The sequence below is a fragment of the Ammodytes marinus genome (assembly GCF_949987685.1).
Source record: "Ammodytes marinus genome assembly, chromosome: 17".
Lineage (NCBI taxonomy): Eukaryota > Metazoa > Chordata > Actinopteri > Uranoscopiformes > Ammodytidae > Ammodytes > Ammodytes marinus.
In genome coordinates, this window is record NC_137221.1 from 7,071,914 (window position 1) to 7,277,135 (window position 205,222).

Consider the following 205,222-nt stretch of genomic DNA (forward strand, 5'->3'; position numbering starts at 1 on the left):
CATAGAGCGCAACATAGCGTGATGAATTAACAAGTCCCAACAAGAGCGTTTAGTGATGTTGCAAGGTTTATCTTCTGACCTGCTCGAGCTAAGCAAACCTGGATGAGCGACCTTTGCACATTTCTATATCAAAAATGCACGTATAAAGGAACAGCTTCTGTAACCTTTTCTTGAGCCGGAGAGTGAAGCAAAAATATATATTTTTTAACATATTCGTTTAAAGATGGACACATATTTTCCAATCTGTACATTACAAAGTGCAGCTATAAGATGGACACAGTTTCCCATCAGCCTCTCTCTCTGTATATAACTCACCTTTGGATGGTCTCCGTATCCTTGTTGATGCGTTTCTTCAGCTTGCGGATGTAGGTTGAGAACAGGTCCTTGATGTCTTTTGCGCCCTGCTCCAACAAGGCCTGCACCTCCTTGCTGTACTCCTCCATCTGCCCGCGGGCCTCAACCATGTCGATGTTCAGTTTGTCGGACAGGATCGGCACTTCATCCAGTAAATTCTCTGAAAGCGTTGAAAGAACCGGGACCATTTTTTTCTCCAAGTCATCTTGGTACGTGGTCAGCTCAGACACGCTCTTCTGGTACAGGGTGCTGTTGAGGGGAGAAGGGGGCAGATGAGTTGAGAAATCATGCTTGTGTTGATGTAAAATATCGACAGTAGAACTCCCAGCTATGTGTAATTGTGAAAGTAAGAGCATTTCCACACGCACAATGCAAAGAGAACACAAGGGATATGGACTATGCAGATGTGTAGCCTTAAGAAAACCACTTATCAGTGTGGCTTATCAGGAGAACATGCTTGAATTTGCCATGGAGCATACAGATCGGACTCTGGAGCAATGGAAAAAGGTTGTGTGATCTGATGAGACCAGACTAACCCTGTTCCAGAGTAAATGGTGCATCAGGGTAAGAAGAGAGGTTGATGAAGTGATGCTCCCATCATGCCTAGTGCTTACTGTACAATCCTGTGTGGCAGTGTACAGTAGCATCTGGATAAAATTCTACACATTGCACCTTTAAAGCCATATAATACGGTGGCCGAGAAAGGTCCTAACAACAGCAAAAGGCTTAAACTTTTGCATTCATGCTGTGGCTTTTGCAGTTGTGTTGACCCTGCTCTGCCACCGTATTATACAGTCTATGGTTGAAGCAACCCAAATCCACAAAATCCTTTCTAACTATGTAATTTGGGGAGTTATTTGCATGATCTGAAGAGTTAGGCAAATCTATCAATCCAAATTAAAGATATTTTCATTTAAGTTTGATAAATTTTACAAAAAATTTGGTAAGATGGTTGATGCTCTGGTTCTTATTACACAATTAGTATTTTGAACCAATCAATAAAGACAATGACTGCTGCCATGGAGGCGGTTTCATGCGGCCAGTTTTATAACATACATGAACATATAGTAAATGATTACTGATTTATTACTATGGCAACTATTTCTTAATTCAACATGGCGGCATTGATGCACTCACTCAAGGTCTGTGGCCATCTTGGAGCTCTTGATGTCTTCCACAACTCTATCAGCCTTCTTCTCCAGCTCAGTGAAGTAATCATTTAACTTGTTGCCAATGTCCTGCCAGTCTCTTGTCCAGTCCTCTGGAACACTTCTGGCATGGCAGCCTGGTTCAGACGGAGACACAAACATCTAAATATTCACTTCTGAATCTTTTCAAAGGGAAATAAATCAAAATGGAGGATGTTTATGTGTCCCTGAGAAGAAAGGTTAAACTCACCTGACAGGATGGAGAGCACAAGGAATACTGCAAAGACCCTCATGATGAACAGGAATAAAGACACCTGGAATATTACATTATAAAAATGTATCTCAATACTGACATAAGCGTGAAACAAATTTCACCTGTTGAACACTGATACATATACATATTATTTTTGACCGTTTATTCAATGTAATATAAGTCATGTATGGCTTGACACTGCAGGTGAATAGGGTACACAGTTAAAAAACAAAATAAAGAAGTCAGAGAGAAGAGGTCTGTGACTTACCTCTGTGATGATCTGTTTAGTATATAAGAGCCACGAGCTCGTCACTCACTATTTATTCTGTTTGACGATGATGTATCGACCCAATAAATGTTTTTAGGACTACTGACCTTCGTCTGATGTTCCAAGCTTAAACTGTGTTGTTGCAACTGTTGTGGAATTGTTTATTACAGTCATAATAATTATGTGTTTATTTAGACTAATGCCATCTTGACTCTAAATAAGCATAAGTTAATCAACAGAAGTTCTGACCTGACCTTATGGTGAAGGTTCTGACCGTATGGTGAAGGTTGTTATGTTCTGATTATGTTCTGAGATACTCAAACGGCGTACGGGAATGTATGTTTTGACTGAGAAGGCTCCGGAGAACTGTGTCTGTAAGATAACTAACAATTCTCTGACTGAGGAGAATCTTGTACGTAGGCTGGAATGTTCGTGCGTAATTAGATTTCCCTATAAACTCTCTGTATGACCGCCTATCGGTGGTCATTTCACACAATCCCATTGCTTGATTGTTGTCTTGACTCATGTTTGCAAACATTAACGATCTGTTCTATTTTTGTATTTAAACATTGTGTCACCTCGTATTAATTGACTAAATTCTCATCTTTTAAAGGTTGGTATTTCAATTCCATGACACAACCTTTTTATTTATTTGTGTATTATTTGGGCTCCACGTAAAGTACACAGCAAAACTCCCAAAAGTGACTGCACTACTGAAGTGTAAGAGACGTGTAAATTAATCTAAATAACTGCCTTTAGACCGATAAATAAATAAGCAGGTCGATAATAGTCTGCACCTTGCAGATCATGTATTCCTGTTTTAATGAGTCCTGTTATTATGAGGTGTTTTTCAATAAGGTTTGTGGCTGTTTGTGGATTGTGGTGGGTGGGTATTGCTATTCTCTTACTATGTAAACATGGATGAAGTGCAACACAATGTTTTTGCCTTTCTCTCGTGGCAGTTATGACAATCATTTATGCATGTGTGCTTAGCTGTCAGACAAGCTTCATCAACCCTCCAGAAATGTATTATTCTTACGTCTTCTGCTTCATTGAATGCACTTATGAATTGGCTTCTTTGAAGATAAGCTCCTCGCCACCATGATGGTCCGGCCCTGCAGCAGCTCAGGTAAACTTACCTCTATCAGGTGACAAACGGACGGACAATAATGTCATCCGAGGATTAAGATATAACACAGATATGTCATATAACATACATATGTGATAACACAACAATAAAGAACGCAAGAAGTTATAAAACATTGTCTTGTTCTTTATTACACCAAAAATACATATGTGATCTTCCTCAGTACTTACTCTGAACGTACCAGGTACTTACTGGGTAACTACCGAGAAACAACAGGGACCAGCTGTATTATGGAGTGGACACTAGAAGTTCCACATAATTACTAGATAAGTAATGGAAAGTTACACAGTAAGTTCCATGAAATTCCTTGGGAAGTTTCGGGAACTTACAGAGTAAAACGCGGGCTGTATTATAAAGCGCTATTGATTTTATTAACACAAAACACTTTCAAACAGACAAAATGAATAATATTTTTTGATTACTTTTTAGATTTTTTTTAAAGGAACAGAATAATAATATTGTGCAGACGTGATAGAAGCTGTTTTTATTGAGGCAAACTTGTGACAGACACATTTAGATTGTGATTTGTGATTAAAACAAAGACTTCCTCTGTTATTGCTGAGCATTTGCACTCATGAATCTTTTACAGAAGCATTTTTTTTGTTACAAAAAAAGCGGTGGAAAGGGTGAACAGATGGCCCATTCTGTTTAACTCCATGGTTAGAATCTACCACTTAACCCTTTGACAATAGCCTCAAAAAAGTTGCCAAAATCCTCCATCCCGTTCCCTATAGCGGATTGCAGGTCTTGGAGTCCCTCCTTCATTTCCTCAGCTGTGGTTTGGATCTGGGGCTCAACTTTATCCAGCTCTGACTTCAGCAGATCGTTGAAGGCGGAGAGCTTTGCCTGGGCGTTGTCACGGACCTGTGTTAGAAACGGGTCGATGTGCTGCTTCATGTCGCCCATGTTGTCTGAAGTGCGGGTCTGGATCTCCTCAGTGTAGTCAGAAACTTGCCTGAGAGAAAATAAACATCGTATTAACAGAGTGAAGAATACATTTCAGAAATATCCATTAGAATTGATCACATTGTTTCGGGATTAAGCATGCTTTTTTAGATATTGATAGATATTTATGTTCCGATTGACCTAATTAAGGGAACAAGAGTCCTACATTCAAACATCATGCTGAAGTTATGGAAGAAAAAATAAAAACCATGATTGATTCATTATTTCAGATGTTCACTGTATTTAGAATAGATTTTGATAGTGTTTTCTGTTGTTAGTTTGTTATTTAGTTGTTTTTTTGTTGTTGATGTTGAAAAGAATATTTTTCTTTTGTTTGCTTGCTAGCAAAGTCATACATTTTAAGAAGCACAGAAACACTGCTCAGACGTGACCTTTTTGTCTGCGTAAACCACGTTCCCAATCACTTCAGGTGAATTATGCAACGAGTGTTGTGTTTTTTCCAATAAGTTCTGATAAGTTCTTGAAAATCTTCTCAGGAGAACCCAATAAAAGTCAATGAAACAACTGAAGGTCCTTATAGGTGAAGTTGTTAAAGATGGACACCATTTTCCAATCTATACATGACTCACCGTTGGATGGTCTCTGTATCCTTGTTGACGCGTTTCTTCAGCTTGCGGATGTAGGTGGAGAACCGGTCCTTGATGTCTTCTGCGCCCTGCTCCAACAAGGCCTGCACCTCCTTGCTGTACTCGTCCATCTGCCCGCGGGCCTCGACAATTTGGATGTTCAGTTTGTCGGACAGCCGCTGCATGTCTCTGAGTGAATTTTCTGAAACCGTTGAAAGAACCGGGAGCATTTTTTTCGCCAGGTCATCGTGGTAAGCTGTCAGCTCAGACACACTCTCCTGGAACAGGGTGCTGTTGAGGGAAGAAGGGGGACAGATGAGTTTAGGGGTTTTTCTTGTGTTTTTTGTGAGTAATTTTAAATAATGTTCAGAGCAATTCAAGACGAAATTCAAGATGAAAACAAAAATTCAAAATGCCAATAATGTCAGAAATGATCTGAATGTTACATTGTAGGAGTTTGTAAAGCCATAAATACTATGGTGGTCGAGAAGGCCTTTTGCATTTATGCTGTGGCTTTTGCAGTTGTGTTGACCCTTCTTGGCCACCATAATATACAGTCTATGGCAAGCCCCAACCACAGCGAGTTCTACCAGCATCCAATGCGGAAGTGACAAAAATTGCTGCAGTTCACAGAGTGGCCACTAAGGGCAGGTTTCAAAACAGAGCAATTTCTCATTGACTCCCATGTTAAATATGCCATTTTCACAGCATTGTTAACTTTATTAAGGCCTGGTATAAAAAAAACATTCTAGTCTGTATGTTTAGGTAATATCTCCATGACAACACTGAGGGGGGTGAATTTGTTTCTAGCAGGCTAGTTTTTATTCTATTGGAGGTTAAAGTGTATGAATAATTAGGGGCTCAGCCTCTTGAGTGACAGCTAGCTACCCGTTGGCCCTCACTTCGCCTCGGAGCTATACGTCAGCTAGATGGGTGTATCACCCTTCACCCGACGTCACATCAATGCCCTTTTTCGGTAAGAGGAAATGAGGCGGAGTAAAAATCTGCCAAGATGGCGAAGCGCATAGGCCAGGACGATTGGATGCAGTTGGAATAACTGAGGTCAGCCCGGATGCTACATCCATTTTATATACTCTCTATGGTCTATGGTTAAAGCCCCTGCAAACCCAAATTCACAAAATCCTTCTGACTATGTAATTTGGGGAGTTAGTTGCATTAAAGTAGGCATCTGAAAATAGTTAGGCATATTAATCAATCCAAATTAAAGGTAGGGGAGAACGGGGTAAATTGTCACACGGGTTGGTTGTCACAATCGTTATATCTCGGAACCAGAAGGCGCTGTCTGTGAAATGTTGGTATGTAAATATCCACAATTGGGGTCAGAGGTCACCTACATAGTCTTCCTTGGAGTTAGACTGCTGAATTTGAGGTGAGAGGACTGTTTGTGTTTTTCATGTCAAATTGAAAATATTTAGCTCCTCAGTATTTTTCTTCTAGGCTTTTACACAATGGGTTTATAATAAAACACTTGTTACCCATAAAAAGTGTGAAGGGTAAACTATAGTTTAGATTATGGTTAGCAAGCTAATTAGTTGTCAGATGGTTGTTGGCCTTGATGCTAGCAACAAATTCAAGTTGGGGTTGGTCATCACATTTTTTGGGGGGTTGGTTGTCACATGTTATCCAAAGTCTGCAGCCAGAAAAGGAACACAATAACGAAAGAAATTGTCAAGCTGTGTCCTCACTGACACCCCAGAGAAGGAGAGAATAGAGCAGGAAAAGGCAGCTAGCATGCAAAAGAAAAAAGGGCAACAAAATCAAAACAACCCAGTGCATCCCAAACTAGACCAGCTGCCAAGGCTACAGTAAGTTATGTAGGCCTATTTGTCAACTTGACAATGCAATTACACGTTCAAATTTTGTTCTGCTTTCTCGTCTTCTTTTTAAGATTATTCCCATTAAGATAACATTGTGACAAACAACCCCATAGTGTGTGACAACCGACCCCTTGATGGGGTTGGTTGTCACAATGTGTAAGGGTGTCTTTGACGATTAATTTCTTCTTTATTACAATAAGATAGAACAAGTGAGGGGTACACATGTCAAGCCAACACCTTAAGCTTCAATTTAATGTAGGAATGACTATTGAAAGATGTTTAGGTGATGAGCAATTCTCACTAGAGTAAAAAGTGTGCCTACTTACCCCGTTCTCCCCTACTGTCATTTAAGCTTGATAAAGTTTACAGAAATTCGGGTTAGATTAGGTGGGCTATGCTGGTTCTTATTACACAATTTGTATTTTGAATCAATCACAGCCATTCTCTGCCCGAACATTCTATGAAAACAATGACTGTTGCCTTGGAGGCCGTTTTATACGGCCACGCCCAGAACATCCTGTCAAACAGTCTAGACCGTAAAAGTTTCTTCTATTTTTGAAATATTTATGAACATATAGTAAAGTATTACTGATTTATTACTATGGTAACTATTTCTTAATTCACGCATGGATAAACTCACTCAAGGTCTGTGGCCATCTTGGAGCTCTTGATGTCTATCACAACTCTATCAGCCTTCTTCTCCAGCTCAGTGAAGTAATCATTGAACTTGTTGCCAATGTCCTGCCAGTCTCTTGTCCAATCCTCCTGAGGAACACTTCTGGCATGGCAGCCTGGTTCAGACAGAGACACAAACATCTAAATATTCACTTCTGAATCTTTTCGATGGGAAATAAATCAAAATGGAGGATGTTTATGTCCCTTTAATCTATGTTCCTATGTCTGGAGCACTGTTGTCGCTTTTATGTCACTGTCTGTCGATGTTGTTAATGTTGTCTGCGTGTGTGTGTAAGCAGCCAATTCTTTTTAACTGCAACCAAATCTACCCTCGGGTACAAATAAAGTTACCTTACCTTACCTTAAGAAGAAATGTTAAACTCACCTGACAGGACGGAGAGCACAAGGAATACTGCAAAGACCCTCATGATGAACAGCAATATAGACACCTGAAATATCACATTATAAAAATGTATCTCAATACTGACATAAGCGTGAAACAAATTTCACCTGTTGAACACTGATACAGTGTATATACTGTATATATATTATATATATATATATATATATACGTTTTATAACATATACGTTTTTACAGAACTTATTTTGGACACGGCCTTTTTTCAATTACATCAAAGTATCAAAAAATACTCTGCACAGGTCTTAAGAATGCATTTTCGTCAGGTAAATTCATCAACATAGGAACAAAACCTTCAGAATATTGCCAATAATTATGATGGAAAGCTTAGTTGATATGTGCTTTAGAAGTTGAGATTTTTGATTCAGAGTATTGAAAAAAAGGTTTAGATAATGGCCGTTAAAGATGATTGTATAGGAGAAATATAGAGACCCAAACGGACAAGTTTTAGAAAAATAAACACCTAAATGCACTTTGGACTTTTTAAACTTTGGAAGCAAAATAGATAAAAATCTAAAAAATGTACCTGTCCTTTTAAAAACAATGTTTTTGGTGGCAGTGTCTCGCCTTATATAAATATAAACATAACAACTTATTTGACACAGTTAAAAAACAAAATAAAGAAGTCAGAGAGAAGAGGTCTGTGACTTACCTCTGTGATGATCTGTTTAGTATATAAGAGCCACAAGCTCGTCACTCACTATTTATTCTGTTTGGCGATGATGTATCGACCCAATAAATGTTTTTAGGACTACTGACCTTCGTCTGATGTTCCAAGCTTAAACTGTGTTGTTGCAACCTTTTTATTTATTTGTGTATTATTTGGGCTCCACGTAAAGTACACAGCAAAACTCCCAAAAGTGACTGCACTACTGAAGTGTAAGAGACGTGTAAATTAATCTAAATAACTGCCTTTAGACCGATAAATAAATAAGCAGGTCGATAATAGTCTGCACCTTGCAGATCATGTATTCCTGTTTTAATGAGTCCTGTTATTATGAGGTGTTTTTCAATAAGGTTTGTGGCTGTTTGTGGATTGTGGTGGGTGGGTATTGCTATTCTCTTACTATGTAAACATGGATGAAGTGCAATAAGATGTTTTTGCCTTTCTTTCGTGGCAGTAATGACAATCATTTATGCATGTGTGCTTAGCTGTCAGACAAGCTTCATCAACCCTCCAGGAATTTATTATTCTTACGTCTTCTGCTTCATTGAATGCACTTATGAATTGGCTTCTTTGAAGATAAGCTCCTCGCCACCATGATGGTCCGGCCCTGCAGCAGCTCAGGTAAACTTACCTCTATCAGGTGACAAACGGACGGACAATAATATCATCCGAGGATGAAGATAACACAACGATAAGGAACGCAAGAAGTTATGAAACATTGTCTTGTTCTTTATTACACCAAAATGTGATCTTCCTCAGTAGCAGTGGCGGCTCGCCCATAGAGGGCGATAGGGCGCCGCCCTCCTTGAGCCATATCAGCAAAAAACGAAAATATAATAATGAATAATAATGATGTTTTTTTTTTTTTTTTTTTTTTGTATTAATAATCATAATTTATGATTTCAATACAGTTTTTACCTGCATCTAAGTCTGAATATCATTGTACAATCAGCGTCTGTGCTCTGTACCGTCACTCTGGGGCGATGTCGGGCTGGTTGAAAATCGCCCCCAGCGCTCTCATAGACATCAATGTAAAACTTTTTTTTTTCAAACTGCAAGCCTCGCAATGCAATCTCTATGGGTTCCGGGGGTGCTCGCCCTAACGTGTTGTCGTCATACGTACAGTAAACAATAAACCAATTACAGTGACTGATACAGTCACATGTCCAGTATGCAGCCCAGAGCGGTCATATTCAAGACCAACACAACTTTATATCAACTCAGGCTAGGCTGGCAAGCTACTTACTTGATCGGACTCGGACTAGGTCTTTCCCAGACAAAATGTAACCATCAAGCAAGTATCTACCAAGATGGATTGGGGGATCTTATAAACGCGGATTTTCACGGGGCTCGTTTGAACGGCTAACGAGGCTAGCAGGATGCTAATGCGCTAACGCTCTGTCCTGCTGCCGCTGCATGATGATATGGACTGTATACTGGCTTTTTATCCATCCTGATGGCAGCACAGAGACCGCATGGATAACTTTGGGTGTCACCCCTATGCATCATCTCTCAGAAAAGGTAAAACAAACATTAAACATCAATCTGCATATACGAGCCAGCGCCGTTCAACAGCTGATCGGCTATTGAACGGCGATCAGCTGTTGATCGTCGTTTAGCTGACAGCTGCTTTCACCGTCCGACATAAACCCGCCTACCAAGTGCTGTAGACAGTAGTAACCCAAACCAATGTGATGATTAGCACTGTTAATGTTGCACATGCTATGCCAGCATCCATTTTTGTCTCCTAACTTTTAAAGGAAGCCTATCTGAGGAGCACACTGGTAGATGACAAGTTATCTGTGATGGCCACAGCCGGATAATTAAATCATTTTAGAGCTAAAATAATTTTATTCAAGAAATTAACTAACTTAATTTCCAAAAATACTGTACAGTGCAATGCTTGTCTAATGTTGCCAGAGTGGTTATGCCAGATGAACAGGAAAAACAAACAGTTAAATGCAATATGACATTGTCATATGCTATCTGATTTAGGTTAATTTTGGGTCATATTTCCCATCATGGCAACAATTGCCCCCCCTGAGATTATTGTCAGGAGCCGCCACTGCTCAGTAGCCTACTTACTCTGAACGTGCGAGGTAGCCTACTTACTGGGTATCTGAGAAACAACAGGACCAGCTGTATTATGGAGTGGACACTGTAAATTCCACATAATTATTAGATAAGTAATGGAAAGTTACACAGTAAGTTCCATGAAAATCCTTGGGAAGTTTCGGGAACTTACAGAGTAAAACGCGGGCTGTATTATAAAGCGCTATCGAGTTTATTAACACAAAACACTTTCAAACAGACAAAATGAATAATATGTTTTTGAACACTTTATTTTTAGATTTTTTTTAAAGGAACAGAATAATAATATCGTGCAGACGTGATAGAAGCTGTTTTTTTATTGAGGCAAACTTGTGACGGAGACACATATTTAGATTGTGATTTGTGATTAAAACAAAGACTTCCTCTGTTATTGCTGAGCATTTGCACTCATGAATCTTTTACAGAAGCGTTTTTTTGTTACAAAAAAAGCAGTGGATAGGGTAAACAGATGGTTAGGGTGAACAGATAGCCCATTCATGGTTAGAATTAACCACTTAACCCTTTGACAACAGCCTTGAAATAGTTGCCAACATCCTCCATCCCGTCCCCTAAAGCAGATCGCAGGTCTTCAGCGACTTCCTTGAGTCCCTCCTTTATTTCTTCAGCTGCGGTGCGGATCTGGGGCTCAAAATAATCCAGCTCTGACTTCAGCAGATCGTTGAAGGCGGAGAGCTTTGCCTGGGCGTTGTCACGGACCTGTGTTAGAAACGGGTCGATGTGCTGCTTCATGTCGCCCACGTTGTCTGAAGTGCGGGTCTGGATCTCCTCAGCGTAGTCAGAAACTTGCCTGAGAGAAAATAAACATTTTAAAAGTTATACGTTTCAGAAACAACTATTGGGATTTATCACATTGCTTCGGGATTAAGAGGAAATTGGTTTTAGATCTTGATAGATATTTATGTTCCGATTGACCTAATTAAAGGAGAAGTAAGTGATTTTTCTTTGTTAATATAAGAGTTAAATCACTCAATATTAAAGGTGCTGTAAGCGGAATGGTTCTTTTAGCTAACTTCCTGTCTTCAAGCAGCGAGTTATTTAGCGTCATCTCAGATCCATAAGTGTGATAAAACATGATAAAAACCATCAAAACAGACATTGGGAAGGATTTTTACCTGCTCCGCCATTGTAGGCGCATAAACATTCACCCATCTGTTGCTCTGGCGTGCACCGGCAGTGAGACCATGAGTGAGACGGGTGTCGGTTTGTAGCGTTCTCTCTTGTGATTGGATAAAAATTTCGGGATCCTCCAATAAGTTTATTTGCCGATTACATGCAGAGCAGCTGAGAGATTGGCCTTATGAAAAGCGCACATTATGTAAGTGATCACTGTATGAATAAATAGCGATTTAACACTTATTTTAACATAAATACACCGCTTACTTCACCTTTAATACAGCAATCACTTTAACAGTATGCGCAATTCATTACACAGGTGTCCCAGTCATTCAGCTTTGCAGTAATTGGCAGATAACATTTGAGTATACCATTAATTTTTATGCAATCAGGAGACAGAGTGCTATAAAGAGGCGGGTCTCTGTGACCGTGAACAACGACCATCGCTGCACTATCTGACGAAGACTGCTGTGTGTTCATGTTGTGGTGACGTGGGGACGAGGGAGGGGACTGCTAACTCCAGTCACTGACCGGAAGTTTAGCTAAAAGGACCATATCACTTACTTCTCCTTTAAGGGTCCAAGTAAGAGTCCTACATTCAAACATCATGCGGAAGTCACAGTAGTCCTTATAAGTCAAGTTGTTAAAGAAGGATACAATTTTCCAGTCTGTACACTATACTCACCGTTGGATGGTCTCCGTGTCCTTGTTGACGCGTTTCTTCAGCTTGTGGATGTAGGTGGAGAACCGGTCCTTGATGTCTTCTACGCCCTGCTCCAACAAGGCCTGCACCTCCTTGCTGTACTCCTCCATCTGCCCGCGGGCCTCTCCCATGTCGTTGCTCAGTTTGTCGGACAGCCCCTGCATGTCTCTGAGTGAATTCTCTGAAACCGTTGAAAGAACCGGGGCCATTTTTTTCGCCAGGTCATCGTGGTACGCGGTCAGCTCAGACACGCTCTCCTGGAACAGGGTGCTGTTGAGGGGGACAGATGAGTTTAGGGTTTTTTCCTTTGTTTTAGTGAAGAATTTTAATAATAGTTCAGAGCAAATAAAGATGAAACTCAAGTTGAAAACAAAAATTCTAAATGCCAACTATGTCAGAAATGATCTGAATGTTAAATTGTAGGAGTTTGTTAAAGCCATATAGGAGAGAGTGGGGTGAGTTGTGCCAGGGGGAAGTAGTGCCACTCCTTGTTTCTAGACAACCTTAGAAGAAATTGGTCATGTGACCACATATGTTTGAAGAGCCATCCATCCAATCACAGCCATTCTCTGCCCAAACAGAGAACTATATGTAACTATTTCTTAATTCAACACGGCGGAATGGATAAACTCACTCCAGGTCTGTGGCCATCTTGGAGCTCTTCATGTCTTCCACAACTCTATCAGCCTTCTTCTCCAGCTCAGTGAAGTAATCATTTAACTTGTTGCCAATGTCCTGCCAGTCTCTTGTCCAGTCCTCTGGAACACTTCTGGCATGGCAGCCTGGTTCAGACAGAGACACAAATATCTAAATATTCACTTCTGAATCTTTTCAAAGGGAAATAAATCAAAATGGAGGATGTTTATGTGTCCCTAAGAAGAAAGGTTAAACTCACCTGACAGGACGGAGAGCACAAGGAATACTGCAAAGACCCTCATGATGAACAGGAATATAGACACCTGAAATATCTGATAAGAAAAAAATATCTCAATACTGACATAGGCCTACATCATAAAAAAAATGTAGCTATTGAACACTGATATCGTATATATATATATATATATATATATATATATATATATATATATTTAAAAAAAAAAACTTGTTATTCAATGTAATATAATCTAAGTCATTTATGGCAGGTGAATAGGTTACAATGGGTAATCTTTAGATACTGTATCTTCAGGAAACTTTGCCTGTTGATTACCTACAATAAAACAATAATTTTTTGTATAACATATTCTCAGAAATGTTTGATTAAATATACAAATTTGAATATATTTAACAAAAAATATATACATTTGAATCTCTTAAAAAAACAAAGAATATTGGATAAAAATAGTTCAAATCTTAATTTCCTTTTTTTGTAACATGTGCGTTTTTAAAGAACAGATTTTGGATACAGCCTTTATTCCATTTTATAAATTAAAAAAATACCATGTACAAGTCTGAAGAACGCATTTTCGTCATGTACATTTTTTTATCATAAATGAGACATTTAACAACATTGGGACAAAACCATCAGAATAGTGCTGAGAATTATGATGGGAAGCTTAGTTGATATGTGCTTTAGAAGTTGAGATTTTTGATTCAGAGTATTGAAAAAAAGGTTTGGATAACGGCTTAAAGATGGTTGTATAGGAGAAACATAAAGACCAAATTGGATACGGTTTAGAAAAATAAACACCTAAATGTACACTTTGGACTTTTTGTACTAGTCTGAAATAAGATGGAAGCAAAATAGACACAAATCTAACAAATGTACAAGTGCTTTGAAAAACAATGTTTTTTGGCTGCAGCGTCTCGCATTATATAAATATAAACATTACGAATGATTTGACACAGTTAAAAACCAATATGAAGTCAGAGAGAAGAGGTCTGAGACTTACCTCTGTGATGATCTGTTTGGTATATAAGAGCCACAGGCTCGTCACTCAGTTTTTATTCTGTTTGGCGCTGATGCCTGGACCCAATAAATCTTACTGACCTTCGTCCGATGTTCCAAGCTTAAACTTTGTTGCAACTTTTTTATTGATGTGTGTGTACTTTCGCACAATGAAAGTACAAAGTAAAACTCCCCATAAGTAACTGATCAGAGCCTCTGAGTCAATAATCAAATAAAAAAATATGGAGATAAATAAAGTATCTATCTATCTACATAAACAATGCGATTTAACAACAGGACAAACGTCCAAGGTCCTACTGATATTATATTATTATCCTGCTGATCTGGGTCATAGGCTCGTTTAACAACCTCTACCTGCATTCATTCCACTTTTATAAGATGGGAAACCTTCCAATGAACTATCTTGCACACAGATCTGGTTCATCAATGAATAACGTTATTGTCTGTAAGCGTGGAAGTGTACTTTTGGCCTTGCTGTTGACACAAAGAAAACACATGAGGCATTAAATAGATAATAAAATCAAAAGATATCTGGACAAGTTACATTTAAGCGCTTTCATGGTAAATGTACGAAGCAAAATAAATGTGTCTATGTGTGGCTGTGTGTGTGTGTGTGTGTGTGTGTGTGGGTGGGTGCGTATCTGTGTATTTAACCTATTGACCTAAAAGGATGAACCTAGATCGGTTCATCCTAGCCTGAGAAAAGGCAGAAAGAGTGTGTTTATGGTCTCACTGTTTAACCCTACAGGGGCTGTCAGAATGCACAAACTCCCCACCCCATTTGGGTCCCTTGTTGGTTATCGGTTATTGGTTAGTTCTAGTTCCAGTTCACACAAGGATAGACAAAGAGAAATACTACAACCGCACAGTGGAAGGACTTGGACCCTCTTAAAGAAGGTGACAATGTGACAGTTGAATGTAAACTAACTGGGATTGTTGTTCACGAACACACACTACCTCACTAGTAACTACAAGACATTACATAGTGATTGGGGAATGATTTTAGTGCTCTTGTAAGGACTGTGAAAAGTTTGATACTCAGAAAACAAAGAGGGAGAGAAATGTGGACGTGTAATGTTTAAGCACTGTGTAACATCCTGTAAAAGAGTAGCTGCAGTGGGTAAAGAAAATTACTGTTTTTTGAGACTTGGTAGAAATGGAATATAATATTCATAAGTGTGTTTTAATTCATGTATAATCGCTTGAATATACAAGTTGTTGTTTCTTTCCTCACAATGAGCATTTTAATATCTACATAGGAGCTGGATAAAAATGGACAAACTTAACAGCCTTATGCATTTTCATATATAGTGAGCGTCCTGGGGAAATGCACGAGTTGGAAGTCGAAGAAGTTAGCAAGAGAGCGTTGCATTCTAGAGTTTTCATCCCTATATGACACCAAAATCACATTATTACACACTGTACCTTTAACCGTCCATAGGATTCAAGTGAATAACAGAACAGAATGAAGCAGTGTCAGCAGCTGGTTTTTATTGAGGGGAACTTGTGACAGAGACACATTAAGATTGTGATGAAAACAAAGACTTCCTCTCTTATTGCTGAGTATCTGTATCACTTGTGAATCTTTTACAGAGGATGGGGGTTTGTGTGATGGATAGACAGACGGTCCAGACGGTTTAGATGTTATCGGTGATCACAGAGACATAAGGCTGAAACCAGGAGGTCAGCTCCTGCATCTTGCCCTCCAGTGTGGAACGCAGCTCCAGAGCGGTTCTCTCGAGGTTCTCCTTGATGTCCTCAGCTTTGGTCTTCAGTGTGGTCTCCATGTTCTCTGACTTTAAGCTTTATTTATACAGGTAATCTAATTGAGACTTAATGTCTCATTATCAAGTGAGACCTGTTTGAGACAATACAACATAACAATTATCAGTTACAGACAGACCAGACAGACAGACAGACAGACAGATTTAACAGTAGGCTTTATATACTGTATACAGTACACACACACACACACACACACACACACACACACACACACACACACACACACACACACACACACACACACACACACACACACACACACACACACACACACACACACACACACACACACACACACACACACACACACACACACACACACACACACACCTTTTGATCTCCTGTAAGTCCTTGTTGATGCGCTTCTTCAGTTTGTAGGTTTATATATTAAGGGCGCCTTTCATCATGGCCTCATGCTGGGCCATTAGCTGCTCCAATAGCTGCTCCAGCGAGGCACTTCTTAGGTATTCATCCCCTACTCTGTTGTTGGTGGTGCAGAGTGGGGGCAAATGAGTCTAGGGATTTTTGAAAACTAGTTTGTCCTATCGTTACAGAGATTAAACAGCACTCGACAAAGTATTCAGATTATTTAACAGAAGAATTATCAGCAAAATATTTCAGTAATTCATCATGGCTGTGTGGATAAACTCACCTCATCTGTTGACTCAAGTCTTGAGGAATACTTCTGGCATGGCAGCCTGGTTCAGACAGAGACAATAATAATAATACATTTATTAAGGTTGATAGGTTGATTGAGGAACATAAAATACATATGTTACTAACACCTCAAATATTAAAAAAAAGAAGAAATCTTTCAGATGGGAAATAAATCATGACGAAAGACGTTTTGCTTTGGGTGATGGATGAAATGTCCGTCAAGACATTTTGTTTCCTTTATATTGTTATTATCAGTGTTGGGGGCCCTGGAATAGGCTTGATTTTCAAAATAAAAGCCCCCAAAAGTAACAGGAGTTTACGGCAAGCATCAGGTGTGCTTTTCATACACTAACTTACAGCTGTGAGAACAGTAACTCCCGTTCAAAGTTTATTTGCTTCTTCCATTTTCCTGTTTTTCCAAAGATGTTCAATATATATATGAAGTTTGAGGAGGTTTCTGTCCCCAAGAAGAAAGGTTTACTCACCGGCCAGGACGGCGAGCACAAGGAATACTGCAAAGACCTTCATGATGAACAGGAATAAAGACACCTGGAATATCCAATAAAGAGGTGGTTAAAATGTTCTCAACATTGACATAAAACAGATGAAAAAAATTGACTATTGACTTAATTGATGAAATGGAGTAGAGATGGGAATGACATGCAGACAACGACCCGGGCTGGATTCAATTCCGGGTCAGCTGGACTGAGCCCTCTATGGTATGCGCTCTAACCACTACCCCACGAGCACCCCCCATACACAGAGCGGCCCCTTTATTCCTCTAGTTTTAATAAACATAATAATTGCAAATGATTTCACAACAAACAAAGTCAGAGAGAAGTGGTCAGTGACTTACCTCTATGATCCTGATCTGTGGTTTCTTTGAGAGCCACCGAGCTCATCACTCATTATTTATTCAGTTTAGTGGCACTGATGCATGGATCCAATAAATGTTTGAAGATCGCTGAACTTTGTCTGATGTTCCAAGATTAAACTGTGTTGTTGCAACCTTGTTATTCCTGTGTGTGTTATTTGTTATTTGGGGCTCCACGTCGCACACGTAAAGTACACAGCCAAACACCAAAAAATGATCTGATCAGAGTTAAAACATTTGAATCACGAGTGGTATATTTTGGGATCATGAAATAAAATAAAATATTTTTACCACTCAACTGCAGTTTACAGTAAGTGTAAGAAACGTGTCCCTGTTTGTCAAAAAACATTTGCAACAGGGAAATCGCCAAGGTGAGACTTATAGTATATTTATTGTCCAACTGATCTGGCTCATAGTCTTCTTTAACAACCATTGCCTGCTTTTATTAAACTTTTATAAAATGAGAAACCTTCCAATTATACACATCTTATACATATCTGGGTGGTAAGTATTACCTTTATTGTCTGTAAGCATGTCTCCCTGTTGACACAAATGTAAAAACACATGAGGCATTAGATACATCAGAAGATATCTGGACACAAGTTACATACAAGTTCTTTCGGGGCAAATGTATGAGGCAATATTAATGTGTGTGGGTGTGTCTGTGGGTTTGTGTTTGTGTCTGTGTGGGTGTGTGTTTGCGTTTGTGTGGGTGTGTGTTTGTGTGTGTGTGTGTGTGTGTGTGTGTGTGTGTGTGTGTGTGTGTGTGTGTGTGTGTGCGTGTGTGCGTGTGTGTGTGAATGATAACCGCCTCCGTGCTCTTTTTTAAATGATTATTCAAACCTAACCTTTCGGCTAAAGGCCCTTCCACACTTGCACTAAGGTCATAGGAACTTGTGAGCAGCTCAGATTAAGCTTCTTTTTTTTTTTACCATGGGGGCACCATAGTAAAACATGAGTCTCTATATCTTCTCTCATGTGAAGGGGCGCCCTAATGGGTCACTTCCACACATTTGCATACTATAGTTTACAGAGCCCAGGCTGTGTATTAACACCTGATTTTTTTTAGAGCACACACAGTACAGACAGGCAGCGGACCGTGAGGAGATTTGACAACTTTAATTCTCAATAATCGCTGACTCCACCATTAATTCAGCTGAAAGTAATATTCACCTTGATATCTGGGTCTATCAGTATGACAGAATAAAGGGCAAAAACTCCAGATGACCTTCAGAGGAAAACCAGGACCTTATTAGTTCTAGTTCCAGTTCACACAAGGACTGATACACAACAGACTCAGAGAAATACTAAAACCGCACAGTGGAAGGACTTGGACTCCCTTAAAGAGGTTTACAATGTGTTTGACCTTTTGAACCTAAAAGTTGTTTAAAGGGGAAATGTGATGAAGCCAGTAGAGTAAGTGGAGCTGCAGTCAGGACGTGTCCTGAGGACTTTTGTACACACACACACACACACACACACACACACACACACACACACACACACACACACACACACACACACACACACACACACACACACACACACACACACACACACACACACACACACACACACACACACACACACACACACACACACACACACACACACACACACATATACATAAGGACACAAATGTCATAGATGCAAAGTTTTCTCCGACACAACTCTGAAACGTGGCCAATGCCAGTCAAACAGCTGATATTATGGGTACACACAACACCTTCTCCTCCAAATATGGCGACTGCCAATGATGGAGGACACTGAGCAGTATTTGGCAAGCTGTTTTGCGCTTGTTTTTGTAAGGCCGACAATCACACACACTCACACACTCACACACACACACACACACAGTTCAATCTGAATGGTTTAAGTAAAGAATGGAGCAGAATGAAGCAGTGTTAGCAGCTGGTTTTTATTGAAGGGAACTTGTGACACATTTGGATTGTGATGAAAACAAAGACTTCCTCTCTTATTGCTGAGTATCTGTATCACTTGTTAATCTTTTACAGAGGATGGGGTTTGTGTGATGGATAGACAGACGGTCCAGACGGTTTAGATGTTATCGGTGATCACAGAGACATAAGGCTGAAACCAGGAGGTCAGCTCCTGCATCTTGCCCTCCAGTGTGGAACGCAGCTCCAGAGCGGTTCTCTCGAGGTTCTCCTTGATGTCCTCAGCTTTGGTCTTCAGTGTGGTCTCCATGTTCTCGGACTGGGACTTCAGCAGATCGTTTAAGGTGGTGATCTTTGCCTGGGCGTTGTCACGGACCTGAGCAACGTAAGGCTGGAACTGCTGCTTTACGTCTTCCATGTTGTCTGAGGTGCGGGTCTGGATGTCCTCCATGTAGTCAGCAACTTGCCTGAGAGGAAAGAAAAACATGTATTTAACCAGGTGAATAATACGTTTCAGAACATCCTTCCTCCTTAGTTTAGAATAACCCTTAAACAGAGGCCCCTTCTTTGACGATTTGGAAAGAATTGATTAGACTCTTACGAATCAATGTAAAATGTGGGTTTTTAGCAAGGTTAATTCTAGTCGGTCTAAATAGGGGTGCTGAATGTGGGATTTTACATGGAATTGCTTGCTATACTTTGCCTGTTGTGGTACAAATATCAGGCAATTATAGCCTACTTTTAATAAAAATGTGATGCCATGTCTAGAAAACCAACTGTCATAACAGTAAAAATCAAGAGTATTCATAACTCACCTCTTGATCTCCTGCGAGTCCTTGTTGATGCGTTTCTTCAGCTTGCGCGAGTAGGTGGACATCCTGCCCCTCATCTCGTCGGTGTTGGTCTGCATCACGGCCTTCAGCTCCTCGCTGTACTTCTCCACCTGACCCTGGGCCTCGGTCAGCTGTGCGTTCAGTTTCTCTGAAAGCTGCTGGATGTCTCTGACCAAACGATCTGCCACCACCTGGGAGTAGGGGGCAAGCTTCTCCTGGAGGTCATCACTGTACACATTCAGTTCAGACATGCTGTCCTGCACTAGGGTGCTGTTGTGTTGTGTTGGGTGGGGTGGAGAGAGAGAGAGAGAGAGAGAGGGGGGGGGGGTATAGGTTATTAAAGGGATTTTGCTTTTTGTGTTTTTAGTGAAGCGATCACAAAATGTAATGCTGCGAATAATGCTGGGATCTATCATGAGCTGTCTCATGTCAAAGAAATCAAGGCATCAATACATTTTAACAGAACATTTGAGAAAAGATTGAATAGTGGCTGAGACTCAACCAATAAAAGTCACAATAGAAATGAAATAATATACAGTACATCTCTGTAAAAAAATCAGAGACCACTCAAAATATTCAGTGTCTATCGTTTGAATATGTATAGGCATATATGTTTTAGTAGAATGAACATTTTGGTTTTGTAATATAAACTACTGACAACATTTCTACCATAATTAATAAATTTTCTGACATTAAGATAATTTTCAATTTGTAGTTATGTAGAGATGAAGATTTAAGAAAAATCCAGACTGATCTCTTAATTTTTTTCCCGAGCTGTACATACAAATATTTATAAAATAAACATCTGTCAGTGCTGGAGCCTTCAAAATGATCATACAACCAAATCATGTATCAAACCTTCACATGTGCAAGTTATGACTTTGTAACTATTTCTTAATTAGAGGATAAACTCACTCCAGTTCTCTGCTGATGTCGGAGCTCTTGATGTCTTTCAAAACGGCATCGGCCTTTGAGTTGAGTTGAGTGAACAGATCCGTGAACCTTTCCACTGTGTCATCCCAGCCACGGGTGAAATCCTCAAGAGGAACACTTCTGGCATGGCAGCCTGGTTCGGAAGGAGATAATAATAAGAAAATACATTTTATAAGATTGAGAAGATAGCGTGGAACACAAAAACATAAATAAAATCGAATGTAAAAAGGTAAGATGTTATATGTAATAAACTCCATTTCAAAGTATATCACAAAAGTACATTTTGCCCCGTTTCTTCTTCCAAACTTCCATTTTTCCAAATGTTTGAATTGAGAGGTTTTTATGTGTCTATTTAGAAGAAAAGTGTGACTCACCGGACAGGACGGCGAGCACAAGGAATACTGCAAAGACCCTCATGATGAACAGGAACAAGGACACCTGAAATATCACGGAAGTATTGGTCAAACATTTCTCAAAACTGACATAAAACAGATAGAAAACCTACAAATTTCAACTGCTGAACATGTATTTCAAGACCTTTTTTTTTTAACCCGTTATCTACTGTTATTTGATCAAACACTTTATTCGTCTATAGGCTAAAAAAACATAAACGTTTCAAATGATTTCACACCAAACAAAGTCAGACAGTAGAGTTTTGTGACTTACCTCTGTGATACTGATCTGTGACGTCTGTGAGGCTCTGATCTCCTCACTCACTATTTATACAGTTGAGTGGCTCTGATGCATTGACCCAATAAATGTTTGTTAGGATCACTGACCTTTGTCCGAAGTTCTCAGTGTGAGCTGCGACGTTGTCACCTTTGTATTGCTGATTGTGTGTGTGTTATTTGGGCTCCACGTCACACACTGAAAAAAGCTAATAGAAAACAAACAAAAATTAACTGATCAGAGTTAATAAAACCTGAAAGAGTGTCAGAATTAGCTGTCAGAATTGTTTCCACTTTATGCAAAAATAAATTACAAAAAAACTTTTTTCTAACACACTAGTAACTTTAAACCTGCAAACACTGCAATTCATACATTTTCTCAACATATGGGTAAAACCTTATGAAATGTATATGGTTCTAAATTTGCTAAACTACCAATGAATACAATTATATTGAATTAAATTATATTATGTGAAAATTATAAAAAGCTGATAATATAATGATATTATAAAATCCACTGTGGTGGCAGATGTGCAACTATGGGTTACCATTAAAACCCAATTCATACACAAGGAAGTAGACTAGTTGTCCACTGTAGTGATACTGAATCACAACAGGAACAGTTTCTTTTAAGGTTCTTTAATCTTAAATGATTAAAAAAGATAGATCAGAGAAGAAACTTGTCATCGTTTGTCACAAAAAACAATGCTACTGATAGCACAACAGGGAAACTGTCAAAGGTCACCCTCATATCATATCATGGTCCATCTGATTTGGGTCATAGTGTCCTTTAACAACCTCTGCCTGTATTTATAAAACTTTTATAAGATTGGAAACCTTCCAATTAACTATAGAATCTTCTAACTGCACACAGATCAGCGCAATCAATGAATAACTTGATTTTCTGTAAGCGTGGAAGTGTACTTTTGGCCTCACTGGTGACACAAATATAAACAGACATGAGTCATTAAGAATTGTGAACAACATACGAGTGCTTTTAGGCAATTGATATGTACAAAAGTAAACGTATGGGGCAAAATAAATGTCCTGTTTATGTTTTCAGATGTTCTCTAGTCTTTGCTGTTTTTATTAATTGGATGATTTGACATCTTCTGTCCTCTAAAAACATTTGAATTAAAAAAGGAAATGTAACCAGAGACAATACGTTGCTTTATTTTGACGGGTCACAAGCCAAAAATGATGATTGGCAAAACAAACATCAATTTTCAAGTTAATGCCGTTGTATTTAAACAGCTGAATATATTAGATGGCAAAGGTTAAAGCCATAGTGCGTAACTTTTTCATATAAATTAATGTTTGTTAAATTCAAGCCATTGCCAGATGAATGCAAAGGTATCAAATCCATGCGCAATCACAGAAGGCTTACCTCATGTGGATGCTCCAAGAGTGTTCTAATGACTTATTTTGAATTCTTCATGGGGCGACAGAGGTTACGTAGCCTGGTGGTTCTACCAGACCATCGTACTTCATTTCATTTGTACAGAAGGTCTGGAATCGCTCAATTGACAAACGTTAACTCACTTGAAGGCGGGTGTCTGTTGAAGTTTAAAACTATTGGATCTGCCCAGTGCCACTCTGGATCTGCCAACCAACCATGTCATGCGCCGGCTTCTGAGCCACTCCTTCTGTTCGCTGATTGGACCGGCAGAAATCTGTCCGGAGAAAACCTAAGAATATACCGCACACTGAGACCAGACTGACTACTGAAGGGAAATGAAAATTGAGCGGAAGTAGTAGGCGGGCGGTGCCAGGCTAGAGGTTACACACTATAGCTTTGAAATGAAACTGTGGGACTTTTTTCACTTTGAACAAAAGTGGCAATGACGACATGATAAAATACTAAAGGTGCTTTTCCACTACATGGTACCGACTCTACTCTAACCAGGACCTCTGGTGACCACAAATATAAACACATGAGTCATTCGATACATTAAGATTTGTGGACAACATAGGAGTGCTGTTAGGCAATTGATATGTACAAAACTAAACGAATGGGGCAAAAAAAAGGTCCTGTTTCAGCACTATAGCTTTGAAATGAAACTGTGGGACTTTTTTCACTTTCGCTTCATCGATGGGTGGCACCATATCCTGCTCATCAAACAGCCAAGCTACTGTAGCTGTCATAGTTTTGGAGTTTGCTGTTTTCAGTTTTTGTTCAACACTCCAGTTTTTGTTGTGTAGTAAACAGAAGGAAATATTTTGAACATACCAGACCAAATAGAGCTGCATCATCAAAACCCCTGAGTGTACTGATATTAACAAGTGTGTTTTATACGGTTAATGAATGAATCTTTTCATTTATAACAGGGGACATAGAGTTATTTTTCATGTTTTTCATAGTCCCACTTGAATAAATCTTAATGATATCAGGTTTGACGTAATAGCAAATCCTTCACATGAAGGGGTTTGTCGTGCATTTCCCACTTTCAATATGAATAAAAAGTGACATCACAAAGTACATTCAAGCTGTTTATTGTTGTTGTTTTACAGATGGAGGCTTATCGCTGTAAACAGTAACACAACGGAGGAAATACTGACAGTGTCCAGAAGATGGTTTCCCTTTTTGGGGCATCTTTAAAAAACAACATATTGCACCTTTAAATCGGTCCCAAAAACATGACCCTGCTTGAACACAGAGAACCTGTCGACGATCAGTAGAGAAACACGAGTGGCCGTTTACATGGCCAGCTTAGAGAAGGTCTTCCACAGCTCGTCCAGCTGTTGCTTCATCTTGTGAGCGTCGGCGTCCATCTTGGCTCTGATCTCCTCTCCGTACGGGGCCAGGCTCCTCTCCAGCTCCTGGGTCTTCTGGGTGAGCTGGCTCTCAAAGCTCTGGGCTAGTGGCAGCATGCTGCTCTGGAACTCCTCCAGACGCTGCTCCATCTTGAGCCTCATCTCCTCGGTGTAGGGAACCATCTGGACCCGGAGCTGCTCCACGCTCCTGTCCAGCTGCCCCTTCAGCTCCTGGGACTTCTTCAGCAGGACGGCCTGCAGCGCCTGGGGGTCCATGGTCTCAGCGTAGGGTGTAGCCTCGGCACGGAGTTCCTCAACCTTTTGATTAGTTTTGTTTTAGTTTAGTTTTTCACATACAAACAATGTAAAAACAATTATAGTGATAACACATTTAGGTACATTTCAATATTAGAATACAACACTATAAAAAAAATAAAAAAATAGAAAAAATGCTAAATAATCAAGGAAAGCAAAACAGTAATAAAAAAAATAAAACTAAAATACCCCAAAAATATAAAACAATCAGATATTTACCTTCGTCTGGAGGTCGGCCACCAGCTCATCAGCGTAGGGTTTCAGCTCGGCGCTCACGGCGGTCAGGTCTTTCTCCATGCGGGCCTTCAGGAGCTCGGCCTCCTGGGTGAACTTAGTCATCAGGTCCTGGGTGACGGGAGCCACCTGGGCGCGCAGGGTGTCGGCCAGTTTGTTCACGGTGTCGGTGCTCTCTGAGATGAAGGTGCTAAAGGGGACGCAGATATACAGATGAATTCATGAAATATAACATAAATTATACCAATAGTGAAGTTTTTAGGGGCGTAACACTTTCTAAGAGTATTAGAGCCATGGGAGAGAAATAAAATTAGCAGCCTTTGTTTTCCATTATTCATTACATAATAATAATAATAATAATAATAATAATAATAATAATAATAATAATAATAATAATAATAATAATAATAATATATTCGATTTATAAAGCGCTTTTCTCGCACTCATAGCGCTTCAGACTAAAATCCAAATGTTAAGAATAAATCTGTAAATACAATGTCGAGAAGAAACTCAACAGTTCAAGAATAAAGTTGGAAAGATATGGACAGATTCCGACTTCCAGTATCAGTAACTCAATCAACCTCTAAGCTCCACTAAAAACATTGCTCTCTTTGTGTAGTGGTCTGTGAAATGAGAGCACAGGGGTTGTCTACAAGGCAAAACAACAAAGTGTAAAAATCCCTTCACTCTTATACAGTGGACTACAGTTAGAGGACGACTCGTTTCTGTCACAATGAGGTTTTAGAATAATTTTCCTTGGATAAATGCGACTTACTTCAGTTCCTTTCCGAGCTGGGACTCTCTGATTTGCTGCAGGGAGTCTTCAGCGGTCAGGGTCGCCTTGGCAACGTAGTCCCAGAAAGCATCCTTGACCATGTCGACCTGTTGCTTGGGCTGCTGCAGCGCCACGAGGTTGGCATTGCAACCGGCTGAAATAACAGGGATATTGTTATTATCACTTGTTCAAGATTTTAAAGTTTTTCTTCCAATTTGCAACCAAAAACTTATTTTTTTAACAAAATTATTTCTCACCTGTGAAAACAGCGAGGGCGAGAACCACAAGGACCTTCATGATTGACACTTCAACTGCAAAGAAACACACAAAAGAATTAGCTTTTTGAAGTCAATTCTGAAACATATTTCATAACAACCTAAACAGTGACATTTTCTCAATAGCTTCTTACCTGTGTGTGAGCTTGCTGTTCGGACGGTGAGCTGATGGTGATCACAGTGTGTGTGTCCTGCACTGATCCTGGCTGAGTTTATATAGGCAGCGACTCCTATAGAGGAATCTCCACAGACTAAAGTCCAGGGCAGAGTGATGTGCTGTCATGGAACGGAATGCTTCCACATCACAACAGTGGTCACGACGTAATCAGTGAACTGATGAGAACTCTGTACGTTATTACATCATGAGGCTATACATGGTTCAGAGCAGGGCTGAAGAATGGTATTCAAAACATTTTAGTTTTTATTAAGAAGTTGTTTTAACGACACTTTCTATGTCTTTTATCAATAAAACTTTAAAATGTTGTTACAAATGTGTGTAAAACAATACATTACTCAAAGGTGTTATGCCTTTGCTCTGAGCGATATGATGTTTAATTCAGTTTTAGTTTTTATGTTTAAAATACAGATACAGTAACACGTGGTCTGTTGTCTAAAGTACAGCAGATGATGATGGCAATGTCAACAGTTTTAAAGGTAAAGGGTCATAAACCAAAGTTTTGGACAAATTAAGTTTCTACTCGATGTTAGTTGAAAAATCAAAGGATCAACAAAGTTGTTCCGAATCATCCAGGGCAACATGTATGGAAGCCGCGAACAGCTGTGGATGTTTTTAATTGTGAAAGCTTGTACTGGTATAACCGGTTAATAAAGTAATCAAAAGTCCTTTATTTCAAGATCACAAGACAATTAGGAGTACTCAAATTATATTATATAAGGACTAAGAGAAAACTGACTCTGTTTTCTTGGCATTCACTGCAAACAGGGCTGAGTGTCTGAACCAAATTAAATTGCAATTGATCAATTAGTTCTTTTGATATTTTACTTAAAATAAATGTGAACCTCACGGTGACACTGGAAAACATGCAGGTTTCATCCTTGCATAAGGTTAAAAAATGTGTGTAAAACATTTTAAATCCTATCAGTTCTAGCTATTCAGTTGTACAGCCAAAGTAGTGGATCGATCAACAGACATCCTTAGAGCTGCAAACATGGATCAAAATAATAAAAGAATATACAGTATTTCATATAGTATATACAATAAAGAATATTATAATACAATATTTGGATTTCCAACTTTGGTTTACACTAACATCCATGTACCTCAAAAGTCATTAGCACACTGCCGTCTATTGCTGCCTTTCAAATACAAACTAAAACTGAGCTAAACTGTTTCATTTTTGGCTGTTCACATCTAAACAAGCTAAAATAAACATATTGAGGACAGATACAACAACACATGTACTTCTATTAAATGTACCAGAATCTGTGTAAAGCCATAACAATGAATGCACTTTAACTGGGCTGCATAGTTAATCAAAGAGTATGTAACATTTGAACACAGTGGAGTTGACAGCACTTTGAGTAAGGGTGTGACCAAGATAAGATAATAAAGAATTGTAACAATTTCACTCTGTTGTGACACAGTACAGGATTACTGCATTGTTTCTGATGATGAGTCTGTTGATCGTTACTTAAACACAGATATTGATTCACTTGAATGCTTCAACGTTACGTAGACAAACGTCTTCACTGTCCGAGGTTTAAGGTCTGTGAAAAATTAGCAGGACTTTGGTCCAGTTTGTCCAATCCGACGCTGAGGTTATCTCGACCGAGGAATATAACGTTTCCTTATACGGAGATTCACTCAGGACGTCCCGATAAGGCAAAGGAGCTGAGCTGTGTGGCCTCAAAGGTGGAGTCAGCAATTTTGGAGAATGCTTGTTTGTCAAATCCACTTTTTGTAAAATTCAGTTAATACAGTATCTCCTCACATCCGCTACCGGTTTGTACTGAAAACAAAACAAAACAATTGTCAATACACAGCCTAGGCTCTTTAACTGGTTTGTAATTATAGGTAAAACAAAAAAGTGTAGATAACAACATGCCAGTTTACAGAGCCTAGGCTGTGTATTAACACTGGATTTTTGGACAGCGCACACACAGTACGGACAGGTAGCGGATTGTGAGAAGATATTCAGGGATTTTGATAGTATGGTGTAGCATGTGTCTGGTGTTGACCGTCATGCTATTTGCATAGAGCCACAGCTGAACTAATATGAGTCACATCCGAACAATATCACCTCGCTAATACTCAGTTTTAGTTTTATCTTTTAAATGGAAAAACAAAAGGTTAAATTTAGGGCTGTCAAATTAACGCGTTAATTTCGATTAATTACAGAAAAAATAACGCGATTAAAAAAATGAATGCAGATTAATTGCACTTCTATATTGCCCTTTGGCGCAAAAGAGGTGAGACGATAGCGGAGCTGCACCTGTATCTTGCGGAGACGGCCCGCACGGGATTAAAGAGTAAAGAAAGAAGCATAGAGAGGGCTCTATGGATGTGTTATGGGCTGCTCCGGGCAAATAAGCATGAAGGTAGGAATAGCCTATAGGGTAGCCTATAGGCCTACAGTTGTTTATAAACAGGCATAAAAGTGTCATATAACTTATAAGTATGCGATTAATTTAGATGAATTAATCACAGAGCCTGTAATTAATTAGATTATTTTTTTTTAATCGCTTGACAGCCCTAGTTATATGTGTCGTTTTATTGTGTTTTTTTTTTAATGTGAAGCGCTTTGTGACCCTGGTCTGCGAGAGGCGCTATATAAATAAACTTTACTTACTTACTTACTTACTTACTAGTTAAATGACATGTTTGTAACGTGAAACTTGCAGTGAGAATTATTAGGTTTTCAAATGACCTTTTTCCTTCTTTTTTTTTTACTACAGATACAAATAAAATAGATTTCAAAGCACGGAAAGGAAAATCTTTGGTGGAAATCTAGAAAAACAACTCGTCCTATGTGACACCTGTAACCCAACAGAAACAAGCACCAAGTAGTTTATCTTAATATTGATCTTATCGCCCGTACTCCACGCCATTAGTCATCACATTTTATAATCTTATGATGATGCATATTCTCTGGAATCTGAATGGTACATGGGAATCATTTCAGGTTGAGCAAACATCAAAGTGAAACTAATTTTGATTGAATAATAGTATCATAAATACCAATAAACTAATAAATATCAAAGCCTGTGCTGTTTGTGTGAATATTTTCAGACGAATGTAAGTAACAATGTCCCTATGTGACACCTGTCAACACAAAAACAAGCACCAAAAAGTTTATCTTAACATTGATCTTATTGCACTGATGTTCCCATGACGCTCCTGTGATGGTACACTATGTGCTTGTTATCTACTGCACCTTTAAAGAGAATCTGAAGAATTCACAGCCAAGTAAACATCATAATTATCAATAATAGGCCTTAGTGAACTTATGTTGCAACCTGTTGATTTGATAGGAGGCTTCTGTTATAGGGTTTGTTCGGATAGTTCGCTAACCTGTTAATCTGTCTTCGTGGTACTCACATAATGTTTTGGGTCTGAGCTGAACAATATAAAAACTTTGATGAGTAGGGAGATGAGACTTTATCTGTACAGCTGAAATCACAGTGTCTCCTAAGCTAAACTATTGTATAAAAACTAATATTAACAAACCTAATGAACAGAAATTCCCTAGGCTAATACAAATGAAAGGCATTATAATTTAGAGGTTTTGGATCTCTGTGTGTCCCCACTAGTTACTGCCTTCAGTGGACAACTTATAACATTTAACTTGTACCTATCACCCATTCAGATTCCAGAGAATATGTATCATCACAAGATTATTAAAGGCCAATGACACTTGAATTATGACGTGGAGTGGCAGCGTTGACAGGAATGTATCCAGCGGGGGCAAGAGGAGGAGGACTTTAGCCTAATATATGGCTATAAAACATCTGACAGGCATCACACAGACACCAAACACAGACTGAAGAAGACACAAGCTGCATCTGTAAGGTAACACTTCTCAGATGTTCATTAATGAATTGTAAGATTATACATTTGTTACATAGTTTTTCTAAAATTGTAAATTTGTTTTCTTTATCCAGCAGACTCAAACTCAATCATGAAGGTTCTTGTGGTTCTCGCACTTGCTCATTTCTCTGGTGAGTGTATTTTTTTTTTCAACACATACAAACAAAATGGAAAACAACTTGGGATATGAATGAACAGAATTACTAAACTTACTAAAAAGTATTTAGTATTTTTTTGAGTTTTTCTATTAAAATAATGCTAAAAATATTCTGTTTTATCCACAGTTTGCAATGCCAACATGCTGTGGAGCGAGCCGCCCAAGAACAATCTGGATTTGGTGAAAGATGCTTTCTGGGACTATGTTGCTAAGGCGACCCTGACGGCGGAGGATTCCATTAAGCAGATCAGAGAGTCTGAGCTGGGACAGGACGTGAAGTAAGAGTCAAAGTGATGAATAATAATAATGATAATAATAAACTTTATTTGTTTAGCACTGATTCTTATACAAGAAATGCAGCTCAAAGTGCTTTACAATATAGAAATGACCTGCATGCATTACGAGTAGCGCTGGGTATCGGCAAGGACTTTACGATACAGGGCACATCGCGATACATGGGTCACGGTATGATATATCACGATACATTGCGATACGATGCATATTGCGATATTCCACATAGTTCATTGAACATTTTGTCAAAGAGCTTAAATACATGTTGCTGGGTACCATCTGGGCAATTCGAAGCCACCAGCCACACTGCTTTCCGTATCTTCAGGAGCGGAGGTTGTAGTTCACAAAATATTGACCTTTGGAGCTGGAAATCTATACAGATATCTCACAAATTTTATCATGATAAATTGCTGTATCGATTTTTTTCAGCACTGCCCTACTTACATATTATTATTATTATGAAAACAGGGATTGAAATCAATATAAAGAAAATAATATGTAAATTAAAAGACAAAATATTGTGAATGTTTCAATTTAATAACAGATTTTTTTTCTTTTTCTCTCCATCAGCACCAAGATCTCTCAGAGCGCTGACACGGTGAACCAGTACGTGGTCGCCCTCCATACGCGGGCCGCCCCTCTCACCCAGGACTTCCTGGACCAGTTTACCCAGGAGGCCGAGCTCCTGAAGGCCCGCATGGAGAAAGACCTGACCGCAGTGAGCTCCGAGCTGAAACCCTACGCTGATGAGCTGGTGGCCGACCTCCAGAGGAAGGTGACTATCTGACTGTTTTGTATTTTTTGTGTTTAAAAATATATATATATATATTTATTTTTTATTCTATAATTTTTTTCATATTGTGTTGTATTCTAATTCAAGTGTTTTTAGGTGTGGTTTTCATATAATAATCCTTTACAGGTTTTATAAAAAATGTTTTATCACTCTATGTCTTTTTGTTTTGTTTGTATGTGAAATAAAAACTAATCTAAAACTAACCTTAAAGGTTGAGGAGCTTCATGCCGAGGCTACACCCTACGCTGAGACCATGGACCCCCAGGCCCTGCAGGCCGTCCTGCTGAAGAAGTCCCAGGAGCTGAAGGGGCAGCTGGACAGGAGCGTGGAGCAGCTCCGGGTCCAGATGGTTCCCTACACCGAGGAGATGAGGCTCAAGATGGAGCAGCGTCTGGAGGAGTTCCAGAGCAGCATGCTGCCACTGGCCCAGAGCTTTGAGAGCCAGCTCACCCAGAAGACCCAGGAGCTGGAGAGGAGCCTGGCCCCGTACGGAGAGGAGATCAGAGCCAAGATGGATGCCAGCACTCAGGACCTGCAGGCTCAGCTGACCGCTCTGTGGGAGTCCTTCGCCCAGAAGAAGCTTTAAAAAGACATTTCTCTATCCGACGCCATGTATAAAATACTTATTTTAACTTAAGCAATGTTTATTTTCTTAAATAAAAGTGTAACTAACAAGTTCAGTCTTTTGGTTCTTTATTAGCGTTTAAGGCTGAAGTGCGTTTGAGCAACATTCTGCAACCGTGTCAACTCAAGATGGTTGATGGAGGAGAGCAAGAGTTATCTCCAAAAATGTCAGAAATAATCCTGGTCCAGGCACTCAAGCCTTGTCTGCTTTGGGCTCTAGCCGACATGCATTGGAGTACCTTCATTGTGTCTTGCCCTTTGAATTGAAGGCCTTTTTATATTTTGGTCATAACTCTTCCTCCCCTCGGTCAATTTTATAGCCTTCCATGTGCACCAGTACTTTGAAAGGAAACCAGAAGCACTCCTGCCACCTCTTTCTTTCAATAGATTGGTTGTTTATAATGAAGATATATGGAAGGATAATAAGAATATGGGCCATTTCTTTACAAAGCTTTTCATGCTTTTTCTCATACACTGCACAAAAAACTCAAATGTTCAGGTTAAAGACAGCAGCCACCATATTTTTTGTAAATCAACTTTTAACTACAACTATATCCTTGTTGCCTCAAGTTGTTATCTATAACAATAATAGAAATTCAACTTGAAATAAGATAAATTGAAAGAAACAACCGAAGACGTGCAGTTTTTGTAAGAAATTGTATTTATCCGTTTCCAAGAGGTATATACACAGGTCATATCTACTATTTCCATATGTATGTAACATAAAAAAAGGCAACGAAACAAGTGATGGGTGGTGAACGTGACATGCAGTACGTGCTGTACTTCTTTATAAACTTCTCCGTAACCATTAAGTCACCATTGAACAAAGAAAATGATTTCATTACACGGCACGCCAAGACAACAGAGTTTACAGTAAAAAAACAAAAAACAAGAATAAAATTCTAAACCGGAGCGGCAGGCACTAAACTCAATGACAAACAGCTCTGTCTCATTATATGTTACGTCTTTTTACTACCGTCTGTTAGATTGTGTCGGGAGTCCACAGTCAAATAATTCCTGACCAATCACATTATTGGTTAAACTTCAGGTCTATCAATCATAATGAAATGAAATGCGTTAGATTTACAGCAGTACCTTCTTTTCACCACGAACCAATGACATGATAACGGCCGAATAGAGCGACAGTTTGAGGTGATTTAGGGACGGGACAGAGTGGAGTACATGGCATAGTCTGCGCGTCCATAATTGAGTTTGTCCATTCGGTGCAGTCCGTCTTTTTGGGGTCGATAAACCGCCGTTTACGTCAGTCTCAAAGCGGTTAACCGATAGTGATGCCAAAGCCGCACTGGAACTTGTTCTTTTGGTGGTTGAGGAAGGTGCACAGGACCAGGGACAGAGGCAGAGGGAGCAACTTCTTCTCTAACGTCGCACCAACGACCCAGTTACTGTCCACGGAACCTGAGGGGGGCAGGACGCAGGACACGGGATGTTAGACAGGTTGGTTAGAGAATGAGAGGGGAGACAAACATGGAATATCTGAAGTAGGGTAAGGAGGAAATGAGATTTAAATTCTCCTCTGTAATCTGTTTACAAGCATATTCAGCTGTGCAGGCTAATGTTCCCCCTGAAATACCAAGTTCACACAGACAGATGGACGGACAGACAGACAGAGAGAGACACAGATGGACGGACAGACAGACACAGTACCTTTAAACAGTAAATTGGCTTTAGGAACATCTAGCTGGTAGCCGAACGACACACTGGTTTCCTGCATCCGGGTGCTCGCCTCCCACTCCACGCCGAGCTGCAACTGTAGAAGATCAGCAGACAGTTAGTTTGTTTGTTTAGCAGATACATCCATTTATAAATATCATAATGAGCACTTTATGACGCCACACACATGTATTAACATTTTACTTTCATATAATTATCAAGACGGAACGTTGGCTTTAATGCAAAGGACAATTAGTACAATTTAAAACAAAGGGAAGGTTTTTAATACTTCACTTTGTGTAAAAAAATGAACTTTTCCTGTTCCATGATATTGAGTGTGATAGTTACCGTATCGTTTGCTTTGTGATAGTATGAAGCGTGAGCCCCCGCTGAGCCCAGTGTCATGGTGGCGATGTAGTTACTGCCTGTACAGAGAAAAGCTCAAGTCAATACTGTTTTAACTCAATGAAACAAAATGGTGGACTAAGTGGATCATTGAATTCAGACAACAATAACAAGAACTCACTTTTAACTTCCATATTTTTTTCCCTGATCTTGTGTTATATATTTATTGGATGTTGAATGGCGTGTATGAGAATTGCACGTGACTATTGTTGGTTGTGCTTATTTTATCATAGTGCTGCTTTGATGGGTATGTCATTCTTGAATTATTATTTTTTTTAATCTCAATGGATTTCACATGGTTAATTAAAAGTTATTGAACAAACAATAACTCTCACCTGTGTATCGTCCCACTAAAGACATGACCGCGCCCTCCTCTCCGGGCCGGTGGTGGTAAACCAGCTCTCCGCCCAGAGCCAGCGCCGGCGTTATGGACTGGAGGTAGTGTGATATAATGATACCTAAAGGGATGAGGGGAAGATAAGATTTTGTTTTATTTTCAATCAACCTTTATTTATACTCGAGAGATCAATTGGAGGGGTGGGTGACCCTCATTTGCAATGATATCGAGTCAAATAAATGCAAAGCAAAAACAACAATACAAACACAATATACCATGCAAATACACAACAAGCTGATAAAGAGACAATTGCAACATTTTGACAGCGATGTAGAAAGGCTGCAATTAATATGAAATGGGTGAAAGTACAATATAGCCTAATTAAAACAGTTACAGGTAGAGTTCGGCAGATTTAAGATAATGTGTCTAAGTGTGTTAAAGGATATGAAGGTATATTTATTCTCAAGAGAGTTAAAAGCAATCCCATTCTATATTGAGTCTTTGAGTGACATAATGGCGTTGTGCTAATAGTGTTAGTGACTGCAGACCTACCAGAGCCGACCAGGACATCTGGGTTTCCCACGGTAACAGTGGCGGTATAATCTTCTCCCTTGAGTTCACAGTCGCCTTGCCAGTTCATAAACTTCTGTTGTTGTGTCTGAGGACGTGACAGATTTTGATTAATTTCAAATAATAATAATGAAAAATCAGCCTATATGTTGTTATGAACACAGAAAAATGCAAGCATCTTTGGATTATTATTATTTTTTTTAAATAAATTAAAAACCCTAACCCTAACTAATAAAAAATGATAAACTTAATTTAAGATTTGCACAGATACAAAATATCTACAATGAACTAATATCAACCAGGCAGGTGTATTGGTGTGACTGCAGTCATTATTATCTCTTACCTGGAAGGCTATTTTGGATCGTATCCTGCTGCTGATCTGGTGGATGATCTGGGCGTTAAGGCTGCCGCTGTTGTCCATGTCTCCCACCATGACGGGGAAGAACTGAATCGGAAAAAAGAGCGGAGCATTCATATTTCAGTTCAAATATAAAGAATTCATCTATCTATCTATCTATCTATCTATCTATCTATCTATCTATCTATCTATCTATCTATCTATCTATCTATCTATCTATCTATCTATGACTTTCTTACCTCTGCTGGCCCCATCTGCTTCGTTCCAACGTACGTGGCTCCAAACCTGTAGGTGGAGTCGCCCATGGTGCTCAGCAGAACAGTGTGATTCACCTGAAAGAGTTTAAAAAGAACACAAACTATTACTAATATATTTGCAGTCTTTCTATTGTCTGAATCAAAGTGGAACCGCTGAGACACACATTTGCAATTCAGTCTTTTGGTCGTGTGATAATAAATGACTTGAGAACCTGGGTTTAAAGGCACACGATTTCAAGTTAATTTATAGTTCAGGAGTTCAGTGTATTATTATTTTCCATTGCTTTTAAGTCGTAGCCATGATTTATTTTGTTGTTATTTTGGCAATAAAACTGTTGTATTTTGAATGAACTATTTAACTAAACTGACCTGGAAGTGGTTGCTAAGGCCTTTGTTGACGACTAGCCTGACGCCTTCCATCTGCATCGGGTAAACCTCTGTGAAGAATAGATAGATATTAAAACACACATATGAAAGCAACACCAAGTAGTGCAGACATTGAAAATGTTGATAGATAGATAGATAGATAGATAGATAGATAGATAGATAGATAGATAGATAGATAGATAGATAGATAGATAGATAGATAGATAGATAGATAGATAGATAGATAGATAGATAGATAGCTTCATTACTCCCCAGAGGGAAATTAGAATGTCATAGCAGCCAAGAACATACAATAAAATACGAAAACAAAGTACACAGGAAATTCACAAAATATACACAGGATACACAAGGCAGACCAAGTGATCATGTAAGTAAGGAGATGTAAATAAATAATAAATAAGGCACTGAAGATCTCAACCACAGTGTGATAGGAGCTTTATTTACCTTTGCATTTGCGGTGACACTCGTCGAAGGCCCCCGGGTTGGGCAGAGGGTTTTCCTCCTCCTGCGCTGCCTCGGTCGGGGTGATGACTGAGGGCATCCCGAAGCCGGGCGGGACAGTCAGCCCCGGGGCCGGAGCAAGTCCAGGGGCTGGGGGGGGAGGAGGGGCGCTGGCAGCCAAAACACTGCCCATTCTGGTGCAGAGGAGAGAGAGAGGGTGAGTGAGTGAGTGGTGCACTATTATGTGACTTTGGGTGTAGCAGAGAAGTGAACATTTTCTAAGGTATATTCTCACAACTGAATAAACAAACTTTACTCAGAGTAAAATATTAAGTACATTTTGGCTTTTTCGGGCACTTAACCATTAATATCATTACTTTTCAAGTCAAATATAAGAGATTTCAGAAAAATCTGCCATTGAATAATCTTAGAATTCAGAAAGCTTCCTCCAGAGCAAAATAAGAATTTGTTACATCCACTTGCTGAGTATCAATTATTTCCTATAATTAGTTTAATGGTCTTCTAGTCTTCTTTGTTGAGGAGAGAAGGAGATGCTGAAGCTAATAGACAGTATTACACAGCCCCTACACAGCCTAGTGTTTAGTGGGAGGCTCCTTAAGCTTCACTGTAATAAGGGCAGAAGGTCATAACTGCCAACAGCAATAACTATCTACAGTGACTCCCTTCTGTGCCAGGAGAGGAGACTCCTACTACAATTAATGGAAATGGACTGTGCACATTTTTAATCATTAATGCACTTTTGATACTTGATTGCGTTTATTTCTCTGCTACTGCAACAACAGAATGTCCCCTTGGAGATGAATACAGTATATATTTATCCATCTATTCATCTAACGTCTGTGTGTAATAAGCGGAATGCCCTTTTAACCTTTCACACATAACATACTCATTCATTTGAAGTCAGTTATGATTGATGAGAAAGACCTGCTAGGCTGCTACTATTAAATATCAATAACACTATGTGATGGAAATACGTCATACAATAGGAACCACTGCCTGTTATCTTTAATTCATGTATCTCGTGTGTTGAATGAACCCTTCCTCACCTATGTATGAAACAGTTAGCAATGCTAGCTCCTTAGCATCGTTTACCAGCAGCTTTAACACAAATAGCTACCGCTGCCACTAAGGGAAAATAAAGACCACTTTACAAAACGACAGCTGCCGCAAAACAACATCTAATATGTTCATGTGTTTGCAGTGAAACCGCTTGTTACATAAAAATACAGAGTAAAGAAAAAATACTCACGTTGTGATTTCCAGAGGACGATGCAGCCGGAAGTGGAATCCAGTGAAGAAGAACGCGTGAGTGACGCTAAAGCCCGCCTATTTACTCAACTCGTGTTATGATTGGATCACGGACCACGATACTCAGAGCTGATTGGCAGAAAGACCTGTCAATCAGATTATACCGGTTTAAGATTAGCAGGCGTGGTTTGTGTGTTGGTGCTGTCACGCTCATACTGAAATTCTATTCGCTTAGAGTAGTGATGCTTTTACATTGGGGGCGGGGTTTACGTTATGCGGCTTCTGATTGGCGGAGAGCTTGCAGGCGACACAGCCGGTGTAGAGAACAGTTTGTAAGAAATACCTTCAAGGTCAAATGGCAGCACGAGGGTCTATTATATTAGGCCCATGGGTGACCAGACAAACGTTTAATTATTATCAAAACATAGTTTATTGAATTGTTAGCCAGCATCGCCTCTTTCAGCAACAACACAGCCCTGTTAATTTACTGATCAAGAAGGACTAGTGAGCACACCTGTGGTACAAGGTGTAGAGTTTACAGCAGTGTCCGGAAGTTAATTGTCTGGCCGTTGGACTATTTCTGCGGCTTTAAACCATTAATTTATCATCTATAATTTATATTTGATAAATTAATCTGAGCAATGACTTAACTGTACAAACATCTCAATTATTTCCGTAGTACATTGCTCTATACTATCCGCATTTTTTATTTACTTTATTTATTGCCGCAAATATTAGAAAATGTAATGTCATTTTTGTGGTGATTACTCTACACAAATTGAAGTATTATGTACATATTCAATTCTTATGTTTGGCTTTATAATATAGTATAATGCACATTTTTACACAGACATTTCTATTGTAAAAAGGAGAAACTGACAAAACCGAATCAGAAATATACAAAATGCCATGCACATTCTTATTGAAATTTAGATTTTTCATTATTATTAGCTACTGAAACAAAACATTTTCCCTTTGAGGATGAATAAATAATCCATCCAGCCATAATGGGGTAACCAACCACATCAATGATCAAACAGAGGAATACAAAGTAAGAGAAAACACCAGACTGTGTAAATTTAAGTCCAAATTTATTGAATTGTATAACCCCTGCATGGTATTTCCACGTTACAACAGTAGAGGGCAGAGTGACCAACACAAGTCGTTGAGATACTTTATGCATCAAAAAATCATTAAGATGAAGAATGCAAGAATGACATTTTTGCAGTATCACCCAATCGATATTGTTATATTATTCTAATGTCACAAAAAAATAAAAATCATGGGGCAGCGACAGGCGAAAATAAACAGACATCCTAAACATGGATTCTGGTTTTTAGGGTTTTACAATTCGAGTAAACAATGATGCAAGTCACTTGAATTGATGAGCCAACAAAGGTACCAATGAATACAGAAAAGTCTGAACCCAAAATTGAAAAAAACAAAAATAAACTTTTTAGATTAGTAATTTTTTTTTGTTGAATCACTGTATAACTAATCTTTCCTGTCCGTGTTGTAGAAAACAAAATACTGTTGCAACTTTTACACCCTGAAACTGAACATTTATTTAAGCCAATTTAGAGTCACTTCAGACACGTTTCTACTTGTGTTGCAGGGGAAATAATTTTACCCTCAGCTTACTTCCAAAAATGCTGCCGAGTTTATATTTAGTTTGGCTGAAGCGTGGGTGAGTCTACATTAGTGCAGCAAAATACAAGTTCCAATTCAATTTAGCTTCGCACAGTAGAGATGTTACGGGCAGTTCAGCCATCAATTTAGAATTTGCAGAATTCAAAGCATCAATTTTTAAACCTGCAATTTGTCTTTTTCCCAAATCCTCACCTGATCGAATTGGATTTTTTTTTTTTTTTTTTTTTTTTTGACAAATAACCCTCCCACCCATGTCATCACTCCTGACTCCACAGGTCGAAGTGCACACACGCACAGACAGACAGACACACGCACCGACACACACACACACACACACGCACCGACACACACGACCAATCAACCGGATCACTCAACATTCATATATCATTATCAACCTCCTTTGTGACCACTGATGCAAAAGTTCACTTGAACACATTTACAAATTCATGTTGAAACTTAAAGAAACCATATTTCTCCTTTTGGTATATATTCAAATAGTATAAACCAGAGTTAAATGTTGAGCCTATTGCCAGAATAAAGCTGATACAACATGGCTGGAGCTACAGAAATAAAAGTTGTAGTTAAGGTCGTTTTTAAGCAAGTCGGGAGCCGATTCCAGGAAAGAGTCTTGGACAAGATATTTTGTTAACTATTTTATCTCCTGGCTATTGTCTGTGGATAAGTTCAGCTCTAGATATTTGTGCAATCTTTGCTTTTGGGTCACAAAGGAGATGTATCCAATGACTGTCAGGGACGTGATCAGAGACGTAAAAAACAGAAAAGTTCTAAAATGAGAAATAAGATTAATGTTCATTAATTTGAACTTCTCGAGGAGGTGCGAGTTGGAAAAGGAGAATTAACGAAACAGAAATCACATCCCTGACAACTGTAAACATCCGTACTGATTGTTAAGACATCTCACACCACCAACAAAAAAACAAGACAATTTTGCACATATACACAGGAAAAAGTAACAATAATTACGTTCACATGCAGCCTAACTTATATAAACTATAACTTTTTTTCTTCTTATCCCAAATGACCGATCATCCACACAAGTACCAAGTGTTGCTCATGTGAGGTCTGATTCTCCCAAAGATGAGCTGTTCAATCCACAGACATCGTTTAGTTAAAGCTGCATGTAGACGTAATGATTAACAAAACGCAACCGGTCCCATCTTCAAACATTCATCTAATTTCTTTTCATTCTCAAACACACACACACACACACACCTTGTTCGAACAGTCTCCTGCACGACACACACACACACACACACACACACACACACACACACCTCTCCTCACTCAAATACACACACACTTAAATCTCTCTCTCTCGCTCACACAGACACACTCGTACGACATTCTCCTTTTTTGGTTTTGCTTCGATGTTAATCCTGAAAATCAATTTCAAGGAAAAAACAAAAATAAAATTCTACCTCCTCCTCCGTCCATGAAGCAAAGTATTTTCTTTTTTTTTGTAGAATTGTAAACGACTAGTGTAAACAATGAATCATTTACAATTTTTGTTTCCTCAAAAAAATGATTCATAAACACCTCGTATAAAGATTGCCCTATTGGAGAAAAGAATCAAGTTGCTGAAAACAAATCGTAGCACTTTGATCATGCGTCACATGAACATGGAACCTATTTGAGAGGATCACAGTGCCATAACATTCTCCACAAACTTAATCCTTTAACTTAACACTCTTTCTGGTACTTAAAAACACACAGAAAAGAAAATATATTGTGTATTTTAGGAGAAACTACTTCAAAATCAAAAATGTTTTCTTAGTTTTAAGTACCAGAAAGAACAACAGTCAAGATGCCCAAATAGCATCTGATATAACACTTGGCTTCTGCAAACCCCCACCCGTCCCCCCCAAAAAATAAAAATACTGGGAGTTAACCAGTGCTAAGAGCCACACAGACAGCCCCCCCCTTCAAACTGCTTAAAGCATAGTAAAACATAAAAATAAATCTTAAAAAGCAAAAATACCTTCTTTTTTTTATGTATTTTTCCATCATTACTGACGCTCTTGTAAAGGGAGGACAAAAACAAAGAAGTTACAGCTGCCTGTTCAAAAATGCTACAATTTTGCTTTCAAACACGGAGCCCACCCCTCACAAAATATAAGCCTCACATTTTCATAAATCATAACACATAGCGGAGCTGGGGGAAAAAAATTGCATTGTTGCTGCTGCATATTCATAACAGACAGTCATTTCTCATTTTAGTTTGATTGATGGTAATTTTTTTTTTACTTTAACAGACTGACTAGGTCTTATCGCTCGGTGGTCCATGAAAACAATTAATATCCAGTTAATAATTTCATCATAAGAGCAAAGCCTGAAGAATAGTCTTCAATGTAGCAGCAGCAATGCAAAATGACACCCGTCAAATACGCTCAAGGGCTTGGCATTCAAACACTGGGCTAAAGAAATGATGGCAACCAATACATTCCCCAACTTCCATTTTGTCATGATGGGGCTTAAAAAGAAACTTTCAAAAAAACGCCTGAATTTAAATCCATCTTGTAGCTCCACAATGTAAACTGAATATGGAGCAGTAGCAGAAAATTCAAGCTATTGTTTTGCACCAACTTCCACAAAAAACATTCACTCCTTGGACCTATTGCGACTTTATCATTTATATTAGCATTTTATTTATCAACTTTGTGATGGCAAACGTCGCCGTCAAAACTGTTCTGGACCCGTCTCTGATGCGCAAGTCCCATGATAGATTTGATTTTATTGTTATGCATTTAAAACAACAAAATGCTGTTGCCGTGAACGCGTTGCAGGAGAGGAAGCCACCTTTTCATCTACCAGCTACAGCGGCTTTACAGTTCTCACCAGCCAAATGGGAATTATTTTAAAATGTAAAAATAACCTCCAAACAACAGAATGAGGCCGCTATTTATTTCTCTTGCTGTGTGTGTATGTGTGTGTGTGTGGAGTCGTAAGCTAACGTCTTGAATTAGTATCGGGGCTCGCGTCTCTAGTCAACCTCTCGTTTGAATTATGCTCATGTATTTTTAACGAAAAGGGAAAAACAGTCACGCAGTATTTAAATAAAGCTGCCCTTTTTTATTGCAACGTTCGCATTAAAAATAAACTTTCACATTCAGGATGTTTCTTTCTTTCTTTTAGAAGGTTGAGCCATTCTTTCAACACACCTCTCAGCTCGAGAAATGTCTGCATGTGTGTGTGCGTGTGTCTGTGATGTCTTTCCCCTTGCATAATGGACATTTAAATAAAGTTGGGTAACTATTGAATTCATATTATTTGTGCTCGTACTCTGCTGCATGACAGAAGACAGCAGGCTATGAATGGATGAGTGCACATGGGAGTAAGTAAGGCACTTAAGTGACGACAACAGTGTAAGTGGACAGAACGAACGATGGCTGGTGTAAGTGCACCATTGTAACAATAAAGAGAGACAAACCTCTCTGCTGGCAATGAAAACAGTCACCAAGGACAACGGGTTCAGAACAGCTTTGATAGGCATTTGCACTGCTGCTGTCCAACCAAGATTCACTTAAGGAAAAATATGTTAAGCTCATCCGCAGGTTTCTGAGTTGGTGCAAAACAATAATGTTGAATTCTCTTAATTTGCTTGTACTAAAACAAAACAATGAGGCAGCTCTCTGTGGAAATGCTTAAAATAAACAAGCCTTAACATCCTTTTGACAGGCTCTGAAAACGAGTGATAATTGTGAAACTGAAGAATTGCCTGAAGCCTGTGTGCAAGCGCTGATTTCTGTGCAAAGCCAGGTGGGTCCACTGTCCTGCAACAGAAATAAAACATTGATTAGCCTCCCACAAGCGTAAATGTGCATATATAATTTTTTTTTTTATATACAATTAGGCACACAGATTTCTGTCAAAACTCAAAATGAATTACATTTATAATAAAATTATATCAGACATTTTAATGGGAATTATCAAAAGAAATCTATGTATAAAGACAGGGCTTTTAGAAGAGACACTGTTTGTGTGAACATTAATAGCGAGAGAGATGCAGACAGTTACAGACACAGACGTGCTACAGAGGTAAACGTGGGCTGTGTTAAACACCATCCCAAACCCTCCCACCTGCTCTAGGCGCTGTCCTGTTGGCGTCCCGGCTTCTCCTCTATCTCCTCCACGTCGCAGTCTCCGGAGTGGAACTCGGCCACGTAGAGACTCTTGTCGATGCTGCTGGGGATCGGCTTGATGTCCGTCACCAGCTGGTCCTCGATGGACTTCAGGTTGAAACGATCTTCTGACGTGATCAGGTTGATGGCCAGGCCGAAGTGACCAAACCTCCCTGAGCGAGTGAGTGAGTGAGGATAGTGGTAAATATCAACATGTACTATGACGACTTCTATCCATCATATTTAATTTGTCTATTCCTAACAAACACAAGCTTTACATTGAAGTGTTTTTCCTAATTGAATGAAAAACACCCCACGTCCCTTTATGCATCAGTTTGAACAATATTCAGATTCTCTGTTAAAGAATACATTTGCATTTTTTGTAGTCATTCTAAAGTTGCACTTCTTTTACTCATGCTCTCTGTATTTGTTGATTGTGTGCAAATCAGACCTCAACAAGTTTGTATGTGTGAACACACCTGAAAATAAACCTGGTTCTGAAACTGGTATGTTATGTGCACATTTGTCAAGATTTTTCTTTGCTTTTCTCCTCTAAATCTTGTCTTCAAAACAGTTTCCACAAATAATCAGTGAAGCTTGAACAATGAGGTAACAATGCACATACCTGATCTTCCAATACGATGGAGGTAAGTCTCAGCATTCTTGGGGAAGTCGAAGTTGATGACGACATTGACGGCCTGGATGTCAATACCTCTGGTGAAAAGATCTGTCGGAAGATGAACGAAAATGAAATGTATAGTTCCTTGACGACCTCTCTCAATAACATTAGATGTTTTGTTTTGAAATGTATGAGTGCACAACAGAAACTCACCAGTGCAGACCAGGTTTCTGCACAGTCCATTTCTGAAGTCGTGGAAAACACGGTTTCTGTATTCCTGCAAAAACAGACAAGATATTAAAATTAAAACAAAAAAGCATTTTACAAAAACAAAATTTTAATTTTCAATTCAACATTAACATTCAACATGTTGAGCAACGTTGCCTTCAGTTTCCATGTTAAATGTCAGCTGTGCCTTGTCCTCACCTGCATCATCTTGGCGTGGATGTAGAAGCAGGAGTATCCGAGCTGCGTGATCTTCTTGGCCAAGAGCTCGACCCTCTGAGTCGAGTTACAGAAGATGATGGACTGGTTGATCTGAAGCTGTGACGGAGAGACAGAACAATATGAATTTAAATCACCCTCATGTTGGACAATCTACTGTTGCAATGTTAGAGATGATATAGGATAAATTAACTCTATCCCTTTAAGGTGGAGTCAGTGATTCTGGAAAATGCTTGTGTCAAAATCAGTACCGGTCTGCGCTGAAAAATCTGGTGTTAATACACAGCCTAGGGTCTGTAAACTGGTGTGTAAAAAAAGGAGCCCACCATAGCTGGCAACATGCCTGTTTACAAGGCCTAGGCTCTGTATTAACACCACATTGTGTTTCAGGGCACACAAAGTATTGACAGGTAGCGGATCATAAGGAGATACCCAATGATTTTGACAACGAGCATTGTCCAGAATCACTGACTCACTCCACCTTTAAGTACTACTATTATAGTTTTCAACATCCAAAAATGCTTTGCTGTAATGCGTTTGACAATCGGGCCATTAAAAAAAAACACAGAAGTTAAAAACTGTGAAAAATAAGTGTCCTAAATGGTGGCAGTTTTAAATGCATGGACAGTGAATAAAGAGTTGAGTTACCCTGGAGAAGAGTGTGTTGAGGCAGTGGACTTTCTGCCTCTCTGTGACGTAGGCGTAGTACTGAGTGATGCCCTTCAGAGTCAGTTCCTCCATCAGGTTGATCTCATAGGGTTTCTGAAGGTGCTTGGCCTAAAGCAAGGAAACACAATCAATGGATTAGAGTTGAGTTTGCATTGAAAAACTAGACAGTAGCGTTTTCACAAATGTACAAGGGTTTAGGACATGCCTTAACGAATTATGTGGGTTGTTTGGTCTTTTTGTTTCTGTTAAATTGATGCACTTGAGTTTAATATTAGCTTTACTTCACTGAAAATCAGTAGGATTTAAATTTGTAGTTTTTTTTAAATACCCGTTTGCATGATGCCATACATTTTTTTTTTACATTGTAGTCACCTTTATACATGTTTACAGAATCTAAGCAAACAAATAAAATCCTGTGACTGTTGCTACAGACCAAGACAGACCTGTAAAAGCAACCCACAGCCCAACACAAACACAGATCTGGACGCAGTGTGAGAACAGCTTGGACTGCAGTGTGAGGTGACCGGTGCCAAATGGCCGCGAGCCATCGGGTTGGTCCAGTATTACTGCAGCAATTAGGCGAACACTTATCTTTTAGAATAGATACAGATTCATGCAGAGTTTTGTATGTCTGTTTTAAATTTTTGTTTTAAGGTCAAATTTACGGGACCACAGGACGAATAGCTTTTAGTTTATGCTGAAATTAATGTGGATCCAAATAAACAAACAAATAAACCAAAACCCACCATGAACTTCTGCACGCTGATGGGGAAGGTGGCAGAGTAGAGCAGGATCTGCCGGCCTTTGGCCAGGAAGCTGATGATATCCTCGATGAGCACCACAAAGTCCTGAGACAGCAGCTTGTCCGCCTGAGAGGAAACAGATCATTTAACATGGAGGTGATGCAAAGCTGCAATCTGGAAACTGATTTTATATGTAGGTTTTGTATTTGTTTTCATTCATTGTTTCTTACACTAAAATATTTGTAAAACACACATACAACTGGTAGAATAAAGATATGTATATATTGTACTGTTTGATAAAAAAACAAATGTATAATATGACATTTAGATGCTTTTTCCAAAGCAAATTACAACTGCAGGTACATTATACTGATAAGAAGTTTTCATAATCTTATCGTTTAGTTGATGCTTACCTCATCCATCACCATCATCTGGACTCTGTCCACCTTGGCCACGCCCTTCTTTATCAAGTCCAGGATTCTGCCGGGGGTGGCGATGACCACGTGCACTGATGTGGGGAAGACAAGAGAATTATAATTTCACAAAAGGCAAAAAACCGATAAGATTTTTATTAAATGATCTTAATTTGGGGGCGGCAGTGGCGAAGTGGGTAGGGAGTTCGCCTCTGGTGTGCAGGGTCGGAGGTTCGATCCCCCGTCTCCCCGCCACATGTCGAAGTGTCCCTGGGCAAGACACTGAACCCCGAATTGCTCCCGATAGTTAGCTTAGTTAGCTTAGCACCCTAGTGCTAAGCCTACCCTGCGTGGTAGCTGCTGCTATCGGTGTATGAATGTGTGTGTGACTGGGTGAATGTGTACAAAAACAATGTAAAGCGCTTTGAGTCTGTGATAAACGGAGATATAGCGCTATACAAGTCCATTTACCATTACCATTTACCATTAATTTGTATATTAGTATTTTAACAACAGTTAATAATCATTAGTGTGACCTATACAGTGATCCATCTTTTTTTGAGGATGACAAATGAAAAAACCCTATGAACTTTTACATTTGCCTTTTCAAGTCTGTTTCTACCGGTATATTTGTCAACACATGGCACTGTGTGTGTCACAGGCAGTAGCTCCTTTGTCTGGCAAACTGCCATGAACTAGGTCAGTGTGAGACACACTGTGAAGGTCTTACCGGTCTCATCCAGGCGCATGATGTCATCTCGCAGGTTTGTGCCTCCGGTGGTTGCCATGACTTTGACTCCCCCCAGGTGTTTGCTGATCTGGATGGAGATCTGGCTCACCTGCAGCGCCAGCTCTCGGGTCGGCACCATGACGAGGGCTGAGGAAGAAAAACACACATGTTACAAATGTGATCTGTGGTAATAAATGATTTAATAGGGACAAATATGTAAGTGTTAAACGCGCAATATGTTATATTCCGCAGCTAGGGGGCTCACGATCAATACAATAACAAACGACAGAGTTTGATGACGTCATGAAGTTGCACGGGATCATGGGAGATTGTGTGGAACAACTTTGGAAAAAAAAAAAAGTACAGCGGAGGGCAAAGTATAATTGTGGTCGATCAAGATGAGGGAAATAAAACAATGCAATACAACTATCGATACAATGCTACGGTGGTACTACTTCTTCCTTTTCTTTTTTGGTCAATTGTGGAGTGGGAAAAACAAGAATGAAGACAAAAGGAACAAGAGACAGTAGTGAAGTGGGTGTAGGGTGACAGAGGAAGGTCTTTATAAGGTTACTGCCTGAATCTCTGGTCCCCGTCTCACCCTGTATGTGGTCCTTCTTCAGGTCTATTCTCTCCAGCAGAGGGATCAGATAGGCTCCACTCTTCCCTGTTCCATTCTTGGCCCGAGCCAGAATGTCTCGACCAGACAGGGCGATGGGAATGCTCTCCTCCTGCAAACAGACAAATTTAATCTTTAGTCTCATTCTATGACTCTACTGGGTCTACAGCATATATCATCAGTGCTGCAATAATTCTCTCATTTGTATAATGATATATTTAACATAACATTGTTTAGACTGATCTTTCTCATTCAATAAGCTATCAAGATGTCAGTTTGTGTTTTTACGTTTGACAGGTGACTCCTTTGAAAAGGTGTGTATTCAATGCCTAAAAGCCCTCAACTAAAATATACATTAAAAGAGTTATAATAAATCAAGAAAGTTCCAAAAGATTACAACACCTGTGTCAGTTATCTTTCCAATAAAAGGCAAAATGGCCAAAATAACAAAAAAAAAAAAAAGATAATTCAGAATTGTTCAGGTTTACAAGAGCTACAGGTTTACAAAAGAAAAACACTAAAGATATAAAAAAGCTATTCAGCAAAGTGAAATGCTCCATACCTGGATAGGGGAGGGTTTCTCCCAACCCATCTCAAAGATGCCCATCAGGAGTTCTCTTTTGAGACAGTAATCTTCAAACTCATTCCCCTTCGTTGACGTCACATCCTGCGGTAAACACAGAAAGGTTAACATGACATTGACAGAAAACAAATTTTAAGGTAAAGTCAAGTAGAAAAATAACTTTTGACTCACCGAGGTTCTGACCCTGGTGTCCCTAGGAGGGAGTTTTAAGCTCTTTTTCCAGTCATCTCCAAACTTGATGCCGCCTCCTCCTCCTCCTCCTGCGTCCCCGCCTGCTATCTGCAGAGCGCCCAAAGCCTTTCCTAGAGTAGAAGGTGTTGGCTGGACAGAGGCTGGTTTGGTCTGCCCTCGGAGCTGCCCGTTCTGCTTGTTCAGTCCCATGACGACCGGGCCCACGAGTTCTGTTCTGGCAGTTGCCATTTTTCCTGTTGTCCTTGCTTTAGTTTTTTTTTTTTTCGTCAAAGTCTTAGATTTTTGCCTCTTAGGTTTTTTTCTTTTTAAAAATTCTCTTCAAAAGTAAAAAAGTTTAATAAAGCATTAACAAACAATATTCTCTATTCTTTAGAAGTCCAAAGCTTTCACGACAGAAGTCAATTTGTAGTATTTACATATACACATGTACGTGCAGTTCGGTCCCCTTCAACAACAGAGTGACTGACGTACAAAAACAACAACAAAAAAAAACACTTTTTTACACAAGAGCTCTTCAAAATGAAGAGAAATCTGCATTCATATGCATGAATATACTTGCCCACAATATAGAAAAATTATATGTGAACAAGTATCAAAGCGTCGAAGTCCTGAAATAGAACAACTAAGGCAATCTCAACTTGGGGAACAGCTTCTTCAATATAATCTTAGTTCAATTCTTTAACTTGTTTCTAAATTGAACCATATTTCCTGTTTCAGGTTCGAGTCCATGAGAGTTCTTTAATATCCCTCTCCTTGAAAAAAGGGATGTCCAACTTTGTACAAGGTTTTCCACAAAATCATATAGTCTGTTATGCTCTCCGTTTGTTTCCACTGTGTGGATATATGTCGGTCCACGCAAAAAAAAAAAAAAAATCCTGAAAATCACAAATCACGCAAGGGGGTAACTAGTCCAAAGCCAAAAAGCTTTCCGCCCCTTTTGAGTTCTCAGTGTGCGTTTCCTCTCCCTCCTCCAGGTGTTCAACCCTCTCTCTCCGTCTCCACGGACTCCGCAGCTCGGTGTGTGACGTGTACGAGTGTCAATCCGCTGTCTCCTTAAGTCGCCAACAACTCAAACTGCCACCTAAAAAAAATAAATAAAAAAAAATCAGACCAAAATAAACAGTCGACTTATCATTGAGGAAATCAACAGATATCTAAGTAATTCCCCAAAAATTCAAATGCACCGAGTGTTTCCAAAATGATGACTTCTTAAATGTAGAGATTTTATTTATATAGTTTTATATCACAAATCAAATTATACCCCAGGATTGTTTTATGTATACATGTTTGTATGTATTGATCAATAAAACAAAAAGCCAAATTTACACATCAGAAAAAAATAATCATACAATTTTTCATTTAACTTTTATTTATCCTCGAGAGACCAATTGAGGGGTGACCCTCATTTTCAATGACGTCGAGTTAAAATTGAATTAAAATTGTTCCACTGTTTTGACTTTTTAAAGATTTAATAGAGATATATTAGAACCAATTAAGGCCTTTTTCACACCATGAAGAAGGCTAGAGTCTGCACATATTTGTGTTGTACTTTTAATGTACAATGGTCATAATTCCTCCTGTCATCCTTAGTTGAAACCTCACCACAGTGGAAAGCTTCAGCAGCTAATTGGTTAAATGGTTTGGGTTAAATTTGCACAGGTGAGCTCGCCAGGTGGCAGATTAACGAAGCCCAGGATTTAAAACATGTCTGACATACAGTAAAGACTCTAGGTCCGAGTGACTAGAGTGAATAGTTAAAAACTGATCGCCATACCACTAGCAATAAGAGAATATCCGATTCCTACATGTTCCACTTTGAAGAGCCAAGCTTTGGCTCAAGGCTGAACTTTACTGTAATGAATCACACTTAACTTGACATGCTGTGCAATGAGTTCCCATTTCTACTGGAATATTTATGTTATCATGTGTAATGTCACTTGCAATGTTTTGGTTTTCGTCACTAGCCTAGCGACTACGGATTTGAATGAGAATTTCAATTAAGTTTTTAAACCAAGCCATGTTTACGTCTTGTCATTGTGATACCGAGTGTAATTACTATGCTCTATCCCAATCAAATAAACAAAACAAATATATAAAACGTTCACTTTTTCATTCAGATAAACGTCGACCAACTTCATGCTCCAGAACCTTTTCAGCAAAACATTGACTTAAATATTCGCACGATCGGTGTAACGTTGGTGGGTTTCACTCATAGTGCATTTTGTAAATCATAAACTTCATAGCGCTAATTTTAATGCTGCGTCTGATTAAAACAACGTTAGCCACATTAGCTAAGCTACTAGAGTCAAACCTAAGCCAGTTAGCTCGAACATAACTAGCCGCTAAACCGTTACAACACTCGCATTTCAGACTTTATAAACGCTTCATTACCCGACGTGACATTGTTTAAACTCAGCCACAAATCCATATCATCGAGTGTTATTTGTATTATTAATTATTAAGCTACCTGTCACAATTCTCTAGCCCGTTAGCTTCAATGGTAATTTAGCCCACTCGCTAACATTAGCTTCGGTGCTAACCAGCTCACAACAACTCGGATGTTTTTAACGGAACATCCACAGTTTAACGTCACCGCAAACCTACCTTAGATCCTCTGTTGTTTTACGATGGATTCTCAGTGTGCGGCTGATTAACTGCTCTCTTCACGACTCGCTTTAATAACTGATTTGACTTGAAATAAATCGCTTCTATTGTGTTTCTTCAACATGGTCGCCTTCTCCGCCTCCTCTTCCTCGGCGTCTCGCTGCTGTTTATGGGACTCCTGCACGTGGGATTCTGTGACGCAGTCGCCACCTGCCGTCACACCCGGTAACTGCTCATAGATATACTTATTTATTTCTATGCTGCTGTGGGAGCGCGACCACATTTTATTTATGTATCGTTTACTTAATTAAAATATGTAAGAGCCACTTTAAAACATATGTACAATTTACCGTAACAAAAAGTAGGCCTGTAGTGCAGACTTTTATGTTACTATGATGGATTACAAACAGTAGCCCCTTTTAAACAGCCTGTGAAAGCCGGGAATATGCCGGTGTTGCACTGAAAGCTGTGAAAATGAGTGACCCTAGAGGGCGCTGTTCTTATTTCTTAACTGATTTCAATAGACTGTAGGCATATAACAACCCAGTCTCACAGAGACATGTTTTAATAACTATGTTGAAAACATAGTTTCACAAAAACAGCCCTGCAATTGAGAGATTATTAAATTGTTTGCTTCCAATTTAAAATGATTGTGCAGTGGAAAAAGTATAGCCTACACATTTCACTGTGATGGGTAACTAGGATGGTTATTCACCTTTAAAAAAAAAAAAAACAATCTGACCATTTCAGTGCCAATTTTGAGAAACGTATACGATTTGTGCAAAGGACCAACGTTTTTACATAGCCTATATGTCACTATGAGACTGGGTTAATCAATAAGAACAGCACCCTCGGTGCAACACCTGCATTTCGGCTGTTGGCCCGGCGGCCTGCTGTATAAATGCGACCGTTGTAGAACGGGGAAGAAAGGCGCAACAGATTGTTCTGGGAATTTTACTACCTCAGAGGGTAGTAAGATTGCCGACACAATCTGCTCCGCCTCTGTATAAATGCGGACAGCTTGTTGTTGCGGAACAGGGGGGCGTTGCCATTGGCTGGGGTTGGGAGTGTGAAGTTACGTAGCCTACGTTCTAAATGTGCGACCGTAACCAAGGGGACTGTCGGACACGATGGATACACACTTGTTTGAACCATAAACCCACGGAAAGAAGACGAACAACCTACGAAGACGACATGGCCGGCAGCAATTGGGGCGAGAGCGAGATCCGCGAGCTCCTATCCAACAGAGCTGAGGATGGGACAAATCGACACATCTCCAGGACAGTTAAGGACGGCCCTGCACTGGAGAAGCTGACGAAGCTGCACAACGAAAAAGGCTTCAACCGGACCAAGGCGCAGGTCATAAGCAAACTAAAGGCCTTGAGGAACAAATACCACCAAGTTAACGACCACAATCGCCGTAGTGGAAGAAGGAGGCTAGACTGGCCATATTTAGATCTGTGCCAAACCATTTGGGGGTCTAGCCACTTAGCCAACCCCGTTGCCCTCGTTAGTTCCATGGAGGAACAGACTGAAGACGCCGACACTTTTTGTAGTTTTCCTGAGGCGTTTCTTTTGCCTGTGCACCGCTGCAGCAGCCCGGCTTCCGGAGAGGGAAGCGGCTCCGACGACAGCAGCGCCAGAAGCTCGACAGGTAAACATAATGTTTGGTCTTTGTGATCTTGTTTCATTAGTGTGTTTGCCGTTAGTTAAAGAGCCTTCATGCTAATGTTGTGTGTGTTTGTTGTTATTCAGCATGCGCGCCAGCACATAAACGGCGCCGCCGGGTAACCAGGGCTCAAGTGGTGACCGAAGAAATCAAACGCATGTTGCTGGAAATGGACCGAAAGGACGAGGAGAAGGATCGTCTTCGAGAGGAGAGGCAGAGAGCAGAGGAAGAACAGCACCGCAGAGAGGCGCGAGAGGCGGTGAGAGAGGCACGCGAGGTCAGCAGACAGGAGCGGACAGAGCAGGCTTTGTATTTTGGGAGCCTTATAAGGGACATTCAAAAAGATATGCGGGATCAGACCTCCCTCCTGCGTGACCTGGTCTCACGCATGCCAGGGCCTACAGGACAGCATGCTTCCCCACACAACTACTTTGTTTCCTCACCCAACTAATCTGTTTCCCCACCCCGAAATTACAACAACAACAGTTTCCAATACCCTACCGAGTCCTCTTTCACTCCTGAATTGTTATCTTCCTTCCTCCAGCAGCTGGAATGAAAACTAGTCTATGTAATTTAAAGACACTTATTTTCTTTGCATGTCACTTTAAAAATAAACCATATCTTGATTGATGCAGTCTTTTATTCATTTCACAATAATTTTTTAACAGTTGGAACACTTGTAATTTGTTGTTAAAGTATGGGCATATTTGTAACTTATTGACATCAAGGTTTGACGGATAGCAGTGTAGCTATGTGCACCTTCATGGGCTACTTTCTCAGGCTCAGTGGGAATAGCTTTATCAGCTCACAGCTATACACATCGTCACACAACCACGGCAGTACATTTATTATGGGCAGACTCTTATAATAGGTAGGCCTACATGGCAGCAGAGGTCTAGGTTAATTGTGAACAATTAAATAAACGTCCATGAAAAGTAAATTTGCCTTTATTTTTTTAATAAAATAAAACATACTATTAGAGCAAAACCTGTTCTGCATGTAAAGTGATGCTGCTATCTTCAGGGGTTAGTGGTGATAATCAATTCATTAGTGGTTGTAATGAATCATAATTAGTGTCCACAGGTTAACAGAAGATGGAAAAAGACACCTAATTTTGATTGATGCCTTCTTTTATTAATTTCACAATCATTTTTAACAGTCAGAACACTTGTGATTTGTTAAAGTATGGGCATATTTATAACATTGACATCAAGGTTTGACGGATAGCAGTGTAGCTTTGTGCCTGTGCACCTTCATACGCTACTCCCTCAGGCTCAGGGAGAATAGCTTCATCAGTGTTCCACTCTGGCAAGAAGAGTTCGTTGTTGATCTCACAGATGTTGTGTAAAATGCAGCATGCGGCAACAACATCTGACATGAATGCAGTTTCAACATAATTTATTTTGCCCAGGCACCTCTAGCGGCCAAAAGCATTTTCGACCACCATCCTTGCTGAGCTCAAGCGGTAGTAAAATGTTCGCTGCTGTTGGTTGAGTGCATATGGTTGGTGAAGCCCTTCATCAGCCACTTCCTCAGGGGGGGTATGCAGGGTCTCCTTAAGTGTTGTTGTGTTCCCCTCTTCCAACTGTCGTGTCTAAGCACACCAAAAATCCAATTGTGTTGGCTTCCCTTAAGATCTGGTTTCAGTTCTGGCGTCATTTCAAATTCTTATCCTTGTCTATAGCCTACTTGCTCCCATAGTTGGTAACCACCTATTTCCTCCTACCACCCCCCACTTTGCCCTGGGAGGAATTACTTAAATTAAGTCCCAATAAGAAAGCTCTTATATCCCGGCCCGGGTATATAGCGGTCTTATGTCGCTCAATAACAAACCTGTGCTCAAAGCTAAGGTTGCATGGGAGAAATAATTAAATGTGGATTTCACTGATGACTTGTGGCTTAAGGCAATCGATAGAATGAACTCAACATCATCCTGTGCTCGCCTTGGGCTCATACAGTTTAAGGCAGTGGTTTTCAATCTGTGGGTCGCGTCCCCCCTGGGGGGCGCGGGGTTATGGCAGGGGGGGCGCGGATAAATATTTGTGTTTTTATATAAAGATCACGGCATAGCTGGACAAGAGTTCTTCTGCTTCGTTCCTCTCAATGCATTTAAATGCATTATTATTTTAAAAGAAAACATTAATCAGGGTTGCGCAATATGTTCACCTTTAGAAACTGTTTAGTGTTCAAAGCCAGGCAACCTTAAAGAAATACTGACTTTAAAAATGTTCAACAAGTTGTTCATTCACCAAAGTCAACAGGTCTCTTATGGTAAAGGACTGATGGTGAGATACATTTGTGTGAATCAAATTCCAGCAGAAGTGTTGGCTTGTCACTCATGATGATATTTTATTGTCACTGTTAAAACATGATCCACAAATAGACATGAATTGGTCTGTAAAGCTGTATAAATAACAGTCCTCATATAACATGGAGTGAGTGTGTTGACACTGTATTGGGATGTCAGTTGGAGGCCATAGTGGAGCGGATCCATTCAGTAAAATGACAGACCTGTGGAGAAAGAAATGTATATGAGACAAGATTCAGCTGGTTTAATTTGTGAATTCTGGTGACATAAACAAAAATAAAAGTATTAGAAATCAGAGAGGACACTAAATAATTTTGGTAGAATTCAGGTGAAAATGGCATGAGATTTGAAGACACTTTCTGTTCATATAAATCCCAAAACCCAATTTGTAATGTTTTTCTTGTTTGTCCTCAATAATTGGAAAAACCATAATCAGTATTTTGTCTGAAAAACGCAGATAAATGCTACACACTGTTCCTTTAAAAGTTGAAATAGGTAATTTTTACACAGATTGTATTTTGGTTGAGTGTACACACCTTGGCGTAAACTCCGGGACGATTTTCTTCAGCGCAGCCCCATCCCCAAGACACCACACCCTGCAGCTCCCCGTTACACACCAGAGGGCCGCCAGAATCTCCCTACAGGACAAGATGGAAAAATAACACTGTCTTTAACTATACGAACCTCAAAATAATAATAAAAATACCAAATAGAAGACAAAGGAACAGTTAAAAAAGACAAAAGAAGAAAAAGTGAATTTCAATAAGTGGGCAAAATTAAAAACATGACACTCAATTATATGTGAAGATATGTGTTTTGTCAAATGAAACTAAATAAACAAGCTGACATTTACTGCACAACACTAACAGGGTAACATTAATGTCTTTCAATCAAAGAAACATAAGTGAAAAAGCAAAACTAGTTTTTATTGTTTACACGGTGAGACTGGAGTTGCATATTCAAAATGTTCCCCTCTGGCACCTAGTTTCAAAAGTTTACGTTTGCGAACTCCCCCCCCCCCCCCCCTCCCCAAACATTGTTGCTGTGTAAACAAATGGCCCGAAAAGTCAAACTGGAATGTCTTGGTTTACCTGGCAGGAGTCCTTTCCCCCCTCGAGGTAACCGGCGCAGAACATGGACTCAGTGATCCTGTTGGGATAGGAGGCCTCACAGTCTGACTGGGGCAGGGTGGGCAGGTCCAGGCAGTGCAGGCACTTGGTACAACCGACTGTGTGACACACAAAAGGTCAGTATAGAGAAGTTTAATAATAGGAACTCCTGTCTTATTATCTTAATATCTGCGGTCACAATATTCTAACAATAATAATTATACTTGATAGTATTTATATAGCGCTTTTTTTGGAGGTCCCAAAAAGACACTTAACAGTATTAAAACGCAAATTTCAATGTGCACATAAAATAGCCCTCCATAGAGCCTACTGTACTCCACTCAATACAGCCCAATTGTGGTGCAGGTATAGAAGGTCAAAAATGAAAAAGCTTATCTGGCGTTTAATGATGCGTTCAAAATCTTCCCCAAACTTCCAAGCTGGACAAGTGCAAGTTATAATGTGTGTTTGTGACTAGTAAGGTTCCCACCTTTCATGCTGTGCTGAGGAATTGTATGTACAAGTGAATGTGTTGATTAATTGATAAGAAAAATGTAAAATGGCCTCAACTAACACAAAGGGACACAAGTTAGGCTACTCATCTAATTTTTGGAAATAACATTGCAACAAATGTCTAGTGATTTCATCTTAAGAACTGTAATAAATATAACTTTTTTTGTCTTGTTTTTGTAATTTAGTTTTTAATATTGTATACTGATATGGACCTGTGTGTCTGAATTTAAGTTTAATTGCATATTTTGAACCTTTGACCTATTAGAACTTCTAGTGACTTTTTTTGTAGGAACACGGAAACACCATCATTCTAATTTCAATTCTAATTCTAAAACACATCACCTATAAAACACAATCATTTCTCTTCCCGGACTTACATGGGCTCTGGGTTGCCCCCCACCCTGACACCAGACACTGGGTGCCTGCAGGGGCGCAGCGTCTGGGCAGGGCGATGGGCTGGACAAACTCATTCAAAGTGGCCGGCGCGGCGAGTTTGATGAGCATGATGTCATTGTTGATGGTGTAGCGGTCGTAGTCAGGGTGAGGAATGATGACCGCGGGAGCGATGAACTGCTCGGGACCGTCCTTGTAGCCGATGTGGTGCTCACCCAGACGCAGCTCGATATCCTCACCCCTAGTGTTATGATACATAGAAAGTGAATGAAGTCGCCTTTCACTAAAGCATGGTGTGTCTGTGCAGCACCCGATAATGTGATAACTCCTGAAAATTTAATATATTTGGTCCTTAAAACTATAGTGCAAATCTCTCAAAGACATTCAAGCCATCGCCAAAAGAGTTGACATGAAGTTGATTAAGCTTATCAGCTCCACAAAAATATCTCTGTATTTCTCAGTGTGGCAGCGTTTACAAACTGGTGTCGCCCCCTGACACCGCTGCAGGAGCTCAAGAAGCACCAAAGAAATGCTTCAGTTGTTGATTCTACTGCTAAGAAAAAACCTGGACATACAGCAGAAGGTATAAAATCCATGCTCTATCACCAAATGCTTACCTAATGTAGATGCACCAACAGTGTTGTAGTAATTACTCAGAATTCCGCAAGGGGGGGCGGCAGAAGTTACGCATGTAACTTTAAGTGCAACATTTATTACATTTTCAGGAGTCGTTGTGATTATTATTGGGGAGTGATCACATTTAGATCTAACTCCGTCCCTAACTTACTTGTAGCAGTGAGCAGCGGTGACCACCCAGCGGTCGTTGATCAGCGTTCCCCCGCAGTAGTGCCAGCCGTTGTTGAGCGACACCTGCCAGGGCACGGAGTGATCCCTGCACTCGTAACCGCCGACGATCTTATCATCAAAGCCCAAGGCAGCTGTGTAGGAGGACAGGACACAGGAGAAGTGTAGGAATGAGCAGAAAAAAACACATTTAAAAAGGTGGTCAGTTATTCTGGAGAATGCTTGTTGTCAAAATCAGTGAATATCTCCACAGCCTAGGCTCTGTGAATGGGCTTGTAGCTACTGTGGGCCTTTGTTTACATACCAGTTTACAGAGCCTAGGCAGTGTATTACCATGGATTTATTTTCAGCGCACACACACAGAGTAGGCTACGGACATGTATGTAGATCTTGAGGAGATATTCAATGATTTTGACATCAAGCTGTATCCAGAATCTCTGACTCCACCTTTTAAACTTTCCAATTGTTTGAATCAAACATAACAATTATCCGGCCAGGCAAAGGTCGTGAAGCTGAAATCTACAATACATCATAATTAAATTCAAAACATGTATACACCTGAGCATACAATAGCAATATTTTTTATCTTTTTAAATCCATTTAGCAGACATTTACTTACCACTGGTTCCGACCAACACAAGAAAAGTGAGGAACAACATTTTAGCTTCGACTTTGGACGCCTTCAGACAGGGACGCGTTGGATTCGACGCCTCAAATTTAAAGTGTTTTTTTCCTCCCCATGTCACCTGATAATGACGATCAACCAATAGAAATTAAAACCCTTATGGGAACTAAAACAGTGCAAACAGTCGGTGTGGAATTATCGTGAGGGATGGGAAATGTCAAGCTGTGTTAAATAACTCCAATTCAGAGATTACTCTGCCAGAATAGTTGATAGTATAATATATCAAGGTTTGAAATGTGTTGCAATTTGGTTATTTTGTCTGTATCTACACTAATATCAATCTAACACAATAAAGGCATGTGAAATAGCTGATTAAATAAGATAATTTTTAATAGAAATGTAACATATAATATAACGAGGGTCCAGAGAAGGTAACACAAACCCTACTCAACATCATGTACCTTTCCAATTCTTTTGTCAACATAATACCTAAAAACATCTCAAAAAAGCACACTCAATCCTTGCAGTTTTCATTTAATTCAGTCTTTAAATATAACAACAACAGTGTTAAATATTTATATTAATAATTCATTTACAGTATAACAAGTTACATGTCCAGATACTGCTGGTAAATACACTGAGAAGGCCTCCTTATCAATATGATGTAAACACGCAACAAACTGGCAAAAACCAGATTGTACATTTCATCTAAACATAATGGTCTCATGTGTGAAGCAAGCCTTTCGTCATGATCAGTTTGCTAACGTAGGCAAAGCTTGTCTTCATACACAACTAATAATACAGCAGCATTTTACATTCAAGGCACAACAGCTGGAGCTGGTGACGGTCAAGTATCTGTTATAATACCTTATACCGGTAGTCTAAATATGCATTTTGATCGGAATCTTGAAAATGTAAATTGTGGTAGAATATTTTTTTTTACAATAACATCCTTTTTTTTTGTCATTACTAAGGATCATGTTTGAGCTGGTTATAGAAGTTGATTATAGAAAATAGTGTGCGTTATAGGTTTTAAGTTCAGTGTCCCCTAGCTTCCTCCAGCTTTTAGTGTATGTAGCATCCTCATAAATCTCCTTTACTTGATCCCTTTGCTTAAAGGTAGAGTCAGCGATTCTGTAAAAATCCTTGTTGACGAAAAACATTTAAGTCAAAATCAATGTATATCTCCTCACAATCTGCTACCTGTAGGTACTGTGTGAGTGCTAACAATAAAACATGTGTTCATACACAGCCTAGGCTATGTAAACGGGCATGTTGTTAGCTACAATGGGTCCCTTTTTCTTTAAATACAAGTTTACAGAGCAGTTTACAATCGCTCTCCAGAATCGCTGACTCCACCTATAAGTGTTTGTTGCGTCCTTATAATTCTCCTTCACTTGATTCCTTTCCTCACACGTATTGCATTCCTCTCACCTCATTAAGTCAGTTCTGTGTAATTTCCCCATCAGATAATGTTTAGGTCCCAAAGAGTGACAAACCATACACAGATAAATCAGCCTGACGGTTTAGTGCTTGGCCGTTTGCGTAGACCCGGGATTTCTCGCTCAAAAACCTCCCTGATTTTCTCGGCACAGATGGTGGAAGCGAACACGGTCTCCTTGGAGAACTGCAGCAGGCTGAGGAAGCCGTGGGGCAGGTCCTCCACCACCGTCAAGCTCACGGGCTGCCCCATGGCCCGCAGCTTCTTGGCAAACATCACGGAGTCGTCCAGCAACGCGTCCAGAGCAGGGGCCTGTGGGGAGAAGACACAAGAACAAGAACTGTGGGCCGGGATAAAACTGACTGTAGCCTGACTTATATACTGGCTTTGTTGAGGTACGTAGTGGGGTCAATATTTTAGATAAAAAGAAAAAAAAATGTTGGTCAATTGTTTTCATAAAACAATTAAACATACTAACAAACCTGAGCTGATATATTTGTAATAAAAATGTATGGGCGCATGCATTCGTTAATGAAAGCGAGTGAGATGTATTGTGGGAAACACAGCTGCTGCCTACCGTAAGTCATTAAGTTTAAGTTCCCGGGAAATCGGGCCCAATTTGACCGTTTCATAAACATTTTATAAAAATGAAATAGGAAAAGAAAAACATGACATGAGCTTGTTTGGGTGGGTAAATGAAAAGTAAAGCTTCACATTTACACACTAAATTAGACCTTTGACAAAAATGAAAATATTCACTCTTTTGGATGAAACGAAAATGCATTCCAACTTAAAATATTCCCACCCTCAGCTCCGCTCTTACCACAATGTGTATAGGTGGCAGTCCCTTCAGCATGTTGCTAGGCGCCAGCCCGGGTGACACAAACGGGTTCCTGAAAATGGGGCAGGCAGTTGGGTGGACAAAAGCAAGGGAGTTGGAGCGACGGGGCTCAAAGCCTTCTGGGTAATGACATGACGGTGACATGGTCTGTGAAGAGGTGCGGGCGGGTGCTCTGTGGGTCTCGTTGTTGCTCTGCGGGGGTGACAGTGACCGGTTTCCGTCTGTCGCCCTCATGGGGTCAAGGAAGGACTGGATCCAGTTGGAGGCGCCCTGTGTGAGGTCGCTAAGCAACACACTCAGACTGCTGCTTCCCACTGTGGGCTGCATCGTCTGAAGGGCTCCACCTGGGACAGGGGCAGCATGCGACAGACAGTTGTCAGAGAAATGGAGAAGGAAGAAGGGCTAAGACAAACATTTTTGGAGTTTAATGAATTATTGCTTGGGGTAAGTAATGACTTTCATCTCCCGCATAATCTAGTTGGTACATAAATCCCTCTGAGATTCTGTTTTCTTTTTTTTTTTTTTTTTTTTCCAAAGGTTTTTTTATTAAATGTTCGTAACACAGAAATTGTAGCACAATTAGTACAAATTTTTTCCCCCTTTTTTTTCCCGAACATACCCCACCCACATCCCACCCTCACACCCAACAACACGAAATATACACTACGAGAAACAGAAATAAACAATCAATATGAAAAAAAAAAAAAAAAAACACATAAAGAAATCAAATTAAATCAAATAAAAAAGGGGGGGGGGAGCTACTCTTCTATAGTTATTGTTTTTTTTAAATAATTTAGGAAGGGGCGCCAAATTCGGTCAAATTTATTCTCGGATCCCTGGGTAGTGTAACGTATTTTCTCTAAATTCCTACATGCTATAATGTCTCGAATCCAATGTGAGTGGGAAGGAGGAGCAGGATCTTTCCACTTGAGTAGGATAGCCCTGCGAGCAAGTAGTGAGGTGAAGGCCAGTACTCTCAGCTTCACTTTAGGTAAGCCCGGATTTGGTGCAATGCCAAAAATTGCAGTGAAAGGGTTCGGCTTAATTTGATGCTGAAGTACTTCAGAAATTGTTTGAAAAACTGATGTCCAGAACTCAGTCAAGGTGGGACACAACCAGTACATGTGAAAGAGTGATGCCGGTGCGCTCTTACAGCTATCACAGGTCGGGTCTACATCGGGGAACATACGGGTTAATTTAGTTTTAGATATGTGGATACGATGTACTACTTTAAATTGCACAAGAGCATGTCGGGCGCACATGGAGGTAGAGTGTATCCGATCCAGGACTGAATCCCACATGTGATCTGTGAAGGCAGAACCTAGGTCTTGCTCCCACAGGGTTCTTATAGCTGCTAATGAGGGGCTATGCAACTTCGAAATAAGGTTGAAAAACACAGAAATTGAGCCTTTTAATGTGGGGTTTACAGAAAGAAACAAATCGACATGATTGGCTGGCGGTTTATAAGGGAATTGGGGAATTAACTTCTGCGTAAAATGCCTGATTTGCAGAAATCGGAAAAAATGTGTCTTTTCGATACCAAAGTTTTTTGTCAATTGAGAAAAACTAGCAAATAGATTGAGATTCTGTTTTCTGTTCCCGTGGCGCCCACATGTGCTCTTGTGTTAAATGAGGCCTGAAACGGCACACACCTAATGCTGTCCACAAACACGCGAGTTTGTACGGCTACATTTGTGAGGACATTCACACATCAAACATCCCTTTATGTTCCAAAGTAAAAACAGGCCAAAATGTCTTCACTCCCAAGATCTCCAACTCAAACTGGTTCTCACAAAAATAGTTGTATAAGTGTATAACCACACACACACACACACACACGCACAAGCACACCGTACATATACCTGCATAGGCATTGAGGCACTTAGCGAGCACACCCAGAGGCAGCAGCGGGTCGATGAGGGTGAGCAGGCGTGAGGGCGAGGCGTCTGTGGTGAGCAGGGTGGCGGGGTAGGCGACCATCATCCCGTCTGGGACGCGGATCCCGTTGGACAAGGCCTTCATGGAAACAGTGATGCAGAGGTTTCCTCCAGCGCTGTCACCGGCCAGACACACACGCTCTGCCGTGGAGCCTGAGAGACACACACACACACACAAATACAGATTGATAAGATCATTTTACAAGAAACCATAACGTACTCGATCAATTTTAGAATTTCCTACTTTTCCATCTTTTTTGATGAGAGAACATTGGTGCCTTTTCATTTTTGACAATGGACAAGTTACTTGAAGTCATTTCAAGATATCACTTTGGGGATTTATAATGGGGGAATTTTCATTTTATAGACAAACAAGTCACTCAAAACATAATAAATACAAAAAAGTTAAGTGAGTCACTAGTTGCAGCCTGAAATCCACGTAACCTTTAATCCTATAGTTATCAGTTTTATGCTGTAGCCCGTTTCTTTACTTTTCTCCATTTTCTCTGCATGTGAGTGGGCACATATGACACCTTCCCACATGCCAGTCTCAGCCCACAATTTGCCCCTCCTCCTGTACACCACACCTTTTATGATATTGGTACACTTTGTACATTTGCTATCTACTTCTACAAAAGGGAACACATATTATTTGTAAATGTTGATAGATTCCCTGTAGCTTTCTGTACAAATATAGCCATCTGAAAAACGTGCTAGTGTAAGAACTGTAAAATAAATTGCCACATTCATTTGAATTTCTCAAGCTGTGAAATGACATTTTTCTGCTATATTTAGTATTACCCCTTTGCCTATATTAAAAACCAATGCTCCTCTGACAATGGGCCAGTTATGTTTGTAGTTAGCGTGACATGTAATAGTGGTATCCCCAAGTGATTTGAACAATAAGTAGTAGTACTCTAAATAATCTTTAATTGAATAAAAAGTTAAACAGTAACTAGGCATAAATAATAAAAAAAAACAACACACACCCACGACCAGACCCACACCCACCTAGCAGATGACAGTTGTTGAGGGCCCAGCAGTAGGCATAAAAACATTCCTCCAGGGCTCTGGGAAAAGGTGCTTCTGGTGACAGGGTATAGTCCACAGAGAGGATCGGAACGCCCAGCTCCTTAGACCATGTCCGCAGATAATTCTGAATCATACAGGGGTGGACAGAGAACAGAATAAATATGTGCGATAACTTGCTCACCATTAAAAATAGCTGATTTTTTATTGTAGAATTGAAAGATTTCGTGCTGAATATTATTATCATAATGGGAATACGAGTAGAAGATTTAGTCTTAAAAGGTGGTGTCAGCGATTCTGGAGAATGCTTGTTTTCAAAATCACTTTCTGTCAAAATCAGTGATATGAGTATATTGCTAGAGTGGGCCCCTGTTGTTTACATACCAGTTTACAGACACTAAGCTTTGTTTTAACACCAGATTTATTTCAGTCTACACACAATATGGACAGGTAGTGGATCATGGGGAGATATTCACTGATTTTGACAAAAAAAATGTTTTGACAGAAAGCGTTCTTCGGGAGCGTTGACTCCACCTTCAAGCACCAGCATCTTGTCCTTGTACCTCATGTGACTTGGACGTCTGAGACACGAAGCCTCCTCCATGGAAGTGTATAAGCAGCCAGGGGGAGCGAGGCTGCTTCTGCACCCAGGGCAGCTGGCCCGCGGAGATGGGTGGAGGATCTTCTCGAGAAAAGGATAGCAGCTCTTCACTGCCCTATAAAGAGCGGGTAGGACCAGAAAGAGAAACATTTTAACTTGTTTCTACCACTTGTGAACATGAATGAATGATATTGTTTAAGTTGCGTATATGTTGCTGAGGATCAAAGTTGTTTTCCTTTGATGGATTATAACTTCTGTGTTTGTATTATTTTTACAAGTTCAATACATTTACTAAATAAAATAAAAAGTAAGTCCTTAGGTATCTAAAAATAACGGACACAAGCAAAGAAACACACCATTCTCTTAACAAAAAAAAAGCTTACATCTTGAATAACACATTCTTTCTTACAAGACTGCAACTTTATATTACATTTTTAACAAGATTTAAGTTATTTTGTAACATTGCTCCTCTAGTAAAATACAACATACATATTTTGTCTATACCAAAACCATTTTTATAGGTTTCTTTTCCCTGTTCAAGTTCCTCACACCATCCCTGTATTATACCACCCGTGTTACCCCTCACCTGTCCTTCTCTGAGCTCATAGGAGATGAGGCGCAAGTGGACCGGTCCCGGGCCCCAGTGGGCGATGGGTGGCTGGACGGTGACTGATAGACTCGGGTCGGAGGCCAGCGGGAGACGCAGCGGGACAGGGGGCAGCGTCAGGGTTACGTTCACCTGCACTGGGTACGAGGCGATTCTGTTGAAGCCCTGGACACAGAAACACATGCATGGAATTGACAACTTTTAAGAAGAATTGAGTTCATTTGGGAGTCAGTGACTATGTTTACATGCACAGCACATTCTGATTCAGGTCTACGGGAATATTCACGTTTATATGATAATAAGCACATTCTGAATAAACCAGCAATGTTCCCTAGTAGTGGTTTCCAGGGCAATAATTCTCATCCAGTCAGACAAAAATGACTCATACACGTAGTCAGTGTTATTATATTTGACCCTGCCTACTGTTATAAGGCCGGACTCTGTGAGGTTCCAGAAGGATTTCCAGAACTGCAGGTCCAGGTTCTGGGTGATGCGTTCAAACACGGCCCCGCGCAACTCTGGATCAAGAACGTACTTCCCTGATGTCAGGAGGGACAGGGCCGCTAAGCCTGGGAGAGGAAGAAAGGAATTCAAGGAGCTTCCATTAATACCATGACATCATGGAGAAAACCAATCCAATCCAACTTCATTTATAAAGCACATTTAAAAACAACTGAGTTCAGCCAAAGTGCCGCACAGTCAAGAAGCAACATGTTTTTCCCACAATAACAGAACACACAATATTATATATGCTATATATAAAAAATGAATAGAAAAATAAAACATAATTTAAAACACAGGTAATGATAAACACCAGACAATGTCAAAACACTCACCCAAGCCAGACTGCTGTTTGCCATACGTATCTCCGTATGTAACCACGCTGATGACAATAGTCTGAAGGAAAGGACGCAGAGCTGGAGAAAACTGTGAAAAGGAATAATGAATGATTAACTATAATAAAAACGAGTCACACAACAGACTACTTATGGAAAATCTTAATGGCTGAAAGGAATGACTTAGCTACCTTACTAGGAACAAACTTTGAAAAAAAAATATTTTTTTCATAATATAACTTACCACTGTTAGGAACTAAATGGCATTGCAAATGCTTGGCTATGTTTTTTTTTATTATGATTTTTTACCAAATTAATATTTTTTTTGCCTTATTCTAAAATTCCCCCCAAATTTTTTGGAAAAATATAAAATAAAATAAAATGAGTGACACATTTTGCTAAAAGCACCAACCTGAAATCCCAGACAGCGTCCATAGAAACAGGCCTTGTGCATGGAGCTGTACTCCTGCACAAACCTCTCGCTCAGCTCCCCGTCCTCCTGCGTGCTGTACAGTGTCCCGACGTCGTTGTTATTGAGCAGCCGCTGGGCCAGGTGCAGCAGGGCCCGCAGCTGACACAGGGCGCTGCAGTACGACTCTATCTCAGAGGCATTGTGGTCCGCGCGGAAGAAGGCTCCGTTGTAGTTAGAGGCAATGTAACGGCCCTTGCTAGCGATGTGCATGAGGCAAGACAGCAAAACCTGGGAAAAAAAGGAAAGATATATATATTTTTTTACTTTTAATGAGAAGGTATGGAGTCTGCATTTAAAAAGGAGGTGGGGGTGATATTTGTGAACAAAATACATACAAAAGACCAAATCCAACACTGAATATCAAGTGTCCAGGGAGGGACAACAGATGCAAATGAGCTACTAGCTAACTCTGCTGCAATTGTTTTTAAATTGTGCGCTGCTCATGTAAAAAATAAACAAATAAATACAAAATAAAAAGCGTGCAATTGTTTTCATTGAGTATTATTATTTATTTGTTATCTCTATGTGTGATTTTCTTGAAACAGATTAACACCAGTCTTATCCTTTCATAAGATAAAACATGTGCAGCATTTATTTTCGAACATTACTGTAAAAAACACAAAGAAAGTGAGATTGCTGCATTAGCACTACTGTACACTGCATTTATAATGCATGTGCTACCTAAAGTACTTTGACATGTCGATAGACTTCTTAACAGTCTGAATGTGGAAGGTTAAGTAAAGAAAACCTTTAAACAAGTCCCTTTCTGCCACGTACAACACATCTGTAATCAATTTTAGTTTAGAGCGTGTCCCTACAAAACTGCTTTGAATGCTTGTTTTTCATATTAAACATTTGTCAGAATGGAAAATTGTATTTTCTGTATTATAGTTATCAACAGCTGCCAATCATCTCAACCACACATCTTAAGTGTCCTGCAATTATTAAAAGTTCTCACATAAACATTGGATAACGTTATAACGTTTAGTCGTAGGCAGCTCTTGTGTTATAAATAATCATTTATATGTTACATTTGATGGGTTAGGTGAAAATTGTGTTTGATATGTTAAGTCTGTAAAAACATATATAATATCTTGTTAGTACAAAGCAATCACAGCTGAAACGTCAGCAGTGAGTGGAGAGAGATTCGCATCTTCTGAATATGTCTCTTAAGTCTGGGACAGCAGGAGATTATTATTATTTTTTGGTTGTTGTGTACGTATTGTGTTGTTTGATGAGGATGAGATTTGTTGTTGGTTCATTTTTCTGTATAATTTCATATTGGCTGGAAATAAAATATTAATAAATTCATGCATTCGTACCTTGACCAGTGTGCGGTAGCCGTTCCCGGGCGTTTGTGCGTCAAAGTCATAATGGTGGAAGACGGCGGTGAAGCTGGCGACTATCGGCTCCAGTGCTTGGCCGTGCTCCTGAATCTCTATCATGGATTTAACCAGTCGCTGGGCAACATGTCCGAACGGCGTGTCAGACGTGTCACAGAAAATGTTAATGTTGTCTTCACAAACCGTCTGCACGGCTGCGAACACAACCTTGTAATCCATATCTGAGTCTGGGAGAAAGAGAGAGGGAGACAAAGAGAGAGAGAGAGAGAGAGAGAGAGAGAGAGAGAGAGAGAGAGAGAGAGAGAGAGAGAGAGAGATATTTTCTTTATATGTGTCCGTGTACAGTAGCTATCGACATGTGACGTGTAAGAAGACGGCAACATCAACCAAAGGGTAAACACAAATCTAAAGACCTCAACCAAACTCATTGCTTAGGCGTTGATAATAGTCTTGTTATCTGTTTGGTTCAAGGGTCGAAGTTCCCTCTGGTACAGCCTGAGGATTGTTCTTTAAAATAAACAAAGATAAAGATAAAAGTACATTTCTAAAGCTATTAGTGCTAAACTTCTGTCGCCCCCATGAGGAATTCTGAGTAATTACAACAACACTGTCAGTGCATTTACATGAGGTCAAGCCTTCGGTGGTCGCACATGGATTTTAGCCGTTCTGCTATAGGCTACGTCCAAGCTTTTTCTTAGCAGAAGAATCAACAACTGAAACATTTCTTGGCCACAGCTCCTGCGTCAGAACCAGGGGCAAACACAAGCTGCCATACAGAAAAAAACAGAGACAGTTTTGTGGAGCTGATACGCTTAATCAACGTTGTGTCGACTCGTTTGATGATGGCTCGAATGTAACAGACATTCATTTATATGAAAAAGTCACGCAATATAGCTTTAACTGATTTTTGAAAGAGGTTAGGGAGTTTGCTGACATTATGTTCATGCCAGTAAAGGCACACAAGATTGTGTCTTACCCAAACATGCATATCTGTTTTTAGATTGATTGCAAATATTGAAAACAAGTATAACAAGAGTCGGCTCTTTTTTGTTGTTGTTGAAATGTACAAACCACTGTGATGTTTAACAAGCTGCTATGTGTTCTAATCCAGGAAATTAATAAATATAAACATTGCCTTTTGGCTTAGTGAGCTAGACTAAATACAAGAAATTGGTGTTAAAATTATACTTAAATAATGATGATAAATAGAAAGTTAACTCAAGCAACTTAGAAAAAATAGTTAAAAAAAAAAGTATCAAATTGACAATGTAGCCTACATGTGAAATATAACAACATTTAATAAAAAAAAGTAACTTGCTAACAAAATATGCCACTGAGTTTATTGCAAAAAACTACAATTACAAACGCTGTATCCAAAGTTTCATGATGATCGCCTATCAAACCCATTACCCTTCCTATTCACCTGCGATGTCTCATCTCTAAAACAGCTGATAGGCCTTACATGACATCAACTTATGTCAACAGGCTCGTGTCTGTCACCGACTATAGGCCTACTTTTAGCTGTAGTTTGGTCACTGACCAACAATGATATCAGTTTCCAGGACAGATATCAGCTTCTTATAGGCTACTGGAAAAACCCCTCTCGTCTTGTTTTTTTTCTTTTTCAGATTCCTTCACACAAACGTCACTGTGAATATGTTGTTCTCACTGTATAATCGATTGAGCAACCGCCCGGTGACACTGACTTCACCCATAACAATAAGTTTGAGGACTTTTACCGTAGATGTGTCTTTAGGTTTTTAAAGCCCCCCAAAAAACGTGGACACACAACAACATAGTCGCTAACGATCCACGACCACATTTAAATGCTTAAAACGAGCCCGAAACAACAGCTTTGTGTATAAATGTGACAGTGTATTGTGTGTACAACTGGTTTCACTTACCGTGCGAGTGCGACATCCTCTTCCTTGATGTTTTTTGTCGGAGCCGCCCACTAACGTCATGGTAATGTCGTCACGTGATGGAGATGAGGAGGACACCCACGTGCACGAGCCTGTTAGCATAATTAATCAACAAGTTAGCCAACACTTTCACAAATTAAATAGTATAGTGTATTATTATATGAATCAGGTTCAGATTTTGATGATACAAATATTGGAAAGATGCCCTCTTATTGCTTGGGGTGAGTTGAATTTATCTTCTCAGATATTGACATCAGTCTTTCTGCAAGCCCCTTACAAAAAGGTAGGCTAATGCAATGTAAGCCTTCTGTAATTCATATTTTAAATTAATAACCATTATTCTACTAGGTTACTACTAATAAAACATAAATTAAATTCCAAAATAAAGAAATATAAAATATAACAAATAAATCATTTAGTAGCCATGTGTCCAATTGTAGTTAAATGTGTGTAAACTGTAGTACATCATACTTTTTTTTTTTTTTTTTTGCCTATGTGGTGAATCATTACCATTCATTTCACGACTGGGACCTCTTAAAGTTGAATGGTTTGTTCCTGCACTATTTTCTGTGCACGGAATGACACTATGAGACTCTCTAGTGGCCATCAATTAACTTGCAACACTGGACAGTGAAGTTTTGTGCTACAGATTTTGGACTAGGATTTTAATGCTCTTTAAAAAGCCCTTTTTAAAGAGCATTAAAATAATAAACCCAATAAACCAGAACAATTGGCATTGACATGTTTCTGAGGAAGACACACAGCTGTTTGTCAGAGCTCATACAGTTAAATAGAAAAGATTGGATATCTTTGTCCCCTTATGCTTTGTTGTAACTTTTTCTTTTGGTCTTGTCTGACATCTACTAAATGATTAATACGTGGTTATAGGTTAAAATATGAACGTACAGCTCATATTTTTCGTTGTATATCTTACCACAGAAAAACTGTAAGATAATATTCCAAACGATCATTTCAGGTCTATCGGTTTCACTAATAAATGAAAAAAAAACAAAGAATACTTTTTACAAATTCCTCTATTTTCCCTCTTGTCTTGAACAGCATCATAAGGACAACCTGAAGTTTTCCTCAAAGGAGACGCTTAATATGCAGGAGAAATTCCTGAGGTAAGTTACAAATCTTATAGCCTAATATCACTTTTATAAAAATGAAATCATGACTCACGTTCTCTGCTGAATCCTATCAGTTGTTTAATGATGTATTGGCTGTGGTGATGAGGACACTGATTGCACAGTATGTATGCAATTGTCTATATTTAGTGATACAACAATAAAAGTAATAGTGCTGAAGTTCCATTATATCATATTACTGCAAACGTGTATCAAATGTCAACTCACTGATCCTTTGTTGGTTCAACACTTATTTGTTTTTTACTCGAACCGTAAACCTAAACGCTGCCATCCGTCTTGATGTCCATGCAGGTTCCACTGCTCTTACTAAACATCCTTTCATCTGAAATTTGACACCATAAACAGACTGTGGGGCAGATACACATATAGAGACTTCTGCTTAACAGCTACATTCAGTACTAGGAAACATACAGTTGTATTTGCTCGGTCAAGTTTCGGACTACTGAAGAAGTCCTTGTCAGATACAACTGGCATCTTCCTGGAAAATATGAAGGATAATCCCACTTATTTTGTTTTGTGTTTTAAAGCCACAAATCCATCCTGATCTTGTCCTATTTTGTCATGCCAGAATTTTCACAGTCTCCAAAATTTGGCACAAACAACAACAAAACATTCAAGTTCTTTTGTGGTGTGTGTGAGCATCACTTATATATATATATATATATATATATATATATATATATATATATTTTAAATGCAAAGTCACTGGTAATTTCTTGACATTTGTAACCAGAAACCTGTCAAATCAATAAGGCTTGTCTCAGAGAAGACTTAATCCAAATAGAAACCCTTACAAATTGTAACTGAACAATAGAACGAGGAAAAGAAGGCTCTATTTTTGTTTGACTCATTGATGTATCCTCATCTCCGTGACTCGGCACTTTCACTCGTAACCTTTCCAAGAAAGTTGATACTCATGATGATATGTTGATACTCATGATTATACGTTTTCATGGCACAGTGACATAATGTTTGCAGTCTGGTGTCCATTCCAAGCTTTGTGTATCATTGTACATACATGCATTGAGCAGCAAGCATACGGCTGATCAACACTATTAGAACAACATTTTAACTGTTCAAACCCTCACATTTAAGAAATGAAAACCAGCAAATGTTTGCAGTTTTAAGTCGTGTCCCTCATGAAGGCGATGACGATTGCTCAAACCACTTTGTTCCGAAGTCTGGACTGAAATATCTAAACAACTATTTATTGCTACTTTTGTACAGACGATTATCAGATTTGTTATGTACGTGTGACCCATAGATGTAATTATGATGATATTATATTCATTTATTTAAAGCCACTACGAGTAAGATGGCACGTTGGTGTCCCCTTTGGACAAAAGCGGTAGTATTTTTACGACGCCCGCTGTCGCAAAGCTGTTTTCTAACGCGTGCCAGGCGTGCGAGTGTGACCTGAGAAGGGCGCAATATAGTGCATGTCTGTGTGTTGAAAGTGTGAGGACTCTTTTCGGCTCCGTGAGAGTGGTTTTGACACTGCATCAACTAATGCCAGTCACTGCCACACACACCTGATTGCAATGAGTTGATGCAGCAATGTCACCTAACTACTCTCTCTCACGGAGCTGAAAGATTACGTGTCCTCACAGAAAGCGAATGAACGAGAGACGGCAGTTAGTATGGATCACAATGAGGTAATGTGTTTGTGTTGTTGTAAATAATGACTATTTCAGATAATGGTTATCTGATGATGGTGAACCAAAGCAAACTTTGTGTTAGTACCAACCGCTCATTCATTTAGGAGTAAACACTGCAGTCTAGTTTCGCTCTCGTGAAATTGTATACACGTTGCTTGGCAACGCCCTCGTCCCCTTCCCTCACCTGGAGGGATAGGCTTCTCAAATCACGTTGCTGCGCCACACTGAAATCTGCGACCAATATGGATATGTGACCATAGAGCCTGCACGAGCGAACCGAAAATCGGACTGGGTGTGCGACCAGACCAAAAGCAGTAATAAAAACTATTTAAAAACGTCTTTCTTTGCACTGATGGTCTCGTTTGCTGTTACAGGTAATTTATGATTATCAGAGTTTCTTTCAGCACATTTCCTCTTGCCTGACCCCCTCCGAAGTGTGGTAACTTGAGAGGGGATAGGCCAAGTCAAAATGCCAAGTCAAAATCACAGGCTAATGTGTATTGTGGATTGCTGCCCTCAAAAAGACCCTCTGACCCACAGTGACCTTAGATACAGGTTTCTTCCCATTACGCATAAACTGTCAACAGAGCTGCCGTGCAAACACCCCCCTGGAGTCCATGCAGGTGTCCTAAAACGAGTACAAAGAACATACCAGCATGGGACGGACTGTGCAGGTTTCACTGTGGTCTGAAGTGTTGAGAACAGTATTTTGTGATAGTAGCAGGCTAGAAGAAAGGGGGCTAGGGTTACGGCTTCAGAAATGTTGTTCTGTTTTTGTTGGTTATCGATACAGAACATCTCCAACACTTGTACACAGATTTCAAAGTTTGTCCATGTGATACCGAGAACTTGATTAGATTTTGGTGCAAATCTGGGAAACCAATCCCGATTACAGTGATTTACTCAATAGTGCTTTCCATCGTCTTCCAAAAGGTGCATTTTCGGGACACTTTTATTTTCAAGCGATTATACACCAATCAAAACATACTTATGGATAATAAATTCAATTTCTACCAAGTCTATTCTGAAAAAAGCCAATTCCCGTTACACACTGCACCTTTAAAGGGCAAGTACATAGAAGGTTTTATTTCTTCACTGAACATCCCCACCTCTTTTTATCAATCAGACAAACACCAGGAAACAAGTAAGGAGGAAAACACTCCCTTATGTACATTTGTTCTTTGGGAATTTAGTAAAAGGGAAGGCCCTGTTTGAAAATTTCCTCTATGTCCCAATTGTTTGCCCTTCCTCACAGTGAGAATGGAAGAAGATTCCTGAGGTTCCTTCCATTGAGATAGGAGCTTATATGGCTGTTTACATTTTAACTGCAGGAATTTTGCAGAGCAGCTTGACAAAATTTGATTAATGGCTCACAGAAATGAAAACGGCATGTCCAAACTAAGGTTCATTTGCGAGTCTCTGTCACATAAACACACAAGCATGGAGGCTCAACACAGTCACTGTTGTGCAGTGGCAAGACGAGGGAATGTTGTAGGTGCAGGCGCTCCTTTCAAATAAGGGAGACAAATGGGTCAAACTGGCTTCCTGACATCAGGTTTTCCTGATTGTGTTACCTTATATCACCTTGTGATCCCTAAGAGTTGGCCCATTTTACCCCTCTGGTCACTGGTTTAGATAATATCTCTAAACCTTGGTGAGTGTTTGTGTTGCTGGCCCAAATGGATGAATCATTACAAAGACGTGTGAGGCAGTCTTACCATATAAGCAAATGGTCAATAGCAAAGCACATAAGGCTGAGATATTCTGACTTTAAGTGCGTAATATAGCAAATATCTCAAACTCCATGCCCCTTGTCTTGGCATTTAACTTTTTTAAGCCCAGGCTGAAATAACCCTAATGACGTCAACAGGGAAATGTTTGCTCTTCCAGAAGATGCATGATAAACAATGGTTGGACTTGTTATTCATTCATTATTGATTAACCATAACATAAATAATATGAAACTGTTAAACCAAAATATATTTAGTTTAGTAGAAGTTTTCTTTAGTTTAGTAATATGAATACTGAAGTGTGTTTGAAAAAGGACTTCAAAAGTCCTTTCAAACGAGGAATTTCTTCTAATTTGACGCTTCTTTGCTTAAAGCATTCAAAGTCAATGAGGAAAGCATCAAAACTCCCATGTAGTTAAGTGGCCAAACTAGCTGGTCGGGGTGCAAAGTAGGAGGAGACAGAGTAGTATCAGTGTGGGCTGAGCTTCACCTGCTGTAAAAAGGTGTATGCATGGTCAGAGACGAGCGGGGGGCCACAATGTTTAGGTCAGATTAAGATGTGGACGTCAAAGTGAAAGACAGCTGAGAGCGAAAGGAATAAGAGTCTCCCAGACAATCTGATGTCGACCCAAGCCATCAACAAGCCTCTGCAACTGTTGAGTTTGTGAAACAATTTTTTCCCCCAACAAACATGGAAGCCACTTTGCGATTTACATTTTTTCTCTGCATCATTTTGCTGATGGTGTCCAGAGGCCAGAGCCTGGCCAGTGATGATAACATAGGACACAGCAAAATGGCGAGCACCGATCATCATGGTAACTACTCAAGTTTAGGCTCCGAAACCGGGCAATGGACCGACTTGAGACAGGACAGGAACACAGACACTGGACATGAAGAAACTGGACATGAAGAAACTGGACATGAAGAAACTGGACATGAAGAAACTGGACATGAAGAAACTGGACATGAAGAAACTGGACATGAAGAAACTGGACACGAAGAAACTGGACATGGCGGAGGGCCCATCACCACTCTACCTATCGTGAGCTGGAAGTGGCACCACGTCGACACCCCGTACCTGGTGGCCCTCTGGATCCTGGTCAGCTGGTTCTGCAAACTCAGTGAGTCCCAATAAGTCTTTTCCCCTGAAGAGCTCCATCTTATACAGCTCAGAGCCTAAAACGGTTGAAATTGATGACTGTCTCAGTCTGTATTGGTAGAAATCTCTATAATTTGAATTATATATTGTTGTATCACACAAACCCATTCCCACGTTTAGGGTTTGGTTGCAACATGGTCTTTGAAACACATCTATTAATTCATGGTCCTGTGAGTGGGTTATTACAGAAACTGTCGCCCATTATCACTTTACAATACAAGTTTTTTAAGATGTCTATGCATCAATTTCATTTGCTTTGATTGAATCGGGACTAAATACACACATGAAAAAAATGTATTGCTAATACATAGGGGCCTGACCTCTGTTAAATCTATCACCTGATGAAGTGCTTGACTTGTCCTGTTTAGATCAAAGAACAAGGTTATATGTATTTAATGTATACACAACACACGCAAATGGGTTGTGGCAATATGGACAATGTAAATGAATGTGTGTTGTGTGTGTGTGTGTGTGTGTGTGTGTGTGTGTGTGTGTGTGTGTGTGTGTGTGTGTGTGTGTGTGTGTGTCTGTGTGTGTGTGTGTGTGTGTGTGTGCATATGTTTGTGTACACCTCCACTGGCGTACAGTAAATATAGGACTGTGGTTGTCTGTATATGATGCAGAAAATGACTGTGTGGGTATCCATACCGTTTAACGTAATTAGACACAACTAGCAAACTTTTAGTTAGTTTTGACTGAAAATGTTACAGTCCTGTTTGCATTTACATTATATCTTGACACTGTTGGCACTTCTATTCACACATTGATAAACACCTGTCTTCTATCAGGTTGTGTTCCAGCTGCCTTCAAACAAGCTGTCGTGCAACCTCGGGTAAAAAAACAGAAACCTCGACCCCTCTGTTCTCTCTAACTTAAGGCCCATTTCAAAACTGCCGTTCTTGTCAAAAGTCCTACAGGAGGTAGTTTGGACCCAGCTCCAAACCTTTTTAGCTACACATGATGTGCATGAGAAGTTCCAGTCTGGTTTTAAACCTCACCATAGCTCTGAAACTGCTCTTTTAAGAATTTTCAACCATCTGATTTTAACTGTCGACTCTTGGATTCTGACATTCTAGTACTTTTAGACTTATCTGCTGCTTTTGACACCATTGATGAAAAAAATCCTTCTATCACATTTAGGGAACTGTGTAGGGATGAAAAAAGAAAAAAAAGAACACAGCACTCGAGTCGTTTCAATCATACCTGACAGATAGGAGCTTCTCTTTCCACCTGGGGGATCATTCGTCTGAAACGGCCCCACTTACGTGTGGTGTCCCACAAGGGTCCGTTCTAGTCCCGATTCCATTCTCTTTATATATGCTGCCACTGGCTATCACATTTACTGTCACTGACGGACAGGTGTTTCTGACCTTTTCACTCCCAACAGGTGACCCCTCAGGTGGAAAGCGTAAGGTAAATACTCATGAATAACTAGACTATACAGTAAAATGAAATACTTTTCACTCACATTTCCTTGGGTAAAAATATTTTTTGTAGCAGCCTTACAAACAATCAGACAACAATCCTGCAGCTACTGAAACTTCCAGTCTAGAAACAACCTATATTATATGACTTAACTTTCTCACCGTGAAGTTGACCTCTCTTTGTAGCTGTTGAAACTGTGCACAGAGCCGAAACCACTTTGAAATGATTGAAAGGTTTCCCGTTAAAGACCAGCCACCGTACAAAAAAGATATATTAGGTCATTAGTTAATAAGGCTGAACACCAGACTTCATGCTCGACCATGCAGCAAAACGTTCTTACAAGGAGGATTTACAGCAGTGGTTTTACAAACTGTGGGGCGCGCCCCCCCGGGGGGGCGCGGAGTTATGGCAGGGGGGGCGAGGATGAATATGTGATTTTTAAAAAAAATTTTAGTTTGTGTTTTTGATATTAACATCATATTAAGCAAATGTAATTTATCCTATAAAAAAGGAATACAATGTTTTGGTCTAGATAGTTAATAGCCTAATAATTTAATCAGATCATCTGGGAGATAATCCGAGGTTAACTGATCACGTCACATTCACGTCCATGCACAGTGTGTGTTGAGTTTATTTAAAACATTTGGAAATGGGGCTGACTTCAGTTGCCCATGCACGATGTATAGTCTATTAATATAGCCTATTTCAGCATTGTCTGTGGAAATAAAGATAGCTGGACAACAGAGTTCTACTGCTTCGTTCCTCTCACTTCATTTAAATGCATTCACTATATTACAGGGAAATATGTATTGTTAAAGAAAAAGAGCTCCAAGCCCAACCCAGAGGACCCTGCATAATATTTTATTAAGTACGGGTCCACTGTTTACAGGGGACCCGTAATTATTACTCTCCACCATACTTATTCTTACTTCTTACTTCTTATTCTTCCTCACATTTTCTAGCTGCTTCTCCTCCCACACCGTTGCACGTAGAAACGCAAAAATTTCACACAACGTGCGTCCCCACCCCACGGGGTGTGCTATTATACAGTTTTTCCCATTTCCGCTAGGGGGCGCTGTAATGAAGTCCCGACTGAAAGAACTTTGAGAGGCCACGCCCCGCACGCCGTAACTCCGATTGACTTGAAATTTCTCACACAGGTGTATGTTAGGGTGCTCTACGAAAAAGCCTCTGGGACCATAAAAATTCTTCAGGGAATATTTCCCGCTAATTAGCATAAAGTGAAAAACAGCGTGTTATCCACAACTTTCTGCAATTTGACTGTATCAACACCAAATTTCTCGTGAAGCCCCGGGGGACTACAATAAACATACCCGTAAAAGATTAGTAGGACAACTTGAAAAACATGGCCGCCATTGACCAAAACGTTTACGCAGGGGCGGGGCTTAATAACACGTTGGCCATAACTCCTTAACCATAGGTCCTATCATCATGAAACTTGCTGGGTATGTGCGGAAGTCATGTGGTAGCATGTCCATCAAAGCATATCGAGATTAACCCAAAGGGGGCGCCACAAATGGGCGGGGCTTAATAACACGTTGGCCATAACTCCTTAACCATAGGTCCTATCATCATCAAACTTGCTGGGTATGTGCAGAAGTCATGTGGTAGTATGTCCTTCTAAGCTTATCGCGATTTAACCATAGGGGGCGCCACAGGGGCGGGGCCTATCCACAAATTGGCTATAACTCCTTAACAATAGGTCCTATCATCATCAAACTTGCTGGGTGTGTGCAGAAGTCATGTGGTAGCATGTCCCTCGAAGCTTATCGCGATTAACCCATAGGGGGCGCCACAGGGGCGGGGCCTATCCACAAATTGGCCATAACTCCTTCACCATAGGTCCTATCATCATCAAACTTGCTGGGTATGTGCAGAAGTCATGTGGTAGCATGTCCCTCAAAGCTTATCGCGATTAACCCATAGGGGGCGCCACAAAAGTCACCCGACTCCGATTGACTTGAAATTGATTACACTTGTACAGCTCATGGTGCTCTACAATATAGCCTCTCAGAATTTTTTTGTAATTTCCGCTAGGGGGCGCTATAATTAAACCTAGACTGAAGAAAGTTTGAGAGGCCACGCCCCGCACGCCGTAAGTCCGATTGACTTGAAATTTCTCACACGGCTGTATGATAGGGTGCTCTACAAAAAAGCCTCTTGGACCATAAAAGTCACCCTGGAAATATTTTCGGCTAATTAGCATAAAGTGAAAAACAGGGTTTTAACCACAACTTTTTCCAGTTTTACTCTATCGACACCAAATGTCTCAAGAAGCCCCGGGGGACTATGACGCACGTCTCCGAAAAATATCAGTAGGATAGCTTGGAAAACATGGCCGCCATTCACTAAAATGTTTACGCAGGGGCGGGGCTTAATTACAAATTGGCCATAACTCGTTGACCGTAGGTCCTATCGTCGTGAAACTCGCAGGATACGTGCGGAAGACATGCGGTGGCGTGTCCCTCTAAGCTTGTCGAGGTTAACCCACAGGGGGCGCCACAAATGCGAAAACCGTCATTCGCCGACGCAATGTTTGCCAGGCCACGCCCCTTTCCCCCCGACTCCGATCGACTCATCGTTTGTCGGACGTGCGCGGCTCGCGTCGCTCTACGGTAAAGCCTCTGGGACCGCGGGGGTCGGCCGTGATTTTTTTCCTTCCCCGATTCGCGCGGGGGCGGCCCGTACTTTCCAAATCTCCGCGGGATTTCTAGTTTTAAATTAATATTTTTATGAAAAATCCATGTGTCCTTCTCCAATAGCTTCTAATTCATCCGACCCAGTGTCTCCAAATTATTTGTTCACACAAAATTCCTCAGATTTAGCCTCTTAATTTTCCTCTCAAAGTGCACCAGATTCATGCATTTCACTTTAAAAAGGTAAAATAAAAGGATTAAACCACTGGATAAAGATGTTCAAATGTATTTAAAAAAAGCAAAACAAAAACATACTTACATAAAGTTAAATTGTTAATGTTAAAATGTTTAAAAAATTAGTTTAAAAACGCACAAAGATGTTTTGAATGTTTAAAAAATATGTTTAAAATGTGTAAAATAATGAAAAGATCTTTCAAAACAACTGAAATTTGTTCTCTGAGGGGGGGCTCACTCTCTCACACTTTGAAAACCCCTGATTTACAGCATTACGTCACAGCAGAAACCAATGGGGTGCCTATCGGATATATAGCTGTTTTAATATATTACATACACCAACAAAAATGTAATTATGCAATTTATTTCCATATGAGCAACTCTTAGTTCACACCTGTTGGTTCACACACCTGTGCCCGTGTGAATCATCAAACCAGTTCATCCTACCAATGAGGCTATTGTCCTTTGTCTTCCATTCATAACGAAACTAGTCTATGTTAGTCTAGTTATCTATCTATCTATCTATCTATCTATCTATCTATCTATCTATCTATCTATCTATCTATCTATCTATCTATCTATCTATCTATCTATCTATCTATCTATCTATCTATCTATCTATCTATCTATCTATCTATCTATCTATCTATCTATCTATCTATCTATCTATCTATCTATCTATCTATCTACAGTAGCTATCTATATATCAGGAAATCAAATGTATTTACTTTAGCGAACTACAAAGTTTTTTCAAGACACACGATTCACGATATCCCACAATCAACATATTGTGAGTGTGATTTATCTTGATTTGCAATAAAATCATCTATTTTCCCACTACATAGAGATAGTTAATTTACAGGACAGCTCTCTCCCATCTATCATGTCAAGGGACCAGGAGTCTTTTTAACCAGGATTGAGAAACGTCATTGTCAATCATTTCTCAGCAAAAGCTTAACGAAATTTTCCTAAACACTCACAGGTATTCATTCAACATCTATCAAATGACCTTTGATCCATCACTTACTCACACACACGCACACACACAAACACACACACACACACACACACACATATACACCGGAAAGCGCAGACAAAGCAATGACCGGTGAACGTTTGAAATGTGACTGAATAACAGGAAAGCTTTCATTTTTTACTCCCACTTTAATCCTCCAACTCAACACACACACACACACACACACACACACACACACACACACACACACACACACACACACACACACACACACACACACACACACACACACACACACACACACCTGGTTATAGAGGAGAGACTGTTTGTATAAAAGGCTGAGGACTCAGGACTTTTTGAAGTGACTACTGCACTGCTACTGACCACACAAGCTGTGGAAGGGATGATGACACAAAGTCACACATTGAGATAGACTGAAGATGGAATGTTAAAATAAAAGGATAATAGGAGATAGTGGAGATGGTAAACCAGAGTGAGTAAGACTGAAGAAGCACAAAAAAGGAGGGATCAGGAGTGTGACACAAAGTTAATTCTTGCCTTGGTACAGACACTTCACCTCCTTGACATCTGAGGTTGTACGGGCGCGAGACGCAGGACGTTTTATTTTGGAGTGTGACCTCCCTTTTTTGAATCTATTTTTAATTAATGTTTTTATCTGATCAAATGAAACGCTGTGGATATGTTCACCTGTGGCTGTTGGGGTCAGTTTTACTGGTCTACCTCATCAAAGGGGTGAATGGAGATGTGGCGCTAACGCATCGAGAAGCTCTTCCGGAACCTCTGAAGTCCAATTCAAACTTGAATCAGACGGGACACGGCCAGAGCTCTACTCTCCTCACAGGAATACCTATCGTGACCTTTAAGTGGCACCATGTGCAGACCCCTTACCTCATTGCATTATGGATATTGGTGGCTGGTTTGTCTAAATTGGGTATGTAAAAAAATATTATAGGAAATAAAATGTGCATGCAACAAAGATATTATATTCAGGGGGTACATGTATGTGTTTACAACATGACATAAGGGACAGTGCAGCAGAGTTAAAGGCATAATGAAATAAGTATACAAATGTCAAGTAAAATAGTTTAGTAATAATAAGTAAAAATGAATAGAAAATAAGTAACAAAGGTATGTTCGTATGTTTTAGTTAATATGGACCTGTTGGCATAAAAAATACATGACTTTGACTGTTAATCTTATGCTTTTGTTCAGATGAGACCAAATAGTGAAGTGTCAACTTGTTATTATAAATTGTTGCAGTCCCGACAGATTCCTCGGTCAAAGAAGTTACTGTTGAGCTATTTTTAAACCAGCTATTGTACAATGATTACAATGTATTAGTTTTGCCTTCAAACTGGAAAAACTCTAATCCTCCACATGGAAGACTGACTCTTTTCTGAAATGTTTAGTTTTTCCTAAAAGGCGTTAGATATTCTAAACAAAATAAGCTAAAATATTGTTTTTATATGTACATTTTTACACCTTTATCAGATTTGAAAATGGAAGTAGCCTAAATTATTTAGATTTTTTTTGTAACACTAGTAAATAGGCTACGCACTATTGATTGCAAATTTCTCACACCGCCTGAATGTCCTTGTTTCACCACGCCATCTACCTCGAGAAGGTGTGACGCCAAGTGCAGCACGAGTGATTGAAGTCAAATGATGTTTGTGAGCTTCTGTAAATTTACTCAGTAATTAATCCTAATCTTTGTCTCAAACTATGCCGTGTTGGGTCCTTGAATTTGTGGGAATTGGGCCAGGAAAGTACTTGCAAAGTCATTGAAATTGATGTTTAAGAATGTTTCAGCTTTCTCTCTTATTTATCCAAATTCACAAATATAAACACAGCATTGAAATATGAAAGAACTTCATCCAAAGTTTCCTTAACTTTAAGGTGGAGGCAGCTTTAGGCTCTGTAAACTGGTATGTAAACCAAGGATTTGTAAACTAAAGGGGCCCACTGTAGCTAGCAACATGCCATTTACAGATCCTAGGCTGTGTATTAACACTAGATCTTTTTTTCAGCACACACACATACGAGCAGGTAACAGATCATGAGGAGATATTCACTGATTTTGACCAAAAGTGATTTTGAGCATTATCCAGAAGCGCTGACTCCGCCTTTAATCTTCAACTACCTTTGAACGGAACATATGAGTGTGATGGAAAAATAAATCAAACACTTGAGTCGGTTTGATTATTAAAAATGCTTTAGTGACACTTGGTCAAGTGGCCTTAAGCAAATGTCTCTCTTTAGTTACGCAGAGAGAGTTCATAACCTCTTATGTTTAGCACCTTGCTGGTTAATCATATGCCCTGAAGAAAAAGTGACACTTTTTCAGTCGGGAGCAACAGTTGATCATTGGCACATTTTGCAACCTGGTTTTATGGTTTAGTTATAATACAATGCGTTTTGAACTTTCTCAGCCCCCGGACCCAAAATGACATGCATGCAGTCCCCAAATCTTAAAGCTATAGTGTGTGCTCAAAACAACTCTCTTTATTTCTTACAGGTCTACCGAAAGCTTACCCCATGTAGATGCGCAAGAGTGTTGTTGTAATTTCTCACAATGCCACATTGGGGCAATATATGTTAAACACTATAGCTTTAAGAAACTTCATTCATTTTACTGGTTATTTTGAATCTACACTTGTTGGTTCTTGTGTGGGAACGCTCTAGAGAAAGTCTCACAACTATCAATTCAATTCAAAAGGCTTTATTGGCATGACAATTGTAGAGAACATGCCAAGCGTACATATACTACACAAAATAGAAATTATACGGCCTATAATAACATCAACAGTAAGAATGATAAAAGAAGTAAGTATTGATTATGTTTAGTATAACTATCCCTCTCCTCTTTTTCCCCCAGTCATCGAGTCCAACCACCATGTGACCAACATTATCCCAGAGAGCGCGCTGCTCATCTGTTTTGGCTTCGTTCTGGGGGGAATCATTTGGGGGGCGGACCAGGTGCAGACCTTCACCCTGACTCCCACTGTGTTCTTCTTCTTCCTGTTGCCTCAAATCATCCTGGACGCGGGCTACGCCATGCCCAACAAACTGTTCTTCAGCAACATGGGGGCCATCTTGGTTTATGCTGTCATCGGGACCTGTTGGAATGCTGCCAGCTTGGGGCTGTCGCTATGGGGGTGTCACCAGGGAGGAGCCATGGGTAAGCGGGACTTCACTGACTTTATTTTACTTCAGCAGGCTGCCCCCCCTCACCCCTCCATCCTCTTACAGTAAAAGGCATAACAATTATTCAGGGTTGTTCAGTTTTGTGGTTCATTTCTTGTTGAAACTGGATATTGTCACGTTACATTGTGTATTTGTGGAAAACATCACTACAGTTTTATTTACGTTAAGTTGAAGGCAGGAACAGTTTGGCCAGTTGGTGATCTGATCTGTAGCAGAGTTTGGCAGCAGTCAGATACTTTGACTTGGCATGCACATATATTACGCTGTTGTCCGCATACATTTGTGTTTTTGCAGTCTCGTTCTCAGCCATATAAAGACAATGTTAACTTATTGTACCTCGTGTGTGTGTGTGTGTGTGTGTGTGTGTGTGTGTGTGTGTGTGTGTGTGTGTGTCTGTGTGTGTGTGTGTGTGTGTGTCTGTCTGTGTCTGTGTGTGTGTTGTAGGCGATCTGGACATCGGCCTGCTGCAGTACCTTCTGTTCGGCAGTCTAATCGCGGCCGTGGATCCCGTTGCCGTCATCGCCGTGTTTGAGCAGGTTCACGTCAACGAGGTTCTCTTCATCATGGTGTTTGGAGAGTCGCTGCTCAATGACGGTGTGACCGTGGTTAGTATGTTGCTATGCTACACAACATTTCTTCGTGTTCTTCTACTCTGGGTTTTATGGCGGATCGCAAAACTACGTTTAGGTACATAAAATACACTACAGAATCTGAAGATAAAGAACATTGATAATACTGTATAGCGTGTCAATTCATCATATCCATTTATCCAATTCTGCCATTATCTAGATTTTTCGAATGTACTCCTTCTCCCATAGGTGCTCTTCAATGTGTTTGATTCGTTCGTGTCCTTGGGCGGATCCCAAATAGATGCTGTTGAGATCATCAAAGGAATAAGTAAGAAAATACATTTATTAGTATATTGAATATAAAAGAATGTAACTGTGCATGTGAGGTAACAGCTTGTGGGCCTGTCAAGCTCTATAAACGATCTCCCAGGAACCACAGCTGGCTTCGTAAAAACACTACCGCTTTTGTCCAAAGGGGGTGCAAGAATGAACCAAAACTGAAAGTTCCTTGGAGCACCTTTAAGTATAAACATGTCATCTCTCTCTCTCTGCAGTTTCCTTCTTCGTGGTGGCGTTTGGCGGTTCCCTGGTTGGCTTTGTGTTCGGCCTGCTCATCTCTCTTCTGACCAGATTCACCGGAAGGATCCAAATCATCGAGCCGGGCTTCGTCTTCGTGTTGGGATACCTCTCCTATCTGACCGCGGAGATGCTCTCGCTGTCCGCCATCCTCTCGTGAGTAAAAAACATCTCATTATGTGCCTGCCAGAACAAAAAAAAATTGTTAAGACCATCCCATAGGGGGCGCCACAAATGCTAAAACCATTTATTTCAAAAAACACAATCAATGTTTGAAAGGCCAGAAAAAGAAAAACAGACATCTCCTTTTTGGATTTTCAACCTATCGACACCAAATTTAGTATACAGCCTTAGGGGACTGACAAAATGTTCCGCAACGTCGGTCAAGAAACATGAGCAAAACGTCTTCTCAAGGGTGGGACTTATCTGCTAATTTCCCATAACTCTTTTACCAACTGTCCAATCATCAATCAATTTCAAAAGGGGGCATCGCAAATGCCAGGCAAGCGGTTAGAGGCAGGCACATTTAAAATTTATGTGGGAATTTTCTAGTTTATTTAAAAATTTCTATGTCCATGTTATTACAGGTGTAGAGGGATTTATAGAGCAAAGCATGAGTCATTAAAATGTTGAATTATGTGCTTTTGTTCTGTAGGATCGTCTTCTGTGGCATGTGCTGCCAGAAGTACATCAACGCAAACATGGATGAAAGGTCCGTCTCCACGGTCAGATATGTCATGAAGGTGTTGGCCAACGGTTCAGAAACCATCATCTTTGTGTTCCTCGGGATCTCGGCCATCGATAAAAACCTCTGGGTTTGGAACACGGGCTTCATCCTCCTCACGCTCTTATTCATCTTCATTTATCGATTCATTGGTGAGATTCTATCTATTGATGTCTGTTTTTATGGCCCTTGAAATATAGCTAGTTGGAGTGGGGCTACAAAAAAAGGGGGTTGTGTTTTATGTGAAATGAAAAACTGTGTGTCTGTCTATCTATCTATCTATCTATCTATCTATCTATCTATCTATCTATCTATCTATCTATCTATCTATCTATCTATCTATCTATCTAGTCTTAAAAACAGACTGTGCATGTGTTTGCATGTTTTACCATAGGTGTCTTTCTCCTCACCTGGATCCTAAACAAGTACCGTTTGGTCCCGGTGGAGTTCATCGATCAGGTGATTATGAGCTACGGTGGCCTGCGAGGGGCTGTGGCGTACGGCCTGGCCACGATGCTGGACGAAAACAAGATCAAGGAGAAGAATCTGATGGTCGGCACTAGTCTCATCGTGGTCTACTTCACTGTCATTCTGCAGGTAATCACTGTTCTGTCTTGTTACAAAGATATTAAACCTTCTACAAGGAACTTTTATATATATTTTTTAGACAGTCTCATTTTTCCTCTGCTGATCATAAATGACCTGTAACAGCAAACAAGACCACCAGCACAAAAACAACACTATTTTTATATAGTTATTATCTGGTCGTATTTTCTGGTAACTCCACCACTTTTGGAGAATCAACAAGAAATGAAAGCTCCTCGTAGCTACTTTAAAATAAATATATAAGTATTGTTTTTTAGCAGCTTTTCTAGACAAAACAAAAAGCAGCCTTTAAAAAAAAAATATTTTGCTGAATCCTTCTCTTTTGCAGGGAATGACTATGAAACCTCTTGTCAATTGGCTTAAAGTAAAGAAAGCTTCATCGACCGATATCACTCTCATAGAGAAACTACAGAGCAAGGTAAGCCTCAAAATTAAACATTCAACTTACTTACGAACAACAAAAACACCAACTATAATAAACTATAATCTCTGTTGTCGTTGTTTAGGTGTTTGATCACATGCTGGTTGCCATAGAAGACGTATCGGGACAAATAGGACATAACTACATGAGGGACAAGTATGTAAAGACAATTTCGAACAATTGGTATTTCTTAACGTTTTGAATGAAGCTAAAATGATGTATTTTTCTGAAGGTGGAATCACTTTGAGGATAAATGGATGTCGAGGATTCTGATGAAGCCGTCATCGAGGAAGAATCGCGACTACGTCTTCAACGTCTTCCATCAGCTGAACCTCAAAGATGCTATGAGCTACGTAGCCGAGGTGAGGGTCATACGCTGCATACACTGTTGTTGTGACAAGTCATCGATTCTGGAGAACGCTTGTTGTCAAAATCAGTGAGTATCTCGTCGCGATCTGCTACCTACCTGTACGTATTGTGTGCGTACTAAAAAAAGAATTCAGTGTTAATACACTAAATACTACTAAACTGGTATGTAAACAAAGGTTTTGTAAACAAAGGGGGCCCAATGTAGCTAGCAACATGCCCATTTACAGAGTCTAGGCTGTGTATTAACAGAGGATTTTTGAGTACACACATGGTAGAGACAGGTAGCAGGTCGTTAGGAGATATTCACTGATTTTGACAAAAAAATATTTTGACAATGACCTTTCTCCAGAATCGCATAGAGGAGATCCAGCGGATAGTAAAGCGATCTGTCTGGTGTGTGTGTTGCAGGGTGAACGTAGAGGCTCCCTGGAGTTTGTCCGCAACGAAACCTCGTTCATCGACTTCAAGAAAAAGTTTGGAGACGATTTCTCAGAAGTCATGCCCGACATCACGGCTGACACGTTAAACGATTTTGATAACATTGCACCGTCCAATATGAGGTGAGCCAGCACGTTTACCTGATCTACATAAAATCAAATCAAACTTTACTTATAAAGCGCTTTTCGCTTTTCCCAAAGAGAAGCACAAAGTAATTTACATTATAATTACTATAATTTACTCAACGTCATTGTAAATGAGGGTCACCCCTCAATAGATTTTTCGAGGATAAATAAAGGAAAAATGTAATGAAAAAATTTAAAATAAATAAATTATTATGTAATTTTATCCACAAACAGACAAGTACATGAAGTAGGCCTACTAACAACACCTAAGAAAAAACTAAGAAAAAACAGGAACTGATCAAATCAGAAATTACAGCATTTAATTATTTGAATTGCATTTGAAAATGTCGAAATGTAGATATAAGATAACTAATACATATTGAAGAATATTGTTGATTGACTATTTATATACCGTATTTACTTACATTGTTCCAGCTCAGACACTGCCGCCAGGTGACAACAGGCGGTCACAGCATTTTGTGTCACACTTGGAAACAAACCAAACCAGTAGACATTTTAAATGATCTTTCATTTTTTTAAAGATTATTTTTGGATTTTTTTCTTTATTAGACAGATTTGGAGAGATAGAGTGGAAATGGGGAAAAAAGGGGATTGACATGCATAGAACAACCCGGACAGGATTCGAACCCGGGTACGCTGCGAGGCCTGAGCCTCTAGGGGGACGCTAATAACTGACTTTATTATTCCCTGCTATAGAGGAGAACCTGTACCGTCAGTGAGCCTGGAGATGCACGAGCAGAACATTACGGGCTTCAGGGATACAGAGGACGTTAACTCTCACCACCTGCTGCAACAGCATCTGTACAAGGGCAGAAAACAGGTAACGTCACCACACTCGTAATATGTAAAGGGCACTACAGCAATTTTGTGTTGCACTACCATAGGTCATTGGGGAAAAAAAATATACTGTATATTAGTAAAGATATCCTTAATGCCTCAAACTCCCCAAAATGCTGTTTCGTACATTAATCATAATGCAACACAATATCATCTGTCATTTGAAGCCACTCGCCTCCTTATTTCCAACCCTACAGATGCTCTTTGTAATGCAGAAATACACATCATCTGGCTTATCTTTTTCAACTTCAAAAGCCACTGTTTTTTTTTACCGTAACAGTTTATCTTGTCTTATCAAAAACGCCTATGGAAATCTGTTCAAAAGTTCTGCTACTGACTTTTTAATTTCTCTGTCTGGTTCGTAGCACCGGCACCGGTACAGCCGCAGTCATTTCGATCTCAACAAAGATGAGAACGAGGTGCAGGAGATCTTCCAGAGGACCATGAGGACCCGACTGGAGTCCTTCAAGTCTGCTAAGATGGGCGTCGCTGCACTTAAGACGGTCAACAAGCACACCAAGAAAGACCAGCAGCCAACACAAAGGGTCAGGACTTTAGACATCGTTATTATTAGATTATATTTTTTAACAATCAAGGAATTTTACATTTAGCCAAAAGCTTAGTATTGAGCCTCATTATCTTTTGTGGTAGCCACCAAAATTCATTTAATCTTGTTAACTTATTTTTTGATCAGATATAGCCTAACCTGATTTAAATGACAATTTTGCACAGTTCTTGTTGTTTGGTTTATTTTGTTAAAGAAGATTTAACAAATTGATTATACTGATTATATTCAATATATTATATAGACTCGTAAAAAAGTTTGTGAATAATACCCAGCCCTAGTAGCCAAAATATGTGTAATTAGAATGTGACTGATGAATAAAAATCTATATTCTTACTACTGCAGATGCCAAATGGAAAATCAATGGACAAAAGTAAAAGCTACCATTTGGGCGATGAAGGTTTGTATCTGTTCTTCTGTAGTAAAAATAGAACACAAGTCCAGAATTGTCCAAGTACTTAATTAAAGCCATTTTTGTTTTAATTTTTTTTAGTAGATATTGAGTTTTCAGAGGGAGACACCGCCTCTGGCTATGAGGCATCGGGGACTTCCTTCCCCAGGGTCACCTACAGACCTGGAGGTAAAATAAATCGAATATGCTGTCCACACTACAGGACTAAGTTTATTAGCCTACTAATACAAGTTCAACATCCTACTGAGGCAAAAGTCAAAAGTAGCCTTCTCGTTCCGGAAAGAAATGTCCGCTGTGGCTGATGATATTATATTTCAGCGGTAAAACTATTTGCCCCATGGGTCAATATAGGGCCTGAAGTTTTAAGAGTTAGTAGCAGTTCTAAGATTGATTTCCCCTCTGAACCTTTCAGAGGATTTTATGTAAATAACTGTTTGATGTATGTACTATAAAATAATACATTTTAAAGAGAAAAGTCCAAAAACAACTTATCTGATCATTTGGAAAGTTTGGAACTGCTGGACTTAAATACCTATCTGTATATAAACTAGTTTAAAGTAGCTCCGCCTCTCCGGAAGACTACATCACCTCAACCTGCTGCAACAGTAAAACGCTGCTTACACAATCATCCATCAGTTTTAACAATGTAATCATCTCATATATATTTACTATATTATTAATATTTATTATACTGAGACCAATATCTTTCATTTCACTCTCATCCAGCTGGCATTGAGAACCCGGCCTTCATGCCTGACCTGGGCGCGATGGCTCCGGCTCCGGCTCATCTCCCTCCGTGGCTGGCGGAGATGGAGCTTGACTGCGGTACCGTTGCTCCCTCACAACGGGCCCAGGTGCGGTTGCCATGGACTCCAAGCAACCTGCGTCGCCTAGCGTCCCTACGCCTCAGCGGTCGCTCCAACGACTCGTTCATGCTCACAGACCATCCCAACGCACAACAACAGCAGAGAGACAGCGAGGATCTGCCTCCACCACTACCAACACCAATATATCCACCACCTCCACCCAGCCCTCCACCTCATTAAGGATGGCGGCAATATGTAGCATCATCCAGCCCACCCCTACAGCAACTCACTTTACCCAAATACACAGCACTTAACCAGAGAGAGAGAGAGAGAGAGAGAGAGAGAGAGAGAGAGAGAGAGAGAGAGAGAGAGAGAGAGAGAGAGAGAGAGAGAGAGAGAGAGAGAGAGAGAGAGAGAGAGAGAGAGAGAGAGAGAGAGAGAGAGAGAGAGATGGGCCATACTACATTTCAGAGAAAAAAAATTGATAAAAAGACAGGAATATATCAGGGTAGGAAATTAACTACTTTTGCAACCCACACCCTCCTCATTCCTTACTCTCACCTTCACCCAAAGAAACAGCCACTAACCTCAGACTTTGCACCCTCTTCTCTACAAATACTGACCGGGGAATGTTTTCTATTCCGTGCCTCTGTTTAAACTAATCTTAACTCCTGGGTTTTCTACACAAAACATTCACAGTCCCATAACCTTTGTGCAGCTTCTCTTGTTGCTTTAACTTCACCCCTCACTGAGACCCTGTACGCACAGTGTTGAACATTGTCGTATTTTTCTACTTTGGTTCATAATTAACAACTCCTCCGACATTATAAATCAGTCCCTGTGGAGTAGCTTCTCCCTGAATGTGATGCTTTTTTTTTAATGTAGATATTTATGAATAGTGTTTATAAAGATTATAAAATTAAATTACTGTTTAAATAATTCCAACTCAATAATCTGATAAATTAAAAAAAAAAAAATTGTTTTCTCATTTGTCTCAGAGCGGTACCTTCCTAAAATACCATTGTAAAAATGTTCACATGTATAATAGATATTATATGATAGATATATTTATTCACAAGGGAAGTTGTGTAGACATTTCCCACCATTGCAAATCGTTGCACCGGCGAACAGCAGCATATTTTATGTAGCTTTCAATGTTGTTTTGAACTGTATGACTTTAAAATATGGATTTAGAAATAAAAATGTGGATTCAGTTACACACTGATTAGTCATGTCATCATTTGTAGAAAAATCATCCAGTAATAGAGTTGATTAATTCGTTTTTTTCAAGTTTTCTTTTTTACAGTTTTCCATCTTATATTATCTGAAAATGAACTTGTGTTGATGTACCTAATACATAAAAATAAGGTTGATTAAAAAAAACTTTTTTCATTATCTTCTGGCTAAAGTGACCTATTAAAAACCTGAAAATAATGTAAACAATAAAATCATTTGTTAGTTGCAGCCTTGATATTGACAGAAGAGGAACCAATCACATTGTATTGGATGACTTAAGACACTTGTGCATTTAAATTAGTAACAAGTTTAAACAATATGTAACACTTCTGAAATATATACAATATCAATTTCCATCAGAATTAATTAGTAAAAAGTAATCAATATACAACATACATTGTATACTGTACGTATATTTAATCATAAATAGTCCATTCCTGACGTTTCCAGGTGCTTTGTGACATAGTCTAAAAGAATCTTTTCATTTCCAGGTTCCTTCAGGTAAAAGTGAGATCCATCGAGCATCCGCACGGTGAAATCTCCCGACGTGATGCTTTTCCAGGCTAGAAAATAAATCAAATAATAAAACAAATTCATTATATACAAACATGGAGACAAGTTACACTGCACACCCACAGACACTGCTGATAGTCTGATTTGCATTTTGGAGCATTATTGACATTTTCCTGCATTTTTTTTTCTAGCTTCAAGTTCATAAAGGGGAAGTTAATGTGTCTTTCTCTAGGACACTTTTTGATGGATGTGTGTCATAATCAGGCGGACTGACCTTGCAAGTCGTGAGGCACGTCGTCTTTTCCGTCAAAACATGTGACCGGGCAGGAGAGGAAAGGATCGGACGGCTTTTTACACCTGCAGAAAAAGTCAGAAACTCATGTCATGACAAACATGATACTACAATCTCTACTACGTTCAATTATAAAACAGGACAAATTGATATAAATTACTGGTTAAAATCCAGACTAAATTAAGCAACAAAGTCAAGGTACTGTTATCCTACCTGTAGTTCTCCACTATGTGCAGGTCTGCCTTCAGTGCCGGTAGGAAGAGCTTCAGGACGTCTGGGTTGGACAGCAGCTCAGGAGGGGTTCCTCCGATAGAAGTCATCCACTTTAGAAAGTCCTCATCAGAGAGGTCACTCCTCTTTGGGGCTTTGATACGGATCTCTGACTAAAAGAAAACATATGCAGGGTACGACGTTTATTTATACAGGTAAATCCCATTGAGACCGAAGACTCTTTTGCAAGGGAGACCTGTTTTCCTTTCCCACGTTACCATTCACACACACATTCATACACCGATAGCAGGCTAACTATCGACATCCACACGAGGCAAGGTGGGTGAAGTGTCTTGCCCAAGGACACAACAACTATGACACAGGTGGCAGGGCAGGGATCGAACCTCCAACCCTTTGATCATCGGACCCGCTCTACCTACTGAGCCACAGTCGCCCTAAAATTGTCCTGTGAGTTAAGTTTGTTTATTCAGTTTTGATAAATATATCTAAGGAGATTTTCACTTCTCTGACACACCGAAAGTTACATAGTGCACCTTTAAAAAGACGAGAGGCTGTTTCAAAAGATGGTGAGAAGAGTGATAGTGAGGTACTTGTATTTCTGCTGATAGTCTGATTTATACAGAGTGGATGATCCTGGTGAAAATACAATTAAAAACTCACATAAGGTGCAGAGGCCCCGGACAGGAAGATGTGAACCGGCTCCAGGTTGTGCAGTGTCTTCAGAGCGTCGGCAACGGCAAAACTGGTGAAGGCCCCGAAACTGAAAACAGACAAAAGTTTGAACGTTAAAAAACTAAGAAGATGTAACCGGTAGAATGTAAAAGGAAACGCACACAAAAAAAGATAATTGAGCTGTGTTGTCATGACAGCTATGGTGTTACTCATAAAAGGACTTATTATATCAACCACAATATCAATATATGATATATATGGCCTTGTTATGATGTTTTATAGGCTAATGTCTATTTTTAATGTTGTTCTTCATATAGTATATTTTGAGTATTTGGCTTTAATTGCCGATGATTCACGAAAATGATTATGAATTATTATTACGTTTATTGTTAAAATTATTATGAATTATTAAACATATATTGTATTTTTTCTGAAGCACGTTGTAACTCTGGTTTTGAAAGGCGCTATAGAAATAAAGTTGACTTATTATAATAATTATTATTATACCTGTGGCCAAACAGAGCAAATGGCTTCTCTCTCAGCACCGGTAACAAAGCAGTCGTCACTTCGTCCACAATCTGCTGCATGTCCTGAAAGAAAGGCTCCTTCGCTCGAGCCTCTCTGCCCGGAAGTTTGACAGCAAACACTGAACATGACAAAGAAAGCAATATATACAGTCTATATGAATGAAACATACTGTAACCTTGCTACACATAATTCCCCTCTTCTTGCTTTATTTAAAAGACTACATCACTGTTTAGGATATTGTGAATTCAGAGCAAACAGCACAGATTAAAGGATGAGTCAGAGGAATGCTTGTCAAAAAATTGTTTCGTCAAAATCAGTGAATATCTCCTCATGATTCCCTACCTGTACAATACTGTGTGTGTGCACTGAAAAAAGAAATACTGAGTTAAAACACCACCTAGGCATCTGTAAAATGGAATGTACACTTAGTTTACATACCAGTTTACAGAGCATAGGCAGTATATTAACACCTGATTTATTTTCAGGACAAACACACACAATACAGACAAGCGTTCTGCAGAATCACTGACTCCACCTTTAAAGGTAAACGTTTGCAGCACTTAGACCAGTGGTGTCAAACATACGGCCCGCGGGCCGGATGCGGCCCGCGAGATGATTTAATCCGGCCCGCGACTTGTAGAGCACACATTTATGAGCATTTCAAAAAAAAAAGTAAGTCTCTAGCCCATTCCTGTGAGGAGATATGAATTTTTAAAGAAATAACCAAAATGCTCACTCCAGCCGCTAGGGGGCAGCCTAAATAAAAAAAAAGCACATTTTAGCAACGTGGGAAATGGTAAATGGCAATCTTGCTTCACCGCTATTAATGTTTCCTCCAGTGCTTTATGGCAAAGTAAAAACCAAAAAAATAAAAAATAAATAAAACAATTTTTATTTTTAGTGCTGAACAATTAATGTACTAGCAAGCGCGATGTGTCCGCGGCTCTGCACGTGCAAAACGAGCAGGAGCATGCTAGTGTAGGCCTACAAGATTTATTTCCTAATTTTCCATGCTGCTTTATTTTTATGTTTTAAATTGGGAAAAACGAATTCCAAAACAACCAATAACCTCTGTATTTAAAAATAAATCAAAATAGTAGAAGTTGCACTTTTATTAAATTTTATTTTGTACTGTCTGCATGTTTGCACAAAATGTGTCCCTGTACATATAGTAAACAAAATTGGACAACTGTAACGTCAGTGCCTGTTGTATTTGTGTATTCAAATAAACAGTTGTTTATTTCATTAGTGCGTATTGGCATCTTTGAGCAAAATACCCCCCAAATTTTTGCTGCGGCGCTGCGCGCCGCACCTCCTATTCCCATGGCCAGCAGCAACCTTTACTAAGACATTTCCTGGGGGGTACAGAGATCCCTTGTGATCCGTGATAATGTAGGTTACAAATGTAGACTGAGTGATAAAGCATATTACTGAAAAACAAAGCTAGAGATTTGGAGTTGATGTACGTTATTTTGCCATTATTGTACTGGTCCGGCCCACTTGAGATCAGAGAGGCTGTATGTGGCCCTCGAACCAAAATGAGTTTGACACCCCTGACTTAGACAGTATGTGTGTGTTACCTTCTATGGAGCTGTTGAGGACATTGCCCCAGCGTGCGTAGTGTATGGACCCTCCACCTGCCCATGGGAAGCAGATCAGCCTGCTCACTGCATCCGGTCTCTTCTTGAAACAGTTGATCACCTTGTCCATCCTATTTCAACATAGAGGAGAAGATATGAGACTAATGCCATTTAATGTTACTCTTTCTGAACAGGGTTAGTGTACACAAAATAAACATTAACCTTGTTTAAGGCAAAGGAAGATGTATTTATTTGTACTAAATTGCTATTTTCCACCTGTAATTCACTGATTCACATTAGCTGGGACTTTAGTTTGTTCTACTACTTCTGCTAAATGAGATGTCACACATGCAATACCTCTGGAAGACCAGCAAAACTATCAACCTTAATACAAAGATGATTTTGAACATTTAGGGGGAATTGTACAGATGTCAAGGCATACCTGTGTGTTGTTTGAGGATCCATTAACTTATCAGAGCAAAACAGTGGATATTCTTCATGCAGAAGTGTTATATTTCCTGGTTATTTTCTTCTATGGTCTACGTAGGGAGCTGTTGTAAAATCCTATCCATGGATTCTGGAGACATCTACAGTGTGGAGTGTGTATGTTCAGGCAAAAATAAAAATAATTTGAAGTAAGTTACACTGTGTTATTTATTGGATCATGTCATACTTTGTAAATATATATTTTTTTTAAAATAATATGCTGTTAAAATCTGAATGGATGTGAATGGATATAAAACGTACAATACTTGCATTATTAGCAACCTAGTGGTTATTTGACGTAAATGGGGAAAAAAAGTTTCTCGGAAGTGACGTTGTTTTCTGTAGTTGGTATTTCCTGACGGATTTCCCTCGGTGGTGGAGGAGGAGGGAGCTCCAGCCTCGTCAAGTTAGACAGAAAATTAAGAAGGCAATACCGGAAATTTGGTGTCAAAAATACTCTTTTTAATTTAAAAGTATTCAACATTTTATTCAAAGTAAATGCCTTCAGAGCAGCCTCATCAGAAATACCAAGGCCTATTTAGAGTATCAAAATCAAAAGTACATTGTATTTATGAAAAATTGTCATATAACATAATTTTATATTAAATATATTTATTACATTTTTATTTATTTTTTATTTACTATCTATGATTTTTTATTTATAATGATGCATTGAATTCACAACTTCCTACTATGGGTTTGTTAATAGATGTCTGAGTCCCAGTCAGAGAGCATACAGGACAAAATCCCAATTGTTCGTGTCTGGTATTTTGGTATTGCAGTTTTGCTTTTATAAATGTTCCTACAAGTGTAATATAAAATATCTTATTTAAATTCAAAGTGTTGTAAAGAAAAAAAAAAGTGTAATGTAGAGTGTAAAGAAACAATGCCTTATTATAGTAAGAATAGATAATCTGTGATGGTGATTGGTGACAAATCATATTATACATTTAAGTAGCCTATTAGTATACTAGTGCACCCTGGCAGTGACCATTATATCTCCTATATAATATTCTAACATGATATTGAAGTTTAGATAACTAATTATTGCAAAGGTATACTCCTTAATGTGTTCTAAATAAATAAACAGACAAAATAAATACATGATCAAGACAGAAATTTATATCGTTATTTGGAAGATGATGGTTATAAATAATTAATAACAATAACGAAAGTAAATAATTACTTACACGGGTAGAACTGTGTAGTTTCGGCTTTTCTGAGTTTGTACCTTGAGGGTTGAATTAACTTATTGGAAGTCGGCAGTGGCTTTGGATAAAATATTACGCTAAATGAAATGTGATATTATGCTTTTGTTTTTAAGGGGTATCCCGGAAGTAATAACTAGTCATTCTCGCTGGCTTAACCTCGGTGAGAGGGAGGGCGGTGTAAGTGCAGATTTTAGACCGGTTTCTCGCTATTACCAAGGAGGACGCTAGGCTAGTGAACCCCGCGTATCTGTATTGATATATGATAAACACTGAACTGCCACGTTAACCCACCGGGGACATCGGATCCAGCCTCTGAACGGGTAAATAATCCTTTCGGTGTTGTGTGTCGAGCTGACAGTTGACGCTAGTTGACGTCGGCTAAAGCTAACTAGCTTCACCGCCGCCGCTAGTGAAATTCAACCAACTTAACTGTCACAAACATTTTACACGTCACATCAATAATGTTGCTTCTTATTTCAGATACAACGGAAGGAACTCCGAAGGAAGGAAGCCGAAGGGGACATTTTGTACAACTTTGAGCTTCTGAGTTTCGGCAAAGGAAGAGGACTTTTAGCCAAGGGGAGCCTCGAGCGGCCCGTTTCCAGAGCAGCGACCAGCGGTGCTACACCGAAGTTCTTCACAATCGCAAGGGAGAAGTAATCACTGGGTGCCGGGTCTACCGGACTGAGACCTCATGAATGGAAATCGGAACAACAGGTGGGACCCCCCCCTCCCCTCTCCCGACTAACGGCGCTAATTTGGTGTTCCAGGTGCTGCACCCACCCATTGGGTTATTTGCAGACCGTGTGTGTGTGTGTGGTCGGTGCTACTACACACAAGTTTGACCCGTCATGTGTTTGAGCCAGATGGGAAGAGCAAGTGTGTGTGTGAAGAAGTTGATCAAACCTACTGATCACATAGTGGTTAGAAAAGTTACCAGGCTATTCTTATGGGCACAGTAGGTTGGTTGTTTCTCAGCTTTTCTCAGTGTTTTGCCTGCCACATCCACATTACATTTATACGTGGAGATCTATGAATCCAATGGGTTTACCGGCAAATATTTTGGGCTGTTTTGGGCTCGACAGTGTGAATTTCATACATTTTATAAATGACTTATACTGAAAGAGACAATAAGCAACAATGAGATCTGATGAGTAGTTCATGCATGCTTAAACACTCATTAATGACCCTTTGATTAAATTGTCCTATTGTAAAATAACATTGTCCTACCCCACTTTAATTTTTTCCGTGTATTGAAATTGGAATAAAATAGGGTACTCACTCAATAAGTATTTTTTTTTAACGGCAGCATACAATCACATCTGCTGGATTTGAGATGTATTTATTTATTTAAAATAGGGGAAAGTTATATAGATGAACATTTGTGTAAATATGAGATTATAGCCAGTGGCTTATTTACATCTGTAGTGCCTTTGGCAGGTTGAAGTTAAAACATATCTCACACACACAAACAATAAGAACAAAAATAACAGCAAACAAACACGCTATAATGTATGTTGGTTACGACAAACAAGAAATTGGGGGATGATGCACTCATTTTATAATCAACTTTGATGCCCAACTTTAATTTTTTCCTGGTTGTTGCTGCAGAGTATTTATACCTTATTATTTACGCTTAGGTCAGTATTATATATATATATAAAAATTCACACTGTGGAGACAACTGTCCAAAATATGCTCTTGTTAAAACCCTTTGATTTATAGCTCTCAAGTAATAATGTAACAGTGTGGATGTGGTCACAAATGCTTTGTTGTGTGTGTGTGTGTGTGTGTGTGTGTGTGTCTCAAACCAGTCTCACGGGTTACTTGTAAGTTCAACGTCATTCTTTCTCGGCTGTCCGTGGCAGGTGGTGATCCCGTCAGGTGTGTCTGAAGCCTGAGAGAGGCTGGCTCCCATTCAGAAAAGTGTGTGTGTGTACACATACAATATGTGTGTATTTGTTTGAAGGACAGCCATTCACACCAGATGCTGCCATAGTAACCCCTAGCCATTGAATAATGTTCAGTTAACCGCTGCCTGTGTTAATTACAAATCAATTGAGCATGGCAGCGCATTATTCAATTGACTTTGTTGCCAACGGCCACATTTTTGTGAGTCACGGCTTGTGTATTATTGATGTTGTCGGGGCCAGCAGTGGACCGGGAGTGGGGCAAAAAAGGCCTAAACTGGGTTACTGAAAACTGCCCCTTCATTCTCCACACACTCCTCCCTCATGTGTGACCTCATTTTTTAGTTTTCAGAGAACACTAGAATATGCATGTTGATGCTGAAAAGATGACGCTAAACTAGTTAGCTAAAAGTTGAATGATTTATGAAGTATGGATATAAATGGGATTGAAAAATTGAATAATGTTGAAAAAAATGGGAATAAAATGTAAACATCTGAATTGCGTTTAACTGGAAAAAGCTGGAAAGGGTTTGAATAATTCTAACTATTGAAAAGCTGACGCTAAACTAGATAGCTGAATGAGTACAAAAGTTAAAAAAAAAAGTCTAATTGCGGTAGTGGTATCAAAGGTAGAAAAAAAACAGCTGGAGTATTCCCACCATGTCATGAAAGAGTTGCACTTGCAGTTTGAAAGTTGAATGGCTTAAATAGCTGAAGATTTTTGAAGGGGTTTCATTTAGCCCCAAAAAATCTATGTATTCGCAGAAAGTAAAAAAAAAGATTTGAAGAAGAATAATTATATTTGATGAACAGGCTCATATATAATTCAAAACATAAACATGTATCAACAACATACATTTCTGGAGAAGGTTGTGGTGCTCTGGTCGTATTTGTCTGTCTGTTATGTTTAGCGAATCAAAAGCAACTGACCAACAGTCCACAAACCCATTACTGGCAGGCCTCAGGTTTCAGTTTGCATGCTATCAGTAATCATTGACTATAACATTAGTGACATCATATTTTTTTGACCCATTAGGAAAAAATGTTCACTACTTCTTAAACAGCTTGTTGAGGCTGAAATGATAGGTCCATAATCCATTAACATAAGATATTTCAGCGATCATTTTACTTGAATGAATTGAGAGTGAGAAGTAAATTGTCACATTGGAGAAGTTGAGAATGTGTCAGTCATGATCTTGAGCAGAACTAGAATTTAACGTTTTGCAGTTTTGAAGAGTTTATTTTTGCACATCACGACTGAAATTAATTTATTGTAAAAGTCTTTTTTTCACATGTGTCTCACTATCCTCAGCATTTGTTTTGTGACGTCAGTAGGACTGTGCAATATCATGGAGAACTCTCCCAAAGTGTGTGGGTTGAATGCCGGCTCTGATGTGGTGGTGCATTTGTTTGATGAAGCAGCCAGATAAGTGCTCATTAAGCCATCCATTGTTGCTCATTCTACAGTGAACCGTTGTGTTTTTGGGTCGTTATGGTGTACTGTGCGTAGTTTAGGATGTTTTTCCCATGATTCCCTATCAAGAAATCTGAGATTGGATTCCATTGGAGCTGTTAGTGTTTGTCCCTTGCATAGTAACATTAGGAGGTTTGAATACAATTGTTCGACGGATGAGTTAGTCAGGTCATAGTTGTTTTGACCAGCGTTCATCTAAGCAAAAGGAGTCAGAAGAAATGCATAGACAGGACACCAGTGGAGAGATGCTGAAACATGCTGTCAGGTCCATGTCACTCATTGGTTTCAATTCAAAAGCAGATTGATTCGACCTGATTATCTGAATAGAAGATACAACGGACAATACCAGTGTGTTCCATCGCATAATATAGTCACCAGCAAATACAGAAAAAAACACAGCTATCAAAATGGCATACAAATATTAATACCCTAGTAAAGACCGTACAAATAAAGTGGATACGTATAGTTTTAAAAATAGTGTCTTTTGTCATTGGAGAGCTCTCCACGATGGATAACACAAATCTGTGTGCACCTGCTTTCCCCTCCTCCTGTCATCAGCATGCCTTTAGTTGCCATGGAGAAACTGTCGCAACATGGGCGCAATTGCCATGGGAACGGCCCAGGGGAGGAAGCGACCTGTGGGACGCATCAGCACAAAGTGTGTGTGTTAGTCCTTTACTGTCGGCAGGAAGCAGTTTAATCATTTCCACCCACAGCTGCTTCATCGCACTCGTTTAAAGGCCACTTTCTTAACACATATTATTTTTTTATTAGTGAAGTTATTGACCGTGTTCAAATAATATAAACAGAAAGTAAAAACTTTTTCTTTTTTCTTTATCAATTTTCTTTATACATTATTCGTAGATGATAGAAATTTATTTTGCCACCAAAAGTGTCCGTGATGTTTAACTCGGTCAGCTTAAACAAATCAACCCTTTTTGGCCTTAAACAAGAACAATATGATGGGAACAGATGAACCGTCAAACAGTCCACAAACAAGACATAACAGTACATCACTGGTCCGGCTCATAAGAAGTTCATAACCGTTCAATATTTTGTTCCTTAGAGCTTTTTTATTTTGGATAAAGTCTTACATTACATTATTCGGTGCGTGTATCAGAACACTGACTCCTCGAACTATTATAACAGCTGGAGCTCTGTACAGACTTTGTCATGTTAGTCATTGTGGGGTTCATAAGTGGATCGTCTGAGTCATTTTATGGAAATTATGTGGCTGCGTGATGTCACTATTTTTTTTTTTCTCTCTCGTACTTTCCAGTTTGGCATTTCTGGAAATTGGTGTCAAATTGGCGTGGTGTGTGTCACCGCGCCACCGCCTACTACAACTTCTCCTCCCGTCTGGTACGAGGCTGTGTCACTCAGGAGGAATCTGAGAATTTAAAATGTCACCCAAAAACTTGTAGCCATCATTTTTTTTTTTGGTACGGTCATATTTGTCCTGTTGGTTTTCAGTTTTTTGTCAGTTTGATATGAGGCAATCTTTAACGTCCCGGACCATCTTCACATAGACCTCCTGCTCTTTCCTCCATACAAACCACTTCCTTCCTTCTCTATGTCTTTGTCTCAAAGCTCGAGCTTGTTAGAAACCAGAGATTAAATTCATGAATACTGGTTTAGGTTGTGTTGTTTAAGATGATTTGGGTTTGAATGTTTGGACACAGATGGTCAAGAATGAACACAGATACTAATGACAGATAGGGTAGTAGGTTGGTTTATAGACTGGATTTTGAAGGATTATGTTATTATCTTCCAACAGATATGGAGCAACATTAGCTTTAATTCCGAGGTGTCTCTGCAAATGTTGAATATGAAACGAACAGTAAATTTGCTGGCGACTGAGACACTGAAACCATCCGCGTCGAGGGGTCAATATTGTCTCATTACATAGCCATAGATCTATAAATGTACTCTTACAGAACACTTGTATTATTTCTCAATAAAGCCTGAGTGTGATGTTAACTATTGTTGTTATTTTAAACTAAGGAACTTTTTTTGTCCTGTGTTGTGTTGTCGTATAGGAGCCGTTGAAGCCCAAGACCTCTTCTCGTTGCCACGGCGACCTGGCTATGGCACCATCGGGAAGCCCATCAAGCTCCTGGCCAACTGCTTCCAGGTGGAGATCCCCAAGATCGACGTGTATCTCTACGAGGTCGACATCAAGCCGGATAAATGTCCTCGCAGGGTCAACAGGTAACGGGAAAGACTCCTTAGGAAAACTGGATTAGTTTGTTGGTTGGACTGAGCTAGCTTATGCTCCTTAAAGCCTCTGGAAACTTGCTCTAAAATAGTACAAATCAGCGTTCGATATCATAGTACGGTGTCTCCAATAAGCTTTTAGAAAAATCTGATTGAAAATAAATGCTCAGAAATATTATAAAACTTGGTTTAAACGTGGTTCAAAATGTGTGTAATAAGAACCAGAGCATAGTCCCGCCTCTATTTGGATATTGATTTGTGTGTGTTGATTGTGCTGACATGTGTCTGTCCTGGCTGTGTGTCCAGGGAGGTGGTGGACTCCATGGTGCAGCACTTCAAGGTGACCATCTTTGGCGACTGTTTGCCGGTCTACGATGGGAAGAGAAGCCTCTACACCGCTACTCCACTTCCTGTTGCTACCGGCGGGGTAAGACTTGAGACTAAGGTTTAAGATGCTCTGTTGTTTTGTGTTTTTGGAGCAACAAAATGTGTTTTACGCTTATGTTGTTAAACGGAGAAGTACTTTGGCACATCCATACCTTAAGACAGGTGCGTAGGAGAGGGAAGAGTAAGTCCAAAAAAAACGGTTTGCCTGATAAATGTTTAGCACAGAAACATTGCTATTAATTAAAAAAATAAATTAGTTTGCAGGAAATTTCTTTTTTGGACTCACGCTTATGTTGTACTAAATATTTAACACGGGGCTGAAAGCGATGTATTCTCTCATCGATCAGATCTCTAACCCTTGATCTGCCCCTCAGGTGGACCTGGACGTCACGTTGCCAGGTGACGGGGGGAAGGACCGGCCCTTTAAAGTCACCATCAGGTTTGTGTCTCTGGTCAGCTGGCACCTGCTGCACGAAGTCCTGACGGGCCGCGCTCAGGCCGAGCCCGTGGACCTGGAGAAACCCATCAGCACCAACCCTGTTCACGCTGTGGATGTGGTGCTAAGACACCTGCCCTCCATGAAGTGAGTTTACCCCCACTATGGACCAGCTGAAATAAATAGTTTTTGTCATTTTTATGCCTCTGTGCCAGTGATACCCGAAAGCCAGAGGTCGCAGTGACCGTGTACCATATTGCAGCTTCTTAGGAGCTTTACCTTCTTAAATGCATTGCCTACCACCACTGAACTTTCACCATTCACCGATTGTATGCCATGCAATCGGCAGGCGGTAGTTCTGGGTTTTAGACTAGAACTGTAAAGAAATTCACTCATCTGTCATACTAAAGAGACAAGAAGATGACGACTGTGCATTCTGTAGTTTACCTTAAACATCTTACAAGTGTCATTGTTGCTGGAAGATGAGAATAAGAATTAGGATCTAAATCTCACTGAATTAAGCATGAGATGAGTAATTCCTGTTGACTAGCTCTGGTCATGAAACATGATCCAAGTATACGTGCATCCTGGAGCTACTGTATAGCGCCTTAATTTATTATGCAGTATTTCAACCACAACATTATCACATTGGAACAGGTGCAATTTGGAGTTGTACTATAAAACAACTGGTGGATGTATTTTTAGAGTGTCAGTTTGCCAACCGAGGATTTGAACACAACACGGACGTATGATTGAGAGCATCTTCTACTATGTGATCTAATTTAGGATATGCCATTTGGTGAATCCATTAGCCAGGCGAGGGCTTATGTAAGGCTGCACCCAGTGAAACACAGCTCCCGGCCCCACTAGATTTATATCTGTGCTCTACTACATTGCAAAAATACAGTGTGTGTGTGTATATTGATTTAATTTCTATTCAAAATCCTCCAAATGAGTTTTACCAGCTAATTTCAAGATCTTCTGTATCTTTAAATGCTTAAATATTGCATCTTATTTAAAGAAATCTTACCAAGTGTGTGTGTGTGTGTGTGTGTGTGTGTGTGTGTGTGTGTGTGTGTGTGTGTGTGTGTGTGTGTGTGTGTGTGTGTGTGTGTGTGTGTGTGTGTGTGTGTGTGTGTGTGTGTGTGTGTGTGTGTGTGTGTGTGTGTGTGTGTGTGTGTGTGTGTGTGTGTGTGTGTGTGTGTGTGTGTGTGTGTGTGTGTGTGTGTTAAAAATAATGTAAAAAAAAAATAGTGTAACATTAGTGTCACCTTTCTGTCCACTCCAGGTATACACCAGTGGGCCGTTCCTTCTTCTCCTCTCCGGAGGGCTACGACCACCCTCTAGGGGGAGGCAGAGAGGTCTGGTTCGGCTTCCATCAGTCTGTACGGCCCGCCATGTGGAAGATGATGCTCAACATCGATGGTGAGAGTCCACTGTCAAACCAGGGACATTTAAAGGAGACATTTTGTAAACTACTCCTTTCTTTTTAAAACAGTCACTCACTCACTCACTCATAGTGATTGACCTTATCATCTGGTATGTATGGTTCCAGTGTCAGCCACAGCGTTCTACAAAGCCCAGCCGGTCATCCAGTTCATGTGCGAGGTGCTGGACATTCACAACATCGACGAGCAGCCGCGCCCGCTCACCGACTCCCACAGGGTCAAGTTCACCAAAGAGATCAGAGGTATGTCACCATGGCTACAGGCCTGTCCCATGTACTGCTGTGTGTTGTTGTGGTAATGGAAGCTGCTATTGGATGCTATGCTAGGTATGGATGAAAGCTGAATCTTCGTGATTTAAAGGAAGACACTGCAGGCAAAATCATTGATAAGCCTTAATCAGTTTTTACACTCTGTAAATGAAAGCTTAAATCACCTAGATGTTGCTTTTACATATTTATTTACATCAATGTTTTACTATGTTGACAGGTCTTAAAGTGGAAGTGACCCACTGTGGAACCATGCGTAGGAAATACAGAGTCTGCAATGTAACCAGACGCCCCGCCAGCCTCCAGACGTACGTTTTAACGCACGCACACACACACACACACACACACACACACACACACACACACACACACACACACACACACACACACACACACACACACACACACACACACACACACACACACACACACACACAGAGTAAATATCAACCTGCTATCATAGCTGTTGTGTGTTAACGAGAGATTTCTTGTTTGTGTCAAATCCACAGATTTCCGCTGCAGCTTGAGAACGGTCAGACGGTTGAGCGCACGGTGGCGCAGTATTTCAGAGAGAAGTACAACCTGCAGCTGAAGTACCCTCACCTGCCCTGTCTGCAGGTGGGCCAGGAGCAGAAACACACCTACCTGCCCCTGGAGGTAAGCACTGAAGCTGCTGCTTTAAAATGTGTCATTGGACGTCGAAATTATTAAAGATTATCTGTTGTTGTACAAGGGACGATATGCAATTTTTATCTATAATATTCATACATTATACTATTCGTCAAAGCTCATGTATTACTTTACTAATAAACCAGGAATTTAATAGTGCTATCACAGTAAATTATATTTTCATATCCAGCTGATGCTTGATAATGTCAGGCCTCAACATGTGTAAAGGTTAGCCTGGTCCTAGACTTTGCATTTACATTTGCATTTGAATTGCAGCTATCATACCTCAGATTTATTCAGCCAACCTTTAAGGTCTTGTAACGTGTCTGGCCCATTGACATATGTTTATGCCATTTGGAAAAATCTTAAATCAACATTAACTTAACTGCTACTCAATGAATTGAAATGAACTGCCATCTTTCCCATGTAGGTGTGTAACATCGTAGCTGGCCAGCGCTGCATTAAGAAGCTGACTGATAACCAGACGTCGACCATGATCAAAGCTACAGCCCGCTCTGCACCAGACAGACAGGAGGAGATCAGCCGGCTGGTGAGTCAACCAGATTTAATGCTTTTATTATTAAAACATTTAGTTATTCATCTATTTGTCTATCATCATTTTAATTATTTTTAATATAATTTTATATATATATTTAAAAAAAAAATCCCATATACGTATTTTTCTTCTTTTAAAAAATAAGAAAATGCTTTTTCCATGACGTTGAGCTCTATAATGATACTGATATTTTGATCCTAATAAAAATGTGTATATATATATATATATATAAATATAAAAACAAAAGAAACTTTACCCTTTTTTGCGTCGTTAATTTCTTTCCTGTTAAATAAAACAATGCTTTGTCCTCTCAGGTGAGGAGTGCAAACTACGAGGCCGACCCGTTCGTCCAGGAGTTCCAGTTCCGAGTGCGAGACGAGATGGCTCAGGTGACGGGCCGCGTCCTGCCCGCCCCCATGCTGCAATATGGCGGCAGGGTGAGCTCTGAGCCGTTTATGGTACCTTCCCTTTAAATCACGCTTCTTATGCATGTGTGTGTGTGTGTGTGTGTGTGTGTGTTTTTGGCATGTGTTTGTTTAAGAAAGCAGGGTATTCTCAGAAAAGCTGCATAAATTGTACCAATAAATTCAAATTCTTTAAACGTTTTGACATTTGGTAGCTTTCTGTGCCAAAAGCCAAAAACTGTGATGATGTCATGACCTTTCAAGATGTGTATTATCAATTTTTTGTATCAGGAGAAAAAACACATTTTTTAATTAAGCCACAGTTTGGCAGCTCTGAGTTGAACAAATGATCTTTGAGAAAACCCTGCCATTTGAATTATTTTTATTTAAGAAAAAAAATGTAATCACATCTTTGCAATTCTCTTTTTTATCTTGTTTATGTCTCACATCTTTCTGTCTGAGCTTTTGGAATTTGCTGTCGTTTTATACTTTGTTACACATGCATGCTGTTTTAAAAGATTCTATAGAAGCTGTTTTAATTTCATTTGAAAGCACACTGTTTTGCATGTCTGCCATAAAAAAAAAATAGTTTTCATTTCTTGTAATTCATGCTAAATGCCTGACCCAATCATAAGCAAGCACAAATCAAACTTGAAATGTATTTTTTCTCTAATGTCATGATCAACCAATCTATCAATCAATCTATCTCTGCCTATAACATAACGTATCCTTTTTATATCTTGACATTTCTTGCTTGCCTAAACTCTTTTTGAATCCCTTGAATCAAACTTTCTCTATATGTTTGTACGTGTATGTGTCCGGTGACTGTCAGACGCAGCAGATCAACCCTGCACTGTCGTTGCAGAACCGCACAGTGGCCACGCCCAGCCACGGCGTGTGGGACATGAGGGGGAAGCAGTTCCACACCGGAGTGGAGATCAAGATGTGGGCCATCGCCTGCTTCGCCACACAGAGGCAGTGCCGGGAAGAGATCCTCAAGTCAGTTCAGAAAATTAAATTTTAAATACATATAGGCTATTTAAATTTTATTTTAATGCCTTTAAAAAATATATATACTTTGTGTATCGATTTTTGTATAAACAAAATACATGTACATACTTGCACACAAAAAAATCTGAAAAAAGGATCACAAAAACAAAGGACAAAATGAAACAAACAATGAACATGGCTTACTCCCCTACTTCAATGGTCTTCCATTCATACAACTACACAGGCCAGAGGCAAATGTCAAACTTATTTCAATGATTTTCAATAGGTAACAAAAACAACAACAGCAACATGCAGCAATTACAATATTAATGTTGGAGATTGACAAAAATTAAATAAAAATAGTTGTAGTAGTTTAAATTCTCCCTTTAAGGGAACAATAAATGACAGACTTTCTATACATAAATCAAAGCAACCAATATTGTGCTGGTAGTGGTACTAGTGACATTAGATCCATGGAATTGTTTTTTTTTCTAAAAAAATCATTTTCCACCCCCTCATTCTTAGGAGCTTCACAGACCAGCTGCGTAAGATCTCAAAGGATGCTGGGATGCCGATCCAGGGCCAGCCGTGCTTCTGTAAATACGCCCAGGGAGCGGACAGCGTGGAGCCCATGTTCAGACACCTGAAGAACACCTACGGAGGGCTGCAGCTCATCATAGTCATCCTGCCGGGGAAAACACCCGTCTACGGTACAGAATGAACTAATTGCAACCCAAATACAACAACAATCACTGATCTCTAGGCTACTGCTACTCTTTATTTAGAAACATTAACATATAATAGGAAGTTAAAGGTGCACTATGTAACTTTTGGTGAGTCAGGGAAGTGAACATTTACTAAGGTATATTCTGATGATTGAATAAACAAACTGTCCTCACAGGAAAATTGTGTGCCTTTTTGAAGTTAGAAAGCTACCTGAAAAGTTACTGTTTAACTTTTGATTTCACCATTTAGTTTTCCATTCTAGTCTTACATTTGGTTCCAGGTGCCTTTTGTGATGATAGTATAATTATTAAAAACTAAGAATCACAGGTAGAATGTGTTTTGTAAACTAACAGCATGCTCTTTAAATGTAAACAAATCCCCCTTTTTTTATGAAACTGCATCGTGCACCTCTAATAAATGACCCCGTCTCATTCCATCTACAGCTGAGGTGAAGCGTGTGGGTGACACCCTCCTGGGCATGGCCACGCAGTGTGTGCAGGTCAAGAACGTGGTGAAGACGTCGCCGCAGACGCTCTCCAACCTCTGCCTCAAGATCAACGTCAAACTGGGAGGAATCAACAACATCCTGGTTCCACACCAACGGTAAAACAAACAGCAAATAAAGATCTGCAAAGACCTTCTGGGTTTTCGCTTCTGCAAAAGTATCTGTCTTTAAAAATATTTTTTAATTGGCATTTATTTTTTTCACCTATTGATTAGGTAATGTAACTAGGCTATCTGACAGTATTTCCTCTCAAATTGTTATGAATTGAATGAACAATTGAACATTCAGCACAGCTGTGTATCAGTGCGATGTCTTTTAATAGTTTTTTCTTCTGTTCTCATCCCCTCAGACCCTCAGTGTTCCAGCAGCCCGTCATCTTCCTCGGGGCTGATGTCACTCACCCTCCAGCAGGAGACGGGAAGAAGCCATCTATTGCAGCGGTGAGAATATATTGTATTTTTCTATTTACTAATACTTCTCTCATCACTAGGGCAAAGTATTGAAATTTGGCACAGACCGAAATGCCTTTATACCATCAAGTAACGAAAAATGTCATGTAGTTCAATACCAAATTTCAATATCCAAGGGGTTAAGTTCATCAACATCAGTGAGCCAATAAGCATCCACCATAAGGGGGGGGGGGGGTGATAGTATGGCCTGGACGAAGAGGGGCAGACCAGTAACCATGAGGTTGCTGGTTCGATCCCCGGCACAGGACAGGAGGGTGTTATTTGTAAAACAAGTGGTGGCTGCTATTACATCTACGGTGCCCACCATCTCTACCATTGTGTCCCTGAGCAAGGCACTTAACCCCAAACTGCTCCAGTGGCTGACTCTGAGCTAATTTCAATATGCCTTGTGTAAATTGACTAATAAAGATCACTTAACTTAACTTACGCATGCTTGCTGTCTAATAGTGCCTGTTATGTGACTTCTCTGACCTGATGTTGTGCCTCCCTCCCTCCCCAGGTGGTGGGCAGCATGGACGCCCATCCCAGCAGGTACTGTGCCACGGTGCGGGTCCAGCGGCCCAGACAGGAAGTCATCCAGGACCTGGCCTCCATGGTGCGAGAGCTGCTCATCCAGTTCTACAAATCCACCCGCTACAAGCCCACCAGGATCATCTTCTACAGGGACGGAGTGTCAGAGGGACAGTTCAGACAGGTACAAAGACGTTCAGCACATTTTTGCTGAAATATTGGATGTTTTTTTTAGCACAAAAAAAAATAAAAAAAAATTCTATATATATTTAATTTAATGTAATGCAATGTCCATGTTGACTTGTGTGCAGGTGTTGTATTATGAGCTGCTGGCCATCAGGGAGGCTTGCATCAGTCTGGAGAAGGATTACCAGCCGGGGATTACTTACATCGTCGTACAGAAACGCCATCACACACGACTCTTCTGCGCTGATCGCAACGAGCGGGTGAGTAGCAGATCACAAAGGAGTTTATTTAAATTTGTATTGACAATATTAATGGTGATAGCATTGTAATTACTATGCCTAGCTTACTCTATTCTATCCATCTGTTTGATTGGTAAATATGTGAAGAAAGTTTTTCCTTTTTCTTACCATAAGGGAGAATGAAGTAGTCACTGCTTAGTATTGTTAAATTGGATTTTTTTCAGCCAATGCGAAAGTCTCCTTAAATACTTTGTTCAATATCGTTTTGCTCTCAGGTTGGACGAAGTGGAAACATTCCTGCCGGCACCACCGTGGACACAGACATCACCCATCCCACCGAGTTTGACTTTTACCTCTGCAGTCACGCTGGAATCCAGGTAAGCTTTCAGGCAGAGTCAACGAAAGTCACTTTTTGCTAGCCTTGAGGGCCACAACAACTAACAATTATTATGTTCTCATGTTGTCCGGGGAAGAATAGCATGGTGCAGGGTATTCATAATTGTGTCTAAAACTTCTCACTGCATATGCTAAACTATTGCAGCACACAGATTGCTGATTTAAGGCACTTTTTTAAGCTATGATTTATATTTTCTTGACTTTTGTTCAATGATTCCTAACCACACTCGACCCCAAACATCACCGATAGCAGTGGAGAAAATTCAAACTTCAACCATAGCAGTTTGTGGGCATTTACATTGTCTGTCCCTCCAGGGTACGAGCCGACCGTCCCACTACCACGTTCTGTGGGACGATAACTGTTTCACGGGGGATGAGTTCCAGCTGCTCACCTACCAGCTGTGCCACACGTACGTCCGCTGCACGCGCTCCGTCTCTATCCCGGCCCCGGCCTACTACGCCCACCTGGTGGCCTTCCGCGCACGCTACCATCTGGTCGACAAAGAGCACGACAGGTGAGTGATTCAGATAGTTAATACAGTTTACTATGTAGGATAAGGATCCCATATTGCATCAAATTATTATTATTATATATTTTTTTATTAGTTTACTAATTTTTCTAGGCATACACTATTTAAAGTGTAATTTTTTTTTTAATTTAACATTTTTATATACAGCTAATTCATTTGTATATATAGAGGTACAGGCTACATACACACTGTATATACAATATAATAAATATACTGACTATATATCCCTGTGTCATTTCGTCCAAGCAGTGCGGAGGGCAGCCACGTCTCAGGGCAGAGCAACGGCAGGGACCCGCAGGCGCTCGCCAAGGCCGTTCAGATCCACCACGACACAATGAGGACCATGTATTTCGCCTGAACACTTCCCTCCATCTCTCCCCCCCCCCCTCCCCACCGCCAGTCTCTAAGTATCCCCACTTCGGAGCGACTCCCGGGGCTGGTGCAGTTTCGAAAAACCTCGCCGTCTTGGAGCTACGAACGGCTCCAATGGCGTGCTGCGTAAGGATGTAATAAGCCAGAGAGGAGTTACAGCCACAATATGCAAAACGAAACCAGCCGATCGTTTCTGCGTTTTTCTCCCGCCCATGCATCGATCTCTCTCTCTCTCTCTCTCTCTCTCTCTCAACCTACATCTCCTCCGCTGTATTTTACATCTCCATGGATACTGTCGCCTTTTTAAAAAGATCGCAAGTCGTGACGTCCTTGCCTTCAAGTTTTAGAAACAGTTCAATGATTTTATTTTGCTGTTTTTTTTCTTCTTGCTAGTGTTAAACGAATGGCGGAGCAGCAGCAGGGGCAAATACAGAAACTGATGATGAAATGTTTGGTGCATGGGCGGGCGTGAAGTAGAACCCGTGCGGAACTGACATGTTGAGCCTAATGTTGCTGGTTTATATTGTGTTATTGACGGTTTTTACATGTTTCGTTTGTGGGTTTTCAGCTTGTCTAGATTATAATACTGTGCTTTTCTTTTTTTTTTTTTTTTTTTTTTTTTCTTTCTCTTGTCGAGGAAACGTGTGATTGCCATGGCACCATGTTAGTCGAGTTAGCTCTTAAAAAAACTAAACGCTTAGCCCTTATTTTTTTTCTCTTATTTCTTTCTCAAAAATCGCAAGATGCCTTTTGCGGTTTCGTCTTCTGTCTCCCTTTAAAGCCAACGGTTCCTAGCAGTGATTCAGCCCGACAGTAAGAGGCAAGGAGAACTCAGCACTCTACCAACACAGACAGTGAATGAATTTTTATTTTTAAAAACACAAAGCTACGTACAGCCATCGATTGTGTATCGCTTTTATGCCTTACTACGAGACATGGTGCGTGCAGAGGACTGTTAGAAAACAACGCCATGGCCATTTCAATGGTCAGTTTTAATCTCCTCTTGCTCATAGGTCGGCTTGGTACAAAATGTTAATACCAAACGTGTGTTTTATTCCTCTTGCTATTTATGAGTTGTAATTTTTTCTTCTTTTTAACTTTTAATTAACATTCGTTTTTCAGCAATAGAGCGTAGAGAGTAGACGCTATCTGACGACCACAAAAACCTTTTTTTTGACTTTTAACCAGTTTTTACACAAGGAACTGACCAATTGAGTTGTCATTTACTCCTTCAGTGCAATAAGGTGTTGACGCAGAGCGAGCAGGTTCAGTTGTGGGTGTGTTCTCGATGAGTATTGGCATTCTAAAATAGTTTGTAATTTTTTCGAGTGGGTTTTTGGCAAGTGAATGAACTTGAATTGGTGGAATGGACAGTGTTCTGACATTCCTATGAACAGGTCTGGACTGTTGAAGCAGACTTTAGGGTCAGTGGAGAGATTAAAACAAAGTGCCTGATTTGGTCCGAGAATGAACTGTTGGATGGATGGAAGGTTTTTAATGGTATGTTGGTTTGGATGCCTCTGTCAATGCACATAGTGAAACGGTCTCACATTTTTCCCATCAAACTTTTAAGAACGCAGCGCTGTCGGACACACACGTGGCTAAAGACCATTTTCATCATCGATTTGTTATTTTGTTTTTAAAATATCACATTGAATTGATTCCCCCCACAGCTCATAATAACCCCAAAGATATGTAGTTTATTATCGTATGAGACAAAGACAAGCATAACATACTTATATTTGAGAAGCTGGAACTGGCTTAACCTTTCGCAACTTTTGCTTAAACAATGTACTAAAAACTAATCGATTAATTAACTATTTGCTGCAGCTCTTGATCAGAGACAAAACTGTTTTTTAAATTGCCATTATGCTTTGGAGAAAAAAACAACAATGAACTGATATAAACAAACCTGTGGCTTATCAACCTCAGATTACAATACAATAATAATAATAATAATTACGTCTATTGATATTTTTTTAACCTTTTTAAATCAGTCATCAGTCCCAGTCTACTGTGTTCAAATGCCCTGCTAGTTTAATACAGCCGAAGCCTTTACGATTCATCACTTGGACCAAACCAACGTGCCTGGTCTGGGGGGGTGCAAGGGTGTGGGAGCTGAGCGTGTGTTGTTGTACTGAATGGATAGCTCTACTCACAGCCTTACATCGTTGAGCTGACGAATATATACGATGGGCTCTTTACTGCAAACTGTGCTAACTGTGCTAGCCACACGTCACCTGAACCAAACCTAAGCTGCTAGAATAATAGAAAAGTACACATTTATTTAATATTTCATCAGATACATATAGGCTATATATTAATACACAGAGACTTAAGAGGATATGGTATTTTTACTGCACTTAAATAAGATGCATGTGGTTATGGGTGAACACCGTCATGATGCTGATATGTGTGTTGTAGTGTTTGAATATTATTTTGCCTAAAGTTAAAGCATTTTTAATTCTCATAGTACCAGAAGAGATTTTTGTCCCCCATCTGTATTTGTTGTCAGTCGCGTTGAAGCTCTTTCTTATTGTCAGACATTACCAGCATTTGATTTTACTTGAAGAAAGTTAGTCGTGGGCATGTTTAACATTGTTGGCTAGTGCTCTGCTTGTTTATGTGAAAGTCTATCTAGAGCCTTATTATGATAACGGTCCTAACGCCACGTACAGTAAAAACCACCTCCGGAGCCAGTAGGCGGGGCTTTGTGTCTTACAGCTCTCGCTGGACATCAGATGCCTTCTTTTCCCTTTCAAAATAAAAGCATTTTTAAGTCTGAATTTAGATATATTTATATATATATATATAACTATATTAAATGTAATGCACACACCTCTTATTTTTTCTAACAAAGTCCTATTTGAAGCAGAAGTTAGCCGTGTTGAAATATATGGCGTTTAATAATAATAATAATAATACTAGTCGTAGTGGTCTGTGATAATTATTTTTTCTCCAAATTTATAATAATGCAATAGGTTTACTTGTGTGAAAAAGCAAAAAGTGATTGGCCTGCTTTGTGGAGACTGTTTGTTTGTGGGCATTTTGTTTTGTCATGTAAGTGATCAGATGAACTGTCGACCCTCCTCTGCAAAGACCTGTGAAGAACTCCGTCTGCTGTTAATGTATCATCTCAAAATGTTTCTCGATGCATGTGCTGCAAACTGCATAAACGGTTATTATTTTTAGTTTGTATTTTTCTTTCTATTTTTTTTTTTTTGCATATTCATGAGAGGAGGAGGGTTGAAAGTTCATCCTCGGACTGATTTTTCGTCCGTTAACAGACTGTGCCTTTCCTGATGGTGCTGAAACAAAACAAAAATAACAAGTAAATCAAAGAAATCTTAACTTTCAGAAAGGGCGCCAAGGCCCTGTGTCTACATTGATAAGTATATATTGATACATGACAATACTGTAAGGTGTGATTGTGTGCGTATATGTATTTTGTTTGTTTGTTTGCGTGTGATTGTGTGTGTGTGCGTGTATGTTTGTGTGTGTGTGGATACCTCTGACATATGCCAAGAACACAAAATATGCAGAACTGATCAGTGTGGAGCTGACCGGACCAAAAGGCCTGTGGGGATCGTATTATTTTAGTTTTATTTTCTAGTAGGACGGGCACTCTCAAGCACAACACAAAAACTAACATTTCTAAAAAAAAGTTAAAATAATAAATGGGGGAACACTCATCATGACTCCGTAGGTAACGAGTAGCTCTGTGTAGACATTATGTAGCATTTATTTATTTAACTTTCTGTCGGGACATGACGCCGCCCTCTAACTGCCTGTAAACACGGTTAATGTATCAGTTCATTCTATTAAATGGACTATGGCAATAATGAAGCAATCGTACAGTTCATCTGTCCTCCCTTCAGTGTTTGCATGTCACTATCACTATCTGAGCCCCATTTTTAAAATAATTTTAGTTTTTTATTTCTTTTAACTACTTCTAATGTGAAATTTAGACGTTTAGACGCATTGGGATGGTTCTTAACGGTTGGCTTGTTGCTCCACGAGTGCCCGTCTCCCATGTTAAGGGATTCCTCCACAAAAAAAATAAAATCTTTAAACCTCTGTGGTTGGCTGCATATCATACTCAAAAAGAAGAAAATTAATGTTTGGGTTTCACAGTATATTAATGTGCTTTTTTTTTGTTTGTTTTTGCCTGATTATGAAATGGTGTGACTTTTAGAGGTAATACTGTATGTCAAGACCTTTTTTTTTTTTTTTTTTTTTTTTTTTTTGTCTTAACACTCATCTGATCCTGGTCCTAAGTTGAGCCTTTTTATTTGGTTGTCATATTTAATTTTTTTTTGAATAAATACTTCTATGTATGAAACACGTTTGTTGGTTGTTTCCACATATTGAAATCTGCACACGTTTCAAATTCTTTATTTTTTTTAACATTTCTTTTTCTAATATCATTTTTTGGCATTTTTATGTTTTTTTTGTCTTCATCGGCATTCCCTTCGCCTGTCGTTAATAGGAATCCGAAAGTAAAAAAACATCAAATAAATGTACATCAGATGAAAGCACTTTACATTATTGTCTTAGAAAATATACATTCATATACACTATATACATAAGGGCAAAGGTTTAGAAATTGGTGAAAATTGGTAAACACGCTCATAAAGGTTCTTACATTCATCAGAGGCAGTTATAGCTGTTATGCAGAAAACTGATCAGATTAACACGTGTACAAATGTTTGCACTTAATAAATTTAATGAGAGGACGTCGGTTTTAATACATCTGCAGAAGTAGGTCAAGTTACATGTTCATTATTAGTGTGAATCTGAACTACAGGAGACTTTCAAACACTTGCACTTAAACAGCCCTTAAACTTACAGTTCAAAAGTCCACCACTAGTTAAAGGTGCTACGAGGAACTTTTTAATATTTCTGAAACAGTCAAATTTTTCTCTGGTGATTATATATGACGTAACAGCAAATGAGACAATCAGTGTAATGAATGCTATTTTTATATAGTTTTTCTTTATGTCTCTGTCATGAGTACGCTCACACAGGAACAACAGCTGGCATAGTAAAAACACTACCTCCTTTGTCCAAAGGGGGGGCAAGAATTAACACAAACTCAGAAAGTTCCTCAGAGCACCTTTTAAGATACTAATTAATTGGAAATAAATAGAAATTTACCGATTTTTAGTCCTGAATTTGCTTCATCCAATATTCAACATTTACCTGTGGACCTGCACGGGAACATGTGGAGATTAGGTTCATTAACATGTTTTATAAATTGTAGTGTGTACACTCAAAGTAATAAATGAATGAGCACAGTGTACTACTGTACTCCGGACACTATAAAGGGATGTTATCTGTGTGTACATGCACTCCACCTGCATAGGAGCGCTGCCTTTCGTTATTATTGACAGGAAATGGTCAGTGGCCGGTTATCAGTTGCTCACTGTCACAAAGAGACACACTTTATAACTGCAGCGCTGTGTAATCTCTGTTTACACTTCCGGACGTCTGGGCTCATAACCTTAAAGTAAACTCGGCAGCGAACAGTCTTGACATCCTGCTATATGTCGAACAACATCCCCTGGTTTTTTAATTGCCTTATCCCTCGCACCCTATAAAACACTCACCTTTTATTAAACAGTGTCCTGAAGTCACAGAAAAAGGTTATTTAAACATGTCATTCTTATCTATGTTCTCCTATGGGACGTGTACCCAAAAGGTCATAGGGGGCAGCTTTGATCTTTGGGTGGAAATGAACACTCGAGTTACTTTGGGAAGTTATGGTCCCCACAGTGATCACACCTTTGTTGCCCAATAAACAATATTAAATGACTCACCGTCGGGTTTTTTCTAAAGGTTGGATCAGCAGAGAAATCTCCTGGTTGAATCATCAAAAAAGATTAGGAGGATTAACAACCATGTTTAGATGAGATATTAAATCTGTAATGTCATGTTAATGAATGTAAAAAGGATTCATACACTGGTACCAAAGCATTTCAGTAACTTGACAAAATCAGCAGAATTAAAGTTGAGAATAAACTTGCACATTAAAGTGCGACATTCAAGCGTTCAAATCAATGCAGCAATGCAGCTTTCCATCCGTCAGCAGCAGTACGTTCCATTGTACTCAGAACACGGGAACTTCCGACTCGGTAGAACCGAGTTCCAACTTGTATGTGTTCCAGTGCATCTGGAACACAGCATTGGGCGAGCCCGGGCAGAGCTTGTCACTGCCATAATGCCACAGACACTCTCCTAATAGTATCAACCACCGGTCCATGGAGTATGATCTGAACGAGTTGCTCAGGTGACTGATGTCTGACAGTTCCAATGAGGTCCAAGGGCACACCAGCATAACATCCTACGGCCAAAGCTACTGCTACAACACAACTCAAATCTTACATATTACAACTTTAAAGTGTTTATTGCAGGCGTAGCCTTTAAAACGACTCCAAGCTTTTTACTGAAAAAAATAAGATAATTTTTTGCAACTGTCACTGGTTAGATTGTAATATAAAGTCCCAACACTTAATTTTGTCCATATTTTTTTTGCATGAAATAAACAAACACATCTGCGCATCTAACTTTCAAGGAGGTTGGGCTATCTTGTATTTGTCCATCCTAGAGGGTCTCTGGTGCGGACAATGAGGGTCCCGGGCCGCTCCACACCTCAGAACGTGCATTTTTGCCATGACGTTCCTGCCGCAGTGGTTCAACATGCTTCGGACGGCCGCAGACGAGAAGTAGAATATGAACGGGTCCAGACAGGCGTTGAAGGTGCTTGAGATCAAGGCAACGTTCCTCCACCCTTCGCTCTCCTGTCGAACGAACCCCACCACATGTGACGCGTTGTAGGGCCCGAAACACACCGCGAACACGATCAGTGTTCCCAGGGCCAGACCGATGGCACGCAGCTTCCTTCGTCGGCCGATATTTGGCAGGCGGGACAAGATGCGGATGAAGTTCACGTAGCAGAAGCAGCAGATTAAGAATGGAATGCAGAATAGAATGAGGAACAGTTCTAGGCGGACTGGGAGAAGGATTTTAAGCTCTTCGGCTGTGAAATCCAGGTAGCAGGTGGGTGGAGGTGTTGCCGGGCTATTGGTGGTTGTACCATTGTTGTGGTTATTGTTGTCGCTGTCTTTACTTTTCCACTGGGTGTACGGTATTATGTAAACAATGCTTAGGTTTAAGGAGGCCACCAGCCAAAACATAATACTGGCAATCACAGCGTAGCGCGGCCTTCGACATAGTGAATACCTGAGTGGATATGCTACGCCCAGATAGCGCTCAACGCTAACTGCGGTGAGGAGAAGGGTGCTGTTGTAGATTGTGACGTAGAACATGAAACCAGTGAAAGGACAGAGTTCGTATGGCAACAACCAGTCCATTCCGTCAGAGGCCTCCTTTATTTTGAATGGCAGGAACGCCAGGAAGATGAGGTCAGAGATAGTTAGGTTGAGGAGGAGGATGTCGATCGGGGCCGCCTTCCGACGCACCTGGATGGATGGATGGATAAATGAGTGGGTAGATAGATAGATGGATGGATGGATGGATGGATGGATGGATGGATGGATGGATGGATGGGTGGGTGGGTGGGTGGGTGGATGGATGGATGGATGGATGGATGGATGGATGGATGGATGGATGGATAGATAGATAGATAGATAGATAGATAGATAGATAGATAGATAGATAGATAGATAGATAGATAGATAGATAGATAGATAGTTTTTGTCATTGCATATTAAAACACAACAAGATTGTGGATGTCACTCAGAGCTGAGCTGTTTGTACCTTGCGGCAGAAGGTGCAGAAGGCCAGGATGTTGGCGGGGACGCCCATCAGGAAAGTGAAGATATAAGCGGAAAGCAACAGGCGACTGATGAACCACATGGCGGCGGCTCAGACCAGGGGACGGACTCTCTCCGACACTGGACACAAGGAAATAGGATCAGGATGAATCAATGCAAAGTATTCAAGGCTGATTCTGATGAGGAGGGAACATTTTTGACAGAAGAAAATTCATAGAGCTTGGTCTCATTTTCTCTGCATGTGTCTGGTTCATTGTTTGTCATTCCACCACTTTGGTCCAGACTAAAATGAATATTAATAATATAATTTATTGACATCACATTCATGGTTCCCAGATGATTTTGAAATCATTTTCCCTTTGACTACGAGGTTCAAATGTTTTGGTTTTGAGTGAGATTTTTATCAGATCCTCATCCGGATGAATCAGATCAACATTTTATTTGTTTGTTACTTTTGATAATAACCAAATATCTTCAAGAAAATTATTTACTGTATATTCCCATCAGCCTAAACTGTAGCTGTACTTATAGTTCTATTCATTAAATGTGTTCATGGTAACTTACTGTAATTAGTCGTGAACTTGGTAAACATTGCATCAGCTAAACATATCAGCATTGCATTGTCATCTTGCGCATATTAGCTTTATGAAACTTCAAGACATACAACTCATACATAAGATCCATGTGAAGCTCTTTTAATGGGATTATTCAGGTTCAAAAGAAACCTACTCTAAGTCCCATCTTCATATTTGTATACATTAAAGTAGTAAAGACAAACATTGGTGAAAATTTAAAAATTAACAACTCAAACTCTCCATTCATTGCAACTACTGCAAAGATCTCGTGAACCAAACTGGTCAAAATAATACATGATCTTCTTGACATACTCGTCTAAATGAAATCCAGGTATCAACTTCTCTATCCTTTCTCTATGCCATGGTTTATACTTATAAATACATCTTAAACACGGTCAAACATTCTAAACTATTATTTCTTTAAAACTAAAAAATAGGTACTATAGATTTAAAACATATGATTGTATAAAGGTTGAGCCCATTGACATTTTAGAACAAGAACAATATAGATAAAGCCCCCCATTAATGCTGAACAGAAGTAAAACATGTCCTTTCATGATAGAAACTAAAAAAAGAAAGAAAAAAAGAAGCCTACAACTGTTTCAGACTGCACAGATCCCGAAATAAGTCGTAGGCCTATGGCAATTTGTCATATAATTTTTCATTTTATTTGTCATTGGTTGATACTTTTGGTGTTATTGTAAGTCAGTCTGAAATAAACTTCAAACTTAAATTTTTTTAAATTTAAATTTTTTTTTGAAGTTGAATTTGTATATTTTATTTTTAGTTTAGTTTAGTTTTATTTTGATATGTCAGAAATAAATGTTTTCATTAATTCAAACTCACCTCTGTCAGGCTTGAAAAACTCCGCTCTCCATCACAGTGCGTGCGTCCTGTCTGCTATACTGCAATTGCCTGTTCGCATGCTTCGCCTCCTGGAAGCAAATTGTTTGATCACGGGCTGCGCTTAATATGCCACATCCTACTGAATATCTGCTATCTACACTTCAATAGGGGGAAATTTAATAAGCTTCTGGACACTATCTTTGTTTTCTGTCCTCTCTCTCTCTCTCTCTCCAAACATCATCACGCAGCAACCACTCAAAGAGCTCGGTGTGATGTAGGTGAAAGGTGTCGTTATGACTTTTTGTGTGAAATGTCACATTGATAAAGACAACATGTTACATCTGTTGCAGCATCTGGCATTATAAGTGCCCACAAGAGGGCAGAAAACTCAGAGGTTCACTCCACACGTGTGCAATAATAGACATTGCAATAAGTATGTACTGTTTTTATTGTATTTATTATATATTTTATTGATACTAATGTGTATCTCTTCATGAGTGAGATGTGCTTGCGAGTGTGTGTTGGTGTATGTGATTATATTTCATATGCTGCTACCCGGATTGTTTCAACAAAGTTTTGTTGTATAACATGCAATGTCAATACAGAATCTATATATCTGTGCTATGATCATGTCTGTCATAGCACAGCAATTGAGTCTATTGGAGTTTGACTGACCCGCGGAACATCGGGAGATAGATAGAGATCTTTTGATTAGAAGTGCACTAATTAACTTTGGGTGTCAAGAGAAGTGTGGATATTTCTAAGATATATTCTCATAATGGAATTATTCATAGGAAAATTGGATTCCAGGAGAATGAAAGTCTGAATGAAGACAGGCTGACTTACCTTTTCTCTGTTAACATGTGTTCAAGATGTGGCAGTTGAATTCCACTGCGGTCTGTCAACACATCAGTTTGTATCACATTCCCTCCCACTGACTCCTTTAAATACAGTGTCTCTGCACAGCAACCTTCACAAAAACAAACTCTTAATTAGCCTACAGTGTGGTGTCAAATGATCCCTGGCTGATCTGGACCGGTGGTTAATGAACGATAAAAACACATTAAAACCAAACGTGTTGTTTATCAAATGGTTTGTGTGTAAAGTTGTTTACACAGTAGGAAGATTAATTGTGATTATCTTGGTTGGGTTGAACAAATGTTTTCAATACTGCCATCTTTATTAAGAGCAGCAAGTTTTTTATTTTCAATCTTATGGTTGAATCATTTTTATTCATATGATTGTTTCTGTGTCCTTCTATATTTTTATTTTAAAGCTATACTGTGTACCTTTTTAATATTAATAAAAAAAAACTGGACGTACAGCAGAAGGAATAAAATCCATGCGCGACTGCCAAAGGCTTACCAGATGTAGATGCAATGACAGTGTTGTAATTATTCAGAATTCCTCATTGAGGAAACAGAAGTTATGCATTATAGCTTTCCAATCTGTCTTTTCCTTATTATTTCCAGAACTAACTGTTTTCCTTTTGTTTTCAGTTTCTTCTGTGTGTGTGTGTGTGTGTGTGTGTGTGTGTGTGTGTGTGTGTGTGTGTGTTGCAGCCAACAGGAAGCTAGAGAAATTAATTTTAGTATACAATAATCTTTATTTTGTTTGATGAAAACAGACAACCTGCACAACACACTTCTTAACATCATCCTTTGTTTTAAAGGACATTTTAGAACATTATATTAGTAAAAAGACCTCACTGAGAAAGCTGCGTAATGTGTTCAGAAACTAATAATTTAAAGTACAAATGGATAATTAATTTAAAACAACAAATTGTTTATTGAGTACTGTAGACATGTTTTGACTCGTCACCGCAGGAAAATTAAATGTGTAACTAATAACATATGTTCCTTTTAGGCGTGAGCTAAGGAAACAAATCAGACATAATTAATGATATTTAAAACAAGTTAAAATATCTTAAGTAGGACCACATAAGAACCCTTTCCAAAAGTAAACATGACACATTTTGACGCGATTCCCATGTTACCGAAACCACATGGAGCCAGTTGATGTAAAGTTCAACACAAACTGATTGAGCTTGAAAAATATTGTTGCATTTCAAGGATGGGCTTTTCCCTTTGACAGAAACATGAATTTCCATTTCTCCAAACAGTTCCTTTTGACTGAGAAGTTGGCAACACCTTTCATTGGTTGAAAAACTCACAGGAAAATACTTCATAATAACTCACTTTTTATCATCAGCAATAACAGACATAATATGAAGTACATCAATACTCAGCTTTTGTCAGCTCTTGTTTTTTGTAACCTGCTGTCTTCACTTGCTCCTCAGAAATATCATCCCTCCCACTCATGCAATCGTAATTAAGACATACACACATTCAACTGATCTTTTTCTTTTAATGTCAATTGTTGACACTGCTTTCATGCTTCCAGCCACTTTTGCTGAAATGTCATGCAAATGTCACAACTCCTGTACCATCGAAATGAGCAATTTCTCACTAGTAACTACTACTTTGGAGGGCCGTTCATGTGCTTGTAACTCGATAATACAGGGAATACTATATTTCAGAGGAGTATACATGAAGACAGCAACTATGTGATAAAGCTTTGATTAAAGTTATTCTGCCTTAAAGCGACAAACAGAGAGATATTCCCTAGATGAATTGCTGATTGATCTGGATTTCAAGGAACACAGAGGAATGGCCATCTTTAATCGTAGTGTCCATTAATGTTTTTGCTTTCTTCCCCTGTTGGATTTGTCTCCGCCAAACTGCGGCCTAAGTCCTGACTTACTTTCGTCACCTCTGCCCCTGCCTGTGTCCTCTCAGACATTGTAGGTGCGCAGGCCCTGGCGTTATTAACAACAAAGTTACTGCTATTACACCGATGGCGAAACCCCTCAATGTGACTGAACTGACTTTGCCGTCCGCACATTCTTCCCATGATCCCCCTGGAAACCGCCGGCGACAGCATCATCATGACAACAGGCTCCAGGAAAACATTAAAGGAGCTCGTCAGCATAGCGTACGTCCTCCACTCGATGTTTTGCTTCAACACAAACCCTACGATGTGTGTTGCGTTGTAGGGCGCATAGCAAACCACAAACACAGCTAGCGTGGATAGTGCAACAGTCAGGACTCTTCTCTTGCCAACGGGGCGCAGATTAGTGCGCCACACCAAGGTAACGCAGCGCAAAGTGCAATAAGACGTCACAATAAGCGGCAAAATAAACAAAACGATGGCCATCTCCAGACGTAACGGCAGTAGAACAGCCAGCTGGGATTCGTTGAAGTGCTCGTAGCAGGCTAGGGCGTCACCGTCACTGGACACAAAGTTAACCCCGCCCTCGGCAACCAGGCCAATTCCAAGGTGAACGAGCACCACGGCCCACAATGCAACGCTGATGAAGCAGGAGTTCCTAGCATTGCGGTACTGCTTGTAGATGATCGGGAATGCTATGCTAAGGTAGCGCCCCACTGTAACCACGGTGATGAAAAGGCAGCTGCCGTAAAGCGAAGAGAAGAGGAAGAAGCTGTAGATCGGGCAGACAGGCGCGGGCAGCCTCCAGTCCTGAAGCAAAGTCTCCAGCGCTTTGACCGGTAGCCAGGCAACGAGGGCTAAGTTGGCCAGGCACAGGTTGAGGGCGTAGACCACGTTGGGCGTCGCGCCGCGCTTGCGGGCCTTTCGAGCGTACACAAACAGCACATACAGGTTGGCGGGAAGGCCGAGCAGAAAGGTGATGGTGTAGACGCAGATAGCAATGCAATCCTTGGTGGCAACCTGCATCTCTTCAGATAAGGACATAGACGTAGCATAGAGGCAGAAAAAGTCCCAAAAAAATGTAGCACTGATTCCAGTTGACCATTGCAGCAATAAATCTGGCAAGCCAACAGGAAAGCCAATGAAACACCATTGACTTTGATGCTGGAAACCAGGGTTGGATTCCCGGTCAGGGCTGGGGGAAATCTAGTGAAGTGTGAGTTATGCAAGATCCTTAATGCTAACTGCCTATATCCAGTTGTAAGTTGCTTTGGATAAAAGTCCATAAGAAATGTAGCAATGATTCCAATTTACCCTGACAGCAGTAAATCTGTTAAGCCGACCAGAAAGCCTCAACTACAACAAGCAAACAAACTGATTATTTTACAAAAGTTGGCTACAAGTTTGTCCAAGTGTCCTCGTTATTTCCATAATTCAAAAGACGCTTTCTTCATTCGTGGGAGCAATGTCCTTTCCCGAGCTTCTGTAGTGCTGGGTTTCCCCCTCGGTCATGTAAAGACGATAGGCTACATGTGTAGGACAGGTGACAGTAGAGAAAATAGGCGTTGGCTGTTGAATGTGGGCATGTAGGGGGCGAGGTGCACACGTCACGTCATGACAGAGATTCAGATAAGGAGACGCATCCACTCATGCAGAAGAAGAAAGCATTTAGCAGGCACCAGGCTTCCTTAATTGCCCTACGGCCACAGACAGGTAGCATCTGGTCTCTTAAGTGAAATGATTCAGAATAATTTAGCCATTCAGGAAGCACACGGGCTACCCCCTTAGAGCCCAGGCTGCCCTAAACGCACTGGAGGGGCCCGGCAGTAAAGTAATAAATGTGCTGAAGTTGATAGTTGATTGCGAGGAAAGGATTAAGGTTGGGCTATGGGAAACGGTGACATGTTTGTGGCATGAAGGCAGTTTTATGGCAGAGGATGAGTTATTTAGTGTGTTTTTGTGTGAGGGAGAGTGAGAGAAAGGTGGGTGTGCCGTGCAAAAGGATTATGATGAGCAGAAAATCACTGGGGGCTTGTTGTTGGGGAGTTTTATTGGAGCAGAATAACAGATACTAAGAAACGATTTTCCAAGAAATGATCTTGAGAGGTTCAAAACATGGCGGCCAGCTGTTTGATCAGTCTATTGATCTACTGTTAAAAACAAGTGTGTGTATTGTTACTCTTCTGATACCTTGACGGGAATGTTTGCAAAGTAATGACTGCATATTTACCTTATTTATTAGCTCAAGTGACCGTGCCATTAGCTTTATCCATTTAGTTTTTTTCCAGGAAGGTTGCAACACTAGCTCCCTTTACTGTAGTCCCAGCTAGGTTGTCAATCACAAAAGCTATAGATGTTATTTTTGGGGTCCATCGTTTTTTTTTAAATCATTAGTGTGCCTTCATGGATCCCCAAAGATAATGGTTTGCTTATAGTTTTCTAAAAAGAATATACCGTTTCAGTTATTTTATTTGACTCAATAACTTGTGTAACCTAGAGACTTTAAAGGTGTACCTATTACGCAAAATACTTTTTACATGATTTTTCAACATTGATATGTGTTCCCAGTGTGGCATCTGGCATTTCGATTCAAACTGGCATATTAGATTCAGGGCCAATCAGAGAAGACTGGTCTTATGGGACGGCGGGGCTTAAAGAGACAGGCTCTGAATCAGAAATATAAAGGTATTTTTTGACAATAAACCATGAAAACAGTTTTTAGTAGAAACCCAATTTCCAATTTTGAGTCTGAAAATGAGCATTATATGTTACCTTCAAACTTTTGCATGCAGAAAGACAAAATAGGCATTTAAAATTGTTGTGAAAACAAATTCTTTTTTTCTTTTTCTTCTTCATAACAATTAATTAATTCTCTAATGTTATAAAATACATCTTATAATCTTCCATAGACAAGACACAAACCCAACGGATCTTTCTCTATCATTTATTCGCTGACATTACAGCTGAGGCAGGAGGTGAGAGTTATATTGCGTGATGGACCGTGTTTAGTGCATGTTTACCAGCTATTTTTTATTCAATCGCGTTTACTGTATGAGTCAAAGTTCATATCATTATCACCGTTGTCATGCTCGATACAGCTTCAGTTTATCAAACACCATGACAACGCCAAACCAAGCAATTAAAGCTACGAATGGATAAAAGTATTGATCTATGCGACAAACGTGAGCAATTTCAGGAAGGAATTTTTGATACGCAATCATTAAATAAATAAGTAAGGCAACCTTAAATGCATAAATGCTGTAAGATTTCAAAAATCTATTCATGATTACAATGTATTTCATTTAAAGACATACTTAAAGTAATTTAACACAACACAACTAATAGCAAATCAACCACACAAAAGAAGAAATACTGTTTTGTACCATGATGACTGTTCTTGTCAAAATAAATAAAACACGAGTGTGTATTGTTCTTCAGCACCAATTATAATAATTATTATTAATTAATTTAAGATATCAGAAACTAATATATGGACCTAACATTTCAGTGTCATAACTGCAAAGTTAAAAACATGAAAATTCAAGCTAAAATTAAACCTATTACACTGATATATTTGTTGAGTTAAACTCTTAAACCTCTTCCCTTCTTACTGAGCCAGCAGCTGCAGGTTGCTCCTCCCGCTGGAGTTAGTGAGTGGGACCAGGAGCACGGGGGTGCGGTCGGTGTGGGACGGGGACGTGAGGCGCGTTCGGGTGTTCAGGCTTCGCTGCTCCAGAGAAATTGCTTCCTGTTTCCTGGAGAGATCCTGCAGCATGTTGGAGTGATGGAGCCTCAACTTCTGCAGAGAATGCCTGAGAGAGAAAAAAATTAGAAAGTTTTAAAGTAAATGTACCTTTTCTCATTTGATTAAAATAGCTACAAGGAAACTACAGTTTTTGTTGATTCTAGCACCATCTTTGGACAAAAGCGGCAGGTTAATTTGCTTATGAAGCGAGTGGTAGAGAGACAGCAGGATGCATCATGATCACTGATAAGGTCATAAACATAGCATTGTTTTCACTGAAGGGCTGGTTTACAGGTCATTTATGATCATCAGAGGAAAAACTTGAGCTTTCTGACTCACTGAGCGTCGGACAGTTTCTGTTTCAGAGCCATGATTGCAGATTCCAGCAGATGGACTTCATCAACGAGGCCGAGCTGCACCTGCAAACACACAGTATGGAAAACATTTGTCAGGACGAAGGCCACTTTTATGAGCCTTAAAGATTAAACTTTTTTCTAGTATTACCGCTACTTTCACTGCTCCTGCTAATATGTTATGCTTGATATACTACAGTTTGAGCGTCAGTGAAACCTGGTCTCTGCACAGGTCCATGCCCGGTCTGCTGGTCCTGTTCTCCAGTCGGGTGTGAGCCAGTTTCAGAAAGGCCGTCTTCGCCTGCAGATCTGCATCCAGCGCGTGGATGTCATTCTCCATTTCTGCCATTTCATCTTCAGTCTACAACAAAGATCACACAGTTTATAATCAATCAATAATAGTCAATTTAAGATAATATAATAATCAATAACCTCTGGCCCACTTATAAAAATGGCTGGATTAAGCCTCCACATGTTAAAAACCTGCAGTCAAAAAGGTAAATACCTGACATTATAAGATATTAGATGTTTTACTTTTTTTATTTGCCACTCCAGCTCGTCGCGGGCCTGCTCTTCATGGTGATTACGCTTACGAAGAGCAAACTCTGTGGCTCTGCGCTGAGTGTCCAACTCATTCAGCAACTAATAAACAGAAAGTAGATAAATATTATCTAGTATATTATACAAATAGTATACTGATATGACCACATAAATAAATCAGGTGCACAATAGTTCCAGACTTTTAGCAAAACCAAAGACGGAAAGACAAAGCAAATATTTCCTTAAAGATCCCCTGCTTTAAATTAACAAAATTATTTTGGAAATCCATTGTATAAAATAATTCACTTTTACACATGCAAAGGTTACTTATCTGAACCAATCGTACCATAAGTTTGCAATACAAATACTATAGCTAAAGTTACAATACAAGCCAATAGTAGTTACATCACACAGACCTGGGCTCTGGTGAGACTCATGTCCTCCCTCATTTTCTGGGACACCTGCATGGCATCCTGAGCACGGGCCACATTATACTGGCTGAACTGGACCCATTCCTGGGGCGTAGACGAACTACAACAATAACAGCATATGTGCATTTTACTTAATAAGAAATAAGTTAACCAGGAACTTTGAACAAGGATTGAATCATTGTCTACTGTATTATTCTGTTGACAGCATTATTCTGTTCCAGTTTATATCATGCAATGAGAAACTTTTCGACTATGGTTCAATTTAATTTTTTAGAAAAAATACAAATTTTACAAAAAAAAAAAACTACCATTGTATATTATTTTTCTATTATTTCATTCACACCATCATTCCAAGATTACCCCGATGGAATGCGAGTTGGGTTGGTCTTGAGGGAGATCTGAGGAGACTTTATTGTGAGTGACAGGCAGGACATATCAACGTCCAGGGCGTCCATCTTGTTCTGGAGGTCTGCAGTCAGCTGGTGCCGAAGCTCCTGCAAGACACTGGAAACAAAAGCAAAGAAAATATGGTCAGAAAAACAGCAAAAGATAAAGAAGATAAAATTTGATACTATCCTGCATGTATAGAATAGAATTTAGAGAAAGGCCATGAGGATGGGGTCGGTCAGGGTTAAGGAACCATCAAACGAGCAGGTTCATTCTTTGTTACTTCTATGTTATTGACAGAGGATGTTGTGAAAAAAAGAGAGAAACAGCAAAAGACAATAAATGAGTCCCTCAGCATCACACCATACCACAGTTGCTCAAACGCTTTGTCTATGTGCTGCTGCAGAACTTGCTGCATTCTTTCAATCAACTCGGCTTCTTTCTTCAGCTGCTCGCTCACTGGGTCGCTGACGAGCTCGTACCCTCGCCGCCCGTCCCGCAGCGTCAGGCACTCACTGCTCACCTCCAGGGGAACGGCGGTCGCAGCCAGGGCCTGCTCCGTCTGCTGTTTAGACTGTCCCAACACACACCAAGGCTGAGGTCACTTCACTGTTATTTAAGTAAATCAGTGAAGTTTGTATCTTATGTTTTAAAGGGCCGCCAATTTCTCTTTTTAAGGTGAAACATTGTAGACAAATATATATATTTTTTAAATACTAGTATATTTTGGGCTGTTTTGCTTGCATACCATGTAATTAAAGGTCACAAATGTACATTCAGGTGTTTATTTTACTGCATCTTGTCTGTTTGCGTCCTATACAGCATCTTAAACGGCCATAATGGAGGTTTTTGGACAAATCACCATGGTCAAATTCTGCATCTCTTCATCCACTTTCTGTGCGCATGTTTCCAAAGCGTCTCTCCAGCGGGCGACGTCCCAGGCCCGGTCCGTCAGCCTGCGAGAGGTATCGCTCTCATCCCAGGACGTCTACAGAGAAAAGGGGGAAGACAATGACTGAGGGGAAGGCTGATTAAATGTGGACATATGCAGTGTTCGAAGGCACTTTTTACCACACATCAAACACTGGACATAAAAAGTAATGTGTGGGCAGTGCATGATATTCTTCTGTTTAGCTTTCTAACAGGCATCATTCATATCACACCTGAACCCACCTTACAGTTGGTCTCGTTGCGTAGCGACCGCCCCTCCTGCCGGATCACATTAGAATCGTGTCGCTCATGTTGCGCTGTGGCAGAAAGCTGCTGGTTGTTGCCTTGCCAATCAGACACACTGTGGCGCAGGCCGGGCTTTGCAGGAAGTGCAGACATCCTACTGTTGAAGAAACCTGCAAACATACAATCACTCTATCTGTCAGGGGCATTTAGATGTGCAGGATTTGTTTTGGTGATATTCTTGCAGAAGCATATTGATATAGCCTATGGCTACCCTTGAGTTTCACAGTAAACACAGTTGAAGTTGCATTCAGTCAATATACATTTAAAATACATTCACATTAAAATCTTCGGCTCAGTCTGAATGACTCAGGAAACAACCAAAGTTGATGCACGAGGATGATGTAGGCCTATATTTTAAGTTAAATTTAATTTAGTTTTACGTTAATTCTTGTATAAGCTAGTTAAAACTTACCCAAGGGTGTGAAGTAGGCTATAGCACCACCTTCAGTATCAGGTGTGTGTTAGGAGGAGTGTCGTGTTGCCATACTATGAACAGTAACTGTATTTTTAACTAAGTATACAGTTTAATTGTAGAATGTATTGTTAATGGGCTTTGGTGGAAATTCTGTTTTGTATTAGGACAAAGCCAGTGGCTATTAGTGACAGATATATTAACATGACATAGGCAAGGGGAATCTCTTTGAAGCAATAGTCAGGGATGAAAAACTACCTCCAAATGACACAACAACAAAGGAGTCACCATTATTAGGTCTACCGGAAACAATATCCTCATAAACGGCTCATAGAGCACAATTGTCTTTTCACCTTCACCAAAGTGACAAGGCCATAACGTGTACGGTAAACACGAACCACTTTGGTGTTGTCTTCTACATTGCTGAATTAAAAAAAGAAAATTGTGACAACTTTTCCAGTCATATCAAAGTTTCTTCACGCCGAATGTATTACTCACCGGAATTCTAGAATGTTCAGGGAATCTGCTCGTGCTGGTTGGTTTCTCCCTGGACCAGGGTTCCTATGGCAACCGGCAACAAGTACTAGAGCCGTCTCCAGGCAACGCAGCGAAACAACGTTCGACCACTTAAAAATATTAGCCTCGTTCGACTTGGAGCCGTCTTGCTCAGACCTGCGCAACTATGACGCCCGTCTTGCTGAGCGCACAGCATTTTTGCAGCATTTTTGTTGTGCGCTCAGCAAGACGCGCGTCAACGTTCCACGACTCTTCTCTGACATCATCAGCCGAGAGGGAACATAAAGTTTAGCTTCAGGTCGGCTTCAACAGAATTTTAAACCTGCAGTGTGCAGAATTTGGGGTTTTATTTCCTAGCAGATTTTGTAGAAAATAATTATAATATCCATAACTACGTTTAATTTAGTGCATAATAGCAGTTTTTTTTTAAATTGTCAGAACCAAAACTGATGAAACATAAGCCTGCATACTGATATTAGCTTATAAATAAACTGCTAAATTATTTTATTCCTCCACCAATAAACTCCTCTTGGTTTAAACTTAGGAGACCTAGGGGCTATAAAACAACATTTCAAATATGATTTTATGACATTGCTATTTACAGCAGACATGCCTACTGAATTAAATGTCTATGGACTCATGTAATCATTTCCCGCAATTTAATGAATTCTAATACACGATATTCTTAAAAGAAATTAATAGCCTACTTGTCCTTGCTTGAGAAGTTTTAAATAATTAAAATTTCATATTTTTTTATTGTATTTTATTGTGATGGGTAAATTGTGAATCCGGAGCGGTTGTGACGTCGCTACTTTCCCTTTCCACCGATAAAAACAACATGGGCGTCAAGTCATGATGAAGTTTACAGGACTGAATTTAAAAGTAAGTTACAAACTTCCCTGAGACCTTTATCAGTTTTAATTTAGTCTCAGTAAAATTGCCTCTAATGTAGGCTAAATATTAACGAGTGGAAATGGGCCTAAGTTTCTTTGCTACATTTTAACAACGAAATAAAATGTTCACGAACTCAAAATTACGCTTGGCAAACAGTGTTATTACAACTACATTCATCGATTACATTCCCCGTTTTCACAGTCAATAGATAATCTTTATTTACAGAAGTTATGAAGCCAAATGAGCCAGAATTAACCTGCGACAGAATTACTTTCACTTTCGATGAAACGTCCTGAAAGTTTCATGTTTCATGTTCATGACTGTGCTGGAAATAAAATCATATAGCCTAAAATAGCCTACATGGATCATACAAGGGATCATATTGTTTTGGTATAGGCCTATTTAATTGAATTTCAAGCAAACATATCCTCTTAATAAATTAAGTGAACTAACAAAGTAGCTACACTATTTGGTGCTGAATTCTAGTGGTGTAAATGTTTTAAAGTTGGCCTAGAATCAAATAAAAATATTCAAGTAAAGTACAAACAACTTAACATTGCTATTCTGTAGATAGCAGTACTTGAGGTAGGCTACTCAGTTACTTTCCAGTCACTGCATGGAACCTTGAGGTATTTTTTCAGGGCTACTTTTACCAAACTTGTTTGAACTGGACTATAAGAAATACTAAACGTGTGTTAACCTTTGCTTTGCTTTGCTTTGCTTTTTGTATCCAACACTGATATATGATGGGAAGATGGAGAAAAAAAGGGAAGCATGATTGAGTTATACAGGACACTAATATGTGGTTTCACTGCCCTCTGCTGACCATAAGTAAGAGTTGCAATAATGTCAATGTTGGCTGTAGCACTTTTTGATATTAACATTGTGCATAGTGTAGTTGGTCTATACTGTATTTCCACAGTAGAGCTTATAAACAAAATCTTCTTAGTGTCCATTCCTCTTTTTTTACTCATCTGAAAATACATTGTAGGAAAAGTCAGCGTGCATTCTCCTATGACAAAACAAAGTGTTTTTTTTTCTCACTGTTATGAGAATTTTTGTTTGTTGAAACCGAGAAATTACAATTTGACACGATTACTCTGAAGAGTTACATTAAACTGTACAAATTAAACTCTTGACTTTTTCCTGTTTCAAATCCTCGGTTAGGGTCAGTCAATCATTGAATCAGTCAATAACTTAAATCATTTATTTATTTCAACAGTTGCTGCTCCGTCTTGGGAAATAGTTCTCATGTGTTTGAGCAGGTGAATCATCAATGACATCATCTAACATTGAAAGCAACTTCCCATATGAAGGTAACTGAACCCTTATACTAACTTATCCATCTTATTTTTGCCTGAATCATCTTTTGCATACACAGAATCGTTTGTCTGCGATGTCTTTGTGAGTCACCCTGCCTTTTATATTCTCCCCCTAATGTCTACAGATGGATTTCCCGGTGGAGGCGACGGTACTTTTGAATTTCTTCCACGATGAGGCAAAGGCGCGACAGATCCTCAGGTCCCACGGCTTTGAGTTGACAGATCTGAGCCGCGATCAGGTGCGTGTCAAGGGATCGTTTTTGAAACTTAAAGATGCGAAGGCAACTTTGGAATCGCTTATAAGCTCACAAGCGACGACAGACGTTGCACCATCACCCGCACAATCCCCGACCCTGAAGGTTTCCTCTGGGGCCATTTCCAAACATACTTACACTAACGACAGAGGTGGTACCAGGAGCCGAATAGGGTCCCCAAAACAGCCTCAAAATGGGGTGACTGGCTTTTCCAATAACCGTCCAAATTCTCCAGAAATCAGAGCTTTTTCTCCTTCTCCAAGACCAGACCAGCAACGCTCAGTCAGGCTTATAAGAGAGACATTTGTCATCGATGCAGATGTGTTCAGGTACGCGGAACGGCTTAGGAAAAAAGACATGGACGCCATCCTGGACAGCCATAACGTTAAAATGGAAGTTTGTGAAGTTGGCGATAGCTTCAACGTCACTTTACTTGGAAGGAGCGCAAGGACTGCTGTTGTTAAACTGCAGAGTCTCCTGAATGATCTCAACAAATCACTACGCACACAGGAAGTTCGCATTGAACAGGTGGATAAAGAAGGCTGGGCACTTTTTGAAAGAATTCGGAAAAACCAAAACATTTACCAATCAGTGCTCGTATGTCCGAACACTGACAAGATTCACCTCGTAGGACCGTCCGGTGAGAGCTACGAGTTAAAGCAGAGGCTGCTGGGAAGGCCGGTTGACCAATCAGGACGTACAGGGAGGACATTGGACAAAAACTCCAGGAAGAGAAGCACCTCTCTGCCACCGGCACGTAGGAATAACACAACTAGAGATAGTGGTGCTACCGCTAATGCTACAGCTAATGCATTGCCTATGGGAGCTACAGGTTATTCTCCATCAAAATACCAGGACAACAAACAGCAAGGTGCTGAAAGTGACTGGAAAGCAGCGGATCGTTTTGGTCGATGCAGAGATCGTAGGAGTCAATCGGAGTCCAGAGATAAAACCCGGCCTGACAGGAGCAGTGGCTACGGACAAGTCACAGAAAGCAAACATCCTCCCCCTAAATCGCCCAAGAAAGGCCTTCAGCCATTACTAGATTTGAATGCAAACTTAAAGAAACAGTTTAAAAACTTGAGAAAGAGATAAACAAGCACTGGATTTATGTTCATGAAGGTGGACAGACTGCACTGAAACTTTTATATTAAGTTTTGGGCACCTTTTTTGTGGAATGGTAATCGTCTAAATATGTGTTATCCTATTAACTAGCACTTTTGATTACACTGTTACATGGTGTTGTATAATTGAACCTGATTGGCGATGGAGTTTTGAGGCCTGTAGCAAAACAGGGATTGAGTGTTACAGGAATGCTCAATATTTTGGCATTTACAGTTTGTTTACTGTTATGTAAGTCTGTACAGTAATTTTGGAGTTACCCCCAACTAAACTTAGCTTTAGCTTGGGGAAGTGGGAATTATTTGGTACTCTTGATAGGAGAAAACTGAAGAATATATGCTGCAATAATTACAAAAATGGTCATTAAAAAACACTAACATTAACATGTTAGTTGATTAAGTTGTTAAGTATTTATGATGAGATGCATTTTTGGGTGTAAAATATATATGATATAAACATTTGCCTCTTTCATCTCAATGTGTTTGTGCTCTACCATGATAACATTGTCTGACAACGCTGTAACTATGACATTTGAATGCAACATCTACATTGAGAAAGACACAGATGTGAGGAAGCGTTAGCAGGAAGTGAAATAGTCAGCTGAAGTCATGCTGAGAGAGGAAGTAGTGAGGGTTAATGAGGATCTAAAAGGCAACCGTAGTTTCAGGGAAAGTAAATGAATGTTGGACTGCACACTGTTTCAATTATACAGCAGAAAACTAACTTTATATGGAGTGTAAGAAAACAAAAAGAGGCTTTCAAGCAACTGATGCTCTTCAGTAGGTAGGTGCTGTGTATTTATGACAAATACTAATGTTTATGTCTGCTGGTAAAGTCCCTTAACTCATATCATTTTCCAATCAGTGCTTGTATCAAGTGTGATTTAAAAAGGCCGATCACGTTACCCAGGGATCCGAGAATAAATTTGACAGAATTTGGCGCCCCTTCCTAAATTATTTTAAAAAACCAACAATAATTATAGAAGAGTAGCTACCCCCTCCCCTCTTTTATTTGATTGAATTTTATTTCTTTATGTGTTTTTTTTTTTTTTTCATATTGATTGTTTGTTTTTGTTTCTTGTGGTGTGTGTTTCGTGTTGTTGGGTGTGAGGGTGGGATGTGGGTGGGGTATGTTCGGGAGAAAAAGGGGAAAAAATTTGTACTACAATTGTGCTTTTGTGCTGTGCTACAATTCCGTTGTTACTAACATTTAATAAAAAAACCTTTGAAAGAGAAAAGGCCGATCAAACGGCTGCACTGATGACTGTAAGAATGACTCAGAGAGTAAGCTCTAAAATGCATCAGTCCTCCACCACAGAGCTTAATGCTGTGGTTTCCCCCCCGTTTGTTTTGGTCTGTTTCCAGGATACGTCAATAACATTACCTGAATATGATGGACAGAAAGTTTAGAGAGGGAAGTTTTAAAGAAAAATGATTGTGTCATAAGATTTTCATTATTAGTATTTGTATAAAACCAGGAAACCTAGAGATAGCGGGTGGGTTTGGAGGGTTACCGCTGAAATTAAACTTTTAAACTAAAGCAAAGTTTTGTTTGAAATTAGAAATAACATTTAGCATCAGAGTTCAATCTAGACTAGAAATTGCATCTTGACAAACAGTCCAGTGACAAGCTTTTTTCATCTGATTGAGTTTGTTCAGTTTTCATGGTGATGGATCTGTTGGTTGGGATTTCATCTGTTGTGTTTTCAACTTCTTGTCCATTTTAACTAAAGTTCAGCCTTGACGGAAATATTAGCTTGACAGAAAAACAACTCTAACTCAAGGTTGACTTACCAGCTTTTGCAGAGCTTTCATTCTCAAAGCACGTTAATGGACTTTGGGTATAGGGATTACCTTAGGTAGACCCCTTATTTATGAATACTGACAATACAGGCATGAATAAAACATCTGAGTCATGAGCTGAGCTGTGTCACTTGGTATTTGTTTGGGAAGATAAACATCGCTGCAACATGTTGGAGAACTGCTGGCAGCCTGAGAGACAAAAGTTCATCGCCTTCACACAACACTGAGAGCTTTTCAGATTGATGAATCACTAAATACTGAAGAATGATGCAACTGAAATGTTCAACTGAAACAACTCCTAGTGGCAGAATATGAACTTCTTGATCCCAATTTTCACTGCCTGTGGCCCTTTTAATAATAATGTATGTCTATGTACAACCTTTTTTTGCAGGATAGCATAATTTCAATTGACTTATTTCCTACCTCAGTCATAGTTTCCCTACTGAATAGGACTGTTCCTTAGGTGGAAAAAGAGATAGATAGACAACCTTGAAAAAACGTTTCTGGTCCTACCCCCTCTTCATTTTCACACATTATTAATAGATTATAAAATGTACAGCCATCAGTGTACGTGATATTTCACTTGATCAGCTTAAACAAATCAACCCTTTCAGGTCAAGCCCTTTTATTACGAAGAGAAGAGAGAAGAAAACAGTAAAGTGATATGAAAGAGGATTGAGAAATCTCTAGCTTAGTCAGCATTCCCGTACACTCTCTCAACGTATTCACACACACACCTACACACCTATCATTTGTTTGACATCATGACAAACAATATGGCTAACCCTTTTATCGCTCCAGGATACAAGAAAATAAGTTTCTCAAGTTTCAGCTGGGCTGCCTGCCAGATGGGAACCTTTGGTTTTGAGAAAACCCTGAGGGACGTGTTGTACTGCCGATGCCAAGCTAAGAAAAGGAAATGCCACGATCTTTCCCAGGAGATAAAGACCATTTTCCAACCCTAAAATGTGCAGGGGTAACTGCCCTTGCTTGGCATGTATGTTTAAATGTGGGTCCCTGTTTGTGGGAGGAAAAGATACACGAAAAATGCAAACAAACTCCCAACCATAACTCTTCATCAGGGTTTGTGCTTATTTTTAGTTTTTATAGATATAAATTCAGTCTTTTATGTGTATGTCTTTTATAAGAAATGTATTTATGTTGTACACTTACAATAAATGCATGGAAATGAATTGAAAAGACAACATAGTTAAGCAATTGTATAAAGAGTTATGCTGTGTTTTAGTGAGTTCTGATTAGGAGTCCTTAGTGGCAGGAAGAGAGAGACAGTGGCGGATGCAGCAGCAGTAGTGGTGTGAGCATTTAAAGATAGCCTCCTACTATTTATACAGATGTGAATGAGGACATACATGGGCTGACTGACAGGATGACATGCTGCAGCTTGTAGCCCACAGCGCTCTGTGACTTGACTTAAGCACACCCTACAATCCACCACAGAGCTTGGCCACACCCCCCCTCTCACACACACACACACACACACACACACACACACACACACACACACACACACGCTCATACTCACAGTCAGCCTGTCTGTCTACACTACCGGGGCCCCATACGTTCGACCAAACTTCTCTCTTTCCTCTTCCTTGAAACTGGCTTTCTCTTCCCCTGCGTCTTGTCTGTTTCTCTAAGTGTCTTTGGGTGAACACAGCTCGGGATGGCGGAGCTGGAAGGCCTGGAGTTTGGGAAGTCCGACTTTGTGCTCCTGGATGAGGTGACCATGGAGCAGTTTATGGAGAATCTCAAGTTGAGGTAACTGGCCCGAGGTGCTGGTAGTGAGGGAGGGAGGGAGGGAGGAAGCAGCTGGGTGTCAGAGATGCAATGTGTAAACGCTTCATACAAACCTGGTTCCGTTACTAGAAAACGTTACTTGTTTCTTCAGTTAGTGGACTCTGAAATATGGGTGACACTTTACAATAAGTGCACATTAAATTACAGTTAGTTAATGCTTGATAAGCATTTACTAGCCGTGAGTTAACAGTTAACTAATGTGTTTAGTGATCATTTACTAATGTTCATCTTAATTAACAATTTTTTTTAATCAAATTTATAAAATGCTTTTAACCTGAGTTCATACATTATATATATATATATATATGATTTTATTCAGGACACATGAAGATCCATAGTACATTAATTAAGCATGATCAAGCAGTAACGAATATAATATCAAACATCAATTGAATGTTAACTAAAGTTTATTGTTAACATTTATATATAGTTTACATGTAAATTAATAAACTAATTAATGATATAAAGATGTTATTTTTTGGGAGGTTTGCTTGATCCTTTATCTTTATCTTAACAAACATTATGATCAAACACAAAGGGAGAAAATAAAATTAGTTAGACAATCGCCACATTTGCATATTTATTCATGTGAGTAATCAACAACGGGCAAAGTTTCATGATGACATTTGAAAGTTAAAATGTTTACCTGTCTTAACTGTCTGACTTTCAGTAAAATCTGTCTTAATTACCAAGTAATTTGGCATGGCTAATAGATGAGTCATGCCCACGGTCTGGCCTTTTCCCGCTCACCCTCGGGGTTCAGAAATAAGCTTGTGGTTGATTTGATCATCACCACACTAAATAAGCACATGGCACGTTACCAATAAAACAGCTAATACTGCCAAGCCTGTCAAATTTAATATTTAAATGTCACCCTTTTTTTTCTTCTTTTTTTTGACCTTCCTACTTTTTTGGTGTGTGTGTGTGTGTGTGTGTGTGTGTGTGTGTGTGTGTGTGTGTGTGATGCTTTTGGATTTTACTCCATTCTCACTTCTTTAGTGTTAGCATCAGGTTCTTAGTTCAAACTGAATCAGAATCTTTTTTTTGTATAATTAATCATCATTTAACACCAAAATGTCAAATGTTGTCTATTATGGTCTAGATTTATAGATAATGACTCACACTCTCTCAGCTGACGTGTGCAAAGCAGATGGCTCTAAATTAACATATTCCACATATTTTTAGTGTCTGTCATCACAGGTTGGAAAATAATATATGCAACGTTTCATCACACAGCTTGATCAGACTTGTCTGGCGTCAGAAGCATTGCACTGAAGTTTGTGCTGATAGGAGTCTAAACTTTAATGATTTGCTGAACTTTTTCATATATACTGTAACTATGAGGTCATTTGCAAACTTCTGCGTTTGAATTTCTATCTTGACTTGTTAGTATAAGACCGTGGTGGGAAGTAACTAAGTACATTTTGTAGGTAAATCTCATTACATACATGGCATACATTTCATTCAGATTATTATTATTCAGATAGAAAATATGACAAATAAAATATATTATTATGGGTATTAAGGGTATGGGAGTCAGCGATTCTGGAGAATCCTTGTTGTCAAAATCAGCTTTTCAGGACCAGATTTTTTGAGATATTCACTCATTTAGGTGCAACGACTGATACCTTAATTCCCGACAGGCAAAACAGGATGTGTGCTCATTGAGTTCCTTTTAGCTCTTACAGTATGTGATATAGTCTCACATACTGACTCAACCACTACCTTATTGGTCAGTATATACAGTATAACCAGGAAGGAGAATAGATTGACTTCTCTACTGATGTGAGATCTTAACTTTAAAAAAAGAAGGTAAACAACCTTCTTAGTCACTCAGATGCAGGGGCAGGAATCATCGCTTAATGCTGCACCAGCTTTTGCTTCTCAAATGACATATCAACGGTGCATACCCTTTTGTACAGCCAAATAATTCAAACACATTTCACGTTTATCAGAGACAAAGGCCTTATTGTAAGCCAACTCTGTGTAAATCCCAGTACTTAATTTGGGATGAGTTCCCATTTAGAGTTGTGACATTTTCATCTGTGGATAAATGATATCATAAGTGGTACAGATGTAAGTGATGTTTAAAAGTACTCATTATGAAGACATCACCTCTTACAGGGTGTTTACAATAAGTAAACAAAATAAGTATTTTAAATAGCTTGTGGTCTCATGATATTTCCTGACTTTATCAGAAATATAATCAAGTTGTCAACTTAACAATAGACACACACTAGTTGTGTCCTCAAAGTTCAGTAATAATGAGGATGCTTGTCAACTTGTGATATACATCTGGACACTGACTGTCTTTAAAGCCAAAATATTCATCAACACGGTGAAAAACCATCTTATTTAGCATCATTTACCCTTCGTGACATGTCAGTTTTCCCCCTCCCAGCACAACGAACCCACAAGAGGTTACACAAAGCTGCGACGCCCATTTGAACCACAACTTTCATTTCCTGCTTTCAAACTTGTGTCACTTCCTGTCAGCTACGTGTGGCATGAAGGTGCAGTGTTCTATGGAACCTAGAACTCAATGGTTGGTTGTGGGTGGTTGAACAACGTCATAGAAAATGGGTCTCTTTGCCTTCCAAATACTGTGTGTGTGCTAAAAAAACATGTGGCATATAAACAAAGGGGGCCCATCGTATAGCTAGAAACATGGTATTTACAGAGCCTAGGCTGTGTAGTGACACTGGATTCCTTTTAGCGCACACAAAGCTCGGACAGGTAAAGTATTTCGTGAGGAGATATTCACTGATTTTGACAAAAAAGGATTTGAACAAAAAGCATTCTCCAGAATCGCTGACCTCAACTTTAAATTAATTTTACGTACAAATATATAGTTATACACAGGGTTTAAAAATGTCATGATACCTATTACATGTATGTAGTAATTCATCAGCATGTGTTGTGTTTGGACAGGTTTGAGAAGGGCCGTATCTACACCTACATTGGAGAAGTGGTCGTCTCCGTTAACCCTTACAGGCAGATGGACTGTTACGGCAAAGACACTATCGACGCGTACCGGGGCCGGGAGCTTTATGAAAACCCTCCTCACCTGTACGCCGTGTCTGATGCTGCCTATAAGGCCATGAAGAGGCGCGCCAAAGACACCTGCATAGTCATATCCGGTGGGTCTCTTTCACACTCTTTTAATATTATGCTCAATCTCAATGAGCCACAGTGCTGCAAATTGGCTTTAATCCTAGTTGCGAAACAAAATATTCTTGTTTGCCTTGTTTTTGGTCCCACATGGCATGACTGCATCACTCTTGTGAAAAACAAATCTGTTAGATTGTGAGATACTTTGTTATTCTTAGATTGTAGCCTCTGGTAATTGTAAGGTTTGACTGTCTGTCTGTCTGTGGTGTTAAATGTGTTTTACCTGTGGTTTCTTACCACATCTCAACATGATGGGCTCTGCCCTACATTGTCAGACTTGGCTCAGCAACCATCAGTCTAGGGCTGCAGCTTACGTCCATTTTTTGTTAGCAAATACTAAATATTTTCACATGAAATCATGAAATTAAACAATGTTACTAAGACTAATAATTATAATAAGACTATTATCATCTCTTTTTTGGTTACTTGTCTCTATGTTTAGTGAATGAGCATTTAGTATCCTGTATGCATGTCAGCATCCTCATGTGTATATGCATTGTCAACAAAACACTTCTGTAATTTGTTAATTGGACTGAACAGCCTAGATATTCCCTTAATGATCTTTATACAAGGCTTAAGAAGAGTATAGGGACGTTGCATTTATGTTGTGATGCGCAGCTTTACTGATCTATTCATTGTGTGTGTTTTGTGTTTCAGGTGAAAGTGGGGCAGGAAAAACAGAAGCTAGTAAATACATCATGCAGTACATTGCAGCCATTACGAACCCGAGCCAGAGGGCCGAGGTGGAGAGGTGAGGGGAGCTTTCGGTTTGTAGCACAAATAAAATAATTGGTACATGATAAAGAATATGATGTCACCATTAATTATGTCACTGTATTCTTTTCATCTGACCCCATTTTAACCTCCCTGCCGTCTGTTTTCTCACACGTTATTCCATATCCAGTGTGAAGAATGTGCTGCTCAAATCCAACTGTGTGCTGGAGGCCTTCGGGAACGCCAAGACGAATCGCAACGACAACTCCAGTCGCTTCGGCAAGTACATGGACATCAACTTCAACTTTAACGGAGATCCAACCGGGGGACACATCAACAACTACCTGCTGGAGAAGGTGAGGATGGTGTGTGTGTGTGTGTGTGGGGGGGGGGGGGGGGGGGGCTAGGCAGGATGATGGATGGGGCTTTGGCTGCAGACAGGTTCAGGTTACTTAATTTTTTATCCGTAGGTTAAGATTTCTTTCAGTTTAATATTGAAGGGCTTCCATTACACACAGTTTCAGACACCACTTTCAAGACAAATGGGCCAATAACATAAATAAAACACTAAAAATGCCCCAGCGCTAATCAAGACGAAAATCACACAACACATTGCATCTATTTATTAACAATATTTAATAATTTTTTAATTCATCTAATTTTGACGATTTTTAGAAATATTTGTTGGTTTGTAAGCGCTAAGGGAGCATGTTTAAATAAAACATGTGAACCTTAACTTTTAAATGTATTTTATTTCATGTTTCTATGTGCTACACAGGCTTAGATATTAAGGTTTTGGTAGACTTGACAATTCGTACTATTTTTTCAGAAAACCCTCAGGCATTAAGGACATGCATCCTAGATTGCCATAGTCATCAATGGGTTAAGTAAAAACTAAATAGAACAATCCAAAAATCAATGGATGAATAAATAAATACATACAAGAGTACAGGAATACAGGCTCCAGAGAGATTGCAAATGCAGTGTGCAGTTTTTCTTACAGCTTGTTCAACAATTGCTGTACAGGAGCAAAAACAAAGAAGTTACAGGTTCCTCTGAGGCATAGATATCCCACCTCGGAAAGCACATGAAAGTTTTGCTCATTAAGTTTTTAGATAACATATTTTTTTTCCTCCCGAACATGAATGTTTCATGAGGTGATGACAAAGAGGTGTGAGGGAGCGTCCATATATAGAAGTGTCTGTGAAGCTGCTGGGCGTTAATGAATGGCTCACCTGGGGCGACTGACTCCACCATGCCGCTGTGTTAAACCACCGTCTGGCACCCGGCGCCATGGTGACTGATAGCGCCTTAATTAATGTTCAGAGGGCAGAATTAACCGCACTGTTTCTAATCCGTCCTGTTTCTGCTCCAACAGTGAAAGTGGTGCTGTAGGAGGCAGACAATTGGTTATCATTTTATACTTGGTGCAAATTTTGTCTTTTTTTTTTTGCAAAGATTTTTATTTAATAAAGGTGGGAGTCTGTGATTCTGGAGAACACTTGTTGCCAAAATCAGTGAATCTGTACTAATGTGTGTGCTGAAAAAAAAAACTTGTGTTAATACACAGCCTAGGTTCTGTAAACGGGCATGTTGCTAGCTACGGATTGGCCCGGTTTGTTTACATACACTTTGTTTACATACCAGTTCACAGAGCCTAGGCTGTGTATTCACATAGGATTTGTTTCAGCGCACATACAATTTGTCAAAATCACTAGCGTTATATATGAGGTTTTGATGTCAATCCCTCAAAATCAAAGAACAACGACCTCATTTTTAGATTCCTCACCCGAGTTCAGTAACGCGTCCAGGAAGAAATCTATCTTTGACACATGAAAGTGTCAGTTGCGGCCTCATGACAAGGTCAGCTCAGAGTTGTACTTTCACTTTTTTATTTTGGACTACAAAAAACAGCTTTGACCTCTTTACTTTTAGAGCTGTTATTTTTCTTTTGTCGCCTCGAAAACACACTCACTTAAGCTCATTATCCAGTATTATCCAGCTTTGTTTCGGTTGGAAAATAATTTTCTCCACTTTCAGTGTAACCCCAGAGAGGTTTGAAACTAGCCAAAAATTATTTCTCCAGAGGTAATTGAAAAAAGGTTTGACAGAAAAGTTAAGTAAGAACATACAACAAGGGATGGACAACAACCGCTTACTTACAAAAAGGATAAATCCTGGGATACATTGGTCATCACAGAACAATTGTATGGTGTCTGAAGATGGATGTTTGGTTTACGTCAATAATCTGTTCTCTTGTTCAAGTCCAGGGTGGTCCAGCAGCAAGACGGGGAGAGGAACTTCCACTCATTCTACCAGGTAAACTCTAAAACATACAGTTATAGTTCTTACACACTCTGATATGTTCCCATTGGATCTGACCTTGTATATTTGACGTGTGTTTCACAGTTACTCCGTGGAGGCTCGGCTGAGTTGCTGGAGTCGTTTCATCTACAGAACAATCCTGCTGTCTACACGTACACCAAAGAGGGAGCTGCAACTGCTGTCAGTTTCATTTGCTAAGTATATTAAGTCGAAATATTAAGACATAACAAACAAGTTCCTGTTAATCCTTTTACTTAGACATGCAGACAGTAATGTACAAAATCATATGGCTGCAATTTATCTGTGAGAAACATATTGATATACCAAATCTTTTTTTTTTACCAATCATTTGGCCAAAGCAATTCTCATACAAAATCCTGTTTTCTTTAGACCTCCAACAATGATCGCTCGAGCCACAAAGCGGTGATGAGCGCCCTGGACGTGATCGGCTTCTCCAAAGAGGAGATCAACTCCATTTATCAGATCCTGGCAACCATTCTTCTGTTGGTAGGTTAGAGCATGGGCTATTAATAATAGGAAACGTTAATGCGTATATTCTACAAATACTATTTTTCTTCTTGGAGCACACCAACACTGAAAGCAGGGTTTGGGATCATGCTTGTACAACAAGCTTTATAATGGCGTGTTTTTCAGGGTAATTTGCAGTTTGAGAGCGACGGTGAAAGTGTGCAGATCCAGGGACTTGACGTTGTTAACCACATCTCGGAGCTGACGGACACAGAACCGGAGAACGTCAGTAAGAGCCTGCTGTTCCGCACCGTGGCAACCGGGGGCGGTGAGGTCATCGAGAAGGGACACACAGAAAAGGAGGCCTGCTTTGGGCGGGACGCTTTCGTCAAGGTGCTGTGTACTTTATTCGCATGTTTATTTACTAAAAAAAAAGCCCAATTTCTTTGGACAAAATAGCTTCTAATTATGAGATACATTTTTTACACAGATTAATGATTTTACAGCTTCCCCAGGGTAAAGAAAACTAGGTTAACATGATCCCCACAACATGCTCTCCTTTTATGTAATGTTCACATGTCACATTATTTTAATCAGCGTCTATGTTAAACACACACTGTCTTAATTTCCCCTGCTGTAGGCTCTGTATGAGAGACTTTTCGGCTGGATTGTAAGTCGCATCAACTCCGTCATTGAAGTGAAAGACTACAACCCAATGCTTCATGGGAAAAACACAGTCATAGGCGTGCTGGACATCTACGGCTTTGAGATCTTTGACAACAACAGGTTGGTGTAGCTTTATAATAGTAAACTAACCACATCTAATAGTTCACTCTTAATGACGTTGCTGAAGTTTTGGTTCCTCTGTTGCGGGTCAGTTTTGAACAGTTCTGCATCAACTACTGCAACGAGAAGCTACAGCAGCTCTTCATCGAGCTCATCCTCCGACAGGAACAGGGAGAATACCAGAGGGAGGGCATCACCTGGCAACATGTGAGACACACACACACTCACAACAACACACTAGAATGCAAGATGGTGGAGACATTTGCAGAACAATTCATACTTAGCAGTTCCTTATTTACAATTGATGGTCAGTGGTTATGCAGTATTGTAGTTTTCTCACATTATTCAACTGTTTTTAGTTGCTTTAAACACTTTGGATAAGAAATACCCATAGGTTAAGGTAACAAAAAATACAATCTACGAAAAATTCTGTTTCCTAAGAATGTGGTTTGCTCATGATTAAAAATTGCCTGAAAAGTTAATGGTTAGAGGCACATGCACACACGCCAAAAAGACACATACAAGCAAAAAATCACATGCAACGTGTATCATAACCACTACATTTCTTCTCTTCCTTAACAATCACACTCTTTATACACAGATCGATTACTTCAACAACCAGATCATCGTGGACCTGGTGGAGCAGTCTCACAAAGGAATCATCTCCATTCTGGATGAAGCTTGCCTCACCGTGGGGAAAGTCACCGACACGGTCTGCCTGGAAAGCATGGACACCAAACTGGCCCAGCACCCGCACTACAGATCACGCAAGGTGAGAACCCTTTAGTTAACCTGGTTAAATAAAGGATAAATAAAATAAAACAATAAAACATCTATCAAGCTTCAGCCTCTCCTGCTCAACTCCCTACCCACTCTATAAGACCGTAGCTCAAAACTGAAGTTTCAAAAAGTGATCTCTGAAAATGTGGTTATTACTTCACATAGTTATCAGGAAGTGGTCATATGTTGTTGACATATCCTCCCCGCACTATACTCGGAAAAACAAAAATGGAGACATTTAAATTTAAAAAAACTTCCTTTAACACATGTGCAGTTTGTGTTGAAGTCAGTAGAGGGCAGAGTTCCTCCAATGTTTTGCCTTCAGAGTTGTTTCATCATGAGATGCTTTTCAAACAACAGGGGGTTCCAAAAACACAGCTTTCATTCCCTCCCCCTGAAGCTAACATCTGCACACGGTAAACGTTTGCAAAACACTATTTAATGAGAAAAACAGTTTGTTTTACCACTGTGTCCTCTCCTCATATCCAGCTCTGCCCCACGGACAAAACCATGGACCATCAGAAACACTTCCGTATTCGCCACTATGCAGGAGACGTCACGTGAGTCGCTCACACAGTTACATACATGCACGCACGCACACACACACCAGACACACACACACCAAAACACACACACACACACACACACACACACACACACACACACACACACACACACACACACACACACACACACACACACACACACACACACACACACACACACACACACACACACACACACACACACACACACACACACACACACACTTTGTCGCAGTCATCTGCTCCGACCCCTTGGGGCCCGGTCTGTGGCTGAAATACTGACGGGATGTTGTGCGCAGAGTTCAAGCGATATAATCCTATTAAGAGAGATTTGCTCATGACATTGGCAGCATTGGGTGATTTCATAGAGGCCTTCCAGTGGATGTGTTAGAGTCGTGCTCAAGGTGACAGATTCACCAATCAGATGTTACTGTCAATGACGAATAGGCTATTCCTTCCATAATGATAAATAAAAACTATTGACGTTGATATTGTTTATTTGCTTACAACCAGAACTATGATTTTATAATATCACATCTCACAATACATTCTCCTAAGGTTGCAAATATTCTATACAAAATTTGCTTCAAACTTTGCAGGAAAATAGGAATTAGGAAAAAAAAGATTGATAGGATGTATATAGCGCTTTTCTGTAGACTCAAAAACACTTTATATTACATACAAATACACTCAAAAAAGTATAGAGTGTATTTTTTTTGCCCTCAAATAAGGTGCACATAGTTACCTTAAGGTCCCATTATAAGCCATAGGGGGTCTATTAGTGTAGGTTGTACCTTTTTGAACTCCTACTGATCCCCTATGTCTATCAGTGTACTGTACATTTCATTCATGTGAAAAGCTCCTCATCTGCATATATAAAGTGCATTCACTTATGTGTGCAGCCAAGCATACAGACTCAACCCTGTACAACACACGTGGCCAGGCATCACTTTCACCTGTGTTCACTGTGTTGGTCACATGTGTTGAAAACGTGCCATAGAGCAGCTTTGATTTGTAACATTTGATGACTCATACTTTTTCACTCTATTTAATGGCTGGCGACACTTTGAATCCACTGGTGCCAGACAGTATTGTCCTGTCATCTAGTCATTCATTTAAAAGGCACGTGGAATGAAGTGATTTTTATTGCACGTGTTAGAATAAATTACCCGACAGACAGTATGGTTCAGATAATATAATTATGTGTTATTAGAGAGAACATTTGGTCTGAGGTGCAAATGTAAAAGATAATTTGTTGATGTTTCCAAGAACAGCAGGAACATGTGATTTTGTCACTTGTTAGGGCTTTCAATTTTGATATCTTTTGATAAAATGTGTTTTTGAGCGATAATTGCAGGCAGAGAGTATTTAGTTAAGAGGGCAAACAAGATGTTCATATTAGCCACTATGACATAATTCATATGATTTATTTGATCAGAGATAAAATCTAACACTATAAAACACATATATACATATCAAGGCTTTTTAGCATTTCAATTCATAGAATAAAATAAACACATAGACATAACTCCCATGAATGAACAAAGATAATGCAAAAAAGGCCTGCTTAATGCAGTGCCTTATAAAGTGCCTAAAAAGTCCATGTAAACAGTATCTTGTAATACATCAGAAAACTGCTGTAATGCTGTTTTATTCAATCCTGGAGGTATTTTTTATTTATTTATGTTGGTACAAGTTAAGCTTAAGATTGAGATCACACTGTTTGTCCAGTGTCTTTCTCCATCACTGCTCCACTTCCTTAACGTGTTGCCTGGATTTAAACGTCACAGCGGTCAGCTGGGCTGAGGGCCCCTGGCCAGGAGTCAGAAGATCCCCACCGCTCACGTGTAACCGCTCTCAATCTAGCTACAGGGGCAAGGACATCAATATGTCAAGGGGACACACACACGTCAGGAGGGTTAGGGAGGATGTGGCCAGCTGATGAGACAAATTTGGCTCTTGCGTGATGTGGCAGCATCAGTAATCAAGGAGAGCTGGAAGTAAAGAGGGTTTATTTTGGTTCTTTGACTTTGATCCAGGCTAACACCATGTCGGACACAAACCCAAACATAGAGCAATTTCATTCATATCAGAAGCTCCAGACAATCCCTGTGCTGTGTATGTTCCCTCCCCATGTCAGGCATTCAGATCCTTCTACTGAAGTATACAGTACCAATAGGACACAGATAATATACTCTATTCCAACAACAAAGATGATTGTTGCTCATTTAACGGAAAATATTTAACGTTATACCGAGAAATTTATATTTCGCAACCAGGTTATGTCAGGGGCTTTCAGTGCAGTACTTGAGTAAATGCACTTATTTATATTTCCAGCTTTGCGTGTTGGATAACAGCACCGTGTGACACAGACCTGCAGTAGTAATGACAGATGGCTGTCCCTCCCCGTCATCTTGCTTCATCTGAGCCATCACCCCTCGTACATTGCTGGTCACGAATGTCCCTCGGATTCATGCCAACCTATCTGAGTTCATCCTTACTTTAGCTAAATATACCCTAAATATAACCTGTGGCCCCACCCTTTCTATCCACGCTCTACCAACCAACACAATCACAAGCTTTGACCTACTTCCTCCTCCATCGTCTCTTTACTCATCCCTCTCTCCGCTGCAGCGCTCACCTGGCTCCCGTTGCCGTTCAAATTTGAATTCCCTGTAGTATCTCAGCCTGCACATACAGCACTTTAAAGCTGCGGTATGTGACTTTGGGTGTGTCAGAGAAGTGAACATTTTCTAAGGTATATTCTCATAACTGCATAAACAAGCTTTCCTCACAGGAATATCGGATCACTGGAACACTGTTTGAAGTTAGGTAGCTTCCTGAAAATGTACTGTTTCACCATTGCTGTTTACAGCAGCAGGGCTCACAGTTTGGTTTACAAACAAATTCTAGTCCTACGTTGGATTCCAGGTACTTCGAAAAAAGGATTATAGAATTATTAAATACTAAGAATTACATGTAGAGTAAAATGTTTTTTTTTGACAAACTGCAGGCTCTGCAAATATAAACAAATCCTTCTCCATTGAAACTGCATAGTGCACCTTTAAATAGCCATTAGATAAATCATATTCCCCTTACTTCACAACATATATTCAGGTTCTATATTGCAAAGAAAGTCACCTGGCTCTGTGTGTGTGTGTGTGTGTACTCACTCTAACCTTGTATTATGCAGCCTCTCCTTGCACCAGCCTCGACCTTAATACTGGAAATAATATACTTTCCTGGAAACTACCCACCTGCCTCTGGAGAGCCGTTATCTCCGCGCGTCCTCTCCTGTCCCTCCTGTCCTTGTGAATGCGTGTTGTGGCTTGTTTTTGTGTTTTTTTTGTGTGACTGCTGCTATCTCTTTCCCTTTTCACACTGTCTCAATCCAATTCTAGAGGGTTTTATATAGTCACAGCAGGAAAACAAGAGTTCACATAGCCAAAGTGTGTGTGCAATAAAAACAAAACAAAAAAATTGAATAAATAAAATAAATGTACAAACACAGATCAATTTAACATACCAAATATCTACACATATAATTACGAAACTAGGAATATAACCTGTAGGTATATATACTTGTTTGTTTGTGTGAGTGTGTAATAAACACAAAAAATAGAATAATATAAAAATTATATATGAAATATATATTTTTTCTCTCACATAAACAGAAGAATGGCATTTGCTTTTATTGTACAGTATTCGCGCGTCTGTGTGTGTGTGTGTCTGTGTATGTGCGTGAGTTGCTCTCTCTCTAGTCGGCGAGATTCCCGGGATCTAGTCAGGTGGTTATTTTGCGTCAGTGACCAAAGGGACACATCTGTCATAGCCTCCGCTCCTCTGCCTCCAGATGTGACAGCCGGGGATACAGTCACAAACAAGGCCAGACGACATGTGACATGGTGTGTGTGTGTGTGTGTGTGTGTGTGTGTTTGTTTGTTAGAGAAAATATGTAGAGCAAAATGTGTGATATACTGGGAAGTAACTAATTTAGTTACATTCACTCAAGTACTGTAGTGCCAAAGTCCTTGTACTTTACTTGAAGTGATTTCAATTGTATCGCACCACTCACAACATCAATGCTGTGTACACATTCTTTTAAAAATTGTTTTAACAGTCTAATAATGTAAAATAAAATATACTGTATGTGGTACAAGTCCTTGATAGCTGTTAATCTTTCAGCGCTAAGTCGGATTTTGAATGCACTTTTCGAAGCAAAGCGTCCACTCGGAACAAGTTATCATTAAATTAAATTAAAGGAGTGAGACAGGAGAAAGGGAGAGAGGTTCATTTGAGGCAGCAGCACTTACACTACAGCCTCTCTCACCCCCCGGGGGGCTGGATGGCTTATGTAACCGTGCCAACAGCGACCCGTGACCTCCCACTGATACCTCACCCACACCAAAAAGGCAGAAGGATTAAATCAGTTTTCTGTTTTTTCGTCTCTAAAACGTTTGCCCAACGGGAAAAATTTTGACCGTGTTTTTTATTTTGTAAATCCTCTTAAGCGGCGCGAGTGATGCTCTCCGGCCTGGGGACTGTGTCTGACTGAATCCGTCATGATGGTGACCTTTTTTAAATGATGAACTCACTCTTACCTTGCTAACACAAATCCCCATGGGCAGGTTTTAAAAGAGCATGTTGCGATTGAAAAATTGCAAAAGAAAAAAAAACACTTACCCATAACCAGAAGCTGAAAACACTGTTGTATTCGTTAGATTCTCAAATTTCTGACTAACTCTGGATGCGCCTCGGAAAGTATTGGCATCATTAATGAATACAACTCCAAAGTTTGGCCTAAAAGCAATACTTCATCAAATTCTTGCATTCCACATGTCCTTTGCCAATAATCAACCATTTGTATGATCAAGATGCTGTAAAAAACACCAAATTCAGTGCTTCATAGAGATGACGGGGCAGCCATGTTTTTTTGTGCTGTGATGTATAGCCACTTGGCAAGAATTCTTCTAATCCAAGACTGCAGAAGGTCCAATGTATAGAAGGAACTGGTGATGTTCATGCGTCTAGCCATAGTTGTGCTTGTTACTTAGACTTGCAGATAGAGTGAGAAATTAGCCCACAGTGAGTAAAAATGTGACAGGAGCCCAGAAATGGCTTGGTGTACAGAGGGATTTCTTAAATATCCTTCTTATTTTAAACATCCTGAGACTCATTTTCTCTGACGCACCACTTCACTCCCTCTGCTCCTCTTCCCTCCGTCTCTTGAACTACTTTTGGCCAATTACTCTGGGCGACTCTCATCACTTTCTCCCTGTTCGTCTCTTGCAGATATTCCGTGGAGGGCTTTTTGGACAAAAACAAGGACATGCTTTTCCAGGATTTCAAGCGTCTCATGTACAACAGGTGCCAACACACAGTCTTCTTCACTGACATCATGAAGCTCTCGACAGTTCAGTAACTGGGTTAAGTGAATAAATGGGTCCTCCTCTGCTGGCCTACTTTGTGACGTCCTTTATTTGCTCTTTACTTCCTTCTATATCTATCTATCTATCTATCTATCTATCTATCTATCTATCTATCTATCTATCTATCTATCTATCTATCTATCTATCTATCTATCTATCTATCTATCTATCTATCTATCTATCTATCTATCTATCTATCTATCTATCTATCTATCTATCTATCTATCTATCTATCTATCTATCTATCTATCTCTCTCTCTCTCTCTCTCTCTCTCTCTCTCTCTCTCTCTCTCTCTCTCTCTCTATCTCTCTCTCTCTCTCTCTCTCTCTCTCTCTCTCTCTCAAACAGTGCCAACCCCGTCCTGAAGGAGATGTGGCCAGATGGTCATCTCGGCATCACAGAGGTCACCAAGCGACCTCTGACCGCGGCCACGCTCTTCAAGACCTCCATTGTGGCCCTGGTGGAGAAACTGGCCTGCAAGGTCAGTGCTTTAGACTTCCTGTTCTTCTTTGACCCAATGGGGGAAGCTGTGGATGGCATCTGCAGTTTATGGACTTTGGTTAAAGATACCTTAAGTGCTTTCTTTCGCTATATAATGGCTTAAGATAATGTTTCCATTTTAACATTTACTTCATCAATAATCAATGAAAACCTTGCTTTTTCGTATGGATGTTGTCTAAACTCTTGGGCAAGGCCATGTGTGTTCATAGCTGGCATTCTGATTTGAAACCGAAATTTGTCAAGGCAATCTCCCCCCCATCTTAATTAGGCCTTGAGTTCCCTTAGGCCTACATTCCCCCAGCATCAGGGATGGCCATTACATAATGCTCATATGTGTCACATCAAAGCCATTGGAGGTTTGACTTTGAGTTCATATTTTCATATGGGATTCAGCATTATTGTCATCATAGATCTTCGCACCAGTTTACGAGGATGCTCTGCACCAGTTTGGTCTGTACTGGTGCCAGTGAAGCCTGAATGAGTCACCGACTATTCTGAGGCTGTCGACGTTCGCTGAGGGCTCCTCTACATCCATGACACTATACACAGCCAGCAGCAGCACAGCACATCCGTCCAGTACATGTATCCATAGCAATGTGCTCTTTTCGGTGTCACAGAGAAGCAGTTTTTGTAGGTCGCTTGTCCGCCTCCTGTCTGAATGGATGGGGAGTTGGGGAGGTGATGATGGTGGTCGACGAAATGCGTGTCTCACCTCTCCTGGCCCCGTCTCACTGACTGAAGTTTGACATTTCCTGCTGTTATTTTAGAACGGCCCGCTGTCAGCCTGCTGTAGCATCTCGTCTTGATGTTGCCGAGGTAAAATCAAGGAAATTCCCCTGGCAATTGCTTTTTTTTTTGTCCCTTCAGGTCACGTTGAAAAGGCAAATGTTTTTCTTCGACTGCACCTGCGGCCCTGTGCCCATTCTGCCCACTTCATTTGCTCCCAACCCCCCAAAGACTAGACCTTTCCCTATAACGTCTGAGCTGAGTTGAAAGCGGGTTCACACACATGCATCATTGATTTGATGGACGACATTGTCGGGGGGCAGAAAGTGCTCACTTCGTTCTGCCTTGTTCATCATTCACCGACAGACAGTGAAATACAGCGGCCACTGTCAAGGTGCAAGCGTCCTCAATAAAGACTTTATCATCTTCAAAGTCTTAAGTTTAAAGCTACAGTGCGTGACTTTTGCACACAAATGAATGCCGGTTACATTCAAGCCATCATCAAACGACTCGACACAAAGTTGGTTAAGCTTATCAGCTCCACAACACTCTCTCTGTATTTCTCAGTGTGGCAGTGTTTACAAACTGGTGTTGACCTCTGATACTGGGGCAGGAGCTCAGAAAAATCCCACAAAATGTTTCAGTTGTTGATTCTATTGCTAAGAAAAAATGTGGACGTACAGCAGAAGAAATAAGAAAACATGCACTATCTGAAGGCTTACCTCATGTAGACACGCCGACAGTGTTGTTGTTATTACTCAGAATTACTCATGGGGTTGACAGAAGTTACGCATTATAGCTTTAATGTGCTGTTCATAAGTAGGTGCGGCTCAGCTGCTCACTGTATATTCTGCTGAAGTGTCTGATTAAGGTCAGTGAACTCAGCTGTCATAGTTTACAAGCTGTGTGTAGTTTATTGACTTGCACAGTGAGAACCACAGCAGTGATGAAAATTATGATATAAACATGCAAAGAAAAATGTAAGACAAATACAAGTTTGTGCAGGTGATAAAACAAAGTGTTATGTAACAAAATCGCCTCATTCATACAAACACCGAATCAATGCAAGTGTTTTGATTAAGCAACACTGTTAGTGTTATGGCAGGACTTTTATTATAGCTGAAGTGTTTTTGGTTGAATCTAAACTTTAATTTTCTGCAGCATTACTATATATTTTTGTAAATTGATGCACAAGCGATCTACAGTCATTTTCAAGTTCAAGTTTTATTTTTCCCCAATTTGTTATGCAGCAGTAAAAAAAAAGTAACGAAGGACACAATATCACACAATATCAAACGACACAGACAAGACAATTCATTACAACATATAATAAAAAGTAAATGTAATATAATGATGTAATACCTCATTGGTCCCTACTTAGAAGTCCTGTGAAAAAAAGATTGGAAAGAGTTTCTCTCTCATCAAAACAACTTAAAAACAAAGTCATGATCTGAGGACTGACCTGGGTCTACATTGTCTCCTCTTCCAGGAGCCGTACTATGTGCGTTGCATAAAGCCCAATGAGATGAAGTCCGCGGTGCTGTTTGACGACGCGCGCTGCCAGCACCAGGTGGCCTACCTGGGCCTGATGGAGAATGTGATGGTGCGCCGGGCGGGGTTCGCCTACAGGCAGCCCTACGCTCGCTTCCTACAGCGGTAAGACAACAACACGCTCTGTGTTACATCAGAATAATCCAGTGATTTCAGATGAAGTGAAGCCAAGTTTCCCTGGCCTTTTGTCCGTTATATTGGTCAAGGTCCAAAAACAGTAGATCGTACACTTCCCATAATGCAACTTGGTATCTTATTTTGTTAAACCCTTCTTGCCTGTTGAAGTCTTTAGTAATCTCTAATAAAACTACTTTTTTTTCACCGTTTCAGTTATAGTTTAAAGAGTAATTGTTCCATTTGTGTATCTTAACCCAGATATACAGTACTGAGCAGCATCTTTGTTTCTCATACATTTCCTCACTTTACTCCCGAACATTCTGCAGGTATAAAATGACGTGTGAGTACACCTGGCCCAACCACCTGATGGGGACGGACAGAGAGGCGGTGGAGGCCATCGTCACGCAGCACGGTTTCCAGGACGACGTGGCGTACGGTCACACCAAACTGTTTGTCAGAACGCCGCGCTCTCTCTTCACCCTGGAGCAGGAGAGAAACGCCCTCATACCCATTCTGGCGCTGTTCCTGCAGAAGGTCAGTGCTGGAGGAAGTATTCACATCTTTTACGTCTGTTAGAGTACAACTACCTAACTGTAAAAATACTCTGACCAGCCAATTCATTTTCTGCCAAATTACCAATCAACAAATGTTTCAGCTGGTCTTGTATGAACTTTTGGTATGTTTAAAAAGAGCTAATGAATACATTCACAAGTTCTTTATATGTTTTGTGTGAAAAAATGTAATTCATTAGGTAACTACTAACTAATATTATACAATAATTTTAATGGAGTAAAAAGTACAAATTTCCCTCTGAAATGTAGTGAAGAAAATGCATTAAGTAACATACATAGATTATACTCGAGTAAAGCAGAAGTACAATTTGTACTTTAAACAAAAACTGCAGAAGGTCAGTCATGAAATATACATGCTTTTATTTTGATAGGGATTTCTGATCCGACAGGCCAATTAATCGTCACGGATAACTAATTTAATGTCACAGGCAGCTCGGATCATGTGATTAAAGTTAATCACTTACAACATTATCTTTTCCCATTTCAAACGCAGGGTTTCCGAGCGGAGATTGCAGTTTGCCTCATGAATATGTGGCTCCTGGTTATATGTTTGACTAGAATTTATCTGCCAGTTTGAATCCTAATTTCCTGTAACAGTAATTGGGATAATTAATGAGAACCACAGTACAGTCACATTAGAGTCAGTTACCTCACTAGCTCACTTAATAAAATACCATTCGCTCTTTACTCTTTCTCTTGACCTACTTTTAGATGTCTAGTTCTTTAACTGGGGCACAAGTTAGTCTCAAGCTCACTGGGACTGTAATGGGATTCAGTCTAAAATAAATTAAAATGTCACACGGTATAAAACGCAATGTTCCCGGTCCTAATGCAGCTCTCTGAATAAACGAAACTCTCCATGATGACATCATCATAGTGCATTACATTTTTTTTTACATGTAAATTAATTTAAGATTAAATGTAAATAATACATTTACAAATTATATATAACTATATACAAAAATACATAGACACAAACAAATATGAATTATAAAAAAACATTAAAAAAATCACAAAAATTCCCCAAAAATATATAAAATAATTCTCTCTCATTTCTCCTTTTTGTCTGTAACATCCCTGTTGTTATAACAGGTGTGGCGTGGGGCCTTAGCTCGTATGAGGTGCCGGCGAATGCGGGCGATCTACGCCATCATGGGCTGCTATAAGCGCTACAAGGTCAAGGCCCACTTCTGGGAGGTGGAGAGCAGGTTCGCTAACGTGCGAAACATGGCCGACTATGGAAAGACCGTGGAGTGGCCGAACCCGCCCGCAGCTCTCAACCAGTTTCACACCATCACAGTCAATCTGCACCGCAGGTCAGGACACACAACATGAAACTCATACACTATACACAAGAATATTCAAGTAAAATATTTAGTCTTTAATTTTATTTTACTTGTGACAAACTCTCAACTAAGAGGATGGAAGATAATATTACAGGAGGACCGTTTTTTTCTTTATGTGATCATTTGATAAAAAAGTCCAAATGTAAACAATACATTTGAAATGTCAAGAATAAACAACAGTTCAAGAGGCAATTGGTGTAATTAAGATATCTACTTTACTCCACCCTGGTGCCTTGCCTTCAGGTGGTGGGCGAGGCAGATTGTGAAGAACATCCCTCCGTCCGACATGCTGGAGGTTCGGGCCAAAGTGGCTGCTCTGACGGCACTGAGCGGAGAGAGGAAAGACTGGGGCGTGGGCAGGGCCTGGGAGAGGGACTACATGGCCAATGTAAGAATCACACATTTATATATACAGTATCTATTTATTTATTTTTCTCACTCAATATTGACCCCATTTCTATAGATAGATAGACATGCATATAGGGTGCATGTGACGGGCCTCACAGTAAACACCCTTACAGACTAAATAAGGATGGCGCTTGTGAACACAGCCTTAACTTAATGAATACCACAGTTGGCTCATTTAGCAGCTAATCTGAGGTTTGTTTGACGCCTTCAGGGGAGCGAGAGCATGACTGCTGCAGATTCCTGAGTCAGACGGCCCATGATTCGCTGCCCTCCTTAAGGGTCCACAGCTTCACGTGATGCTCGTTAATTCAAACAAAGACCTACAGTATTGATACGTGTATGTAATGTGGCACCAGTCAGGCTGGATCGTGACTTATATATGTGTTGTATATACTGTTGCCTTAGATTAGGGGTCTTTAGTACAGAGAGCAGAGAAAGAAAGAGTTAAAGTGGAAAAGAGACAGTAAGAGCAATTAGTGAAGGTCTCACAAAGCTTCAACAAGATCTCAAGATGTTGTTATTTTCAAATTCAGTCTATCCTCAGAAGTAGAGATGAGATGACATCACACCAAACAAATGTACAGTCTCTAGAAAAGGATGTCCTAAATACTTGCCTGTCAAATTAAGTGTGTCAACAATTACCCAGTTGTCCTTTTACATCCAGTCGCATTTTGCAGTGCATTAGGATTTCCCCTCTCTAGTTCTCTGGGATGTAGCTCAGACCATGAAAAGCCAGACCAAAGTGTGGCCAGGGGTGTTAGTATACTTTTGGCCATACATCTCTGTTTCAGTGAACTCTATAAACTCATTGACATTTTACCCAATATACTGTATATCTAGCTAATGCATAAACATTCTTTGTTAACATGCTCCTATAAAAGTAAAGACTCTAAGGGAGGGTATGACACAGTTTTAGATCTCCTACTTAGCAGCCCCCCTAGACTGTATTTCCCACCAGGCAGTTTAGCTCCAGCATCAGCCACCGCACTCCGTCTCTAACTGCGCGTCAAACACCATGTCTGGTAAACGGCAGCCAGAGGCCCCCCCGAGCTTTCATCTGCTGCGTATGGAATTAAAGCGATTTAAGAGGCTGAGGGAGGTCACACAGAGGTTTGACGACTTAAAACGAGATACACACTCACTCCTATACACGTGTGTAAAGCAAAGTAGTGTCTATTTGGCCTTGTGTAAATGTGTATGGGAACAAAAGTTTTTTTTTTTAGCCAAAGGTACTATGGAGCGTCTGCCTGAAAGAAGTAACTGAAATGAGTGGGGAAGGGGATGTGAGTGAGTCCATAGTGATGCAATTCTTTGGGTCTTTTTTTACTTTCCTTGCAGGTGCGAGACTGTCCTCAGACCAGCTCGGGCTTTGTGAGATTCTCCAAGGAGCTGAGGAACAGAGACGAGTTCAGTCAGGTCCTCTTCTCCGGCTTCTGTAGGAAGGTACAGAGGAACACAGTGATACTGTGTGAAATGTGTTTTTTTTGTTTTGCTGCATCTTTATAGCTTTGGGATGTTTTTTCCAACTCTGTTCCAACCCCTTCTTGGCAATTTCTATCTCTTTTGTATCAGCTCCTCTTTTAAGATTTCATTTTCCTGCGGTGAAATACACTGTGCCACACGCACGCGCACGCACGCACACACACGCACGCACGCACGCACACACACACACACACACACACACACACACACACACACACACTGGACTGAAGACTGAGATAAAAATGTAATCAAAGGGATTAATCATGAATGAAGATGAGCTACCAAATTCACTCCTATTGTATAAAGATAATTATTAATCCTCATATTGTCTTTTATCTTCCCCCTGTGGATAATAGTGGACATGTTTTCTTAATCAGGGCTTCAACTAACTTCATCCAAAGTTTATCTGAGGATATGTGGGCTTTTGTAAGGGGAAATAAAACAGCCTTTGTCTTTTTTGATCAGCGATTATTGAGAATGTTTGTTGACAAAATCTCTTTTTGTCAAAATCTGTGAATATCTCCTCACTATCCACTACCTGTATGTACTGTGTGTGCGCGTGAAAAAATTCCAGTGTTAATACACAGCCTAGGCTCTGTAAACTGGTATGTAAACAAAGGGTATCTAAACAAAGGGGCCCACCATAGATAGCAACATGCCCATTTACATAGCCTAGGCTTTGTACAAACAGGTTTAAGAGGAGATATTCACTGATTTTGAGAGCAATATCAAGTAGCAAAATAAATAAAGTTGCTCAGCAGGAACAGAAAAGAGAAAAATTTACAAATGTGAATCTTTATTCTCTCTCTCTTTCCTCTTCCTCTCTCTCAGGTGAATAGATTCAACAAAAGCACAGACCGAGGCCTGCTGGTCACAGACAAGTACGTCTACAAACTAGAGCCCAAGAAACAGAACAAGGTTTTGAAGAGGCTTCCCTTAGACGCTGTAAGTACTCACATGGGCGAGCACATTCATACACAGGCACACAGCCTCGCTTCAACCAAGTAATGGAAGACCCATACGGCATTTTCTTTCATCACTATGTGCATGTTATCCTTAATCATTTTATTAATCATAAAGGAATACTTCAACAATTATGTATTGCACTTATTATGCAGTTTGGGGACTTGCAAGGGACACATTTTACTATTATCATAGTGAGGTTTTAGTACTCTTACTTACTTAAGTCAGATACCTTAATACTTTTTCCACTTCTGTCCATGACCCGTAAACTTATCTCGATATAAAAAACGTTTGAGCCTTAATGGAAAAGTCTTACCCTGAAAATAACCTGTTAGATAATGAACCTTAAAATAAAACATAAACAAGGGCACAGACTGTACGCGCTGTGCAGCACCGAGACAGCGGCTTCACCTCATCACACACACACACACACACACACACACACACACACACACACACACACACACACACACACACACACACACACACACACACACACACACACACACACACACACACACACACACAGAGCGGCTCCACATCATAACAGCGACCAGGAATGTGGGTCAGACCTCTTGTACTTTATCCCAGCTGTCCTTCATCTCTCACTTTGTCCTCTCAGTAGTACACTTCCTCTGTTCACGCCACACACACACGCACACACACACACACACACACACACACACACACACACACACACACACACACACACACACACACAGTAAAGCACACGCGTATTCCATTATGTCTGACCTTGGCCACTGCCGTCCATCAACAAGTTCCGACAGTACCAGAGCTTACAGAAAGAGAACACCGTCTACTTTAGACTCGTAGGGCTGATGACCTGTTATTCAGGAAGCCTTGAATTAACTTTGTGATTCCATAGTTTGACGTCTTTCTAAATGAAACAGGATGTTGGTAAAGGACCTGTAGACAGCCGGGACTTTATTTAAGAGTCAAACAACAGCTGGAGAAAATGTAGAAGGCATTTTGAATCATCTTGCTGAGCCTTGTTACAGTTACTTTGATGCGATTGGGACTTTCACTGTTCAGGGAAGGGCTTTTGACATTTAACATTAACACTGTAATATTATCATGGAGATACAGTTTAATTTATGGGATGGGATTTTCCACTCGTAAACAGACAGCTGTTATAGTGAAAGACATTTTTTATGGATTTTACATGTGACTTCTACTTTATGACATTTCTGTGACATTTATTATCACAACTGTCATATTCAGAAATCTATTTTTTTTGACATTTTGGTGTCATAACCGGCAGGTCTGCTCTCTGCTACGCTGCTTCTATAGGCTATGAGATCTCACTGCAGGTTGGTGTAAAGACCAACAACACACCACCTACATAACATAGAATGAGTCAGCACAGCTGGGCGCACAGCAGTGGTTTGAGAGAGAGAGAGAGAGAGAGAGAGAGAGAGAGAGAGAGAGAGAGAGAGAGAGAGAGAGAGAGAGAGTGTCAGCCCACAACATGCCTGAGGCTTGAAAACTATCATTATACAGCAGCGTATAGCGGCTAAAGATAGCTGGTGCCATTAAGCTCCGCTGCTCAGACCGAGGGGAATGAGTCTTATCCAGGTCAGAAACATAGAATGATAAAGAAAGTAAAGATGCAGCTACTGTATGTCCTACAGTGTTTGTTTAAGAGCCATTAGTTTGACTGACGGCTGAGATGTCACACAGGTCACAGACTGGTGGAGCAATGAGACAAGATAACAACGCTGTGTGTAAAGGATGGTTTCTTCCTGAATTGATTGGATTTGTTTAACTCATGTTTCACACACACACACACACACACACACACACACACACACACACACACACACACACACACACACACACACACACACACACACACACACACACACACACACACACACACACACACACACACACACACTGTCAAAAGCAAAGTTAGAGCTAAAGCTAAACAACTGAACTCAATGACTCACATAGATTTCAGTAGAAAATTAATAAACAACAACTTTTATTATGAATTACGCATGTAAAGTTGCAAAGTGGGAACTATAACATCCTTAAAATAGCATAATCCTTTTTCCCCATACAATGTTTTGTAACTTTGGAATTCTGAAATGGGAGGGAAATAGTGACTTCATCAGCAACAGCATCCCCCTCTGACATGGCACGTCAATAATGAAGAAAAGTCTTACATTTTTTGTATGTTCTTGATCATATGGCCTTGTGTTTTCAGCTGTATACAAAAAGATTAGCTGATGTTGAAAAATCTACGCACCTAAAAAGTTCTACGTTTAATAAAAATAACTTTATAAATACTTTACTACAAGAAATATGTCTTTTCAACAAATCTTTTTTTAAATTCAATAATAGACTGAACTCTTCAGAAACACTGCGGCCTTGTTCCGGTCAGTAGAGGGACAGGTTGTACCGGGTCGTTCTGGCCTTGCTGGTGTGGCCCGCTGTCCTCCCCTCTGGATTAACCTGTGTGTGCTGGGGGCTGTAAGAGGCTTAGTCCACTCCGGCCCCCTATTCACTTAAATGTGACTCACCTCACTTTCTCTGTCTATTTTAGTCTGTTTACCACTCAGACCTGCTCTACTGTGTTTACTCCAATTCTACTGCTTACCCATTTTATACTTCTAATATTGTACTTTTTACTGCTCTAAATGTATTTAACAATGTTTTTATTTTTATATACATTTGTATAATAATTTTTGGGGTTAAGTGCCTTGCTCAAGGACACAATGGTAGAGATGGTGGCCACCGTAGATGCAATACCAACCGCCACTAGTGTTACAAATTACACCCTCCTGTCCGGTGCAGGGGATCAAACTAGCGACCTCTTGGTTACTAGTCGACCCCCTTACCTCTAGGCCATCCTACCACCTTTCTGCATAAAGAGTACTTTACCTTTGGACATTAAGTATACGTATGTTCATGTTTATACTGGACTTTTACACTGTATTATCGCTACTTTTACATTAGTACAAGAACTGAGTCCTTCTTCACTGTATTGGCAGTAAATCTGTACATATTTTCAAACTGGGTCAACCCTCATGACTTACCCTTGGTTGCACCTCCGACCACACGTGCACGGCTTGTAGGATTTCTCTCACCCTACATACTCTGAGCAGAAATAATCCCCCGGCTTCCTTGGTGACGTGATCTATGATCCATGCGGCCTATACTGTGCTGTACTGTATGACATTCTCTGGTATTATACCTTGACGTGATAATCCCTGACATTTTTTATACAAATGAGTTTCCGGCAGCGCTCTCATATTCAGTGCCACTGAATATCACAGACCTTCAGCGCATAGTCGGATTTCTTACTGAACTAAATGTAGAAACGTAACACGTAAACAATACTCTATTACAAGGGAGAGTCCTTGTTTATTTATATTTCGTATACATTCAATGCGTTATATTCAATGGCTGATCTCAAAATAAAAGTCTCGGAACCGCATCCCATGTTAATGCATGGATGGTTACATTTTTTTTTAATGTATATATATATTTTTTTGTCAATGTTGAAAGCAACTACAAACATTTATTACAAAAAACTGTCTTGAACAATATTCGATAAAAGTTATCTTCAGTACAGATAGTAGCACCAAACAGGTCTCACATGACTTAACACTTTGGTCAAAGGCAACATTTTATATAAATAATATCAGTTTAGCCTTTTCTTTATAACTCAGCAGTTTTTTCATTGAAGAAACACTGTCAGTTTCTTATTGTAAATGAATGAAGGTGGTAGAGATATAAGGAGCCACAATCTTTTCATTCCTCCCTTAAACTCTCTGTATATCTACATGAAACCTGGGACATATGAAACATCCTTCACTGTAGCCATATACTCTTCCTCAGACCTGGCTCAGTGTCTCTGTCTGACTTTGAGTTTGTTGTTTTTTCTCTGCCCAGTTTACAGGCCTGAGTGTGACCAGTGGAGTTGACCAGATGGTGGCGCTACACACGTCGGCCCAGGACGATGTGTTGCTGTGTCTGCAGCGAGGGGAACTCTGTCCCAACCAGGACAGAGTGGGAGAGCTGGTGGGAGCCTTGGTGGACTATTTCACACGGTCAGTCACTCAACTAGAAACGGTTTTAATACTTCGATATCGTCTTTCTTTTACGTATATACTGCAGCCTTTGAAATGGTCAAGGGGTGTTTAATAGTTTTGGGGTCATTAGGCATTTCACTTCTGAAAATATCATACAGTTTTGACCCCATCTGTGCTGATGTGACATAGACGCTAAAGTTGGACAATTTTGTTGAATAGTTAGAAAGTTTTTTTCTTAAAGCTCCAAAAGATATGTACAGAAGAAAACACTTAATGGTCTTGAACTTTTCACAAAACACATCAGCAACACTATCTGTGCCATTTTAATGCCAACATGCCACTCGCATGAGATGTTTTATATTTGTGTATTCAACATTTTCTTCAAACAAAACAGATTTTTTTCCATTAATCTCCATCCCTCGTTTCCTAAATCTGCATTTTCCTCTCAAAAATATTTATATTTATTCAATTACATATGTTTTAGGTTACCGTAGTTTGTGGGCTGTGTAGTTCATAAGTTCACAGAAAACATTCAGAACCACTATACGGGATGCAAAGATTCTTCCATAGTGAAACTTCAATTAGTTTTTAGCTTTGATCATTTCTTTGTTTGTTTGTTTTGGTAACAGGTTTTCATTAGGACACATCACTCCAGCAGCTGATCTCGATCATTAGAAAAAACCTTTCAACAGAGCGGAGAAAATTAATTTGAAGATCATCTGGAGAAGTGATTGTTTGGAAAGAAAAACATGGCACCTTTTGGGTCACACATTAATAAACACCACAGACTCATTGTTACCCGTCAAAGACCTCGGGCTAAAAAACGCAGTCCATTAATGCAGAATAACAATTACGCAAATCATATTCTTGGCATTTATCAGTGTCATAGTTGTCGGTGTCGGCGCCCCGCTCTGAATAACGTCTGTGAAATGAATCAGTCCCGCTGACATTTAGCACATTTATCACTCGGAACCTGATTTGTCATTTGCTGTTTATAAATCTTATTCACATCCACCCACGTCCATTTTTTCTGCCAGACTTCATTTGAATGGCACGACCCGCAAGTTTTCACTCAGAGCAGACTAGTGTGTGTGTGTGTGTGTGTGTGTGTGTGTGTGTGTGTGTGTGTGTGTGTGTGTGTGTATAAGCGTGGGTGTGTTTTTCTAAGTTTGGCCCGCTTGAGACAGCGCCCAGTCTCCTGTGATTGGTCTCCAAAAGTATTAATCCTCCAAATCCTGCCAGGACAACACCGAGTGACGTAGAAAAAAGTAGAAAAAAAGGAAAAATAAAACACACACACACTGTCTGTGGAGCTTTCCCCTGGTGGTAATGAATTGTGCGTCCGCCAAAATCCACCAAAGACTTTGGCTCCTTTATAGTTCAGACTAATTATTAGGAGGTTTTCATTTTCAAAAAGCAAAACAAGGCTTTCAGCCACAAAGTATATAATGAAAAGATAGAAGGCTGTAGCCATGGACGATTCGAAAAAATTCACTAACATATTAAACTAACTTTAAATTGAATGTCTATTTGTGCTTTTAAGTTTTTAGTTTCTGGTATCATGCCGAAATAACTTCACATTAGCTTTCAGCGTGCTCATATCAGAGTGGCATTACCTCGTATTTTGTTTACCTCTTTTCTTAGTTAACTACATTCAACCACTTTTTTAGTTGTCGCTCCTCGGAGACTCGACAGACGGAAGCCGCAGCAGGGTGTGTGTTCTAACTTTTATGATTCTCTCTGCGTGTATGTTCAGCAAGCTGATCCCAGATCCCTGGTGAGGCTTTTGTGGGTTTTACGAGTCTTAAGACTTTTGGTCTGTGTTTGTTTTTTGGTAAGAGAGGGAGGGAGTGTGTGTGTGTGTGTGTGTGTGTGTGTGGAGGGAGGGGTGCGTCCCTGGGGTCCCTACAGCAGCTGTGTGGCTCTGCTTGGGGCTGCAGCGGAGAGTCGACCATCGGGAGTGGGTTTCAGTCTTTGTCCAACCATCTGTGGTGAATGGACGGGGGTCGCAACCTCAACCAGGCGAGTCATCAAAAGGCTCATGAGACAAAGTCAGGGGCGAGCTGTGGAAGTGTGTGAGCAAGTGTGTGTGTGTGTGTGTGTGTGTGTGTGTGTGTGTGTGAGAGAGTATGTGTGTGTGTGTCTGTGTGTGAAGAAGGGGAGATGAGGAGGAGGATGACAGCACGCTCCTCTTGTGCTTCCTTCTGTCAGGAAGTGAGACCCCTGGTGAATGAGAGTCAGGCGCACGTCATGTTAAGTTTATGAGCTTTGGAGAATGGTCAGGAGAGGAAACAGTCAATAGAGAGATTGTGTGTCCGGTTCAAACACGATAAAGGTGGATCTGTGTGTGTGTGTGTGTGTGTGTGTGTGTGTGTGTGTGTGTGTGTGTGTGTGTGTGTGTGTGTGTGCACTTGAACAACAATTTTTGTGAGAACCAAAGAGTTTGAGACCTTAGGAGTGAGGACATTTTTGGAAAGTGAGGACATTTTGGCCGGTTCTCACTTTGGGACAGGGCTTTAAAGGGATGTTTGAGGGTTAAAATGTGGTTTTAAGGTTCAGGTTAGAATAAGGTTTAGGTAAGGGTTAGTACAAGGAGCTAGTGTAAGGGGCTAGGGAATGCTTGTTCTCAATGATTGTCCTCACAAGTATAGCCATACATGTTCGTGTGTGTGTGTGTGTGTGTGTGTGTGTGTGTGTGTGTGTGTGTGTGTGCGTGCGTGTAGTGGCACAGTGAGTTGTATAAAAACTGGGTCAGCAAATGCAGAGTTAAGAGGCACAAGGTAAGAATCTGACTTCAAAGCAGCGCTGAGATGTCTGCGAGGACGGGGAAGACAAGCCGTCTGGTTTTCTGTCATGTCACATCCGTGTCTCCTTCCCTCTGCGACACTCGTTCCTCCGCTCTCTCTCTCTCCACCTCATCCCTCGTTCTTTCCTGTACGAACCCCCTCCATCCTCTCTCCTGCCTTCTCTTCCTGTCACCTGGGTCTGAACTGTCTGTATGAATGGATTCTGTGTGTGAGTGTGTTTTACTGAGATAGAGGCAGTGTGTATCTGTGTGTGTGTGTTTGTGTTGTACTGAGATAGAGGTTGCGTGTGCGTGTGTGTGTGTGTATATGTGTGTGTCGGTATGTTTACTGAGATAGAATTACTTACTGTGTGTGTGTGTGTGTGTGTGTGTGTGTGTGTGTGTTTGTTGGGGGGTTTGACTCGTGGACCATCTGCTGGGACAGCTGGGAAGGGAGTATGAGTGGGGTAAAGTCAGGATTTAGGGTATGATCCGCCCCGGCCTTAAAAGATTGAAGATTCTTTAAAGGCACTTTGGGGGGGGGGGGGGGGGTGATCTGATTATTTTATTGATCACTGCTTGAGAAAATCTTCAAAACAAAAATCACAGCAGTTATTTTATCTATCTATCTATAAAAATATGACTATAATTTTATATACATACAGTATATGATAACATTTCACTCACATGGACCATTATTCTACAAAACAAGTACTTGAACTTATGATACTCTAAGTACATTAAGCTTATAATACTTTTGACTTTTTACTACCCCAGTTGTAGTTCCTGGGTGAGCGTACCCATGACAAAGGCATGAAAGAAAAACTATATAAAAATAGAATTCTTTGCACGACGATCTTGTTTACTGTTATATGTCACTTATGATCATCAGAGGAAATATCAGACTGTTTCAGAATCAGAAGTTAAACGTAGCACCTTAAAGTAGGATCTAAAGTCTGATGGTGTTGATTTCTCACTCCCCATAATTCTGTTGTTTTTTTAAACATTTCATTTACTCAGTCTCTTCCCACTCGAAGCTTCTGTCCTTTTCCAGCATTTTCTCTGCTCTTCTGAACCAGCAGTTTTGGTTTTCATGAATATAATAATAAGACCTGGGACAGTGTTGCATTAATAGCTATCTTCTTCTGGGTCACCCCTCCCTGCCTGGTGTAGCAAGAAAAACCACAAGGAGAGCGAGAGAGAGCGAGGGTGAGATAGAGAGAGGGAGAGAGAGAGAGAGATAGAGAGAGAGAGAAGAAAACAAAACATGATTTCATTAACCTCAAAGCATCTGTTAGCGGTCTTGTGATGTGGCTTTGAGACACACGGTGAGGAGCTGCTGATGTAGAACGACTTGTTGACTTTAGTGTTTGACCTCGTTGAACCTCGACAGTTTGTCAGTGAATGTAGGCGTGGGTAAAAAATCAGCCCCTTCTCTCTCATATTCTAAATTCACTTTTTAGGTCGTGCAAGGCGTCACACACTCGGCCTGAAATAGCCTCCGCCCCTCTTCTTCTCCCTCAGTGGCTGTCCTCAATGTGTTTCGTCTCTCCGTCGGCCGCGGCAACAGGAGAGAAATCTTGTCCCAGCTCACTTTTCCGTCCCTAATTTTCGGTGTCCTTTTATGATATCCTTTCTACTCCAAAGCTTCTGATCTAGTTCTAGTTTTGGCTTGATAAACGTCCCAGGAACAACGCTTATGCAGTTTTGATTATATAAAGAGAGTAGCTATGGTAACAACAGCTTTTAACCCAGGTGGATGTAAATAAATAGTCCATATAAATACTGGCCAATTTCCTTTCTCGTGCATAAAAAGCTGACAGATCATGTGGTTCAGCGATTTGGTAACATTTACCCTCAACGTCCGGCCTGTTTATTACTGCCGGTCCACACATACATTTCTATGACATATGTACTGTAAGCAGAGTGCAGTATTTATAAGTAGAGTTCGAGAGTTCAGAATCTGTAAGTAGAGTTTAGTATAATCACCTTATTCCTATATCCCCCACAATGCCTTGCAGGGAAAGCAGTAGAGTTTCAGATGTAAACAGACGACAGCTTTCACTCTTTTATTTAGGGACCTGATTAAAGTTCAGTTTAAGGAGCACGGCAAAACAACGCTGAGACGAGGCAATCAAGACCTTCCTCTTCCCTATTTATAGAAGGGTGGGAGGACGATGTGAAGAGGTGGCTGTGGGTAACACACGGTAGCGTCTTTTAGCTATTATATCTAATTGGCTATTAGTGGAGTCTGTCGCCACGGAATGAGCAGCTTATACCTGAACTTTTACCTGAACTAGACATTTTGTTATGGATTACAATTACTTGCGAAACTCAAAAACAAACTGAGGGATAAATTATAATGACATGAAAACCCAATGAAGAAAGTTGCCAATAGATATTTATTTATTAAGCCCGTAAACGACTTTTGTACCCGCTTCAACTACACTTTCTTATAATAAATTAGAAAACAAACAATAACCCTCATGATGGGCACAAAAAAGTCACATGTCCCACAAACTGTCCACGCAAATAGATCGACATCCTGTCACTTGACACTAGTCCAAATAATCATAAACAATTACAGCCTATTCTATCTTCATAGTACATAGCACAAAGTACTGCATCCACGCTGCCAATTTGCTCCCTCCGGATATATAAGGGAATTCACAAAGGCCCCATTCAGACATGATTAATATTACAAGGGGAACGCGGGTGGTAAAATATTTCCTCTCCTTCCTCTTAATAAAAGTCGTCATTCTAGAAGAATCTTTAGCCACTGGCAAATTACAAGAGCTGAAAAACATGTGACCTTAATTAAAGGCAGAATTAGTCTCGTATTTAATATAAGTATTTTCCTTCAGTAATTATTTAGCTATAATCACCACACGCAGAAAGTTAAAATTTCTTTCTCAAAGAGGATGAGGCTGAAAGAAACAGGGAACAACAGTGGTAATACATGAAGATCAATGCACATCAAATCAGCAAAGTCAGAATCACCTCGTAAAAATAAAACTGCCCATGCTAAGAGCATGAGCTTTGAGCAGATGTATACAAATTCGAAGATATAGTTTTAAATTCAAAGTATTCCTCTAGACTGGAAGTAAAGGTGTTTTTATAATTATTGTCTGTTCATAGCCTGTCTGAACCAGAGTAAAATGGATACTTTTGGTCCGTGTATTGTGAAGGAGCAGAACCGGAAATGTCTTGTCTTAATGGTCAGATATTTTGTGTTGCAAAATGTAAACGCAGAAATCGACATGCAGCTTCTGTGCAGTTAATCACAGACTTTGTAATGTTGCTGTGGAAGTTGTTTACTTTGAGTCAACACTGATCTCCTTTGCACACACATCTTTCTCCATTTTATGTGGGATGTCTTTACAAACGTCATTATATTGTGGACTTTATCCAGCATGTTATGGATGTTTTCTTCAGCCCAGACGTCAAGCAAACAATAAACTGAAGCAGAAGTGCAAGTCAGTCCTCTTCCGCATCTCAACAAACGGTGAAACGCTTTTCAGAAGAAGATCTACGCAAACTGACTAAATGGAGAAGAATAATTTTACAGTATGATTAGTGAGTAGGGAACCATGTTAGCATGTAGTGAAATTAGATACCATAAATACTACATCATTTTCCCTGAAGAGCTCATCAAACATGAAAGACCTCGACTAAAGAGAAGACGGTCTCTTAAATACAGTACGTCCTGACCGTGCCTCCTGCTCGGTTGTTAATGCTCAAGGACTTTCTGTCCGAGCATCTCAAAGCCTCTTGGGTGCTTTCTCCATCAGTCGCCTACTGACCTCCAAACTTCTCCTGCATCAAAAGGCCTCTTTGTGGATTCAAGTGCTGCCTCTACATCGACCCTCGAAGTGGAGCAAATGGATTAATATGCAACATTTTATAATCCTTATACCGGGTCCTCAGTAGGAATGAATCGTAGTTTTTCATCATATCTCACGTGTTTGTCTGTTTTTCTGATGTTGAGTTCAATTCCATCCATCACTATCAGCTGCCTGTCGAATGACTTGCCCCGTGGTGGAAAATGTTTTCCTGAATAAAATCCCTTGATAGCGTCGGACCATTTCTCATCTTGTGATAATCGATTTGATGAGACGCTCGGCTCTTGCTGTGCGTGTGCCCTGACAGACTCTCTGTTAAAACTGATTTGATTTTTATCTCAGAAATGTGTCCATGGTTCTGAGAAAAAATAATTGGAACCTGCATTATTAAAGTTCATCACACACTCGATCTTATGATTCAAGCCACATTGTGTACAAGACCAAGACCATTCGCTTCCAGAAAGCACTTTGCTGCTGTTACAGTATATGACTCATTTATTTTTACCCAGAATGCACCCTGTGGTGATTCAAGACGCAGGGTGCAGCTGGTTGAGATAGGCCGCACTGTTAGCGATGACGATGATGGTAATAACAGTTGATGGTGTTCAGTGATGATGACCAATGCTGTGACGCTAATGCGAGCTCGGCAGGTTGGTGGTTGGTCTCACAGTGCAGGCCAACTCACTCACACCCGTGGACCCTAGCCATCAGGGGCGCAGATGCTGTTGTTGCCCCAGCGATGGTTGCCAGGCAGCCAGGGGAAGAGCTTATTAAGATTGCAAAGGGGAAATGGCAGACTTGTGTTGATGAGTCAGGTGGGATGGGACTGAGGGGCTGAGGGGAGGGGGGAGGAGGGGAGGGGGACTCTGGGTGGAAACGTACAGGTAGATGAGAGACAGCTTCCTCTAATGATCCTTTTCTTTTAAAGGAAAAGTGAGATAGATTTGCTTTAATAATATTATAATAATATTATAATATAATAGTAGGTAATAGTTAGATAATAAGATCACCTCTTCTCTGATATCTGTCTTTTCAATATAAATCTACATTACGTGATTTACACCTACCAGCAACACCTCTAAATCTCACTATTTAATGATATCCACAAGAACTGAGTGTCGGCCTTTTCACATGAGGTTATGAGCCGAAATATTTCTTCTTCAAGAAGTTACAGCCCCCATCAAAGAAATAACCCCACCAATATGCCCCATAAAACCACAACATAACATAACATCTGCCACAAAGAGAATAAGCTCAACATCAAACAAATATAAAACCATTTGTTGTAGGAAGGAACAATGACTGTTGGACTTCTATCTATCTAGATCTTAAGTTGGAGAATCAATACATTTTAGTACAAAACAGAACAGCTTGTTCCTGAATTTATAATGGGAATAAGTTGTGTTGGGACACATTGGTCGTTTTGATACAGAGAGAGAGTGTGAGTTTTGTATTACACTGTGTGTGCTTCTGCAGAGTCAAGTAAAAAAAAAAGTAAGCAAGTTTGCACATCTCACGGCATCTATATAACACCTATAACAACGCTTCTAGTTCCCAACAAGGGTGACTGTGGTTGCCTGAGAAAATGTTTTGTCACTGTTCACAGCAACCAAACTTGTAAATCGAAACCAAAAAAACTATAAATAGCAGTCGCAGTCCGTTTCAAAGTCTGACCACAATTTTGAAATGTATAACTGAAATTGAATGATCATAATTGTTTGCAGTTTGACGTAAAAAACAAGTCACCACTAACCTTTGAATATGGTATGAAAGAGATACTCAGTTAAACATGTTCAAATGACACAGTTATTCTATCTATTTCTCTGTAGTTACTAGTTCTGGAAGGGCTACCGTAAGTTTAGGCAAATTTGAATTCTTGGTTCAGGTCAGGGAGTGATAAAGCTCATGGTCGGTGACCGGATGAGAACCTTCTAGTCCAGTGTCAAACACACAATTTGTGCTCTCATCCGTCCTCCCTAACCTCTTCCCCTGAGAGGTTTGGCAGCACTTTAAACTCATCACAGCCAAACAATCATTGTTTTTTGTACATAACTTCTGCAGTGATTAAACATAATGACTTCCATTTTAGACTAGAATGGCTCTTGTTTATGGCCCAGCTGTGTCCAAACCAACAGCATACAACAGGCATATTTAAGCGGTTGTATTTTTTAATTGTTGCCTTGGACAATCTCAGCCTCCTCTGCCTTTTGCTCCACAAGTCAAGTCAAAGTGTATTCATATAGCACATATAAAACAACCTCAGTTGACCAAAGCGCTGTACAGGCTCAAAACACAATGCAAAGCTACTTATAAGCAACATGAAAAATTAAAAAAATACAATCAATAGTAGCATAATAAAATGTCAAAATGTCGAGCTCAACTTGTATTAAAAAAGCCAGCGTAAAGAGTTGAGAGCTGCACACTGCCACACCTCAGGCAATTCACAGCTGACCATCCGCCAGAGACTTTCCTCCACGCGCTCTGACGGTGTCTGGTTTCCCTTGCGGTAGCTGTTGCGGTGAGATCAGTATCACAAACAAATGAATTCCCTGTGGAGGCCGGTGGGTTTGTGTGTCTGGGCTTGTCACATCCCCGGTAGGGACGGAAGGAGGACAGCTGCTTTTAGGGGGATTCTGCAGAACAGCAGTTTGGGACTGACGAGGGGCCAATGTCTGACTTTGGAAAAACAAGAGCAAGGCCACACACCTGTTGGAGTGACTTATGATGAGACATTTAAAAAACGTGCCGTGACTGAAGAAAGACAACAGTGTGGCAGCTTAGAGAGACTGTTGTTTTGAATTTGAAGGTTTATGCTGTAGGCTGTAGTGTGCACAAGGAAGGTTGCAGTGCAAAAGGGGACATGCATCACTCATACTCATCACTCATACTCATCACACAAAAAAGTGTTTCTTACACAAAGAGGAGATATTTAACACTTTTAACGCGGCTTCAAGACACACACAGTTGCCAGTAGTTAAATGGATTGATACACAAAAATGTACCACATAATCTTCTGCATAATAGCACCAATAGGCCATTTATATCAGTGCAATGGTACTGTACTGTAAATACAGTTTGCACTAATATGTGTGGAGTGTGATGCCAGTCTTTCCTTCTGTGTCCTTTCTCAGATTTTAGTTAATCCTTCGAATGCACTCACCTAGTGTTTATCTACTGTGCTAAACCAGATTGCCAGCAATATTACATAACATCTAAAAATTATGTAATCTGCATAAATTAAATCCAATTTTCAAAATTGGTTTGTTTTTAGCCATGTTTTTTTAAGAGGACCAGTCGGAGAAGGGGACACCCACGGTAGCATTAGGTCGCTCTTGCCAAAGTTGGCAGCCCGTTGCCAATTTGGCTTATGTGCTTGAGCCAGCCTCGCACATCAGAAACATTAACAACATTCAAAGGCGTCCACAAATAGCTGTTTGGCAAATATTGCTCTGCATCTGCTTTTGAAAGCCTTCACAATGAGTTCAAACAAAGTGCATCCAAAACAACGAGCCAAATCTGTATACATTCACAAGAGAGGTGTCCACACAAGAAGGAAGATCAGTCATGGACTTGTTGCCTCTGTAGGCTGTGACATCGCTAGATACAAGATAATGCTGTGTTCCATTTACAGTCTCGGAGATCGGAACTTTCAGTGACGTCAAGGAAACAGTTGACTTTATTATCTCTGCATAGAGTCATTAACTCAGGTTAGCCATGGTTAGCATTACCAGCTGATGACAACGCTCTATGTTGTATTCTGTGCAAAAAAATATGCTATCCTATCTCCAGATAGAAAATGAGCAGAACCACCACGTGTACAGGTCATTTAATATGACACAAGTAGGCTAATGCAATTATCCGACTGGGAACAGTACAACCGGAACGCAGCATAACAGTTATGGACTTGTTTTTTTCCGTGGCCAAAGGCTCTGACTTCATTGGCTATAGTATAAGGCTCTTTGTATGCAGACGACACATACACAGAGCTATGTACAGGGCCAGCTTGTGTCTGTTGGTAGCAGTAGGGGTCGTAGCGGCCGGGCTGAGGCTGCAGGAATCCCCCTGAGGCAGGGCCGAGAGGAAGCAGCCACTTCACAGCGGATCATCTTCAGCTGAGCGTGCAGCAGCCTGAGTCACACTTCCTGCTCCCAGCTGTCAGCACAGAGATCGGGTGTGTGTGAGTCCAGAGCCCCTGCGCTCAGGATGGGACCGTGATCTATCAGAATCATCCAGCAGCAGCAGCAAGTGATCAATAACAAACTCACTGCTGTTAGCTTGAATTGCCCTGTAGATGTTTGTGATGAAGAAATAGCTTCACAATGATCATCAATGAAGAGATGATTCTTTTTTTTGCCTCAACATTGATTTGTATTACTGTTAATTCAACAAGTATCTTTTGATCTTGCTGCATTTTGAATGATTAACGATGGTATTATCATCTGAATGTGGCCTTATAGGGTTGGTTTCAGATAAGGGAATAAGGTCACGATTAAGGTAATATGCTGTTGCAATAAACAAAGTCAATGATGAACCTCACAAATAGGCCTATAGTAATACAACATTTTTATTTTTTTCTCTTTCAGTGTCAGAAAAGTCCAGTTTCCTGTGAGGGTTTGCCGCTCGTTGCAGATCCACATGCGAGGCAAACCCAAGACCATCACCGTAGAAAACAAAGCGGGCCAGACCAACGCAGATTTCAAGAAGAACAAAGATGGTTTCGTTCTGCTCGTCCCAACTAACTAACAGTCCGTCCCACCAAAACAATACTTTGACCTCAGGACCTGGACAAGACCCGGTTCCGTTGATGAATTGGTCAAATTCTCAGTGAGGATGTTCACAAGAAAATAACAAAGATAGGGATATAAATATACGCTTTAAAAAACTACTTTTTACTAGTATGGATTCTTCTCAGAAGAGTTTTAAAATATCAACATGAAGCAGGGTTGCTGGCAAAGTCTGCTTTCTTAATGTTCACCGAAAATTACGAGGCTATTATGTTGTAAAAGGAAAAGGACTCACTTGCCATACATTCATGTAGGATGTCTCACTGTCTTCTTATTGCTTTGTTAAGAGAAGTTTGAACCAAATAACGTAATCAGTGCGTGTTAAATGCACTTTTTGAATGACAGCTTGTGCATCTCAATGCATGAAAACAATCAAATGAAACATTCCAGATATATTTTTGTACACTGAACATTTCTTTGTGCCTTTTGTCACGCTGTTGCCTTGAATAAAGGAAGAAGATTATGACAATTATTCCATGCCAGAAGAAACAAAAAAGGGATGGAAACCGAAACAAGACAGTGGAAGAAAATAAATTATTCAACATTTACTCAAGCGGGTTGTCTGTGTGTTCATTTCTCCCTAATGCTTCACCACAATAACAGATGGCATTCCATACTGTGTAATTATGCAGTCATTCAAATATGTTTTTCTTTGGGGCTTTTGAAGGACGACATGAAAATATGAATGAAAGGCGTCACGAGCCTCCCTGTGTTTAGTGGTGTGTCTCCGAGAGGATTTCCGGCACAAATATACAGTTCAATTTACAGTATCAGTTTAACAGAGACAAATTGTTTCCTCTGCCGTCCCTCTGGATTGGATCAGCTGGGCCGATAAACACACACTAACGCTGCAGACTTAATGTGACAGGATTTCCGAGGGCTGAAGGTCAAACCTCTTATGTGCAAATGTGTTCAATGCTGCTTAATGTTACAGTAGTTGAGCTCAATGCTAAACAGTGTCTTTAAAAGAGTAGCCTACTCCCTCATACTTAGCGTTGTACTCACAGGCCTTGGACTTGGACTCAGGAGGGACCGTTTGAACCGTCTTATCTTCATTCCACACATCTTCTCCCTTGCTTTGTTGCTGGTGCCTACACTTCCCACAATGCAACTCCACCATTCCCAGTTCAGTTAGTTATAGAGAACCAATTCTGCATTTCCACAGAAAAATAAATGACTGTCTGGCGGCAAACTAAGACAGTGAACAATTAAAGGAACAGATTTTTTTTTTTAGGAAAAGCCTATATACGCATATAATGTATGTGGCAAAAAAAATAAAAATTCTGCTGCCCTCTGCAACAGTATGGACTGAATCCCAGACTACAGCGACGTCTCCCCCAAACTCCTTAAAGCTCATCGCAATTTCCATAAAATAACAGCCTAATTATGCATAAGTACGCTAGCTCAAACGACCCCACTTCAAATATAGTTACTGTTCTGCTATACTATTTTAAAATCAGGGATATTACTTTTTTCAGGGAACAGTTTGGTCTGACGCTATATTCTGCCAGTTTTCATCCAATCTCCCTCCACAGTGACCTGTAGGCCTAAAGTGTTAGTGTGACTTAATAACAGCCATCATGCCCTCGCCGTGACATGTCTTTCACCGCTCTCTGACACTCCGCCCCCGCTGTGATTTCCCCTAAATCCTATGGCTCAATTTAATACTCAAGTGTTTGTGTGTGTGTGTATTTATGGATGTGTGTTGATTTGCATAATGTGGAAAACAGACTCTAACTGTGCTGTTTCCGCATAATTTACACCACACTCAGCAAAAAAATCCTGTGTTTATTTCACACTCTTGAGACACTTAAATCAACACGGTGCTCGTGTGCAGTACATTCACACCTATGAGAGTCGATTTAACACTTCTGAACGCACACTGCACCTCTTCAATCAACACTCTGCAACTTAAAATAACCGTAACTGCAAAAACAAATGCAAATGTTGTTTTCAGAGCAGGGATCTGTGTCTTTTTCTTAAATGGCGGTCATTGAAACCCAGTTTCCTCTTATTTCCTTTGATGTGGTGCCCTTGATATGTCGCCTGAGTGTCGTCCGGTTTGGGGGCCTGTAATACCACTTCTCAGCTACTTACAAAGTCATCCGTAGAGATCCCTGTAGAAAGCTTTGACGCCAATTCACACAATTTATTCTTGTGACTCTTCAGGATTCTCACATGGACGCGATCTGATCCACAGGTGACGTCAACGTGTGAACGACCCAGGAGAAGGCAAACAAGTAGGCTATAGGCTTTACCTCCACCTAAAAACTAGAACACATATCCAGGATGGAACTTCAAATCGAATTTGACTTTAGAAAAAGCATTTCGCTACTTTTAGGAATTGTTTCCCAAAGTCTCATTTGGAAGGCAAAAAAAAAATATTACCGTATCTCAACCCCCTTACACCTATTCAAAACAAGACGAGTATTTGTATGTTGCTTGAGTATTTTCCTTTACCCTACTGTAGTTTTGTTAGCCTATTATGACTGCACATGTTCTGTAGGTCTCGATAAATAAATAACCATAATTTACTATACTTTAAAAAAAGCTCAGAGCTGTATTACAAAGTTCTACTCTGAAACAAAGATAACCTAATCATTCCCAGGTTATTATTTGAATTGTTTGTCTTTGCGCTTTTCCATTTTGACCCTTTTATCTCTATGAAAAGCATCATGCATCAAAGACAATACTCTTGGCTTCATTCTAGGGTGACCCAACTCAGCAGCTGTGCAGCACCACACTCATTCTCCTCCTGCCCTTTCTTCAATGGCTCTCAAAGTTATTTCTAGATCTCATTAGTCTGAGTAAAGTGTGAGTAAACATCGGGGCACACATAACCGTCCTCCACACATCTCCGCCTACTTGCTCTCTTGTCCCAATTTGACAACAAAGTGTCTTTAATGGCAAAATAAAGTTAATTAAAAAATCAAATTTCAAGTCTGGTTCACACACATCTTTCCAAGAAAAATTGAAAGCTAGCTGCAGCTGCATAGGGATCTCATGCTCCAGTGAATGTCCGTGATTTGTTTATTGAAATGCCACAAACAACACATCATCCTCTGCCTCAGAAACGGTGTCAGTTTCCGTGGAGAACTGTGTGTTTTCCGCGACAAATGGAAACCTAGTCAGCTGCTCGATGATAAACTGGACGCCAGTTACATAGTTACAGCAATCCACCAATCGGATGCTGTACGTTAGCCCGTCACATTCAATCAGAAAAACCAGAGATTATGGCACATTGGCCTACGTCTGTGTGTAATCCTTTAATCATACATGTAAAAGCCATGATTAATAAATTAAATGTGAGATCAGTCTTTTACAAAATACTTATTCAAGCATATCCAATCCATCACTAATCATTAAAAGCACACACACACACACACACACACACACACACACACACACACACACACACACACACACACACACACACACACACACACACACACACACACACACACAAGCAGATACATCAAACTAGGCCATTTTTCTCTGCTTGTTTTGTTTTTCCTCTGAAGACACTGAGATTTGTGCTTTTGTCTGATGGCAGCTTTCAAGATGCAAGGCGTTTTCTCTCACATATTTCCAATAATTTTCCTTTGCTACAGCTCAAATCACGTCTTTCCTCTCTGTGAAGGGCTTGTGGATGACAGGCAAACTTGCAGACATGAAAATAATAATGCAATCAATCAAATAGTTAGAATGTAGACAGATGTAATCAAAATGTAGATTTATTATTATTATTATTATTTTTTTTATCAAACATAAGTTTTGAATTAAGATGGACGTTCCTTGGTTTCCTTCTCTCAGTGCTGCACCAAAACAGGATTCTTCTATTTTTTAATCTCATTTATCAGGGACTGGCAACTGTTGATGCAATCACTTAAAGCGCCGGGCAATTCCATTACAGAAAGACTGGCACCTGGTCCTTCTCTCTTTGGAGATTAGCAGCCCTGCAGTGAGGATTTGGTAATGAGTTGGAGAGGGATTTAGCAGTGGGAATATAATATGTGTCCCAGGGCGGCTGTGTTTTTGCCCCCTTTTCTAAATCCTCTCAGGGCAGCCCAACCCGACTGACTGACTGACTGACCAGCCACTGGTGAGCAACACAGGTTTCCCCTCATCTGTCTCTCCGTCATCGGCCTGCAGCGAAGTCACATGCCTGAGATTACAGTTTAACATGAGGGGAGAGATTGCTTTTTTACTTTGGCTCCCTTTGAATTAATATGCCGTCAGCACGAAGGTTTACTAATCAGGAACAACTTGAGAAGACCGGAGCGTTTTAAGTTGCATTTATTGAATTGCTGCAACATGCAAAACAACTTTCCAGCATGTACAATGAACCATATGCTTTGTTGTGTTGGTTGGAAGTGGTGGAAAAAATATTCAAACCATTTATTTTAGTAGAAGTAGCAATAGTATAATTCTATCATCATAAATCAAAACAAAATTATTTTGAGGCACATGAAAGCAAACCTAGAGACTAGAACATGTTTGTTAATTCAGCTTTTATAACCCTTAGTCAATGTTCACTTCTCTGACACACCCAAAGTTGCCTTGTGCACCTTTAATTTGGATCGATGAATATGCTTAACTCTTTTTAGATGCTAACTATCTTGAAACTAACTCTTCAAAGCAACTTCATATACAGTAGATATAAGATTACCACTGTAGTCTTATGAAGCTTTAATGAGACCTGATGGAGCCTTCTGAACTCGCCCCCCTAAGGGCATTCTTTGGCCGGTTCTTATGGCGGCACGCAGGGCTGAGTGAACCATCTGCTCCCTCTGTCAAGACGTGCCAGCGGGCGGCCACTCTCCAAAGTCCCAAATTGTAGATACTCCTGATCTGTACGGAATCTCACATAGAGACTGACCCCGATATATCAAATGATTTTGTATTCCTTTTAAAGCTCAGCTGCACCACAGGATCTGTATTTACTTCCATTACAGTACCGGGGGAAATTCCCTTTTATTCTTAACTTTTGATGGTTGCAACTCTGACAGACATGTTGATCCATAGTTTAAGATGTGAAAAAAAAAGCTTTTTTTATAGTGAACAGCTAGCAAGTTCAGGTATTATAGTTGCTCAAAAGAAATATGTGTAATTTCATGTTATCATAACTGTGTTTGGCTGTTTAATTGAGGCCTTCATAGCCTACTATTTTTGGTTACTACTTTGGTAAACTAGTAAGCTGGAAACGCTCACGGTTGCAGCTTATTTTGTTGCAGATAAACACATATTCAAAGCCATTACACCTGTATTTGTATTTGGTTGTTTGTTTTTGCTGATATCTGTCTTAATACATCCAAATACGTCTGTACGTATACGTATATTAAATTCAAAGCTGACATAAACAGCAGTTTGTGGTTGAGATTGAACCAGAGAGTGATACTAGTTTCCCGACACAGCTCGATGTGATACCGTCTCTGGACCGCATCTATAGGAAGCTTTGGCAGAGGGTTTTTATGGAGCATGTTGGTTCCCAGAGGGCTGATAAAAGGCAGCGAGAGCAGCAGCAGCCGAGGCTTTCAGAGAAACCACTGGGAACACACTATAGAAGTGTTGACACTGATTTGTGTCCTCGGAGGACAGGGGATCGCTGGAAAGGGATCGGTCAGGCTGTGGCCGCCATCTGTAGCAATGTATCTTTTTTCTTTATTAATCTTCTTTATCAAAGCAACTCCCTCACTTCTCTGCCCTCTGAGGTGTCCCCGGCCATCAACACACTGACCCCAGCTCTGACCAGCGCCATATGGTTTTCACCCCACTACCCTCATTCAATCTCACTCAATTGTGGACAGATTATAAATGGCATTTATATAATCATTTTTCCAGCAGGCCGACCATCAGACAGACACCTCGCCATAGTAAGCTGATTTGACTGAAAAGTCCCTTTTTGAGTCTCAGTTTTTTGGCGAACATCTGTTAAATGAAGTAATATAAATGTATCTCTAAAAAATGTAAAATGTATTCCTGGTTGATTTGGTAGTTCACAGACTTCACAGATGACTGAAGTGTGAACTGAGATATTGCAGTTTTCTCATTTGCACATTTACTGAAAAAATATTTTTATATTTTATAATGAGCAGCGTATATTTTCTTATATTTTTGGACCTCAGGAAGACTAACAGCTTTGTCATGGCATCATATCAGCTAAAGGGCATAAACAAATATCTGATTCTGGGCTGGATGAATAGACCTATTTTGCATGTGATCAAAAAGTTTAGCGTGTATGAAATGTCAATAGATCCAAACTATAAGTGCATAAAAAATATTTTCTAAAATTAAATAGTTTTAGCTGAAAGTTCTTTGAGAAGATTGATACCAAAATGTCTGTACGCTGAAGTGAGCGTGCGAGCAGCAGCTAGTTAGCTTAGCTTAGCAGAAAGACTGGATAGACTGTATGGGGAACATTATCGAGGCAGACATGCAGAAATGTGATGTCACATCCTTTGGATTTTCGTGGAAAAATCTGACCTGATTCCTTTTCATAGAAATAAGTTAACTACATAATTAAGGCAACATATTAAGTCTGGGAAAGTTTCATTGTTTCATGTTACATTGCCCATTCACTTATTTGCAATATATAATGTAGCCCTGGATTGTTTTATCAATGTTACACAGTGGATCTTTAATTAGAGCCAGGCTAGCGTTTTCTCCCTTTTTCCAAAGGTAAGCTAAGCTAACCAGCTGCTGGTTGTAGCTTTTGCCAAAAGCAAGTGATAAAAGTGTACGATTGAACAATGAACAGTATAGGCCTACAATCAGTGATAGCTCATTGAAAGGGGAAGGCAGCCTGAGGCAGGCGCTCTGCAGACCCCCACCACTAAACCTGCACATAAAACTGTCTACTCATTTTAAACTCACAGAACAACGAGCTAAGAACTACACAGTTTGGTAGCACAGAGAGAGAGAGAGAGAGAGAGAGAGAGAGAGAGAGAGAGAGAGAGAGAGAGAGAGAGAGAGAGAGAGGGCTTGGTAGAAGGCAGTATTGGCCTCACAGTATTTCCACCTGTGGTCGCCGCGGAGACGGTGGTGATTGACTGCAGAGACACAGCCCCCCTCTGACAGGAAGCCAGAAGGCCATCTGCAGCGCCGGGCCATTGTGTGTGTTTGTGCATTAAGCTATTTTATGTCCCAGATGAATTTACTGCCAGTCCTGAATTAGCTGGATTTATACAGGCAGAGAGTATATCATGTGTACTGTGTGGGGAGACAAAAGGCGTTTTAAGTTAAATGTGTGTGAGCCCTAGCAGATGTAAAGTTGCATGTGTAGGAAAAGACACAAACACACACACACACACACACGCACACGCACACGCACACAAACACACACACACACACACACACACACACACACACACACACACACACACACACACACACACACACACACACACACACACACACAAAAAGAGGTCAGAAGTGGATTTCGGCTCAATACTTTATTAAATAATCAAAAGTCAACATCATCGTCATGGAAAACAAACAAACAAACAAACAAACAAAAAACATAAAAAATGAAAGAGTCACATTTGTTTTTCTTCAAGTTTTCCCATCAACAGTATTTGTGGCGACTGCGACACACACATATTTGAGTGGCTTTACAAAAGTCACTGGAGGTGATGTGCTGCTTCATTTTGGTGTGACACTTACAATGATGGCATATGAGGAAGGACGGTAACTATGGAAACTCAGGGGGGACCCGGGGCCATGGGCACCAGACAGTTGTATATTTATCTCTGTATTAACATCCGTACAGTGTTGACGCAACAGAGCTGAGGTGTTGTGATGAGCGTGAAGTCGTGAAATTTGAACACAAAAAGCAGAGGCATTGGAGGCGAAAGTTACGGCGATCGGACTGAGCTAGAGCTGCATGTACAATGGCTGCCTTTGTGTCACCAGCTGGCCTCAATACACCATGAAAAAAGCCATTGATAGCCACTAACTTGATCAATATCTATGTTGTGTGTGTGTGTGTGTGTGTGTGTGTGTGTGTGTGTGTGTGTGTGTGTGTGTGTGTGTGTGTGTGTGTGTTGACTGTTGTCTGTGTGAATCTGGAACAGTGATGTAAAGCAACATGACCACATCTAACTTAGCCAAAGTACATATTAAGTCCGGCATAATTTTGTCGTCGCTCAAATTTATTGACAAGCTTTGCTATTTCAAAACTCGATTATGTGTCCGTCTCTGTTGTTTCTAAACATACACAGGCCACCGTAACGATGACAGTTACATCTGCAGTTATAAGAGACTTTCATAACGGTTGACATCACTTCACTCATTTAAAGGTACACTCCAATGAACTCGAGTTGTAAGGTTACTGAAGAAATAATCTTTCATTTGAAACAGCACATATAAAAATCAAAAGGAAAGCAGAGGTAAAAAAACAAACATTTCTAAACTACCTGGCTGGCATGCATGCTACTACACAGCAAGACTTTTTTGTTCATTTCCTTAACAGCTCTTCTTGTATGTTACACACCCACATATTATTTACATAGTCAGTCTAAAGATGCCATTGAAACATCACACCAACCCACAGCAGCAGCAGCAGCAGCATACTGAAATAACTTAACACAACTCACAGAGCTGTGGTGACTTCAAGGAAAATTCTGAGTGACATGGTTTATGTTTTTCTTATTGTGAACAAATCCCATGAGAAAAAACACATTCAACAATTACCTTAAGCTCCAATTCGTCCAGAAAACTATTAAACAATGTCTTAACAATGTTCCTTATCCATACAATGAATGTGGGCACTGCTGACTTTTTTTTTTTGTAAATCACAAAATATGTGTTCATCCGCAGCTGAAAGTAGTCCCAAAATAAATGCAAATTTTAATCTTTAAATAAACGTTTACGCTCCCCAGGCTTTCTCGGGGAAAGTACTATTTTTGATACGATTTCAAACCGAATCGATAGTCAGGTCCGACAATACTGAAATACGTTCTAGAGCATGGTACTTGTTGACAATAAGAAAAACATAGAATAACACCCGACTGATCCGTTAAATCTTTTATCACATTGTTCACAGAAAACCCAAAAGTCTCCAAAGCAGAGCCAGTCTAAGGCTCGGCGGAAACATTCGGTAAAGCAACGTTGTCCCATCCACAGAGGAGAAAGGCCCAGTTTCCACTTTATCTCACATTTGATCTTGTTTAAATATCTTGAATCAGTTTGGACGTTAAACGAGTCATTAATTATCCACGGAGATGTCACAGTCATCAAGTGTCCGTTTGCCTCCTGTCAAAGAGTTCGGGAATCTTGCCGAGGGCTCTGATTGGATGAACAGAACTGGAGATGTGAGTTAATTGGCTCTGAAGCTGCTCTGAGAAAACGATTGAAGAAGGGAACATCTATGTGAATCCAGCTCGGGCCACTGATTGGACAGAGGGACTGAAGAGAGGGGACAGTTGCTTTTTTCGGTCGAATTTGACAAATTGCGTTAAAACAAAATTAGGGTCAAATGAACTTGGTTCCTTGGTGTCTGTGCCAGCAATGAGCACGAGGAATGAGATCATTTGTGAGCAAGTTAATTCTTCATTAAATCAAGAGTCACAGCTAAAGTGGATTTTTCCCAATTAGTCGCTGACGTCAGGGCATCACCCAAACAAGTTGTACTGTATCTTCTAGATCTAATGAATGTCCAGGTCTGCAGGAGACGGACGGTGGAAGCAGATGTTGTCCCTTAACTTCGACCCACATTCACATTCACACAAACACAACCGACCCGATGCCAACAATCAGCCTCTTTCTGCCCCTATCCTCGTCCTGACAATGGCTGGCGGGTGTCAAATCTAATGAAACAACCCCGAAGAACAACAGCTGAGTGTGTGTGGAAATTGGGGTTGGAGGGGGCAAGAGGACGGAGTGTGTGTGTGTGTGTGTGGTGGTGGGGGGGGGGTGAGTCAAGACACAAGTGTCCTTGTCAAAGCCCGGGCCAGGCCATAGGGAGAGAAAGAGAGAGCTGCACTGACAACGAGCCCCAAAATGGCTGCCAGCGAAAGCTCCAGAAAAGGAGGCGTCAGTGTCTCGGCGTGAATCACTGCCGTCACTCCTCTCTGGTCGACTGGTGTGAGCTCAGGCGAGAGAGGAGGCAGGCCTGGTGAGATGGAATAGTCAGCAGCATTGAGCTTAGGGTCTCTGAGGCCTCCAGTAGTTTGTTAGAGCAGGATTTGAAGGCTGAGCCGAGGGGGCCTTAAGGGCAAGTCGAAGTGTGGCACAAAAAAAATAATCTCATCGGATTCTCAACCGTTTTACTTATTTCTCCGTGTTTTCATCCCTCGCTCCCTCTCTTTATTTGATTGGGTGGGAGGATTAAGGCAGGATTACCCAATGATGGGATGTGTCCCAGAGTGTGTTTGTTTGCACACGTGCGTAAAGGTCAGATTTTATGGGGGACGCTTGTTTATCAAATTGACATTGCGGGATGAGTATATAAAGTAAAGTAAAGTGTGCCAGAGTGGCTGTCACATGGGTGTAGAGGGAAGTGGAGCACCAAAACCTTCCAGATGCCAGAACACAATAAGATTAAGGCTTTGCCACATGCTATTGTTGGCAACACATCCTGGAAAAGGTCAGGCAACAATGCTTTTAGGTTTGAAGCAGCTTTATGAACTACACTTTGGTTGGACTGGTAACAACTGGTAACCATATGCAACCAACAATGGGGTGGTTGCATAATACACACTGCTTTTTTTTAACTAAAAGGTCAAAAAGGTTGGTTATCAGTGTCCTGTAATAGGTGTATCTGTATATTTCGAGCATGCAATTTTAAACTGATGAGAAAGTTGGACAAATTCAGAAGCAACAACAACACCTTTTTCCACCGCAACAGTCCTGCCGGGGTTTCTCCCAGAGAGCTTTAAATGCCGCTACCTTGGACCCTGAGCTGCACTCGTGCGTCAAACAGCGTTTAATTCATGCACGAGTAGAATAAAGTGCCAGTCGAGGTCTGTAAATGTGTGTGTGTGTCTACAGTCCAGCAGCCTAGCCTGGATTAGCCACTGAAGCTATGCGGGGCTGCCGAGTGGACTGGAAGGGGGCAGAGGTTGAGAGAGGGGAGGGGCCGCAGTAATCTGCTAATCTCATTAATACCACGGCTGTGGGCGCCCTGTCAACATGACGAAGGGAACAAAAGGAGGGAGTAAACAGCTGATGACCCTGGCTGCCGTCCACTGCACAATGCCAATACACAACACACACACACACACACACACACACACACACACACACACACACACACACACACACACACACACGTGCCGATGCATACACGCACGCAACACAGATCAATCTTAAAATGCGTGGCTCTGCTTCCACCAGTAAACCCTCCGGAGATGAGAGGAAATGGAAACCTTCAACTTGTTATAAAATGTAAAAACAAAATACCCTAGCAACTGTCCCCTCAGGCCAGACGACCCCCAAAAGGCTCCATCCACAAAACCCTGGCCCTTGTTGGCTTTGCTTTAGTGACCACACAGCGCACAGCAGGACCAGCGGGACCTTACATGGACCTCTCAGCTGCTCCCATCACTCTGAGTCACTTTTCCCCGCTGGCACACAAGGCTTTAGCCCACAGTCAAGATGTCAAGATGTCTCTCCTTGAATTGTCCAGGAAAATGTCACATGGCCTCGGTTGGATTACATTGTCTGTGTGTGTCCGGGGTTTTATTCCGCTGCACTCAGAATATATAACCAGTTGAAATATTATCCTTGATCGTGTTTTGAGTGAGTGATGATGGCGTCTTCTTGTCTGATGCATATTGATCGATAGCAGGGTAAGGTTGCTATAGAGCAGCTGGGACCAGACACATGGGCTCAGATGGGACAGGTGGACCAAATGGTTCGTCAATTCAAATTCAAGTAAACTCAGTTGGATATTCCACAAAAAAAAAACACACACACACACACACACACACACACACACAAATGGCCAAATGATCAGAGGAAATCTTTGAGGGACAGATCTCTTATTTCCTCATTTCTATCCGTGGATGGAAGGGACAATGGCAACAAACACGGATGGAATGATTCATATTTGTTTCATTGGCTCCTGCGGGGCAGCAGAAGAAAAGAAATGGGAACGGACTCTATCTGAGACAAACGTGTGTGTTTCTGTGTTCAGGTATACGTGTGCATGAGCGTATCTATAAAAAGGCATGCGGTCGGTCAGCAAGGATGGATGGGCTGCTCATTGACTCTCACCGATCCAGCACCCTGCTATAGTCCTGAGGGCCACAGCCGCCTTCGCTCTTCAGTTCGGCGAACACTTGTGTGAAATAGTGCGGGTCGGCGTTGATACGCAGCATCTTGGAGCTGGTGGCGTTAATGATGGCTAGGCAGCGGTCCCAGAAGGCTTCTTTCCCGGCCTCCACCAGGAAAGGCTTGAGCGGGTAGGAGATCTCGTTGCCCATGTAAGAGTAGGACAGGTAGAGGCAGGTCAACAGGATGGCCTGCAGCTCGTGCTCCGTGGCAACCAGGTCGCCGTCGACGACGTCCCGGCACAGCATGTAGACGAAGACCACGTTGGCCGGGGTGACGAAGGCCTGGTCCTGCCAGCCCTGCAGCAGCAACGAGCGGTCCACCGCCCGTAACCATAGCACCGGGTCGGCCGGAGACAAGTGCTTCAGGCGGTAGCAACGACAGCACAGGAACTCTCCTAGGCAACGCAGGAGCTCGCTGGTGGACGCCTGGACGATGACACGCTTTGGGGACGAGGGCAGAGTCACGTGGGGGACCTTCTTCACAGAGGAGATCTGCTGGTGGGACTTGTGGGTGTATCCGATGTACCCGTGTCCCCCCTGGCCCAAGCCCATCCCGTAGCCCAGGCCCATGCCCTGCAGCCCTAGACCCAGACCGGCCGGGCCCTCGTAGCTGGACAGGTTGGCGCAGGACAGAGACTTCTTGACGTTCTCCCGGTTGAGGTGCAACACAGCGGCGGGGTCGTGGTGGTAGATGTTGATGCTGTTGTTGTTGTTGTTTAGAGGGTCGCCCAGGGTAACGGGACCCCCAGAGGAGCCCTTCTTGGAGTTGCCCTTCTTCTTGGTGGAGGCCACCAGGCGTTTCCATGTGAGCGCGGGGAGGAAGATGGACTGGCCTCTCTTCAGCCCACCGCGGTCCTTCTGACTGTTCAGGGAGCGGCTGCTGAGGCTCGGGTAGTGGCTGAGGGAGCCCGCCCGGTTGTCATAGTAGCCTGATTTGCGAGAGCCGGGAGACAGTGATAGAACAGTGCCCATGGTGAGTCAGGGCTTCGGAGATTACACACTGCCTGGTGCTGTGGTAGAGAGAGGGGGGGGGGGGGGGGGGGGCGAGTTAGGAGGCAAAGCTCCTTTGTATTGCTTTATATCCAGTTAACTCTCAACACGGAAACAGTGAGAAGAGATGAGCGGTGCAGACATGACAAGGTGTGCACAGTTTGAATGCCTTCGGCTGCAGAGACAGTAAGCCAACCTGCAACATTCAAAAAAACACAGGAAGGGAGAATTTCAATATAGGCACAAAATAACATCTCATCACATTTTAGATAAATATGGGCCAGCTACTGTTAAGTGCATTGACTCTAAGTGACATTAACCACATCAACCTCACAACCTCCATAGCAATAACAGACTCATACCCAAAACATGATTAAATACCCATTTAACTTTGTGTTGAATCCAAGAGAAGACTTCAAAGTTATATAATATACCAAACATGTCTGAAAGGCTGAATGTCCATGTTTAAAGAAACAATGCTTAATATCTCACTGTGGAATCATCGTTCATCTCCAATGAGGAGGTTGAACAAAAGCTTATAGAGAAAATGTGCGCTACTGTCAGACAGTGTGTGGACTAAAAAGATTTGTTCCGGGGGAATGTATCATGCGTAAAGATGAATTTGAAGGGGTAAATCAACAGCCTATAACCTTCGAAATCTGTAGTTTAACTATTAAAAGGTTTCTCTGCAGGAGCCATTAAGACTTTGAATAGTGCGTAAACAGCACACTTGAGACTGTTAACATATAGTTCACACCTTTTGTAATAGACTAAACTATTGTGTGTTAAAAACAAAACAAAAAATAGTCCCCATTCAAAACATGCTTATTAAGTTTAAAAAAGACACGTGCATCTAAACATTACATAGCCATAACTGAGTTGCATATAAGCTCACCTGTGTCTGGATACGAAATATTTTGTTGTTGTTTTGCCGCAGTACGCGCGGCGCGAGGAAGGAGCGCAGACAAATGCGCCTTTTCTGCAGCCACAGGCGCGAGCGGAATGGTGAGCTGTCTGCAGAGTAATAGGCAGAAAGTCACTCTTACAGAAGCTCTGACCCACTCTTCTTCTTTCAAGATGCCTGGATGTCTGGGGCACACGCGTCGGTCCTCGCGAGACAGCGGAGTGCAGGTGTCATCCTCATACCCAGCACGCGAGACTGAAGATGCTGATTGACTTTATTGTAGTCTACTGAATTGTCCTTTTACGCGTGTCTCCATATCCGACAGCGAAATGCAAACTTTCACAGTGTCTCAGTCCTTTCAATGCATTCCATCTCTCAGTTCCAAGCGTAACGTCAGATTATGCTACTGGTCTCCGGGGCAACTATAGGAGTCCGCGCGCTGCAGACCGGTGGTCGGTCCCGCGGTAGTCAGTCCCTCTGAACACGCTGCTCACACATTAGGGGCTGAGCAGCCAGTGAGCGAGTAGAGCGGCTCACCATCATACCACCTCCCCGAGCAACACAGACTCCTCCTAACGGGTCTCTTTCTCTCTCTCTCTCTCTCTCTCTCTCTCTCTCTCTCTCTCTCTCTCTCTCTCTCTCTCTTCTCTCTAATTTTTTGAATTGCAAAAAGGATCCCCAAGTAAGAAGCAGGAGTACCTGAAATACATTGATGATACACAGTGCGCACTCACTGTTGTTGAGCTGCTGCGTGGCAAAGTTAACATAAAAAGAAAAAGAAATCTTGATAAATCAAAGTGTATTGGGAGAAGAAATATAAAATCATTGCAGAAATGTTTTCAGGGATTTTTACTGCAGGTTACATGGTGAGTAAACCCCTACATGTGTGGTAACGGATCATCTCTTATTATGCAGCTGTCTTAATGAGTCCATCTCATATTGTAGGTCAAGGAGCTGCCTGAGCTGAGGAGCATAAGAGGATCAGATACATTGTTTGGAAAGACGGCCAATAAAACATAACCATCTCTTCCTCCAAACTATTACAGCTTTGGATCTTGGTCTGTGTTATCGTGGAGGTCAACTGAGCTACTCATGCAGAAAGTAAATTGTAAATATACAAGCGTGCAGAGTTTCTAGAGGCTCCTGGCCTTGTTCCATATTTGTCTTTACTCTTGGGTGTCTTGGTTTTAATTGGTTTATGAGTTATTAGGTTGTAATGAATGGCTTAAGGTAAAGCATAGTGGAAGATCCTTAACTAAAAATACAACTGCAGACTTGACAGAAACCGTAAAGTAAAGTAACCATAAAACAGTTGAAAGTTATACTGTTATACCTAATAAATGTTTGATTAAAATGTGTGCTCCCTTTGCCACTGGCTCTTCACTGGATGCCTGAAGACCATCCGGGAACAGAAGACAAACTGAACTGAGATTTCTTCAGTAGAAATTCCCAGGAGACAGGGAATGTGGGAAACCAGAGAATAAACTAAATAAACACTTGGAAATGGGCAGATGAGATAAGACGGGTGGTGGTGGTCTATAGGGGACAACAAAAAGCCAAAACAGAAGGACTCCAATATAAAAAAAAAGTACATTCAATTAAGGCAAGGCAAGGCAAGTTTATTTACATAGCACAATTCAGACACAAGGCTGAAAAGTGCTTTAAAGGGGCATGAAATACATCAAGTATGGAATACACATTAGAAAACTGAAAAAAAAAATATATATGGATAGAAATACGAATAGCATGAAAAAGAAACACCAACATCTGGTCTTGAACAGAATGTAGACAGAATTGTTCAATGGACCACCGTTATCCAAAACAGCAGCGCCCTGAGTATTTGTTTCCTCATTGTGATCAATTTCTATTGCAATGCGCCGAGGCCAATCAGTATCAACCGACCCTTGACCCATGAGCTGTTTCCTTCTTGTCTTCCAGTCAACACGTTTATCAGAAGAATCTTTTCCAAGGAACAGAAGTAAACACAGAGACCCTTGTATAGTTTATCTAAAAGTGGAAAACAAATTAACCTATAACTGTGTGCAAATTTCTTACATTTATATTCATAATTATCTTCGACAAGATCACAAAATTAACTTATACAGCAATAAGTACACAAGCAATATTGTTATTATTATTTTAAGAATTAGCCTGTGATGAACTTTATTTATCGTACATTTATAACGAAAATATGCAAGACAAATGTTATGATTTATATGTAGAATTCAAGAAATAAAAAGTTAAATAATAGAAGTTTTAAATATTTTTTTTTATGTAGGGGATAAAATGATCTAGGAAAATATAAATCAAATTTAGGAAGAAAAATGTAAAAACAATATCAAGAAGATAAAATTAAATATGATTCAATCATTCTATTGAAAGTAATTGAGCTCAAATAAACAGTTAGTGATAATACAAAATAATAAAAATAAATAAACGTAATACTACAAACAAGGTAATACTCACAAATGAAAGTGAATCGAAAGAGGCTGGAGATAATAATAGATGTTGATGTCTATCCAGGACACTAGGATCTAAAATAAGTCCTTTTATTGATCATGAATCACTTTGTAACTGCAGCACACGTCTGAGAGCTTGTTTGGCAACATCTCCATCAAACTGTCAGGCTCACAGCTGCAAACTGCTTTTATTACTGAGTCATTCCAACAAAGCAGGAGCTTCATTTTGAGCATTCAGAAACACTAAACCAACTTACACCAAACTACATTTACTACACTCAATACCTTTAACCATAAAGGCACACAAAGAAGTAGTACAAAGACAGGTAGACTTCTTAATCACCTTCAATCTCACACGTTTTAGTTTCATTGTTAAAAGGACAGATGAATTATATCTATATTAACAATATAGACACAATACTGTATACATGAGTTGAGAATACACAATACTATTTTAGGCCTTAACAAATTAATTAATTAGTTAATGATTGAATCCAATAAGAGGAAGTTAAGGGTTTACACTCACATCCGACAATCAACTTAAAAATCTAAAAAACTGAATTCAACAAACATTAAATTCTCAACGGGGCACCACTCTATAAACAGGGAAAATTGAATGGCATTAACCTTATTGAGTCTCATAAAGATACACTGAGTTATTCGTTTGGAAGTCATTCAAAAACAACATAGTTGTACATGAACTTTTATTTAAAGAATAAGCAGCAACAAAATACAATATAAATTTAATCACATCTAACTAACTGTACCTTACGAAGAAACCAAGAAATAGTATGTGTTTGTGTGCGTGTGTTGTTGCGTGTATGTTAATGTTACAAAATGAAAGTCACAATCAACGATCATGAAAGTGTGCCTGTCCTTTAAACCCAAATCAAACACAGAGTGAATGGTTGTGACCGAAGAGAAGCAGAACATGTCCTCTTCCAGCATAAACCCATCTTTGTTTTCTCATCTGTTAAGTTTTTTTTTTTTTTTTTTCATGTCAGTGTGAGCTCGCTGATTGGCTAGGCCGAGCTGTATAGGGGAGATCTCCTCATTCAACACACACACACACACACACACACACACACACACACACACACACACGCAAGCACGCACACACACGCACGCACACACACACACACACACACACACACACACACACACACACACACACACACACACACACACACACACACACACACACACACCAGCTGCAGGACTCTCAACACAGCATCTCCTGCACAGCTGACCCGGATACACTGACTGTTATGAAAAGAGCTGTTGTCTTACACTGATGACCCCTCTCTGTATGCACACACACACACACACACACACACACACACACACACACACACACACACACACACACACACGTTTGATCATTTCATTTTAGTACTATGTTAGGCTATTTCTTCTAAGGTTTTCCATCTTTGAAATCAGAATTTGGTTCAGAAATATATCTTTTTTGTCTATTCATTTGCTGTTATTTGACCCAGTTTGACTACGTTATTGCGATTTGCACAGTCATGCTCCACATCCTGCAGCCGGAGAAGAAGACCGGTGGAGTCGATTAATCCAATTGTATATTTTTGAACCAAGGCTTCTGTTACAAACGAGGCCCGGCAGCTGTAGTTTTTTGAAATACATTTTCTATGAATATTTATTTCTTAATTTTTTTTTGGCTTTCATCACAGGCGCTTTCATCCCAATCCAAACGCAGAGCATATTTCTGTCACACACCCACTGATCTAATTTTATTTCCTCAGAACAGAGCAGCATGAATGAACACTCTGAAATACAACCTTGAAATGAGTTTTCTTTTGCAGCAGGAGCTCCTTCTTCCTCTCCTACTTTTTACTTTCCGCACAAACCTTTCAGAACATGCAGGGATGCTTTTGTTCGATTGGAAACTTAACAACCTGAAAGCTCGCCTGAAGAGCTCAATGGGGAGCCTGTCAGTTTAGAATTTCAGGCGATTTGAGTTCAGTCAGTTTATAGCAGCAACAGCAAACGCTGGAGAGGATCCCATTTACAGCTAGATAAAATAAAAGATGGACGGATAGATAGATAGATAAATAGATAGATGGATGGATGGATGGATGAATGGATAGATAGATAGACATTACACATAGCACAACACAACAATAAAACATACAAATACACATTAGAGAGAGTGTAGAGGCAATATCAAGTAGCAGCAAATTAGTTAAACAAATAGTATAGAAGATCATTTTTTTCAGTAAAATCGGATTTGTGTCTGAATACAGCATCAAAACATGCGTCATATATGAGAAAAAAACATGACAGAGGGTTCACAGATAAAAGCAATTGGTGACAAAAAGGGACACTGGGCAGAAGGGGAGTAGAGGGAAATGCAAATGGACGAGGAAAAGGGACAATGAGCTGAGCTGTTTGCTGCTGCTGGAGACACACAGGTTCACCTGATGACACATCTGTAGGTCTGACTCACCCAGACTCTCTAAACCCTTTTATAATAGGTCCATGCTCTAACCCCCCTTTTTTATACCTGCAAGACGATGCAAAGGAGAAAGACAACACATTTTCTCATACATTAACTCACTGTTGCAAAGGCATCCACGTGATTTACCCATAGTTACCACATTATAGAAAAACTCAATAAAATGTAGTAGTCCTGAGTAAAAAATAAAAAAAAGTATACAGTCATACATAAATAATCCCTCTCAATGACCACATGTTTATATGTAGAAGTCTTAAATGAGCAATTTATTATATTTGTCAAAAATATTTCTATCTGAAAGAAATGTTTTTTTTCTTCATAAAAATTACAATTAATCTTCAATATACACAGTTGAGATACAAAGTGCTTACATCATCTATGAATGGAATCATAGTGAATGCAAGACTGTGCATTCTGCTTGGATGAATGAAAGTGTTTATCTATCATACATGTGGTAATGCTGCTCTCTAGTGGAACATTTAATAACATGTTGTCTATGAGGCTTAGATGGAGCGTTTGTAATGAGGATTGTAGTTTCTAAAAGAGTATTTTTTTCCCCCAGCATAATTGTAGTGTGAAGAAGAAAATATCTGTTTTAAACAGATTAGCTTTATAACCGGCATACTTAGTAGCTTAGACTCAGAAATGCTTTATATTGCTGACAAGAGCAGACTTTTGCTGAAATGCTGAATTTATAAACCGCACCTGATGTTGTTGACAGTGTCTCCCACCAGAGGGCAGTAGATACACACAATCTAGTGTGAACATTGATTGATGGTAAACCCGTGGCTGCAAGTTTAGTTTGGACCTAACCTGTATTGGCAATGAATGTGCTAAATGCTTTCTAAAGTAGCACAGGGTTTGGCTGCAGACAATCACTCAGTAAATAACTTTCCCAAATTAGACTACCGGCCTGTTTTTACAAGCTGCACTGCTTCTCGCGATAAGGATGAGCTGGTTGTTCATCTGTTACAGCCATAACGTATGTATTTAGAAATACAATGATGTGTTATTCTGTATTAATATCTCTATCTGTTTTATAATTTCATGATAACTTTTCACAATGAAACTAACTCAATTTAGTTTTTGGACTGTACAAACTGTCTGATTATGACATTCTGAGTTTTGCGAAACCATAGTGGACAATTTAAGGACTTGCCAAGATTAATTGGCAGAATAATCAAAAAGGGAAAGTCATTGTTTGTGGTTTTAACGGAGACTTTTGACTCATATAAAACAATGTGTGATGCTAAAGGAGGAGATCAACTGTGGGTCTGAAGGTCATTGACTCCTTAATAACCTGTGCTTACCGTTATTCTGCAGGAAATTGTTTGATTGCGTCCTGGTCAAAGTGAGTACCCGTCCTTCCTGTCGGCTTCTTGTAACTGTGTGTTGGCTGAACCTGTCTGTCTGTGACCCTCATGGTCTGTGGGGGGTTTAGGGGTCAAACCTGTTAACCTCTCCATTGAAGACACCATCATCGCACCTCTAGGTGCAACAAACAGACACCCTGATCCCACAGGCAGAACGTAGCTTTCAGCACCGGGCAAACATTTGATCTGACAGCGGATCAGTCCACTAACCCTCATCCCCCATTAGCAAGACCTGGTTCACTGCATTGCTTCTTTTTTTTTCATGGTGTACATATTGTTTATATGCAACGGAGCTGATGGCAACATGGACAAGCCACCGTACATCCGCTTTAAATGAAACATGGCGGAGACTTCAGTATGGAAAGACATTAAGACATTACATTGTAAAAAAAAAAAAAGTAGAAAAGCTCAACACTTCAAAACAAAGTCGGTCAAAATGTTGATTCAAACATTAAACAGTGTTATAACTGTAATACGTTGGCATGACTTTAACTTTTTGGAACTCTTAGTATGTAAAACTCCAAACTCGAGGTTTCATTACACATGAATGATAAGTTTCGTCAACAAAAGATAACTTATTGGCTCAAATGTAGCTGTGCAGTGTTCCTTAAAACTTAAGAGGTTTTAGTTCAAGCCTCAAAACCAAAAAAATCTAGTGAAGTCAAGACAGTTTGATTTTTCCTAGAACTTTTCCAGTAGCTGTATAGAGAGTGTGATAGGATTCACACATACTAGGAGCCGAAAGTGAAGCCTTTCTGTCCCTGTTTGGGGATTTGGGGACACGGTGTTTGTTGTTGCAGCGCAGCCTGTGGTGTTAACCCATGACCCGGCTGCCCTCTGCCCTCTGCCCCGACAGCTCCATCCACGCGTCAGGGAGAAGGCCTGTCACAACGCAAACATCCCGGGCACAGGGCAGAGCTGCCTGACAGGGAGGCACAGGGACAATTAGGGGGGTTAGTGTTAGTGCGGCTAAAGACTAGATCAAAAACCCCGCACCAGCTAAGAGTGTCAGGCTACCGGATGTATAGTCTGACTGCAGCAACAGTGTGACTATGGACGCCAGAGGCTTGGAGAGGAGAGTGCGGATTAAGAGCTGAAGCTTTGTTAACGGTTTCTCTGTACAAGAGATGGGTGCAGTGAGCGGGTTAAATGACTTATAAAAGTTGCAGTATTATGAAAAGCAAAGAAAGATATGTATCTGTAGAAGCTCAGTGGGTTAACTTGCTGGTTAGAAAAACTGTATTAAAGCACTTCTTAAAGCCAGTCTTAAACTGGTCTGGATTTTTCATTGTTTCCATCTTCTCAAATGTGAGGATTTGCTGCTTTTGACTTTTTCATATTTTCTTGAACATCTTTTGGTCTGGGTGTGTTGTTCAGGCTAGACATTTGAAGACGTCACCTATGACTCAGAGACTGGGAGCCACATTATTTATAGAACAAGGGCTTGATCAGAAAAATGATTATTAGTTGTGTAATGTTCCCACATGCCTGGAGTGATACATTTTCAAGTTGCTGGTTTTGTCGAAACCAACAGTCCAAATCCATTTAGTTTCCCAAGTAGATTCAAACGGAGGAAACTTGCCGTCAGTAACTTTTGTTTTAAATAAATTAGACAATAATCTTACTTGTTCAAATTTAAATGACTTTGTCTTAAAATAAACACTCCAAAACTTTTCAATTGGACAAAAACAACTTTGTTTGGTCTTTTATGATCCCAAACTAAAATATATTAAGTTCACAGTGATATCAAATAGAGAGACACAGACAATCTTTTGCGCAATAAAATGACTATAACAATCACTTGACAAAACTAATACAATCCGAAAAACTGTTTGTAAAAATGTGTCATCATGCACAATTGATGAAAATGTTGCAATCTCTTTGTCCCTTGTTCTTTTGGAGTGACGCCACTTTCCTTGGTATGTTCAGAGGAAATATTTATTTCACATTAAATATTTCTCTGGAGCGAGGGCTTATAGAACGTAAACAGAACAATGTCTCGCCGTTTGGAAAGAATGTTTAAGCTCGAGCTCGGGAACATGTTGTATTGGGGAGGGGGGGGGGGTTCAAGTGGTCACGGTTCCTGCTTTTTACATCGGCTGTTTATTTTATCTGGAGCTCTACATCCATCAGATTTTGATTATCTCATTATCTGGCTGATAACCACCTTCCAGTTAAGGCTAAAAGGTCATTGTTTATTCATCTATTAATTCAGGTGACAGTTTTTTACATCTACAGCCGAACATCTGTGTCCAAAATCGCCTGGAATTTTTTTTGTTTTTTCATCCTTGTCTGTTCAACCTTCCGCCTGTCACAAGAGAATGTCGAGGTGGGTGACCACAAAGCGCAGTGCCACGCATGCATCACGCCGAGGGTCACACTATCTTCAAAGCCTGTCGCCTCCAAACATGTGATACGACTCAGACCTCCAAAACAACACACACACAAAAAAAGCAAAGAGAAAAAGTCAGACATCTTGCATTCCTGAGCCCATTCCACAAAGTACAATAACTTCCTTGAATTCTTCGACCCTCGACGACGGAGCCAAAGCACATCCTGTTGTCCTCGCAGCACTTCCTGCTCATGCGGCTCAATCAGTTTTCCCCCCCGTTGCCATGGCCACTGGAAAACACTGTATAGTATTGTTTAAAGGTGGAGTCAGCGATTCTGGAGAACGCTGGTTGTTGTCAAAAGGAGTGAATATTTCCTCACTATCGGCTACCTGTCCGTAAAAATCCAGTGATAATACACAGCCTAGGCTCTGCGACCAGGCATGTTGCTAGCTAAGGCTTTGTTTAAAAACCCTTTACATACATACCCGGTAACAGAGCTATAGGCTGTGTATTAACATCATTTCTTTCAGTAGTACAGACTGAAGTAGCGGATCGTGAGGAGATATTCACTGGTTTTGAGAAAAAGTGATTTTGACAAGAAGTGTTCTGCAAAATTGCTGACTTCACCTTTAATGGACACACTCACAGGTAATAAGTAATGAGCAACTAGAGCAGGAGTCAGTTTAGCATACTTTATTTGTTCCCGTAGGTAGACACATATTACACATATTTTCAAACTGCACAGACAGTCGAAACACATAAAACATTATGTCATGGAAAGTTCAGGTTGGCATCAGTTTACAGATTCAAACCCTCCACCTGCAGTTCAGGTACGCTGCTGCATATTTGCAGGATAATTTCAGCCTTGGAGAATATGAGTCAGAGCACATAGTGTTCTGGTGGGTTTTTAACGCCCCTTTATACAACTTTTACTGTTATAAAATCATCTTATTACAGACTGTCTGACAGCACGCCATATTTCATATATTCTGTAGCTTGTTCCTTCTCTTCATTGAAGCGTCATGATGTTAGACTAGACTTAGAGAGTTAAACATTCAATCCCAAAGTTTTTGTGGCTTCACTTATACATCAAATGTTAAAATTCTAGATGTCTGCATGCACCATTTGGTATACATTTTGAGAAAATGTGAATTTCTTAATAAAAATTACCCATAAATAGGCCTATGTACGTTTTACTAGATATAGTCATAGCATGCTTGTGTATTCATGCACATCTGCATTATGTTTGTTTGTGAGCATTACAAGTTGAAGTACTTTGCCGTGAACACTGAACTCAGAAGAAATAAAATCAATTAATATACCTGACAAATTCAATTTAATTTTGCATGCCTGAAATAACACTGAACAGCCGTATGAAGGGCTGATGCTCACTATAATAAAATGTGTAATAGCTGTTTGCTGTTTGTGCGAGTGCAACATTAATCTTGGTTTGTTTTTTGTAAACGCATTTGTACTGCCAGCCCCGGTGCTCATTTGTCAGCTTCCAGCGCGGCAGTCCCGGCCAAACTTTGTTAGAGAGTGAAAAGAAGAAAGGCGAGTATGCTCTCTCTCCTGGGTATATCTAATCCTGGAGGGATGCATTCAATTCTGCTTCCTGCAATGCTGCGTCTGATTCTAGAGTCCACAAGCGAGAGGAAACCTGACTGGCAACAAGCCCGTTTAAAGGCATGTTTAGAAGGTCAAAGGATTTCTCAAATCTTTTTCAGAGATTAACTTTTTCCTCTTTCTTAAAAAAAACAATATTGCTTTATAGAAGAATTTTGTGTTTTGTGAATTTTTTGGCTTCGACTGTCCACCCACAAGAACCAAACTAACCCAAGTTATCCGTCACTTAACGGCAGCTTCTCTCTCTTAATAAAGCACACTGCAGCAGTACCCTTGACATTGGGGTACCTATTTGTTCCCTTGGCTTATCCACTTACAAAACACTGTAAAAAACATTTTAGAAGAAATAGTTCATACGTGTATCTTTCACTGGCCAATGAAAAATACACGTTGAGTTCCAATAATTGTCCCTAGGGGTAACATTATTTTTGTACTAAGCTGGGGATAGAAATAGACTTCTGTTGTACCCTTTTTTCTGTCAGTGTTTGAAAGCAGAGGAGCGATGTAACCAGCCCTCATACCCTGATGGGATGAGGATGAGCTGCTATTTGGAATGGACTGAGATAGCAGACAGACAGAGGTGGCGGTCCATGACATCATGCGCCAGGAAGGTGATACGGCCTCGCCTCTGGCTGGGGTCGACCCGTATGCCAACGGCCTCAACGCCACGCCTCTGTCTGCAGTCTGTAAACATGGTACAGCAGCTGACATCAGTACAAGAACGTGTTGAGTGAATGAACCTTTCCTTTTAACAGTATTTAAATGTCTATTTTCCAATATTTCATCCTACATATATAAAACCTAATTCATTGTCTGGTTGGTTACAAATCTTATGAAATTTGAGTTGAATTTTGTTGGACAAACTGTAACGTTGAGTCAATGATGAGGGTATTCGTGATTGTTCCCTATTCGTCATGATTCACCCCGTATCTCGTCATGCCCAAGACTTTTCATGCCTTTGGCATTAGTCGTATCAGATGGCGGACCCGGATGCATGGGGTCTGGCCGAGGGCGAGTCATGTTTGGATATTGTTGAGATCAGGTTCTTATCTGAAATGCCCCTACACAACCCATCCCAAACATTCACAAACAATATGTTGTAATGCAGCAACAGGAATGATTGGATTGTGTGTTTTAGGCCCGATGTGACGCTGAAGGGTCTAAGATACAAAACATTTGTGTAAATGTAATCATCTTTCAATGTACGTCATCATGACGTTTCGATATCAAATTCTCTTCTTGTTTCAAATGAAGTTATGGAGGTATACAATCACTGGAGGTGATCTCTTATCTTAGATGGTGCTGGAATAAATCTCATATCTCCAATCATATCGACCATGGCTGTCTCTGTGTTTTAAATGAAATAGTAAAAGCTACATTTCAAAAGTCAAAATTCTAAAAAGGAACATTGCTGTTATTCTTAGAGTTAAGATAAAGCGTCATGCATGACCATTGGCTTTTTATACCTTTTCAAAACCCAAGAGCAATAGTGTAAGTAATCGTTCTCCTTTCACTCTTCAGTATATCAAATAATACAACAAACGCTGTTGATACAACATGGGGCTGCCCATTGACTGATGCCAGCTATGACACATCACCTCTGCAGGCGCGCTATTGGCTGATTCAGTGTTTCAGGTATAGGGCGGACATAATTGTAATCCTTACATTACAACACTTATGACTCACTTTTCTTAAAGTTTCTACTATCTTTACCACACAAAGCTTCTAAGTCCCTCATTTTACTAAGATTTGTTTTTGTTCTTGCACCCATAAGCGTCACGGCCCCATATGGAAGACATTTCAGGCACGCATCCATTGTTGGTAAAAGTATTAGTGGCTTTACAAACCTCTTAGTTTCAACAATTAGACATGAGCCACGCTGCTGTGGAACTAGATGGGATTATGTCAGAGGAACACAGAGAACCGAACACCAAGTTGTGGCTTGCATAACTTCACGTTTGACGTGTTGAAACAGAGGAATTTCATAATGTTTTCACTGTCACAGTAATATGTTTGTGTTTTAAATGTGCTCCACTCCACTTAATGAACCGAGGGACACTGTTTATTGGCTCTAACGTGATCAGCGAAATCCTCCGTAAGCCTCTTCCACCTCAGCTCTGCACGCTCATCAAACTTCAGTCAGATATGTTATGATCCCCTAACTGCTTTTCCCCCAACAGGGCAGCATGCGAGGAATGCTGCTTAGTGTCACTGGCTGTCAGCCCCCGACTTATTGCGAGCCGCTCTGTAACGCTGCGAATATGTTAAAAAACCCTGTGATGATGTCATGGCGTGAGAATCGGGGGAAACCGACGGCACGCGATGTTATTAATAGAGCCGTGTACCTTGAGTGCATATGTGTTCAGCCTTAGGAGCAGACGCTGCACGGACCAGATCTGTCCAATCACAAGTCCCTGAGGTGTTTTATCAGAGGTGCAGATGTGTGTAGAGATCAATGCAGGTTGAGAAGTTAATGTCAATGCAGAAGTCTTCACTTGTTGTTTAGCTGGAAGCGGGTTTCGAGTTTTCAAATGTAGGCTACAACTGCTAAGTTTGTTTCATTAGTTTTTTTTGGTGACTACTACATAGTTATGCATTACCTAATACATAGTTTTTTTTCATGGCAGTACCTTTGTAGTAGGTAATGCATAACTATGTAGTAGTTACAAAAAAATTAAAACTTTGTAGTATGTAATGCATAACTATGTAGTAGTTACTACTATTTTGTGTACCTTATTGTAAAGTGTTACCAACAAAACTAAAAGGGCAAGCATGTTGTGGCATAAGTAGGGCGTTTGCATACACGACAATGTGTTGCTGCAGTGAAATGTGGTGAAACTGTAGAGATTCTTGATTTGTTTTTCAAAGGCTAACCTTCCTGGAAAAATTTGCTCATGTCAAAATCACTAAGAATAAACATACACTTCTTGCTCATATCTGTTTTGGTGCACCATCAAGTCTACATTCTTACTTTGCGGTTGATTTTAAAATCGATTGACTAATGGTTTTAAGACTCGACTTGGCATCTTTTCAGTTGTAATATGGCCTATTAAAACATTGCGGGCTGGGACTGAACTTGCACTGACACTTAAGTGACTCGGCTACAACGCTTAGCGGGAGTGTTTTGTTGTGAAAACACTTTCGCCCATAGCAACATTTTTTTCTCACAACTGCAAGAAACATTCATAGCAATCGGATCAAAGTCGGTACCTAGCATACTTTAAACATTAACCGAACCTCCTTGCCAATCATAATAACCTGGTGTGCATCCCTGGCCTTACTACAGAGGTCGCGGTTTTGTTGCAGCTGAACCTGAAAAACAAGCAAACAGAAGCAACGCCAGAGAGTGTTAGTAAGAGAGCAGGAACACGGTGGAAATGCTCATTGTTTGTTAGTGTTAGAAAGAAGTTTGTCTGAGTCACCACACAGTAGGGACCCTTTATTTTGTACCTTACATTCTTCATAGGCCCCTTGAATTTGAAGCCCTCCTTCCTGTACTTGTACTGTGCACAGTAGCTTTAGTTGGCTTTTGGGAACTCTTCACGAGGAGTGGTGAGAAGAATGTGGCTCTGTCTCGTATGCCAATGTCCTCAGGCCACCCATAGAGATGCTTCTGGGAGAACATTCACAATTACAGCCTTCACACGTTGGTTTCCTTTGATGCCACGTGTCAATACTTATAACATCTACATAGGCCACAGCACTCAGATGAACCTGATGATGATTGAATCAATAATATTGTTGACGTTGTTGAGGACAAGAACGTTAAGACTATTGTGTGCGCCATAGAAAAATCCAGGAGGATCTTAGCCTAGTTTAACATAAAGACTGTATGCGGCCTAAGCAGCTATCATGACTCTTTCTGAAGTTCATAAATAGGAATTTGAACACGTCGAAGGCTCACTGTATCTCGTTTTTTATTGTATTTATACGAACACAGGCGAAAACAGACTAGTTGTAGCTTTATGTTTAATTGTCTCGCTGAACAGTGACTGTGGATCAAATAGATAGATTAGATGACTTGTAAGGAGTATTTTGTCGAAGGTTAGACAGTGTCCATACTAAGCTAAGCTTATTACATCCAGGCTCCAGCAGCACGCTTTGATCAATGCACAGAAATGAAAGAAAAATAAAGTGTATGCGCATATCTCCTAAAAACTCAAACTTTTTCTTTTGGGCAACAAATGTTATTTTATCTCAATCTACTACACTGTAAAAAAACAGTTTTATCTCTATCAAAGTCAGAAGTCAAATATCATATTCTTACTCAAAATATCTCTCTTAGGGGTACCGTCTACAACAGTCTCACAAAGGCTCCAACAGAAAACAAGTGTGTTTTGTATGAAGTTAACCAAAGTGCAGTTTATACTTACACCCTTAACCACATACAGTACAACTGGCTTTGTGTGCAGAACAAGAACAAAACAATGTCAATGCTGTACATTTTTTTTCCAGTTGACATAATCCAGGGAGCAATTATGTTTACTTCTAAACATATTTGGCACAGTTTAGTATCATGTTACTGTAATTTCTAGGAGAGAGGGTTATTTATTCCATATCTTCACAATTTTAGCATCTCTGCCACAAATCTCAAACTCAACTGAGATGATATTTTAATTGATGTTTATATGTCGAACGCCAGCAATTTCCAGATATACCTGCCGAATCCTTCTTTTTCTGTAATGTTATTTTTTTAAATGCTGCATAAGTAGGCTTTAATGTGATAGCCGGTATCTATATTTAAAATGATTAATCTGAGTTTTCGGTGATTAAAGGGCCTTGAAGCAGAAGTCGGTGCAAACCACAGCTTTTGTTTATGACAAGTATATCCTTTGAAAAAGGAACGGATTCATTTTTGCTTCTCGTAATCACAGAGTGTGGCGTCTAGGTTTGTCTCTGCAGTTTGTCAGCAGGATCACACCCATCAC

The 205,222-nt window shown here is 40.2% G+C and overlaps 16 protein-coding genes across 18 annotated transcripts; 5 read left to right on the forward strand and 11 right to left on the reverse strand.

The window, feature by feature from the left end:
- Positions 1–19,508: 19,508 nt before the first annotated feature.
- apoea (apolipoprotein Ea) lies at positions 19,509–21,531 on the reverse strand (the record flags this gene model as incomplete). Its single annotated transcript, XM_080045816.1, has 4 exons — positions 19,509–19,815; positions 20,164–20,451; positions 21,097–21,247; positions 21,489–21,531. 4 exons carry the CDS (start codon positions 21,529–21,531, stop codon positions 19,509–19,511), a joined length of 789 nt encoding a protein of 262 aa, XP_079901942.1.
- A 2,948-nt stretch (positions 21,532–24,479) lies between these two features.
- LOC307264407 (uncharacterized protein) lies at positions 24,480–26,157 on the reverse strand (the record flags this gene model as incomplete). Its single annotated transcript, XM_080045817.1, has 4 exons — positions 24,480–24,854; positions 25,071–25,275; positions 25,861–26,014; positions 26,118–26,157. 4 exons carry the CDS (start codon positions 26,155–26,157, stop codon positions 24,480–24,482), a joined length of 774 nt encoding a protein of 257 aa, XP_079901943.1.
- A 4,117-nt stretch (positions 26,158–30,274) lies between these two features.
- LOC307264408 (uncharacterized protein) lies at positions 30,275–32,010 on the forward strand (the record flags this gene model as incomplete). The annotated part of the gene is made up of 4 exons (XM_080045818.1): positions 30,275–30,314; positions 30,468–30,618; positions 31,202–31,406; positions 31,636–32,010. The coding sequence occupies 4 exons, from the start codon at positions 30,275–30,277 to the stop codon at positions 32,008–32,010; spliced, it is 771 nt and encodes a 256-aa protein (XP_079901944.1).
- Positions 32,011–32,798: 788 nt separating this feature from the next.
- On the reverse strand, positions 32,799–37,784 carry tomm40l (translocase of outer mitochondrial membrane 40 homolog, like). Its single transcript, XM_080045279.1, has 10 exons — positions 37,748–37,784; positions 36,481–36,671; positions 36,019–36,086; positions 35,632–35,724; positions 35,378–35,479; positions 35,017–35,122; positions 34,463–34,585; positions 34,071–34,147; positions 33,717–33,819; positions 32,799–33,467 (listed from the first exon to the last, which is right to left on the reverse strand). Exons 2-10 carry the CDS (start codon positions 36,668–36,670, stop codon positions 33,328–33,330), a joined length of 1,002 nt encoding a protein of 333 aa, XP_079901405.1. The 5' UTR covers position 36,671; positions 37,748–37,784; the 3' UTR covers positions 32,799–33,327.
- A 3,516-nt stretch (positions 37,785–41,300) lies between these two features.
- LOC307263960 (putative ATP-dependent RNA helicase ddx6) lies at positions 41,301–51,290 on the reverse strand. The gene is made up of 13 exons (XM_080045268.1): positions 51,152–51,290; positions 48,527–49,628; positions 48,335–48,439; positions 47,755–47,884; positions 47,154–47,300; positions 46,424–46,518; positions 46,014–46,136; positions 45,247–45,375; positions 44,581–44,697; positions 44,368–44,431; positions 44,161–44,262; positions 43,495–43,708; positions 41,301–43,187 (listed from the first exon to the last, which is right to left on the reverse strand). Exons 2-12 carry the CDS (start codon positions 48,773–48,775, stop codon positions 43,500–43,502), a joined length of 1,470 nt encoding a protein of 489 aa, XP_079901394.1. The 5' UTR covers positions 48,776–49,628; positions 51,152–51,290; the 3' UTR covers positions 41,301–43,187; positions 43,495–43,499.
- A 997-nt stretch (positions 51,291–52,287) lies between these two features.
- Positions 52,288–53,358, forward strand: LOC307263972 (uncharacterized protein). The gene is made up of 2 exons (XM_080045282.1): positions 52,288–52,805; positions 52,907–53,358. The coding sequence occupies exons 1-2, from the start codon at positions 52,346–52,348 to the stop codon at positions 53,269–53,271; spliced, it is 825 nt and encodes a 274-aa protein (XP_079901408.1). The 5' UTR covers positions 52,288–52,345; the 3' UTR covers positions 53,272–53,358.
- Positions 53,359–55,283: 1,925 nt separating this feature from the next.
- Positions 55,284–58,606, reverse strand: LOC307264410 (trypsin-2-like; the record flags this gene model as incomplete). The annotated part of the gene is made up of 6 exons (XM_080045821.1): positions 55,284–55,331; positions 55,665–55,766; positions 56,220–56,356; positions 57,128–57,384; positions 57,931–58,081; positions 58,567–58,606. The coding sequence occupies 6 exons, from the start codon at positions 58,604–58,606 to the stop codon at positions 55,284–55,286; spliced, it is 735 nt and encodes a 244-aa protein (XP_079901947.1).
- Positions 58,607–59,100: 494 nt separating this feature from the next.
- On the reverse strand, positions 59,101–69,600 carry lipea (lipase, hormone-sensitive a). The gene is made up of 11 exons (XM_080045258.1): positions 69,584–69,600; positions 67,659–67,906; positions 66,277–66,564; positions 65,865–65,955; positions 65,452–65,597; positions 65,008–65,193; positions 64,384–64,536; positions 63,803–63,947; positions 62,717–62,944; positions 60,837–61,198; positions 59,101–60,325 (listed from the first exon to the last, which is right to left on the reverse strand). Exons 1-11 carry the CDS (start codon positions 69,597–69,599, stop codon positions 60,086–60,088), a joined length of 2,103 nt encoding a protein of 700 aa, XP_079901384.1. The 5' UTR covers position 69,600; the 3' UTR covers positions 59,101–60,085.
- Positions 69,601–69,641: 41 nt separating this feature from the next.
- On the forward strand, positions 69,642–90,522 carry LOC307264411 (sodium/hydrogen exchanger 3-like; the record flags this gene model as incomplete). The annotated part of the gene is made up of 18 exons (XM_080045822.1): positions 69,642–69,695; positions 70,661–70,725; positions 74,888–75,258; positions 83,485–83,787; positions 84,258–84,418; positions 84,632–84,710; positions 84,937–85,114; positions 85,614–85,834; positions 86,077–86,279; positions 86,617–86,706; positions 86,795–86,865; positions 86,942–87,071; positions 87,487–87,638; positions 88,359–88,482; positions 88,865–89,044; positions 89,410–89,464; positions 89,561–89,644; positions 90,203–90,522. 18 exons carry the CDS (start codon positions 69,642–69,644, stop codon positions 90,520–90,522), a joined length of 2,841 nt encoding a protein of 946 aa, XP_079901948.1.
- An 887-nt stretch (positions 90,523–91,409) lies between these two features.
- olah (oleoyl-ACP hydrolase) lies at positions 91,410–95,843 on the reverse strand. The gene is made up of 7 exons (XM_080045060.1): positions 95,777–95,843; positions 95,335–95,465; positions 93,734–93,872; positions 93,215–93,314; positions 92,537–92,706; positions 92,306–92,388; positions 91,410–92,081 (listed from the first exon to the last, which is right to left on the reverse strand). Exons 1-7 carry the CDS (start codon positions 95,797–95,799, stop codon positions 91,939–91,941), a joined length of 789 nt encoding a protein of 262 aa, XP_079901186.1. The 5' UTR covers positions 95,800–95,843; the 3' UTR covers positions 91,410–91,938.
- Positions 95,844–97,208: 1,365 nt separating this feature from the next.
- Positions 97,209–115,966, forward strand: ago3b (argonaute RISC catalytic component 3b). 2 transcript variants are annotated; one of them, XM_080045112.1, is made up of 20 exons: positions 97,209–97,351; positions 97,512–97,748; positions 102,455–102,626; positions 102,939–103,059; positions 103,394–103,602; positions 104,744–104,880; positions 105,011–105,145; positions 105,390–105,477; positions 105,679–105,826; positions 106,269–106,388; positions 106,709–106,852; positions 107,664–107,797; positions 108,314–108,498; positions 108,958–109,117; positions 109,369–109,459; positions 109,989–110,183; positions 110,311–110,445; positions 110,700–110,801; positions 111,136–111,335; positions 111,597–115,966. In XM_080045112.1, exons 2-20 carry the CDS (start codon positions 97,730–97,732, stop codon positions 111,706–111,708), a joined length of 2,607 nt encoding a protein of 868 aa, XP_079901238.1. In that variant the 5' UTR covers positions 97,209–97,351; positions 97,512–97,729; the 3' UTR covers positions 111,709–115,966. The 2 variants fall into 2 exon arrangements, with proteins under 2 accessions (XP_079901238.1, XP_079901239.1); XM_080045113.1 differs by having other exon boundaries at positions 111,600–115,966.
- A 2,325-nt stretch (positions 115,967–118,291) lies between these two features.
- Positions 118,292–119,600, reverse strand: LOC307264412 (free fatty acid receptor 3-like; the record flags this gene model as incomplete). The annotated part of the gene is made up of 2 exons (XM_080045823.1): positions 118,292–119,203; positions 119,502–119,600. 2 exons carry the CDS (start codon positions 119,598–119,600, stop codon positions 118,292–118,294), a joined length of 1,011 nt encoding a protein of 336 aa, XP_079901949.1.
- A 4,018-nt stretch (positions 119,601–123,618) lies between these two features.
- On the reverse strand, positions 123,619–124,713 carry LOC307264413 (free fatty acid receptor 3; the record flags this gene model as incomplete). Its single annotated transcript, XM_080045824.1, has 1 exon — positions 123,619–124,713. The coding sequence occupies one exon, from the start codon at positions 124,711–124,713 to the stop codon at positions 123,619–123,621; it is 1,095 nt and encodes a 364-aa protein (XP_079901950.1).
- Positions 124,714–127,276: 2,563 nt separating this feature from the next.
- On the reverse strand, positions 127,277–130,454 carry tekt2 (tektin 2 (testicular); the record flags this gene model as incomplete). Its single annotated transcript, XM_080045524.1, has 9 exons — positions 127,277–127,481; positions 127,754–127,833; positions 127,985–128,128; positions 128,302–128,409; positions 128,724–128,838; positions 129,099–129,242; positions 129,494–129,699; positions 129,988–130,113; positions 130,299–130,454. The coding sequence occupies 9 exons, from the start codon at positions 130,452–130,454 to the stop codon at positions 127,277–127,279; spliced, it is 1,284 nt and encodes a 427-aa protein (XP_079901650.1).
- A 1,674-nt stretch (positions 130,455–132,128) lies between these two features.
- Positions 132,129–176,385, forward strand: myo1g (myosin IG). Of its 2 annotated transcripts, XM_080046019.1 has the most exons (25): positions 132,129–132,171; positions 133,406–133,499; positions 133,631–135,664; positions 138,340–138,459; positions 141,430–141,638; positions 142,327–142,420; positions 142,574–142,739; positions 144,649–144,702; positions 144,793–144,888; positions 145,099–145,215; positions 145,363–145,569; positions 145,817–145,962; positions 146,055–146,169; positions 146,564–146,734; positions 147,232–147,302; positions 152,580–152,654; positions 153,066–153,198; positions 155,434–155,600; positions 155,939–156,146; positions 157,277–157,500; positions 157,774–157,918; positions 159,277–159,381; positions 160,252–160,365; positions 164,305–164,462; positions 175,655–176,385. In XM_080046019.1, exons 4-25 carry the CDS (start codon positions 138,365–138,367, stop codon positions 175,812–175,814), a joined length of 3,030 nt encoding a protein of 1,009 aa, XP_079902145.1. In that variant the 5' UTR covers positions 132,129–132,171; positions 133,406–133,499; positions 133,631–135,664; positions 138,340–138,364; the 3' UTR covers positions 175,815–176,385. The 2 variants fall into 2 exon arrangements, with proteins under 2 accessions (XP_079902145.1, XP_079902146.1); XM_080046020.1 differs by lacking the exons at positions 132,129–132,171; positions 133,406–133,499; positions 133,631–135,664 and having other exon boundaries at positions 138,241–138,459.
- Positions 176,386–188,067: 11,682 nt separating this feature from the next.
- On the reverse strand, positions 188,068–189,102 carry LOC307263640 (cyclin-dependent kinase 5 activator 1; the record flags this gene model as incomplete). Its single annotated transcript, XM_080044840.1, has 1 exon — positions 188,068–189,102. One exon carries the CDS (start codon positions 189,100–189,102, stop codon positions 188,068–188,070), a length of 1,035 nt encoding a protein of 344 aa, XP_079900966.1.
- Between the last annotated feature and the right edge of the window lie 16,120 nt (positions 189,103–205,222).

Excerpts from the sequence above, each read along its gene's own strand:
- tomm40l (XM_080045279.1), bottom strand. The coding sequence starts at position 36,670 with ATGGGCAGTGTTTTGGCTGCCAGCGCCCCTCCTCCCCCCCCAGCCCCT. Across the intron at positions 36,087-36,480 it reads GTGTCACCGCAAATGCAAAG|AGGTTTACCCGATGCAGATG; the intron begins GTAAATAAAGCT and ends TATTCTTCACAG. Across the intron at positions 35,123-35,377 it reads GATCCAAAATAGCCTTCCAG|ACACAACAACAGAAGTTTAT; the intron begins GTAAGAGATAAT and ends TCACGTCCTCAG.
- LOC307263960 (XM_080045268.1), bottom strand. The coding sequence starts at position 48,775 with ATGGCAACTGCCAGAACAGAACTCGTGGGCCCGGTCGTCATGGGACTG. Across the intron at positions 46,519-47,153 it reads CATGCGCCTGGATGAGACCG|TGCACGTGGTCATCGCCACC; the intron begins GTAAGACCTTCA and ends TCCCCACATCAG. Across the intron at positions 44,263-44,367 it reads CAGAAACCTGGTCTGCACTG|ATCTTTTCACCAGAGGTATT; the intron begins GTGAGTTTCTGT and ends ATCTTCCGACAG.
- LOC307263972 (XM_080045282.1), top strand. The coding sequence starts at position 52,346 with ATGGCCGGCAGCAATTGGGGCGAGAGCGAGATCCGCGAGCTCCTATCC. Across the intron at positions 52,806-52,906 it reads CAGCGCCAGAAGCTCGACAG|CATGCGCGCCAGCACATAAA; the intron begins GTAAACATAATG and ends GTTGTTATTCAG.
- lipea (XM_080045258.1), bottom strand. Across the intron at positions 65,956-66,276 it reads GACGCTGTCTGGGATTTCAG|TTTTCTCCAGCTCTGCGTCC; the intron begins GTTGGTGCTTTT and ends TCCTTTTCACAG. Across the intron at positions 63,948-64,383 it reads AGACGTCCAAGTCACATGAG|AATTATCTGCGGACATGGTC; the intron begins GTACAAGGACAA and ends TGTATGATTCAG.
- olah (XM_080045060.1), bottom strand. The coding sequence starts at position 95,799 with ATGGATCCTCAAACAACACACAG. Across the intron at positions 93,873-95,334 it reads CCTCAACAGCTCCATAGAAG|TGTTTGCTGTCAAACTTCCG; the intron begins GTAACACACACA and ends TGTCATGTTCAG. Across the intron at positions 93,315-93,733 it reads TTTGCTCTGTTTGGCCACAG|TTTCGGGGCCTTCACCAGTT; the intron begins GTATAATAATAA and ends GTCTGTTTTCAG.
- ago3b (XM_080045112.1), top strand. Across the intron at positions 104,881-105,010 it reads GATGATGCTCAACATCGATG|TGTCAGCCACAGCGTTCTAC; the intron begins GTGAGAGTCCAC and ends GTATGGTTCCAG. Across the intron at positions 110,446-110,699 it reads GCGCTGATCGCAACGAGCGG|GTTGGACGAAGTGGAAACAT; the intron begins GTGAGTAGCAGA and ends TTTTGCTCTCAG.
- myo1g (XM_080046019.1), top strand. The coding sequence starts at position 138,365 with ATGGCGGAGCTGGAAGGCCTGGAGTTTGGGAAGTCCGACTTTGTGCTC. Across the intron at positions 147,303-152,579 it reads CACTATGCAGGAGACGTCAC|ATATTCCGTGGAGGGCTTTT; the intron begins GTGAGTCGCTCA and ends CGTCTCTTGCAG. Across the intron at positions 156,147-157,276 it reads TGGCGCTGTTCCTGCAGAAG|GTGTGGCGTGGGGCCTTAGC; the intron begins GTCAGTGCTGGA and ends TTGTTATAACAG.